This window comes from Dichotomopilus funicola (genome assembly GCF_033296635.1).
Source record: "Dichotomopilus funicola strain CBS 141.50 unplaced genomic scaffold C8A04scaffold_41, whole genome shotgun sequence".
In the NCBI taxonomy this organism is placed as follows: domain Eukaryota; kingdom Fungi; phylum Ascomycota; class Sordariomycetes; order Sordariales; family Chaetomiaceae; genus Dichotomopilus; species Dichotomopilus funicola.
This window is the reverse complement of record NW_026944062.1, coordinates 580-266,121: the sequence shown is the minus strand read 5'-3', so window position 1 is coordinate 266,121 and position 265,542 is coordinate 580. Positions and strand designations below refer to the sequence as shown.

The following is a 265,542-nucleotide window of genomic DNA, read 5'->3' as shown; positions in this document are numbered from 1 at the left end:
TAATTTACATCAATATTGGACTCGGGGAACAACCTGCGAATTATTCCTGGCCCATCACTAAACTCTTTCTCGACGGGCCAACCAATAACCCGTATCCGGGCACTGTTTGCCTGCCAAAGGTTACCCTGCCAAAAGAAGTGCGAAGCCAAATCAAAAACGGGGACCTCGCAACGATTCAAGTGATTGAGGCGTCACAGCATGGGGCTGGGCTATTCAGCGTGAGTGAGAGAAAAATCGCCACGATTCGAAAAGGATGTCACTGATCGCTTTCCGTTGAATTGACCAGTGTGCCGACATCATCTTCACTAGAGACCCGAACCAGATCCCCGACGTCAACGAAGACAACTGCTTCAATTCGACTAGTATCAAGATATCCGACGTGGCTATCCTCGGCACGTCTGAGCTAGCCTCTGCCTGCGCGGGGCTCGACGACACGACCTCGAAAACTACGAACACCGCGACGACGGCGTCGCGCGGCGTGTGGGGGTGGGGATGCGAACAAAACAATCGGTCCGAGTTATTCGGTTTACCGTCGGGCACCCATTGCTCGTCTACATCTCAACCCACGCAGTCATCAAAGGATTCACCGTCTGCCTCTTCCTCGGGCGAAAGCGGTGCATGGAAAAATGGGCACTCCACGGCCGGGGCAGGGATGGTTTTAGCAATGATTGCCGCATTGCAATTGTACATGTAGTGTACTCGTTTGCAGGATAGATTTGCGCCGGCCACATCAACTTCATGACATAGTCTGGGAGAAGCAAAGCAGGTAGAGTCCCACAATTCCGTCTCGCAAGGTGGGCCACGAAGCGAGATTTTTGTCACGACGCCCCGCCGCGAGTCTGAGCATTTATTTGTAAACAAAACAAAAGCGAGATTGTACCCTAACCCTCGTTCAACAGGTTTTGTGCAGGGAACTTACTGCTTCGGGAAGTGGGGCACAGCGGGCCGCCCGTTGACGCGCATCCTTGTATAAACAACCGAACGCGTCTTATAACCGACGCTGTGGCAGACAACCTGTCACCCGTGACTTCGTGAGATTCAACAACGTTCACCGGCTGTCCGATTCCAACGACAACCCTTAGTCGCCCCTCACAAGATGAAGGTCGTTCCGACCCCCGTCTCGGCATCAAAAGCGGCATCCCACACACGGCCCTCGCCACGACTTCCACCCCTTGTCCCTCGTCACCAAGCAGCCGCCGCCAGCCCGATTCGTGCCCAGCACGCGCGACGGAGCTCTGTTTCAAGAAATTGGATATTTGATGGCCGGGCGAACAAGCCAGTCAACCACCGGGCAAAGGTCGGGTTATGGCTTGAGACGGTTGAGCCCTCTCAAGAATCGCCTCCTCCAAGTCCAAGCCTCCCGGCATCCCCCGCAGGCCTACGGCGACGATCATCCACGTTGGGCGCTGCGAGTGCCATCCCCATAACCCCACGTGTACCACCGGATGCTGCTCTTTTCATGAGGAGGTTGGGATCCCAGCGCACGCCCCTTGCCGACATCACATCAATCGTGCTCGCGGCAGAAAGCCCATCCAGCTTCTATGAAACAGAGACCCCGGCGGATAGCCCACATTTGTCCAGCCACAGTTCATATCCGGCCTCAGATCTGACCAGCGCTATCGACCTGTTGACCGCCGATGAGGCAAAGCGCCTTCTTTTCGTGTCCGCTCAATCCGATATCTCGATTGCGGATGCCATTCGCGGCATTGCGATCTCCCGCACATCGGCCGGGTCGATCGAACTGGGGAGCCCAAGGTCAATTCCTTTGGCTGACACCTTCCGGTTCGATGGCCCTGAATATTCCTAAGGAAGGGCACCCGCAACGTTCATAATATCGATTGAACTACCTGGTCCTTGGTTGGCTGTCGGTCAAACCATGAAGACCTGAAGACTACATGCAACCCTACCCCAACAAGGGTCAACTACATGTACCACCCCAATTTCTGTCAGCTTGAGTCTCAAGCGCCCCATTTCTCTCGGTAAGGGAAATCCCAGTTCCACCATCCCGTGTTTGTGACATGGGGCTAATTAGCTAAACAATTAGCAATAAGCCCACGGCGAGAAGACTGGCAGTGTGTGGGCGTCATGAGACTACGGCCCACGCTGTTCGCAGTTAAAAGGACCTTGATGATTTTTGCGCGTCGAGAACAACCAGAGCATGCCCTGTATTACTCTACGGAGGCCGCGTTAATCATTTGAACCCGAAGAGCTCGAAGCCCTTGGGAAGCACTGCCCAAACGTCCAGGATACCTGCACCCGTCCTGTGGGCAGTGGCCCTGTCCGGAAACCTGGAATTCAGTGCCGTGGGCCGCAGAGATGGGTTTGAATGGCCCGAGGATGATAGGTACCAGGTTGGAGGAGATACGATCATTGAAATCTAGACTTCCCTTATGTCCATACCCAAAAGTTCAATTTTAAGTTTAATAGCGCAGCGAACGCTCCAGACCATGCATTTATCAATTTTGCCACCAATTCCGTTACCCCGTGTTGGCGTTGAATAATCACCGCCTTACAGTGCCAAAGGCGTAACCATCCTGCCGAAGAGATCCGAGGCGTTTAAACCTTAACACACGGTCAGCTGAGGGGTACCTTCAGCCCTGGGGGCCGAAAATTTGGTCTCAACGAAGACCTTCTGAATGTTGTCCTCCTTGGCGTCGAACTTGTAGTAAACCTTATCAATGTCCTCCAATCGAAACCGGTGCGACAGCATCTGGGTGGGATCCAGCTGGCCCTCCTGAATCGCGGCCAGCAACTCCTCCCAGTACTTCATGACGGGAGCCTGCCCGTTACCAATAAGCCGGATACCACGTTGCATCAAGGAGCCGACATTGAGGTGATTAGTCTGGAAACGAGTCAGCTTCTCTCAAGTTACGCCCAGGGGAGGTCTTGTGGCGTACGTATCCGACATAAACGCCAGTCACCCCGGCGCGTCCATAATTCCGGACACCTTCAATCATCTCGTTGAGGATTTCGCTCGTGTCCGTCTCGGCACCTAGTGACATCTCCAACCAATGCATCCACCCCTTCGCGTACTCGCCCGCCGCACACTCGATTGCCACATCTGGGCCGCGTCCATTGCACAACCCCTTCAGCTTGCTGACTACTGTGTCTTTGGTAGTCACACCAAAGCTCAGCTTCTTGTAGTCCAAAAGTTCCAGCTTTGCTTTGTGCTCGGCTGGCCATCGGTTGGAAAGGGCGGACAGTCTAGGCTCCGTGTCAACGAAAATGACCTTGCTCGCGCCTTCGCCGAGAGCAAACACTCCAGCCATTTGTCCGATGGGGCCAGCACCAAAGATCGCGACATGGTCGTCGGGGTAAACGGCGGTGTCTTTCACTGCGTTGTAGGAAGTGGGGAGAACATCAGAGAGATACAGTGCTGTGCGCAGGGTGAGCCAAAACTATCGTTGGAGGGTAGGTGATACACAAGGGATAAGAAGAGATTAATTACCCTTCTCGTCTGGAACAGCGTCCGGGATCTCTAACAAATTGGCATCCGCTATCGGCACCCGAACATACTCAGCTTGGCCACCGGCAAAGCCGCCAGTAAAATGCGAGTAGCCAAACAGGCCGGCCGTCCTTGACCCATACATGGCCTTGGCAGTCTTGTTGGAGTTCGTCCTTTCACATTGCGAGGAAAGCTTTTGCTTGCAATAGAAGCACTAGGAGAAAACATGGTCAATCGCCGGTAGAGCATTTAAGCTGCAGGGGGGGTGTTACCTCTCCACAGGTGATCTGGAACGCCGCAACATATCGCTTGCCAACCTGAATGTTCTTGACCCCAGGTCCAACTTGGTCGACCACACCACAAAATTCGTGGCCGAGGATATCGCCTTTGGCAAGCTGAATGATAGCTCCGTGGAGTAAGTGGAGGTCACTACCACAGACAGTCGTCCCAGTCACCTTGAGAATCGCGTCCCGGTCCTCGAGAATCTTTGGTTTCGCAACATCGACTGTGTCCATGAAGGCTCGTCAATATCCCGTCATAAATTCGGTAATCCATGTGAATCAAGGAAAGGCAGGGACTTGACATACCGACCTGAACCTTTTGTTTCCCCTGCCATACCAATGCCTTCATCGTCTCACTCGAGTCCCCTACTAAATTGTAATTCGCAACATCCTGCTTGATGTACTCCTGGTCGTGTCCAACGGCCCGCTCAACCATATAAGCTGCTTGGGAAGTCGTCATGTTGGGTGAACGTTGGCGATTCTTGTGTTTGAGGTTTGTAGACAACTGATGATGTTGGGGTATATCAATATCACCAAGTATGCTTTGGTTACCAGCTCTTCCGGAAATTTGGACCGCCGAAACCAAAGGATAATACTTGACTGATGTCTTCACTGTCTTATCCTCTTCTACCATTTGTGGGCTATTACCCCGTCTGTAGCGATTTCATTGAATATTAAGTCTTGGGCGGTCGCTTAAGCAGTTGAGTAAAGATGTAGGCATCATAGATTTATCATGAAGGCACCAGCTCGTCATTACTCCGTGGACGAGTTTGAATTTGCGGCTGGAAAGCTTCGTGGCGAAGTTCCATGACGTCAAGTCATTCCGGGGAAAATAATTATTAGTGGGCTTAACGCGATCTGCCCCCGAATCCCCGACGCGCATGCGTTTTGGGAGGAGCAACCCGCTAAAACACAACCACATACCCAGTAGCGCGTGACTGGTTGTGAAGGGAAAGGCGTAAGGTTGCGCATGCATGACCACTCCATTGTCTACTGATGACAGCCATACGTCTGTCTGGCCTGGAAACGGGAACCCTCAATGTATGAGAAATTTAGCGACCGACAGGAACAAAGGAATTAATTAAGCGTTAATTATAACTATCATTAATAATATGAAGTCCATGAACTACCCATAATTACATTCTAGTAGGAGAACAGTCAACAACGGTGATAATTACCCAGCCGTTTTTCTAACGGATTGGAACCTCCTTAACTGGTCCCAATTCAACTTCATCTCTTTGCTGCTCTGCGGGACCTTAGGTTAATTAGCTACCTATCGCAATTTTCAGGACTTCCCCAGAAAGAGAAGGATGTAGGGAACTCACCAGGCATAAACATACTTTCCCCAATGTTCCAACTTAGGATGTTCGATCGCACTTGCCGATGGGCCAATGGCCCACCTAATCTAATTAACATCAGTGAACGACGTCTTGGCGTTAGCATGATTAATGAAGTGTGACCTTTAATATCACAACCTAAGAAACCTAAGCATTCTTTCTTTTCTTACAATGGCACAGATTCTAAAGAAATACCAACATCTCGTCCGATATGCCCACTGGGCTTACTACGACGGGCCCGAGTTTCGGTCGGCGGCGACTGATTTGCAAGGAGACTTCAGGTACCGGTCTCTCGAGATCATCACGCCGTTCTTCAAGCATACCCTGAGGTCCTTAACGCCCAACACCCACGTCCACTTAGGGATCCGTAACCAGCACACCATCGTCCTGGCTTTCCGGGGAACCGATTTTCCCATCAATGTTGGGAGCCTCATCAGGCCTAAACGGTGGTGGGGGTTCTGGGGTAACGTCTGGACCGATGTGGCGTTCCAAATGACCCAGATCGACTGGCTTCCCGATCAGTGCTCGCCGGTCCTCGTACACGACGGCTTTCTGACTGCCTTCAACAATTTGGTAGACGATGAAGATCGCCTGCGCAAGACCATGTTACACCTTCTCGGGCAAGACCCGCCAGCAAAGATCGAGATTTGTGGTCACAGCCTAGGCGGTGCTCTGGCCGTCTTGTGCGCCTTGTAGTGCAGGACCCAATGGCCCGAGGCCGAGATCACCTGTCTCACTCTCGGATCCCCCCGCGTCGGCAACACAAACTTTTGCCAGCACTTTGGCCAGAGCAACATTCTTACCTACCGCGTTGAGGTAATGGGCGACCCCATCCCCACCGTGCCGGACCGCTTCACGCAAGCCTTGCCTGGAAAGCTACCTGCAAGCCACCTTGACTGGACAACAGACGACAAGAGGTACCACCATGTTGGCATCCCGATCCTTCTGCACGAGGAAGGCGCCAGTATCCTGGATTCCATCGGCTATGGCGTTGAGCGACCGGATATTGAGGCCGAGGAAACAGCCCCTCCATTGCCCGCCATCATTAGAGTTCCCTACGAATACGGGGGGTTCTTAGCGTACTGGGCGTTGAGAAGCATTCGCATGGCTCCGGATATTTGGAACTACCACGACCCAGCCAAGTACGAGTCCACCGTGCAGAGCATCCTGGAACAGATGCCTCGTAAGTGACAGCTCCAAGGCTCAATACATTAGGTTGAGGACACTGAATCGCCGACAAATTCGTAGCAAACGGCACCGAAGCCTCTTAAATGTAGCGGAGTGGCTTACTTGAAACTACCAGGGTGGACATCCGGCGCTTAGATGGAGAAACCGCGAGAAGTGTCAATGAGGAGCCACCCTTGTGTCGGCATGGCTAAATAGCTCTAGAGAGTCGGAGATTACATTGAACCCTGGTCAAGATACGTGACAGCAAAAAGCAACTGGCAGCATGTTTTCAATCTGCTCCATGCGCGGGTGTGATGAATATGCCGGGTACATTGGCCTTGTGTGCGACCTCTAGATAACCATTTCCGTAATTAACTCTCAGGCCCAATATCGTTAATTACACCCACAGTCGTTCTAAAAAACAGCCGCCGTGTATCTTTGCGCAAATAAAAAACGCCGACGACAAGCCATTGTGCGTTTCAGGAACAGAGTTAGGAAGCTTCCATCGTCGTTGTTGAACGGGTTCATGCCGCCGTGGTCCAGAGTTTGTTCTGGGGTCGTCCATCAAGATAAAACTTTGAACCTTTTGCGGCGCTCAGAAGAACTGATTTGGCGTCCGGCTTGGTCGTACAGAAGAACACCTAATTTACCGCCCCAGGCAAAACACTCGGACCCTTCTCAAGTCAACGGAAGAATTTGGCCGAACTGTTGGTGGGATCTGCGTGTACAGACCCGAGTATTAATTATTGCCTGGCATGACCAGCGAGACATCCGGAGATTTGGTGACAATCGAGGCACACAGAGATGTCTTGGGACCACTCATTACAGAATTTTGTGATGGACTCCGCCGCCGACGCTAGCTATGAGGTCGGGAGGCCAGGCGTATTAAATGACGAACGATGGACATACCGCGGGTACATACAATGTCATATAAAGTCGACCGCATACCTCTAATTACTCTCTTCCTTCCATTCTCTCACCGCAACCACAAAACGTTGTGGCAGGCTCCTCTTCTCAGTCATTCGTTTACCTCATCTTGCAATTTTGCCATTCGTTTAACGCGGTCATCAAAGCGACCATGAAAGCCTTAGCGTGTCTTTCCATGACACTAATCGCGCTCCCCGCCCGCGCTCTCGCGGGGCCGGACGACCATGTCGAAAGATCTGTAGTCGCCCTGGACTCTGTCCTGGGCTCTACTGCCGCGGTTTGGTCGGACGGTAAAGAACCGCCCGATACTATCGACGATAGTTTGCCCACAACCCACGAAAGCGACGCCACTCCTCCTTCAGCCCCTGTCCCGGCTCCGGGTTTGGACGTCCTGGCCCCCATCATCGATGCCTCAGACCCTGGCACTGATGCCGCTGCCGTCGTCAATCCTGGGGTCGACTTTCTCGATTCAGACTCGGATTCATTCACGTTCGGCGTCCCCGTTCCGTCCGTCACCGAGTGGTACTCCCGGGTCGACGCAACCTCGTTTGTGTTGGTCTCTAGCCAGGTGCCCGACTACAAGACCATCTCGATCAGCGCTACCGACGCCGCCCAGGCCAGCCGGATCTGGGAGTGGATATCCGCCAGCACCGGCTCGGCGGTTCCCACGGAGGCCTGTGAATCTTCATCGTTTTTACCAGAGACGCTCAGTCCCGAGGGTAGCTTCGACCCCGTTCCCGCACCGGCTTCGGCCGATATTATCGGCAGCTTCGATCCTACCGTTGATCCCGTCCCCACCAGCACCCCAGCCAGTTCCGATCCGGTAGTTGCTCCCTCCTTTTCCGACGTGGTGGGGACTGTTGATCCTACCTTAGCGTCGAGCTTCTATGATGAACCGGAACCTACGACCAAGCCGGTGGTGTCGTACACCAAGGCCCCGGCTCCGACTGTTGTCGCCGGTGCTGGAAGATCTAGGAGCGTTGGAGGATTGGCGGCGGTGTTGGTGGCTGGATTGCTGGGTGCCATTCTCCCGATGTAGGGATCGGGAAGAGACGATGGGGAGGGAACGGCGTCGTGTAGTTATACCGGCCATGAGAGATTGTCTCCCTAGATTCCCGACGGTGAAATGATAAATCGTGGCGCGTGGATACGGATCTCCGTAATGCAGACCAAAACCCATTCCCTCCCTTCTCAATTTAGCTTTGACGGGTTTTCGTATCGTGAATGCAAGCAGTGAGATCTTTGGCCCCCAACTCGGTTATTAGATCTGAGCCAGGTTCATGCGCGTTGGATAGCCGAGCGGTCCGGCCAGTCCAGGGTGCGGCTACTGCCAAGAAAAGTTGGGTTGCAATTTCGTTTCTGATCCTTCGAGCGCTCGGGGCCGTCGGTGTCACGATAATTACGGAGTACGGTACGCAGTCGGCGCGCCTCACAGCGTGCCAACACGAGTTGGGGGCCGTGGCTAGTTACCTACCTAGTAGCCTAGTAGGTCACAAAAACTCGACCCGCCCATAATTAACCACAACATGGTCAACTCGTCCCCCAGTTCCCATTCCGACCCTTCATAGTTCACTGCTCATCCCTCAACCAATGGCCCCACAGAATCGATCCGCCTTGGAATCCCTCTCTCCACTCAACATGAAGCAAATCATGGTGTCGCTGACGGCAATGAGTTTTGCGCTCACGCTAGTAGCGGCGCAGTCGACGGGGCTTCTGACTCTTTTCCTCGTCGATTCGGAACCACTGTCCCTCGAAGCGTCCGCCGTCGCCGTCAATACAGTGGGCAGCGGGCTTAACGCGAATGCCGTCACTACGCTTGAGGTGGCTTGTCCCACGGCCGCATCGCCGGCTAACGACGATTGTCGGGCTGCTGGCATCTACCCCGCGCAGGTCTTCCACACACAGGGCTCCGTCTGGGGCGGCACGACAACGGAACCGTACGACGATAGCACGACCACATGGTACTGTGCGCTTGGAGGGTCGGAGCCGACGCTCACCGCTGCATGCAACAAGACCATCGTCAGCGGGATCGAGACGGTCAGCGTAGTCGCCGGGTACGACAATTGTTACGTCGCGGCCCATCAGCGGCCGATCGTGGTGACGGCAGGCCTGGAAAAGATCAACCCGGCGCACTTCATGGATCTAGAGGCTAGCGAATACTTGTCCATCCGAAGCAGCCAGTTGTCCGAGGACGGATGCCCGTCGAGCAAATCCCTCATTTGGCCTGGTACGGTGTCTCGTTACTCGACCTCTTCTCCTCGTACCGGTACGTCGTCGTCGTCAACCAGAACGTCGGCATCGCCAAGCGGAACACCGTCGTCGTCGTCAACAATAACGGCAGGGCCTGGCTCGGGGGTCTCGGGCACGAAGCCGACACAAACACAAACAGAGACAACCCTCGCTGCCTCGACGTCATCGCCCAATAGCGCGGGCAGTACTGTGCAGCTGCCATCATTGGCGTTGCTGGTGGGGGCAGGAATGGCAGCCGCTGCAGGCTTCATGATCGTGTAAATAAATGGAAGCAGACCAACCGACTCGGAATCGCGGGCGGTCGGGGGACAGGGCCTCTTGGTATTTATGTACTTAGTTGGAATACAAAGTCAATGCAAGCTGGAAGTTCGGAAACAAAATCATCCACCACAGCACTGTAACTACAGGGTCTCGAGGCCTGTGTTTGGACTGTTTTAGTGGATCGCTCCGTGGGTCTATTTGCCCACCCCAGGGCTCGCATCAAAGCCACGTGGCGGCCCGCTGGCTTGGGCAATCTTTAACTCGATCAGTGCGGCATGGTCCCATCCCTCATGTTCGTTCTTCAAGCTCTCATCAACACGCCAACTTCAAAAACCACATCACCGCCCGCATTTGTCTATGCTAGGGCCCCGCATGGCGACACGGGAAGACCCAGGAACCAAGACGCGGGCTCTCCACGGCGCCTCGGTGCTGATCTTATTGCAGCTGGTTTCGCGGGCCGTCACGTTTGTCGCGAACCAAGTCCTGCTGCGCTTTCTCACTGCCCAGCTACTTGGCGTGTCGACACAACTTGAGGTGTACTACCTCTCGGTCATTTTCTTTGCTCGCGAAAGCTTACGGGTGGCTGTACAGAGACAGGACTCGCTTGATTTCCCCGCCGGCAACAGCAAGAACAGACTAAAAAAAAATGGAAACCAGTCAACCCAAGCGGTGGTCAACCTTGGGTATCTCGCGATCGCCCTTGGTGTTCCCCTGTCGTTCTTGCTAGGTTATCTTTACCTCAGCTCCGTCAGCGCCAGTACACTGGCAACGGCTCCCAACCTCGCTGTATCATTGTACATCTACGGCCTTGCCGCTATTACAGAGCTGCTTTCGGAGCCCGCTTTCGTGGTCATGCAAAACCGCCTACAGTTTGGGACCAGAGCCGCCGCTGAGTCTATTGCTACCTTTCTACGATGTGTAGTCACGCTGGGTTCCGCAGTTTGGGGGTCTGACCGCGACTTTGGCGTCCTTCCGTTCGCGTTGGGCCAGTTAAGTTACGGTGCCGGGCTTCTGGCAGTCTACGCTTGGCATGGCGCTGGACTGGCAAAGAGAGAAAGCTTCTCTCTCTTCCTGCGGCCTATCCCGGATCTCCCACCCAAAACCAGTCGAGAAGAGAAGCAAGGCAGCACGATGTTTATTATGTCGTATTTCTACCAGCCCGCCATCCAGCTTGCATCCAGCATGATGACACAGAGCGTGGTGAAACACATTTTGACCCAAGGCGACACGTTTCTCGTCAGTGTCCTCTCCACGCCGACTGCGCAAGGCGTATACGCCCTCGCAAACAACTATGGTGGACTCCTTGCCCGGCTCGTCTTCCAGCCCGTCGAGGAAAGCAGCCGCAGTTACTTCAGCCGGATTCTTGCCCCATCGACGTCTACCACGGGTACAGCAATGATAACCACGGAAACCCACGGACCGGCGGACAATCTGGAACCCAAATCTAGACCCGAAGTAACACTCGCGCAAGAAGCAAATGCCACGCTCCAGTCCCTGCTCAAGTCTTACCTCCTCCTCTCTCTCGCCATTACTACTCTCGGCCCAACCGCCGCCAGCCCGCTACTTTCCCTTGTCGCAGGCCCCCGATGGGCCGACTCCGACGCCCCGGCTTGCTTGGCCGCCTATATGTGGTACATCCCTCTGCTCGCCCTCAACGGCGTTGCTGAAGCATTCGTGGCATCGGTCGCTACGGGGGCGGAGGTGCATCGCCAGAGCGCTTGGATGGGCGTGTTCACGCTGGTGTTTGGCGCGGCTGGGTTCATCCTTCTGCGAGTGCTAGAGTGGGGCGCTATTGGATTAGTGGTGGCCAATGGGATCAACATGGCGTGCCGAATCGTTTGGTGCGGTGTGTTTATTCGGCGGCATTTTGCACAAAAGGGTGTTGGGTTTGAACTGCTGGGCGTGCTGCCCTCAGCGGGATCGATGTTGGCCGGGGCGGTGGCGTCTCAACTCGTTAAACAAATCGTCGCTTCAGGGGCACAGGGCAATGCAAAAGCGGCGTTGATAGAGCTAGTCAAGCTGACAGCCGTCGCGGTGCCGTTTGTCGTTGCGGTGTAAGTTGACGCAACTAGCCGTGGCTTCAGTTCGTTTCCCGCTAATCCTTTCACAGCGCGTTCTTCGAGAGAAAGTTTATATTCGCCACATATCAGGCCATTCGTGGACGAGGCAAATCCATTTCTTGAACTGGAGAGGATTCAAGTTCTTGTCTGGGGACCGCGAAGGCTTGGCATTAACTGGGAATTACCGGGATTCATCTAGCAAGCTGATCGTGCGGCTGTCACCCCAATCATCGTCTCATGTTGCGAGTAAATATATTGAATTATAAATCCGGTTTGATATCATGCCGGTCCATGACGGCAATTGATGTGCGGAATAATAAACACCCGGGAGACCTACTGGAAGCGTACCCGACCCAGAAGCCGCCTAAAAAGATGTAATTACTTTAGCTATGATCAACCGCCGCATGCCCAACCCCAGAGCGGAATATAATATACCTGTGTAGGTTGGATTGAACGCACCATCGGCAAATAACGGTGGCAGGAAGGCTTCCCTCTTATATACAACCCCCACCGCTGCAACCACTCCATCACCCAGGGTCCCCGCATGTTCTGATTTCCCCCAAGCCAGGCGTAACTTACCATCACCATGTTATCCCGTCTCCCATTCGCCGTAATTTGGACCTCCATCTTCTCTATAACTCCAATCCGAGCAGCCTGCACCCGAGAGGACCTCCTCACAACCGCTGCCCAGTTTGTGGCTGCGGTCGAGGCCGGTGACCTAACCTCCCTGCCCCTCAGCGCCGACGCCACATACCAGGAAAATAATGCCCCGGCAGCACTAGACACTACCGCCGTATTTTCCCAACCGCTCAAAATAGACCTGTCACGCTCCACAGCCGATACGGTGGAATGCGCAAGCTACACGCTAGTCATATCCGCTTCCGGCGCCACCCCCTACGTCCTCGCGACCCAACTCCGTCACCCGGAGGGGGATGCAACCACCATCACGTCAATCGACACCATCGCGGCAACAACAGGCTCGCTTTTCTTCGACGCCTCCAAAACACTCGGGTACATACACAATAAGTCATGGGCTGAGATCGAGGATCCAGCGCAGCGACCCAGCCGGGACCTCCTTAAACAGGTCGGCGACGCATACTTGGACATGTGGACGGATGCCAACGCGGCCGATACAATCCCGTGGGGTACCAATTGTGAGCGGGTCGAGGGCAGCTCGTACACGCGCCCTTGTGGGGAGCAATTGCCGCACGGTGGGAGCGCGCAGAGGAATGGAAACCGCCGGTATGTCATTGATGAGGTGGTGGGGAGTGTCGATGTGTTGTGCAGTTTCGATTCGCTTGGAAGCTTGCCGGATAGTCATGAAATCAGGGTTGAGGGAGGCCTGGTGAAGTATGTGCATACAGTCACTGTTTGAAGGTGGGAAGGGAACGAAGGAGAGCAATGGCCATGTTCGCGAATTAGCTAAAAGTTACGAAATTTTACACCGGCAACTCCACGCTGCCCATGGTATCTAGTCGAAAGTGATCTTCGTGCCCTTCTTGCTCAGGTCCACATCCTTGAAGAAAGCACCATAAGAGTCGTGCGCCTTCTTCTTGACAGTCGTGCCGAACTTCAAGAGTTCTTCCGGGACGGGTTGGTTGGCGCCTCTCAGGATGTTGACCAACCTGAGAGATGATGTTAGCACGGACAACTAGCAACAAGGTCATGTTATACTACTTACGATCCTGAGTGGGCCTTATCATGCTCAGTAAACAATGTGATGGCTTTGCCCGTCTTACCGGCGCGCCCAGTCCGTCCAATACGATGGACGTAATCCTCGATGGTCAACGGGAACTGCGCCCGGTTAGCCGCCTCCCTTCTACTAGCTTTATCACAAGGGATCTTACCGTGACATTGATGACGAGCTTCACCTCGGGAATATCCAGTCCACGAGCAGCCACATCAGTGGCGACGAGGACGGTGGTCGAGCCCGATTTGAACGCCTCAAGACTATGGGTCCGTTGATCTTGTCGCAAGTCGCCGTGGATGCTGGCCACGCGGACCCCTCTCCTTTCCAGAAATTGCTCCACACGGACGGCCTCTTTCTTGTACAAGCAGAAAACCAGTATCCTGTCGTTCTTGGCACTACCCTTTTGCGCATCCCTGAGCAACTCGAGCAGGCGCTGCTCCTTGCCGCGCGGGTCAACCACCTCAACCTTCTGCTCGATGCGGGTGTTGGCCTGCAGTTCAGTAGACCCATTGCCCTCACCATCCTCGCCGGCACGTGTGCGGTTCCCAATTGTGACCTTCACAGGCTCAACCATGAACCCCTCGGCGAGACCGCGGACGTTCGTGGGCCAAGTAGCCGTAAACATGAGAGTTTGACGCTTCTCGCGCGGCGGGCAGCCGCCGAGAATGAGCTTGATGTCCTCCTCGAAGCCCTTGTCCAGCATACGGTCAGCCTCATCAAGAACGGCGAACATGACATCGGAAAGCGATACGCAACCCTCGGAGAGGAAGTCCTTCAGCCGCCCCGGCGTCGCGACAATGATATCCGCCCCACTGTTCTTGCGCAGCAGCGCACGTTGGTCGTCCTTGGACGCGCCGCCATACAAGCACACCGCGGAAAGGCCGACAAGCGACGCAAGCGACGACATAGCGGCATGCGTTTGCATCGCCAGCTCCCGCGTTGGGGACACTACGACGGCACGCGCGTAGGCGGTCCGGTCGCCCTTGGAATGCTTCGTTTTGGGGCTGGAGGCTAGTGCCTCAATGCAGGGTAGAGAAAACGCCATCGTCTTTCCCGACCCCGTCTCCGCAATACCAATCACATCGCGACCGGACAGCGCGAAGGGCCAAGATGCCGCTTGGATTGGCGTAGGCGCGGTAAACGTCGCGAAGGGGTTCTTGGAAAGCAAGTTGGAGGATGGAAGCTGCGAAAATTGAAGAATCGGGCGGAGTTTGGCGCCAGTCGGGTCCAGGACAGCGATCTCTTGCTTCTTGAGAAAGTTATCGACCTGCTCTTGTGGAACAGCCTCGAGCGTCCGGGTCTGGTGGTAGGAATAGGATGCGCCGTTGCGATGGATGGTGCCAGTTGCGACCGCCGATGTGCCATTCGACGTGTCAGTCTCGTTATGTGGAAGCGGGGTCGACTTCTCCAAGGTATCGGTGTTCGGTTTCTTCTCTTTCTTCTTTTTCTCTTTCTTCGTCTTCTCCTTCACAGGCTGAGCCTTTGATTCTGCCGTGGCATCAACTTCACCCTCCTGTCGCTCGGGGTCTCCGTCATTTTCTAGTGCCTGTTTCTTTTCCTTCTTATCTTTCTTGTGTTTCTTTTCTTTCTTTTGCTTCCTTTTCTTCTTCTCGACTTTCAATGCGGAAGGGTCGCTGTCGGCTGCGGTGCTGGCGTGGTCATCGGTCTTTACTTTCTTCGCAAGTCGGGCGCTCCCGTCCTCGCCCTCGTTTCGCGCGTGTTTTTTTCCAGTCGACATAGTTATATATACGAATTGACAAATCGCGGGAAACGGGAGAAAAAAAGAAAGTGAAAGGGCTCAAGCGCTAATTCGCTCGCTACTTGTCAGGCGCATTCGGTGAGGATCTCGAATCGCGAAAGGTTGGAACATGAAGGCTTGGGAATTTTCCCGAGTTTTTCTTATCGATAAAGGCCCTACCCCTGGCATCCATCATCCATGGTCGTCAAGTCGAGGGATAACTCTCCCGACAAACCCGTCCTCAAAGACAGCAACGCAGGAAAATACCACACGCTGTCCCGGAAGTGCAGAGCGGCACTACGCTACTTATTCCCATTTCAATACCTGCATCCCATATATTTATCCAGTCCTCCGTAAATCTTCCTTTTCCGGGGCAATACGCCCCTATTCCCCCCACCTGCACCCGTCCCGTCATTCGCCCCGCAGGGAAAAGAAGTGGCCTGTGCTTCTGTGTACTCATTTTCTTACCAGACTGGACATTACTTCGCTCAGCTTTCGCTACACAGCTCTCCAGTAGCAGCTACTCCAAGTCTCTATCCCGCGACGAAAGATTGTTGCATAGCGATTGCTACAGAAAAAACGCGACAACAAGCTTACTCTGTCCTCTCTGAAACAGGTCGAAGCGCAACGCGTTGGCGAACCCATGTACGAAGTGGTTAGGTAGGGGGAGTCCATCAACCCAAAGTCGTCTGAAGGGCCGGATTCCAGCGTCAACATTAAGGCCGAGCCTGGATATACCTAGCATTCACGGTACGGAAGGAGAAACACAGGCATTCAGAACCATTACGAGCCACAACCCCACCGCTTTCAACTGTGACGAGTGCCAAGTGTCGACCTCAAGACGACGCGGAAGCGGACAAGAAGGCCTAGAAGCAGTCGGAGCCGTCTAGCGCGAGTCTCGTCGGATCGTCCCATCCAATGTTATCATCGCGGCCACTTCGTTGCAGCCGTCAACGGGCGGTAACTCCGCCCGCGCGCCAAATGGAACTGTCAGCCATACGTCATGGATGAGAGTGGGCAACCCAGCTCGCCGCGGCCTGAGCTCAGCGACAAGGAGCGTGTATTTCAACCCCTTCTTCCATGATCCAGAGTTCATTTGGGCTCTGCTGTCTTTGTCCCCTATTATCCAAATACCCTGTGTGATAACTATTGGCTCTATCATGAACTTCTTGAAAGGATCTCGTCTTACCGTCCGCATCGGCCCGAGGGCCACTCGGTGTTTCTCAGCCACAGCTATCCGACCACTGGCAACACCTACGGGCCGCTACCCACCCAACGATACGCGTAACACAAATGACCCCGTGGACGACATTGACCTTGTGTTTGACTACCCATCTGAAAACCAGACCAGCCATCAAAAGGAAAGGCTGGAGACCTCTGGCCTCGACTACCGCTCGGCCATGCCTCACCCGCCCAAGCCTAGCCTGGGTCAACAGACTCCTGGCACTGGGCAGATGGGTGAAGGGATTGGTGCTACAGATAGCAACGTCAAGTGCGTTATTTGCAGCGACGTGACTCTGATCGGGACATGCAACTGACTTGGGTTGCTACGCAGATTCAGGTACATCGGTCTTGGTGCCATTGGCTTGGGCGGCCTTTACATGATGATGCGGCGTCCCCCCCAGAAAAAGAGCTCCCAGGCCCAGGGCAGCAACATGACCCAGCCTGGCGACATCGCTGCGCAGAAGCCGGCCGGTAGCGAAGTAGAGAAGATGCTTGGACGAGGGAGGTAACTCCACGTAGTGGCGAAGGAGCTGGGCGAAGGGGTCCCACATCATTACATTCATTTTTACTTATCACTCATAATCATCGGAAAATCTCCACCGCCAATTATAAAATCTTTGTAAAAAAAAAGCATCAACAATGTTTGTCGTGTCAACATTTCACACGTAGAAATACCCTCACAGCACCTGACACCAGTTTCCGGTCCGGTGTCTCCTTCGCTGGTTGCACGGACGGTACGGTAAATTTAATATCACCTAGGCTCTAACCGCAGCGCCAAATAAACATTAAGTGACCGTCAGGGTTATTTGTTTACCTCCCGAATTTGCTGTCCCTCGCGCGAGCGCTCCGATCACGTCTTATGTCGGACACAACGCCGTGTTCGACCTTGGCTTATAAATTTGGAACACGACTCAAAGATGGCCTAATCAGCTCGTAATCCACGCTTCATTCTGGGACAGGCGGTGTCGAGGCATGAAACTTTGTCTCACACAAATCCCACGGGATCGCCCAAACCTCCATCTCGCTTCACTGTCTTTCCGCCAGAAATATATATTGGGCTCCTTCTGCACTCATTAACTTATTCCGCAGTCGAAGCACCACCCCTCAGCCCCGTCGCGTTGGGTCACCAATAGTCGTGACGTTCCCTACACTACGCAACACCGCCTCCTCACACTTCACGGTCCTCGCGTCGACAAAATGGTTTCGGCAAATATCACCGCAGTGCTATCCTCCTACATCACGGCGCTCCATATTCTCCATAACCGTGGGGTCCTCGATGGGTACGGCCATGTTTCTGTTAGAAACCCTGCCAACTCGTCGAACTTCTTCATGATGCACCAACTAGCACCAGCATTGGTCTCCAAGCGCAATGATATTGGCGAGTATCGTGTAAGCGACGCTGAGTCGGTCGACTCGAGCATCCCAGCGGGGCCCATGGAACGATTCATTCACAATGAGCTTCTGAAACAATACCCGGATCTGAATGTGGTACTCCATGGGCATCCGAGTGCATTGGTTTCTTATGGCATCAGCCATGTTCCTCTCAGAGCGGTCAACCATATGACTCCTTTCCTAGGTACGTGCGATTTCTGATGTCGCAATTGGTAAAGTTGTTAACACCGCGGTAGGAACAAACGTGCCTGTCTTTGACATCACCAAACACTACCTTCCTAACGATAAGCAAGACTTTCTGGTACGCAACCAGCGCCAGGGAGCTGCGCTAGCTGACCAGTTCGGCTCCTCAACTCGTCAAGATTATTCTTCCGTGGATGAAACTGCAACTGGGAGCAGCCGTTACCCATCACACAACCTTATCTTGATGAGATCACACGGGTTTACCGCGGTAGCAAAGGACATCAAGGTGGTCACTTTCAAGGGCGACTACGCGGTAGTCAACGCTGAGATCCAGTCTGAGGCTCTGAAACTCCACCAGGCCTACGCAGGCATGAATTATGGGGCCGGCAAGGACGGTCTGACATATCTCAATGAGGGGCAAGTTCAGGATAGCTGGGAAACCGAGATCGAACTCGTGGGCAAGACTTGGGATTTGTGGGAGCGGGAGGTGAAACTTAATCCGTTGTACGTGAACGAGCTCGACTCGGGGAAATAGAGTCGGAGCTTCGCAAGGGTTCGCAAATACGAGGATACCTGGAGCCGGGCGTTGCGATTACATCGATGTATTTTGGCATAGCTCGATTGTATTGCACTATACTGAGTGGGTTACATTTTGTTTTGTGAATTGGGATGGCAACCAGCAGAGGAAAAAGTGCTCAAGGTCAAGGCCAAAAGTCCCCAGCGAGACATATATCAGTACCTTAGGTCACTGCGCGGCCAGATCAAAGCGACCTGCCCTGATCTACCCCAATAGGAAGGGAAACTACCTACCCACTTAGCCGAGGTCAAAAGCATTCCATCGTGGGCGAGAGTCTATCCCCATATTCAATCTTAGTTTTATTCCACCTCGATCTCCTCTAGCTAGCAAACCAGTAGTCCGTGTTCCTGGATATCCCCCTGTAGCCCCCGTAGTCCCGTACGCAGCAAGCTCGTGGGAGTTAAGATCAGAATCGTCAGGCTGTCCCTCCTCAGGCGAGATTGGTCTGTCCCACACAACCCCGGCTTCCTCGGCTGCCCGTCTCTCGTCGTCAGATAGCTCATTGTCGCCAAGCTCCCCTGCTGACCCAAGTGACTCGCCAGAACCGCAGCAGGCGCGTGTTCTCTGGGTCACAATATTCCTCCGGATCAAAATCTTGAAGGGCTGCCGTGAGCTCGGGCTCGAACTCGACCAGTAGTTCTTCCAACGGGGCAAGGCAATTAGCATGCTCTTCTTCAATTTCGTCCACTCCTCGTTCGGCTTCAGTTTCGTTCGTCTATACGACCCATTTGTTCTCTGCCTCAGTCACGCAGGCACCCACGCACTGCAGCCCACCAACGGATTTTCTCCCCAAGACACCACTCACACCTAGGTGCCGGCTCACCCACCGCTCTTTGGCCCGCTTGTCTAACTCAACACCGCCTGTCGCTCGCCCCATCAGACGCCCCAGCCATGCATCCGACGGACACGCAGGTTCGGGAAAATGGCGGGCATGCACCGAAATCTCAACAGCGCGTCCGCGAATGGCAAGGGAGTCAGATGAAGCAGTGATTCGGCCTTGCATTCCGCGACGACGCGTCCATGGTCGGTCCGCCCGGCTGCACCGCCGCACACTTCAAGGTACCCCGATTGCGCCGTTGCCCTTTTGATCCGGAGGACCTGGTATTCGAAACCCGCCTCGGCGGCGGCGCCGATGGATGCGTCCGGAAGGTCCGCCTCGGCAAAGAAAGGCCCTTCGCTCTCAAGATGGTCAGTGTTAATTGTTAACGTGCCTCACCTCGTTGCGTCTCTGCTTCGCTACCTCTTGCTGACACCCACGCAACCCGCCTCTAGTTTTGGGACTTCGAGCCGCCCAAAACCTTGCGATACTGGGGCGTGCAGCGCGAGTGCCAGAATGCCGCCCTGCTCCAGATGATGGAGACCGCCGTCGAGCAAGCAGTTGCCGCCCAACGCCCCGTCCTAGTCATCCCCGACCCAGCTTCCCACGACGATGCGAAAATAAACCAAGCAGCCTTCTGCGACGAGGGCCGACAGCACCAGCCTCAGCTGCCAACCCAACAGTCAGAGCTCTTAGCCACCGCCATTGGTGCTTCTCCTGAGTCCGGCGCGGCAGGCGAAACCCCGGCCGCGATGCCAAGTGTCCGCGCCATAACGAAAATCCCGCGCATGAAGAAGTGCTACGGTTGGTTGACCCTTCTCCGCGGCCTGTTCGACGGGACTCCTTCGTGGCTACGGCCCCCGTGCCTGACCTTCGGCATGAAGCTGAAGCGCTTTATGCAGCCCGATCAGGAATACCCAGCCATACTGTACGAGTACGCCGAGGACGGAGAGAACGACCCGAGCAAAGTGCAGGAAGCTCTGGACTTTTTTTGGCTGGCCGGTTTCAGCGCCACCATGTCCCCGCTGGCGAGGAACTGGAAGAGCAATGTGCTGCTTGACCTGAGCGATATCGTCCCTGCTCGAGGCTTTGGCTGGAAGGAACGTTATTATCAGCCGAGAAATGCGGAAATCGTGCTTTCAATAGGAGCGGGCCTGAATGAGGAGGACTACGGCTTCGATGGGTACCGGCCGCCCCCCGAGGTCGTGGCCCGTGCCATGGCTTTGAAGTACAGACCCCAAGGACCGCCTCCGCCGCCTCCGCGTCCATCTTGGGCGGTGCGGGACCGCCATGTTGTGATGGCGGAGCGACGGCGCATCAGGGGGCTTTCCCGCATGAAAACGCCCCAGGCCGTAAGCGCCGAGGCGAGCCAGCCCACGGCGACGATTGAGCGTGCCAAAACAACCGAACCCACAGGAACGACCGAGCTGTCTCAAAGCAGCCCCAGCAGCAGCACCATCTCGGGTTTGATGCCCAACACGTCTCCGCCCTCGCCCAGCTCGAGCGGTGAACGTTTCGTCCCCAGCAAAACGAGGACGCCATTCGGCTGCCCAAGCTCGGGCTCGCCGGGAGGGCCGGAGGATTTGACCGTTGATCAAGGGTCGATGATATTATACCGCTGCCTCAGCGGTGATGAAGGGGGCATCTCGTGGTATGACGATACACCTTGCTCGTCCTCATCTGACGACAACGAGAACAAGTCGGAGAAGTAGCAAGACGAGGCCGGTCGACCCGCCCGGGCCGGATATGGTGCCCTGTCAAGGGTCTCGCACTTGTTGGATCAACAGGCGTCTTTCTGGGAGGTGGCGCCGTCCACTGCGCCGAGTAGACCGGCCAAGGAAGTCCCTCCACCGCTTCTGTAGCAAATCGAGATGGAGTTGCCGTATCACCGTCCCATAAATGACGTCATACGGTACCGTCGGCCCTGACTTAAAGAGGAAACCGGCCAGTCGCCACTCTGTCAGTCATCCTGAGTTCATCCTGCTGTAGCATGGCACTCCCCACTAGGTTGCCGATAGTAAGCTGCTGGCTGAGGAGGGTCTCGATTTGGTCGAGGTGCGCTGGTATGCCCTGGAGCTGAGGAAGGTCGGCGTGGAGTTCTCGAACAGGAGTCCCTATTGCTACGGGTTCTGTCTGGACGGCGATGATACCCGTTGACAGGCTACGAAAGTCGATTCGAGCACGGCTAGCTTCTCTGTACCGGCTCGTGATATGGAACTGGTGTCTTGTTAATTACTAAGTGGCAGCCCTGAGAGGCTGGAACCTATGTACATTCAGAGGGCCTATAAAGCTAACTGAAGCGTCGTATTGGTGTTATGTAGCCTTAATCCTAGCTGCTCGATCTGCGGCCGGCTAAACTGAGAGCGTAGCCTTTTTTCTCAGATCCTAGATCTTCTCTCTCCCTCCAAACAGCAGCTGGTCGGGCCCCGGTGAGCTGGGCTATCAGATTTTGCAGCGCCTTGAGCTCCTGGCGGCAAGAGTCGAGACAACCATGCACCGCAGCGGTTGACGCCTGGTGTGCCTATTGGAGTTGAGATAGTGATCCTTCGACGACCTGCAGTGCCTTGTCGAGGCAATCGGTCTGGTGTCTTGCGTAAACGATGTCTTGCTCACGGCATTTTCAAGGCGTCAAGGTACGATGCGACGACCTGGACGCCTGGAGGCCCGGTGAGACCAGGCCCGTCGCCAAGCCGGCGACGTAGAGCGGATCTGCCATTGTCGGTATAGAGGGACGCAACCGGAGGTCTGTCGGCAAGACGTTGGGAGATCTGGGTTTAGGTATTGACTGCTTGGGAAGCACGGGGGACCTGACGCCGATGCCCAATCCTGCCTCGACACAGATGGGCAAAGAGCTTAAGAGCCTTGCCGTCAACCTGTAGCAATCTGCCAATGAGAATGAATGTCTTGAAAGGGACTGTGATATATCAACTTCCAAAACTGCCCAGGCTATATAACTAGTCCATTAAGTCAACCAAAACGGGTTTTCCTTCTCCCCGCACCTCCGAGAACCCTCCCGTCTCCCGTGTCCCCGGTCCCGGCACGCCGCCCTTCCTCCACCGCCCCGACGAGTTGCGCTGCTTCCCTCTCTGTCATCAACAATCTACTACCGCAATCACCGCCGCCTCCGCCGCCACCATCACTGCCACCGCCATCACCACCACCACCCAGCGCACCTGGCATCCCATCTCCAGTATTCCCATCTCCAGCATCCCACCTACCCCAGCCCCCTCCCTTCCCTCATGCCTCCGCAGCGGTACAGTCACCGCCGCAGGCGGCGGGCGCGGGCACGCGGAACCGGCGTCGTCGGCCCCCTCGTCGCCGGCGTTGGGCACCACGCTCGGGTAAAGTGCGTCTAGCTCGGCGAGAGTGCGAGTACGCGCGCACAGTCCGCGCGTGATGGGGTATGGGTGTTGTGGTGGTGGTTTAGTGGTGGTATTAGTGGTGATATCAGTGGTGGGTTCGACGACGAGCATACACATAAGGATGAATTCGAGTAGACGGTGGAGGGGGGTAGAAATGGATAGGTGGAGGTAGAAAGAAGGCACTGTTAGTTTTGGGCCTTGGCTCCTGTTGGATTGGCCGGGTGGACCTCATGAAGGGCACGCCGGCACGGCAATTAGCTCAGGTCGTAGGGTTTAACAGTGTTGGTTCGCGTTGATGGCGATGACATCGACCACCTGTGTCCTCCTTGATTGTGATTCTCCTGGTTGTTCTGGTTGCGACCTGCTAGCCAGGCACGCCAGGTTGGTGTTGGAAAACTAACAGCCACGGGACCCGGTTACAAGTTGCAAGAGGACCTTATAAGTAGCTGAGGATTCCGGGCGTTCGGGTGTAGTCTAGTCGTGTCAATTTATCACTATTAGCTTCGTGATAGTTGTTAAGGGCTATTTCTTATCCTAGGTAGCGAACCCGTCAACAATACAAACTTGGAGGCCTCCCGACATTAGGGGAGCCTTCCGGATTAGGTGCTCGGGGGCGAGTAATTAGATAGCTCCATGAACGCATCCTGCAGGAAATGACCCATTTTATTGATATGCCCCATTGATATGTTTCCACCTGAAAGCTCTGGAATCCCTCAACTGCCGGGTAAACGGCACGAACAAGGCAGCCTGACGAACGCAGACCTCTTGGCCCATTCCAACCCCCCTCTTGCACAGCCTCATTGGGCTCATTTTCAACTACCCACAAGGAAAACAATGTCGATTGTCAGCGTTCCTTATTTAAAAGCAGCAGGGGTGCTGTGAACCTTTATAATATCAAGACAAACTAATTAGTTATATGTTAGTACTTACATCCTAACGGCACATTTGAACAAGCTAACAACGACCCCCCAAACCCTGAGAAATTCTCAGACCCCACCTCATTCATCATGGGCACGCTTGCAACAGTGGTTAGTTTACTCCTACAAAATAGAAGGTCAATCAGTTAGTTCGACACCCGAACTCGAACTAACAATTCGGCCCCCATCGTGTAGTGGGATAAGTTTGTCGATTACCTCGGCCGGTTTCTGATGCACGCTACGAACTCTGCGGGTATGTACCTTTTTAACCTAATTTGAGGTGTAGCAATCATCTAACGCAACACAAGCTGCGGGCCGGGCGAGCAACTCGGGGACGGTTGATGGCAAGGGTTTTGAAGGACCGATCTATGGTTCAAAACGCCGCGGTCAGGGGCAAGGATCACCCCCCCAGGCATCAGATGCGTGAGGAGGCTCACAGTGGCTCGTGGATATGGATGTGGGTTTGGTGTTGATGCGGCATAATGGAGCGCCGTTTTACTTTCCTTACCTATTCTTTGTCATAATAGCCCGCCCAGGAAAGCGGTTGCTTTACTTTAGGCGCAAAGCACTAAACCATTTGCAAGCCTTATGTTGTCTCATGAGCTGAATGATTATCTGCCTATTGGAGCCACAAGCTTTGCCCACGTCACAGCATTGGCTGTAAACTGTGGTAATTAGGTATCATCTTTAGTTACCATCCCATACATGAGATTGAGGGCTAATGGGAAGCGCGAGCCTGAGAAATGATTAAATGGCAAGGGACAGAAAAGTTCAGCTACGAGTATGAGCCACCATGTACTGCCAGCCTTGGCCTACATGGAATCCGGTGACACTAAAGAGGGGAGGCGGCAGATGTGACAAGTGATTAGAGGTTAAGCTAACAGAAGAAAAAAAAAGACGATACATGTGGCCCGAAATAACGAAATCAAGGAGACCAACGAAAACAAAAACGCCATACCAGAAGATGCAGGCCCTTCACCGTTCACTATCCGCCGGACTGTGCCAACCCAAAAGCAAAAGGACAGAACACGCCCATTGGTTCTGCCACCGTAGATTTCCGAGCGTATTACCTCAACAAAGCGCCTGAAACTGCCAAACGATCCGCCGCGATATTTCCAGGGTCCGTGTCGTGGCCCTTGACCCATATGAACTGGGTGTGTCCACCATGTGACTCCTTTTCCTCAAGCTTGTCTCGGATTAGTTGGACGAGATCCTGATTCTTAACAGGCCCATTTGCGGTCTTCCAGCCGTTTCTCTCCCAGTTGAGGTACCACTCGGTCACACATTGGATCGAGTACTTGCTGTCAGTGCGAATCTCTATGTTCTGGCCGAGCTCGGTGGACTCGAGTGCTCGAAGGATGGCGGTTAGTTCAGCGCGCTGGTTAGTCTGCGGTTCGCCCTCAAGGCGCTCCGAAATATTCCTGGGACAAGAGATCGTTGTTAGGTCGCAGGTTTCGAACGAAACCATAGCAAGGGGGGGATTGGTGTGGGGGGTGTCTACGAACCTGGGATCATCATCCCCGAAATAAACCCCGACGCCAGCAACTGCCCCGACTCTGCCGTTGCCACGAGAGCTTCCGTCGGTATAGACGACTAGCACAGGGCTACGAGAAATTTGTCCTTTTGTGGTCGTTCGTTTTCTCTTCGCGGGCGGAGCTTGAAGCTCCTCTACTTCATTATCCTCATCGCCGTGCACTTCTGGTGTCTTGGACGTCCCAGCAGGGCCACCGTAGGAACGGACAAACGCGTCCGCGTCCGCGCGCGTCTCGAACTTTCTGTACTTGGGGCCTTTCCAACCCACAATCGCTTCCTGCACTGCTGACCAGTCCGTGTAAACGCCAGGTTTACGCCCAACAGCTACACCGTAGTATCGGGGTGGCTTGTTGTCGTCCTTGGATGGTGGTGGGTCGCGACCAGCGGCAAACGAGGAGGCATCTTCGTAGTTAAGGAAGGACTTGACTGTACAAGGCGTTAGCAAGAAGGGGCCGGGCGTGTAATCAGGGATATTGAGGAATGGCATACACTGCGCTCCTTTGAAGCCAGTAATCTGCTGCCGGCAGATCGCCCAAGAAGTGTAGACACCGGGCTTGAAGCCGGCGCGAACAGCATAGTATTTTTGCTCCGCCGAATCCATCTTTCGCTTTTTCGAGGGCGGTTGAGCTGTCGCGGTCGAGGTCCCAGTCTGGGTTGGGGCAATCTTCTTGGCCGGCGAGGACATTCTGAGAAGGAGGAGACGCCGCGCTGAAAGAGAGGCAACAGCAGCGAACCTTAGACTTAGCTGACGCCAAGCTCGTGACGATTTACCGGGTGCCGTTTTGTCGAATGCGCGTGTATTCCTACAGGACCCAATCCGGGATCCAAATGTAAGGGGTCGCGGGCTCGCAACCGGGGCCAGGGGAATCGGCGGCCGCTTTGTAGGTAAGGCGGCGGCGGAGGTTGGAGAGGGGTAGCTGACCTGATGCACGGGGTCAAGCCGAGCGCATCTTTCTTTGTCGGGGTCAATGGTGGTGGCCTGGGGGTGCAAATTCGCGTTTCTGGGGCCGGTTTGTATGCGGCGCGTCCCGCAACCGGATTTGAGGGAACGGTCCACAATTGTCAAATATTTCGATGTTTTTGTTTCTGTTGCGAGCAGATACATACAAAAAGAGGTCGAGGCTTGTGGGGGTGTGAGTGTAGAGTGATTGTGACGGAGGGGGTTGCGTGCGGTTTCCCAGAAGGGGTCGGCCTTGTCTTGGTCTTTGACCAAAGACTGATAAGATAAGGAACCGACCTACACAGACAGGGATGCAAGACCCCTGAAAGCAGAGCACTCCACGACACCCATGGAAAACCGGCGCAGGTCTGCATGGTTCGGGCCGCTCTGCAACAATTCTGGAGATTGACTTCGACGAAATAAACCGCACCTCAGAGCTAACAACGGCGCTGTCCTTCGCTGACTGTAGCATTCAGACAAAGCCGACGGCTGGCTGTGCCCATGGGGATTGTTCTGCGATCAGCAGCACCGGCACTGAAAACCCCAACGTCACTCGGAAGAGACAGCCCCCGCCTCTACATACCGAGGGAGGCCGACTGGGCCTTTCCTCGAGGGGCAGGCGGCTATGGGTTAGCAGTGAGCCCCTTCCAGACACATACGTTGGTTTTGTGAGTGGCCGGGTTTTATAATCTGACAAAAATCCGCATACATGATCATGTGAAATGCTTCGTCCAGTATCTGTCTCGTTGTCTCTAGGGCTTGTGCCCGCCAACAGCTTTACATCAGGCCCAAGAAGAGTAATGGGACGCCAAGACAGAGGGGTTCGTTATTTTTCCGGTGCGGCGAACACCGACTGAAGCCCATTTCAATTCATCTTAATGGTGGTGTTGAATTGAATGTTGGTGGGGTGTATCGGCTGGTTACCTATTTACTCCAGATCTAGTGGTTCCCATCCTTAGCTACGCGATAACATCAGTGAGGACCAAGATATGCGCTCTCTCCATAATGGAGGCTGGTAGACTTTTTGCGTTGCCGTCCGTAGGTCATGGCATATGTATTTTCACGTTGGGCACGGTTTAAGCAGTTTTTAACACTGTCATGGACGGGGCTATTGCCGGCTATGGTCTAGTAACAGTGATGGTGAGGAATGAGTTCGCTGTTCGGTATGCCACGTCTTTCGGCAAGCAACCACCGGGGGCGTGCCTTGTTCTCGGAATTATGAAACAAACAACTAAGTTGGTGTGGTGTGCTCGTTATATTCACACTAATATTTCTTTCGTCACCGCTGACCCGGCACTGGCTAGGAAGTCGGCGGAATTGATGCTAAAACGCGGGCAAAACGGTCGATAACGTCAAGTTTTTCGACGAACATACCGTGTCAAGGTTCAAGAATACCACTGCTGCTACATGTCAAAAACCCTCGCGGATGGGGGTTGGCAAAGTAGGATCAATCAACTCTTGTTCCCTTGAACGCCCCTTCGAATATAGGCATGGGCAAGGAAGAGATGGGGGTGAAGCGTCTCGTTTTCCTTTGTCATTATCAAGGACGATCACAAAGGATGTTGAATCGATGTACGAGCAAACCCTTGGATATCATTCTTGGCCTCCGCACCGTTCATGCGTCCCTCGAGCGTTCCGACTGCCCAGGCCATTCCCGATAACAAAAACCACAACCCGCGTCCAATGCCAATTTTGAGCTTGTTGTCGACCAGCCTGGCGTGCCCCGTGGATACAGCGGAGCTCAAGTGCCGTGGCGTGCGCCTGAAGCGCTCCGCTCGGCGACACCGGGACGCGGCATTAAGATCCGAGCCGAGCTGAGCAACTTTGTTCGAGCACATTAGCTGGTCTGGTTAGGTACCGACGGAAACCAGATGGTCACTATGACCTTTCTCTCATATCTGACGGGAGACACCTGGTCTTGTGTGGGGCATACGCACGTTATGTTTGTCTCGATACTGCGATACCCATTCAAAAAAGACGGGCATGATTTGGCAACGTAACCGTTGTAGGTATATGCCCGACACATGAGTCGAGAACTGGGGACCGGCGCTGCAAGGCCTGTGATTTGGGGTTCTCGGGTACTGCGGTTAATGCTAGTGAGGTCGTGTTGTCCCTGGAAATTCGAGAATGTGTGAAAGGCCCCGAATCGGGAATGGTCGCAGTAATTCGAGGTCATTCTTCTCGAACTGAGTTCTGATGTAGGTTTGTTAGTCGGCAGCTGTACCCGGCCATCTCAAACAAGTGCTTGAAGAGAATGCACATTGGCCACTGTTTCGACAATACAATTTCCAAGTTTCTCGCGTCTACAATGCATAATACTCCAAGAGGACCTGGGGAATGCAGAAGCATGACGCGGCTATACGATGAGGCCGATTGCGGGCCACCTTGGTGGGGTGTTCGTCTCGACTTCACCATGAGGCGCTAACCAGGCCAATCAGCCACCCATCATCGTCCGGAGGGACAGTATCGACAGAGGTGAAGCCTGCTTCCCACCTCTGACAGAGGAGTTCACTTCGTTGAGCCTGAGAAAGACGCTGTGGTACAATCCGTCCGTGTTTTCGCGAATGTCATGTAGGTACTCTGGTTTGCGCAACGGGCTCTGATCTTGCCCCAAAATCCAGGGCAGAACGTGGCGAAGGTTGTACGAAGTACAGATTACGGATACTGCGTACCTGATGCAGGGCAGTCTTTGTTTCAAAATCCTGGTTTGCGCTTTCTCAGCAACCGCCCCTGCTTCCCCTCTCTGGCACAGCAACGTTCCATTGTTTCATTTGAATTGTTTCGGTGTACACTCAACTAACTACTGTGGGTAACTCACGTTATTTCCTGCCTTGTCGCCCCACACTCCCGTCTCCCCGGCTTGTGGAAAGTTCTCCAGTCCATTGCGGGGACGGTCGGAATACGAAATCGTTAGGTATGGCCCGAAAAGGGTTGTAAAATTGCACACGACAGGAACGGGGCCGACGAGATGTCAACGTCCTCTTCGCAACCATTGATGCAACCGCTCTCATGCTGCGAATCCGAGATGCAGCTCCCAGCTGACGCAAGCGGAAGTTTGTTGGCCAACCGAATGGCCCGGCCAAGGGCTCATGACTTCATCCTGCCAGGGACAATTCTGCCCCGATCAGGTTAGCTCGCTGTCGCTTTTGAGCCTGCTTGTGCCCGCTTGTGCCAGTTGTGAAGCTTCTTGGCGCTGTTTTCGGCGCTTGTCCCCCTGGATTTTACCGACTGGCACAGCCACAGCTCGTGTTGGCTGGGAACTATCCAAATCCGATTCCTCACCCTCTGTGTGTGTGTTTTGCCCAACTCCCGTTCCCAACAGCCAGTCCGTTCCCTGCTTTGCGGGCCGCATCCATCTGCACACAACCCCCCCACCCATTCGCTCACAAACGCCAACTTCGCTCGTTCCAACAGCGCATCACATCACGGCCGACGGCTGTTCGGAATTTCGACGACGGCGACGACGACGACGGCAAGCGACCAACGCAAGAGCACCGCTCCGCCCATCCCGAGTGTGCAATTGTCGGCCGCCATCACTCGCTCACCCCCCGCGCCTGCCCTGGTCGGCTGGCCCACCGACTTTCAAGACCATTCCGACCTTTTTTTGCAACCCGATTGCGCACGATTTGAGAGGGCCGTCGCAATACGTTTTGTGGTACGCCCTGGACCTACGCTACAACAAGCGGTGGAGGATGCCATATTGAATCATAGGCCCCGGTCGCCCTTTTTTCCTTGAGCCTGAGCTGCGGCTCGACCAGGAACCATCTCGGAAAACGATCGTGAACCAACAAACTGACATCACCCGAGCCCCCGGCGGGCACACTGACCACGATGCGTCTCCCATGGATCACCCGCCTCTTCTTCCTCTCCCTGAGTGCTCTTGTTCTTCCCGCGAGCGCGGAATATGTCCTTCGCTCAAGCTCGCTGGCGACTTGCCAGGAAAACTCCGGCTTTAGCGCCAGTTTATTCGATGTCGTTTTTACTCCTGACACCGCCGAACCCAGCGTCCTCGTCAACCTGATTGCAACCTCATCCATCGAAGGACATGTCATTTTCGATATCTCCATTTATGCATATGGTTATCCCCTCATCAACACCAAGGTCGACCCCTGCACCTCGAATTTGCCAGGCATGTGCCCCATGACGTCTGGCAAGATGAACAACCCCTTCAAGTTGCCGGTGACGAAGGAAGCGTTGGCCCAAATTCCGTCGATCGCGTATACCTTCCCGGATTTGGATGCGACTGTCCAGGTGTACATCAACCGGACTGATGGAGACCACGCTGGCGAGAGTATTGCATGCGTGGAAGCGAACATCTCGAACGGGATGACGGGTATGTTGGAGCTTCTCTATGAAAGCCCCGACAAGGAAGAATGGGCACTGACTTACTTTTATAGTGGATCTTACCGGTGTGAAATGGGCATCGGCAGCTGTGGCCGGCCTGGCGCTCGTCTCTTCGGCCATCATCAACGGCCTGGGCTTTTCGAACGCTGCCTCGCACATTGCATCCAATGCACTGTCTCTCTTCGGCTACTTCCAGGCTCAAGCCATGCTCGGGCTGTGCGCCGTGCCTCTCCCCCCAGTGGTGAAATCGTGGACCCAGGATTTCCAATGGAGTATGGGGATCATCAAAACCGACTTCATGCAGGATATTCTTACCTGGTACCAGCGCTCGACGGGTGGTACTCCCTCCACCATTCTCGATACCCTCCATACGGTTTCGGTTCAGGTTGAGAAGGTCAAACGGTCGCTACCGGTTGTGGAGTCTGCGACCGGCCTTGCCCAACGGTCGGCGGGTGGGATTGCTAAACGCGCCACGGAGACGTCGTACGGCAGTTACATCGTCTACGGTATTCAGAGGGTGGCGTTCCGGGCCGGCATTGAGACCACAAACCTTTTCTTAACAGGACTTGTTTTCTTCTGGATCTTCATGGTGTTTGCGGCCCTTGGCGTGGTTCTCTTCAAGGCGATCTGCGAGGGCCTTGTCAAGGCAAAGATGATGCAGAACGACACCTTTTCTGAGTTCCGCGCCGGGTGGTTGACGGTTCTCAAAGGTAAGCATCATTGTTGGTCAATGATGGGCGGTGTTCCCCCGCTGACGAAGTTACGCAGGCGTGCTTTACCGATGGCTTCTTATCGGTTTCCCGCAGATCACCATCTTTTGCCTGTGGGAGTTTACGCAGAACGACTCCGGCGCGGCGATGGTGCTTGCCGTGTTTTTCCTTTTTGGTACTATTATCGCTTTGAGTCATGCCTCATACAAGGTAATCCGCACCGCTCGACGCTCGGTCGCCCTTCACCGGAACCCGGCCTACATTCTCTTCTCCGACCCACATGCGTTGAATAAGTGGGGGTTTCTTTACGTGCAATTTAGGGCGTCGGCGTACTACTTCATTGTGCCGGTTCTAGTCTACACTCTGGTCAAGGGGATGTTCATTGCCTTTGCTCAAAAATCGGGCACCGTTCAGGCTGTGGCTCTGATTATCATCGAAGCGGTCGCCCTTATCTCGGCGTCCGTGTTACGACCGTGGATGGACAAGAGCACCAACTCTTTCAACATTGCGATTTGCGCCATGAACTTCATCAACTCCATCTTTTTATTTGTTTTTACAGACGTGTTTGGTTTGCCTCGGCTGGTAATCGGCGTCGTGGGCGTGGTACTCTGGATTGGCAACGCTGCTTTTGCGCTCATCCTTCTCCTCATGCTGATCATCACGACGGGCATTGTCCTTTTCCACAACAACCCGGACACGCGGTACCAATTTATGAACGACGATCGTACGTCCTTCATGAAATCACAGACGCATCTCGGCAACACAAACGAACTGGATGCTCTTGGTGTTACCGCTCGTGGCGACGGCAAACTTATGAAGCGCACGGAGCTCGAGGACGACGACGAATCTGCCATGTCAACCCCCGCCAACATGGCCGCCCGCGCTGGCTCTCCGCACTCGGGCCCGTACTCAACCCGCGATTCGGGGCGGGACTCTGCCCGAAATTCGATCCGCAGTTCGTATCGCGCGCCAGTAGATCCTGTATCGGGGACGTATCCAGCCGAGCCACAGCACTTGAGGAATAGGGCTAGTGGTAGCATCCGGGCACCAAGCCCCTTTGGAGTGACGGGGTCATCGACAAACCTCACGAATTCGGGGAGCCACTCGACTGGAGGGCAAAGTGGGCCAAAACCAGCAGCTGGGCCAAGGTTAGTTCATAAATCCGCCGCGTAACCATTCTAAGATTGTCAGGAAGCTTATGACTCTCTAGCGCGTGGCAACGAGGAGCTGGGTACGAGTAGGACAGCCGCCAAATGGGCATCCTGTTTTCATGTCTTTTTATCTGCTTTCGTTTTCTTTTTTGCATCATCGGGTATCTAGTCACGCAGCATGGGCTTTTCTGATTCTATCACAATCCTGCATTACATCCACACTTCAGCGGTTGTCTGAGCGCGGATTGCACTGCAGTTTAGTACATATTCTCTACTTCTTATTCTCTTTTTTTTTTTAGTTTCGGGTCATAAGCTGCGGTATGGGGGGATAGAGTGTCACTGCTTGTTATCTTAGACATGGTGGGCGACAAGGACTTTCCTTTCATCCGGATGGGCAGGAGACAGTTTAAGGGGAAAGGTGTACTTGGGGAAAAACATGGCCAGCGTCGATAGTCGTCCAAGGTTGGAAATATAAACGATTGATATCCATCTGCTAAGTTGTCGGCGGTTTGCCATGCTGGGATCCGGATACAGGAATACGAAACGCTCGATTGAGAGTAGGGGTTGAAGCGCTTGTAAGGTTTCGGCAATTTACCAGTTGTCATACTCGTTGACAAAAACATCGTCTTCCTTTAACCTCCATTTAGCAGGTAGTCTTTCCATGCTGGGTTTGGGTCCGTTAAGTGACCCAAACCGACGTTTTAAGTTTTCTTGCTGATGTCGTGGGGGACCTCATTACGATGTAGAACTCGACAATTCTAGCATCGCGGTGGCCAGTTTGCCCGGGGCTTTTAATGACAGCGATCTTAAAGCTAATTCTGTACGAATCCGTCCTGAGCACATGGATCCTACGTGTGACACCTGCCCATGCCCAATCGTTGTTGTCCCTTTTTGCCCCACGTCGAAGGAACGTCAAGTGATAGCCTGCCGGCGCTTGCAGTGGCCGCTCCGCGTTTATCCAGAGGTTTCTTCTGTCGAGCGCATACTATGTATCAACCGCGTAGAATGTTTACACAGTAATTTCTTTTGGATGCGTGGGCTGGTGGCCGATACAGACGGCGGCGATGTGGTTTGGGGGATGGTGAGGGGGTTCTAGGTTGGCCCGAACAGGTTAGTTCGATCGGCACCTGCTGAAATTTGTGCCGATGAATCCTCGTGGTTGTGCCGAACCATCGGAGATTACCTGCAGCAGGTTCGACCTTCCTTCCCGAGTTCTTTTGCTGAGCCGAAAATCATTGTTTGGCGGTTGTTAGTTATTGCCATGCTCGGATTCGCTTGCTCCAGCTCCACGCGGACGGTCCGCCTAAACATCGACATCAACACCACATCAAAAACAAAGAACCGTGGGTTCCTGAAACTACACAGCTAGCGGCCGAAATTCCAGGTCGCCTGCGACGGAATTTGTTCGTTCACAGTCAGCTTGTTCCGTGCCATCGCGCGATACCACACGCTGATCGATACGTGGGGCATTGGGGGCCGAGCGCCGGGCCCCCTTGTGTTGTTTGATTTTTATTTTATTTTTCGGCCTGTTGGTAGCAGGAGAGCTTTGTTGGTGATGCACTAAGTTACGTGTACACCCCTCCACTAGAACACAATCCACTCCACGACATGAGAAATCGCATGCCAGAATTGGGTGCAAAGTTCCCCCTGCATGGCCCGCAACCCCCTGACTCCCTGCTGCGACTCTCTGGCGCTTGCGCGACTGCGCCCGGTTTGCGCATGCAGCCAAGTGGCCCTGTTGCTGGTGTTGCCCACTGCCGGGCTCCCAAAGCCAGGTCGATCACTTCAACAAATACCACCTCGGCACTCAGCCTTCCAGGGCGAGTTAGTGAGCTGAATGTGATACTGTGAATGGGGGAAGGGTGCTTTGAGTTGACCCGCTGTCGTGCTTGCTTATCCCCTCCTCGGCCCCCCTTCGCCGTACACTTTGTAGTTTTCACTGATTCCTTCTTTGTCTTTCGCTTTGCCCACGGTTCCAACCGGAGCCAGATATCATTCTTCGGACCTGAATCGGCTAAGAGTGAGCAGGTTCCCTCCTTACTGTGCAGGCAGACGGTGATGCTCGAGCGCCGATTTTGGACATCGCGGTGGATAAGCGGCGGCCGACAAGATGCTGCCGACTTCACGGGATCGTAGGGCGTTGGAAAGGAGGCAGCGTGGGGGTCGGGGCAGAGAAAACAACGACGGACACGGAAATGGCAACGGCCACGACAACAATCGCGGGAATGGTCGAGGGAATGGCAATGGGAACGGAAATGGAAATGGAAATGGGCACGGCAACGGTAATGGCAACGGTAATGGCAACGGTAATGGCAACGGTAATGGCAATGGAGAAAGGAATGGGAATGGGAGCGAGAATGAGAACGACAACGTGAATGGCAACGGGCAAGGGAACGGCAATGGCCAACAAAATAGCAACGCCAACAAAGAGTGGTTGTGCCATCTATTGCCGTCAGGTTGCGAATCTCCGTCTGCTGCTCCGGCCGACCAAGAAACTCTTCCAAGTAAGAACCCCGATCCCAAGCCACCAACACCGACCGAGCCGGATCCCAACCCGCCGGCACCGACTAAGCAGCCGGATCCCAGCCGGCCGGCGAGTGCGTCGCCGAAACCACCCCCGCCGCATAACGCGCCCCCTGATGCAGTGAAGCCCACATCTGCGGCGCCGTCACCTCCTCCACCACCACCTCCAGCCGCATCTGAGTCTCCCGAGACTACATCTCCAGCAGCCCAGCCCGCTCCCGCTCCCGCTTCGACGTCTCGACCTCCGAATTCACCACCCGCAGCCAAACCAAGCACTACCGATAGGAAAGCGCCGCCCGCTCCAGATCTGACGTCGCAGGCGCCAGACGTCCTGCCAACTCCTGGGAGCAGTAGTCAGAGCGGCGATGGTAGTAGCGGGCACGCTGCCGGTGGGATAGTAACCACTCAAACGGGCAATAGAGGCCCTTCGGGGAATGGCCATGGGACGCCGGTCCCCGGGGGAACAACTTCCACGACGACGGCTATTGGCGTTGGAACGGAAGTGGGGACTGAGACGCAAACTGGGATCGGGATACCGCAGCCAACCGATACTTCAGGGGAAGACAGCTCAGCAACACAGTCTACACTCACGGCCACGCCTATCCCAACATCATCAGACGGTTCTGTGGCGGGAATCGGCAATAACAGTTCCGGCACGCGACCTGACAGCAGCGGACAATCAGGAGGTGGACTGCCTGCGGGGGCAATCGCTGGTATCGTTGGTAAGTTTGCCATGCGGGGGGCTAGTACTGCCGGCGGTGGTGGGATAATGCTAACAAGGTGATAGTTGGCCTCCTCGTCCTTCTTGCGTTGTTCGCCCTCCTCCTTTACAAATTCCGGCGGTCGGCCGCCATTCAGCGTCTGCTGGCACCATTTAGTAGGTTTACCGGGAGACGAGGTGGCTTTCAACGAGTCGGCACACCGGGCCCAGAAGATGTCACCGCAAGCTTGATCAGCCCATCTACGGGCGGCCTCGCCACTACGTCAACTGCTGCTGCTGCCGCTGCCACTGCCAGTAGATTCGGCCTGGAGACACGATATTCACCAGCTATGCGCGAACTCCCCCCGCCCCTTCTTGCGTCCTCGAGCCACGCTCCCGAGACCGCGGCCGCCGTCACGATCGCAGTCGCAGCACCCTCCACACGCGACAGCAACCGCGTCTCCGTCTTTTCCGACGTATCGGTTGACTCCGCAGACTTCATACCGTCACCCCTTTCTCCGGCGCCACGACCCTCCGTCCTGTGGTCTCCTGGTACCGTACAAACATCGCGGCCCGTGGAGGAACCGCCGGACCCGCGGGTCGCTGAGTCTACACACGGGCGCCTTAGCCGGGGGAGTTTTAGCACGTATAGCATGGGAGATGCCAGTATGGCAAGCGGCGATGTTGGAGCAGAGGCAATGTTGGCGTGGCCCTTGCCCACTGGGCCGACGCCCGTGGCTGGGCAGGGGCAGGAAGCAGGTGATGGGTCGTCGCCGCTGTTGGATTTCGATAGTTCCGGTGAGAGGACAGTGAGGATTCACCAAGGATCTGGAGGTTTCTGAGATACCCAAGGCGCGGCTGATAGCAGAAGGGAAATTTTCTTCGAAATTATTGCGAGCAGGGCAATCATTTGCTATATTCCCGTATACGGCTCGAACTTAGACCAAAGTTGGATTAGATAATTGCATGTTGGTGGGATAATCGAAAAATTACTAGGCAGGCAATTCTTCACACTCATGGAAAGGAAAATGGTAGACTTGACGCCTGCGTTGTGCATCTCGAACAACTTCCAAAGTCATCAAGCGTACGGATGGATCACTCGGCAGGCGTGTCGCAGCTCAGATCCACACTCCACACGAAATCACGTGCGCCAACTTCCAGTGGCAACGGACGAGGCCCACCTTTCCTCCCCCACCGGGACCCCTGACAACCGTCAAGCTGAGAGCAATGGAAGTAAACAAGGTGGGGAAAGGGAACTCTCAGGCCCCCGCTGAATCGCTCAGCAAGACAAACGCAACAGTACCTTAACAAGAAAACGCACCGGAACATTCGTGGCAATGGCGTCTACTGCCCCCGAGAAGGAAAAGGATAAATCCAAGGTCCACAAACTGTCACTCAAAGGCAGCGCACGGCTGGTGGCCGAGTTCGTAAGTCTGTCTGGAGCTTAGAGGGTCAAGCTTCCCGTCGCAACGACACTGCTAACAGTGGTTGCGGCAACAGTTCCAATACTCCATCCACACGATTCTGTACGTCCTCCTCTCCGATCTCCCTCTCTCGGCTCTTGCCCAAATTTAACAACCAACGTCAGCTTTCAACGAGGCGTCTACCCCGCCGAGGACTTCACTGCGGTCAAGAAATATGGCCTCAATATGCTGGTGTCGTCAGACGACCAGGTGCGCGCCTACATAAAAAAGATCATGTCACAGCTAGACAAGTGGATGGTGGGAGGCAAGATCCAGAAGCTGGTGATTGTCATTACCGACAAAGACACGGGGGAACACGTTGAGAGGTGGCAGTTCGACGTTCGTCCCCCCGCCCCCCCCCCCAGCTCCCGTCCCAGCCAACAGACCCTCCCTCGTTCTCTAACCTTGCCCGTGTTGTCGCTACCAGGTCCAAATATTCGCGAAACCAAAATCGAAATCCAAGACCTCCAAAACCGCGTCGTCCAAATCTGCACCGCCCACCGACCAACAAGAAAACTCCGCCTCCGGCACCACATCCTCGCCAGCCGTTCCCGAAGAAAAAGAAAAAACCGAAGCCGAAATCCAGGCAGAGATCGCCGCCATCTTCCGTCAAATCACAGCCTCCGTGACCTTCTTACCTCAACTTCAGGGCGACTGCACCTTCAACGTCCTCGTCTACGCCGACGCCTCGAGCGAGGTGCCCGTCGAGTGGGGCGACAGCGATGGGAAGGAGATTGCCAACGGCGAGCGGGTGCAACTGCGTGGCTTCAGCACACAGAGCCATCGCGTGGATACTTTGGTTAGTTATCGCTTGGCGGATTGAGGACCGCCGGGGGGGTGCTGGCGACTGGCGGCTGCAGGCCAACACTCGCTGAGCTGGTTATGGCGTGTAGGATCAAGATCATTTGTTTGGTGACATTGCGATATATTATCGCTGGAGTTGCTGGAGTTGGGTTGGGGCACGGGGAGCAGGCTCAATGCACATTTGGGCTTAATTGTTGGAAGACCCGTCAATAGTGGAAATTTTACATCATTGTTACGAGCAAAGGCCACCTTGCGGCTACCTGTGTTGAGATGTCTACCGTCTTCTCTACGGGCTTATCTATGTGTTGCACTTGACATTGTCCCTTAGACGCGCCGGAAGAAATAAACGTAGGCAAACTTCTTCATCTCCTCCACGTCCACCACCTTGACCACCTTTTCATCGTTGAAAAGGACCCACGATACTCCTTCGTCCAGTATCTTGCGGATGAATGCGACATAATGTCTAATAGTGTTAGCTACGTGGCCTTAGAAACTAAACGCGAAACAACTTACCCGGTGTGGATACTGGTCCCTTTGTGGCACACAATCGACTGCAACTGGAAGTTAGCGGGCAGCGCGCTGCTTCCAGCATCTAGCTTACTCGCGCCCGGGGCTGCGCTATCGCCGCTGCCTGGAGATTCTTCAATCTCGCCCGAGTCGTCGGGGTGACTGAATAACCACTCAATGGCCCGCTCCACATCCCCGTTGGTCTCCTTCAACGCTTTGGTAGCACGCGGGCCGCCGAGACCCATGGACTCGAGCATAACAAGCTTCTCGGGATCCGCCTCATACGGTCCGCCGCTACCACCGCCAGCACCTCCAAGGTTGAGCGGTTCGTCAATATCTGGATCGTCCATGTGACTAAAGAGCCACTCCATGGCCGCGTTGGCATCGCTATTACCCGTGGCATGCAAAGCTTTCTCGCAGCGTACTTTCGGGAACCCCATCGCCTCGAGCATCGCCAAGCCCTCCTGGTTCGGCACAAAAGAAGGGACGTTGCTCGCGGTCTGCTCTTCCGGCAAGGCCTCTTCATCCGGCTGCTGGCCCTTGGACAAGTATTGGTCTAGGGGGAAAGCCTCGTCTCCCACCAGCACGGGAACATCAACCTTGATAGGGACCCAATTGACTACCGCCATCTTCCGCGCGTTCACTACCAATACCTCGGGAAACGTCTTGAACAGTTGCCGTTTGGTAAAACCATCCTTACTGCCACATGACGAGCAGGTCAGCTCCACCTTCTCCAACGCAGTAAAGTTGTCGAGACATTGCTTGAGCTCCACGGGTTTGTACTTTGGTACCTGCCCTTCCTCAGCGGGGAGCTTCTCCAGCGGGACGTCAATGAAGATACTGTCCTGCTCGGTGCTGCTGTAGCGAACCTTCTTGCAGCCAAGACACTGCAAGCGCTGCTCCAACACAAAGCGCATCGATTGAGTCGGATCTCCGAGGGCCGAAGGGTGCTGGGAGCGTGTGATGAGTTTAACGATGTGTTGAAGAAGCTCGAACGCGTCTTGCTGGCGCATGGTGGAGAATTCTTCATGTCCACGACCGATCAGATGTTTCAGCATCGATGGCTGAAGACCCTTCTGGTGAGGAATCTCTGGAGAGTGCTCCGACACTGTCACATCCGAGTCGGGCTTCGAGTAACGACCGGAGAGCAAACCGTCACCAATTTTTCGTAGTTGCGTCTCAAGGTCTTGGGCCGGGTCCGACACGTCGGGTGACGACTCAACCCCTCCACCGTACCGTTGCTGGAAAGACGGAATGTCGTACAAACATTGGAGAATGCTAGCAAGATAGCAACTGTTGCCGAGGTTCTTGATTCCAGTCAACCCCGGACCGAACACCGGCGTAAGCTCTTTTCCATCGTCTGTTGTCATCGAGAATTCCCACCGCAGATTCTGTTCAATTTGCATCTCTGTCAAGCTTTTCTCCGTCTTTTGGCGCTCGGCCAAGATAATTCCCCAGTTCGCTAGATGGGCATCGAGGTCCTCATCCACCCGTTCGTCATCACAGGTATAGCAGTAAACGTCAGCAGTACCCTCGGGGGTAATCGAGCCTAGCTTAACAGCGACGCCGTGTGATGACTCTTTGGAGTGGGCCAGGGCGTGAGAGTTTCCGCCAACGCCGCCAAACTGCGCCCTGCCACAGCCAAGATTCCCGCACTCTAAGCAGAGCCAAAGGTTCTCCTTCAAGTCGCAATGCGAGCAGTGCCCAAGGTTCTGGGACTCAATTTGGCGCGGGGGCGCTTGTTGCAGCGTCAGGATGTGCTCGCAACTTGTTAACTCCTGCTCCCATGCTTTGACCTCCTCTTTTCGTGAAAATGTGTTGGCCTTCATGATGGCGTCGACTGTGGCAGCGATTGTAGGGTTGCTCTTGTCTATGTCGTCGATCCCGCACTCAAGGCACTTGACGCTGAGCGTCGTGTCGTAACGGTCGGCTTCGGTCTCGGCAGCAATGGCAAGCTTCGACATTTTCGCGGGAGGCTCATCGCGCACAATTATCTTGCGAGTTCTGCGAATATTAAGCACGATGGGGTGTTTCCGCGCCTCACTATGCTGCTTCGCGTGTTGACGATCGCCACCGCATCCGCCGTTGAAGCACTTGAGGCAAACATCGAGCCCGGCGGGATCATCCTACGGAGATGAGAATTCTGGCGGATAGGAATAGGTGGAGGAGAAAGACTCACAATGGAATCGAAACACTGCGTACAGTCCTCGCGGTACACCGAATCCGCAGGCGTCGGCTTAGACAGGTCTGTCGCTGGGCTGTCAGCTTTGGCACAACGAAAGGAAGAGAAACTGGGCTCATACGCGCTGATTCCACGTGTGGGCAAGACATGTTGCAAGAATCTGCCGCTTCCAAACCCTCGATTCGAAGTTTTGCTTTCAGTAAACCGCTGGCTTTTTTAGACTTTTCTAGTGTTGTCAAAGCATCAAATGCTCAGGCAAAGCTCCGTGGTGGGGACGAGCTGGGACGCGGGGCAATCGCAGGCAGCCAACCGCCCCGCGATGATGCTGCGCCTGCAGGGGTTTAAACAGCTTCAGGCGCTGGGGGCTCCGGTGGAGCCTACCACCGAACTCCATGCTAGTTATGTAACGAGGCTTGCGAGGTCAAACCACCTGTCGGATGGAACATGTATTGCACGAGTAGGGTTGACAATCTAAAAGCTGCCACTCACGGCGAGGAATGTTGTAAGCTAAGAAATCTTTAGGTTTCCGACCCAGAATGGTAGCCGTGGGCGATTAACCACGAGAGTCTCTCGGAGCCAAATGCATCCGGCCGAGCCCAGCGGTGGCCGTTGCTGGGTGTTCTCGGTTTCCGTTATCAATCAAACTTATCTCCGGGGTTGGTCCGCACTCCCGAAGCCGGTAATCGCCAAACCCGGTGTGTCTTAACGCATTAGTGGCAATTTGGCTGTGACGTGACCCGCTTTTGTTAGCAAGCTTGGGCCAATTTCGTCGAGAAATCGCCCCTGCCGGCGTCATGATCAATCGTCCCGCATCTTCGAGTGACTTTTTGGCACCTCCGCATTAAGATCCCAACACTCGTACCCAAACCCGACGTCGGCACCCCGAACCTTACTCAATCTTCCTCCGGATCACCAGCACGAACGACTACACCCAAAATGCTCTCGAGAACGCTCCGCGCAGTATCTCGCCGCGCTCTGACGACCTCGGTCCGTCCCATCGCCGCCCCGGTCTCCCGCCAGCTCGCCCCGATTGTCGCCCAGCCGCAACGGCGTAACTACCACGAGAAGGTTCTCGACCGTACGTTTCGCGAAGCCAATACGGACTCCTCAGGCTCTCCAGAGAATGGTATATGGCTAATGCATCAGTCTAACAGACTACTCCCGTCCTCGCAACGTCGGTACATTGGACAAGTCGGATGTTTCGGTAGGCGAGGGATTAGTGGGCGCGCCAGCCGTATGTCTACCCCTTTCGACCCATAGTACCACTGGTTACTAACCAAGCGGTTCCAACAGTGCGGTGATGTGATGCGGCTTCATATCAAGGTTGACCCCGATACCCAAGTCATCAGCGATGTGCGCTTCAAGACGTTTGGATGCGGTTCCGCGATGTGAGATTTGCCATTACTCAAATATTCATTTGGAACAATTACTGACTCTTTCTGCAGCGCCTCGTCGAGCTACCTGACGGAGCTGGTCCGTGGCATGACACTGGAGCAGGCCGCGAGAATCAAGAATACCGAGATTGCCAAGGAGCTTGTATGTTCGCCCCTAAACACGGTTCGATAATGCAGTATTGCTAACGGCGTACTAGTGCCTGCCACCAGTCAAACTTCACTGCAGCATGCTCGCCGAGGACGCCATCAAGTCTGCGATCAACAACTACTACAAGAAGAACCCCAGCGTCAAGACAACCAACCTTGCTGGGACCGCTGCCAAATTGGAGACGGCGGCGGCGGCGTAAGCTGAAGGATGAGAAATTCTAAAAGTAAAAAAAAAAAAAAAAAAAAAAAAATTGAAAAGAAGAAACGAACTAAAGAGACAAAATGATCATGGGGTGGCTGTATCGGCTTGCTATAAGATGCCGTGCCTCCAGTGTGGTTAGCACACGCGTGATCTTTCTTAGTTCCGGATTTGAACTTTGGGTTTTGGGCGACAAGCTGGGCCAAACCGTAGCGGATTTTGGTGGCGTCAGGATTTTATGACACTTCAAGTTGCAGTATCTCCACTTGCCTGCAGGCCGACTTTGCCCTGGTTCCGGGTTCGCCTAGCGATGTACAACACAAGCAAATAAAGACTTCGAAATAATTTGCTGTGTCCGGTACTTGGTGGGAAAGTGAGTGACCTGTTACGGTTACATACAAACTACCTAATTAACTCTGGGACCTCCCTTCACTCCCCTCCCAAGGCCAATCTAGGCCAAGTATTCGGAAAACAAATACAGATGAGTAGCTCTTCCAGAGAAACACGATACAGGATACGTAATTTACTGTGGTTGAGCAAAGTATAAGCCGTTGCCGCTCAAATCAGTTCAGCATCTTGAACCCGTGTATGATCTTCTGTCTACTCGGGCGGAGAGGCAGCATTTTACCTCACCGATGTTGAACAAGGTCTCATGTACCACATCTCTGACAGTGCAGGAAGGGTCGGGGTAGGCACATGGGTCCAGCGTCCGCTCTAATTCGATCCCAACGAGGCGTATCGACCGGACAGGCTTAGGTAGCGCATGCCCACCGTAAACAAGGCCCTGGTCGACGGGAACACAAAGCTCGGTTCCTATCGAATACAAAGAGCAAACACAAATTCAAGGCGTACTTGACTTGGCGGCATATGATGGCAACAGTACTCCAGATAATATAAGCAAGCACGTCATTGACCGATACCCACAACGTTGGCATGGACGGTACATGAAAGGCCCGGGATACCCTCCTTATGGACAAGTTATGGACAGGTGTGTGGCGCAAGTGAAGCACTTTGCGGGTAGCCCCAAATTGGACCGTGGGTGAGGGCGAACGGAACCCCTTCGAGAAGCTGAGGTCACCTAAGAAAGTGTTAAAGGGTCGCTGGATGTTGGGTAGCGGACTGACCGGTGTGACAGCGCCATGTTGGCCCTCGTAGGAAAAAGAGACGGGAGGCGCCTCATCTGGTGTGGCGATAATGCCACCGCAGGAACCACATGTGGCACACGCGTGGGGGCTCTTGACCGGTCACGGATAGTTTCAGTCTTCTTCTATTTGTGCACCACGTCTTCAGTGAGATAATATGAGATTCGGTAAAGGTCTCTTCGCCAAATGCCGATAATGCACTTAAGGCGCCATAGAAAACGAGCCCGCGAAGCTAGGTACTTTGCCTTTTTGTCACCAACTCTTGTGAGACTTGCTGTCACACGCGCTTACCAGACCGGTACGGAACTTTCATATGACAATAGCATCTCATCCTCGGCTCATAATAGAACACCTCTTTGTCTATTACTCCCCGAGGACGGACGTGTGTAAGTTTAGCGCTCGGCTCGTCGTTTTAGAGGATGCCCAGGCATCTGACTGCTTGATCTCCCTTTCGTGTAATTAGTTGTGTCCATTGTTGCGCATTCTCGCCTTTTCGGTGACGACAGCGGTTTGTTTTTCTTTCTGATTTCTGTTCAGCCGTTTTAGACCATATGATAAACTATGGCCTACAAGGTTATGACAAAATCCGGTAACGTAACATACCAGAGAAGCTCATGGTATTTTGGGTTACTATCTACCTTTGTTAGGTCACTCACATGATTGGGGGTTTGGGGCGGCTGGGTTCAGGTGGCAAACCCGCCTGGATGGGCAAGACATTTTAGTGATTACACGGACGTTGGAATTCTGAACCGCCCAAAGCGGCGGCTGGCACGTCCCAGCCAGCCGGGAGCCCCGTAACCAGTACCGAGCTCCCGGTCCTCCTTTGTGGTTTGCAGGAGGAACAGGCCGCGCTTTGTTACACAAAACCCGGCATTCAGAGTCCGAGGATGCACTGTACAATGGCTCTGGCCTTGTAAGGAGAGGTAATCATTGTGTTCAGTTGTTCAGTCCGGTGGTTCGGTGGCTCGCTTGCTCTTTGTCGCTTATCTGTTTGCCGGTTCACTCAATCAACAACCAAGGGGTGGTAATGGACGAAAGGGGAGAAGGAGTTCACCATAAGACTTCTTTTATTATGCCGTCTTTTGGTTCAACGAGGCCGGTATTCCTTCGAGACAAGATGGGATGTTAGCCAACGGCATAAGTATAATTAGGTTCGGTTTTGGTGTTCCACTGCTCGTACAGCCGCCGCTTTTCTATACTTCATCATTCTGACATTCCTATATCGTTTTATGCCAACACGACCGCGATGTCGTCCATTTCCTGGGGTCTTATTCAACAGGCGGAGCTCGTCAGCCGATCTCGCTCGAACAACTCATCCAAGCCTGCCCACATCTTTTCGATCCATCTTGTTTTCAAAGTTCCTCTCGTACATGGCTCGGCAACAAGCTATGAGCATCTTAACATCCACGCGGAGCTTATCTATGGTCTCAAGCCAGTTCCTGAACTCGAAAATAGCAACGGTACAGATGCGGTGCTCAAAACACTCCGCGGGAAGTACAAAGATGGGTCGATTGTTGCCTATCTTTGCGGCGGGCCGGGAGACGGCAACCCACCGTTCACTATCAAAGAGTTGAATAATTACTTTCTCGAGAAGGGCCGGTCAATATTATATGTCGACTACCGGGGTACTGGTCTTAGTAGCCCTGTCACAGCGGCAGTCATGAGGACCAAGGGAAATGCTAAGCAAAGAGCCGAGTACTTGACACACTTCCGCCAAGATTCTATCGTTGCAGATCTCGAGGCTATTCGGAAATGCCTTGGTGGACCGACATTCTCCCTTCTTGGTCAGTCGTATGGAGGATGGGTTGCTATGACCTACTTGTCGTTCTTGCCGGGCAGCTTGAAGGAAGTGTGGTTGACCGGAGGGATGCCACCCATTGGAAAGACGCCAGACGACACGTACAAGGCACTTTACAAAGGCCTGATAGACATCAACAAGGAGTACTACAAGGAGCATGAGAAAGACAAGGCGGCAGTTTCTCGGATTGTTCAATGGCTTCATGAGAGACATGAAAACGGGGTCAGTATCCGAAACGGAGCTAGGTTGACGTGGAGAGGGTTTTTAACCCTAGGCCGACGCTTAGGGGCCGAGGGCGGGTTTAAAGCTGTGCATGGGATTGTTCAACAATTTGACAAAGCCGCCAAGTCCCAAGAGTCTAAGGATCTCTCGGATGCAGTGAGAGCATTTGACGAGATAAATGGCACAGGATTTAGGCTTCCCCAGCGGCCGTTGTATGGAGTGATGCACGAGGCCATATATTGCTCTGGGCCTAACATCGTGTCCAACTGGGCGGCACAACGGATCGGAGGTTCTTACGACCCACACCTTTCTTGGCTGCGCAACGGCTCAACGGATCTTTGCTTATCTAACGGCGGCCCAACGCCCTACTTTACGTCGGAGATGATCCATAGCTTCATGTTGGAAGATGCGGGCCCCGAGCTGGAACCGTTCCTCGAACCTGCGAACATCCTCGCCAAAAAATACAACTGGCCAGCCCTTTATGACACGGCGGCCCTGCGGAATAATACAGTGCCCGTCCGCGCGTTGATGTTCCCAAAAGACTTATTCGTCGAGTACGAGCTGTCCCTCGCTGCGGCCAATGATGTGAGGTGCTGTAAGGCTGTTCCGTCGCCAAAGGAATGGCTTCATGCTTCTATCAAAACGAATACTGAGGAGGTCTGCAAAAAGTTCATCGGCGGTGAGTTGAAATTAAATAAGGCACGTGGTAAGCAGGCGGCGTTTTGGAGTTTTGAAGAGGATTGGGATTATGGATCGGATTGTTGTAGGACTTCGTGATTTGGATTCTGAATTATTTGGCTTTCGAGGTTGTGGAGTTCGGGTGCGGGAGGATCGGTGATCAATGATAGATAGATCATATGATATTGCCTTAGGCATAAAGAGGATATTAAATTTTGATTTGGCCGAGTAGTCATCAATATTTCTCCGCCTGGAAAACAGGATTGGGATGTTCATGAGCGGATGTTACAGTCGCCGGCTTTTTGCATTTCCGTTTTCGTCACTTACACAGCTGCGCACAGTGCGTAATACCCTTAACCCCGCATTCTGCAAGCATTAACTCGGTAATTACCTTGCCTGATGCTACGGTAACTAGGAGGCGCGGGAGGGTAGCAAGGAAACTCGCGAACGAAGTTGATGTTGGGCGAATTAATCGTAAATGCAGTACCAAATAGCCTACTACTAGATTAGAAAGGGCCAGGCATTTCGGTTTCAATGTATGTACAGTAAGTACATGTAGGTATGTACAGTACCAAGTATATACATACCTTCCCGAGATTCATTGAGATCGAGCTGATGGTGCGAATACAGTGTGTATATTGCTCAAAGTACTGTACGTACTTTCGGCTTTTCACCACATGTCCATCGGTTAGGTGCAACGACGGGGTAGGATAATGAGTGGCGTTCAAAGGATTCCTGGGCGAGAGGAGCTTACCTAGAGATTCTCAGTAAATCAGAGGAATGTTTGAGGGCAGCCGGTGTTAACCGGTGACGCTGGAAGCGAAGCAGTGTGCGCGACAAATATCGGGCACGTGGGGCAGCAGGGCGAGCTTCTCTTGGGTCCAATTTTTTTTCCTTTGTATGATTCACAGCAGCCAGCCCCAACAACCCAAACTTGTTTACTCCCCTCCTGCACCAACAAACGACTCACACGACTAACATCGCCATGGCTTCCAACTCTGCCCCAACGCTCCTTTGGGGCGGCCGCTTCTCTGGTAAGTCAATGGGCTGAGGAAGTTTCGGTTTCCCGAACTCTATTCTTGTTTTCTGATCGTTGAAGCTAACGTTTCCCGCACGAAATAGGCGCAATTGACGACCTCATGTTCCAGTTCAACGAGTCGCTCTCGTTCGACAAGGTGCTCTACAAGGCCGACCTCCACGGCTCGATTACCTGGGCCAAGGCCCTGCGGAAGCTCAACGTTCTGTCTGACGAGGAATTGGAGCAAATCATCACAGGGCTGCAGCAGGTCGAGAAGGAGTGGGAGGAGGGGAAGTTCGTCATCGACACCAAATCGGACGAGGACATCCACACTGCCAATGAGCGGAGGCTAGGCGAGCTAATTGGCGATGCCGCGGGGAAGCTGCACACCGGCCGCTCGCGTAACGAGCAGGTTGGTGTCGACATGCGCCTGTGGGCGGGCGAGCAGCTCACCGATATCGCTAGCGCGCTCAAGAGCCTGCTCGCGGTCAGCGCCACCCGGGCCAAGGAGGCGCTGCCCATTCTGATGCCCGGATACACACATCTTCAGCGTGCCCAGCCCGTTCGTTTCTCGCACTGGCTGCTGTCGCATGCCACCTTCCTCAAGGGCGACCTACAGCGCTTGGAAGGCGTTCAGGAGCGGGTCTCTTCGTGCCCCCTGGGCGTGGGGGCCTTGGCGGGCAACCCCTTTGGCATTGACCGCGACTTTATGGCCAAGGATCTTGGCTTCCACTCAGTTCACCCGAACAGCTTGTGTGCTGTGGCGGACCGGGATTTTGTTGTTGAGATTCTGCAATGGGCTAGCCTGTTGATGGCACATCTGAGCCGGTTGGCTGAGGATCTTATCTTGTTCTCAACGGCCGAGTTTGGTTTCGTTCAGGTTGCCGATGCGTACAGCACTGGGAGCAGTTTGATGCCTCAGAAGAAGAACCCTGACAGCCTGGAGCTCATCAGGGGCAAGGCGGGTCGGGTGATGGGCCAGGTGCGTTCCATCCCTCTAATAGCTTTCTCACCGTGCGACTACGGGGAATGCATACTGACAAGAATAGGCTTCCGGCTTCCTGGCTTCGCTCAAGGGCCTACCCACCTCCTACAACAAGGACCTACAGGAGTCCGTTGAGCCCATGATCGATTGCATCAAGACGGTTTCCAACTGTGTGCGCATCACCCAGGGCGTGCTGGACACGCTCACAATCCACGGTGATAAGATGAAAGCGGCGCTGACGGATGACATGTTGGCGACCGACATCGCCGACTACCTTGTTCGCAAGGGCGTGCCATTCCGCAAGACGCACCACATCGCGGGCGAAATTGTGCGTAAGGCGGAAGAGTCCAAGGTGTCCATCTCGGCGCTCCCGCTGGCGGATCTCAAGACCATTTCCCCCCTGTTTGAGGACGACATTTCGCAGGTGTTCGACTTTGAAAGGAGCGTTGAGCAGCGGTCTTCGTCTGGCGGCACCAGTAGCAGCTCTGTGCTCGCGCAGATCGCCGCTATTGAAGAGTACGTGAAGAACTAGGTCTACTTGCTGCTGCAAACATGCACGGTACGAGAGAGAGGTTAGTATATGACACTAAGTAGACTACAGCATAAAAATGGCGAATAGGTAGCACTGTCCCAGCTTGTGAGTGACGGCGATGAAGTTGTTGATGGGACATGAATAAGAATAAAGAATTACATAATGGACCACATATCACGGTCTGGGCGCAAGACGGTTTGCAATGGCACGAAGCCGCAAGCTGCAGGTTCCGTCACAGGAAGCCGTGCACGTTTGGCGGTGAGCCCCTGGGAGCCAACCGAAAGCGTGGTTGGGAAGCCAGCTGCCGATTGGTGACATCATCCGATGTCGTGGAGTTCTCACGTCGCGCGGCGGTCGGATGTCGGACGAAAAGCCGGCGATTGCCGCTCGTTTGGGGCAGTTTGTTCAACCACACCAAAAGTTTTTTGTTCGCCGTTTTCGGGTCCCTGTTTCATCCGTATCAAGCTTTGGACCAACCACGCCCCACATTCATCTTTCAATGATCGATCATCGGCCACCCATCACAGTGACCGCCAGTGAGCCAGTGACCGCGGAGCCACAATCCCAACATAGGCACCATGTCCGACGTTAGGGGAACATCACGGGACCGCCGCGATGTGGACGCTGAGGTGCAGGCACAGGCCCAGGTGGTCGCCGAGCACCTTCCGACGGGGTATACGGCCGAGTTCCACAGCGATGATGGCGCCACGCCGGGGTCGGCAACAACAGCATCCGCGACGACCCCGGTGACCGAAGGGCAGGAAACTCCGGAGTCTTCGTTGAAACTGCAGGGCGGCGATATCCACCGGGATCTGTTCAAGCTCCCCGCGGCGACGCGTTCGCAGATGCACCGGCGCGCCGCGACATTCCATAACCCACGGGAGTTTCACCAGGACGAGGACGCACCCGGGCTGACAGTTGGGGACCAACTTGCTCCGGGCGGGTTTCGCAGGGCGTTTTTGCACCAAAGGCACGGGAATGACTTTGTGGCGGCTCGACTGCCCATTACGCGCAACTTTGTCGAGTTTTTGGATCTGTACGGCAGTTTCGCCGGTGAAGATCTTGTCGACACGGATGAGGAGGCCATTACGGAGGAGGAAGAGGCGGGGGAAGGGGAAGACGAAGAAGCCGGGGCGGGTGAACGGCGGCCGCTCCTTCGACCCAGGGCGAGCTCTCGAGCGCCACGGAACGCGGACGCGGGCACGGTCAAGACGTTCTTCACGCTACTTAAGGCGTTTGTGGGGACGGGAATCATGTTTCTGCCCAAGGCGTTCAACAATGGCGGGATTCTCTTCTCCAGCATCGCCATGATCTACGTGTCGGCCATCACCATGGTGGCCTTCCACCTACTGTTGCAGTGCAAACTGCACTACGGCGGTGGTTATGGTGAGATCGGTAACGCCATTGCCGGCCCTCGGATGCGCGCGTTGGTACTGTTTTCCATCGCGCTGTCCCAGATCGGCTTCGTCTGCGCTGGCATTGTGTTCGTTGCCGAAAATCTCATGACCTTCTTTCACGCCGTCACCGGCGGCCACAGCCCCTTCACCTCGGCCGGGCTCATCGCGATGCAGGTCGTCGTCCTGGTTCCATTGGCTTGGATCCGCAACATCTCTAAGCTCGGGCCGATCGCTTTGTTAGCCGACGCTTGCATCCTCATTGGCGTCGGGTACATCTACTGGTACACTACGTCCTCACTAACCACAGTCGGCCCGGATCCCACCGTCGTGCTCTTCAATCCCGCCCACTACACCATGACGATTGGCGCCGCCATCTTCACTTTCGAAGGCATCGGCTTGATCTTACCCATCCAGTCATCCATGGCGCAGCCGGAACACTTTGAGCCGCTCCTTGGTGTGGTCATGCTGCTGATCACCGTCGTCTTCACCTCAGTCGGCGCGGTATGCTATGCCACGTTTGGCGAACACACCCAAATCGAGATCATCAACAACTTCCCCCAAGACAGCGCGCTGGTGAATACCGTACAGGTGCTGTACGCCATCGCCGTGCTCGCCGGCACGCCCGTGCAACTGTTCCCAGCGCTGCGTATCGTCGAGGGCAAGATCTTTGGTCACATGCGCTCGGGCAAGGGGAGTTTGCGGACGAAATGGACCAAGAATGCGTTTCGGTTCGGGGTCGTCGTCTTTTGTGGGCTGGTGTCGGTGGCCGGCACGGGGAATCTGGATCGGTTTGTCGCGTTGATTGGGAGTGTGGCGTGTGTGCCGTTGGTGTATGTGTACCCAGCGTATCTGCACTGGAAAGGCGTGGCAACGAAGAGGTGGGTGAAGTGGGGGGATATCGCGCTGATGGTACTAGGGATGGTGGGTATGGTGTATACGTCGACCGTGACGATTGTGAACAGCTTTTTGTGAACACTGAGCATGTATGGAGTTTTGGACAAGGGGTAAAACCATTGGATTGAATTGCAACTCGGTCTGGATTTATTTAGAATTTCAACTAATTGCCTGTTATATGATTGACCGTAATTATCATATCAAGCAGTAACCGGAGATTATTCTCGCCCCTAATTATCTTCTAGAACTGATCATGACTCTACTGTAAGACAAGTGAACATTGTGATTCATAGGAACCCTGCGGCAAAGTTTTCCCCACACCAACTCTGAATTCACGGTCTCGTCTCAAACGCAAGCGGGGCCTCGGCTTAAGCTTCTCAACTCCATCCCACTCCGACCTCAACCGCTTCTTTCCAACCATCCCTCGAGCCGACAGATATTTACCAGACACTCTGTCACCAGTACCACCATAACTGCCCCACTAGCTCATAATTATGATGGTCAGCTCTCAATGGCGGCCCATGACCGAGGCCGACATTCCCGGTGTGATGCGCGTCGCTGACGAGATCCATCGTGACCTGCCGGAAGACGAATGCGTCTTTCGCGAGCGCCTACACCTATTTCCGCAGGGTTGCATGGTCCTTGCTTCTTCCGAGCCAGGCCGGGCAGAGGCGGAACAAATAATAGGCGGCTACGTGATATCCTTTCCGATCCGCCGGGGCAAACCGCCGGCGCTAAACGAGATGCTGGGCGGTGGCTGGATTACGGACGACGCGGATCAGTATTATCTACATGACCTTGCGATTCAACCCAGTTTTCGGGGTCGCGGAGCTGCGACAGAGGTGCTAGGGAGGGTATTGGAAGTGGCTAGGCAGTGGACGTCGGTGTGTTTGATATCGGTATATGGCACTGTGCCGTTCTGGCAGAGGTTTGGGTTTGTGCCGGTTGAGCGGGAAGACGGAGCCATGCAAGAGAAACTGAACGGGTATGGCCCTGGAGCGACGTTTATGGTACTGAACGGGACGAAAGAGGGTGAGCACTCCTGATATTCCGTTGATCCCTTGACCCCAAAACTAGACCCCGCTTATCTATCTACCTTCCACAATTATCCTTGCTGCACACAGTGTTCTCGTGGATGTACTTGATCTTCCCTCCTTCAATCCTCACGAAATTGTTCGTCTGCGTGCCCGGATCTCGAGGGATAGAGGTGTCAAGAAACGGAAAGTTGTGAAAGATATCCACAGCCCCAAGCTGCTCATCAATCGTGTACACACGGTAGGTGATGTTAAAAGGCGGAGGAAAGTTGAGCAAGCAGTTGCCCCCCGATATGTACGAGCCGCCCTCCAACCGGGCACAGTCGCTAGCGAAGGGGGGCTTGACGGCGTCGTCGCCCCAAGCGTCAATGTACGCATCCCCTGCGGCCTGGATCACCTCGCGCGTATCCCGATTGCCTTCGGGGATGGAATCCCACGTTTCTTTGCTGTTGTATTCAAGAGACCCCTTTGCGTTGAACAGCCAGTCTCCCGAGTTACAAACGTTGGACCGAATCTCAGCAATTTTGTTGTCCGTGTTCAGAGCGAGTCGTGTCCCGATTACATAGGCTAGGTCTGTCGTGGCGACAATCTCGGTGTAGGAAGCGCACTGGGTGGTGTCGTAGATGCTGCGGTTGAAGTCGATTTGTATACCGACTGACAGCAGTCCTGCGGCGATATCGGCCGGCGCGTCGTTCTCGATGTAGCTAACGTCGGGTCCCGCAAGGCCAGAGATGCCTGATGGTCCATTACCCGCGGCGAGGGCTGCCACGTAGCTGGCCGTGAGGTCTTGGAGAAGTTCCCTAGTGCATTCTGCTGCGGATAGAGAGAAAATATGCACAGCCGCGCAGAATATAAAAAAGAGCATCGCGTTTAGTCTCTGGTTTGCTGAGTATCTAATGCGCTGGACAGCCGGAAATGAGAGATGGCTCCGAAGAAAGTCCCGGGAGGGCGACCTAATATGTTAGCTCCCACCATCTAGGTCAACATTTGAGCGAGGGGCGTCGGACATTATTCTGCTAAAAGTGAGGGGTCCTATTAATTTATCGGCGTGACCGGGCTTCGGTAGTTAAACAGACATGAGCCTAGCCTCGAGGAACTTTAGCCGTCTCAGGAGGAATATCAGTTGCCGGCCGACGGATTCTTGCTACTCCTGGATAACTACTTCCAGTGCAGATAGGTAGCCAGTCAAGGAGTGGAATTCGACCTCAAACGGCAATATAGTATTCCAAAAGAAGCTTCAGGGGGTAATTAGTGTTCATACTATTCTCCTACTAGATACGGCGATCGATGGTAACGTCCCCCCCAACCCCCCCCCATGGCTTACACGAGTTCCCTTCGACGGTAGTGTGGCACCAGAAATATCGGCTGGCTAACCAGTCCTTGTCTCGCCTCGAGCGATGGCCCGCTGGTATTGTGCCAGGTATTATTGTCCATTTATGACCTGCTGTTCTGAGCGTCGCCATTGAAGTCCCTTCGCCCTTAACACCAGTAGCATGCCGCATTGGAGAAATAGGGCTGCTCCGAACACCATGAAACATCACCCCGGTCCAACACTCTGAATAAACGCGTCAAGACCGGCTAGACAAGCTGCTGCCATCTCGCAGCGCACAAAATTGCAGGCAGCTTGGGCTGTTGAGGGCCGGTCCGGATGGAGGTCTACAAGCAGCGTGTTGAGCGCCGTGAACACCATCTGGATCGTCAAGCCTATAAGAAATTGCAACAGCAGAGGTACGGCCATAGAAACGCCAGCCCGGAGTGACCAGCCGTAGCCCATGGTGAAGGCAGCGCCCAACGCGACACTAAAAACAACAGTGCGAAGTCGGGCACGTTCGATTTGGAAATTTCCGAGATCTGTGACGTTTTGTCTCATGAGTTCAGCCCCGGTCCCGGTGACGGTTTTCTTGAAATCGAAATCGAGAAGGTTCCCGGTCCCAAAAGCACTGAGAGCAACGGCGATACCGAACGGAAGATAAACTAAACCGGCTACCAGACGGGACACGTGGTAAATGTTGACAAACAAGCTCGATAACGAAGCCTGGAGGCAGCAGTAAACCGTGTAGTTAATGCCGTATGAGACCAACACGATTGCAGTCCCGGGTTTGCGGAGGATTTGTAGGGTCGTAAGCGGGTTTGGGAGATTTCTACGACGCTGTTGGGGTGGAATAGCTGGCTTAGTGTCGCTCGTATCGTATTTTCTGTTAGGAGGCAACGGTATCAAAGCTCGATTAATGTCTCTCGCCGGTATCGTACCATTCCCGACAATGTTCCGTGCCGTCTCAGGAAGAAGGAGAACCATCAATGTCAAGCAGACTCCAGAGCCTATGGCGAGAAACCAAAATATAGAGCGCCAGCTCCAGCGAAGGAGCAACACCCCGCTCAGAACTGGACCAAAGCTCGGAGGCGTGTTGATGCTAGAGGCTCCCTTGGTTAGCATAGTGGACTCTCTCAATTCATGGGTCGGACTCGCATCGACGAACAAGAATGAGATAATTCCCGAGTAACCTCCTCGTTCAGCTGGAGTAAACAGATCCCCGAGAACACCGTACGCAATCGAAAAGGTTCCAGATATCCCGGCGCTTTGCAGCATCCTCAGAACGAAAAGCGCAGAAAAGCTCCCTTGTAATGCAAGCCCGATGTTGGCTGCAAAATAGATAATGAGCGCGGCCAAAAAAACAGGCCGCCGCCCAAACCGATCGGCAGCATCGCCCATTATCGAGGGAAAAATTCCGGACATGATGAGGTAAGAGGTGACGGTTAGGTTAACTTGTTGGACACTGACGCCAAGATCGGATGCCAAAAACGGGATCGCAGAGAAGTAACTGAAGCTGCTGATACTTGAAAACCACCTGCCAAAAGCGGCGAGACCAATGATCATATGCTTGTGCCGTTATGGAAAGGCGGAGTAGGCTTCTGTCGTTTCTTCGGTTTGTGCTAGCCGCATCACCTTCTCCCGGCTTTTATCGTCTCCATTGTCTGCCATCATGCTGCCGCGACAATGTTGGTATGTTGTTTAAACTGATGCTATCCTCGCCCTTGACTGGTTGGATTCAGTAACACGGCCCTCCCGGGCTAGAGTTTTGAGATTTGTGTGACAAATGAGGGGAAAGTGGGTGTAATTACTGCAGGGGGGCACTTGCACTGAGCAAAGCGCGAATGCAACTCCCTCGTGGAAGGGACAGTTACATCCAACACGACCATAGACCATTAGTATTCATGGTAGTGATACAGACGACCTGCAGATGGAGTTCGGGACCCTAACTGAAATCTAGCCGCTTGAACACCGTTTATGGATCTCATGGGAAAATAAAGTAAAGGTTTAACTAGGTAGGTACCTACTCATCCAAGACGAGAAGTTTTATACACCTCGCAGCCTTTCAGTTTTCCTACCTACTCTAACTAGCTTGGATGGTTACCTTGGCAGTCTCAAGCCCGTCAGCAGAAGCCGTGATGGTAATATCACCCGAACTACCCTTCTCTGCCTTGACAACAGCCAACGCTAGGCCACTGAACGCACTCCGTGTCAGAGACGGGAAAGCCGTCATGTCATCAGGCTTGCCGTTGTCTGTCGACACGATCTGGCCAGGGCCCTCAATCGAGAAGGTAATTTCGTTATCGGCATACGGCACGGTATCCCCGTTCTCGTCGACAACAGCCACCGTGATGAAGGACAGGTCATACCCATTCCCCGCAATAGTCGTGCGGTCGGCCGTGGCGTTCAACGCGGTAGCGTCACCAACAGTCTTCTTGGAGTCCACTGCCCACTGCTCGCCTCCCTTGTACACCACCACGCTCACGTTGCCCGGTTGGTACACCACATCATCCCACCGGAACCGGTACTCCCCTTGGTCCCTCTTGATCCGCCCAGCCGACTTTCCATTGACAAACAGCTCGGCTTCATCCCCGGATGAGAACACATGCACGGGTGTCACCTGGCCGACCCGGTCCTGCGACCACGTCCAGTGCGGCAGGATATGGGCCATGGCCAGATCCGACCGCCACCGAGCCTGATACAGATAAAACCGGTCCTTCTTGAACCCGGCCAGGTCAATGATCCCGAAATACGAGCTCCGCGCAGCGTCATACGGCGTCGGTTCGCCCAGGTAGTCCCAGCCGGTCCACACAAACTCGCCCGCGACAAAGTCGTTGCTGTCCTGCGCCGCGAAGACTTTATCCGGGGACGAACCCCAGGAGGTGGCATACAGCTCGTAGGCACTGACCTGCTGGGCGGACGAATCGCCGCCGGAGCCGTCGCCGACCGTGGCGCTGTTGGAGGAGGTCACGGGGAAGAGGTAGGTGCCGCGGGTGCTGAGGGCGGACGAGCTCTCGGTGCTCCAGACGACCTTTTGGGGGAATTTGCTGTGGAAGGCGCCGAAGGAGCCGTAGGGGGACCCGCCTTGGCCTTCGCCCTGGTAGTTGAGGCCGATGATGTCGACGACGCTCGCCAGCGCGCTGTCGGGCCCCGCTGCGTTCATGGCTACCGTCGTGAGACGGGTTGGTTCTTCGTCGTGGATGATGTCGTGGAGCACTTTGGCGGTCTCGCCGGCTTCGGAGGATGTCTGCTCGGCGATCTCGTTGCCGAAACTCCACGCGATGATGGACGGGTGGTTGCGGTCACGGCGGAGGAATGCGCGGAGATCGGGCTCGCGCCAGTCAGGGAAGATGCTGTGGAAGTCGTTTTTGGCTTTCGCTCCGTTCCAGCAGTCGAAGATTTCGTCGAGCACCAGAAACCCGAGCTGGTCGGCCAGGTCCAGAATCTCGGGGGCGGGGGGGTTGTGGGAGGTACGAAGGGCGTTGCTGCCCATCTCTTGGAGCCCCGTCAGTTGGCGTTCGGCGGCCCGGAGGTTGAACGCCGTGCCGAGGGAGCCGTGGTCGCCGTGGTTGCAGGTGCCTTGGATTTTCAGGAACTGTCCGTTGACGGCGATGCCACGGTCTGGGTCATAGGTGATGGTGCGGATCCCAAAGGGCGTTTGGTAAGTATCGACGACCGTCCCATTGACCGAGAGCGTCGTGATCGCGACGTACAGGTTCGGCTTCTGTTCTGGGACTGGGCCCCAAAGCTGGGGTTTCGTTACCGATGCAGTGCCGTTGACGGCCTTCTTCTCACCGGCGGGGACGGAGACGGTAGCCTCCTCAAAGGTGGCTACAACCTCGTCTCCGGGGGTGCCTCCAATGGCATCGATGGTGTGGATTTCCGTGACCACGTCCACCTCCTGGTCAGAGTCGCCATCGTTCTGGACATCCACAACCAGCTCGACGGTCGCCGCGTCCTCGGACACCTCAGGGGTCGTGATGTAGGTTCCAAACTGGCCCACGTGCGTCGGGTTGGTCTTGACAAGCCACACATTGCGGTAGATACCCGCCCCGGGGTACCATCGGGAGTTGTCCAGGACATTGTCCAGCCGGATCGCAAGAATGTTGTCATCGCCAACCTTCAAGCGGGATGTCAGGTCCAGGCGGAACGAGGCATACCCATACGGCCAGCCGCCCACGAGCTCGCCGTTGAGCCACACGGCCGAGTAGGACATGGCGCCGTCAATGTCCAAGAAGATGGACTTCCCCTCATCTCCAGCGTCCAGAGACACCTTTCTGCGGTACCACCCCACGCCGTTTGTCGGAAGACGGCCCATGCCACCGCTGACGCCAGGCGCGTTGAACGGCCCCTTGATGGCCCAGTCGTGGGGGACATCCACATCTTCCCACTCGCTGTCGTCGAATGTGGCTTGGACGTATTGTACATCGCTTCCCGGCGCGCTGTCAGAAGGCGTGTCGTGTTTGGAGCCCTTGATAAAGTCGTTTCCGGAGGGCAGGATCCAGTCTTTCAACGTGTCGTAGGAAAGGGAGTCAGGGTTGGAAGTGAAGCGCGAGAATTTCCACCCTTCGTTGAGGCTAACGCGTTGGCGCCCTGCGTCATCGGCGGCCTGAACGGCCGTGACTGCCAGTGCAAATAAGGAGAAGAAACGCATCGTGGCCGGCGCACGATAAAATCGTGGTGTTGCGCGTAAACAGTCACGGATGGGTAATTAGTTAATACACGAATCCAACTACATGCCGCTTTCTGCGGGAACGGCAACCACAAACTTTATAATACATTGTCTCTGTCAATCTAGCCATCGTGCCGTTGTGTCTCGCTTCCATTGTTGCGCGCTCTGCTTGCAGACTCCATCCGTAATACCTTCCAAAAAGGGGTCGGATTTCCCTCCAGTTCAGGGGTTGTTCGGTGGTTGAAAGGTTTAAACACAACATTTCCGTCCAACCCCGCACCCCATCTTGCCCATGATCTCATAACCCCGGGAGCCGGTTCCGGTCTTTTTCGATTTCTCCATCTATCCCCGCAGGAGAATGGCAACCGCCGTTCGTGGGATATTTCCGAGCGTTACATTTAGCCACCGCCGACCCTTACAACCCTAGCGTGAGATGCTCGCTTCCGTCCATCAGTAACAATTCATTGAGCATTTACCGGCTTTTGATCTGCTTTTCTCTCTCGAAATCACAGGCGGAGACCCGCCCAATTGGTGCGGATAACTTGGCAATTTAACGCCAGAGTTCGACTTCGGCCCGCCGCAGAAACACGGTCCGGCCGGGCCACCCGAGATCCGAGAAAGCACATGAAAGTCGATGCGCACGAGTCGCAACTCACTATATCTGTTCGTGATATTTCGCCTTCGAGTCAACACCGGGAAATGCGCGCCGGAGAGAGTGTGGCATTCTGACTAGCGGCCTGCAGAGCGCACACCTAAATCGCATGCCCATCGCTAATCCTCCTCTCTTCCGCCCACGTCCTGACCTTGTCAAAGTCTTTGCAGAGATGTGTTGCTCCCGTTCCATCTGTATCTGGGATTTTGGCCTTCAAATTCTGGCCCTCCAGCGCCGTGTCGGCACAGCAAACGATTGACTGCCGAAGGTACCGGAAACAGTGGTCAACGTGGCGTCGCATCTTTTTTCGGGACATGGTTTTGCCGTCGCTGGCGATGTCGTCGTCGTTCCGGCCGCGGAGTTGGCCTGAAGTGGCTTGCTGCTCGAGTTCGTCGTTGACTTGGTTCCACATCTTCATGACACTGTGCTACGTGCGTTGCTAAAGTAAGAAAACGCCAATGCTGGGTATTGGGCAGAATAGAACTCACCAGACAATGGAGCTGGTGGAAGACCGCGATCGAGTAGTATTCTCCCGCCTCGCCGACCATAGGCGGCGGGAGGACATGGCTATCGTCGTGAGGAACGCTCATGAAGCCGTTCCCAACTGTCTGTTGTCAGCTTCTACTCTTCAAGTCGTGTCCTATCGCATAACGTACCCGGCATGAAAGACGCCCAATACTCGTATGTGGCATTCGCCGACTCAGCCGTCTTGTGATCCGGCGTCGACCGTGGATCATCGTCAAAAAGGACGGGCACGACCGGAACTAAACATCTACTGTTAGCAACATAACGTACATAGCAAGTACAATTAGAAGTACGAATAAACCCTAGGACACCCACATTCCGGGACCAACCCATTAATCTCTCCCATCAGCCCCACGCCCGGTAACGCCCGCCAATACATGACCCAGCCGGTTATCCCGATCAGTCCGATAAGCAGGCCAAGAACCGCGTGGAGCGTATCCCACCACCATGTCTTACACCTCCCGCCAAGATGCCACCGGTGCTTAGCTCCTAGCTTTGCTTCCCTCGAGTCATCGGAGAACGTTGGGCTTGGCAACAACCCAGCAGCTTCCTGGTCATGTTCGTATTTGGGGTTGGGAATTGTGGAGGAGGAGAGGTCGACGCTGGAACGGGCAGACGAGGAGTTCATGAGGGGCAGGAACTTGCAGTGTAAGATCCGAAGTAAATTATTCTCGAGTTATCAAAAAGGAAAAAGGGAATTAGCGTCTTCAACGTGATGAAAGAGCGACATCGCTTGTTATTCTAGTCCTTGTTATGAAAAAAGAATGAGTCGAGCTAGTGTAGGGAAACAAATCCTTGAAAATCTTGGCCAAGGGAGGAGAATGATGTTTCCAGTTGTCCTCCTTGTCTATGCAATGGCGCAAAAAATCTGGCATTGGGCGGTGATCAAGAGGGGAGGTCTAGCCTCTTTCGTAACCAAATAGGAACTGTGAGTGGCGTTGGCGGTCTGAGGAAACTTGAACCATCGATGTTTGCTCTCGGTAATTACATCATCCAAAACGCCCCTACTCCTCGGGAGTAAATTGAAGCAAAACAACAACTTCAAATCCTAACTGTAACTGTTGGTCTCCAGCTAAATTCTGTAAGACGAGTTTACTAGCTCCTGCAATCTTCAGCGTCCTGTGCGTACCCAAACTTAAGGGAAAAGGCTGCAGCTCGTAGTTGACACGAACCCCGCCACAATATTTAACTGCACGCGACCCAAGAGCCAGGGCTTATAAAGTATGGAAGCTCAGATAATCATCTTTTCTTTTATCATAATTGTTCTCGAAGTCAGGCCCGGGTACAGTCTCTTTTCTCCCAGGACAGCCGTGGATAACTTGATAAGAAACGAGATTCAATATCCCACCAAGAACACCAATGTCCCTGATAGCAGGCCCCGGCGATGGGGATATGGCTGCGAGCTTCGCCATTAAAGTTGCCATTAGTGCATGGTAGCCTTATCAATGGTGGCGTTCACGACTGTTTTGCCGCTTTCCTGTCGTTATTGAGGGTGGGGGTTGTCGATACGGCTTAGTGTGCTTTTTGGAAATAGTTACATGGGATAGTGAGTTACTGGGCGAGTTTGAACTTACGAAGAACGAATACTCTCCCTGCAAAGTCACCTTACATACCTAACTTGTTACTTCCCATGCCTCCGTAACGTTACGGCATTGGGCTTTCCTGGCGAGAGCCTTGGTCACAACCCTAACTCTCCAACACCCTTCCCGCTCGTTTTCGCAGCCAAGAGCCGACATTGTGACAGGCGCCCTGCTTCCCTTTTCTGAACTGGACAGCAAACAAAGTGATCCCACACAAACCGAAGGCGACCAGGATGGTCGCATCCAATGCAAGACATTCGACAAGGCCCACCTGCCTTGATACGAGATACGGAGACTTTTGCGCCACCAAGGAGCACTGTGTTTGTGTTTGGTTTGCTCTGGTTTTGCCAGACGCGACTTGCCTCTAGACGGCCTGGGTTTGTGCCCGGAGCACGTCGGAAGCACAAGGCTGCATTGCATACGTTACCGGCCTTGAAGGAGCCCCACTTCATCGATGTGATGGAAGAAGCCTCAAGGCTCAGGGGCAGAGTGCCTTTCGCGGCTGGGATGCCCCACAAGAACCACAGCGTGAGCGCATGGAGCGGGCGGCTTGTTCCCCTGCGTCCTGCAGCCCAGTGACTGAAGAAAGTTTGCCGGACATGCTCCTCTCATCTCGCCTCCGTGATATCTACAGCTGCGAAGGCTTTGTGCCTCCGCTGGATTTGCTTCGTTGACGGATTGATCTCATCCTCCGAAAACCTGATGAGAACCGCGAGGAACCACCAATAAAGCTTCGCGCAACCCTAACCCTATATTGTGCTCTTGTCGTCCAATTTAACTTGGACCCCAGGCGAGAAACGTGGGGCAGTCTTACAGCGATCCACAAAGTCTGTGGCCCTCTCTGCGCAACGGTAGGCCCGAGACATTGGCTCCCACCTCAACGCTTTCGGGGGGTTCGACTGATGTTGTTCTGCGTTCACGGTATTTCGAGAACATTGCCATATTTTTGCAGAGTTTCCAGGCACACACGGGTGAGCGCTACAGCTTAAAATAACTAACCCGACCGTTGCAAAGAAGCAGCACGAAGAGGTCAGCCTTTTCTTCTCCCTCCGTGTAGAGCGGAGAGAAGATGGCCCGTGTGCTGGGATCCAGGGCCCAAAGCCGAATTTCCTTCAGCCCCTGTCCTGGCAAGCAAAAAAAACTGGGGAAAGGCCCGGGTGGAAATGACTGACGGCTGCAAAACGACCCTTGTTGTGATTGCAGCTTCTGCTTCTCGGTGCCTGATCCTCAAGAACACAAGAACAAGGAAGGACACAACGAAGGGAATAGGTGAACGAACTACGTGACACCGACCGTCAAATCGACACTATCTTTCCTGTCATGAAACGAAAGCGAAGCTGAATCGAAGGTTTTGCACGCGATGGCTACAAGGTTGGAGTGTCGCGGGTCCGATTCTGCCCTGCCAGGAACAGCGTGTGGTGCTGTGCCACAAATCCAACAGCTTGGCGGGTGCGGCTGACCCGAAAGGTCGCTAGCGTCGACATGGCACCAGGGATCGCCGCTTCTTTTTTCATCTTAGCGCTCTGCGAAACGGAAAGGTGTGCGACTCAGGAACGAGGAGCATGGGCAGAGCGGAATGATTCTGGGGATGGGGGACGGAACCAGGGGCAGGAGGAAGGAAAATCTCGCGCGACTTGTGTCGGTTGACAAAATTGTTCTCGCTGTTCCGTTGTCTGGTGGTTTGATACCGAAGCTCCCCTTTTCGTGACATCTCGCGCCCGTCAACACCGAACGGTCATCGTCAACGGGCGCCAGCGACGACAGCGACGACAGCAGCAGCAGCAGCAGCAAAGGCAACTCCTCTCTCCAGCGATGGTCGCGATGAACGTACGACGGCTTGCTGCCGCCGCCGCTGCTGCGGCCTGCCTTCCCGCCGTGTCTGCGGTGCAGTTGGGTCCGATCGGGCCTGCTCAGACCTCACCCGCCGAGCTCCAAGATATCCCGTTCGACATCAACCCGCCCACCATTACGCCCGCTCCAGTAGCTCCCCGGGCAATTCTACAGAAGCGGGACACCGCGACGTGCGGTTATGTTGATGGTGATGGAGGTCAGTATCCATCCCAAGAGGCCTCCTCTAGGCTGCTGGAGGAGAATTGGGTGCACGCGTTCGGCCGTGACGTCGGGTGAGATGGTCTTGGTGAAAGACAACTACTGACATGAAACATAGCGAACGGCTACGTCTGCGCAAACTCCGCCGCCCGGTGTCTGTACAATGACCAAGCCTCGGCCGTCGGCTGCTGCTTGACCACCTCTTGCAACATTTACACTGCCTGTTTAGACTATGCCTCGTCGTCGGCCACGAAGACGTTCAACGCCGACAGGACGCGATTTTGGTAAGCCATCGACTATCGAAGCTTAGGTTGAATCAGCTCCCAAGATGCTAATAACGCGGTCACCCCAGCTCCAACTCGGCACTGCCGTACTGCGCCTACTACAAGTACGACGAAAACGAGTCATCTCTGGCCGGCTACACCATCCCGACTTGCGACAGCACGCGCGGCAGCTACATCATCTTCCTTACATCCACCAGCGCCAGTGCCACCGCTACAGGAAGCTCCTCCGAATCCTCTTCGTCGTCCACGTCCGAGTCGTCGTCGGCATCATCCACCGAGTCGCCCTCAGCCACCGGCACCGAGACGGACGGTCTTCCCGCGGAGACCAGCTCCACCGCTACTGCGACCCCTGAGCCTTCGTCGGGCGCGCCTATTGGAGCGATTGTTGGTGGTGTTATTGGTGGTATCGGTACGTGTTGTAACCGCAAAAACGCCCCCCCCCCTCCTCTCTCCTCTCTTTGTTTTCTCCAAGACAACGGTCAGCAGCTAACAACCTTTTCCACAGCCGCGCTTGCTCTCGTCGGCCTCGGCGTCTTCTTCCTCATGCGACGTAACAGCAAAAACAATCGTCACAATTCGCCCCCCACAACCGCCGTCGGCACCGTTCCCCCCAGCTTCCCTGGCGGGCCTCCCGGTGGTCCATACCAGCAGCTTCCCACCCAAGCTTCCCCGCAACCGCACATGTCCGTCATGGGCGACCCGGCCGCTCTCGACCCGCGCTACAACAACGGCCTGCACAGCCCGCACAGCCCTCATATGAGCATCTCGCCCCAGGGCACGCCATCCCCCGCTCCTTTCGGTCAACAACAGTACGCGCAAGGTTTGGGTGTCGGTCCGATGGGTACTCCGCCGCCGCAGCACCAGGGCCTGGGCACGCCTCCGCCGCAGGGATATGGTGCGCCACCGTCGCCGGGCCACTCGGTGGGCGGGTATGCGCCGTACGGGGCGCCGTCGCCGATGCACCAGCAACAGTATGGCCAGGGGCCTTATGGTGCACCGCAGCAGCAGATGCCGCAGCAGCATCATGCGGTGGAACTGCCGACGCAGAAAGGGGACGGCCAGGTTTATGAGATGTCGTAAAACGGCGGATAAAGAAAGAACTGGAGAAGTGGATTGTTTCGGAGTGTGTTGTGTTGTGTACAAAGCGACGTCCGGTTGGTGTGGGGGGTGGGTGGGTGGAAAAGAGCAGCATTTTGTTTGCTGCTGGATTTGATCTTATCCTTGGTTATTACCCCTTCTTGGATTTCAACTTTCTCCTGTGCATAGCTTTCTCTTTTTCCTCCCTATGTTTATTATCGATTCTGGAGAGAGGCGTTTAGACTGGAGATTGGGTTGTCATTTAAACATGTCCGAATGATGCTGCCTTCCCCCGTTTAGGGGGGATTGCTTGATACGCGGTCGATTAATACAAACAAACCCGGGCCTTGCCACCAAATGAGTCAGTATCGGATGTGAATATTTGCAGTGTGTCGGCATTGAATCGATCGTTGGGTGAACAGAATGGATGGTTTCGTCATCGTGTGAGATCAACATGACGGCCTATTCTAGTACAAGTAAAATGCAGGGGATGTTAACGTAAGAATGACTGTGGACGCTCAGCAGCAATAATTTAGTAACCTCGGGCTTGTCTTATTCTAGAAGAAAAAGAGAAAGAACTTCACGTAAGCATGTTGCGGTATTTATAGCAAGTCGCGGGTGATCCAGAGGGTGCGGTTGGTGACACGGCATGCTGAGCTTCAGGGTCTGGGACGGTCAGGACCAACAAGCTCTCCAAATAACAACCAACTAGAATTCGCTCATTCTTTCGATCGTGATAAGCAAGGAGCAATAGGGTGAGTACATAAATAACGCGCCCGTGGGGCATAGCAAGAGCCTTATAGCCCTGAAACGTGGCCTGGTATGGAGCAAGATCGTCGCGCTGTTTTCCGTTTTCGCGATCGAAACTACCTTCCTAGCTCGTCGCCAACTACACACGTCTCCATACAACTCACTTTGAGTTCGTGGGAATAAGGCAAGACAGGAAAACCCGCCATGGTCAGCGTATCGCGCGCTTGACTGTGCTGTGAGCTTGCGACACTTGGACAGTGCGACAGCCAGATCGTCACGGCACGTTATCTCTCAGCTGTCGTCACCACCATGGCACCACCTTTTTGTCCCGTCAGGCTGCCCAAAGGACCCTGACCCGCTTGCGTTGTTTGGTCCAACCCAGCATGGTCCGGCCTGATCTGGTCTGGTCTGTCTGGTCTGGTCTGGTACGTACTTCCTCAGAGTCCAAGACCCAACGGTTACCAGCTCCAGCTCCAGCTGGACCTTCCCCAATACCGTCCGGTCGGGACCAGCCACCTTGCATTGACGCATGTGCGTTGGGTCTCGTCCTACCTCTGTCACAAAGCAGCGCAGGATGCGGCAGGTACATATTCAGCAGCGTCAGCTGGCGCTCTTGGGCGTTGAGGCACGACAGCTGAGGGCTGGTGAGGCGGCCAATGGTGGGGAAGACGAGCATGTGGCAGCCATGATGGGATTTGCTAAGGTCAGCTCGAGACGTCAAGCTAGTTTGAACCTCGCTGATGACGAATGATGAGTGGCGAGGTAACGAAGGTATGAGCAACCCCAATAGTGTAGGTCGACGAGGCGTCTTCGTTCTGGACGCAATATCCCAACGACAGAAACAGGTTATCAAGGATTGATATTATGTCGCAAGAGACGTGCAGACAAGTGCTAGCTCGCGTGCCATGCTCTGTCGATTACAGCTCATCCTCGTAGACAAGCTGATAGAATGGCTGGGATATTCAACCCCGGCCGAACCTGCAAGAGATACGCTCTTGATGATGCTGATAGTCTGAGGAAATATATCCACATTGAGAATGATACTTTACTACACGCACAAATGGATCGAATTGGATTAGTGCACTAGAGATACCGGCCCAACTCATAGATTATTATCATTATTATCACGGATATCAAACAGGGAATCATACATCTCGGAGAACTAATTCTCTGCACACAACCACGATGATGGGCAATTAGGCATTGTGTGGCCAGATTTCTTTGCTCTACAAACCAACCGTGCTATTGAGAACTAATTATTGATAAAAGCACATGCCATCGGTATCTCATAACTCCTCAGACCTCAATTGCAACCGACGAGATCGCACCGGAGCCTCCGAAGATTCAGAACCGCGGTAATCGGGGCTACTCGATCAAATGTCTTCTCCACAGCATGTCACATCCCATCGAAGTGGCAGGAGGTTAACCTTATGCATCTAGACCATTGTCTGAAGACTAAGATTGATGCGGACCGCAAAAGTTCCCCGCGCTTTTTTTCAACCTTTCCACAACAAGACGGAGATGGAAATGCAAAGTCCGAGCACAAACCTCCAAAGTCACCTCGTCGTTAAACTCCTTCCCGACTAGATCACATACGCCATCTTATCAACGAATGACCAAAAAGTCGTAATTGGTGTTAGATAGGCCGCTAGACTCGGATTCTTTGCGATTGCCTGTCACTTGTGTTCTCGGATGTCGGGCGGGACTCAGATTCCAAAGCGACTTCGACAGCCAATCCTTCGAGACATCAATTCTCAAAAAGTCGGCTTTTTCGGGGCCATGCGTCGTGACATGGACACAAAAGTTGGCAGGCGTCGGCGACGGTGGACGTCTTTGATTTCAACGTTCCATCGCACGGCTCAGAAGACCTCGTCAGGAGCGTGGGCAGATGCATGTCTGATTCGTACAGATTCAAATTGCCATCCACCCCGTGGGCGCCCGTGCTAGGTTGCGTTAAATGCGTGCTGATATGTACAGTAACGTGCATCCCAACAGGATGCAGGTGCATATTAACTGTCGGCCTGTTTTGGCAGCCCAGAAGCTGTCAACGCGGGATGAGGCGCCGGCGCAGAGAGGGGCGAGAGGGGGGGTTAAAGGGGCTTGCGAGGGGCCAAGAGGGCTTGAGGGACAAGTGCCGAGGGGGCGTCGTAGGCCGTCTTCAGGCTGAATGAGAAGCGAACCCGGCGCCGCGGGTCCTGACGGTCCCTTGCTGAATTCATAAAGAGGTCGAAGCAGTGAACCTGGAAACCGGAAACAATGAGGCTATGGGGGCTTCCTGTTTTTTTCTCAAACCGTTTTTTTCAGAGTTTCGGGATGAGTTTAGGTTTCCGAGAGCCTTGCTCTTCAGTCTGGTTCAAGGTTACACACGGGCAGTGTCTCTTCTCAGCCCCTGCGGTTCCCCCCTCTCAACTCACACGAGTAGTCAGTTTTGTCCCAGGTAGGAAGGTGAGTAAGACAGGCGAGACTTACCAAGCACCCCCCTTTCGCAACCATCTTTTTTCTATATTTCTATTGGGACAAGTCGGTCAGAACCCGACGTCTTGGCACACATGTCTGATAACTACGTTGGGCTGGGTGCGGCCGGCCGGCCACTTGACGGCGCAATGCCCACGCGCGGTCGATTCCCGCTGCCCCGGCTCCCGGCATTCGGCATTAATAGCTCGCCGTCTTCGGCCGTGACCCCCATTTTAACTTGTCTTGATGACTGATGCAACTACGATGTGCATTCGACGGTACATCTCTGGCGCAAACCCACTTTTTCTAATCCTGTCCTTTAATTTGTACAACCTCACAAACCGGGTTAGCCAGGCACACTAAATAATAACAGTCAATATGGCTCGAAGGAATCAAGACCTCCCGCCCAGCAAGTAGCAAAAGGTCTCAGCTCGCCAAGACACGCGCTCCTCAAACTGGGAATCTGTCGTATGGTACAGCCTCTACCATTACTACCATTGCTGCTGCTGCTGTCACTGCTGCTGCATGGTTCCATTGATCACGCAGGTAGCGTACCGTTTTCATTCATTCATTCTCTGATGAGCCTTGACAATCTACCCCTGCCCATGACGCACGTTCGCTTCTACACCCGGGACAAAATTTCCCTATACGAGCTGCGGCTCGCACCGGGTGCGGCGGGCAGTCACGTCGTAACGTACGACGGCCGAATCCCTCACTGGTAGTGTTCGCGGTATTGGGGAGCTGTCGTGGTTCCCTCGAAATGGTAACCAGCTAAAGAGGTACTATAGCAAGGGGTCCCAATTGTTGTTATTCCCCGAACGCTACCGTATCCTGCATGGGCCGTGGGCTACACAGTACTACCACGCACAAGACACCCCGACACGGCCCGAGAACTTTGGTTCAAATGGGACGTAACCCGGGCTCCTAGGGCAACAGGGCACTTTTGAAGCGCCCGAGCCCCCCACGGCCCGTGTTGCTCTCAAGTCTCAAGGTTGACTGCCTGCTGATATGATATGCGGTTCGGCGGAGTCCGTCCAGTCTTGCATTGGACTGAGACCTTGACTGGGGCCTTGCCTGGAGTGATGCTGTTACATTCCTGAGCTCCGCCTGCTATGTTTCCGGGCAGCGCACTCTCACACCGAGCCTTGGCGAGTTCCAACTTTGAAGTGTGGAATCCTACCACCCACACAGTCCTGTTCGCCACGCACTCACCCTCGCCCTTACCCACACTCACTAATACACACGCACACGCACACACACCTTGACGGCCATCAGCAGCAGTAACGGCAGAGGCAGCAGCACGGGATGCAGTTCTACCGTCCGCGAGCGGTACATTCATTGTCTTGTACATACCGCATCACAGACTGACGAGAGCACGCAAACACCCCAACGGTCCGAAACCATGCCCATCTCGGTAGGTGAGTAACTTGGTGAGTCGAGTCTGCTCTATTGTTGCGCTCTCAAGATGCAGTCAAGATGCAAGATTCGGCGAGTGTGGGTGTGACGGACGCCATGACTAGTGGGCATCTACCGGTGGGCATCACTCGCGGTCTGCTATCAAGCTGTCCAACTCGTCCCGCCACGTGCCTCGGGCTCCTCGGGGCCCAGCACGACCTTCCGTGTTGTTACGGGCTGTGAGGTATCACAAGAGAGTGGGTGTGTAAACCTCAGAAGCGGCAACAAATCCCTAAGGGGAAGGTAAGAGTTTCTCGTCTGTTTTTGTCGTTCTTGTGTCTATCAGAGACATTTCGCCTCCTTCATCGCGGGGCATAAATACGGGCTTGTCCTCCCTCTGAAATCAGACGAGAGTAGAGCTATCCATCCACATCACCTCACCCAGCTACTCTCCCAGACTCTTCTTCTCCACCCTCCTCTTCTCGTTCTCTCATACACACTCCATAGGACACACACCAGAGCCTGCACCATGCAGCTTCTCACTTTGGCCTCGCTCCTCCCCCTCGTCCTCGCGGCTCCTGTCATCCAGCCCCGGGGCGCCCAGCTCATCGCGGGCAACTACATTGTCAAGCTCAAGTCGGGCGCGTCCGAGGCCGCGCTGGAGCACGCCATTAGCCACCTCAAGAACAAGGAAACTGCCAAGCATGTCTACCGCGCCAGCAAGTTCAAGGGCTTTGCGGCCAAGCTGAGCGCCGACGTTCTGGACGCCGTCAGCAAGCTGGACGCTGTACGTTCTCTTCCTCCCCGCGGTCCTCAGTCTGATTGACCCTTTGTAACGTCCTGGATATTAATACGCATGACAGGTCGAGTATATTGAGCAGGATGCTGTGATCACCACCCAGACGCTGGTCATCGAGGAGAACGTTCCTTGGGGCCTGGGCCGCATCTCCCACCATACCACGGGCTCGACCGAGTATGTGTACGATGACAGCGCCGGCGAGGGTACCTGCTCGTACATTATCGACACTGGCATCTACGTCGACCACAATGTACGCCCTTTTCCCCGCATTGTCCCCCTATTTTCTTTTCGATTCATTTATCCCCCTCTTGACATCAAGTATTGACTCCCAGATAGGAATTCCAGGGCCGCGCGACATGGCTGGCTAACTTCATCGACAACAACGACAGCGACGGCGCGGGTCACGGCACGCACGTCTCGGGCACCGTCGGCGGTGTAACCTACGGCGTGGCCAAGAAGACCCAGCTGTACGCCGTCAAGGTGCTCGACTCCAGCGGCAGCGGCACCGTGTCGTCGGTGCTGGCGGGTATCAACTTTGTGGCCGAGGACGCGGCCACCCGCACGCAGACCTCGTGCCCCAACGGCGCCGTCGCCAACGTGAGCCTGGGCGGCGGTAAGTCGACCGCTATCAACGATGCTGCGGCTGCTGCTGTCAGCGCGGGCGTGTTCTTCGCTGTGGCCGCTGGTAACAGCGACACCGACGCGTCGACCTTCTCACCGGCTAGCGAGCCGTCGGTGTGCACTGTTGGTGCGACTGATGATGCCGATGTACGCGCGTACTTCTCCAACTATGGTTCCCTGGTCGATGTGTTTGCCCCTGGCGTCGATGTCCTGAGCAGCTGGCCCGGCAGCCCCGACAGCACTGTAGGTTTTTTCCCTTGTTTTTCCCTCCTGTAATGTAATTTGATGCCAGACACTGACCAAAACAACTAGAACACCATCTCTGGCACCTCCATGGCTACTCCCCACATCACTGGCCTCGGCGCCTACCTGCTCACCCTGCTTGGCCCCAAGACGCCGGCCGAGCTGTGCCAGTACATCCAGGCCACGGCCACCGTCGGCACCATCACCGACCTCCCCAACGATACCATCAACGCTGTTGCTTTCAACGGCGCTGAATAGTTGGTATTTGATCCATCATCCAAAGATCTTGAGATTTTGAGGAGTGGTTGGCGAGGAGAGATGTATTGGTGGGTAGGTATTGTTGACACTGGGGACAAGGAACGAAGAAGTTGTGGGACCTCTTTGTGATGTGGTTTCTTGGACCGATGTGTGAGAGTCTGATGGGATGTGTAGCTAAGTGAGATGCTTGCGTTCTGATAATCCGATCGAACAATAGACAATAGTGTGCCAATATTTCGCGTGTCTAACCGCGTCTGTGACGCGTCAACCTCCTTGAAAAATTCCCCTGGATATCAACCGTGACGCGCTCGCGTTGTTCACTTTGACTGCCTCCTTCCGCGAAACCAAGGGGAGGCGAAACAAACTGGAATCTGTGCTTGATGTCTGTACAGTGCGAAGGGATCGGACAGATCTATCATCTGGGCTTCCGCTTCATGTGGCCCTTCAAGTCAACCCACTTGGACATCAACATGAAGACCATTTGAACATGGAGCTACACTTTGGTTCCGGTGAATATCTTGACAATAATCTGGGTTGCCGGCGGTTACCTCGCTAAGAGGATCAACTGCTCACTTCTAGAAGCATGACGAGCTATCTAAGTATGGCATTGCATTGTTTGAAGCGTCATATCAGATCGAATACTTCGTGTAATTACACCGTGTGAATAACTGGTAAGTCCTCCACCACAAAACACTTGTTCATGAATGTCACTCCCCTTCCTGCCGTTGTATTTCAACATGATATTCTTTCTTGGGATGCCTACCCCTGTTAGGGCAACGCTCTGGTTTTTCCGTTCTCCCAGCCAAAAGGTTGGTATCCTTTCCCCTCCTACCACACATCACCTTTCTCTTCCTTACCACGCACATTTTCCTGGAACGACCAACATTGCCTGGTTTCCCGGTTTCCCGTTGCGAGAAACATCTTTTTTCTTTCCCGGTTACGATCACTACTCTCTTTTTTTCCTTTACGATTGGAATCGTCCCGGTTTCCCGATTATCATAACCACTCTCTTTTTTTGCTGCCGGTTATCTGTTCACTTTTCCCGAAACAAGAAACTCATAAATCGGAAAAGCCAAACAAAGAAACAAAGAAAAAGAATAATGGCCAGGAAACAAAAAACAATCCCGATCAGGAGGAAGGCGGCGGTCCCTGCAGCCGATGCAGCCGCTGTAGCTGCAGCCCAGCCGGCCACGCCGTTGCCATCTACACGCCCGACTTTCCCACCGGGCGATGCCCGGAGTGTGTTGTCCGCGATTCGCTGGGGTAGTCAGAAGGGTGGTGGATTGGAGGTAAGTCATTGACTACATCCTACTTTCTATCTCTACTCCTTTCCCGTCTCCTTAGAGTAGTCCTTGAGGCTTGATCCAGCACCTCGGGGCATACGTTGTGGCCCTGGGGCCTGGTCTTAAGTTCAACGATGAGCATTTCACAAGAGTCCTGGGTGATCGAGCCTTGACCATGTTCTCGTCTTAAGAGCACTTTGTGCTTCTTTGGCTGTGCGGTTCACGGTATCGGCACAAGCCCTTTACATTCTCACCGAATGGCCCATGTGTTGTTCTCCCTCCTTCGGATTATCACAGGTCCTTACATTACAACCCCTGCTTACAACTCTGTACAGAGACCCCCTTACCCCCCTAACCTCGCTCCGTGGTCTTCTCCTTTGGCCGCCAGGAGCCAGTCTAAGTCCCAGAATGGCAAACATATTGCCACCGAGAAAAACAAGCGCGGCGGCCACAGCAAGAGGCCCGTTCCCGTAGATGACGATGACGAAGACGATGACCAGGAGAATGACGAGCCGCAATTCCTCCAAGTGAAGCGGAGGTTATACCCTGTTAAAGACCTAATTTCGCCGTCGCCTTCGAAGCGCAGAGCCCTCGTCACGAGCCCCGTTCTTTCTCAGCCGCAGATTCCTGCCGACAACCAGCCAGGCGGCTCGTCTCATAATGCCCCCGGCACCAGCTACGCCGGCCACAACAACACCGGCGGGGCCGTCGGCAGCACGACTAACACGGCTGCTGACAAAACTACCAGCAAGAACGTCGACAACACCACCTGTGGACAAGATTTCCCCATGAACCCTCGTATGGCCAACTTTATGGCCGAGTACAATGTCCCCGGTCGGGCCAAGCCCAGTGTGCCCACCGACGGCAAAGAAACCCACGTCGCCCCCAGCCGTAGCAACAACAACAATAACAACAGCGGCAACAGCAACAAATTCGGCTACCACGGCAGAAAAAACAACAACAACCCGGCCCCCCAGGGCAGCGACTAGAACCCGTCTGCCTCCACAGCCCCCGTTGCTGGTGTCGGTGCGCCTGGCGGTGTTGTTGTCCCCCCTGCGGCTGCTGCTGTAGGCAATCCTGGTGTGGTGGTGGGTGGTGGCGCGGCGGGTGTCGCGGCGGGTCATGCGGTGCGCCGGATGTCCCCCAAGATGGCGCTGCTCAAGTCGACGATAGCCTTGTTCCCAAACTTGCCTATCTGTTTCGACGACGGGCGCGTCAAGGGGCGCATCTGGAGCCCGCTGAACCCGCTGGGTGAGGCCGAGGCCACGTGGAGAGAGTGGCCGGTTAACCCGGACCATCCGGTAAGTTTACCTACTCTAGTCTACCCTACGGCCGCCGACATCCAATGGCTCTCTCCCGAGGAGTATGAGGAGGAACTAATCAATAACCCCCGCTTTGCAGGTCGTCCCGGGCGCGGGGACCGTGGCCCCCTTCGACACGATCGCCACGGGCGACGGCGCCCTCCCCCAGAAGGTCCATGAAGAGCACCTCGCCCTGGCCCAGCAGGGCCTCCTCTTCGACCAGACCGTCGCCAACTACAACCGCAACCTGTCGTGCGTTGCGGCCAGCTCGGGCCCGGCGTTCAGGATGTGCGGGACCGTCCGGGGTGTGGTGTCGTCGCGCGAGTGGCACATGACCGGTGGCGGCGTGGTCGTTTCGCCCGTGCTTCCGCGGACCACAGTGTCGAGGGGAACCGGCTGGGGGCCGGCGACTGGGTTCGAAGGGCTGGGTCATCGCGAAGGGAGTGAGGGGTACTTGGTGGGGGAGGCCATGATGGCGGAGTTTGTGGACCTGGGGGAGGAAGAGGAGGTGGTGTTGGTGGGACTGGGTGGTGTCGACGATCCCATGGACGTCGACGTGTAGGTTTGGGTGGAGGTTGGGGGGTTCACTCGCTTGGCCCTCCGATGGCGAGACCAGTGTCGCGAGTGAGCGGCGGAAGCACCAGCCCGGACTTCCGCCTTCGCGGCAGCTGATGAGGGCGATACTGTATTACAATTTGCCCCGCTTGCGGGTTTCTCTCCTCTCTTTTTTTACTAAGAAAACCAAAAAAAAAAAGTAGTTCATGGACCTGAGAGTTCAAAGATTTCGCGTAAGTGGCAATTACCATTGCCCGGGATCGAAGCTCGCGATATGGCAATGGTTTCGCGTTCTGACCATGCCGAAGACTTCGTCGTCAACTGCTCTTCCCGTGTCCTCATCTCGCTACTGGAAGAGACTTGGTGATACTTTTGACTTTTACCCGGCGAGGTTTCGCTCAAATCAGTGACTTCGGACAAAACAGTGACACGGAACATTCGGACCTGTAAGCTGTCCCTCTCAACCATCAGGCCAACCGTTCCGTTCTTCATTCCAAATATCACTCGCTAGGTTCTAGGCCTCGTCCTGGAAACAGAAGGTTATTATCGCTTGGGTAATTGTCAAGAAGTACGCCCATGATCATTCGAGGAGGAGAATCTCGCGATCGGTTAGCCTGCTCTTCAACCCCCCTTGGGCTGTGGTGTCGAGACGGCTGTAAATGATACTCTATAATTAACCACCCTTCCGCCCCCGCGCCCGGTGCGACGACTGAAGCCATTTTCACACCCCTTATACTACACTTTACGAGAACATACTGTCACTTTGGTTTCCCCGGAAATGGGAGCAAGAAGGGCAGCTATCGGAAATTGCTACCAATATGGCGTTAATTGCCGCCGAAGGCAATTGCACAAGTCTGCATCCACCACTGGAGGGCTTTGGTTGAACCGTCTTGGCGTTTTTGTCGTCGCTTTCCAGTCATCTTGATTCCAGTGGAAGCGACCATGGCTAAGCATGTCGGGGTAATTGAGCCGGGCGCCGAGAACAAATGTGGAAACCAAGCCCGGCTGGCTGCATTCCTGGAAACACACTGAGGAGGAAATGAGAAACGAGATGGGGTCTAGAATCGCTTTTTCTTGTGAACACTATTATCTTTTCAACGCGTGTCAAGACCAAACACAAATGCCGTGCGTAGTGTCGTTCCTGATTGCCGAAACGTGGAGCAAAGACGACGGGCTCTGTGCTGTCCCACTTTCAGGGCTTAGGGCTCCGGGGGTCTGAGGGCGACCCGGAAAGATCGACAGGGAAATCAACCAAATTCGGAAACGTATCGGACTGTCTCCGTGGTCCGGAAGCGGGGTGAATCATGGGGAGGACAGATTGAACTTCACCACGAGTCAATTTGAACACTTTCTCCAAAGCAGAAATGGGAAGGCGTGATACGATCTGTACGCGTAACGCATCGAGCAAACTCTCGCCGTCCCTTCCTTCCCGTCTTGAGAAAAGCCAGGCAGGGGGGGCATCGAAAAGCCATCGTACAGTGGAACCAACACCCAAATAGGAGATATCGTGGCTTCCCAAAACGGACCTGTCAAGTTGCGGAAGGAGCACGAATTGCCGGCAGGGGTGGAGCGGGTGGCTTTCGCTTTGCTTCAGGGCCCATCTTTCCGTTGGTCGACTAAAAACTAGACCAAACTCAATTCAGTCCAACCAACAAGATACAACCAACAACATCAGAGCCGCCAGCAACATCGCCTGTCGAAATCCTCGAGGGCTTCGGCGTTAGGAAGAGCTCGTCCGCCGAAAGCAGTGCCGTCAATCCGACAATCCCAGGGTTCTTCGAGCCTCAGAGCCAACACGCCTCGGCAATCCATCCCACCCTTAGCCGGCGCAGCAACTGTCAGCCAGATCCCCCCCGCGACATGATTCGCTTTTCGGTAGATTCGGCATGAGATAAGGTCAGCTACACATCTGTAATCGCACCGCGCCGTCAAGATGCTGCAGAAAAGCGCCGGCTGGGCGATTGTTCCTCCAATTCCCTTTTTTCGGGCGCGAACAACGTTCAAAGCGCAGCTTTGGGCCACCATTGGACGCTGGAGAGTAGGTACTTCCACCCCTGCCAAGCCCAAGTTGACCCGCAGCCTAGAGCCCTGCACCTGAACAGGAAGAGGGCCTGCATCGAGCGGCTCGGCGGGAGGAAAAGCCCTCTTGCCTTTGGCGCTCAGCTCACCGGTCTTGGCACCATCCAACCTACCACAACTGAACACCCGGCGCTTTTCCTGCGCGCGCGCGCAAACACGCAGGAACATCTGCACACGCGCGTTGCGACTGTTTGGGGGCGGCTGTTGGGCGCAAAATGCATCTTAGCGACGGCCTCGAACCAACGGCCTCCCTTGTCAGGTTTAGCTCCGGCTCTTTCGGCACCTGCATGCCAGGGGTCCAGGAACAGCGAACGGACAGCCCACACACACCCCGCGGAATGAATTCCCACACACACCCTCCGACGACAAACACCCAGAAACTTTCAGCCTTCAGGGCTCCCGTCTCGAACCTTGAAGGTCGCGGGGGATTGCGGGAGGCGCGATAACTGCTATTTTCCCGGTATGTTGGTTTCACGCTAGGCAGAGCCGAAAGCGCATCTCCAACGCTCCGTCCCCCCCTAGCTCTGAACCCCAAAAATCGCATGTCGTTGTCTGTGGCGAAGCCCGGAGCTGGCACCTTCGCGACCTTCGCGACCTTTGCGGTCCGTCGTCTAAGGGGGAGGGGACTCTGCGAGCTGTGTATTCGTAGTCAACGTCGCGATAAGGCTCGCACGTCGTCGGTCCGTAACCTCATGTTGTCCGATCATCGCCCCCCTTCCGGATGAAGTCCGGCCACCGAACTCGATCGCCGTCCCGTTGTATGCATCAGGGATGTCACAACATCTTCCGCTGTCAGGCTCTTCCCTGACCATCATCCATCAACTCCCGGATCTGGCCCGTTTTGGGGCCACCATCCTACCACACATCTGCGCCTGGCTGCACATCCAGGCCAGCTGGGCAGGAGCACAATCACCACTGCCACCGCAGCCCGGGCCTGGTGGTCGTTTGTGGACTTATTTTTCCGCTCTCGCAATCCCCACCTGGTAGGTGCCCTGCGAGCGCTTTGCCCAAGACCCCTCACAGCCCCACTATGGGATCCCATTGGAATGGAAGGGGTGTCGTCGTCGGCTGTTTCATGCTCGCTGCAACGCTGTGTGGAAGGGTCCTCCAATCAGAACTTCCCCTATGGGGGGTGCTCCCTGAACCACCACAGGCGGTATCTCTCACCCCCCTCCCCTGGACACAGATCGTTCCGCTTGTCGAAAGGTCCAGATGGGTGGAAGAAGACAAATCGAACTGTCAGGGAGTTCAAGCTCTGTCGTCTCTCGCCTTCGAGCCCCGGACCCCCGGGCCTGATCCCAGAGCCCCCAAGAGTGCGGCGGGCAAATAGGACGGCAGAATCTTATGTACTTTATATGCCCCTGTCCTGCCGACCCTCCCAACATGTTAAAGCCCGTCGTCCCGCTCCTGCTCTACTTCTTCAGGTTACTTTATACTCTCTATCGAGCCCGGTTCTTGTTCTTCTGCTCATCACTTCTTTTCCCGATCCCGGTTTTCCTGCTGGGTCCTGCGTCGAGCCGTGCTCCGACTAAATAAAAAAGAACCCTGTGGGCTCATCACACCACACCTCCCGTCCCCATTCCCTTCTTACCACAGTACAAACGCTGGAACTGGCTTTCGCGATCGTCCTCCCTTTCTCCCTATTACGGTCTTGAAGGGCCACGGTTTCTTGATCCTTCCCGTCAGCACGACCACCTGTTTGGATATCAACTCAGCGATTCGAAGTACATCGAGTACCACAGCAAAACAGCACGCAACAACGAGGACAAGACAGCATGCGCATCTCACTCGCCTGGTTGGCCATCGCCTCGCTGGCGTCGGCCACCCCCGCGCCTGTGTACCCGGGGTACAAGGTCGTCTGGTCGGACACCTTCGGCGGGAAGGCCGGCGCATCCCCGGACAAGGGCCGATGGAATCTGATCACCGAGTACGTCGTCCCAACTGTAAAGCCAGCCGTCCGACCCTCTTTTTTCCCCGCCCATATCATTTTCTCATGGTGATATGGAGTACCTACCCACTAACACAGCCCAGCGTACAAACAAATGGTGAAGTCCAAACCTACACCACCTCTAGCCAAAACCTGCAACTATCTGGCGGCGACACTGTTCAGCTCGTCCCGCGTAAGTCCAAATCCGGCAAGTGGACCTCCGCTCGCATCGAGACCAAGAGCACCTTCACACCCTCTGCCGGCAAAATCACCTCGTTCGAAGCCGTCATTCGCTTTGGTGACAACGGCGCCGGCCAAAAGCAAGGCATCTGGCCCGCCTTCTGGATGCTCGGTGACGCCGTCCACCACGGAACCCCTTGGCCCCTATGCGGCGAGCTCGACATCATGGAGAGCGTCAACGGCTTGCCGACCGCCTACGGTACGACGCACTGCGGCAAGGGCGAGAAGGGCGGGCCTTGTAACGAGCCGAACGGGCGCGGCGGATCGGTTGGGTCGGATAACGGTTGGCATACCTGGACTCTGCAGGTCGACCGGACCAATGGTGGTGACTGGAGAGGGGAGGTGATCCGGTGGCTGAAGGACGGACAGGTGTATCACTCGATGTCCGGGGCAGACATTGGGGACCAGGGGATCTGGGCCACGCTGGCCCACTCGCCTCTGTTTATTATCTTGAATGTGGCGGTTGGCGGGAGCTGGTACGTTGATTTGTCTATCCTTTGGTGAAAAAGGAGCAGGAAAATGGGAACACGTGCTAACAAATTCAACAGGCCCGGCGCGCCTAACGGTAACACAGTCGGTAGCTACGGCAGCATGATGGAGGTTGAGTACGTGGCAGTGTACAAGTCGACTTAGGAAGGCGTGACCTAAGCTTGACCGAGCAGGAAGAAAAGCGAAGGTTATAGAGGTGGGCTTGCGGTTTTGATACCCTTCTTAGGCGCCTGGTTCTCTGCTTTGGGGGCACTTGTCACCACCCCTGACGCAGATCAGGGCTCTCAAGTCGGCTGGCGTTTTTCTGTTGGACATATTCCCCTTTTCACGATCTTGTTCATGATGATACCATTTTACGTCTTTCGTTTAGACTACTCTCGTTCAGAAGCGTTTGTTTTTGGCGGCGGGCCGGCGTTGGGGGTTGGCCAGGTCGACATCAGCTTGTCTATTTTTTTCCGATTCTAGATGTACATACATAACGTTACTCCGTAGATGTACATACCCTTTTGAGGGCGCTGCGCAATGGCGTAAGCACGGCATGGCTGAGAGCCCGAGAGCCCAAAACAGAACTTTGGAGTCGCATTTTGCACTCATAGACGCTTTACTCACTCTGCTCTTTACCATTCGAACGGCCGACTCATAAACAGCTTGAAGCCGTTCTAACTACAGTAGTCTGACAAGTTCTCAGCTTGAGCAAGATAGGCAGGGGTTCCCCCTGTCTCGGTCTTTTTCGACCTCGAGCCCGAGACTCACAACGGGGAGGTAGTATCAGCACCGTTGGTACGGCAGCAAAAGATCTTCGTCCCGCATACCGCAACTAACCACCGAGGCAAGTCCGGAGGACCATCAGATGTCGGGGTCATCACCTCATCACAAATCCCGTCCTCGGGTCATCAACCGCGCCTATTACAGTCAGCCCCCTCCCCCGCTCCTGACTTTTTTTACATCGCCAGCGCACCGACAGCTCACCAAACCATTCCACCTTGTGACCTCTCTCTTGGGGGTTGCGCTTTGTATTTAATTAGTAGCCCAATCCGCTCTTGACTGGTTCTTGCGCAACAATTATAGTCGAGCACCGGCCGCCGGCGCTCAGAAATAATTATCCGCCGCGGGATTTGGGATCCGGGGAAGTCCGCCACGATGCCAAACTTTTCTTCATTTTTTCCGACATGATCGGATCGAAAGGTCACCGATATCAAGATCAATTACCCAATTAGTAGGTAGGGTTGAGACTCGAGACTACACCAGCCAAAAAAACCCTCCGCCCACGAACAAGACCCCATAGCCGCACCTACAAAAAGAAGAAGGCGTGAATCCGGAGCGGGTCAGTGTTACTATTGAGTCAGCAAGCCCCTTGATCAAGTCGCCGTAAGTATTGAAGCTACCATGACCATGCTTTCACATGATCACATCTGCCGTCGCCTGATTTACAAGGGACCATTCTTGATAAGTGATCACATCAATCAAGTAACCACCTGCGCTATGCTCATCCGCGTCTTGAGACCCAAATGTAGAGTCCATCCAACGACGGTACTCCAAAGGCAATCAAGGCACCGTTACTGTTAATTACCGGCCGGGTGAGAAGCTGAGACCCGGCGTCGTGCCCGCCCCGATGACACCGAGGTCGAGGCCGACGTTGTCGGAGCAGAGATCTTATCACACAATAGGCTCGGAGGGTCTCTTGGGGCGCCACGGGGAGGTTAATTTAGTATCCACGTGTAGTGTACTTCGTACTTATGCTGATTACAGATGGAGATGCGCCCGTTGATCATGGCTGGGATCGGCAGGTCGAATCTTCAACAGAAGGTTGAGCGACGATCAGTTGCGGCGATCCGGTCCCCCCCGCAACGCGGTACTATAACCTACATATGTAGGTTTGTCATGTGCTGGGTTAGGTACTTTTAAGCTGCATAGCCATGGGGATCTATCCTATCCATCTGATGGGTAACCAGAAGGGGAATTCTTTCCCGAGTTGGTGTCCACGCGGAGCGGTATGTCTAATCATTGAAGACTGCACAACGTGAGCCTCGAGCTGGCATGCTGGTGATAATATGTTCAGCCACGCGATATGAAGCTGTTAAGTCATGGGGGATCTCGAGCCTGCGGAGTCTGTATTGCTACATTAAATAATCAACTGATGTGTTAACTAGCTCCTTACCCATATCTCAATCGCAGACACCATGCAGTTTCCGTTTCCGTAGTAGATCGTAGGATTTCCAAGTCACCCTCCTAACAATTTATTTCTGGCAGCCTCATGGCGAGACTCCCTCTTAATTAACTCTACACTCTCATCAACAGCCCCCCGCCATGCCCAGTAGTTTAAGGTTACAAATCTTCCGGAGCAGAAATATGATCCTGACCAAAAGGCAGTAGAGGGGAAATGGCAGTAGTGGGTAATTATCAATTCAGAGAACGCGCCCGACTTCCACCCGCGTCCGACCCAGATAAATATTAAACTACCCGCAACCTACCAAACAACCCCGACTCCTACGCATCCAGACTTGAACATTCAAAAAGTCCTACACACGTAGGAAACCAAAACTAAGTTACAAAATGAAGCCAAAAGTAATCGACGTGGGCCTGATTCGAACAGACGCTCCCGAAGGAACAAGATTTCTAGTCTTGCGCATTAGACCACTCTGCCACCACGCCTATGGTGGGCCCAAGGACGGATGACCTATGAACACCGAGTCCACTCACTCCCTGACTCAGGCCCCAGGGCAGCCAAACAACTTCAAGATCTCGGACGACGACTTAAAATATCCCATCCGGGACTGGTGGGTTCCACGTATTCTACTCCGAGTACTTAACAGTGAGTGAGGGAGGAAATCCAAAAAGTCACTGCGTCTGGATTTGACGTGATATATTCTGCACACTCCGAGATTCCACGACACAAGTCTCAAACAAGCACGATGGAGACATCATATACATGGCAATGTCGTCGAGCCAACCCAACATCAGCATAAAAAGAGCAAACGCAAGAGCAAATGCAAGACCAACGCAGGAAGCAATCGATAGACATATAGATAGCGGCTGGTTGAGGGGCCAAACTGAGGGCTATTAAACACGCCTTTTTCCTAGTTGTCCACCACATTTTGCACCAAATGCAACCCCCCATTCACTCGTGTATCCCACGACCACCAACCCACCAACTCAACAACCCAACAGCGGCAGTCCCCATATCGCAAGGTTTTAAAAAGAAAAGATGCCCAAAAAAAAGCGCGGTATCACATTCCAATCCCGAGAGCTAGCTTGCAATCACCTTCCCGTGCTTCGTCAACCTGGCATTAATAAACAAAAAGAAAACGGTGGGGGGAACGAAAGGGTTCAAAAAAATACAAGCCTCTCTACTCGACACAACCGTGGCGGCCTTAACACCGAAAACGGAAAAGAGACAAAAAGGCAGGAGGCGCAAGAGGGTTTAAAAAAAATGGAGAAGTAAACAAGTGTGGAAATGAAAATAGACGTGTCAAGCCAAATTCGACAAAATAAAACCAATTGGGTCCCGTCACCCCAATGGGATGGATGGATGGCGGAAGACCGGCCGGCCACCGATGCCAACAAGAGGAATGGAAACGGGAACCATGCAGGAATCGCCGCCACTTCCAAATGTCTCAGACCAAACCCCAAAAATGCCCATGTCAAAAAGAAATGTCGGGGAAAAAAGGAACGTGTACAACGGCGCTCCCCACGGTTGAAACCTCGGGAGTAACCAGCACAGTGCCGAAACGAGGCAGCCATGGCATGGAGGGTGCCATAAGGGCAAAAACGCAACGTTAATAATAATGATAAGAGAGAAACTGTCCGAGGAGTGGTGGAGGGAGGGTATCTGTATGGTCCGGATACAACTGGTCCGGGGTAGGATGAAGGGAATGAATGGTGTAGGAGAGGGACTTGACTTCCATCAAAATCGTGTACGGCCAGTCCGTGGCGCGCGCTCGCGGGCAGATCCCGGAAACCCTACTTCATCAACGACGTGAAAAGCTCGCCCTGGTAGCCCGGACCGCCCGGTGACGCGTCCGGCCCTTCTCCCCCATCCAGGAAACCCGAGGATTGGAACATGGAGCTCTAATCCGTTGCCCCAATCGTAGCGTCCCCTTCCATCGGAAAGCCCGAATCGAATCCGAATATCTCGCCCCCATCGGGAGCACTGTCTTGCAGGAAAGTGTCAAAATCGAAGTCGTTGAGCACATCGCCAGTCTGTGACGGGTTCGCAAATTCAAGAGGGAATTCCTAAGTCCAAAGTCAGCATACACTGTCTGTCTGGCAAAAACCCACCCATGGTTCGTCAGGGGTACTCACCATCCCGCTTGGATCCAGGGGATTAGTGAACGCAAGATCCGGATGCGACGGCGCCGCGGGAGCCGCTTGTGGTTGAGGAGCAGGCACCGGAGGCTGACCGTTGGGAACGACCTGACCGGGATTGACACCGGGACCTTTGCCGAAACCAGCCGGGTTGACGGGCGTGATCGGGGTAGCGGGCGCCGCGGTTTCTTGGGGGGTTTCTGTTTGCTCGGGCGCTGCGGCAGCGGCAGCGGCGTTGTTCAAATTCGAATTGCTCTTCTTTTGAGCAGCCGCCTAGGAGGAGCACGTCGTGTTAGCAGCTAGGTCACCACATCACGTCACGGGCTAATGTGGGGTGAAAGAGACAACAAAACAACATACCTTAGCCTTCTGGCTCTTGGTCTCCTTCTTCTTGGGTGCCGCTTTGGTGGCTTGCTGCGGGGTTGGGGGGGCCGCGTTGCTGACTTGAGGCGAAGCAGTGGTGTTGCGCGCATTGGCAGCAGCCGCAGCCGCGACCGGCGCGGACGGAGGGGGCATGGACCTCGAATTCGGAGTCGGCGCGCCCTGTACTTGGGGCTGGGGGGGCTGTCCGGGCATTTGACCGTTCGGCCCTCCCGGCGGCCATTGGACTGGACCGCCCTGGGCGCCCTGCTGTTGTTGGGCCTGACGCTGAGCCGCCATCATCTGCTGCTGGTTCATCTGTCCGTTGAAGGGTGGGTGAGAGCTTGGCGGTCGCATGGCACCGTTCATCTGGGCGCCAGGCATGTTCATGTTCATGCCAAAGTGCTGAGCAGCATTGGGATCCATGTTCCCGGCCATGAAATTCATGGCCCCGGGGGAGCCACGTGATTGCACAGCACCATCGGGAAGCGGGGAGCCCATGTTGGCAGCGTTTGGCATCTGCTGGTTCGCGCGCTTCATCGGTTCACCGGGGTTCGGGGAAGCGCCGTTTCGCCCGCCTGGGGGCGAACCCCCTTGGAAGCCTTGCGCACCGGGGCCTGGCGCACCACCGGGCCCGCCAGGTCCGTCCGCCCGGGGCATGTTGGTCCCGATGTCCTGCTCCTGACGCGCCATCATGAGCCTCTTCTTGTTCTGCTGCTCGAGGAGCATCAGCTGCATCTGGTAGTCCTGCAGCGCATGGTTGCTACTCGCGGCAGCCTGGCCGTTCGGCGCGCCGGGCCTCATGTTCCCGGGTCCGATGTCGCCGGGGTTGTAAAGCTGCATCAGCGAGTTGCCGTCGGGTCCTTGCGGCACCATGGGGGAACCTTGGCCCTGGGGACCGGTGGCGTTTGGCATCGCCTTGTTGGGCATCTGGTTGCCATGGTGCTGCGACATGTTAGTGGAGTACGAGGCAATCTTGGCTTGTAGTTGGGGAGCTGCGGCGGCAAAGGCCTGGAGCTAGTCAGGATTCAGCCAAATCGGGTGGACGCCCGTCTGAAAGGGTAGCAGTGCACGCATGAATGAACTCGGGAGGTTCGCTTCCTACCTGCTGCTGTCCAGGCATGCCCTGTCCGGGCCTTCCGTTCGGCATCATGACGCCCTGGTTAGGGTTGAACGGTGCCCCACCATCCAGGCGAGGGCGTTTGGACGGCGAGGGCGCATTCTCAGCCCCTCCTGGGGAATTGGGCCTCACCCGGTTGCCATCCATATCTGAAGGGTCTCGTTGCATCTGGCCAGCAACCTTTTGCTGGTGGAGCATCTGGTGCATGGCTTGCGGGCTAGGAGCAAGTATTTTTGTCAGTGACAAGCAAAGCACGACGAGGCCTGAAGAGAAAGAAAGAGAGACGGGGGGGATGCATCATGGTGCGAGTAAATAAGCCCTTGCGTTGCTACTTACTTCTGGCTGTTCGCCATCGCTGCTCGTTGCAGCTGGTTTCCAGGCTTCATACCCATGTTCATGGCACCGTTTGGCATCCCTCGCATCATTTGCTGGTGGAGGTGGGCTTGAGCCAGATCCGGGCGCATTTGGCGGAGCATGTCTTGCTGCTGCCGCTGCCGAAGGTGAGATTGTTGCTATGGGCATAGAGGTGAGCTGCGCCCCATTGTAGAGGATGGATGCCTTCATAGGATGGGGCTTACCTGAGTGTGATGCACGTATTGGTTCACCTGAGCGCTAGAACCTTTGCCCTTTTGGGAGTTGAACATGTCCCAAAAGAGGCAGAACCACTCGTAGAGAAAGCAGCTATCGGGGACCGGGGTCGGAACGTTCGGCGCTGGCAGGTCGTCAGGCCGCTTCTGATCCAATGCGTCTTTGCTGTCGGTGTCCATAGAATCACCCAGACCATTCCCCATAAGATTGCCGCTCTCGTCGCGTTGTTTCCCTGGGCTGTCCTTCATGACTTTGATATGGGGGTCTGCCTCGTAGACGGCACGGGCAGCGCCGAACATGTTGTAGCGAATGAAATACTCGTAGATGTAAGTGTTGAGAAGGGTTCGACTTGAGTCGTTGAGCTGCATCTGGCCGGGAGGTCCTTGCTGCGGGGCAGGCGCGCCGTTGTTCATCATGCCCATCGGCGCTCCCATCGGGTTGCCAACTGGGCCACCCATACCGCCCATATTAGGCATGCCCGCCATGTTGTTCATGGCGTCCCGACGTGTAGTAGCCGATGGCCCGCGCGCGAAATCGCGGAACTCGATGTAATGTGGGGAACGCGGTGGTTGGGAGATGGCCGTGGGGGGATGGCGCGTGGGTCGGTGACACGGTCAGACTCGCAAATGCCACGGCGCGAGGCGACGTGGGCGTATCAATTATCGCCAGGCGAAATAGAAACAAGTCGGATCTTCGCTGCGAAATGCGGGACTCGAGTGTGTTCAACCTTGAAAGCCCGGCAAAGCGGTAAGCGCGTGCTGGAGATGCGAGGGTACAGAAGCGTCAATCGTGCAGGCGTTGCGCGTGGGATGCGTCAAAGGAAAACGGGAGACGTTGCGTCGCGCGAAAAAAAGAAAAGAAAAGAAAAGAAAGAAATGTCAGTCGAGGATAGACGATGCAATTCCTCTTGTCTCGCAATGCAGGCTGTGGTAACGAGAAGCCGAGATGCGTGTCGGGATGCGCGACGGGCGTATTTCCGGGGGGTTGGTTGGGTCTAGTTGCTTTGAAGTCGAGTGGGATGGATGGCCACCGGGTCAAAAATGGGCGAGATTCCGCTCGCGACTGCCAGATCCGCCGTACGGGCACTCTCTGCAGACGAAACTTTGCGCTGGGGCCACCAAAGCCAGGCCTCTGAAGGGGGCCGCTTATCGCGACGTCCACCAGTTCGTTCTCGGGTCTGGGGGTCGTTCAGGCCGATGGGCGCAAAACCGTCTGTCGTGTTCACCCGCGACGCTCGCTGCTTGACCACTCTGGCAAAATCGCGGAGGGTCGACGGGGCGGCGTCGTGAGCATCAAAATGGCATGGCTCGGAGCGGGCCGGTATGGAGATGCAAAGGCGAAGCAGGGACCAGTACAGAAACAGAAGAGGAGAAGGGGGAGGTCGGGGGTTGAGTTTTTTGGAAATTTCGGCGACGCCTTGGACGTAATGGGGGGGTGAGGGACCCAAGAACCTGACGACAGCGGCGATTGGGGATGGCCTGCCAATCTCTCTTGCAGCACGGGGCAGTTGGCCTGCGCAGTTTTTGGCACGGCCTCGGGTGTTGGGCTGCGTAAATTTGAGACCCGATGGTGCTTATGCGTGTTAAGCTCGAATTTTTAAGGCACAAGCACACAATTTTGAGGCAACAATTCACCTGCCGGGGTCTTGGCGCCCCGATATCGTGCAATCACTGGATCGATGCAAAATGATCTGACGAAAACCCGCCATGGCGGAACCTTCGACCTCAGGAAAGGAGGTGTATTAGGAATCCAAGAATCCATCCGAGCTGCCCGGCATTCGATCAAGTGACTCAGAGAGGCATTTCCAAGGATGCTTGGCCACAAGCCGACAGCACACTGCCACGACCGTTTGTTGCGCTGATTAAGATTATGTTAAAGCGAAGAACAAGAATGAAGCCCGAAAAAGAAAATACTCGCTCGCTACATTGGGTGTTGCGACCTGCCAAATAACAAAAGAGTCCCCTAGCGTCGTTTTCCCGTCCCAAATTTGAAAATGATCACTCAGATCCGTCCAACCCTTCAACAGGGATAAACCAAATGCATTGTCTTCACATTACGATTAACTTCGACCTTTTTTTATATTTTCGTCAAGAAACGCTCCGTGATGCGCGAGGGTGCTCGGGAGGCCCCCAACGCGCATCCTGGTGCCACGTTGGAGCAAGGTTTTGGCACTCCGCGGTTGGCAAAAACAAAGCCCCAACGACTTGCAAACACAGTCTGCGGGACAACGCTGGCGTTGACGGTGACGTAGGGATTTTAGGTTGCCTCTTCCTGTTTTTGTTTTGTTTTCCAAGGGGCAGAGAGAAACGAGCAGCGGGGCGCCGAGTTCAACAATCTATGTACAGAACCAAAGGCACTATGCATACGGCGATAACGATAGAATACAACCCAATGCCTCAGGTAATCTTGTACCGGGTATCATGTTTTCAAGTCCTAACGCCACCAACAAACTCCTAAATTTGAGGCTCATAAAATCAAGGTCCAATCTAACTCCGAGGCCGGGATGCGGGCTCGTCCGGCTATCGCATTAACATCTTCCCATTCTCAAGCACTACCGTAGAGATTCATACTATTCGTATCGCCTCACAGGCACCCCTAGCACGTCCCCGGGGTCTAAGTCATGGTTCTAGGCACGTTTCCCGTGTGGCGAACGTTGATACAGCGTTGAAAACAGCACATTATGCGGCAAAATCCGAGGCATTCATCCCACATGGACACCGCAACAAGGCCAAGGGCTTTCTACTGTCGTCTGGATGGTCGAGTAACAGGCGTCGCTAAATTACATAGTAATGGCGACTGAACGACACTATCGTCTGCATCAGGGCAGATATCGACTAGGTAAAGGAGGTCGTCGCCGGAGAGGTGGCCATGTTCAAGGCAGATTCTACCATTGTTATGCTCAGGGGTGTTACGTGTCTTCTTGTCGTCGTGATGGCGTTGCCTTCATGGTCCCTGGTGAGGAATCTTCTGCTTCTAATTATTACTGCCGTTGATCGCATTCGTTCAGTCCCCTGTTTTAGGGGAGCCTATTTACAAACAAGACTCGAATTTACGGCTGGTGTTCGTATGTTGCCCATTGCCCAAACCTACCATTGTACCCGATGATGATCATGGCCGGTGCCACCGACACGGTGGAAATCAGGAACGTTAGGTTGAAGAGACCGCGCCAAAACACGGGGTTGGCAACAAACGGATCCCCGCCGATTCTTAACATGTAAACTAACCTGCCAACCGTCTCCTTAAACCAACTCCATGTACTCGAAAGAATACAAATTAAATATCGAAAAGACAAAACGCTCATTCTCAATGACGCATGCGCATATACAGCTGCAAAATTGGTCATTATCTAACCAAATATTGCTATAAACTTGAGAACATAGCACCAAAGACAAAAAAGGTACAACACAAAGGGGAAAAGGCAACTCTAGACTGGCGCGGGACACGTCCAGAAAATGTTCATGGGGCAGCAACTATAGTAAGAGAAACAAGACTCAGGTGTAAATGATACCCTTACAAAGCCTTCTACCAGTGTTACATTGACGTAACCCCCGACCCTCCCACTGAGGCTGACCAACGCAAGTGCACGGGTTTCAGTCGGACCGAGCTGAGTGACCAACCCAAGGATCTACCACTTGCCGCTGGTAACCAGATTGTAGGCAAACCCTTGACAGTACCTACGTCGGGCCTGGTTCGGCCCGGGCGGCTCGAAGGTACGGTGGACGGGGGTCGGATGCTGAGGGAAAAGGCGAAGTTTCCGCGGGAAGAGGGACAGGGGAAGAAGGATGTGGTGAGAGTAAATGTGCCGTCTTGGAAAATGGATGAGCGCAGCTCTCATGATATGTCACTGTTATGTTGGCGCTTCGTGCCTTTTCAATCTTCCAACGAAAAGCTGCCAGGTACATTTAATTACTGTTGAAAAGCAATAAACTACAGTGCTTTCATTTAACCGTCATTTTTATTGAAGGAATAACTCATGCAGTTTCTGAACGCAGTATAAAAGTCACTGTGCGCTCTGTCTTGCCTTCCAGCCCATATAAGAAACGCCTAAAAGTATATGCTAGTATGGGTATCATCAAAACAAATCTACTGACGTCCCGTACCGGGCTAGCTCCCATCCCTTGTTCCGAACCGGGCCATCTCATAATGCCTTAATGATCCAACCCCCCTCGAACTCCACGTAGATGCTTCCATAATACCATATCGAGTCATCTCGATCAACGAGCATGGTCCCTTAGCCGTTCAACACTATAGGAAAGAGAAAAGCAAGAAGTATAGTTAAAGGAATTCGAAAATAGCCCCTCAGACGGTACTCCTGTACTTGAGCTGCCTCGCGTTCAGTGCATTCAACACAGCCGTCGCTGGAATAAGCTTTCGCTTTTTCGATGAGGACTTCACCCACCCACTACTCTTTTCTTCAGGGTCGTCGTACCCCGAGTTATGCCCACATACCGCGTTAAGGGCCGCCTGAACCTTGTCGACATTGGGTTCACGGCCGAGGGCAACCCCGAGACTGCAAAGGTCCACGCCCAGTTTCCATACATTCTCGGGCCCTTGATAGCCGGGCTGGAAAGTGCCGCTGAATGTCACGTTTGCCGGAATGCAGCATTGAAGATCGTTAACCATGTTGCATGGGAGATGTCTGTCAGTGCAGTCGTAGCAGTACAGTTGAAGCCTGAACCTCCGGAGGTCAGGGTTGACGCTGCGCTGGTCCCGGGGATCGATCTTGTTTGAGCTAGTCCGGGATCCAGCGTTAGAGGAATAGTTTGAGTTGGTTCGCGAGTTATACGACGGCTGGTATCCACTCGGTGCTTTCGGCCTCGAGTTTCGGTTGCCCATTTTGAACCGAAAGAAAGAGGAAGTTGGTGAGGGTGGAGACGGTGGTGGTAATGATGCTAGCGGTGGGCTTGATGAAGATGATGACGATGACGACGAGGATGACAACCGCTTTGAGGATGGAACAAGGCCAGCTTCGACAAATGCTTGTGTTTTAACCGGGGCGAGTCCGTGGAATAGGGCAAGACTGCCACTGAGGCTTGCCGCCATCGCTGATTTTATTGTTGGTTGCTGGCGTAGACAAACATCTAACCCGGACTGAGAGGGCAGTTGCCAGATGGCCGTTGCGGCCGGGGCCAGGGCTGGTGGGCGGTTGTCGAGCATTTTTGGTCTTTTGTAACTCGGGATTGCCATGGTCAGGCAGGCCATGGTCGATGAGGGCACGTAGTGCGGGGAGGTTCACGAGGAGAATGATGGGAGAGAATCAAGCGGCCCGCTGATGGCGAGGGTGGACTTGGGATATAAGGTTTTGGGTAGCGATTATCATGCGGAAACATGTGAGACAAGGTTTCAAGAACGAGGCCAGCAAGGTTGGCTGGCTGCCCGAGGGCCGGCCTCTCCTTTTTGGGGGCCATATACCCGTGTACAACAACGTATCCGGCCTGCAACAGGCTGTCAATGCACAACACCATCACATGGGGGGCTGGCAACGGGATTGAAGTGGCAGTGTGTGCTAAGGGATTGCGTTGTGGCTACGGACACGGTTTGAAGGGCGGAGCGAGGGAAGCAAAAAGGAAAAAATTGCACCCAGTGGTATTTGTCAGTGGCGGTGGTATTGAGTCCCAACATCCTCCGCTCCCACGGATGCGTGAAAAGGAGGCGCAGCGACCGCAGCTAGCAGCCCACGTACGCTGAAAAGAACGGACGGGGCTGTGTCGGATTGGTTAAGCCCACCGCTTGGCACCACGCTCACTGAAGGGGCCATCTAAAAGCCGGCCGTAATTCAAATGCGGTGACTCCGGCCTTTGTGTTGTGGCTCATTGTTCGTTGGGAGGCTTGTTTGCGCGACACGGAAATTCCATCGGCCAGTAGAAGAAACCCAGCCCACGCAACCAGCCATCACCACACAAGATTGATTGCACAACCCGACCGATTATCAAAATGCCACTAACAGTCGGAAAGTAGCCCTAACGTGATATGGGACGTCGGACTCCGGCTGCGGTCATTCGGCTGGGTCGACTTATGTGGATTGCTTGATCACCGTACCGACCCTTGAAGGCGACCACCGCTACAGGGAACGCACCGGGTTGCAGGGGCCGCGCATCATTCAAATAAGGCAATATCAAGTGATTTGGCCCGACCTCAGTGGCCTTGCTCGGTATATTACGGTAAATACACATCAAGCGCCGAACGTACCCGGGTGACTCGGTTAGGTTAGGGCGGAGCGAGCCACCTTCATCGAGCCCTCAGCGCCCTGACCTTAACCATCCACATGAAAGCCGACAGTGGAGTCCGGTCGTGAGAATTTTTAAGGCGGGACAAGCACAGGGTTGAGCGGCGGCTTGAGGGATGGATTAGCCCAACGAGGAACACTGCCGGCCGTTGACTCGGCTTGTGCATAGGTATGCCTTAGACCAGTCCTGCCTTTCGGGTATCGTCCATGATAAGCTGACATGTCGCCCCAATGCAATGATCGCCTTCGTATTTCATCTCAAAGCGCCTAGTCATCCTCTGGCGGAAGCTCGTCGTCGATGTATCGTATCAAGCTGATGCGCATCTCAGTCGTATCATTCCCCCGCAGCACGTCGCTGACGAAATGAGCCTCCACTTGCATCTGTACCATTTCTAGAGCACCGCGTAATACACCGCATAGTATGTTGGAGTACCACAATTCGTCCTGAGCGCGCCCGTCGTCGGGTAGTTCAACAAAGTCGGCGAAGGGATTTTCGTCGAAGATGAGGGAAAACTGCTTGCCGTCGCTCGTCCAATTTGTGATGTTGGGTGTGATGTTGAGGAATATCTTGAACCCGACCTGCGTAACAATATTTTGTTAGGCTGATGGTACTTATTGGGTTAACAATGTCGAGCCAAACATGCCTTCGCAATCATCTCTGCTGTCTCGCGGAAATTGGAACACCGCCGGACCGTATTCGATTTGGCGAGGTAGTCTTCAATTAACCGTAGGCCAATGTTGTAGCCCATCTTATCGAGCTGCTTGTTGACCTCTACATAGTCGCTGTCAAAGTCCTTGCAGAGCTGCGCAACGATGGTGCCGTAGGTGAGAACCACGAGCTCGGCGTTGACCTTGTCCATGCGTGTCCTTCGCTTTGTGGTCAGTGGATTGGTTGTGCAGCGAATTAGTGCCTGCGCTTACTTCCAGACTCTACAACGAGCCCGCCATGGTCAGTGTCAATATTCAGTGCTAGCGAGATGGGCGGGGGGAAGGGGGGGGGGCTGAGGCGTACTCCTCCCCAAGCCGCGAGGCTTTGCTTGAAGCCATCCTTGGGTCGGATCAGACCGTTGCCAGTCGTGTTCCCCAACAAAGAGAAAGAATATAGAGAGAGCGACATGCAAATGCAAACTCGAAGCGGAGGAAGCGGGGGTGCAACGAGATCGGGGTGGTAGCGGACAGATGGAGATGAAGTTGTCTGCAGTTGCTACCCCAAATGGAAACCCAGCAGCGCATTGCTTGGAAGGCTGGCAGGCGGCTGCAGGGTATCTATCCATGTGGGGATGTGCCCCACGGCCGCGGTGCGCTGGAGCAAGCACGGGCCATCTAAAATCCAGTTCCACCTCGCAAGGTGCACGCCTAAAAACATCAGAAACACAGCAAACACGAGATCAGCTATTGCAACACCAAGCTTGGATCCTGACCCACCCCACGATCACCACCGCCCATATTGCCTGTCAATTGGCCCGGTCCAGCAAAGAGATATTGCTATCGACCATGTCTGAGAAGCGACCGGCAACTGGCGACCCGAGTGGGGGACAGCTGGTGGTGAAGCGACAGAATGTTGGCACGAGTCGAGCTCTTACCCGTCAGGGCGCGTCGGGGGGCGGTGCACTTATCCAGACAGTATGTGATGAATGCAGAAACAGTAGGGATGAGTTTGCTGCAATAACGTACTGATTCGAATGATATAGGCTCCTCGGACGAGCGCGTTACAAGCCCCACTGATGGAGCTATCAGGACACTCGGGAGAGGTCTTCGCAGCCAAATTTGACCCAACGGGGAACCTTATCGCATCGGGGTCGATGGACAGGACAATAAGTATGTATATGGTGTTTTGGGGGGATGTACCTGAGCGTCAAGGGCTGCGATGAGGGACAGGCGGCTGACAGCGGTTAGTGCTCTGGCGAACCTACGGCGATTGCGAGAATTACGGCGTACTGAGTGGGCACCGCGGAGCCATCCTCGACTTGCAATGGTCACGCGACTCTGATATTCTCTTCACTGCCTCCGCCGATACACACCTCGCGAGTTGGGACTTGACATCCGGCGAGAGGATACGACGCTACGTCGGCCATGAAGAGATCGTCAACGCGATGGACATCAGCCGACGCGGCGAGGAATTGCTCATCAGTGGAAGCGACGATGGAACGATCGGGATATGGGACCCGCGCACAAAGAACGCGGTCGACTACATCGAGACCGAGTTCCCCATCACCGCAGTGGCTATATCAGAGGCTGGGAATGAGATCTACTCGGGCGGCATCGACAACGACATCAAGGTGTGGGATATCCGGAAGAAGACCCTCGTGCACTCGATGTTGGGCCACACCGACACCGTGACATCATTACGCGTGTCACCCGATGGTCAGCAGCTGCTGTCGTATGCGATGGACTCGACGGCGCGGACGTGGGATATTCGGCCCTTCGCGCCGGCTGAGCGGCACATCCGAACGTTTGATGGCGCGCCGTTGGGGCTTGAGAAGAATTTGATTCGTGGGAGCTGGGATTCCGATGGGAAGAAGATTGGTGTTGGGGCTGGTGATGGCACAGTGGTGGTTTGGGGGAGTGATTCCGGGAAGCTGCTCTACAAATTGCCTGGACACAAGGGAACAGTGAACTGCGCCGAGTTTGCGCCTGGCGACGCTCCACTCAGTAAGCCCTTCCCAGGATCTCTCGCTCGTCATGAATGTTCACTTACTAACCTCTTATCAGTCCTTTCTGCGTCGTCCGACAAGACGATGTTGCTTGGCGAGCTAAAATGACGCAGCTTCTCAGCATACTAGGCCGACTGTCTAAGACGATCAACACTTTACCTTACCGTGCTTTTTAGAGGTTGTCAAGCCACAAGACGCCCGGATAAGCGGAATGAAAGCTTGCGATATGGAAACGGGAGGCCAAAGAAATCTGGTTCATTACCCTACTGGCGATCCATGGTCCGGACCATGTGGACACCCTTATCCAGCCGCGATACCGGCCGGGCTTGAAGTGCCAAAGAGGAGGCACTTGCTTTTAGCTTGGCACTCTGCAGAACGCGTTGGCAACTCTCTCCTTTGGGGTATGAAGGGGGGTGTAAGAAAAAGGAAAGAAGGCGGAACGTAGAACTGTGCTTGGGAGAACAAGAAAGATGTCGTGGCAGAGGAAGACCAAAAGATGATACCCAGAATTGAACATCCTAACAAGGAAACCAAAAATGATGGCCGAGCCCCCACTTGGGGATGGATTCGGCGTTTCGACACATTTCATTATGCCCTAAAGAGCGTCAGTGATGTCCCCTCAGTTTGTGAAGGCATTCGCCAGAGAGGTGTTGAGTTGAACCTCTTCGTCCAGCATCGCCCTGCATCTTGTGGAGGGGCCAGGGGTCCGAGCTGAAACGTTGTCCGGCCCCACCCACCCTGCTTCATGCGTTGTTGAACCGGCCTGTCGCGTGGGAATCAACAACAGCCAATCATTTGCGGTAACTGTCCCATTTTGCCGGCCAGGAGTTCCCGCTTGCAGTTCAAGATCGTGGACAGCTGTGGCCTTGGTTGGGCTGCAAGAACAGATGTCAGATTTCGCAGATGCAATGGCTGTAAAAGTGATTTGAGTGACTCACGGGAAGTGAAGAGAAGCGGAATTTGACTGGCTGTCAATCGATCAAGCTTGTTTATGTTTCTGCTCTTTTTCCTCGTGCTTCTTAACCTGTCGACTCGAGTAGTCCGGGGCAAGGGCGGTTTGAGACGACAGAACAGCGAGCGACGCAGGGGCCGCAGCAATGAGGACCGGTCTTGTTCCAACGTGTCAAGCGAAGCCGACTGATCGCCAGGGCACGATGTCTTGGGATGACAAGTTCCCTCTTGCCCTGCCCGAGCGCGCTTCATCCTCCTTCGTGAGAAACGCGATGTCTGTGGCTTTTTGGCCGTTGAACCCCTTGAGATCCGTGGCTAACCAACCCCTGTATCCCGACCCGAGTCTCACATTTCAACATGGTCCCTTCGGTTTGACTCGTCAAGCCGGGACTAAGTATTGAATCGCCTTTCGATGACTGGATGAGTACCCTTCAAATGCCCCGGTTTGTGGCTCTGCTTCCCCGTGTGGAGTTCAAATAATTAGGTGAATTCTTTGATCTCCTCGCCCTGGTACCCCCCAGTTCCACATCCCGCAAAACCGTCTCGGACGTCCGCAGCCAGTCGAATCTGTCTAAGTCCTGGTTAGGCACACCACCCGCATACCTCGAAACAAAACACGATGCTGCGCCGACCTATGGGATATTTTCCTTCTTTTCGAGATCCTTGCCTCCGTGTTCACTCTTTTTTCCTTCCTAGCTTCTCTTCCTGTCGTTTAGTTCCCCAAAGTTCTGGGAACCTGCATTAGTCTGGTGTCATCGCGACCTCCGGTGTTGTTTCTCATCACTCGAACTTCGTCGAGAGAATATACAAAGGACCAGGTCCAAAAGTCTGACCATCCCATTGTTTCCTTCTCCTTCATTTCGCCTTTGGCATTTTCTTCTCCAAGGCTCTGGAAGCCGGTTGTTGTTACACGTACCGACTGCTCTGAGAGCAAGGACTTGCCTCATCGTAGACTATACGAGAAAGGAGTTGATGATACCCACGCGCTTGGCCGCTTCTTTTCACGACCTTCACTTTTTTAGGTGGCTCTTACCTTTCATTTATAGCCTCTCGCACAAACCAGCAGAGACCGATTTAGTGGTAGCAAACAGCATGCCCACAACCTTCTCATCTTAGACAAAACCACGGAGGACAACCAAAATGAACCGCTTCAACTTCTTCACTGCGCGCCCTGCGGCAACCACACCAGGCGATACCACCGACCCTTACGGCGACCGCACCCCTCTTTCTCCCGGCCTACACCCCAGCAGTGCCGAAACCGACACAGACGACGAAGTCCTCAACGACGACCTCGAAGCGGCTCGCCCCACCGCAGCCGCCACAGCAGGAGCCGCCGCCGCGTCTGCCAACGCAAACCACGAGATGTCCGAACGCCAGCGCCCTACCAGCACTCGTTTCCTGCACCGTTTCCGCCCAGCCATCCCTTCCTTCTTCAGCACCGCCGGCGCGTTTTCCGCGCCCGCTCCGCAGCCTGGCCAACACCAGCACCCGTACCACGGCTACGGCCAACGCTTCAGTATCCGCCCAAGCAGCAGTCATTATTCCGATTCCGGTGCCGGCCTACGCGGCGCACCGGATACAGTGTTGGACTATTACCCACCGCCGCAGCAGCAATACGGTGCCCGTTCACGCCATCCGGCACTGGGCCCGGAAAGTCCAAAAAGTCCGGATCTGAACCTGAATTTGAACTTGCCTGGGACGAGGTTAAACGTGCCTGGGCTTAGGGGCCCATGGGGGAGCGGTGGTCGTGGGGAAGGGGATCGTGACGATGAGGTAGCGGACGGGCTGGCGACCCCTGCGGGGACGACATGGCCAGGGCTGGTGGCGGAGCCGGAGCCGGCGGTTGTGAGGGACCGTGGAGAAATGAGAAGGCATGGTCGGCGTGAGCGATCGGATTCAGGCTCAGGGTCTTCGCGAGATAGGGGGGATGACGAGGAGCGCAGGCAAAGACGGCAGAGGAGGAGGGAGGAAAGGAGCGGAAGCGGAAGCGGGAGTGGACGATCGAGACGGTCGGAGCGATCCGGGAGGAGCCATCGTCATCATCATCATCACCATCATCGGTCGAGACGTGGCGAGGAGGGCCGGGCTGAGAGGCGGGAAAGACGCGAACGTCGGCAGGGGGGGGATAGTTCGAGCGGGAGTAGTGGGAGCAGCGGAAGTCGGAGGTCCTCGCGCGACAGTAAGCGGCCGCCGAGGAACTTCCTCTTCTGCTTTCCTTGGGTTAAGTCGCGGCGCATTCGCTCGCATATCTTGCGGTGTTTTGTGTCGGGTATCTTCCTGGTGTTGACGCTGGCCATCTGTGAGTGCATTCACCTATCCCGCTTCCATCTCGACCAACCTCCGGCGCTAATAAACCGACACAGACCTCTCGCTGTTCTTCACAAAGAACATCAACAGCACCGAGTTCACCATCGTGCTTATCCTCATCATCCTCTTTGTTACCATATTCTTTTGCTACAGCCTCGTCCGGCTGATCATGTTGATCATGAAGCGGCGCAAGCGGGAGCAAATGGCCGCCTTGGGCCAGGCGTCGGCGCCCGAGATGCTCGGTCCTAGTGGCTACGCCGTGCCGCGGGAACCCATCCCTGTGGTTCTCGCCCGCGACGAGGAGGCGGTGGGCATCCAGAGTGAGGCGACCAAGACCGGCCCGCCGGCGTATGGCGTCTGGCGAGAGAGTGTGGTACGTTGATACTGGGTGACGCAGATCAAAAGCAATGATGGTCATGGCTAACGGGCCTCACAGAGAGTCGACCCCAACCGACTCTACTGGATGCGCAACCAGCAGACACAACCGGCGCAGCGGCAGCAACAGCAGCAGCAGCAACAAACATCAGCCGATGAAGTCTCGGAGCTGGGCAGCACCACGGGGTCTGAATCCATGGAGAGCACGGTGAGCTCCTTGAGTAGCGGTAGCGGCGGTGGTGGACGCCCGACTGCTGCGCCTCGCCCGCCGTCGTACTCATCAGACGACGGCGTTAGCTATGTAGTTGAGGCCCGTCCGCGGTCGATGGCCCCGCCACGGGGAGGTGGCTACGGGGGACTCGGGCATCCGTCGGAGAGCGGCATGTCGGGGTCGTGGGTGTGAGCCTGGGAACCGAGGCGCCTGGCTGAGAATGACGGGTTGAGAGTTGGCGATGAATGAGGAAAGGATGGTCGGAGGGGGAAAGGGGCACATGAGCATTTTGGGGGAGTTGGGGTTTGGATTTGCCGGGTTTGGTGAACACACCGCAACGCGGATGGCCATCGCCACCAGAATCGTACCAGGTGTACGTAATTATAATCGCGGATGAATATTTCGAGCGTGTGGTCGTGTAGCCGTTTGTATGCCGTTCAAATGTTCCTGGTTCTGGCCACTCCTTGTGTTGCGTCCAGGAATGAACACCATCAAAATCCCGAGTCTAACGGGCCGCGCTCTTGTCTCGACGTCGCCCACAGCCTGGCGAGATAACGCCTCTCACTCTCCCCAGACGACGACCAGCGCTGCGTTGATGCATTCCTCCACCCCTGAAGCCAACCGGCCGTCACGACGACACGCCCTGGACTCCTAGCGTATGTAGGCTCGCAATCAGCCATCACAACCCGTTGCGTGCCTCCGTCATCTTGGGTAAATGCAGGGCTCTCTTCAGCTGATGGGCCCAGTCCGTCGTGATATGTGGTTGACCAACCGTCTCCATGCCACGAGGTTCCGAACAACCCCGTTGCGGCTTGCGAGATCACCCCAAGAGTGTCCGTTTTGGGCCTTCCGGGCCGTGTTGCCTCATCTTCAACTGCCCGGACAGGTTAACCTATCGGCGATGGGTGCGGCGCGGCCGTTTTTGGCTCCGAGTTGGGCATGATTGGGCAGACGGGCGCGTTTCCCGGGGCAGGCATGGGGGTTTTGGATGCAACAGGGCCCGTTTCCGCTTTGTTCGATTTCTCTCTGTATTCTTCGGGCCGGGATGGACAGGCGAGGGGCAAAGAGAATGAAACCTGGACGTTCTCGAAACTCCATAGCTGGTGAGTCTGGAGCTTCGACTTCACAATAGATTGATGCAACCGGACACAAAACGATAACTCTCACCCCGCGCGCTCGTCATCCTGCACTCCCGGGCAACAAACCACGACCTGTGGCGGTATTTTGTCATTTGAAGAGGTCTTGGTATTTCTGGCCAATGCGAAATCGGGAAAGAGACTTGGCCTTTCGCTCTTCTCTCAGTGGCGGCCGGGGCAAAACGGTAGCTCCACCTCCAACGGCAGTGGCTTTCGGTGAGACCCGAGCTGCAGAGACTCGGCACCGGCAAGCACAACCTATCTGAAGGAAACAACATCCGGGTTCCGAGACATGTCCACTCAATGCGCCGGCAGACTGGTTAACGGGGAATATGAAATAATTACGTTACTGGTGGTTTTACTGATGAACTGCGCAAGCTGTTGGAGACGAATCTGCAAGGAACCTTCGAAAATCCCTGGCAATGGAAGTGGTCAAACGGAAAACGGCTGGTGCTTGTAATGGTAGCGTTTGTGCTGAAACGGGCCCACGAGTCAGGAACGGAACCGCGAGCCAGCCGCGGTTGCCTCTGCCCATTGGCCTTGAAACTTAGGCCCCCGCCTCCATTGGCGACCGGAATCGTGGGCTGCAACTTGGATGTGGGGTGATGAGGTGGGCTACAGTGGCAGAGTGGGTCCACAGTTCGCCCGCCAGGCCGAGAATTTTTAGCCCTTAGCGTGCCCTTGGGGCTGAGGCTTGCGATGTGCCGATGCTTTGCTCGGCCCAGGTGGTTGCAGCGGAAAGAGCTCCCTAGGCTCTTGCTTCCTTGTGCTCGGCTTGCTAGGGCCAAGGTGAGCGCTAGCGGAGGGAGCAAGGGCCGTGAATGATGCTCCACGTTCCCTCCTTCCATGCGCCGGCGAAAAGAGGAGGACGGCAAGGACGTGGGTACTTGTGATAGACTTCCTCTGCTCGGATTCAACCTGCAGATGTGGGTGCTTGGGCGAAATTACGCCGTCATCCCCCGCCACAAACCTGCCGCAGCTGCTTGCGGTGCCTGGCTTGCCTGGCAAACTCCGCAAGCCCAAGCAACGTCCGAAGCATGTCACTTCTATGTCACTCGATTCCGTTTTTTCTGAATGCCAGCAAGCAAGCATGCCCGCGCTCTCCCTCCGTCTCCATCCCCAGGAGACCCCATCTGCTCCCCCATTGTCCCGCTAATTTCGTCTCTTGCTCTTTCTCCTCCCTCCTTCCTCCTTCTTGCCACAATTCTCTGAAGCACAAATCGCAAAATCCATCTCTCGGGTGTTGTTGGCGAGGAAGTCGGAAACGAAGTCGGAACGGAAGCAAGGTCGAGGCTGCAGTTGACGGTCGATATTATCACGAGTTTTGTGGGAAACGGTTCTCCTAGACTTTCTCGTTCCGGGTTTTACTTTACACCAAGGTGAGTGCCACACCCGCTACCGTCAACTCCTCTTGAAGCCCTCCTTGGCCTCGTTTTGTTACTTTTCCCTCGCTCTCAAAGGCACGTTTGGATGCACGGCGCAGGCGCATATCAAGACAGATGTGGCACAATACCATTGCACTCGCAGAGCTAGCTACGGGCGACTTACTGGATTGTGGGAGGCGCAAACGCGGGGCCAGCCCACGGGTGAGTTGCGCGCATTATTGGATAACACACTACGCAAACACCCCGATCGCCGTCGTGTCTGGTCGCATTTGACACGACAGCCTCGTCTGGCGCATCAGGCTTGCCTTCGGCGCGACCCCGAGGCTTGAGGTTACCAGTTAGCCGGGCAGAGGACGGTTTCGCCGTTTATGCGCGCCGAGAGATTCGGGTCGCACAACGAATCACCCAAATCGGCGAGGGAGGGATCCGTCTCAGTCCCATCATGGCGCGCCTCTACGGGTCGCCAAATATCACCGAACAAAGACAACACTAAACCATGAAACCATACCGGTTGTCAAGCGATTCGCAGGGACGATATACACCCGGTCACCAGCCATACAGCGACACCACACCTTTGCCTGCCCCTGCGCCTTGTGCCCACCAAAGTGACTAGGAATTTCGGAAACATATGGAGGGATAATGTTCTGGAGCCAGGCGCTAATAGACCTTGCAGACGCTTCAGGACAGCAAATATGTCGTCGGTTTCTCGTCGGGCGTGCTACAAGTGCGGTGAGCTCGGTCACCATGCCGAAGCCTGCGCCTCGCCTCATCGGCTATGCTATAACTGTACGTCCGGCGCATCGATCCTGCCCACAGGGGTGTGAACCTAAGTTTCTAACGCACGCGTCAGGCAAACAGCCAAATCACGAGTCGAACGAATGCCCAATGCCCCGCACTACCAAGGCGAAGCAGTGCTATCATTGCCAGGGTCTCGGCCACGTCCAGGCTGAATGCCCTACCCTCCGTCTGAGCGGTGCTGGCGCGGGCAACCGGTGCTACAACTGCGATTCCATTGGCCACTTGGCTGTGCGTGCTCTCCCCCATACTCCAACACAACCCGGACTAGGTGGTGGCTAACCCGATGATTTTGCAGCGCAACTGTCCCAACCCTCCGGTCCCCGGCCTTGGCCGCGGTGCTCCTATCCCCCGTGGCGGCTTTGCTCCCATGCGAGGCGGTTTCGCCGGTGCTGGGCCTCGTCCGGCCACCTGCTACAAGTGCGGTGGCCCCAATCACTTTGCTCGTGACTGCCAGGCCCAAGCCATGAAATGCTACGCCTGCGGTAAGCTCGGCCACATTTCCCGCGACTGCACTTCTCCCAACGGCGGACCGCTCAACACCGCTGGCAAGACCTGCTACCAATGCGGCGAGCCTGGCCATATCTCGCGCGACTGCCCTAAGAAGCCTGGCCCGAACGGCGATTTGCAGCCCGACGTTGACATCACCGGCGCTCCAGTCCTTCCCGCCCAAGCGGTATCCCCCGTTGCCCCGGTTGCTTAGAGCGTTACTCGGCGGCACTCGACTGTCGGGCCAACCTTTGAGTTTACTTTTCCTTCATAACGCATGACTTTCGGGTCACCTATACCAATCTCGTTGGTATTTCTCTCTCCATTCTGGAAATGGGATCAGGATGATACGACATCGGGGTTTCTTCACGGCGTTCTCGGCTTTGGCTGGTATCAACGACTATGGTCACATGTTTATTCGTCCGGACAAACAAATGAGGGATCGGGAAAGGAAACTCAAAGCATATCTTCTTCGCTTCATACGATGGCCGTTTTATCCAACGCCTGGCAGGTACAGCCGGGTCCCACGGCTCGGCTGCACCCCAAGGCAAATTCACCCATGGCTGCCCCAAGTTTTTTTCCTTTTTTTCATATGTGTTTCTCCAGTCTCCGCTTCATTTCTCTTTTCGCCATCATTGCCTCGTTCACCTAGACGCTACTTGGAGACAAGCAAACTTTCAGAGATACCCCCACCTTCTTGGAGCCGGTATTACGGGTTTCGGACATGGTTATTGTCGAGGCTCTTGGGCGAAACGCTTCGAAGCACACCTGGGGATTCGGCGGGTTGTGACATGGCGCTGTGCGCGTACAGGCGCCAGGCGGGCAAAGGCAGAGCGGCAGGCCAAAAGATTTGGGAAGGAAAGGGCAACGATGTATCTAGTGGGAAGGTTGCAGTGGCAACGCGGTGTGCATGTGAAATAGTAGGCGATTTTTAATCCTGCTATGGACGATGCGCTTGGTGGTCGGTTGATGTGGTAGGACCCGGGAAGTGAAAATACAACCCTTCAGTCTTTATACGGGCTTCTCAGACTCTATTATTGTGAATGGTCAGCCGGAATAAATAAAAGCAGAACGACATGATAATCTGCATTAGGTATTCCGGAGGAGGGACGGTCAGCGTAGACGGTGAGTTGATCAAGTACCAATAGGTTTTTCATAAAAGAAGCCGGTTTGACAGTTCCAGAACCTCCGTAAAACTCGATTCCTTGACGAGCCCAATCGCCTACTTTCTGAAGCAAAAGGGTGCAATCAAGACGTTGAACAGACGGAAGACAAAAATCGTGAAAAAAGATTAGACAGCTGAGCTGTCCAGGGATAGATGGTATCAGGTTTTAGCCTGCCTGATACTGGAATCGAACCAGTGATCTTTGCATCTCTAGGCGGTACGAGTGCAACGCATTACCCCTGTGCTAATCAGGCTTGTTGAAACAGGAAACTGGAGCGGGGGCTCATAAGCTCAGTTGGTCGTCGGTGCGCCAGGGGCTGCGAGCGGAGCGCGTTATAATTACCCCTGAATTGCATGGCGCCAAGACCGGTCGAAAAACGGTTTCCGCACCTTTGTTTACGAAGTCATTACCACAGATATCAAATCCATGATGACCAGGACCACGACAAATCTTTTCAATCCTGAGAGCAGTTTTTGTGCGTCGATGATTAGTGCCCTACTAGCTTGTAATCATCAAATTTAACACGCAACGCGGGCTTGTCTTGGCGTCCGCTTGCGCTGTTTCAATCAGCAGTTTATCACATCTCAGTGCGGGCAATACCCAGGGCAGCATTAATGGTTGAGTTGATGGTTGGAGCCGTCGCCGGTGCCTTGCTTTGGTAGCTCGAGCTTCGTTGGAAACGCTCTACGCTTGTATCTAAGAAATCGCCTCAAGGGAGTTTTTCTGGGTTGGTGAGCAGAACGATAAAGACCGAACTAGGATACATGCGGCTATGGCAGTTATAAACTGCGTGCCATGTCCCAAACCCGGTCGTGAATGTTGATTGTCGTGGTACCCAATAAGGAACGTTTGTTACCCCGGCGTGGCTGAATACCATGGTAACTCGGGGCCGGTGATTACACATGTCACATATGAACCCTGGCCGGACCACCCATGGTGTTAACGTTCAATGCCGTGTTCCCCGCATGGAGTTAATGTCCCAAGGAACGGGACGTGGAATTCCGCCCCTCTTTTTGTTTGGTGTCTCGTTGTTTGGTTGCGGCCTCCATCAATGGGTACGCTCTGTACTTGCTTGCTTGGTACTGTGCCAAGTGGTAAAGTTCGGGGAGGGATCGTCGGTCCCAAAAGAAAATGACGATACCCGTGACACCGCCGATCACCCGTTCCTTTGGGGTTCTTGGACGTCACACAGCAAGGGAGGTTGGCTGAATGGGTTCGCATAAGACCAGGAAACATGCCGAGATCAAAATAAAGTGCCGAGTTCGTTCGTTCATCACTCGCTTGGGGACTTCGTCGAGTGACCTCCATCGCTTGCTTTGAGCTGTTGCGGGACGGAAGGAAGGCGTTGAACTAGGAATCGGGAGTTGATCTGAGGAGGCACACACTGGAAAGCGTTAACGTTAATCTCGACTACCTTGTTGTTTCTTTATCCATTGAAATCACCAACATTCACGCCCCGCTCAAGAGTCGAATCACCACTTTCTCGGCGAAGCGGAACCCAAAAAGCCCACGACTTCACGATGAAAGCCTCACACACCCAGGCGGCCCTATTCGCCGGCGCCCTCCTCCCTTCTCTCGCGTCCTCTCAATTCTGCCCGGACTACTCCTCCTACTCACAAACCCGACACGAGCCCTTCTCCTCGGGCAAGCACGCCCTCGCCTCGATGCGCCCGTTCGCGCCCTGCCGCACCTTCAACTCAACCGCCGTCGAGTCCCTCCTGGTCAACGTCACCAAATCCATCACTGACCCGGACCTCGCCCGGCTGTTCGAAAACACCTTCCCCAACACACTCGACACCGCCATCCGCTGGCGCGGCCACGCCGCCGACAATGCCGACGAGGAACTCGCCTTCATCATCACGGGCGACATCGACGCCATGTGGCTGCGCGACAGCGCCAACCAGCTGCAGTCGTACGTGTCGCTACTCGAGCCCGACGCGGCCCCCGGAAAACCCGATTCCATCGCGAGCCTGTACCGCGGCGTCATCAACCTGCAGGCGCGGTACCTACTGACTGCGCCGTTCTGCAACTCGTTCCAGCCGCCTGTGGAGAGCGGGATCGCGCCAGTGAATAATACGGCGGCTGTGGCCGACAAGGTGACGCCCGGGTATGATGCGGGGGAGGTGTTTGAGTGCAAGTACGAGCTGGATAGCTTGGCGGCGTTCTTGCAGATTTCCGTCGACTACTACGAGTCGACGCAGGATGTGGCATTTTTCGAGCGGTTTCAATGGTTGGACGCGCTGCAGACCGTGTTGGACACGGCGAGGGCGATGCAGGCGGGGACGTATGCGAAGGATGGGTCGGTGAATAAGAGCCCGTATACGTTTACGCGGCCGTCGGCGCGGGCGACCGAGACGTTGGCGAATGATGGACTGGGGAGTCCGGTGCGGGAGACGGGGCTGATTCGGAGTGCATTCCGGCCAAGTGACGACGCGACGCTGTTTCAGTTCTTGGTGCCGTCGAATATGTTGTTTGCACGGTACCTGGAGAGTGCGAGTTATATTGTGGCGGAGCTCGCTCAGAAACAGGGCGACGGAGGCGATAATGGAAGCCAGCACAGCCACAAGAAACGAGCAACCGTCCCAGCCAACCTCGCCGACGACATGAACACCTTCTCACAGGAACTCCGCAAAGCGATCACCAAGTACGCCGTGGTGCCCGTGACCACGGCATCCGACAACGGCACGACCTCGATCGAGACGGTCTACGCCTACGAAGTGGACGGTTACGGCGGGGCCAACCTCATGGACGACTCCAACGTGCCCAGCCTGCTTGCGGCGCCCGTGTTCGGCTATTTAGGTAGCATCGACCCCGTCTACCAACGCACGCGCGCTCGGCTCCTCAGCGCCGACGAGAACCCGTATTTCATGACGGGGACGGTGCTGAATTCGATCGGGGGACCACATGCCGGGCCGGGCATGGCGTGGCCTATGGCCAGCGTTGTGCGGATTCTGGGCTCAGACGACGACAAGGAGATTGTCGAGGTGTTGAGGGAGTTGGTCGGTTCGACGGATGGGCTGGGGTTGATGCATGAGAGTGTCAACTCGAACGATGCTAGCAAATGGACCAGGCAGTGGTGAGTTGTTTATTCATTTTTTAGTGCATTCGTCGATTCATCGGAGGACATGCGCAAGTACTGACTGGAAGATAGGTTCTCGTGGGCCAACGGCTTATTTGGCCAAATGATACTCGACCTGCGATTCCGCAAGCCGGAGTTGCTCAAGACGAGTTTCCAGTGAAAGGTGGGAGGCCAGGTAGCAAGGGTCACGGCAGTACCTGATCATGCGATGTGTTCAGACACCCAAGGATCCCATGTATTCAGCGCATAGCGGGCCATGATGTAATGTATGAGGAGCCGCCATCTTCGCGCTCGCTCTCCATTTTTTTAAAAACACGATTCGAGGTTCTATCTCAGTGCTATTCATTCTAGCGTCTCTATGCGAATGACGTCCAGGCCCATCAAGGGTGCTCGCTAGACGGATGCGATATGCCAGGTGTATATGCCCCAAGTTTGTGTCTTGTGTCTGTTACATATCCTCAAAAGATGCAAGACGAGGAAAATGTTCGTGTTCCCATCCCAATATCCAAAATCCGGTTGCATGCCAGCAACGAAGAGTGTTCCAAATCCCAAAGTGAAATGCCATGATGAAAGTGAGCAAGCCAAGCCTAAACGGGCGAATGCAGGTAAAAGTGAAAAAAAAAAGGCTCGCCGTAGCAAGAAGAGAAGAAATAAGAGTGATTCGAAGCCAAAAAAAGAGGAGAAAAAGAACCAAAAGTGTGAGCTCTTTTTGAGAAGAATCGAATCGAAGCCAAAAGCCAAAGAATGGAGGTACGCAGTGGTATCAAGAACTGGGTCGTCGTCAATCGTCCTTCGTCGAAATGCATTGCTCTCACACTCTTTCAACAAGTCTCCCTGCTCTCAAGCCTCAGCCAGGAAGAGATCCTCGCGCACCTCAACCGGCGGGACACACCCGTCGGCGATCGCCTTAAGCGTGTCCTGATCCAGCGGCAGAGATGTCTCGACAACACTGTCCCGGCGCCCACCGCTGGCCCGAACCATTTCGCGGCGGATGCCGTGGTTGACGGCGTCCAGCACGGTGTCGACGAGCTTGCGCGGCTTGAACTTGGGCTCGGTGCCGTCCTGGTAGACACCCGTCTTGACCAGAATGCTGTACCACTCGTTCTTGGCCTTCGCGTTCATCGCGTTGGTGCCGCGAATGTCGGACTCGGGCGTGTCGCCGACAAAGTAGACGGTTGCCGGCGGCTCCAACTCCGCAAGGCCATGCTGCGTCGCGCGCCATTGCTGCAAGAGGCGAGTGGCAAACTCGAACGTCGACACTTGCGGCTTGCCGAAGGCATGCGTGTTGAGCTTCTTGCCGCCGGTGGTGTCCTCGAAGACGGTCTCGACGATGCGGCGTAGGGCACCCATACCGAGGCGCGCGTGCTCGTGGGCAGCCGACCAGAGGACGTCGTTGTGGCTGAAGTAGATGGGCGGGCCCTCGTCAAAGGTCTCGGACCGCGTCTCGAGACGGCCACCCTTGGACTGGGCAATGTCGAGGATGATCTGAAGGTCCGAGGCCCAGTCGCGCGAGTCGGCAAATACAAAGATGGCCTCAATGACAATGTCTGACAGCTTCTCTGCGCCGTGACGGGCCAACAGATCGCGCGAGTTGGCGTGCTCCTTGTCGGTGAGCTTGCGGAAGGGGGCCGTCGTCGCGTTGGCCTTGAGAATGTCGCCAGGGGTGACCACATCGCGGAAGCCGTAAGACTCGGCAACTTGGCGGCACTTCTCGCCTTCGCCGCCGACCACAAGTACGGTGCCGTACCGGTCAGCAAACTCCCGCATCGGGGTGTGGCCGCAGATGAACTGGCCGGGCGAAACGTCGATCTCGAGCTGTGCCGACAGGTCTTGGCAGCGTTCCGTCTCAAACTTGCCGCCGCCGTTGGTCAAAAAGATGTAGGGTCTGTGGACGAAGAACGAGAGGGTCGAATTAGCCATAACCATTCAGCCATGTGGCAGGTGGGACTGCTAGTAGGGGTGGTTGTTCGTGGGGAACTGGAAATGTGGGGAGGGTTGACGCAGTGATTGACGGCCAACAAGGGAGGGAAGGACAAATGCATCGTGACTTACACCTTGATGCCCCACTCATTCTCGCCGTTGAGCACCTTCATGGCTTCGACTGCCTCGGGAATCGGGCGCCCGCCACGGATGAGCACGCCGTCGATGTCAAAGGCAAAGGCAAAGTTGTCTGCCACGCCGTTCGCATCGGCCATGGGCGCAACGGGCACGGTGATGGGGGTGGCTGGACTCGCGGGCGACACGGTCTCCGCCGGCGACGCGAGGCCGCCCTCTCCGCCAACCGCCGAGCTACCGGACGAGGGGACAGGTGACAGGGCATCTTCCTCGTCTGTGTCGGGCTCGTGAACGCCCATCTCGTCGAGGCGCCTCCGGGCATCGTCGAAGGCATCGGCGAAACTGCTGCTGGACGCCTTGCGGTCACACATGGGGGGCCGCTGGGGAACGGGAAGGGTCGACATGTTGGGTGGTAGGAGATGGACAACCGGGGATTGTTTTTCGGTGATTGTCGTATTGGATACAAGTTTAGATAAAGGTAGGCAGGCGTGCTTCCGCTTGGTTGGATATCTCAAGTATCAATATCAACGACGACCGAAGAAGCGGGATGGTTGATGAGAGAGGAGGTTGATGAGGGCCGTGAGGGGTCCGTCCGTTTTATAGACCGATCCCATCCGCAAGATGCTCGATGAGGACATCCTCTCGAGAACAGCTGGAACCCGGGTATCAGCACGCAAGCACAGTACTGCCAGACACACGCCCGCAAACCCACAAGTCCGTATCCACACGCCCACAACGCCCGCAACACCTACAAACACCCACACGACCGGGAGGGCGCCTGGAAAAGAAAAACACACATGGTGGTGGGTATGTTGGTGGATATGGTGGTGGGCCCTCTGTCGTGCAATCGCAGCGTATCAACACGGCGACAGTGGCTCCAGCAGGCGAGGGAAACACAGGGTCTTAGGGGTACCAGGGTGGTTCGAGGGGTCTGGCTGGGCGCGCTCGAAAGCCCTGGCGGGCGATGTGGATACTGGGGGGCGTGCGGCGAGACAACAGACACGGTTCGCACGGCCGATGAGTGAGGGATAAGATTTCATCATTTCTCACCACACCACGCTGCCCTGCCCCTGAGCCGAAATTATTCGAAAACCCTAGCCGCTCTCAAGATTCGGCGTCCCGTTTAGTGTAGTGTTGAGATCGGATCGAAGGGGCGTGGAAAATTGCCGTACACTACATGTCTGTGCCCATCAAGTGCCCACATAGTGTGGCGCCACGGTACTTGACATGAATGAATCTTGAGGTGCTGGGGAGCGCGAACTTTCGATCTCGTCGAACCCACATGTCCACTGCCTCCCCCAGACTCCACCACCAAAAAAATATGGGCTCAATGTGGTGAGCGATGTTTCCATGAGAATCCTACCATGTTAGGCAGGCGGAGAGCCCCCTTCTGCCCATCGAGCTCATCGAAAACAGCGATGGTGTCGTTCCTGAAATCCACAATGCCCACACCCCGCCGCGGGGTATCAAATGCTCGCTTCGATCCTCCAGGGTCCTGGCATGTGCGATTCTGCACCAAGCTGCACAGTGCGGGATCCAAATTAAATTTCCTGACACTCCCTTCCTTGCGACTGTACACAACACAGTCCTGCGCTGGTAGGTACACCAGGAATTTGCAGAGGGCCTGCATTGAGGATATCGTTGCTGAGCGAGGGATGCAACACACTTACTCGGAGGACGGCTTTGGGAGCCGCGCGAGCCAAGGCGGATAACACGGGCGGGTAAGGCGGCGGGTGGGCGTTTCGATCTGGCGAAGCGAGAACCGGGGTTGTCTGCAAGAGACAATAGTATCCTGAAGGGTTGAGTTGTTTCGGTGTGTTGCGTGTTCACCGTGCATCGAACGAGCTAGTCTCAGCAGTCCAGCACATGCCGCAAGTGCGTCGTCCTGTATTGTAATGATTGAGAAGTCTCACAGGGTGTTGTAATCTGTAAAGGCCCGAAAATGGGAGGGGCGGGAGCCGATCAGGGACGCCAGCAGGCGAATTGGATGCTCAAACGTGGTGGTTCTCGGCTGGGTTGGATTACTTGTTACAGCCGCCAACAATCCCGTTACTGCCTGTTACTACCTGTTGTCCCGTCGTCAACAAACCAGTGCCCAATGACGACGGGGGTGAGGAAATCTCTGTTTTCTGTGGCCGCCAGGTACAGGAATAGATCTTCTCATGCATCTTCACCTTCAACTTCGCGGTGAAACACAGTGGCAATCCATGCAACCACATCTCTTCAAGCCTGGTTATTGGCTGACGGGTTGCCGGGGCGGCTTGCTGATTGGCCTGCATCGCTCATTTTCTTGTCTCTCTCAGGGAAGCCCCTCAACCCTTGGAAATGCGAGAATGCATGCAGACATTCAAGGAAGCCGCCTGTGGGCGCCCGGAAAACGCGGCGGCGGGTTTGACCGCCAAGTCGCCGCGTCGGACGCATTGACGATCCAATGACGTCAATAACGGGTCCGTCTGTGAGTGAGGTTTCGGCCGGAGTGGGGTCCGTTGGCGCATGAAAAGCGCTCGCAAGGCTCGTCGACGCACATTGCAGAGTCGTCGAGAGCTGATCGAGAATGGCAGAGCAGGCACTGGCTTGACTGGTAGGCCCGAGAAAGAGGGCGCCGGCCGACACGTCGTTCCATGCCCAGCCGGGCCAGCAGGTCGAAGGACAAACAAGGCCTTCTGCCGAAAAATCCTTGGCCCGTACTCTTCCGTGCCGGCCTCTTCCGTGTCGGTCCCGGGCACGCACCGTGTTTACCCACTCTCCCACTTTCGCCCACTTCCATCGAGCCCACCAAAATTCTTCGTCCCTCCATGCCTCTTTCAACCGTGTTGCCAAGCATCGGGCCACCTCATGCAGGGGCTCGAGTCTGTTATTGGATGATTTTGATGACTGTTTGTCGATGCCTTTCCATCCTTCTCGCCAACCGAATGAAATGCAATCCCGGTCCGGGGACAGTGTTGGCAGACAGTGAAGACACAGCGGGCTCCCCGCCGCCATGTGAAGCAAATATTATTGTCCGAGGCAAACCCCACTCGAGCAGCTGTGAATAGCATCCGACTTGCTCCGCTGCGAGCCCGCTAAGCCCGCCCGGGCCTGTCAGACCAGAATTGTCGATCCATGCCGTGAGAGGTCCAGGGTTTAGTGAGTGAAACGTTGCCCGCTGTGAGTCGCAGAAAAGAGCCGTTGAACCAGGAAAGGCCAAGGAAACTTCGCAGCCACCACGACCGGTCGCTGTAGGTCGTCGTCATGGCCGTATGATTTCACGGCGATAATGGGACGACAGCTTCCTGACGAGGAATGAGAGCCTGTGCGTATCCGGATGCGGGTAACCCAACTCATCATCTTGGACTTGCGCCGTTGACGGACTGTCCCTAGCTTGCCTGGATCAAAGGCTTCATTGATAGCCCGACACCTCAACAAGCAGATGCCCGCAGGTGTACGTGGATTCTGGCATCCGTGTCCCTTCGGTCGGTGCTCTCCACGCGCGAAACGAGATCGCCGTTGCTGTTCCCAATATCCGATAGAACAGACATAGTCTGATAGTGTGATAGTGTACATGTATATGTGCGTTTGCATGTCCCCAGAGTGGAAAAGAAGAGGGGCTAGGAGGGTCTCGAGAAATGCTGCAAAGGACCGTCATTGGAAGCCGAAACCAGTCGTAGCTGATGATCGCGCTGACCGGCAGGTCTGGAGGCATAGCCCCAACTTTCCCCGCGTTATCCTGTACGGCTCCTGGGTTGCCCCTTGGGGCCTCTTCTTCTCCATCCCGAGCCATTGAGGGCAGAGAGAGAGTCCTCATCAAGAGGAGCTCAGGGTGAAACCAGTCTCCCCTTGACAGTTTCGACGGCCATCAATGACTCCATGATCGCTGGGGACTGAGAAGGTTCCCCATGGGGAAGTAGCCAGCCAGGCAACGCGCTCAACCACTGTCTGCCTTCCGTGCCGATGGGCAAGCGCTTCTTCTACGCTCGCATCCCAGAATGTGGGAACTTCGGCATGTTCAACCCGCAGCCAACCCTTCCATCCGGCCGTGACGGCAACTTGGGCCTGAGAAACCGCCGCATTCGACACAACGCCCGCGGAGCTCATGGCACCGCCTCCAATAATTATAGTACCCCACCATTCCCGACGGCCGCTCTTGTGCGACCCGTAGAGCATGTAGTGCTCGATGGAGGTAACGCAGTCGGCCACATGCACAGGACTTCCGCGTGGAGGGCGGAGAACATGGAGGTGTTCCAAGTCGCTACGGTGGATGGCGGTGGTAGCGGGCATGGTCTCTGCCGTTGTGGAGCCGTCAACAAACAGCCCGCTGCTCGCAACCGACGTAGTAAGAAGCCGTAGCGGGTCGAAGCGCCCTTCAAAGTCGATGATGGCCACGGCCTTCTCGTGCGGAGTAGCGATGAGAATGGCCAGTAAAAAATATAGCAACTCGAGATGGCGGCCCGCGAGAGTTAAAGTGCTCGACCCAGTTGCCCGAAAGTGACGATCGACGAGATCATTGAGCGCATCGACGGGGAAACTTGGCGAGCGTGTCTTGGGTGAAGTCCTACTCCCAATAACCCCATTATCATCGCCGTGATCCCCTTTAGCAATATTATTTGCGGCGTGGAAGCTTGTGCGGAAGGCTGCAAGAACCTGGATCAGCAGGGAGCATGTCAGTTCTGTTGAAGAGTTAAATTTGTGGCACCATGATTTCCACCACTGCGCTCTTGACCCAAACGGGACAACCTGCAACATCCCAACCACAGTAAATCGCCCAAAGACAGCCATCGATTGCGACCGACTACGAACCTCATCAAGCGTTGCCTCTTCAATCTCACCAAGGACGCGAGCACCCACGCTCGCGGCGCCCGCACTGCGCATTGACTGCATCACTTTCCCCTCCTGCTGTGTTGCCTTATGTCTGCGATGGCGCCGCCTTGCCCCAGTTTTCCTGTCCGTCACCTAGCCGCGGCTGTCCAAACTAGCGAGGATGGGAAGGTCCGAAAAACCGAGAATGGACGACGAATCGATTTGGCGGGCGATTGCGAACTGTTCGGCCTCGTTCAGTATGAGTGCATCGTGGCGCGCCCTGAATTGGGCGATAGCCCTGTGCAGTGCTGGCCAGTGCAGCGATGGTTTCGTAGGTGAGTTCTGCTTGCGTTTTCGGGCCATCCCCGACCCACTCTGGGCACACCTGCGGGCGCGTGGGCGGGAAATAGCAATGCGATTTCGTCTGGGTGGTGGTGCGGAAATTGAGGCGGCGTGCTGATGTTGAGGATGTCCGTGTCCCAACTTTTTAGGTGTCAGGACAAAAAAGGCAGTTTTACGGCAGAAACAACAGTGTGGGAAGGAAGGTCTCTAGCAGTTACCCCAACAGAAACCGGTGGCCCCCAGGGGCAAGGTGTGCACATGACCACTCCAGCACAGGTTGCTGCAAAGAATAATATCTCCAGTTAAACCACCAATAGGTACCTCGTTACTCACCTCTCTGGAGGCTTTAACTGGTCACGATCCCCGCGCCTTGCCACCGGCACAGATTGAACCAGCACAGAGAAACCAATATGAATGCGCCCACTGACTCAATGTCTACCATGAGTTATTCGTATGATACAACCCATTCCCCTTCTCCAGTTCTCCCTCCCTCCCGTTGGTGCTATTCCATAAACGCCACCCTTTTTCTTCCACTCTCCGGCCATTTATCGTTGATATACCACCATTCCGCTCCCCGCTCAAGCCCCTTGCCTAGCAGCACGCTCCTCCTCCAGCTTCTTGTAGTAGTTGTCGCGAGCGTTTGTCCTCGGGACGTGGTAGCCGTACCTGGTGGGGATGTTAGGAATAGAACCTCTTCTGTCGTAGAGGGTGGCGGAGGGTTCCGTTCTTGGGGGGGTCTCGTACCAGTAAGCGTTGCCGAAGACGAGCCCGAGGCCTGGTGCCGGCGATTAGCACTACCTAACGCAAAGTCTGAAATCGCGTTAACTTACCGAGCGCAATGCTCAGGTCGGTAATAAGCCCCTTGCGGAGCATCTAAAGTTCAATCAGCTCTTTGTTCCTTTCCGCGGCGGGGTTGTGGCAGTTGACGGCCATTGGTGTTGATGCGGCGTTGGTCGGGTTACGTACGCCAGTAATGGGTTTGACGGCCATTTTGTCTAGGTCGGTTCGGTGGTGGAGCGGAGAGTGTATTCGCAGCTTGTCGGTTATCGTCCGGTGCGGTGTTTCGGCTACGAAATGAAGCTTGAGAGCACCCACCTGAGGTTCCGAGCTAAGGTGCACGTGATTTGACGAACTGGGTGACAGCCAATTTTTGAGATTATGTAATCTTCCACCAATAACCCTATCCCCGAGTTCGCAAATCGGACCCATGAGCGGATCCTCACCTTCAACCTCATGAAACACAAACCCTACATAGTATCTATCTATCTTGGGTTGTAGCTTCTCGACATCATAAAAAGGCTTGTGCATTTCTCTAAAGTGCGGCAAAGGCTCAGTACTTTCGTCATTATGTGTCCCTGCAATATTCACCCAGACCGTGGCTGCCTGCCAGGAAACTAAGAAATATTAGCCTGTAGCTTGTGGGCTGCGTCGCTCCAATGGTTTTCCTAGGTCCCAAAGCCGCTATCTAGTAAAAGACTACACCTTTAACGAAACGAATCAGACCGGCTTCCCCATCCACCCTGAAAATGGGCCCAAAGCTCAGTACCATTTCACCACTCACGATGCTATCGAAGTATCGATCACCCCACCACCCCCCCCCCCCCCCCCTCCTCCCCCGGCAGCACCCCGTCCATTCCGTGCCAGTTTTCGGGACTAGGCCGCCTCATCCAGCCCAGACCTAGCAGTCGTTGTCCCAGCGTACTATAACGTTCCAATTATCTGGAAAGAACAGCTGTCCGGACACCTGGACTAAAGGCTTTACAATCGTACATTTGCTAATGATGTAGCTAGCAGCCTCGACAATGCGGTCGAAGGTGTCTAGAGTGAGCGGGTAACGATTCTACGCAGTAGTCTGTGAGCTTTGCTGCCAATGGCGGAGTGGGGATTCAGGGCAGTAAATGAAGACAAGCATACATCATTGCAAATGTAGATTGCGGAGGAGTCGTCGCAGCTGACACGACCACACGAGCTCGGCCCACGAGGGACATGCACCCTACCCTTGACCGTGTTGAGGTAGGTCAGGCCGCGATACAAGGGGGACAGCTCGGCGCGATCCCAGCGGCCGCCGCAGAAGTAATGAGTTCCCGTCATGTCAAGCGGCGGGATTCGCTTCTGCAGGGTATCGCTTGAGGGCAAGCCGCGCTGCTGCAGGTGGTGGATAACGTTCTCAATAGTACCGTTGACCGCAATAACCTCGCCATTCTCAGCGTCAATTTCCCACTTGAGTACACTCGGATCAATAACCGAGACACGGGGGGCGATCGCCAGTGGGTTGGCGAGGACCTGGTGTAAGTGTCAGTTTCTTGGACGGCATATTGTGCTTGTGACGTAGAGATGTGGAAGGATAAATATAACTCGATAATATGGATGTTGTTCCATACCTTGAGAGCAAAGAGCGCAGAGATGGCTGCAATGTACTTCATTTTCAGACAGCTTAGAACCTCTGGAACTGAAATCGCGATTCTTAGTGGATTAGGTGGGCGGATTGACGTTGATGGTGGATGGATTGCTCCTGCTGGTTTTTGATGGTGATCAAACGAAGAAGACCAACGCCGGAAACATCGATACTTATATATAAAAAAAGACAAGTTAACAAAGACAACGGCCATGTCGTTAGTGTAATGAAGACTGTTGCTTGACACACACCATGGACTCCCTGCTTTGGGCCGCCTTAATCGCTCCCTACGTATCCAGCCCCTAGGTCTGGTATGTTCAACAAAGCAAAACACCGCCGGACCCCCAGAATAGTTGCGCAAGTTGCGAGCCGCCGAGTCCCGTTTCCTACATTCGGTCCCCTTACATTCATTACATCCATGGCGCAGGAGTGTAAAACAGGCGCGCGGAAACAAAATGAATTCCAAGGTGTGCAAATTGGGGCTTTGGTCCTTCTCCGGCGGACAAACAGATGTACTCTCGGGTAGTACAAGGGGCTGAGGTCCCGAATTCCTCTCGCGGGCCTCGTACAGATAACTCAGGACAATACGAAGGGGCGAGCAATTTTTATAGATGAACATGAAGATAATGAAAGCAATGACAAACAACGCTCACGGCTTTAGTCGCGAATACCGTGGACTAGATCCAATACCATGATAACCGCATGCCCCAGCCTAGTTTACCAGTGAAGAAAATCGGTTTAAGCTGTGATGAAGGCCAACAGAGGCCTAGGCAAGTAGACACTCCTCACATTAAGGTGATAACGGCAGAACTACCTGCTCAGTGTCTCGCTAATGGTGTTGCTTCCGGATTTGAACATTGAAGCGTTCGATTTTGAATCTTCAGTTCCTCGCCGAGCAGCCCCGCCAAGGGATAGATGTGTGGCGGGGTTTGTCCACAAAGAAGAATCCCCAGGCGCGCGTTTTACCCCCGCCACGCAAACATAAGCCCCAGGCAAACTTGCGAAGCGACTTCGGTATGGGAGCGGCTTGCAGAGCGTCAGGAATTATACTAGTATGCTTCCGGTAGTCCAACCTCTTCGAGTTCTCGTCCTCACATCTCATCTGATGATCGGTCTTGTCCGACACTCCGACAATTAAACCTCTCCTATCATCCCAGCTATTGATGTCAAATGGCTAGACCGGTGTTCTGTAAATGTGAAGCCCGTGTGAACCATGCAAGATCAATCGGTACGATCCCAGTTTTGTAGTTATAATTAATAGATAGGCTAGACTGAGAGATATTACTTAGCTCATTTATACTTTGTACCGACCAAAAGTTTACCGCCTTCATCTTGGCCCCATCATTGATTAACGATCGGCCATCATCATAATCCGCCCTCGTAACGAATTTCTTCCTTGATTTCCTTCTCCAAGTAGTGTAATAAGTGTAGGTATGAAGCCCCAACAGACCCGCAATATTTAGGGTAACTCGCCACGGATCAAGGTGACAGAGAAGTGAGACAATGCGCCGTCATACATAATTACACTGCAAGCGCCTTTGCCGCCTATCGTCGATACTGTAGCCTCGCCCCTTTCCGATCACCCTTTGGCTCCTGACAAGCGCTGTGGTGAAAGCAACTAACACAACGGTTGCTCGACGTTGGCAGATACAAAGTTACGATGGCGTTCTTGCTGGGACAGGAGTTTGGGAAGAAGGTTTGCCCACGGCCACTTCATCCTGCTTAGATGTATTCGTCTTCATAGTATTGACACTTACACGGTGCTTGATGGTATACACATTGTAAATATTTCCGGAGTGGTTGGTTGGTTTCTGATTCTCCATTCATGGATGTCTCTCAGGTCGCCCCCTGACACCCACGACCGGGGTGCGAAAGTTCGCTTCGGGCATCCCCTATCGGCCCACTTATACTTGTCCTGATCGGGCACGCTGAAACTGAGAGTCTGTGGGGCAGCCGCTGGGGGTCTCCTGTCGGGTAACGACGTCGCAGCAAAGCGTCTGTTGAAATAGCCGTGATGGGTTTTGTGTTGCACATGGCCTGGAGTGCAGAAACTTCTTCGAAAGGACATATTTCTCCCCCCGTCGTTCCCTCTTCTGCTGGCTGCTCGTGCTGCTCTGGGAAAAGCAGGATTAATGGTCCAGGACGAGACTACGTGATTGGGGAATCCTCTGCTTGGGACCCTTGTTCGCGACTGAATTTGGGATCCCTGCTCAGATCTTTTGCAGCAGCTCCGAGACCAGCGGTTCGATGCAGGAACAGAAAAAAAGGATTTGTCCGATCTTGTTGGACTTGTTGAGATGAACCAGCGGCGCATGATGTCTGATCAGTGATGAGCGGTTGGCTCCATGCAATCCCCAACCGCTGTTTCTTGGTTTCACCAGTAACTTAGTAAAGATAGTAAATAATGCCCGTGCAACCGAGAAACAGCATCGTTTCCCGGAATAGCAACCGTGACTACCGGGGTGAGATGGTAGTGGAAGCGAGCGGTGTTCTTGGGCGGCACTAATGTCTTACGCAGGCGGCTGTGTGGTTTGTCGATGTCTTACAGACGACGTGCCTCCGCCCGACACCGCTGAAAAGTAGCTGCATGGAGGTGGCCGAAAACAGGTCAGGCAGGGTCTTTCGGCCCTGCCAATTAGGCCCCCCGAATTCGCGATGCCATGACGTGCCAGGTGTCTCAAAGGGACGGAATTAGCGACAAGGTGGACAAGGGGCCTCAGCTCGCTTTCGTTGTGTACACTACTCTGATGTTCTTCAACCTCGGCGTATGAGGAGGAAGTGGAAGCAACAAAAAGGGAAGGAAAAATAGCCAAAAACGAGTGCCATTGACAAAATGTCGAAACCTGATGTGCTTGAGGGACCTAAACCAATTTTCGGCTTGCATGCTCAGACGGGTAGATCGGTTCCTGCGCGTTACCCCCTCCTCCGGCCCCACCAGGGACCTGAAGGGCAGGTACCGCGGGCAACCTGAACATTGGCCCCTGTTCCTACCCCAGATTGATGATTGGGGGGGCAGCTGCGGCGCTCCAACAGTTTAACCTCTCGCCTACGCTCCCTTTCGCAGAGGAAATCGCAGCCATTCCTTCCCCTTCACACCGGCCATCGTGGGGATTGCTTCCACAGTTTGCCTACCTATGTTGGTTTTGGCTTTCTCCTAGAGTGGTGTCTTCGATCTTTCTACTCTAGCTTGCGGTTCAGCTCCCTTTACACTATAACCCCTCACATTCATTTTTATTCTATTCTTTCGCCCTTTTTCTCAGCTGCGACCACTCTCTTTCGCACCCGCACTTTCCATTCTAAGCAACCTTGAAGACGAATATAAACGGCGAGCATTCTTTTTCGAACCTCAATCTATTGTCACTCCTTTCTCCTCAACATTCCCGCTTTTTAGACTTTGTGCCAATATAGCCAATATCTCCGCAATGAAGGCTATCAACTCCTTAACCGCGCTGGCGCTGGCGGGTTTCGCTACCGCCCAATCCATTGACTCTTTGGATCCTTGTGGTGTAAGTTTGGAAACTTGGGGCTCACCCCCAAGAGGTTGAAGAACAGGGCTGACGAGCGAACAGCAAACATGCTACACGAATGCCCTGAACATGGCTGGTTCATTTGCTTGTGCAGCCATGGATATGGCCTGCTTGTGCCCCAACGCGGATTGGAACAATGCCATTCGAGACTGTGCGCAAAATGCTTGCCCGCCGGGGTATGCGCCGACCGTCACGAACGCGGCCTCTGCGCTATGTGCAAGTAAGCAGTAGTAACCGTCGGAGAGTCAACGCTTGCGACAGAGCTACTCACACCTTAGAAGTAGCGGCCACACTTCCTCCCGGAGCCCCAATACCGACGTTGTCGGCCCCGCCGACCACTGAGCCAACCCCATCCTCCACTGAGGCACCGACTACATCGACGGAGTCATCTTCTAGTTCGACGGTACGTTTATGTCCTATTTTTCTTCTGATCATGCTGGCGCTAACTAAAGTAACAGGACAAATCCTCCACCCAATCTAAGACTACCACAACGTCCACTAGGTCAACAACTTCTTCGACGACAACGGCTGCTACGACAACTGTATTGACAAGCTCATCCAAGAGCCCGACCAAGGTTGCGACTACCTCGACGTCAGCTACTAGCAGCAGCGCGGCTGCAACTTCCGCCGCGGCCAGCGGTGAAGACCAGCAGTCCGATGGAATGACCGAAGCTGCTAAGATCGGCGTCGGCATCGGTATTGGTGCTGCCGTGATTGCACTCCTTGCTGTGGCCGTGTGCATTTTCCTGCGCAAGAAGCGGGAGAGACTGGCACCGACCCAAATGGACCGCTTCAAGATCTCGCACCCTATTCCGAACGACGACAACGTGTACACCCGGGACAACAACTCAGACCACGGCATTGGTCAGGGCGGGGATCTGGAGATGAAGAGTCGAAGGTACGAGGACATGCTACCACGGCAAGAGCCACGGCAAATGGTTTAGTTGCCCCCTGCGGTCGGATCTGGAACGGCTGGAGGAATTGGCCTGGGGCGCGATATGAGATGTACGATGGGGCATCATACTAGGCGATATGAGCGCAAAATTTGCGGTATCTAGCCGGCGCAGCGTGGGGAATGAAGGTATGGAAACGACAAGTTGCAGTGTTTTCTGGGTTGATTTATAAGGTTGGCCATATTCCTGCTGGATTTGACAAGGGGCCAGATCCTCCGACGCCGGTCAAGAAGGGCCGGGACAGCATGTTTTTTAAAGGATCGGGGTAGGTCCTTGATGTTGGGGTCTTCGTTTTTGTTGCGGCGTCTGGTGTTGGCGGCGGGGTCGCATTTATGCTCCTGGTGGCGCGTTCTTTTCATGTGAAAATTTATTGGCCGCGTGCCAATCGGACATAACGCATTCTATTTGTACATACTTTTGGCCATGGATTGCCAAAATATTTGCCGGCCAAAAATCCTCTTCACCGTATCATTCCCACGCGGTTACTTGTACATCGTTTTTCTCCTGTCATGGAGGATGTCCGGTAGGATCTCATCCGGTCGTTTAATGCAGTCCCACAGGTTACACGAGTCGGGGTCTGCACTAATTCCTTATTTACCACGAGTACCATTGACGTTGGGCAGAGACGGGGCGGTCGGGAAGATGGATCCAGGGGCCTTGGCGAAGCTTCTTGGCCTCACGGTCAACCGCCTCCCGGATACGGGTCTTTTCCTCCTTGAGAACGACCGAGATACCTAGTGAGTAGAATACGTATTAGAATCACCATGCTGAAGAAAGCAAGGAAAAGGAGGGGGGGGGGGGGGGGGGGGGTAATGAGAGCCGAGAAAACAATAACTTACTGGCTGACGGTCGCATGAGAATGTTCATACGGCCACGAGCACGGTACGAGGGCACCTTTTGACGCCACGGCCCACGGTTGACCCAGGCCTCGGCGACGTACATCCGCGTCGGGTCATCAATCTTGACCCACTTGCCATCCTTGGTCTGAATCTCAATTCCCTTGTCACCCGTCTTGCTATTGGCACCACCCGCCCGGGCAGCCGACGACACCGTTCTCGGGAGCGCGGGGAGTGACGACAGAGACCCGCCGCGGGCCATCCCGCGCTCGGTGATAGCCCTGTCGCGCGCCCGCTCCAGCTCGTACCGCACTTCCTGCGCGAACTTCTTCTTGCTGAAACGCATCTGTACGAGCGCCTCGGTAACGGTCTTGCCCTGGATCTGGTGGGCTAGGTGCACGAGCTTCTTCGTGCTGGTGGCGAGAAAGGGACTGCGCGAGGTCACCTGGCGTTCGGTGCGGGCGATTCGGGCCGCCTTGGGCTCGTGGCTGAAGGGGTTGGTCCCGCGCTGCACTTGGCGGATAACCATCTTGCGTTCCCAGCGGGCGCGGGCGCGCGGGTCCGGGTTGACGGAACGGGCGAGGTGCTCGCGCACGAGCGAGGCGCCTGGTTTGGTGGTGGGCCCCTTGCGAGCGCGGCGCTCGCTACCGTCGGGGGCGGTGTCTGGTGAGGTATCCGAGGGGAGAGATTCCTTGACTTCGTCTTCGAACATGGCGGGGCCTTCGAGGCGGCCGGCGAGTCTTTCGACGAACTTCTCGCGAGCGGCCTTGGAGCCGGACACTTCGTTCTCTAGAGGGCTGGATGTGGGCTTCTTATTGCGGTTCCAGAACCATTGCTTCGGGGGGGTCGTGTGGATCGCGCGGGTAGAGGAGCCGGCACCGGTTCGCGAGGGGGAGAGGGAGAGGGCTTGGAGAGCTGGGAGGAGAGCGTTCGCTGTCGTCGTGGTTGTCGTCGTTGTGCCTGGGGCTGCGAGGGCGGGGGCTGAGGAGGTGTGGGTTAGCATTGGGGGCTTGGGATACAACAAGGAAAAGCCTAGTTCTTACCCCCTTGTAGCAGCCGCCTCGACGGCGCACTGAAACTCATGGCGACGATGCGGAGGGCATGGAACAGCGTCGAGGTGATTTGGTGGGGGGTCGTGCGCTCAACTGACGTTTGGGTTTCGCGAATTGAAAAAGTTCGGCCGATCGGTAAATCCCGTCCGAGAAATGGCGCTAACTCTTTTAGGATTCAATGTCAACAGCCCCTCTCCCCAGTCCCACCATCGTGAACTACGCATCATCAGGAATCGCCTTGTGACTATCATCTTCTCCAAGAAACAATACATTTTAGTGTATCAACCTTTGGGGTCTCATTCCGGAAGGGTATCTTGCCCACACTGTCATAACTCCTTGTACTGTACTGTACCAGCCAGCGTACCAGACTAACAAATGCTAAAACTAGGTGCGCCAGGAAAATCTTGAGACGGAAGGAAATTGTTCGGTCTGTCGATAAGTTTAATATACAAGCACTTCAAAGCTGTTCTTGATCCCTTGATGTCTTCTTATTACGCTGGGAGGTGCGGAAATCCGTTGGTTTGGCTCTTGACAGGGGACGCGACAACAGTGGACAGAGTGCCACTAACACCGCGAGTTGGGAGGCTCAGCCCTGAAAAAGTACTTCAATACCTTGTATCATTCTCATACTGGGTAGGGCGAGCATAGAAGCTCAGCTTGGTGTATCAAAGCAGCATTCGATCTCAACTGCCTCTCGTTTATACGTGCTATGACCCTGACTGGTTGTGAAAGGTCCATTAAACTAATCTCTTCTGTGTCACTCTCGATGACCTACACTTAGTGATGGCGGCATCTCGATGCTACTAGCGAATCCCCCATCCATTCTAGGCTTTATCTGCACTTCTTGCACTATTTACCAGTAAAGAAAGGCTTACCGGGGACTTAGGAGTCAAGCAGGCAGGAGGCCAAACATTCATTGATGGCCAGCCCCTCAGCTCGGTACCAAAACACCAACCCGATTGTAACTTGCTACAATGACTTATCCCAACTCGCCACCCCGACTAAGCATTGTGGCCCGCCGAGAGAAATGCTCTTGCGTTCCCTCGTCCATAATTGTGCGCACCAGGCCGTTCTAAGCGGCGGGTCTAGCGATCAAGCGATCGCAAATCGCAGTAAAGGTACCCGCCAAATTGTTTTGACTTTGTCGTCCCTTGTGCAAGGTCGCTCAAAATCCGCAGTGCGCCCCTCCTGCCGCAACTTGCGCACACAAAACAAATAATTTGGGATCCTCAACCCATCAGTTTGATCGGAATCGGGTTCGCATGCCGCTCTTGAACACAAATTTCGGCTTGTTACGATACCAGACGAACAATACGACTTCCCAAGAAAGTAAAACAACAACCAAAGCGACCAACAATGGCGCCAATTAGAGCGCTCTTCCTCCACGCCTTTCTTGTGGGACCCCTCCTTCTCTTCGCCTCTCTCGTCGCGTCCCGGCATGCCTGCTACCTGCCCAACGGCCAGCCGGCTTCGGGCCCCACGGACGCCTGCAGGTTGTCCGATTTCGACCCACCGCTGGCGCAATGCTGCCACGACGGCGACCTATGCCTAAGCAACCAACTCTGTGGTAGGCAGGACCCGCGTGGTGAGTTCAGCTATTACCGCGGTACTTGCACTGCGAAGGTTTGGAGGAACACCGAAGATGGAGCCGGATGTATGAACCCCTGCCCGATCTCGTATGGGAATGAGGAGACGGTGCCGATGCATTGGTGTGTGGAGGAGGATGGCACGATGAGCTGGTATTGTGGGAACGATGCGCCGGCGGGGGATAAGGGATGCACGAGGGTTGGGGCGGATATCGATTTGCCTGGTAAGTTTCGGATTACCCAACTTGAGAGCTTTTAGTGAGCGTTTTCTGATGAAGAGTAAGACGGTATAGGGGTCTTGGCCACTGCAGGCGGCACATTGACTGTTGATGTCTTCGGCGACCCGACTGTCACCGCAGATGGAAGCAAGACTACCACAGAGGGTTCTAGTGACATCGAAGTCACCGATACTGCAGAGCCAACCTCGAAGGCGACGGTACAGCTTTCGCTTGGTCAACCGACCGGCATGGACACGACTAGGTCAGATCATCCGGAGGTGTCAGACGCACCCTCGACAGAGCTGCCGCCCATGCTACCAACATCCACCGATTCAAGCTCTACTCCCACGCCCCCCCTCTTTGTGTCATCACCCGACATACCATCTTCCAAGACGTCTACCCAGCCTGCGCCCGTGCCAACGACACTCGTCGAGACGACCCTCATCGAGACGACATCCCCGTCCGAGGGCCCATCCAGCACGCCAAGCGAGATCAACCCAATACCTACCTCATCACAGCCCCAACCACCCCCTTCAACCTCCAACGCCAACAACCCAAGCGACTCTCCTCCTCTCACCAAGGATGACGACGAGGAAGAAGACGGCTCCTCCGCCATCCCCATCGGCGTCGGCGTAGCAGTGGGCTCACTAATCCTCATGGCAGGCAGCGCGCTAGTCTACTTCTACCAGCGCAAACGTCGTCGCGAAGCCCCCGTGCGCGCCGAGACGCCGCCGCCATTCGAGTTTTCGTTCCTCAACAGCCAGAGCCAGACGCCTGACTGGTTGGGCCCTGCGTATGGGGTTCCGCCGCCACCGCCGCCGCCAGGCCCGGTGCATACGATGGGCGGTGATGGAAAGATGATGCCTGAGGCCGCTGGGCTGGGAGCTGGGTTTGGGGCTGGGTCTGGGGTGCCGTTTTCATCGTCGTCGATGGGGATGGGGAATGGGATGCAGAATGGGATGCAGCATCATAGGGAGAATATGAATACACGGATGGGACCGATGGGATCCGCTGCGGAGATGAGAGGTTCGGCCAGGCACGAGTTGCCGTGAACTGTGAGGACTGAATGATCCAGGGCTCGCGGGGTTAGTTAAAGGGGGTTAGGGTTCCGTGATTTGAGATTCATTGCCCGGAGATAACTGCTCGGGTTGGGACGAACACGGAAGATCGGGAGATGGTCTGATGGTCAGGCTTGATTGGGATCGGTACCTCCTGTACGTTACCTATTGTCGGATTATCCGGTTCGGCCTCAGAGCCAACCGAGAAAACTGATTGCTTGCTTGCCTGAGCTAGCTACAAACAAACAAGAATAAATGAGTTGCATGCTGCATCTTCTGGCCCAACTGACGTTGGGATCCACACGCGAAAGGTCATCCACGGATGAACCACGGAGCCTTTAGGGAATCTCAAGGGGGTCCAAAATGTTTGACGGTCGGCGTTCGTCACCGCAACGACCCGAATTTCCCGCAAGGGACGCGCCAAGACCACGGCAAATCGGGCTCTCGCCCTTGAATCACGGAGCTCGGTCTTGTGCTGTGGGCGATTTGTTGGTCCACTTTTGGCGACCGCAAACGCCAAGCACCAATCATTGTTGGGCAGAGGTCGGCCCTTATGTCACCGACACGCCGGTCTTGGGAAAGATTCCTGGGGATCGGGAATCATTCCGGGGGAGCGGGCTGCATCATGAGCCGCATCCGCCACTGTTTGAGTTCTTGAACCGAATAGGTCGGTGCCATGCAGAGGCCGGCGTCATGGGTAGCTGACTTGCAGGCAGGACTTGGGGTTTGCTTGTTGGATTTGCCGAAGCAAGAAGTTGAATAATTATCACACCTCTCCAAGGTGATCAGTTTCAGCCCGTTTTCCTCGATCTTCTCTTGTTGCTCAGTAAGACCCGATCGCCCAAGACCTTTCCCGACAAGAAGGATTCCAGAAAGGCGCCCGACTTTTGATCTTGTCGACCACCACCAATACGAGAGCAACCTCATACATAGTAATCAACGTTAGACGCCATTACAAGATTATATCTTTTCTCAACACCAAATAATACTTCGACGAATCCATAGAAGTATCGGTTGTCAATATCATGTCGTCTTCCCCAGGCCCGGCGGTAAGCCTTTACTTTCTCAAATTATGTCTTGAGGAAGAAAAAAAAACAAAAAAGAAAAAAAGAGAGAGAGAAAGAAACCCAGGGGGAAAAGAGAAAAATACAAACTAACGTTGCCTCATAGGGCCAACAACCGCCTTTCAAACCCCCATATCCCCCCTCGACGGCCACCCTCGGCGGCCAACCCACACGGCTACCCGACATCCCCGTCTCCGCAGTCCTCCTCGCCTTCTTCATCGGCAGCGCCGCGACTCACCTAACCATCTTCGTGCGCAACAAGCGCAAGGCCGCCAACGGCGTCCCTCACGCCGGCTTCTTCTTCTCATTCCTCTGCTTCATCTTCAGCATGACCCGCATCGCGGCTCTGTCGTTGCGGATCGCTTGGACCGAACACCCGACCAACGCCAACGTCGCGCTGGCGGCGACCGTGATGACCGCCGCTGGCGTGTTGATCTTGTTCATTGTTAACTTGGTGTTAACGAGAAGGGTCGTGAGGGGTCTGCACCCTGGGCTTGGGTGGCATCGGGCCGTGACGAATGGGTTTAAGGTGTTGTTGGCCACCGTGATAGGGATGTTGATCATGGTGGTGATTTGCTCGGTGCACTCGGTGTTCACGCTGGATGTTGGAGCGCGGACCAAGGAACGGCAGGTGACGCTGTTTGCGAGCGTGTATCTGACCGTCATGGCGGTAACGCCAGCGGTGGTTGCGCCGTTGGCATATCTGATCCCGAACCGTGGGGCGAGGCATCCGGCGGAAGGGTTTGGGAAGGGGAGTATGGGCGGGAAGGTGGCGTTGTTGACGTGTGCGTCGTTGCTATTGGCGCTGGGGGCTGGGTTCCGGGCTGGCACCAACTTTGCGGCGAAACCGATCGGCCAGGAGCAGTGGTACCACTCCAAGCCGGCGTTTTACTGCTTTAACTTTGTGGTGGAGATCCTGGTGGTGTACTCGTACGCCATCTTCCGCTTTGACCGGCGGTTCCGTGTACCGGACGGTAGCGCGGCGCCAGGGCACTACTCGAATGGTGGTCCAGAGGTGGAGGAAGGGGAGGAGGTGGCACATGAACTAAGGAATAAGGGGACTAGCTCGGGGGATGACAGCTCTAGGGTGGTTTGAGCGACGGGGTTCTCGGCGGATGGATGTAATGATCATTGGGCCGGCTGTCATTAGTTGTATCACATAATGGTGTTTGGTTAATAACGAGATTTATATGGGGATTGTACATGACATTATAGAACAGCGACGGGTAGCTCAAGATACCAATTTTCTTCTTTGTCTGTTTGTTGCCTTGGCGTGTAGTCTCGGCTCTAAGGTTGGTTGTTCGAGTGTAGTGCCCGAGGGATGATGGGTCAATGACCGTTGTATCTCCTGTCTTTGTCCCGAGTCCCGACAATGACACAGTCGAGGTGAGTGACAAGACTATTATGGAATTGGAACTAAAGGCGATTGTCAGAAGAGACTGGAGAGGCCGTATAATCTCATGCCAAACCCAGCTGTGTTGTTCTGACCATCGAAGGTCGTGCCGGCCGACTATATAAGCAGTCCGCGGTGTTGTCCTCCCCCGTAAACCCGTTCTAACCATCCCAACAACAACCCAGCATCAAGCCCAGCTTCAGGGTAACAAGACGCAAACCAAACCACAGCATCTTGATTACCGTCTGCACCCGCTAATACAAACCTCGGTCGATCCACGCAGAGCACACCAACAGATAATTCATAGGCACATAGGCAACCATGCCGGGCCCAGCTCCCACTCCGTACTACAACGGTCCCATTACCCCAACCGACTGTCTATTCATCACGTTCCTCTACGCCATCCGCCATGCCGCCACCACCGGCGTGAAATTGTGCGCCCGTTGCGAAGTCCTAGTGATCCGGCGGTTTCACTTCGAGTACCGCAAAATCCGACCGGATTTGCACATTACCCCGGAGCAAGCGGCTAAGGAGAGGTTCTCCGTCGGCGAGTACACCCGCGGGTACGGCACCATGCACCAGGAGCTTTTGCCCATGGCAAAGGCCAGAAATCTGACCGTCAACCAGTATCTTCTCTACCACTTCTGGCTGCCCGTTCTCCGACCCACCATCTACTATCTCGATTCGGCGGGCGTGCAGCGCGCAGAACGTGGACCCCCGAATGAGAACCGCAGGTCCGCTGTCGATGTGGGGCTCTCTGACTGCTGGGTCAAGGTCTGGATGGCTTGCCACGGCCGGTACACTATCCAGGACCTCCGCCGCGGCCGGCCCTATGCCGATCCTTTCCGGGGCGACCTCTACCCGGACAAAGAGTGGTTCGTACCGTCCTCGTTTGAGAAGCTCTACCATAACTGGATGTCACTCCTGAGATTGCCGAGTCTGGTCCAGAACTGCACCTGCCCAGACCGAGTGTTCGTGACGGGGGATCCGCCGCTGCCATGGACGCCGGGGGAGAGGAACCAGAATTTTAGCGACAACCGTACCTCCTTCCGGACATTCCTAGACAAATACACGGACAATCAGATCTTGGATGTTTACAAGAAATTTTGCGCTCCGTATCTGGAGCGAGGCGCGCACAGAATCGACCAAATCAAGCCAATGACCATGTTATGGAGGGAGCAACACCCCGGGTTCCTGTCAGGTCTTTATGACTTGGAGGCCGGGGTGGGGGCCATCCAGGCTGCATCTAACGTGCAGGGCCCGAGGCCCCAGGCAGTCCAGAACAACCCAGGAGGCCAGGTAAATCAAGGCGCTCTACAGCAACAGAACAACACTCCCCAGGCTGAGCCGAGCTATACTCTCGCCGAGATAGAGGCTGCTAATTCACTGATGTTGATGAGTCAACGGTGGAATAACGGCACTGGCGATGCTGAGGGCCAGGAGTAGGGTATAGCCAGGCAATGGAAAGTAGGTACCTACCTAGGAAGCATGGCATGGAGAGATGAGAAGGAGATACATTGGTCACGGTGCTAAGCATCAGAGACACGGAAGCTAAAGAGTGATCATCACAGGGTTAAGACAGCTAGGTAATTAGGTATTAGAGTTAACCGCATGCGAGGGTGATGAACGTAGGTATTGAGAAACTTTGTCAATATCAAGTAGTACATGTGCAGATGCTGCCTCTCGTCAAAAGCCAAGATACACTTCAACAGAGTGAAGATGAGTGTAATATTACAAGTGCGTGAAGACAGGACGACCCATCACATAGTCAATCCTGTGCGCAGTTGTACGGCAGAATACACGGTGGGGCGCCCCTTTCCCTATTTTCATCCCTGACGATAACTGCAGAAAAGAATTTTCCCTCATTTGCCTATCCGAAGGGAGATGAAAACATTTCAACGGCGGAAGAAGTTTGCTGGATTTCAAACCACGGCGACAACACCCCACATTTCTCAGTTCCCGTCGCCTCGACCAGTGATCGAGATTGGGTTACACAGCCCTTGACTATAAAGACTTAGCCAACATGTCGGTGAGTGGTACTCAGATTAGGTACTAATTACACAGTATAAGCCACCCTGCGCTGGGTCTTGTCATAGTACAGAATTGTAAGTAACTATTGGTTTCTGACTGTAGGTTCGCAATGGAGTGGTGACGCACAAAAGGAAAACAGTAGCATGACGCTAACCGGAACACTTGCGTTGCTGGTGAAAAGGCTGTATATTGCCCTATTTTTCTCAAGTTTTAATCAGACCATACCAACCGATACGCGGAAACATTTAGAGTTCCTACGCGCCCCTCAAACATCCATATGTTGATATACCACACTGTACACACCATCGCCGAGGATGACTTCTAACAACAACCTCACCGAATTCCGCTCTACCCTACCCCAACAAACGCGCCTCATCAAAAAGCTCGTCTGAGCATATCGGAAACGCGGTAGTCACGGCGCTAGCGAACAAGAAGTTGGCCTAGTGAGGGAGAGGAAGCGATCGCTGAGCAGGCGCGTGCAGAGAAGTAGGCTGGAGCAGGTGTCTGGACGTATTTATCCTAGAGTAAGTTCCGGCAACAGTAGTTTGTGGTCCGGTGTCCGTCGAAGGCCTTGCCTAAGTTCCTTACCTGTAGGCTTCCCATGGCCAGCGGGACGAGCTATCTTATTGAAAGTAACTTGTGCTGGGAAACCCAGAACGAAAAGTAAAGGGGGAAAAGTTTAAACATGTCCAATGAAAGTCATGTCGGAAACTTTGGAGATGTTGGTGCGAATCCATGCCCGTGCTGTTTGTTGGAAACACCCACATGAGAAAAGGGTGACATGGACTTAAAATACGGTAGCTAGAGAACATAGGATCACGGTAGTCACTCAGCTCACACCTGATTTGGTTCATGGGTTGCATTATCCATCTGCCACCTAGCCACGGATCATGTCCGCCACAAGGGCTGCCATGACAAGATGCAATTTTCCCAGCTCCCCGTCTTTCATTTCCTTGCTATGAAAGCGACCAAAAGCGAGACAAGCAGTCCGAAGTACGCCCCCACCATGGAATCCGTCGAAAGAGCCCCAGCGTGCGACACACGCGCTCGGCCTCTCGCGCAGCGGAGCGATGCAAACCCCCTCCCTGCGACCTATTGTTCTTTCCCGGCCCCGACGCCGAAACCCCGGCCGTCCCTTACGCCCTCGACATGACACCCCAGACACGGATGATGTTGTCAGTGTAACCGGCGAAGAGAGTCTGGCCGTCGGCGCTCCACGCAAGCGAAACACACTCGGGCTCGTTGCTCTTCTTGCCAACGTTCTGGAACTCAGGCTTGAGCTCGTCGACCTTGCTCTTCTTCTCAAGGTCGAAGATGATGATGCTGCTGGCGGTGGCAGCGCACAGCCAGTACCGGTTGGGGGAGAAGACGAGAGCGTGAATCTCGTCGTTGGCATTGAGCGAGTACAGGTGCTTGCTCTCGTTAAGATCCCAGAGCATCGTGGTACCGTCCTTGCCACCGGAAGCGCAGAGGGATCCATCGGGGGAGATAGTCACGGTGTTGATGTAGCCAGTGTGGCCGATGTGGTCGGTCTGCAGCTTGCAGCTCGAGAGCTCCCAAACCTGACGAAGATGGTCAGCCACAAAGTTGAAACAAGCAATCGGATGGACATGTTTGTCAGGGAGAACATGGCGTGCTTGTTTCGGGTTCGCTCAGTGCATGGTGAATGTTGGTCTCATGGCCCGTGGCGAAACGGGCTCTGAAGTAGCAAATACTTTAAAGGTTGCAAAACATCATGGCGAAATATGGGAGTAGGAAAATAGCGGAAACCGGGCCAACATACCTTGACCAGCTTGTCCCAGCCAGACGAGACAATCACCGGGTTCTGGGGGTTGGGCGAGAAGCGGACGCACGAAACCCATTCGGTGTGGCCCTTCTCGGTGATGGTGAACTTGCAGTCACCGAGGGTATTCCAGAGCTTGATGCTGCGGTCGCGCGCGCCCGAGACGATCTGGCGGTTGTCGGCCGAGAACGAGACCGAGAGAACGTCGTTGGTGTGGCCGACGAACCGGCGGGTGGTGGTGCCGGTCGAGAGTTCCCACAGGCGGAGGGTCTTGTCCCACGAAGCGGACAACGCGTACGCACCGTCCGACGAGATCACCTGCCACGCCAATCAGCACACCTCAATTCCTCCTTACACCCTCGCAAGAAGTCGATCGGTTGGATAGAACGTACGCAGTCGGAGACGATGTGGGAGTGACCGTGGAGCGACCGCTTGGGATAACCGTACTGGGTCTCATCGCGGGTGAGGTTCCAGATGATCAGGGTCTTGTCGCGGCTGGCGGAGAGGAGCATGTTGGGGCTGTAGTTTCAAGGTAAGTATAAGTGTTCTCGGCGTCGATGTTCGACCGGGTTATTCGTACTTCTCCATCGAGGTGGCCAAGCTGGTGACCCAGCCATTCTACAAGAACAAGATTGTTAGTTTTCGTCCGATTGATACACCAAAGGTTGACTCGCAATGGGCATCCCGCGAAGCGCGATCGCTCGACTTCGAGATTCACCACATGCCGAGTGTTCAAGTTGTTGGGCGATGAAGATAACTTACGTGGCCCTCCAGGGTGCCCTTGAGGATCAGTTGCTCAGCCATATTGACGTCCTTCCTGGGATTCGAAGATCGGTGGAAGAATGGTGAGCTTTTTCGCGGTGCCTCGTTTCGTCGGGGTCAACAGAAATCGGGGCGGGCTGCGGGAGCTTCTAGGATTTCCGAAATTTTTGTGCGGCCGAAATAGGGTCCGTCGTGGGGTCAACCAAAAGCGGTGGGATGGTTGGCAGGTGGCAGAAAACGGTCCCGGCCCGTCCGCTCTCTGGCTCAGCCCATGCCTCGATAAGTGGGGCGGGGTGCGGGATGACGTCCATGGGTCATTCTCCAACTAGTTACATACACTATACACGACATAGTAGTACTTCGTTCGGTGTGGTCTGTTTACACAACTGCTCCCCTTCGACGCTCAACATTCGCGGTGACAAGGGTGGCCATGATAATCGGAAAACGGCCGGGCGAGTAAATCAGCCCTTGGCTCGGACTTTTAGTCTTCAAACGCCTAGCCGTCGTTTCTTTCTGTAATTACACCATACAATGCTCGGTACAACCATAATTTCAAAGAGCAAGGTCACTAACCTGATGTTGGTCATCGCTGCCACTGCGGGGTATCTATCTTCTGCCTCCTGATGCTATCACAACTCCGGAACTCCATGCACGATGGGCGACGTTCTGAAAAGAAAATAAAAGAAAAAAGGAGGTAGTGAGGAAAAACTAGCCCAGACCCAATCCATGCTCCTTACCCGCTGCGCCCCCCGGTCAGCCCTTCCCTGTGATACCGTAGCCTGCAGCTTTCCTGACACCTGTCCGTGGTATGTCCTGCCGAAGACATGCCTTGTTTGTATTGACCAACATGCTGTGGTCCGCGATCTCGAATCGGCCTTTGTCCCCATACATCACCGTCGGCATGAGCTCCTTGCCCTTGGACTTGATATCATCTTCAATCAGTTCCTGCATGGCCGATTCCCACAACTTGTACCTGTCACGCCGTGCTGGTTGTCGTTGCGCAGCAGACCATACCTCTTTCTGTTTGGCAATCTTGGACGCCCGCATGAGCCTCCTAAGCGCACCTTCTCCCGCCTTTGCCTCCTTCGCCGCCGCCTCGCGCATCTTCTTCGGGTCGCCATAAGGAATCTCATCCGCCGCGAGAGGCCGTTGTGGCTGCTGTGGTTGTACTGGTTGTAAGCCATCTAGGCTCTGGGATGACGTATCCGGGTTGAACAATCCCCAATCATCTGACACTGTAACCGCATCGACACTTTCGGGCGTGCACTTGTATGTGTGTATGCTGGGAAATGCTGGAAAGAACGCTGGTATGTACTGCTTTGCTGCCTTGTCTGGGGCACCATCAAGCTCTTCGCCTAGAATAGGAAGATCCCCCCCTAGCGGTTCGGGGATCAGAAACTCCCAAGTGGGCTTTCGTTTAGATTTCGGAATGGGGGGTTTGCGATGCGGATCGAGAAGTGATGTTGTGAGGTTGAAGCGCTTGAACGCTACCTCGAAGTCGGTTGGAATGGGGTGCTGGCGTTTTCCAATGTTCCCGAAGGTCTTGACGGTTTCAGCAAGCGAGAGTAGATCTGCGATGAGAGTGAGAATGAATTAATGGAGATATCAGTTGGAATATGGACGACGTACACGCTTCCGTCATGGCAGTGAAACTCTCCATGGCTTCGGGCGCAGCACCATCAAATCCGACTTTCTCTAAAGTGAGAGCGATGGTGCGTCGCAGCCCCTTGACCGCGGAATCTTCTCTGGTCGGCGCAGATGAGGCCTGGGGCGAAAGTCCTGTTTTCCCAATCGAAAGGATGGTATGTGGGCTTTGTACCCGTTGCCGTTTGGTATCCGCGCTTCCATTCTCGCTATCAAGAGCCGTCTCCGCGCTTCGCTTTCGTGAATCGGTCGACATTGTTCCGGGCGCCCTGCTGGGGTTGACGGCGCTGCTTGCAAATGACGGCGCTGATTGCGAAATGTGATAAGTGGCTCGTTGATTCAGTCGGCCGATGCTGAGCGCGTTTCGCGGTGCGAGAGATGGATGCGAGGGATGAGGATGGTGATCGGCAAATCGCAGTCGCCGGAAAGCTTGGTGTTGCGATTCACGAACGCACGGGCCGTGTGTTGGAGACCCACTTTCCCAATGGAGCCACTCAGCCTCCAGAGCTTCTTATTGTGACAGTGTAAGTCTGTCAATTGCTATTGTTCCTCGCAACTGACTAGTTTAGGTCAAAAGATTTAGCGGCTGCGGCCTTGGACAATACGCCGCTTCAGTTAAACCTGAGCCCGGATCATGTTTCTCAGTCAGAAAGTTCCTAATGAACCGGAAGCGCAAGGAGATGAGACCTGTCTGCGGGAAGGCGCGACTGTGGGGACAATTTTGAAATGGCACAAGATTTAGTATTCCGTACTGTCGTCCGTCCTTGCCGTTCCCATCTCCCGTTTTTTTTTCCCTTTTTCGTTCATATGCGCCACAGGCAACTGCAATCTTGACTTCATTTTTCCCCAAGGGGTCTTCATTGTAAAGAAAATGCCCGATCTTGGGGTGCTCAGAAACGGGGGTTACAGGGATGCAGGGCTTGCCCAATTCACATTGTCATGTCCGCTGTCCTCGTTTCCCCTAGAAATCCTCGAGTTGGGCGATACCTTGGAGCACCTTGATCTTTCAGGCACAGGTCTCTCATCTCTGCCTTCAAATATCGGGACTGCTTTGCCCAACCTAAAGACTATTTCGCTTTCTCATTGTACTTTCAAGGTCTTCCCGAAACAGTTGGCGTCATGCCCAAACCTCCAAACAGCTGTTTTTCGCAACAATGGGATGGAATATATCCCAGAAGACGCTTTACCACCGCGTCTCCGATGCATTATTTTGACAGGAAACCAACTGACCGCTATACCCCCTAGTATTGGTCACTGTGGCGCTCTGGAACAATGCTTCCTTACGGACAACCAGCTCCAGGATTTGCCCACCGAGTTAGCCAGGTGCAAGCGACTCACCACGCTTCGTGTTAGCTCGAATCGCCTCTCAAAATTTCCTCTATGGTTGCAGGCTCTCCCGGAGCTCGCCTACGTCTCCTTTTCAAGCAACCCTTGTGCAGCTCTTCTCACAAATGGCGCTCACGCCCCACGAGGGCTAGCCACGATCCCGTGGAGCGATGTTGAAGTTCAACAACCTATCGACAACGATACATTCCTTGGGATTTGGAAACAATCACCACACTATAGCGAAGATGTTGCCATCAGGCTGTTCCGAGACTCGATTGCTTCGATTGGTCGTGACGACGGCTCGGCCGCGGACGAGCTGGCGGCTTACCTCGCAGCTGGTGCTCACGAAAGCCTGGTCACCATCCTCGGACGGATCCATGGCCACCCGGATGAAGACACGTTTACAGATGAACCCGGGAGCTATGAAGGCGGTCTGGTACTACAACGCATCCCCGATGGCTACGCACCCCTCAGCAGCGTCTTGTCTTTCGACAATGCTCTCGTTTCCTCGCCAGCAGTTGGTCCAGAAAATGGTCAATTCGATACCAAAACGGTCCTTCAAATGCTCGCTGGTCTCGCCCACGCCCTGTCTCACCTCCACGCTCGAGGCATTGCTCACGGATCGCTGCGCCTTGACACCATCTTTGCCAGCGCTGCAGATGCCCACGCCCTGTTGGCCGGGTTCAGGGGTGCAACGTTATATGCCGGATTGCGACGCGCCCGCGTGGTTGGCCAGGGAGCAGGGAGCCCGGGACGGGATGGGGGCCAAATTGGAGAAGCCGATGTAGTCGAGAAGGTCGAGGTACTTGCGTTTGGGCGGGTGGTACAGTTTTTGTTGCGAGCGGTGGGCGATCGCGGGAGGGAGGGATTCGAAGAGGCCGAAGGGGGGCTGGAGCATTTGGGCAGGAGGTGTGTAGTGGCTGACGTCGGGGAGAGACCTGGGTTCGAAGAGATTGTTGAGGTACTGGAGGGCTTGATGGGGTGGAGGGGGATGATGAGGATCCCGGATGTTCGCCCGACTTGAGGCGAGGAGTGTATTGATTGATCGCCTCGACGGGCTGGCTTCCAAGACCTTGCTGAGATATCGGAGTCTTTCGAGAGAGTCGGGGATTGCTCGATTAGGCACAAGCCCGCAGCCGGGCTTGGCGTTTTGCTAGAGCATGGGAGAGAGAAATCGTGATGTTCACCACGGCACGGAGCGCGGGATCGTCTACATACGTGGCGGTGGACTGGACGTGGAACCGCAGATTCGCTTGTGCAAGGCCGAGGGAGGAATTGAGGTTGGTTTGCGGGCTGCAGATGCGGTTGGCAAGAGACTGCAGACAGGTCACCGCAAGATTCTGCACCTGCTGTGTGTCCATGTTTTGTGACATCGGGGGATGATGAATCAAAACCACCCGCTTGTTTGCTCTCGCTCCCACCATGACAACTGTACATACTCTAACGGATTCGAGGCCCCGTTTTGCATGGCACATGGGACGGATTCCCTTTTCCCTGCAAGCCACTCGAAAGAGGCGGCTGCTGTGCCGCCCCCATACGCAGTCAGCACCATACAAGCAGGGTCGTGGTATCTTCGAGATTCTCTGTGCCCCATGGGCCTTCCTAACCGCGGCAGGACCCGATTGTGTTGCGATGTCTTGCTGCGACGCTGCGTCATGTGAGCGTTGCCGGCGAAGGGAACATCAACGGCTCCAAGTGCTTCCTCAACACGCTCGATGCCCAGGTTCCGTCACTCCCTTGACGATGAGTGCAGGAATATCATGAAGGTTGGTGGTTCCCTAGCCGGCGCCTTAGCGAAACATCGCTATCACAGGCCAACTTTGGCCAAGCCCGCATAGCTGATGCGCGGTTGGCATCGACGATGAACTCTCATGGCTGTTTTGTGACACCTCAAATTGATCCGCACAGCGGGTGCTAAACTCTCCGTTTTGACACAGGAAAGGGTGGGGCCATCCATGGGTTGATTGCTCCTTTTTTTCTGTTGCGGGCGGGGTGGGTGTCTCTACGGCCCTCCAGCCTCAACTGCAATATTTTCCAGTGTTCTTCTCGAAGCAGCAATTCTCCTATTATGCCCTTGAAACAGGGATCTGGCTTGGCTACCTAGCACGGCGACCACCATAACAGTATAACCAAAATCAACACCACGAGGAACATCTGGTCTCCTAAGCCAACGTGCTGGTCGACCCGCTTCAAGTCTCTTCTTCAAATCTTTGCGAGTTTCGTGTTTCCGAGTTTGGCGGACAAAAGAATGCATGGAGAGGATCACGCCCTAGCGGCTTGTGGTTGGCTAATTTTAAGGTGTGCAGTTCAATTTAAGAAGCGCTAGCCAGGGAAGGTGCAGCCACCACAGAGCCCTAAACCGCTCCTGCCACGCACTTTGCCAACCTCGAAACTGCCTAACGTGCCGATGCTGTGAACATTACTACCTTTGTACTATGCAGAGTGGGCAAACAAACCGAGCCAAGATATTGTAAAATTAGTAGCGGCGCCGGAAACCCCAAAACGGAGAACATTCGTCTCATCTTGCGCTCACTCGACACTCGACAGACAAGCACAGTGTGAGGCTGGTCCCTAAATGTACTTGGGGCCCTCGACTGACAACTCGCGCTAATTAGCCCCTTAACTAGATAAGTTTAGTGCTAGGTGGTCGGTCACAAGACGGCTGCTCCCCATTTCCTTTCCTACTACCTATGCAAAATCATGCCCGCCGCTTACATGATTCATCGCCCGGGTACATGGAATGTTCGTTGATGCGGCAGGCAAAGCCCTGAACTTATCAACAATGGTTTAATTCAAGTTTGACGCTACCTCGTCAGCGGCGCAATCTTCGGCCGACTGCATAACACGACGGCTTATCTCGGTGCGCTACTTCTCCACGACGAAATGCAGACTGGATGGATTGGGTCGGGGTGCCCAGCATCGGCGCACAGACAGCCCGCTCATGCTCCCTGTGGAAACCCAAACCACCCATCCTTCGGCCATCTTGTTGAGACATGCAGCGCCGTTTCCCACGAGCCCACACCGTTACAACCAGTCTCTGGTTCCTCGTCCAAGGCCCGAGAAGGTAAAACAACATGATGGAGTAGGCCTGTGGACGGTGGGAGGCTATTAGTACCCACAGCTACCGAAGTGCGACGAGTCAACACCGGTCATTTGTTTCGAACTTATTAACGGAACGAGTGGTTTCCTTTTCGGTTGCTCAAGGGCCATAGATCTCCGCGTTACAGCCTCGAACGGACAGTGCGAGAACGTGGGGAGGACCGAGCCGGAGCTCGTTCGGGGGCTTGGCGAATTAAAGTTAGCGGCCGCCACGGGGATCGATCCGTTTCCTTCCATTCCACGTTGTTGCCGTGGGGGGTTCTAGACGGGGCGGGCCCGATTTGGAAACAGGGTTTGGCCCCCCTTGGCCCCGAGGTGTGAAAGCCTGCGGGTGGGCTGCAGAGCTGGCGCTGACTCTCGCACACTCAGGTTACTCAGGGCTCGGAGAGAGCTGCATCGAATGTCTACCCCACCATCTCCCACCTCCCGTGTCGCCGACCCCTGCTCCAGACAGCCCTTGGCCATGCAACTGCAGGAATGGCTCTCCGCGCCGAGCGTCTCACGCAGGGCGTTCAGATTTTGCTCACTGTCCGGATGGCAGCGGTGTAGACGGAGCGTTCATTTTTCTTTCTGTTTTACTTAAGAGAGATAAAAGTCGAAAACTTCTCGCGGCGGTCATCGGGTACTCGATCCGAGCAAGAAGTCGACGTCAGACGGGGAATCACTTCACTCCTAGCGGACGCCAAACACCGAAACAGCCGCTCCACTCAGCGATCCTGTCTGTATGTGTGCGTGCGTGCGTGCGTGTATGCCCATACCGACAGCCACACTTATGTACATGCACGGACATACACACATCACATCACATGCGTTTCGCATAGGCTTTGTTCGAGACGCAGCCGGCCCATGCCGGACCAAACCCCGTCGACAGGACTAAGACATTCGTACCCAGGTACAACCATTTCTCGCAAAGACTCGTCTGCCGAGACGACTATCACCTTGGTTTGTAAGTGCGATCTCGGCGCCCCCCATGAGAACTCAGCAGGATGCCGGAGCCGACCTTGTGGGCTATTGTCCGGACAGGTCTCCTCGGCCAAGTGGATATTTCCCTAAACCCTAAAAGTCTTCATCCCGGTTTCACTAGCGGTGACCGTCAGCATTCTCTGTACCATACCACCGAATCAGACATATTGGGACCGAGGTAGCGTTAACTATTGCGAATGCAGAGTGGGAACAAGACTTCCGATTTTCTTTGGTGAAGCCGAACCGCACAAGCTCGAAATCTTTATCCGACGGTGGGTTCGCCTATTATTATTATTGAGATGAGCAGCAGTGCTAATGGTTTGTACAGCTAAAGGCGTACGATCCATATCCATATGCAACCGGCTTTACAACCTGTCCCAGCTCACCCACGATGTCGCTACCGTTTTCCATCAACCCCTCGGCCATCCCGATGGTCAGGACCCGGAAGGCCCTTATGATTCTGGACCTTCAGAACGATTTGGTGTCTCCCGATGGCCTTCTTCATGTGAATGAACCTGAGGGCTATGTCAACCGCATCGCGGACTTGGCCAAGGCTTTTCGCGACTCAGGTGCTGGTGATGTGATTTGGGTGCGCAGCGAATTCGAGCACCATCGTCCCCTGACCGAAGACGGTGACCAGATTATCACCACAGATACCGTCATGAGAGAGAAGAAGAGCGGACCGTCACGGGGACGGCAACCCAGATCCAGCGAGCACGACAGCGCGGTGATGGAAAATGACCCGGAAGCCTTCCTCAGCACTGGAACCGATAAACAACCCACGTCGTGTTGTCAGAAGGGCACGCAAGGTGCCGACTTTGCCCCCGAGATCAAGGCGGCCATTGTGACGGGACGGGACATGATCGTCACCAAGACGCACTACAGTGCCTTTGCTGCGGGCCAACAGCAGCTGGTGCAGATGCTACGGGGTCGATTCGTGACCCAGATTTATGCCTGTGGAGCGCTCACCAACATCAGCATTTATGCAACGGCGCTAGGCGCAGCACAACATGGATATGACGTGACGCTCGTCGAAGACTGCTGCGGCTTCCGGAACACCATGCGCCACCTGAACGCGGTGCGCCAGCTCGACAAATTGACGGGCTGTGGGGTGATCAGCTCGGAGAACTTGCTGGAGCAATTGCAGCCGCCCCCGGCGCCGCAGTTATCCACTGGTCTATCGCCGGCCATCTCCAAAATCTCGCTCGACCGGGGCGCTAGCGGCATTAGGGCCGGCCGCGGGGGTGGGTCCGGGCCCTCCGTCGGAGTCCCTGAGCTGGGAGCCCGGGCCCCTGAGGCCCCTAAAGTCCTTCGCGCCTCCGCTCCAGACCCCGCAGTAACGGCCCCACATCGCCCGGCCGATGAAGCAACTTCGCCGCAGCAGAGCCGGGCGAAGAGCAGACTAGTAGCACAGCCCCATCAACCTCCCCAAGTGCAAGAGTCACCGGCGCCAAGCCAACCCAAAGCTGGCTGTCAGAATCCGTTCGAACCGATCGGCCTGATCGAGGCCGACTCTGACCCCTCGTCGTCGGAGCGTGAGTCAGGAAGCGCATCGGGCATCAAGCGGAGCGAATGGGGGAGCTCAAAAGGTCCGGCCTCATCCTCCATCTCCTCACTCTCCCCTTCTTTGAACATCGGAATACCCAGCGCCCAAGCTGAACATCCCAGCAACGTGATACGGGTCCCAAAACGCGTTCATCGTCGGCCATCGGATCGCAAGCGGCCTGTATCACCGCCTATAGACGTCTCAGCAGAAAAGCTCGACACAACGCCCGAGGTGGCAGACTCAGTTCCAAAGTTGACGGTCTCGAGCCCCGCGCCCCCTTTGGTACCAGAGAAGCCGGATTCAGCGGACGGCATGGCGAACCCAGAGTTAACCACCGCTGTGGGCGAGCGCTTGTGTGAGGGCGACACACACGTCATTACAAATGTCTTGCCCCCATCCCTCGCCACCGATGCCTTTGAGCGTTTGCTGGAGGAAGTCAGCTGGGCCAGTATGTCCCACATGGGAGGTGAGGTACCGCGCCGCATCGCCGTGCAGGGCGATGTTTCCGATGACGGCAGCATGCCCGTCTACCGCCATCCCGCCGACGAGTCGCCTCCGCTGCTTCCTTTCTCACCCACCGTGTTGCAGATCAAGACCGAGATTGAGAAACACTTGGGACACTCCCTCAACCATGTCTTGATCCAGCACTACCGTACCGGGAACGATTATATCAGCGAGCATAGCGACAAGACGCTGGACATCACCCCTGGAAGCTTCATCGCCAACGTCAGTCTCGGCGCGGAGCGCACTATGATCCTGCGTACTAAGCGTCCGCCAAAGGAGAAGCATGCGGGCGCCGACCAAGAAGAGCCCTCCACGGCATCTACCACGGAACCAACAACGACAACAACAGCAGCGGCAGCATCAAAAGAATCTCCCACTGGTGCCGACACCTCTGCCAACACCGTCACCCGCCAGACTCACCGTGCGCCGCTCCCGCATAACTCCCTGCTCCGCATGGGCCTACGCACCAACACCCGCTGGCTGCACGCTATCCGCCAAGACAAGCGCGCCGACCGCGACAGGACGGCTCCCGAACTAGCCTACGGCGCCGCCCGCATCAGCCTGACCTTCCGACGCATCGGCACCTTCATTGACGCCTCACAAGCCCTAATCTGGGGCCAAGGGGCGACTTCCAAAACCCGTGATGGGGCAAAAGAGGTTCTGAACGGCCAGACCGAGGAGGCAGTGAGGCTGTTGAAGGCCTTTGGCGCGGAGAATAACAAAAGTGAGTTTGACTGGGATGAATGGTACGGCGCTGGGTTTGATGTGCTGCACATGGGCACTCCGAAACGGTTCTTCCCCAGCAGCAGCACCACCCGATCTGGCGCGGCCGTGGGGAACTTGCGCGTGGCGCTGGCGCTGGCCGAATTGGGCGTGAGTTGTGCTAAGGGGAGTGTGGAAGGCGAAGTGCGTTGGGAGGATAACGATCCTGGACGGGGGGCGGTGGTGGAGGGGGACGGTACGGTGTTGCGGTATCTAGATGCTGCGTATGGAGCGGGCAGGAGGTACGATCAGATGCTACCGGGAGAGGTGGCGAGGAGATTTGGGCGACTGCAGAAGGGGCTAGATTTGTTTGGGAAGTGGGAGGCTGCCGCAAAGGATGCTGGGTTGGATATCAAATCTGAGGGGGTAAAGGCTACGGAGGGCCAAGTCACGGACGTTGCAAAGGTGTTGAAAAGGGAGTTGGCGGATTGGGAAATATGGGCGACTGAAGCGGCCTCTACTACCTCTACCTCGGCCACTTCCACCACTGTCCCTACCACCGCTGCCACCTCAGAAGCCTCAACACCCAGCACATTCTACATCGCGAGCACCAACCACCCTTCACCTGCCGACTTTGCCGTGTGGCCAGTGTTGGACGAGATGGTGGGGGTATGTGGTCAGGACTTGCTCGGTGAGAATCTGAGGCGATATTATAACGCCTTCAAGGGGAGGAGCTCGGTTTCGAAGGCGCTGGGGCAGCTTAAGAAGGAGTAGGTCAGTCAGGCTTGGATTTTTTTTTTTGGGGGGGGGGGGGGGGTGGGGTGGAGATCTAGTCGGAACTTGGACAAAACATTCTCGTGGCTAGGCGAGATGACGATGATTATGATGAGGTACGGTATCTTGGATTTGAGCAAGTCAGCGTTTGGATTTCTACTTATACCAAAAAATAAAGCTTCATTTCTTCGCTACGTAGTTCACCCAGATCTCCCGTCATCAGCGAGAATGATGGCCCAAAATCATCACGTCCGTTTATGAGATCCGCTCACCCTTGGCCTCAGGCGTCGATGCTCCTGGAACGGAAATGTCAAGCTTTAGCGTGTACTTCCGGTGGTCAATTAAGGGACTTAGAGATTTGTTGTGGCGATCCACTTCTCTCCATTTCTACTTAGTTAAGGCACTAAATAAATGTTCTCACCATGGTCGTTAGTCTATGCCAGAACGCAGGCCCATCATGGCCTCAATTATTACTTAGAAAACTTAATAAAGCACCAAGACTTCAAAGTATGTACATGTAATGAACCGAGCTAAGTTGTGTGTAGATAATTGCAAGTTATAGTAGGTACAGTACCCTAATAGATAATTGTGACGTGCAGCGTATAATTAAGGAATAGCACCATTAATTATCTTGAGAAATAATGAGATTGAGAAAATGGAATTTTGCATCGAAAAATATTTCACATTCCTCCAAGTCTTGTGTTACGATTCTGGGGTGGGTTGCTATCATATATAGGGGTACTTGGAGCGCGAAAAATAATGAGTGACAAAATAGCTCCTACAATATTAGAGCAGAGCTATTACCTGGATCCGGGAATTAATACTCAATGTCACTGCAAATTCCAATGGTCCTACAGGCATTGATGATTGGAGATTTCTAGTAATTTAGAGAAAGCTGAATGTACAGTATATTTATTCCCCGTCCTGAGTTGAAAACAGAAAAAATAATAGGGGGCAAGTGGCTGTTAAACCCGCTCTCGCCCGGTCCAGCATGCAGCAACGCCTCCCAGTCCCTCGCACAAACCCCACCACCACCGAGAGACCAAACCGCCTGAATAGAACACATTTAGATAATATCATCCAACCCAGCTAAATTTTCACCCGAATTGCGTCATCTCGCTCCACCTTCCGCATTGCTCCCGACCTAACGCATTTTACGCTTTCGTATCCCACGGCAGCGGGTAGGTACCGACCCAGTCCGCAACTTCACTCCGCAGTTGCACAATCTCCGTGTCCGTCTCGCCATTTCCAAGATACTCTAAGAAAGTCTTGAGCCGACCCGCTGTCTTCGCCTCGCCCTTCTCTTCGGCCGCTTTCCGCGCCGCCTTATCAACACGTGCGGCAATCGTCACGGCCCGGTCGACGATATCCGCAACACGCTCAAAATCGTTCTCGCTGAAGCCGCGCGTCGTCATGGCTGGAGTGCCCATGCGTAGGCCACCGGGGGTTAGGGCGGAGCGGTCGCCGGGGACGGTGTTCTTGTTGGCGGCGACGCCGACAAGTTCGAGCACGCGTTCGACGCGTCCACCGTCGACACCCTGTGGCTTGAGGTCGACGAGGACAAGGTGGTTGTCGGTGCCGCCGCTGACGAGCCGGTAGCCGAGCCCACCCTTCTCCTTCGGTTCGCCTAGTCGGCGGGCCAGGGCCTGGGAGTTGGAGAGAACCTGGGATTGGTAGGTGCGGAATTCAGGCGTCTGCGCCTGCTTAAGGGCGACGGAGAGGGCAGCGATTGTGTGGTTGTGCGGCCCGCCTTGGTGTCCAGGGAAGACGGAGGCGTTGATGGGGTTCTCGAGGTTGTAGAGTTCTTCGGCGCCCGTCTTGGGATGGGTGCGGCGCACACCGCGGCGGAAGAAGATGAGGGCGCCGCGGGGGCCACGAAGTGACTTGTGGCTTGTGGTGGTAACGATATCAGCGTGGGCGAAGGGGCCCGGCATGACCTTGGCCGCGACGAGACCGGAAATATGCGCCATGTCGACAAGGAGGTAGGCGTTGACCTTGTTGCAGATCTCGCGCATGCGGGCGTAGTCGATCAGCCGGCTGTAAGCCGAGGCACCGGCGACGATGATCTTGGGACGGTAGAGGGTGGCCGATTCCTCGAGCTTGTCGTAGTCGATGTATCCAGTCGACTCATCGAGGCGGTACGGGAGGGTCTCAAAGTACTTGGAGATGAACGAGATCTTTTTCGTGGGCGTTTGGTATCCGTGGGACAGGTGGCCTCCGTGGGGAAGGTCGAGACCCATGAGACGGTCGTGTGTTTCAAGGAGGGCCGAGTAGACGTACAGGTTGGCGGGAGCACCGGAGAGGGCTACTGAAGTTAGCTTTTACCGCAACTTCTGGTAACACGGTTTAAGACCCAGGGGCCACACACCCTGAACATTCACACCCCACTCTTTCGCCTCCAAGCCGAAGGTCTCAAGCGCCCGCTGCTGGCATAGTCTCTCGGACGCATCGATGAACTCATTGCCACCATAGTATCTCGCTCCAGGATATCCTTCCGAGTATTTGTCTAGTCTTGTTAGTTATGGTTCTCGCGTGTCGGCGGTAGCGAGCCGGGGCAGACCGGGAGTAACGCACTCTGCATCGGACTCCCAAGCGCATCTAAAACGGCCTGCGAGGTGAAGTTCTCGGACGGAATAAGGTTGATGAACTGCTTTTGCCTGATTTTCTCCTGTGTTTGTGCATTAGCATTGGTCAGTGGGATGCATTGGTATCACCAATTCGAGGAATTCCGAGTACCGACCAACCTTTTCGATGATATCGTACATGATGGGATCGGCTTGTTGGAGATGGCTAGCGAGCAACTGTTGTTCGGCATTGTATTAGCATCTGAGTCTCTATCCGGTATCCTCCTGCGTATTTTCACAAAATGCGTCTTCCTACCTTCTGCTGCGTGTCATTGCCGAGAGCCATAGTCCCGACGGACCGGTTCGTGGCCACCCCGCGGGCCCATTGTTTCGGCGCTGTCGCCGAGCGGGGCAATCGGTTTGCTATCGTCGTCGTCCTGGGCAAGCAAGCGGCGGAGGTAGAGCAAGACGAAGCACACACGCGCCTGGCGGCGGTGCTTCGGAGCGATGGAACTGAGCCAAACGCCGACATCTCGGGCTATTTTCTTCGTCTCTGCCTATCTGTCGAGTGAGAAAGTGAAACTCGGAGTTAGTCTGTTGTACTTCCTCCAATTGTTCGTGGGGGGATAGAGGAGGGGCAAGAAATACCGACTGTGGACACAGATTTTACACCTCGGGACTGGAAACAAAGAAATTCTACGTTCCTGCCCTTTCCCGTCGGACAGCTTCCTCTTCGGCGGTGGTGGGAAAGATTCGGGAAACGGTCCAGTCTAGGACAGGGAGGTGATATGATTGGAGCTTTCTTCCCGACCATGACGAGACCAGCTCAATCCGCTCGGCTTAAACACAGGCCAGTGTGGGGTAAGATAGCTCCGAACGGAACGGGGAGAAAGGATGAAAGCACGGGCCATGGGATCCATAATTCTGCGAAGCACAACTTCAAGGCCAAAAATTTCTCCCGCTTCCAGTTTCTTCTTTCTTTTCTTCTGCAATCAACTATATTGGGGGTGATGAGCACGCTCACAAATGGCAAATGCACGGTCCTCCGCTGGTTAAACGGCTTGGGGGGACATGCTGAAATGTCCTGGCACAACCTCACCACTCTAGAGGGGCAATTTGAAGACTCTGACTCAAGTTGGTTGATGCGCGGCGACGTAGCCGTTTTGTGTTTTCTTTCGTCTGGTCTATTTCTCCATAACCCTTCGAATTGTTCGGATACATCGGATTACTTGTGGGTTGTTTCCCCCGATATTTCGCAGGCACAAATACCTCAGATAGCTGCAAATGCAAATCAGGAAACTAGTTGCCTTCCAAGCTGCGTTCGCTCTTGCTTCTATCCCCTCCTATGTTCAATTCGCAGTAAAGACATGAGAAACGGTTCGAAGCATCACAGGATCCGGACTCGGCATCCACTCGTGTTCATCAGACCGGCAAACCCATTGCTTCCGATTTTTTCAATGCCATACATGCAAGCCAGAATGTTTGGTGTCTTTTGACACCATGCCCCTTCACTAGAAAGAGGCTCGAGGGGGACGGCATGCAGGAGCCGCCGAGATGTGTAGAGAGAAAGCGTGCCCAGAAACAAGCCCAACCCATTACTCCGAATGCAAGGCCGCCGAGAAATCCATATAGTCCATTCACTTGACCCCTGCTGAAATCTACTTGGATTCCTCCTCGGCCTCGCCCAGCAGCGCGTTCCGCTTCGCCGTTTGCCTCTCCAGCTTGCGCTCGCGGGCAGCCTTGGTCCGCGCACGCTTGGCGTCCATCTCCTCCTTGATCTGCCTCTCGCGCGCCTTCTCCGCCTTGGCACGGTGGATCTGAAATCGGGAAAAAAATTTGGTTAGCTGGATGGTCCGGGACTCAAAGCTGAACGAGGAGAGAGGGAAGAAAACATACGTGCTCAACGAGCGCCCGCTTGTGCTTGAAGGTGTTACCCTTGGCGAGGTGGTAGAGCTCGTGGTAGAGGTGCTTGTCGATCTTGCCGCTGGCACGGTACTTGACAAGCAGACGGCGGAGGACCCGCTGGCGGCGCATCCACAGAACCTGCCTGTATCAGGAGTCAGTACACCGGCATTTCCTAAATAGCCCAACCTCCGACCTCTAAAACCCCCATTAACCCCCCCAACCAGCAATAGTATGCTTGTTTGGCGGTTCGGTATCCGGAGGCTTGAGGGCGGGGATGGCTTTATTGTTGTCGTCATGGTGGTGGTGGTACGTACTCGGGCATACGGGCATCGGCGGTACCCTTGCGCTTACCGAAACCGCGGTGGCGGCCGATACGGCGGGCGAGGTTTAGCTCACGCGCACGCGAGCGCGAGTGCATGGTGACGGGCTTCTTGATGATGAGGCCATCGGAGACGAGCTTGCGGATGGTCTGGCGGGAGTTGGCGTTCGAGATCTCGGACACCTCGTTGGGGTCGAGCCAGATCTTGCGCTGGCCGACGCCCAGCACAGACGACGCCAGCCGCTTCTGGGTCCTCAGGTTAACCCTACAGCGGGACAAATAGTCAGCATTCCTGCTCCTTTATTGAAATAATCGACGTTCGTGACGCTCGGGGAATGCGGGTTGATGGTGGTGTGGAGGGAGGTCGAGGTCGGGAACGGTGCTGACCGCAGCACAACGCTCGGTGCACGCGCAAATGCTGCTGCAAATCGACCGAGTAAAAATGGTGGTGTGTTATTGAATTGACATGGATGTAAATAGAGCTACTCACATCTTGACTGATTGATGCTGTAGATGGTTAGTAGTCGAGGTTGTCGATGGGTTAGGATTTCCGCTGAGGGGAAGTTCGTCGCCGGAATTTCTCGAGCAACAGTTTGTGGGTTTGGCAGGTGGGGCAAATAGTCGACTGCGATTGGCGAGGGCTAAATTGGTCATGCGCCCTCGCACGTGCACTGCATTCACCAGGCTCTCCAGACAGTGGACCTCCGGTTGCTCCTAACCTGTCTGTTTACATATCGGGGTGAATCCAAATCGCTGAAATGGAGTGACGCGAGGTGTTCCACGGTACAATATTTGAGAATAATATTCGTGTAAATTGCAAACTTGCCCAACGAGATCCCCAATTGATTCGATTGGACGATGTCCTTTCAACCGGTCGCTAGGATGGATCAACGGACCGCTTTCTGTCTGTCACACGGCATCTAGAAAGTCGCGACGTCCAACTGGACAATGCCGTCCAACTGGACAATGCACCTTATTTTTGGACCCCTACAAAGCTACGTAAGAACCATCACAGAGCCAGCCTCTTTTCTACTCCGTTGAAGCGAACACCCCCTCTCCAACATCCACCTTCCCAACTGCCATAATTTCCTTCTCATCCTCGGCTTCATCATTCGACAACCCCAACCCGCCGGCCCCCCCTTCTGCCTCCCTCCTCTCCCGCACCTGCGCCCCCAACCGCAATGTCACTCTCTTAAAATAATCCTGCATACTACGCTTCACCTGTGGTGGTAATGCCTCGGCGCCCCCGCCTGTACCCATCCACTTTTCGAACACTTTCCCTTCTTCGTCGGCCACAGAGAAGAGCTGGACAAACGCCGCTTCAGAGGCCAACTTGACGGGGATCACCGGGTCACGCACCGAGGCGAAGACGGGAGGCGCGAGTATGCTGAGGTGGGGGCGTACCATCTCTGGGTGGACGCGCGCGATCGTGCGGGTGACAACCAGAGCTAGGCGGCGAGAATCGAGGGGCGCACCGGGTGGGATGAGTTTGGAGAGCGTGATGAAGAGGGGTTTGGTGGCCTCGAAGGATTTGGGGGCCGAGCTGAGGAGATATTTACCAGTGGCCACGATGAAGTTGTCGATGATGAAAGTCTGAAGAAAGATGGTGTGTCAAATCAACCAATTCAGTGGAAACTAAGGGGAGAGTAAGATGGGGAATGAGGGAAGGATACTCACGTTTTTGCTCTCCATCCCGAGCGCAAGCAACTCCGGCAGGTCATCAACCAGTGACGAGTTCAACAAGGTGTCGGCGCTCTCCAGCAACACCGCGTTGAGTGCTAGCACACTCGCGTGGGTGAAGTCACGGGTCATGACCCGGTTCTTCAGAAGGGTAATCGCTGCATCGTCCGAGATGTTCTTAACAAGGGCCCCGAACAGTTTGGCGTAAGTGATCGTCATGGTATTATCACGCTCGTCAGTCTCCGTGTCGATCAGGCCCAGGACGGCAGTGCGGGAGCCCTCGCCCATGTTGCCGCCCGCCGTGCTGATGACCTCGTACAGAGCCTTGAGCATCGCGGTGCGGACGCCGGCGTCTGTAGTCTTAGAGCCCGTTACCAACTCAGCAATGAGGGGATCAACACGCGGCGTGAACTTGATGAGAGTACCCAGAGCCTTCGCAGCACGACTGCGCAGCAAATCGCTCGACGTGTCGGCGAGCGACTTGGCAAAGGTACGCTGCAGTTGTGGCAGGAAAGGTTTGAGCGCGGTGGGCATCTTTTCGAGCAAGTTATTGAGCGTAAGGAGAATGGCTGACTTGACGTCGGTCGAACGCTCCGAAACCACACGAATCAGGGGACCCGTAATCTGCGTGACAAAGGGCTTGAGTGAGGCTTCGCTGGTCCGGTCGATCACGTCCGAGATGGCCAGGGCGGCCGACACCCTCTGCTCTGCGGTGCCATTCATTAGGCCCTGCAAGAAGATGGGAAGGATGGCGTTAATGCCCTTGGGGAGTTCGAAGCCGGGCAGATTATGGCCGGCAACGCCCACTTGCAGCAGAGTCTGCCTCGTTGATTGCACGAGGGCTTCCATTTCCTCCTTTTTGAGGTGCTTCGTAAACTCGTGTAGCGCACTCCACGCGGACTTGACGACAGCAGTATCCCGGTCATCGAACGAAATCAGCAGGGCACGGATAATGTCCTGGTTGTATCTCGAATAGTCGACATCGGCTGACGCGAAGAATTTTGCCAGATGGCGGCCAGTCGCGGCTCTCTTGCGATGATCTTCATGCTTGATGAGCTGGAGCAAAACGTTCATGACCACATTCAAGCCGTCATACTCATCAATGGACAAGATGACAGTGTCGAACGAAGCATCAAGGTCTCCCTGCAAATCATCCTCCGTGCAGTTGACAATGTTGTCCATCAGGGAGTTGATGATGTTGGGCAGTCTGCGGTTCATAGCCGCACCTGCAACCTTAGACAACGATGCCAGCGCCTTGGCGTTGAAAGCTGAGATGGGAGGCGCAATGAGGGTAGGAATGAGGTTTGGAAGGATAATGTTCGAACGGGTCGTTTCTGTAAGGAGGGTGAGGAGAGCTTCCAGCGCGTTGTTGGCATTCTCGTCGGAGCGCAGGAGGTTGAGGAGGTAAGGTAGGACCTGGTCGACGGCGCGCTTCCCAAGGATCTGCTGGAGCGAGTCGAACGCCTCGGCCGCGGCCTCGCGGACGTCGGTATCCGAGTCGGTAAGCGCAGTACGAACAACGGAAATGAGCGTCTTCTCGTGGTCCTCGAGTGCCTCGGGCGAGGCCGAGGAGATAAGTTCCTTGAGCGCCAGACAAATACCCTGCTTGGCGTCGACATCGCTGGACGACCGCAGGCCGTCTTCGAGAGTGGGGAGAAGGGTAGCCAAGACGCCATCGCCGGCTTTGCGGATGAGTTCGCCAAGGGCGTTGCTGGCGATGACCTTGTGCTCCATGTTGGTGCTGCCAAGACGCCGGATGATGAGCTGGGTGAGAGTAGGGACCAACTCCTTGAGCGTCCGCGGGCTGTGGACCAGAGCCTTCCAGACGCTGATAGCCGCAGCGCGTACAGCACCAGCAGTATCGCAGCGGCAGACGTACAGAGCTGAGAGGATCTTGTTCCGCTTCTCCTCTCCAAGCACCTCGCGAAGGGATGCCCCGGCTTCTTTGGTAGCGTCCGGATCCTCCTCTTCATCCTCCTCCGTGTTGGCCTTGATACCAGCGAGGTTGAAGAGAAGGTCACCCACAAGCTCCACGGAGCTGAGACGAATGCGGTAACTATCGTCGGCCATGCCGCGCTCGAGTTCTGGGAGAAGGAGATCGACGGCTCGCACCGCAAAGTTCTTGACCAACAGCCGGCCAGCACGCAGAGCAGTGTCACGGATTGCCTCGACATCATCAGCGAGACCTGATAAGATGGGCGGAATAATTTTGCCGAGATAGTTGGCAAAGCTGTTTCCGAAGCAGACGGGCAGGAAAATGAAGAGCGACATGAAGCCCTCGCGGACGGCAGACTTGGGCGATTCCACATTCTGGAGGATGGTAGGGAGCGTCTCCTCCAATCTCGAAGTACCCAGACCGGCAAGAACCTCGCTGAGGGCTTGCGCAGAACCAAGCCTGTCGCCGGCACCTGTCTCGGACTTGAGAGTTTGCATGAGACCGGGGATAAGATCTGGCAGAGCATCCTCGCCTAACTTCTCCACAAGGGATCCGAGAGCCCGGGAAGCAGTCGCACGCGTGGTGGGAACCGGGTCGACGACGGCAGTCTTGAGACCAGTCACGAGGACGGGCAAATGTGCCACAAGATCCTTGCGCTCTGTAAGATGCGCCAGACTGCCGATAACCTGAGACGCCTTGCGCTTGGTGTTGGATCGGTCGCCCAGGCCTCGCTGGAGGATGCGGCTGACCAGAGCCAACGAAGGGGCGTCGAGATAGTGGACGAACTGAACCTTGATGAGCGAGTCTAAGGCTTCGTCGGTGTACTTGGTCGGGTCGCTGAGCGCCTTGAGGAGGATGTCGACTAGGCTCTTTATCTCGGGGTTCGTGATAACTTCGCCGAAGCGCTTCAAGCTCTTGTTGGCAGCTGACCGCACTTCCTTGTGACTGTCGTTCAACACGGCCGTGAGAGGGGGGATAATTTCGGGCAGGCTCTGAGCAAGCTGTTGGGGGTCAAGGTAGGCCATAGCACCGAGCGTGTCGCAAGCACCCTTCTTACTCCGCCATTGGTCCTCGTCAAGGCCGTCAAGAAGTGTGGGAAGGACTTTCTTGACGCCGTATGAGCTGAGTGACGCGAAACAGGCCTTGGCCGCTGCGAGCGCAGCATCACGGACATCGGCGTTGCCGTCGCCAAAACCAGCAAGAAGCTGCGGAACAACCTGGATCACGTACGGCTCGAACAGCCGGCCGAGAATGGTGGACAGGAGCTCATATGCCAACATGGCAGACTCTCGCTGGTTGATTTCTTTCTTGTTCTCGAGCGCACTGCTGAGGGTGATCATGATGCGGTACTCTCTCAGGACACTGATACCCCTACCCAGCACAAGACCGGCCAGCCCATAGGCCGCTCCACGTTGCTCGGGATACTGCTTGGAGGTCAACATGATCTCGAGGACCTGGTCAAAGTACTTGGAGGACTTATCGCCACAGGTGCGGACAAGAGGGGGTAGGCACTCAGCAATAGCGTACTGAACTGCCTCTGACGGAGTGCTAAGTGTTGCGAGCAACCTCTCAATCACAACCGGGATCTTTTTGTCCCCAGGCTTAAGATGCCGCGCCAGCGCACCGTACATGATGATGACTGCTTCATTGACACGGTCTGAGGTTTCAGAGTTCTTGTCTGGAGCCTCAAGTGTCTTCTCGAAGGTCTTCATCAGCCTATCGAGAATGCCCTTCCCGTGCACTTCGATGGCTGTGTTCGCGGCGTCTAACATCTCGCTTCGCACTGTTGCGTTTTGGTCGCCGAGCGGGCCCTGCTCAATGAGAAGGTTGAAGAACGGTTCGAGCTGCGCCTTTTCAAGATGGGGGGCAATCTGCTTGAAGGCCAAGGCAATTCCGTGCCGTGCTTCCCAAGGGTCGGAAAGATCCATCTTTTTGGGCATTCCAAACTCGTCCAATTGCTGGACTCGCGGTTTGGCGAATTCCACATAGGATAACCGAAGCTTTTCAAGAACGGGGGTAATAACCGAAGGATATTGGCTCGCAACTTCGGCGAGCGACTTTGCGGCAGAGCGGCGGAGCTGGGCGTCCTTACTTTCCAAGTATGGCAGCATCTTGTGGGCGAGTTCCTCGGAAACCTGGAACTCGCCTTCTTCCCAAATCTCGCTACCGAGATCGGCGTTCTCCTCGATATCGTCATGACAAGCCAGCCAGATCTCCTCGGAGACGCCAACCTCACTCATGTCGACTTCAGCACTGATGGCGAGCAGCGCAGCTGTGCGGACACTAGACTGGGCAACAATGGTACCGCGTGCGAGCACACCGACTTCCTCGGTTGTCATGTTCGGAGCGACACACCGGACCATATCGGAGAAGCAGTCTTTCAGGATTTTGTAGTGCTGGTTGTACTTTTGCATCGACGTGATAAGCGCGTGGAAAATCTCTGCACGAGGGATAGCCTCGTCCGCGGCAACATCGGTGTGGAAGGAAAGAATCTCGATGGCTAGCACCAATTGGGCGTCGCGGTCGTCCGCGTTGGCACCAAAGCCCCCCCTTTCGAGCACGAGCAAGGCGAGAGGCAGAATGTAGATGAGGGTGACAGTGTCAAACGGACGTTGTTCACCGGCGAAGCGGAGACGGTAGAGGACCCGGGTCACTAAATCCTCAAACGGTTCTTGAGTCAGGGTGTCTGGTAGTGCTGATACCTCGTGGGCACGGAGAATAGCAGCTGCAATGAACGGACGAATGGTCCCTAGACGCGAAGTCGCTTGCTCTCCACATGCTACTAATGCGAGGGGTCCTGTCTCCGCGGTGATCAGGCACGCGCCCGCGTCGATAGAGGCAAGAGTAGCTCCAACAGCCGCACCCATCCACAGACTAGCATCTGAAGGAGGGCCGGTTGCCAGGGCCTTGACAATGCCGAAACCACGGAGTAACTTGGCTGCTACCTGGCTGACGTTCTCGCGAATATCAGACTCCTTTTTAAGCTGAGCGTTGACCTTCGCCGTTTCGTCCGCGGTAAGCTTTTTCTGCGTGCCCTTCTTCGCGGCCAGCTGAGACCTAAGTTCCTCTTCCCATTTGAGCGTGTCGTAGTCCTTCACATTTTTGTTGGGGACAGCGTTTTGCTTCTTGGCGAGGACGTCTACAAAGGCAGTGCCTTCGGGAGTGCGGAAAATGGCGGCTTCTAGTGGGCCGATGGATTGTAGCTGAACAGCGTCGAGATCTTCTTGCAGAAGAGTGACAATGCGGTGTGTCATGGAATCGGGGGCAACGAAGACAAGCTCAGCGGCTGCGCTGTAAGCTGCATCCTTGACAGAGCCGGACTTTTGCCCAAAGCCAGTCCGTCCCACTATCTCTTGGACTAGAACCTCTTCGTGCTTTTTAGCCAATTCACCCGGATCGCGCCCTACTCTCAAGCAGAGCTCAATCCAGCTTGCACGCGGGATGAGTTGAGGTTTCGCAAGGGCCAGGAGCGAGCAAAGTTGGGCTTCGATCTGCGCATTGTCGGGCTCAACATTTCGTTCTGCGTACTCCTTCGGGCTGAGGCAGATTGCTCTCAGCACCAAATGAAGGTTAGAGTTCCCGGACCTCGCCAAAACAGCTGCGCTCTCCTTCTCTCCTGTTTCCGCTGCTCCAACCCACTGCCATATGGCCTTGATAATCTCTGCTGGCACCGAGATACCATGGCCACTATTCGCCTGAGCACACAGACCGGACAACGAGTCTACAGCTTGTCGACGCACTTTAGGGGGAGTGGTAGAGGAAGATATCAGGTAAATGTAGGCTTGTGCCCAGGCGGCTTTGACGGTGTCGTTGAACGATGTGAGGGAAGGCGCAATAGCCGAGAGAGCACGGCACAGCCATTTAAGGTCTTCTTCAGCGAATTTGCTGTATATCCGCTGATTCAGGAGGTAAGACGGCTTTGGTTCCACCGCCAAGCTGTTCTTTTGTATCCCTGCTTTCTTGGCTAATGACTGCACATTAGTGTTCTCGAGGCGGGTGATTAACCCTTCGAGGCTGGCGGTGACCAAGGCTGCAGTCACGAGGCTGCTTTGCGCGGCCGTGACGGGGTTCGCTACGACCTCGTTAAAGGCGGCCAAGAGAGGCGGGACAACAGCTTCCGCAAAGGTCACAAGACCCTTGGGGAGATTGGGTTGGGCATCCTGGAACGTCGAGAGCAAATCGCCAGTCCGTAGGACCCAAATCCGCCGAACTGGGGCTTTCTTATCCGCCAGGCCCTTCACATAGGCATCCACCAGAGGCTTTGGGGCTTCTGCGTTTTGGAGAAGGGTGCTTGCGCTGCCATTAAGAACCAGCGTTTCGGAATTCAAGGCGGCTTCGTTTGCCTCTTTGCTGACAAGAGCAGGGAGTCCAGACGCAACCTTGGTCGCAATTCCGACCGACGCTGGTAGCGCTACGAGCATCTCTGAGTGGAGCACTCGATGGTCTGCAGACGCGAGCTTGCCAGACTTGAGAGGTCCGAGGACTTCATCCGCAACCTTCTCGAGGAGTGCAGGGTCTTGAGAGTTTGAGGCAAGTGCTTTGAAAGCCGAGACGGCGCCACTGCGAATGGTGGCGTTGGAAGATTTGATGTTGGAGAGTAGTGGCTTGACGAAGCGGCCGCTTAGCGCTTGAGAGAGATCGAACCGGGATATCGAGTGGACCAGAGGGGTAATGAGATCGTTCAACACCACCTCGGGCGCCCGCAACAAGCCTTTCTCTAAAGCCGGGAAGACCTCTTTCTCGAGCTCCTCAAGCGAGACGAATGTCGAAAAGAAGTCAGCCAGGCCGTCGGCGAGATGGGCTGGGACCGGTGTCCGTGACCCAACAATTTCGCGGATGTAGAACGCAATGTACTCGCCCTTTAAGTTCTCAACTACCGCCTTGGCCTCGGTCTTCCGCGCGCAGACACCCGCGATGGCACCCAAGAGAACGGCATTCTTAGCGGCTGGCTGACCCCCTTTGGCGGCAAGCAGTTGTGCGGCCGCATCGATCGCTGTCGGGTCGGCGGAGGCGAGCTTCCGGAGGCTCCTCCTTGCGATAACCAGTGCGGAGTTCCCGACTGTCCCCCTTGACGTAGGCTGCAAACACTTTTCCAACCCGTCTGCCAATGCCAGAACGATATCCTTCCCGAATTTATGCCATAGCGGCGTGCCCGCAAAGTTTTGGGCCAACAAGCTGGACCATTCCACAAGCACGAACGCGCTGCCGGGGGCAATGCCTTGCTTTTGGGTTTCCTTGAGGACGGAGGCAACTAATGGGGTGAGGACGTCGGTATCGCTTTGTTGGCAGAGTGAGGTGAGGCATCGTTGTACTGCTTGTCGAGAAGGTCGGTCGGTGTAAAAGGCGTGTGTCCAGAAGAGGACCTTGAGGATGCCGAGCGTTGTTTGCTTGTCGAGAGCTGCATAGGACGAAGAAAACCCCGTGTTAGCTCATCCAGGTCCTCCCTCCTCAGCGCAATATGGAACCTCACCCTTGTGTGTAATCTTTTCATCAATGCCCCGCAGCTGGGCAATGCGGGTCGCAGTCGACGACGAGGTCAGCGCGATCCGGGCTTGGTCGAGGTCGAAGCCGCCCACGGCCCCATCGTTGGCGGGTTCAGTCATTGTGGCGTCGTTCTAGTAGGGGGCCGTCGTGGAATGACATGATCGGGCGGCAGAAACCAGGAGCCTCGTGGTGTTGCGGTACCCGTTTTGTCCAGGTGGTGGTTCTCTCTCGGGGAGCTGATTTTCGGCGGGGACTCACATTTCGAACCGAAGTGGGTGCCGTGGTTGGCAAGATAAGTTGTTATACAGACTGTGCTTCCTGCCCTTTCAGGGGCTTGTTTACTTTGGGAGGCCAGTCCTGTTACATAGGCATCCTTGCGGGAAAGTTAATTTCCTCGTCAGCATATGATATTATCTATTCGAACACAAATGTCGCCCCTTTTGTAGGAAAGTACCAATCTGTAAAACAGACATCGAGCATTCCATGTAGACCGTCCTCACGGAGCGCAGTGACTGCACAGCACAGTGCAAATAACAGACGCTGCAAGTCTATGGTGGGGTCAGTGCCCGAAAGGGTAGGCGGTCGTCTTTCGATGCCCACCTTCGTCCGCGGCAGTGGGCCACTGCAGGGGAGCTTGCCCCAGTCAACTCCCAATCCAGAAAAATTCTAGGCTTGCTTCAGGCTTGACGTCTTTGGTGGAAACTAGCCATGATCTATCGGCGTCCTCTTCCTTTCTGGCTCCCGTTTGCAGCGCCTTTCCTTAGACCATCATCGCGCAGCCATGGCTGGTAAGAAGAAGACTAAAAAGCCCGCGGCCAACCCCGCGCGCGGGTTTGCAACAACATCCGTTGCGTCCAAAGCTCGAGTCGACCCGGTTGAAGCTCCCAGCGATGAGACCCTGGTCAACAAAACCGAGAGCACCCCGCCAGCGAAGGATGCCCCGCAAACAACAAATAGCAGCAACACCAACAAAGGCGACGAGAAGGCGCCGGCCAAACAGCTAAGTCCCGAAGAATTTGAGAAGCAGCTGGAGGAGTCGGAACTACAGCTTCTTGTCGAAAAGTACGCCCAGAAAGTTAGGAAGGATGCCCAGCGACAGAGGACCCGCCTTGAGACCGACCGACGATTACTACGGGGCACGGCCGAGAGCATCAACATACGAAAATGGCTACCGCCAGAGCTTATGGACCATATTTTGGGTCTGATCCAAGCGGAGGGCAGGTTTGCAGCTTCCAGTGTCTCGTCCGAGGGCGCGACTAGTAGGCTCCCCCCAGAGGAGGACCTGATCATCCGGCTTTGGACTCTGCAGGAGACCTTGGAGAATTCGGGGTTTCCAATGGAGAGGATACAACCGGCGCTGCAGTTTGTTTTGGATATTGCACCTAATATTCCGTATAATTCAAGGAGCGAAGCTACATGGGGATTGGAAGAGGTGTTGGACTGGTTCGCGAGGGAATGCGCGACGGATGAGCTCCCGGATTATTCTGGGCGAAAGAAGGGGGGAAAAGCAGGTATGTATCAAAGAGCTGCGATTGAGTTTGTTGAGACGTAAGTCCTGAACAATGTTTCCAGATTCTACGCCGGAAACGCTCTCAAGATCTGGCACGCCACTCCAAATAGACCCTCGATCAGGAAAGAATAAAAATAAGGCACAGGACCGGCCGCGCCAGCACTCGCCAAAACGGCCGGCAGTAACATACAGCGAAGACATCGAGCCGGAGCAGTTACTTCCGTTTTATCTCGCTACAAAGACGGAATTATTTGCGATCCAACGGCCACGGCAAGGTGATGCAAAGGGCAAAGGAACCAAGAACAACGGCAACGTCCCAATAAGTGCCGAGGAAGCGCTTCTGCTGGCTAAGGTCGACCGTGTTGAGAGGGACGTGCTCTTTGACAAATATGTTGCCGACCAGCAGTGGAGGAATAAACGGGTAATTCTTGAGAAGGAATACGCTGCTGCGAGAGCGGAAGAGAAGAAGAAAGCGGCGGCAGCTGAAGGGCCCCCTGCTCCGCTGGAACCTGGGGACGTCAACGCAGAAGCGGAGCGTATGGCAGCCGAGGTGCTAGCTCAGGAGACAGATGATGACGACGCTCTCGCCGACCTGTTTGCGTCCTTGCCAGTCAGTGAGGTTGATCCAGTCACGGGCAAAACCAATACTGTGGTGAACGGCGCAGATGGAGCCAAGACCATCATTCGTGATTTTGGGAAGTGGACTGGTGTGACCCCGATGCGGGCTTTAGAAGAGGCTTGCAGATCAAGGTTAGAGCTGTTTACCAGCTGGTTATGAAGAAAAGCGCTGACTAGGCATAGGGACTCATCCGTACGCATCTCATATCATCTCCTTTCCGACGTCGCATTTGCAAACCGGCACGCTGTCAATATTGTGTGGTCGAAACCACAAGACATGCCCGCTTCTTCTCCTGACATCACGGGGCTCGAAACGTTCGCATCGCCCACTCAGCTTGTTTACAAGATGATTTCGGTTGCCACTCCCGATGCAAAGCAATCTGAAGCCTTTATCGCTACCACTGCACTTTTTTGCATATTCGGTTCCTCGGGCAAAGAGGAAAAGGTAGCTTTGAGGCTACCGGCTGCTTGGAAGGACTTGTGGAACGAGTACGCCGAGGCGAAGAAGAGCAAGGCCGATGGTGAGGACCGAGAAATCCTTCGGCACTTGCGCGATCTCGTGCGGCAGAGGGTAGAACAGGAGCTCGAAGATGGTGTTCTTATTCAAGGTTTCAAGGGCCGTGGGCAGTCGAGGAATCAGGCCGACTCGGACCAATCGGACCAAGAACGGGCCAAGCGGCAACCTTTTGGACCCGAGTATTATCAGAACATCTGGCTACACAAAGCTAGTTCGCCCAGGTTTCAACACATGCTCCAATCGCGTATGCAGCTACCGATGTGGCAATTTCGACAGCAGGTTGTCGACGTGGTCGAACGTGAACAGGTGGTGATCATCTGTGGCGAGACGGGTTGTGGAAAGAGCACACAGGTACCTTCATTCCTACTGGAACATCAGTTACTTCAGGGCAAATCGTGCAAGATCTACTGCACGGAACCGCGGCGTATCTCGGCCATCTCGCTAGCACGCCGTGTGAGCGAGGAGCTCGGCGAAGGCAAAGGTGATCTAGGGACGAACAGGTCGTTGGTTGGGTACTCCATTCGGCTAGAGTCGAACACGGCAAGAGAGACGCGCCTTGTATACGCCACTACTGGTATTGTTATGCGCATGCTGGAGGGTTCCAACGACTTGCAAGACATCACCCATTTGGTCCTGGATGAGGTACACGAACGGTCCATCGATAGCGACTTCCTCCTCATTGTGCTGAAGAAATTGCTGGTCAGGAGGAAGGATCTCAAGGTTGTGCTCATGTCAGCCACCGTGGATGCCGAGCGATTTTCCAAATATCTAGGCGGCGCTCCCGTCCTGACTGTTCCGGGGAGGACATTTCCCGTACGCGTCGCGTACCTTGAGGATGCGGTCGAACTAACGGGATACACGGTTGACCAGAGGAGTCAGGAGAAGGTTACAGAGTTGGACGACGACGTGGAACCGGAGGTTGACGCATCATCCAAACCCGAACTGCTGAAGCAACTGAAAGGGTACTCGAACCGCACTCGGAACACGCTCACGCAGATGGATGAGTACAGGATGGAGTACGACCTAATTGTACAGTTGATCTCGAGGATAGCCACCGATCCCAACTATGCCACCTTCAGCAAGGCTATCTTAGTTTTTCTTCCCGGTATTGCCGAAATTCGGACACTGAACGACCTACTTCTGGGCGATCGGGCGTTTGCGGAGAACTGGCTGGTGTACCCAATGCATTCGACCATTGCGAGCGAGGAGCAAGAAGCAGCTTTCTTAATTCCTCCGCCTGGGATACGCAAGATTGTGCTCGCGACCAACATTGCGGAAACTGGTATCACGATTCCGGATGTGACTTGTGTCATCGATACCGGAAAACACCGCGAGATGCGATTCGACGAGCGAAGACAGTTGTCCCGCCTCATCGACTCGTTCATATCCCGCGCCAACGCGAAACAGCGTCGTGGTCGTGCTGGTCGTGTGCAGGAGGGCCTTTGCTTCCACATGTTCACCAAGTACCGCCACGATACGTTGATGAGTGATCAGCAGACGCCTGAAATGCTGCGTTTGTCTCTGCAAGACCTGGCCATCCGCGTCAAGATTTGCAAAATTGGTGGAATCGAAGAGACGCTGGGGGAGGCTTTAGATCCTCCTTCAGCCAAGAATATCCGTCGGGCTATCGATGCCCTCGTGGATGTTCGCGCATTGACTGCATCCACGGAGGAACTCACACCTCTCGGCCTCCAACTGGCCCGATTGCCCCTCGATGTGTTCCTCGGCAAGCTCATTCTCATGGGCGCCGTCTTCAAATGCCTCGATATGGCCATTACCGTGGCCGCTATCCTTTCCTCTAAGTCTCCTTTTGTTGCCCCCTTTGGGCAGCGCAACCAGGCCGACACGATCCGCCGGGGGTTCCGAAAAGGCGATTCTGATCTTCTCACTGTCTACAACGCGTACACGGCGTGGAAGCGAGTCTGCCAATCATCGACTTCGGGCGCCGCTGAGTTCCAATTCTGCCGCAAAAACTTCCTTGCGCCGCAAACGCTTGCTAATATTGAAGACCTCAAAGGACAGCTGCTCGTGGCCGTCGCTGACTCGGGCTTCCTCCAGCTCACCGAGACGGAGCGACAGGCGCTCCGAAAGTTGCGCTTCAGCGGCCGCCGACGACATCAGACCTTCTTTGACGTGCCCAAGCGTGTGGACAGCAACAGCGATAACGAGGTGGTCGCGCAGTCGGTTATCGCGTGGAGTTTCTACCCGAAACTCCTAGTGCGCGATGTCGGCAGCAAGGGGCTGCGTAATATCGGGAACAACCAGTCCATCAGTCTGCACCCGAGCAGTGTGAACAAGGGGTACAATGAAATGCGGTGGTTAAGTTATTACCACATCATGCAGTCCAAGGCGTGAGTCCTCATCTTCAACCACAGTGCGTTACACCATATGTCACTTAACTAACAACTCCTTCCAGTTTTTACAACGCCCACGAAACCACTGCAACCGACCCCTTCGCCATCGCCCTCCTGTGCGGCGATGTGCGCGCCGACCTCTTCTCAGGCGTATTTGTCCTCGACGGCAACCGCGCGCGCTTCGCGGCGCCCGACTGGAAGGCCATGTTGGCCGTCAAAGTCCTGCGTGCCCGACTGCGCGAGATGCTAACGCGCAGTTTCCGCAGTCCCGGAAAACTCCCCACGGCGCAGCACGAGCGATGGTTGGAGGTGTGGCAGCGCGTGTTTGCTTTGGCGCAGGAGGGCCGGGAGAAGAGCGCTGCGGCGGCTGCGGCGGCGAACGCGGTGACGGCGTCTGCGAGTGCTGCTGGCGTGGGCGTGGTAATAAATAAGAGCGGGAGCAGTCCCGGGGAGCGTTAGGCGCGCTTTTCGGTGTTTGCTCATGGGGTTCATGAGACGGGTTGGGTTTGAGAAAGGGGCTCGGTCTGCGTGGCGCAGGAAATCTCTAGTGGATGATGATACCCACGACTCCGCGAGGAAGGATATAGAGTATAGTGTTGGCATGGTGTATTATGTACAATGCGAACCAGATTTTCCACCATCCCGGCCGCGTTCCCTAATCCGAAGCGCATTAATTCAGCCAAACCTTCAACAAGCAACCCCCCGCGCCGGCCGTCTATTCCTGGTGAGTTTCCTCTGGTTTCTCGAACACCGCTATCTAAACATGAACTCCTGACTAACCCAACCCTAACCCCTCCAAGAATGCGACGAATGCGACGGCAACTCCGCAGTCCTCTCCTCGGTATACAACTCATGCCTGTCCCCATTCCCATTCATCTCCCGCGGCAGCTTCGTCGCCCAGACCTGCCCAGGCCCAGGCGCCCCGTACCAGCCGCTTTGCCCGCCTTCCGCTTCATAATACACTTGTCCGCCTTGTGCTCCGTACTGTCCCTGCTGCTGCTGCTGCAGGTGCGACTGGTCCTTCTCTGCGAGGAGCTGACGCTTTTTCTTATTGTGGCGGTTGAGGAACACGAAGGCGAGGGCGATGAGGGCTAGGCCTATGAGGGCGGCGCCGACGCCGATGCCGGCTTTTGCGGCTGTCGAGAGGCCTGTGCTGGGTGGGGAGGAAGAGGAGGATTGAGGGAAGGTGGAGGAAGAGGGGGTTGTTTCGACGGGGCGTTTGGTGCCGGTGGTGCCGGTGGTGGGTGATGAAGTAGGGTGGGAAGAGTGAGGCTGGGATTGGGTGCTGGTCGCGGATGGGGTGGTGGTGGTGGAGGACAAGGAGGAAGAGGAAGAGGAAGAGGACGTGGTTTGTTGAACGGCAGTGAAGAGTCTAAACTCTGTGTCCCAGCGCGCGAGAACCTCGGGATGGGAAGGGAAGATGTCGAAACGGCCGTTGCCGGAGTCGCAGCAGGGACCTGGGTCGTGGTCGCAGCAGTAGGAGGTGTCGGTGTTGGTGACGTTGGAGCAAGAGATAAGATCGGGGCCGAGTTTGGGGTTGACTAATTAATGGGAGTTGGTTATCAACCTCATCGTCCGACCTTGCCAATCTTGAGGAGACAGAGATGGGGTAAGGGTAGAATACTTACGCACACAGAACCGAGGGCATTCCACCGAGTTCCAGTTCTGGTCCGTACAGGTTCCTCTCACGACATTGCCTCCTGGATTTAAACAAACGTTGTTTGACAGGCATTGGGCACCCGATGTCCCGCCGCAGCACGAACTTGCGTCGTCGTCTGGATTACATGGCGAATCGTCGGTCGCGATGTTCCCATTTGGGTAGTAACATTGCTTGGCGGCTTCTACACCAAAACGGGACGACGCCAAGATTGTGGCCAGCACGGCGACGACGAGGCTCTTTGGCCTATTCATGGTGGTTTGGTGACGGAGGGTTGGCTCGGATCGCCACCCTCGTGCCGAGAATAGTCGATGGGCAACGGCGAGAAGGATGTACTATAAAAACAGGTGAAACATTTCGAGGAACACGAAAAGAAGCTCGCAAGACACCCGGCGTCTTTCACAGCTTCTCCCGCTCTTGGCACGCCCGGCCCGGAGCGCGGACGAATCACACCACACAGATTCGCGATTTCTTTCGCCCCCAAATTTGCGCGCTTCTCAATATCACCCTGGTTCGGCGGTTCCCCAGCTAACCCCGTCGTTCAGGGGCATGGCCACAGGATTTTGCGGAAGCTGAACGAGAAAGGATTCGATCAGCATTCGGCAAGACTCCTGACAAGGCAGCATCTGAGCAGGATTTCTAATCCGAGCTAGCGCAGAAAAATACAACCACATAACGTTAGTGTACTTAACCAGCCTGAGCATCCAACCTTAAATTTGCCCGGCCCAACGGAGTCGGGTCAGGAATCAAGATTGTAACTCGTCAGGTAAAGAGAAGTTCCATTCCCGAAATTGTCCGTCTAATGGATGCTTGTGAGATGTGACGACCAGAATGTTACATGCAGAACCTCACATGTGACTATAAATACGTACAATGGAGTAATTACACGAATACATCAAACCCGCTACTCCGTACCTTGGTACGTATCATATCAAGTGTGTACAGGTATGTAATTACGCGCTAATTATCTCGGGGCTATCAAGACCCGATGCTTCTCCATTGCCAACCATGGCCTTCATTAACCCTCCGCTGTACGAACCCACCATCATCTCATTGTTTACCCTTCCAACCATTACCGATGCCACCTCGACGCAGTAATTAGACGACATCTCGATAAGACTCGACACCCCGCCCAGAATATCCATCCAACTCCTGTCTCTCCTTTGTCACCCACACACTTCTATCCTCCCCACCTCTACTGTTCCCGGCCGCAGCAACAGCAGCTTGGTAGCAAGCGGATGTGGAGGAAAGGGCACCGAAGCCGAAGCACCAGTATACCACGAATCACCACCGACCCTATAGTCTATACCTCCTATTCCCATTCCCATCACCCACCTGAGGCGAACCACGCGGAGGGGAATTCAGTCTGAGGAGGCGTGTTGTAGTGTAGATCGGTCGTTGGGGAGGAAGTTGGCGCAGTTTTGGCTAACGTTGATTCAGATTGCTCAACTGGTGTGAACCGCGTCGCGGCCTCGTCCCATCTTGCGGTCGCCTCATTGAGCTAGGTGAGGTACAGTTCGAATTGCCCGGGACCTTTTTTCGCATCACTCGACCATTGGAGGGTCGCAGCCGAATATGTCGTCTGCTCGAGTGACGTTGGAGTAGGATACGAGTCTACGACCATATTTGAGCTTGTTCGGGAACGGCCCCTTGCACCACAGACTAAGGAAAGTTCTGAAAACATCCAGAAAGGGTCGGTTCCCTCCGCGACAGTTTCCAAGCACTTGGGGCAGAGTTCGGAGACTGCGACAGAAACCAGGGAAGTTGTCCTGTCTTGCGGGATAGCTCGGGAAAGAGGTTGCGTCGGACTGTACTGCTGCGGGACCAGTAGAACAGCCGCGACCGGCGTGACGGGAGAGAGATCACAACGTGGCTTGTCGTGGAAGATATCAGAGAAGTAGAGGTTACAGTGGAGAACTTTGTCCATATACCTCTCGAGGATGTACAGCGGTGTAATTACTGACCTTGGAAAACCGCTTCTTTCCCTTGTGTATCCAGTCCTAGTGTCACCTTTGCTCCCTTTACAAGTCTGTGGATGCGCCTCACACTACTTGCAGTAACCATCAATCAATACTCACCTGCCGAGAGGGCGGAAACCATCGAAGCCGACCAACGCTCCCCGGTTCAAACTCCTGACGTGACCCTGAAGGAGCAGAACCACTACCTCCACCACCCCCTCCCCCAGAAGCAGCAGCGCTCTTCTTCACTCTGGCAAGGACCCTCTCGCGATGCACGCCAGCTTTCATATGCAACTTGAAATCTCGCACCGCCATGTGCGGCTCCGCAGCCTCCGCCCTGTACAATATCTCGGGGCAGTCGTGGCAGATGATGCGGGGAACCCAGCCAAACTGGATGTTCCCGGGGATGGGGCCGAGGGGCCGGGCAACGAAGGAGTTGGTCTCAGTGTTGATGACGCATTGGTGCATGATGACCTCGCAGGAGTCGACGGGGTAGGATTTGAGGAGGTCGGCGAGAGCCGCGATGAGCCAGTGCGGCGCGGGGGGCTGTGCGGCATGGAGATGCGTGGTTAGACTGGCTGACTGGAGAAGGGGGAGGGAGGGATAATGGGAAAGGGGAGTCGTGGGGGGCGGGGGCGGGGGGATTAGGACATACCGGTGGTTGATTTGCGTCGTAATGACCGCGCGGGGTCGTATGGACAACGTGTATGATATCTAGGAGGGAGAGCTCCTCGTATGGGTTCGGCTGGAGGAGCTGCTGCATCGTCCGTGGCTGACCCGCGGGTTGCATCGCGCTGTTGGCCTTCTCGTCCGCGTTCACGCAGGCGGCCTGGTTTACATCAGCTAACGTTGTTGCGGAGATGTCCCCATCCTCTGCTGCGGAAGATTGCTGCTGGCCCGGCGAGGAGACTTCGGAAATGGGCTTCACGGTCGGCTTTTTCTGCAGGTTCTTCGTCCCAAATCACCTGTTGCGCGTTCAGGTGTGGCGCGCCACCCTGCTGAGTAGTCGCGATTAGTCGTATCCCCCTAAATCGAACGCATTTCCTTTTGTCTTCCTGATGCTTCTCCAATAGATGCGTTTTTAGGGCTTTGGGTGAGTTGAACGGGGGATATTGGCATCCTGACTCGGGGCACAGGAAACTCAATCTGTGGCCAGATTCGTGGATTGTACGCTCCCCGTTGCTGTTGAAGCCCGATATGGCGTGAACGCAGTAGACAAAGCGGCACAGGTACGCGTGGCCGCCAAAATTGGAACAGAAGAGTTGGAATTCGGATGAGACCGCATCGGAGTGGTCTTGGGCTTCGACTATATGCCGTACCGTCGCTTCGTAATTCTCAAAGATGTGATTCATCCGTGTGGGATAAACTAGATTGACTAGGTACTAGTATTAGCCTGCGCATCTTCATGGATCAGTAGAAAGAAAAGAATGCTGAGGTCAAGGCTGGCCTGGGGGGCTAACCACTTGGGCCTGATGCGGCAACCCGGTGTCCGGAGCCACGAGCTTGCAGACTAAGTGCCATGTCGTACAATAGGCCAGGGAAGTATAACCGGATTAGCTCCTGTTCTTGGGCCTGCAGCCCCGACAACGTGGAATCAGGGCCTAGTTGCGCTGTTGCCAACACATCTGAGAGTTCCGAGGAAATGCTTAGAAGCCGCGGATGCCAGGTCTGGGTTGGAGAGGCAATCAATTCTTGCAACTCGACAGCCCAAAACTCGGTCGCAAAAGGGAGGAAACCCCAGACTCCTCGTATGACCTGTATTTGACGGTTGTTTTGGGGGAAGCCAGGGGTGAAGACATCGAATGCTGCGCGGACACAATGAAGCAACGCAACGACATGATCCCAGTGGATTGACTGCTTGTCCATCCGGATAGACGTATCACAGACGTCGCTTTGCAGATATCTGAGGTGATGTTAGGCCCACGCTCAGGTTGATGGGGGAAGGTGCGTGGTATACTCTTTGACCGAGCTGTGGATGAAAGCAAGGGAGGAGTCGCGACGCTCCTCGACCAGGGGTTTACAAGCCTCAAGTATGTGAGGTGGTACGGGTCGATCGCCTACCGACTCGTATAGTTGAAACATGAGAGCAGATTGCAGCTCTGCCTTTCGGAGGGGGCGTTTGGCGAAAGCAATCCAGCCGAAGATGGCCTTCAGGCGGAGGGCCGAGCGAGCGTCGAGGCTGGAGAGAGTACGAGAGAGCAATTTCTCGTAACTGGGGCCAAGTAGTTCCCCGCTAGTGTCAATCCATGGAATTAACGGTTGGTAATACGGGGAGGAATAGGACCTACAAAGCCGAGAGCTCCCGAGGGAGAGTAGCTATCGCCTTCTCGAATTCGGCACGGGTGAAGAATAAGTTGGTTGAGAGGTAGTTTAGGACTAAGGTTGCCCACAGAAACATTCCTATCACGCATTGTGTAATTATTAGCTCTGGAAACACTCGATACGCAGAAGGTGGGAAGAGGGATGCAAATATACCATCTGCCCTCTCTCCAATGTCAGACGAGATGCCGTCCATCTCATCTTCTGAGATGCCCAACTCCCCTAGTCTGACGCGTATCGTGGCGCCCGACAGGCGATTTCGAGCATATGTGGAAATCGCATTGCACAGACAGGCCTTTTCGTCAGCAAATGAGAAGACACACTGTCGGAGTTTCGGTGGAAGCGGGTACGCATCTCGGCGCGATACCAAGACCTTGCAGTTAATGTTCTTGTCCTCGGTGAGGCGTACCATCAATCGAAGGAGTCGCCGTTGCTTATCGATGGGGCATTCATCCAGACCATCCAGGAGGATGTGGATGCAGCGCTGGTCGTTACTGGACAACAGGCCGACAGCTATCTCGAGCAGCTCCTCGAGGGCGCGAACGGTGGCCTGTTTGCTGCCGACATATTCCTCATGGATGTGGGCCACGAGGTCGGCGCTGTGCTGAGCGAGTTGAAGAAGCAAAGACTTGATGACTTGATCGTAACGTGTCGAGGACTCATGAGTGTAGGAGCAGAAATGCCTAATGACGGGTGACCTCTTGGATGCGTTGAGAAAGGATACTAGCTGGGCGACGATGATGCTCTTTCCAGTGCCTGGCGCGCCTTGGAGGCACAAGAATGGGGTATCTGGAGTTGGTCCGAGCCAGGAAGCCACCTGGGGCTTCTTCAAGATCCAGTTGACAGTTCCGGGGTTCTTTTCTCCAACCTTGTCCAGCGAGTCGAAAAGGACTATCTGATCCGATTCGTCTAGCCGGAGCCAGGTCATGACGCCCTGCAACTGCTTGACCGTCAGTTGTTTCTGGTCCTTGACTAGATGGTCTAGACACTCAGCCCTCCAGGACTTCAGGGTCTCCCTCATCGCTCTGGCTTCAATAATGTTGTGTGCATTGACTTCCTTGTCGATGAGGTCTTGATGTCGTGTGAGATTGTCAAGGATAATATTGAATTCACGCTCAAATCGACCCCAAGTTGTCATGAAGAGGACTTTCCAACCTGGGCCGGTGAGTTAGTGCCAAGTAAATGTAGGTAGGTAGGTACGTACTCAGACAAAAAGGAGGCAGGGGAAAGAGGCCGGCTCTGACTCACGGTGACGAGTGAGGAACTTGTAGGCAGCTTTGTGGAATCGCAGGATATCGATATAGAATATGACGAATACAGGAAAGATCTGTGGCTTTCCTTTGAACGACTCTTCGAGAAGCTGAAACCTCCCCAAGGATTCGGCGATTTGCGAGTAAGCCTTGATAATGCGATCGAATGCTTGTGTATAGTCACTCGAGATCTTCAGGATGAACTTGATAGGGGCCCAGATCCAAGGTAGGTATGGCGTTCCATTGCACAGCACTTCGATGACCTTAGCGTAGTGGTGCAGGCCTTGGAAAAGGGGTTCGAGACGGCGCATGTTGCGCAGGGACTGTCGCGCAGCCAGCTGCCGTTCGAGATCGAAGGCGGCGCGCCTGACGTCTTCGAGAGTTGTCGACGCAAAGTCCCGGGACTCGGCTGGGGAAATCGTGCGTTCCAGATCTTTGAAGGCATTTTCAATGGCTCGCCTGCTTGCGGACAGCTCAGGGGGTGGGGCCTTGAGCGGCATCGCTGATGGCACACGCAGCTTGGAGGAATGTGTGAGGATCGCGGGGAGAGATCTGAAGGGGTTTTGCTGAGCAAAAAACCAAATAACCCCTCCTGTCGTGGACACAGCAGTACGCGTCTCATTGGGCGCGCGTGTGGCCAGGGGGCGGTGCAAAGTTGGGCACCCATGCGCAGTCAACGCGAGGCTCTGTCCCCAAGGAGTCAAGGACCCCAACGACTACAACTCTCGGTCGCGCCCCGATATTTTGTGCTGTCGTCCTGAATTCACCGACCTCCCATGGAACCGTCGCGGAAAAGACCACGTCGGGAAAGCGACGAAGGCGTGCCATCCAGGACGCTGCCGGTTCCGCACAACGCTGGTCAGGGGGCTGAGCTGCCTGGGCTGCAACAGTATGGACCCGACCAGGCGACTATCGTCACTAGCCTTTCCACAGAGCCGGTAGTGTGCTATGGCATGGTCAGATTGATACCTGCATCTACATCATCTCTAATTCCATCGCTAACACTCCAACGTAAATAGGTTGGGTTTTCCGGCACTTACACGGCGGACGGCAACAGCATGCACGAGGAGTCGGACTCCTTCGCCGTCATCATTCACTCACAGCGGGAATTTACCCCTGCAAATCCCCAACCTGTCTCTGGTCGCGGCGAGTTCTCCTCCGACTCCCTTGCCGTCGTTGAAGCCCTGCTGAACGAGTCGAGCTTGCGACTCCAGGCGAGTTGCGCGGTTGGCGGCCCCCTACCCCTGAAAGCTCCAGCGAGATCAAGGCGGTTTGGGCCCGTTTCCCTCGCATGCAAAGTGTCCATCATTCTCTACGGGCCACAGGATCTGATGGACAGCGTCGGCGAGTTCTTCCAGGACGTCGATATTTACCTGCAAGACCCCATAGGCTGCGACATGGACGTAAGATACTGCAACCCCCATCGCCTTTTATCGCTCGACATAAACGACTGTCCGATGACATCTGAGTTGAACCGGCTGGGTTCTGAGCTTGACTCGGCCCTGTTCCAGAACATCCCTGGCGAATCTGACGTCCTGGACGTTCTCGATGCTCATCAGGACTTGCCCGAAGCACCTCAACCAGCACTGATCCGTTCATTGCTCAGGAAGTGGGTCAAACTGTTGCCGGACTCCGCCCCTCTTCCAATCGTTCGTTAGGTAGTCAAACCACTAATAACGGGAACCGACTGTGCTGTAGGCACCAGAAGCAAGCATTGACCTTTTTTCTCCAACGTGAAGCTGGTTGGAATTTCGACCCTCGCTCTGCTGATTTTTGGGACTTTCAGCAAACCAGTCAGGCAGCGTTGTATGTGACATTTCCGACAAAGACCCCGTGACAGCCCGGAAGTGCCGGAAGATGGCGTCCATTCCAACGCTGACAAGCTATGTGATACGCCTCGATTGTAGTTTCGTCAACCGCATCTCGCAAATCCCCCAGACGGCTGAACCACCCGAGTTCTGCGGCGGCATCGTTGCTGATCCCATGGGTCTGGGTAAAACATTGACAATGATCGCCCTTATAGCCGCGGAAAAGCACTCTTCATCTTCGGCCGGCTGGCCGTCGCTCATCCTTGTGCCGCCACCCCGTCAGTGCAGTCAGACTTGAACGACGATTAGGCAAAAGCTAATAAAGGTTAATTGTTACTTCCAGTTCTGGACACTTGGGAAGAGCAGCTCAAAGAGTAGGTATGCTCACATTTCCGTCTCTCGTGGCTTTCGTCTAACACCTTCCCAGACATGTCACCCAAGGCGGATTGACCTGGCGCCGCCACTACGGAAAGGATAGACTTACCAAAGCAGACGAGGTCACTCTGTACGACATTGTAATATCGACATATGAGACGGCAAGAGCAGACTGGGGCGGGGGGCAAAAGACGGCGGGGAGCCTTCTATTCTCCATTCCTTGGAGACGAATAATCCTAGACGAAGCCCATATAATCCGGAACACCAAGTCACAGATTTCCCAAGCAGTCTGTGCCCTCGACGGCGCTGCAAGATGGGCCATCACGGGCACGCCCATCCAGAACAGAATCGGAGACCTCGCAGCCCTGCTCAAATTCATCCGAGCATATCCGTACCATGACACCAAGCGGTTCGAGACCGACATCGGCCAGATCTGGAAAATGGGGAACATTGAGGAGGCAGTCAACAGGCTCAGGAAACTCTCAGGGGGGTTGATCCTGCGGCGACCCAAGACGGCGATTGAGCTGCCCCCACGGACCGATTTGAAGTTCCCCATCGAGTTCCACGCGCCGGAGAGAGAACTTTACGAACACGTAAAGCACCAAACAATGGCCAAAATTGAGGAGGCATTTCAAGACGGGGACAAGGGCGGCTTCCGCTCAAGATCATACATTACCGTCCTACAGAGAATCAACGCTTTGCGCATGATCTGCGACCTGGGGCTGAATTTCGGCTCCAGACACGGCCTCTCGGCAATTGAAGACGCCCAGGATGACCGTCGCCGAGATTGGTACACCATTGCCCAAGAGGCATTCAACCTGGAGCGGGACACGTTCCCGGTCGTCTGCTCCAGTTGCTCCTATCCCTGCGACACTACGGCGGCGACCTTCGCCCACCGCTCGTCAGAGTCCTCCCCGACATCGTATTATGCGGAATGCATGAGATACATCTGCAGCGACTGCGCTCAGCCGTACCTCCGGCAGAAGGAGGCCGTCATGTGCGGACACACACCAAACCACAGAGTTGCGCCTGTCTCCTTGGGCTGGACGAATTTAGAGGAGCGTGCTGTGCCTAGTCAGATTCATCAGCTTCAGCTTTCCAGCAAAGTCACGGCCCTCATCTCGCAGCTCAGGTGGCTTCCAGTCGATACGAAGAGGTCAAACCCCCACTAGCTAAGTATCCACCACTAAGATTATAGGACGGCTGCTGACGTGTCAGGACAAGCGCAGTGTGGTGTTTTCAAGCTGGAGGATGACACTGAACCTCGTTGAGATGGGGCTAAAAGAAGCCGGTATTCACTATGTCCGGTTCGACGGAACGGTGCGGCAGCAAGATCGGCAGGCTATCATCCAGAAGTTCAGGAAGGACCCTACAGTCAGAGTCTTTCTCCTGACCCTCTCCTGCGGTGCTGTCGGGTGCGTTTGCCTCCTTCGATCCTTGATCTTACCAAGGGCATCCTAACAACCTGAACTCCAGCTTGACGTTAACCGAGGCTTCTCGAGCGTACCTCATTGAGCCCCATTGGTAACAACTTCTCCCTGGCCGCTCCCTTCCCTCCACTTGACTACTGGGTAGTAACCAACATATAACTCCCCAATCGCACAGGAACCCTACCATCGAGGAACAAGCCCTAGCTAGAATCCATCGAATCGGCCAGCAGAAGGAGGTGACGACAGTCAGACTTTATGTCAAGGACACCTTTGAGGAGGTTGGTTGACACCGCAATTTCCACACCCACAGCCAGGAGAAACAACAAGAAAATGCTGATAATTATCTAATTACCACTAGAGAATCATGGATCTCCAGCGGTCGAAGAAGAAACTTGAGGAGGTTCTGCTGGCTCCAAGGAAGGGAGTGGAACAGCAGAGTGAACGACTGGCTAGCCTCGAGGTAATATTTTTACAGTTTCGTGTCCTACGTAAATCATCCCGGCAGTGTGCCTAGATTAGGTGCTGACATATTTTAGGATTTGCGACGTCTTATTTAGCCAAGCAGCTTCCACAACCACCGCACGCCTCGTCACACTGAATTCCCCTCCACGTGATTCGCTTCAGGTGGAGGGGATGGAATAGGAATGGGAGTTGGGGGTATGGAGTCGGTGGTGTTTCGTGGTAATTATGCTGGGCTTCAACACCTTTTGCTCCACCTCTGTTAATTACCGCTTACTCGCCTCCTGTATCATCTGACTACCTTTTTCCTTCTCCCCCGACATCCTTTATTTTTTCGTATATTTGGGGTATTATTCCGGCACACCCCTTTCTTCCTTGATGGCAGGTGATGTAGCCTTTGGATCGATCGGCTTGACACCCCAATCATAAACCATTTTGTTGTCTCGAGAGGTGTTCTGATAGTTGAGTCGCAAGTTGAAGCCTGATTAGGAAGAGAAATAAGAGAGGCCCCGGAAAAAAATAGGGATTCCGGGGTTTAAGAACCTGGTTACTCTGCTCTTCTCCGGAGTCCGAACGTAGGCTTAGGTAGGCTTGTCCGTCCCGGCTGCTGGAATCGGAAGACGATAGCGGTTGAGCCTCCAGTCATATTCCCCGTCGGCCCGTCCCATCATTGACAAGCTGCAGATGAAACCCAAGATATCCGGGCTCCGTCGTTCCGCATCGTGTCTGGCCAAGTGGTGTCTACCTATCTTGACATGTTTTGGGGACAATACAGGCCAAACTGGAATAGACTTCGTTTTGCGCCCGCCAATGGGATGCCTGGTTTACGAGGCTTGGCATCTGTTTGGGGGTCCTTTTGGGGAGACAGGAATGGTGGGGTGTAGCGCAGCGGTTAATATGGCACTCAATCAATGCCCGTGTATTAGTCAAGTTCGAGTTTCTTGAAACAACATTCTTTGTTTCATCGCAGGCGTGAATAAGAAAGTTCGGCCTCGAAGTCGGCAACCAGGAGGATTTCGGAGACGAAAGACGGCATTTGAGGTGTGGCAATAGCATCTGAGAAGGATGGACAACTAGGCAATGGATGACGGACGGGCCAGGGGGTTTGCCGGGTGAAGTTGGTGTATAAATAAGGACGTCCAGTCCGTGAAGATAGATGGAAAATATCCACAGACTTGATCAACTCATCCCTTCAGTTCACTGCCATCATCATCCAGAAACTCTTCTCTTCCTGAGGCTCTTCCCAAGTTTCACCCCAACTCTCAAAAGTCAAAATGCCCGTTCTCACATTCTTCACCACCCTCGCGGCCTTCGCCAGCCTCACAACCCTCACCGCCGCCCTTCCGTCTCTAACTCTTACGCCCCGCCAAAACACCACCCAACACACCATGGGCTTCATCGGCTGCTCCATGGCCGAGAACGTCGCCCAAGGCTACGTCGCCTCCTCCGGCACCCATATGTGGGGGCCCTACGGCACCAGCGGCATGGTCGTCCAGTCCTGGACCGACCCCAACTCTGCCAGCTGGCAGCTCTTCGACAAACAAGTCGCCCAGTTCGGCAAACCCACCGAGGTTTGGGTGCAGATTTGCATTTTCCAGAACCCGGGCGCGACGTACGAGGAAGTGAAACAACTAATCACGAATGCGCGTGCACACGCCGCAGAGGGGGCGAAAATTTGGGTCACCGGCCAGCCGCTGTATCCGGACAACCCAGGGAGTTGTTTCCTGGCCGGGGCGGATGGCCCGCAGTTGACGGTGGATTTGGCGAAGCAGGCCGGGGCAGATGGGGAGTTGGGGGTGGTGTATCCGGGGGACTTTGTGTTGAAGACGGGGGAGGTGCAGGATGGGTGTCATGCGAATGCGCAGGGGCAGGCGTCTTTGGGGAAGCAGGCTATTGCTTTCTGGGGGTAGTGGTGTCACTGGTATACTTGGTATCGGTCTACTTGGTACCTAGGCAGGGAAGCATTCTCCGGTTAGGGTAGCGCTATGAGAATGCAATACAACAAGTCGTGTTTCTCCTTACCGAGTCCGTGTTTGTATGTGGTCATCTAACGTTAAGGACTATCCCCAGGTGCGGTCAGAGCGAGCGAGCGATCTAACCCAGCCGTTGCTGATCCGTTTCACCCCGACTCCCAGCTATCACCGGAGATAATGTAGGTCCCTTCACTCCCATGGTATATGTATTGGATCCTGCTGCCAAGGGGTTACCAGCCTCTCTCCACCTTTATCTGTTCTCTTCGGCGATAACCCTTGGAATGAAGGGTTCAGGCCAAAAAACAAAAACATACAACACAGGGGATTCCCCAGTCGTCACCGACCTGAGTACTGATCCTGCCGTCACCAGTTTGACTAGGGGAGAGCGGACGGGATCCCGTATTTTCTAGTGCGTATGGTCGTATGTGAAAGACGTCACCGCAACGCAGCTTCAAAAGCCACCCCGCCTGTTGTCAATGGCAATTCGTTCTCCTTTTAAGTTTGCGTGGACCTGAGGTCGAGGGGAGCCGCCCCAACCCAGTGCATGTAAACACGCGGGGGCGATGCAGCGGTCATGTTTCCTCATTAATACGAGACATGGATGCCATTGCTGCTCGTGATCCGAACAAAAGGTCTTGTCAACCTCCAATACGTACTACGTAGAAACATCATCAGCCCCGACGAGCGGCTTCACTGACCTTCCGACCGAAATCTTGCAATCTGAGGCCGCCATGCGGATCGACAGGCACTGCCCAGCTGAAGCCCCGTTTCAGCAAGGCTTCTTGCCTCCGCCAATCAGATGGTCCGCTGGGGTCACACTGTCAAGCAATCCCCAGGCCCCCAAGCCACTGTTTAGCGCTGGCAGTCTGGGCCAATGCGGGCGACACACGATCGCGGCTGGCACGATTGAACGAGTCCAGCCTCTCACCGCAATTTTATTTGAACTTCACCATGCTCCCGACGCTCACACTTCAATTCCCAAGTCTGTGATCCGCCTCCACAACCTTCTTTCCGTCTCATGTCAGTTTACCCCAGCGTCACTCACAACCAAAGTCCCCCTAACCCACTCATAAAACTGACCGAAAAAAAGAGAGCAAAAAGATTGCAAATATCGTCAAACATGCCGACCACCAATGAGCCCAAGCTGCAGCCGCCCATGGAGGCCGCCAGCGCCGACCCCGCATCGCGCCCAGCCGGCGAGAACGCCATCGTCGCGACACAACCGGTGAGACAAAGACGGGAACACAACGAAATCTTCACGAATTGGAATTGAAGTGAACTGACGCGAAGGTTGTTGCAAACTTGCAGAAAGCTGAGCCGCAGCCGATGATGGAGAACGACATGGAGATGACGCTTCGCGGCGGTGGTTGCACGCATTACTGCGGCTTTTCGTGCTGTGATGGGCGCTGCAACTTTAGGTTGTGTTAATGGAAGGTGGACGGGGAGGCGAAGCGAGAGGATTAATTAGGGGGGGTAGCAAGGAAGGGGGGTAATGAGATGCCGGTATGAGTGAACGAGTCACGATGGTGGTTTAATTAGGGCTGCGTTGCAGGATATCGGTTCACGGCGAAGTAACCAGCGACACGGAATCGAGATCCATTTCTAGGTTTTCGTCTATTTTTCCCCATGAATTGGGTTGCGTACGGTGGCTAGATGGAACCACAACGTGATATGCACGGGAAAGGCAATTCGACCTAATCTATCAACACTCTCTAGATAATCGGGACAAGGTAAGCCCGTCATACATCTAATTACCCTCGAACCCCAGCCAGTGACTAACCCATCAAGACAACAACCACCGAAATCCCTCGATCGTATCCTCCGCCCTCTTCTCCGACAGTCCCAAGTCCGGATAACTATCCCAAAAGCAATGCGGATACCCAGCATACAAGTCCAGCCTCGTCGGCACCTGACACTCCTCCCGCAGCACCCTCTCATAAATCAACCCATCATCCCTGTTAATATCCATCCCACACACCTGAAAATACGTCTTCGGCATCCCAACATGCTTGCTCGCCACACCCCCAAGCACATCCCACTCCGGTTCCGGCTCCGGCGCCAACCCCTGCCGCTCCCTGTCTCGCGCAGAACGTTGCATAAACGGCGCCCAGGAGCGGGACTTGGCGTCTGGCTGGATGGCGTCCCGGAACGCTTTCAAAAACTCGGCATTGACCACCGGCGCATCCCGATTCTGCTCGCGCGAGAGATACCGTTCCCGGTACGGCGCGGGGACGTCGTCTTGGTCGATGAATCCGCCGCAGACGAGAAATTGGCCGGTGATGGCGCACGGGAGCGGCTCGGTCAGCGCAAAGTGGGTGATGACGTCCGCAAAATTGGCGCCGGAGGACGCGCCGCCGAGGATAAAGCCGGCTTTGGGGTCGGCGTGAGCGGGGAGGAAGTTGCGCTGCGGGGAAGAGGAGGGGTTGGTAGTAGCGTCCTGGGCGATGGATTTGACGGCTGACCAGGCATCGTCGATCATGCTGGGGAAGGGGTGCTCGGGGGCTTTGCGGGTGGAGGGGATGACAACGACGGCGCGGTGGGTGAGGGCGAGTTGGCGGGCTAGGGGCAGGTCGAATTCAGGGAAGCCGAGGACGTGGATGCCACCGTGGAAGAGGGTGATGATAGGGGATGGTTTGGGGAGCTGGGTTCCTTCGGTTGCCTCGGGCGTCGCGTAGCAGATGAGGAAGCGGGAGGAGGTGCCGTTGTCTAGGGTTATGGTGTGCTCTATTTCGATGATATTGGCTGCGCGGCTGGCTGCGAGTTTGGTTTGCAGGTCGGGCAAGCTGCCGTCGACGATGCGCTTCAGGGTGGGCACATCGGCCGGCATGGCACCGGGCGGTGAACCACGGGCTTTCCAGGCGGCTTCGAAGTCGGGGTTAATCACGCCCGTGGCGAGGATTTCCTCGACTGTTTTGGGAGGGGAAATCATCTTCTGGCCGTTGGAGGGTGTGAGATATGTCGATGATGATGACGAACAATTGTGATGCCCAAGGCCTGCCGTGAATGGTGCGATTCCTCACGTCTTAAATGGCCAGTTCCAATGCCGCATGCTCCCTATTACAGATCAGTAAAGGGCATATAAACGAATCCAAACAAAACGGCCACGCATATACGACACAGCTACGAAGATCACACCACAGATCTCACACCACAGATCTCACACCGTTGGAGCTACGGGACTTTTTGAGCTGCAAGGGACAACACGGGTCACCGTATTTCGGATCGCTCGCTTATTGGCGGCCATTTCTTGGCCAGGCCAAATCGGCTCCCGATTTGACTCATCCCGGACTCAATCCTTCATCGCCAAGATCGCAAGTTGAACCTCATACACTCCACGTGTAGTGTAGAAAGGGGTCAAGAAAGGGAAAAAGACCCCGCCCCATTGATGCCAAGGAGAACCCCCTAAAAGTCGATCCGCCGTTGCAGTCCAGGCTAGTATGAGCTGGGGTGAGACCGGTGAAGACCACGCTAACATTGTCCATATCCGGCTCGCCGATAGCTTGATCGGCTGAGGCTTGTTCAAATCAAGTTACCTATCCCGACCTTTCCATATGAGAGAACCTCCCAGGCCAACCTCTTAACATTGGTATCATCAGTTCCAGCTGAACCAACACTGTATTGTACCCAGCTGGAGTCCAACCCATTCACTTATTCTCCTGCCCCTCCTCATTCTCCTCCTCCTGTTTCTCATGCTTCTCTTCGTTCTCCTTGATTCTCTGTCTCCTCTCGGCCCGCTCCTCCCTACCAAGCCGCATCTTATCCCTGTGCCTTGCCCGTATCTGCTCCTGCATTCTTACTACCTCGTTCTCTATTTCATCCCAGCCAGCAAAGTCGGGCTGGTGATAGGGTGAAATGCTGAGACCAAAGGGGTCTCGAGGGTAGACTTGCCGTAAAGGTGATAGTTCCTTTTGTGTGTTTTTTTTGGGTTGTTGTTTCGTTCCAGGGGTCGTCTTCGGCGGATTTTTATCGAGGGCCACCCTTGACCGATCTTGATCAAGGACCAGCCTTGAACGGGAGTACAAGTACATTATACCCTTGAATAGACTCTCCTAGAATAGATATATTAGTATCTCTAGAGATAGAATCGAAATGTAGTACTCCTTTACTTTACCTCAGTTACAGTATTTCTTGCTAGTTACGTGGAAGTTAGAGAGCCCTATCATGGTATTGTAATAACGAAGTATCTGCTAATTAGTTTCTACTTGACTTTAAATGTAGCTTATTTTCCTGAATAGTAGTGAGGGCAAGAGGTGGTTAAGAATTATTCCTTAATACCAGCAATATTGCTGCAGTTTGCCGAAGAATAACAAGATAGAGACCTTAGCAACGGGCCGTGGAACGATGCTTGCAAATAGGTGAGCCATAGCCCTGTTCCCAAGTGTGGGGTCTCGGAGTATGATAATTATCGGTCACCAGTGATAGTTTCTAAATGCGCCTTAATCACGCTCTTGTCAAAGAATAATTGATTCTTAGGCTAAATCACGTTCCCAACGTGAAGGGGAACTACCCCACTTTCCTGATTCTCTCTCTCAGGTCCACGAGACACTGGATCGGCTTGACTTTGACTTTGAGTCCCCTCTTCTCCGATATGAACGGGCAAACCCTGCTCGATATCCTCTCCTACTCCTAATTGACTGTGAGTGCCCGTTTCCCCTTCTCCCACTATTAGACCCTCTGTCACCCCTAACTCAGTTTCCTCAGCTAACTCTTGTGCTGTATAAGAGTGTAGTATTGCCGAATATATAGTATACCCCAATGTCAAAATTCCCGCTATGAGCGACGCAAGCTGATCCCTCTCGGTGATGGTGACGGCCAGGTCTGGTACTATGGCCACCCTATTTAGAATAGTCATCGTGATCATAAACGCCGGGAACAGGGCGCCGATGGACATACCACCCACCACCTTTGCCGCATCCACCATCATAGCCGGATCCCGACGGATTATCCCAACAACGCCCGTTACAAGACCAACCACAATCGCGCCTCCAAAGACGAGGGTCGTCCCGAACGTCACGGCGTTCAAAAATGGCTGGATGATCTCGTACAAGGCGATGAAGAAACTAATACCCACATCCCCTAGACTGAAATGAAACACCACCAACAACAATGAAACATACCCATACCCGGCAAAAAGGAACCTCCGAACCATTTTCGTCGGCCGCCATGGAATATATTCCCTCAGGATATCTTCCGAGATGAGCGAAATCGCCAACACCACACTCACATCCACAAAGATATAACACACCGCCAACGGCCCGGTAATATCCACCACCCGCTGCCCAAAATGTACCACCTCCTCCGGTATCCCCGCCATATCTAACGGCTCATGCTGCGTAAAAGCATCCGTCATCCCCTCCAACTCCACAATCGGGTTCCGCACACAAAAGATCGCCAGCGCGCGGTCCTCTGTCCCAATCATCTTGATCCCCTGCACGAGCAGATCGGTCGCCGCAAACACGGGGTATGCGACAACGGCAATCAGGTCGGCTGATATGCCTGGATGGGTGTGGCCATCGGCATCGCGGGGGCCCGTGAGCCAGTGGAGGAAGACGGAGGCGAAGAGGAAATACCAGGTGCAGATGTTGCCTGGGCCGTAGAGGCCGGACGCGAGGTCGTAGAAGTCGGGGTTGTAGGGGAAGAGGGTGCCGGTGGGTTGGCGGGCGAGGGCGGTGGTGTTTTGGAGATCGGGGTGTGTGTAGTTGCAGAGGGTTTCCATGATGGGCGTCGGGCGGGAGAGTTGGGGAACGGGGAACAGGGAGTGATGCAGCTGAACTGGGTCGTGGTTCGGTTTTGGGTTTTAGACTTGGAGGGTTTGTGGCTATGCCAGCAGCCTGTCGGCGCTACCTCAAGGCTGAATCCAAGGCCCAATCAACCCAAACCCCAAGGAGATAATTCCTCAAATTTTGCAACCCTAATTACACCAGTCGAAGTTCGTTGCTTGATTTGTTCATTCTCAGGCTAGTTTTAGTACAGAATTATCTCTAAATCTTAGCTATTCAATTGGGACGCCTCGCGCAACGCTTAGCGACTCGTTCGTAATTATGTCCTAGTAACTAGAGCATTATGTTCTTCTCGGAAATCTCATAATACCACTCGGCGCTCAACACTCATTTTTTTCCTTTCAGGACTTCGTAACCTGCGTCGTGACCTCCACACTTCATCCCCCAATGATGTGGTCTCCTACTCATAGACGTAGCAGTACTCCCCATCAATGGTCGAAGAAGTGTCCTTGATCGTCCTCGGCTCGCCCAGAACCTCAAAGTCCATCGGTGTGTCGAGTGTTGCCTCCTCACTCGGTGGATCTGTAATTACAAGTTAGTCTCAAACCACAAAATATATCATCACCAAACAGAACTCACCATTCGCCGCTGTCAACGTCCCCCACACCTGGTACGTCCTCTCCTCCAAGTTCTGCCCCTGCCACAACGCCCACACCCGATCCACATGCGCATGATGCAGCCAAAACACCGGATCACTCGGGCTAGCATACACATCCAGCGCATTCAACCCAACCTGCCAATGCCCCGAACCATGAATCCCACCCGGCACACCCCTCGGCGCGTCCATCCCAACACTAAAACACTCCACATCCTCGCACCCATCCACCAACTCCGTCACCGCGCTGGGCCTGGTCCCATACCCAAACTCAGGGCTCAAATCCCTCGTCAAACAACGCGGGTTATACCCCAGCCCGCCCTCCGGCCCTCGCGGCTCGTAACCCACCGGCCCCAACCGCACCTCAAACCTCCCCTCCGCAAAGGGACCCGACGTCACACACCCACCGCCCGTAGCAGGCGGGATATCCTTGCTCAGCCCACCGGGCAGCGAAATCCGCGTGGGGTTTCGGCCAGGCACATACACCCCGTTACCGCCGAGGGAGTATTCCGAGCCGTCAAACACGTCCGCGTTGCGCGGGTCGGCGTATGTCTTTGTCCAGTCCCAGTAGGGGAGCGGTGCGTGGTAGGCGCAGTGCGTGCGGAGGGTGTTTTGGAAGAGGTGGACGAGGTGCCGGTGGAAGGGGAGGAAGAGACCCGAGGCGTGGACGGCAGGGGTTTGGTGGATGTGGGTGACGATGAAGTCGTCATACAAAAAGCGGGCACCTGGGGCGGTGGTTAAGGGGGTGCGGGCAGGGAGGGTGTTGAGGCAGTGGATGGCTGTGATGAAGGCGTGTTTATCTTCTTTAGATAGGGTGCTCCTGGGAGAAGGGGGAAGAGTGTGTTAGTAAAAGTGAGTTTGTGATAGAAAAATGGAAGTACAAACAGAAAACAGGCATAAATACCATTCCTTGCGGCGCTGGATGTTCTTGCTGGTGCAGCCTGTGGTTCGGTTGCTGATAGTTTTGAAGATGTTGTGTTGATACTGCTTATGAAGTTCATCGATCCGCTTTGATGCCTCGATTTCAGGGTCAATATCAATGGGCACGGCGAGTATCTGACACGCCAGGAGCATAAGCCCGGCGGGAATGAACGGGAGCTTCATGGTGGGTGATTTGAGCTCAGACGATGGGATAAATAAGATCAAGGTGTTTACAACTTGAGAAATTGGTTCAGATAAGAATGGTGTGACTTGTGAGAGGGTTAAGGAGGGCATGAAAAGAATAGACGCGGGAGGGCGGTCTCTTTTATATGTCGCAAGGTTCACAGAACCTTACAATAGTTGCACTTAATAAGGTTGTCTCTGGGTCTGCGGGACTGACACCTTCTATGGACTTCCATCTCCACGCACCTCTCATGCATGTTTCTACGTACTGAACGTTACAAAGCCTGCAGGTTGATACAGGTTATAGCATCACGGACCAGCTGTCCAGTACTTTCACGCTCAGCATCGCAGGTAACATGAGAATGGAAACAAATGTAATTATTGTGTCAACCGGCAATTACCTCCATCTCATATTAATTAATACAATCCCATTGAACTCCAGCAAAACCAACCTCCCCATCATGCCAACATATAGCAACCCGAGCCTGTCAATCTAACACTTATGAAAATAGTCACTTCATCCCATAAAGCCCTAAATGATCGGTTGTAGCTCACCACTCACCCGCCTCCTTCTCCCTCGCCAACGCCTCTAATCCGATCCTCAGTTCCTCCCTCTGCTTCCACAAAACCCCAATCCTATCCGACGTAAGATCAATAATCTTCGCCTTATTCAACACTCGTTTTCGTCGCCCGTTCCAGACCGATTGACCCTTCCCCTTCTCGGCCTGCTCCTCTTCCTCGTCCGAACTGTCGCCTTCCCCGTCGCCCAACTCTTCCCCATTCCCATGTCCATTTGCACCCCCTCCCTCATCTTTCCCATCCTTCGACCCGTTACTTGTCCGTCCATTAAACCGCCCTTCCTCATCGACTCCCAATGTGGCTTGCAAGCTCTCAAAGACGGCGCTCAATTTGTCCCGGTACCGTTTCCCGACGCCGTTCTGTGGGCCACGGACGCGGAGGGATTCATCAGGCGCAGACGCGATGTTGTCCTTGCCCCGGCGGGCGGAACCAGCGCGGCCATTCCCGACTTTGTTGCTCTTTGCACGGAGTGGTTTTGTTGAGGGGTTCTTCGGTTTGTGGGTAGGTGGCGGTTTAGAGGCCACCATTTTCGATATTGTTGCCCGCGAGGCCGGAGCGACCAAAGCGTCGCCTAGGGTGATGCTTATTGAGAACTGAGGTGCCGCTAGTTCCCGTAAAGTAGCCGGGGTCAGAGCTCGCTGGTACTTGATTGACGATTGACGTCGACGAGCGGAAACCCGGAGGTTGAATCCGTGACCAGGCCCCTTGGCTTCGCCGAGTTCTCCGCTGTGTTGTTGGGCCTGAAAAAAGGGAGTGTACAGGGGTTTACGCGCTGGCGTTTAGCGGTTGGCTGCCACTCTTGGCCATCGCCCCTTCCCTCAACAACAATTTGTCGCCATTTGTGACAACCCAAAACGGCAACTGCAGGTGACGGGCTCGGCAACCCGCACCTGCCCGTGGCAGCACCTCGATATTTTCATGCCGGGAACCTTCGGCAGATGTCACCTCGCAGGGGCTGCAAAAGCACTGGACTTGTGGGAAGCCAATGAAGATCGCTGCAGGGGTTTGACAGAGGTCGAGATTTCATGATCCCTCCATTTCGGCTTCATCAAACCACCAGCGAATATTTAACTACAACCGCTGCGAGGTGCCTGCAGTGAGAACCGCCCGACGAAAACGAGCCGCGTTGAAGGCTGGGCCGAACATGGCCGTGGCAGGCGAATTCTTCTTCGCGCAGTCATCAACAATCTCTGAGTGGTCTTTCGACTCTTTCCATCTAAACATTTGTTGACGTCCGCTCCTAGCTATTTTCATTAATCAATGCAAAATGGCGACAGGGTTACCGCGGGCCGAGTTGATCACCCCGACTCTCATTAAGGAGTAGCACGATGCGAGATGTTAGATAGAGCATGTGTAGTTGGGATGGTCGGACAGGAATGGATATAACAAAGCTTTGTCCGGGCATAATGGGGCCCAATTAAGAATAATCGAGTGTTAACCAACGTTATCTCCGTAACGCAACCTGAAACTGCTCCTCTTGTAGACCGAATAAGTTATTCCCAAGACATCATCCACCTGCAGCTGGTAGTTAAACCCGAGCCCCGTGGCTATTTCCGTCGTGTTTGCAGTCAGTGGGTCACATTCAGAGGTTGTACGTGCCGGATTTACGGGACTCAACTTTCTCGGGGAATATGACGGAGACATCATTACGCAACCCCTCAGGCGGTATTGTCAATAGAGTAGGCGATACCATCTGGAATAGCATAATAAGACACGCCGATTACCATTAACATTAACCTCTCAGTTAGGTTCTCAACAAACAGTTCTCTAGTCAAACACCAAGAAAACCGAAACCCCCTAACATCAACCCGTCTTGCGCATGGTTTTGCCCCCAATGGCTTCTTACGCCCCAGGCCATGCGGCCTCGCAAACCAAACACCACGAATGGCGCACCGCTGAAAACAGCGCCGCCCACCTGCTCCCGCACCTGGACACTCTGGCACGCACCAAACCAAACCTCAAGCTCCTCGACGTCGGCGCAGGCTCCGGCACCATCTCCGCCGGCCTAGCCGCCCACATCCCGCACGGCACCGTCCTCGCAACCGACATCTCCGACGACATCCTAACCCGCGCGGCCGCCCACGCCACCAGCCTCGGCATCACCAACATTTCCTTCCAGCGCGCATCGCTGCCCAACCTACCTTTCCCCGACGGCACCTTCGACGTCGTCCATGCCCACCAGGTCCTCACCCACCTGTCTGACCCGGCAGGCGCGGTGCGCGAGCTGGTGAGGATGTGCGCGCCCGGTGGGGTGGTTGCGCTGCGCGAGGTGGACATGCACATGTGGTGTTTCTGGCCGGCGGTGGATGCGCTGCAGAAGTTCCAGGGGTTGATGGCGGACGTGTTGGTGGCGAATGGAGGGCAGGATGAGGCCGGACGGAGGTTGGTGTCGTATGCGTTGGCCGCGGGCGTGGAGAGGAAACAGGTGGAGGCTGGATTTGGGACGTGGTGTTATAGTGCGCCGGAGGATCGTAAGGCGTGGGGTTAGTTCTCCTAATTTGGTCCCTTTCTTTCGCTCTTGTTTCCTCGACTTGGGGCCGACTTATCAACTAACTATGGTATTATTAGGCGGATCCATGATTGAAAGACTCAAGACGAGCCAGATGAGGAGTAAAGGCATCGAGTTAGGTATTGTTACGGAAGAAGGCGTCGGGGAGATGATAAAGGCGTGGGAACAATGGATTGAGAATGATGAGGCAACCTTAGGGATTATGAACGGCGAGGTGATTATTAAGAAGTAGGCAACTGCTCAGTTTCATTTTCAGCCATATCTTCGCTTCAAATACGCGTCTAGATCAAGTATCCTGCGGGTCACGATTCATAGTAGTATACCGAGTGTTGTGGGCATATTAACTTCCCTCGTTACTCCCGGGATATCTAAGCCATGAGGGAGCACAAGTTGCTCGCAGACACAAGCTGCAGATTCATGTTACATGACGTACGGACCTATTGAAGTAGTTTCAGCAAATCCTTCATCCTCGACTATTTCGTATCTCGAAATGCTTTTTCACGCTATGTGGTTGATCTTAGAACCCTAATTAGTAGCTGTAACAAGACTTTGGTTGACGGTACATGTTGGGCATCACTTTCCTGTCGTCAACCTGGGCGATCTCCACGAAGGGTACTGTAATTATCAATTACTTATTATCGTTTCAAGTTATCTTGATATGGTAATCACATTTACCTCAACAACACTAGCACTGACGGAGCTTAGGTCACTGATTAGTTGCACTTCCACCCCGGTATCTTCAAGCAATGATCAACTGCCCTCAGCTTCATTCACGTGGTTGACTTCCGAGGCAAGATCCGGTGGATATTGCCCATGGTTGAGAACGTGTTTGTCGTGCTGAGGCACGTGCGAGTCGTGGACGACTTTCTTCCGAAGCCGGCTCTAAATAACTAGTGTCGTACAACGGGATCTCTGGATCTGGCAAATCAGGCGGTTGGCGCGGCAAGGCCAATATCAGCGTTGGCCCTGCGGATTTACCCCGACCCAAGAACGATGCAGATCTTGGGGTTTTGGCGTCCCCCCGACAAGAACAGGAGCGAGCTTGTCCTATTCTCTCTCCGCAACAAGTCGGGTTAGGTTTTGCCGAGGGAGCACAGTCTAGCCAGCGACTCACTGCACATCAAATTCATCAACCTTCAGTCAAATCGCGATGGATTCTAACCATTCTACACTCATTGTAATACCTACCTAGGGTTACGATAGCTTTAGGGCCCTATTTTGGTTGTTTGATATCTCATTTTGAACAGTTGATGTCTTTGTATGTACTCCGGAGTTCTGTTGTTTGTCGCTTCCGTAGGAGAGTGGGGCATCAACGCAGTTTGGGTGTGCCGTCGTTTTCTTGGCTAGGGCATGGGACGGAAGACTGGCGACAGGGTTCGGACAGGTTGGTTTGCCCGCGGCTGACCGCGAGCTGGACTCCACCCTGGACGTCAACCCTGAATGACGCGATGGTTGTTGAAATTCCCATCGGAAAGGTGGGGGCTGCCCGGGCCTAGACCCGCCCAACCACCGGATATGACGGCATGCCACACCTGCATAACGACGTCATGGGCCCCGTGGCTGTTGGGCCCGCTCTGAGACACGCTAGATTTTGCTCCGGCTTGTTGGTCTTGCGGAGTCTCTTGACAGAGGGTGTCTCGGGGCGAAAGGTGCCTTGCGGGACCTCGGAGGATAGCCGGGGGGTTGTGAAATCAACCGGCCGTTGTCTTCTCGCCAGGAAGAGTGCACAAACCCGGTCGGGGAGCGCCGAAACTGAAGAAGTGCGATGTGGTCAGGGTTCTGTGAGGAGGAGAGTCGCAAGCGGCGATTGGACGCCCGGGGCGAGATCAGCGGGATCGGCGGGAGGCCCAGGGCTTGGCGGAATTTGGATCCTGCCACTGTTCTCTGCAGCCAAATATGACCCCGAGGAGAGGATGAATGGATTCTGAAGAAAAATGAAAGCACAAGCTCGGAACACTTTGGTCAGACATCTGCGGGCGAGACTGGGATTTTCCCAGGCAGCCCTTTAAGCTCTTGTGCTGCCTAAATATGGTTGATTGCGGACCGCGTTGCTGGAGAGTTGCGGCTCGCGAGCCGCAAGCTGTGTCGGCGTCGGCGTCAGATCGGGTCGTGCCCAGGTCGCGTGGGGTTCCTGTTGTTCGGTTACAACAACAATCTTATTTACCGTGCCGAGTAACGTTCGCTGTTGACTGCCGTTGGACTCTGGGCTCAACCCGCGAAATCAGAGGGGGTTTATCCTGAGACATGTTCTCGCGGATATCGCTTCGGGTCTTTGCTTCCAGAAACAGGCGACGAGAGCGATGGGCGATGCGTGATTCGTGTGAATGAATTTGGTGGATGTGGCTGCCGCTGGGGCGGTCTGTCGCGCCAGAAAAGGCGCAAATGAGAAGGGCTTTGGGTAGGAAGGCAGGTGGTAAACTGCGGTGGACTTTGGGGTTTCTCTGGGCGGGGGCGCGCTGTGGTTGGTCGAAGCTCAGCCCGTTAGCGGGTTCGGTGGCTCAAGCGTGGTGAACACCAGAGGCGAACGAGGATGGAACAGCCCCAGAACCCGTGAGGGGTTGATGATTTGGGGGCCTCTGAGTTTGCCGCCAATGGATTCATCCATCCGGACTGGGGAGAGATTCCCAGGGCTCGGGACGCCCGCGATGCCCAGCAATCCCGGCCACGCCCGGCTGCCGCCTGAGAAATTGTATGTATTCTGCAGCATTGGGATGCACACACCCCGCCAAGTTTCCACACCTGTCCGGGCATCGAAACACTTCTTAGGTAAGGAAGGCAAGAGCAAGCGCTGGATGCAAAGCTAGGCAGGCAGAACCCGGGCACCCAGATGGTCCAGACTTTCCCACTCTCAGTCCTGCTCCAGAAATCCGATGCACAGCACATTCCCAAATTTTGGGGCTTTCTACACATCTTGCCGACTTGCTTTCCATCTCCGGCAACAAATCAACGCCTTGGAATCCACCGGGCCTGGAAGAAGCGAACTCGGACAGTTTGAACGACGCACCCGCTGAGCTTAAGTTGACGTTGCTGAACTGTGGCTGCTACCTTCTACAAAAAATCCCAATCGGCCGGCAACACGCGGCGCGGTTTGCGTGCGTGCTGTGCCCACAGCTGAAAGAGATCCCGTTCCAGACCGGGGGGACAAAGTTCGGCCCTCCCAGCCGACTGCCGATCCGTTTGCGCTGCGACAACACGGTTTTCCTCGAGCTGCGACAGACACTGCGCCTGGTTCCCGGCCGCTCACATTTCGCCCGACCTTGAGTTCGACCAACGCGGGTCCATCCATCGCCACCGAGATCGCGATCAATCTCTTGCATCACCACTGCCTTCCGCTTTTCCGGCGACAGACTTAACTTGAGCGACCGCGACCAACCGTATCCGACCGTGACCGCGACAGCGACAGCATTAACAGGCAAGACGGCGAACATAACTCCGACAGCTTATCGGCCATCAACCGGCCATCAACCCGCCCATCCTTCATCCGATGCCTCGGCGCTACTGACACCACGTTGGCACCATGGAGAACACACCAGTGGGGGAGGACAACTGGGTCGAGTATGCCGACCGTCAGCTACGCGAGGCCACCAGCCTCGAAGCTCGCAAGGCCGTCCAGAACACGTTCCGGAAGGCGACCCACGCTGAACCTGGCAGTATTAAGGTGTGGATGGCGTTTTGCGAATACTTTTGGAAGCTCTACAGCGACTCCCAATCTGGAAGTGAGGTTGGCTGGTCCCCCGCGGACCAGCGTATCGCGCACGGTACCTTCACTCTAGATGCCGCGCTTAGCTTATGGCAAGAGGGCTACGAGGCCGTCACGTACCGTCTTGCTGACAGCCATGTGCTCTGGGATCGCTGGGTGTCCCTGGAGATGAACCTCCTGCGCCGCACCGCGACCGACGCCGGCATCCGCAGAATCACCCACCTCTTTAAGAACCGCCTGGCCACGCCCCATGCGACCTGGGATGACACGGCGCAGAATTTCTCTAACTTCCTTTCCGACTACAACCGCCGGGCCTACGAGAGCGAGATGCAGGATGTGACCAGAGTAGCGCAGACCGCCAAGCGCCTCTACAACATGCGGGACCCCTGGGAGACCAAACTCACCCAGGCTGCCCGGGAGGGTGATCCTGCAGCGCTGCGAGGGGTCATGTCCGAGTACACCGAGTGGGAAATCCGCCTAATCAAGTCCAAAGATGGCGCGAGAGACCTCCATGACAATTTTCGGATCTGCCTTGCCTTGTTCTCGCGAGCCCTCACTGGGCCCCTCGCTTCGGACGAGAGCACCTGGCTCAACTATTGCGTGCTGATTTCGACGACTCATACCGATACCAAGGCCGGCCGCTACCACCTTCCTCCGAACCTCCTCCCAAGTATGCTCGACGTTCTCCGGTGCGCTGTGTGCCACATCCCTTGGTCTGGCCCCTTGTGGGCCCGCTACATCTTGACGGCGGAGGAGGTGGGCTTAACCTTCCATGAGGTCGAAGGGATCAAGCATGCTGCTACGGACAGTCCGCATCTGGACCGTGATGGGATGATGGGAGTGGTGGAGATGTATTCTGCCTGGTGCGGCTATCTTAAGCGGTCTGCTATGAATCCTTTGGCGAGTGAAGAGGCCGTCGATATTGCCGAGGTCGGTTTGCCCTCGGCCCTTGAAGACGTGACACATTGGGGGAAGCGGAAATATGGGGAGACATACCAGGGGGACCCGCAGTTCCGCCTCGAAAAGATCCTTATCCAGTTCTTGACCGACAGGAAAGATGACGTAGAGGGTGCTCGTAGGGTGTGGGAAGGATTGTCGCGGGTGGAGATGCACGCCAACAGCTACGATTTCTGGATCAGCTGGTATCAATGGGAGATGGTCGTGTTTGCGAGCGCCAGAAGTCGAATCCGCAGCCCCACACCGGCGAGCATCGCGCAGGGGCGGCGTGTACCGACTTTTGCCACCCGTGTCTTCCAGCTAGCGCTCAAATTGCGGACGATTGACTGGCCGGAACGGATCATGGAAGTTTACCTTCGGCATTGTAACGATTACGAGCTGCCCGAAGCACTACGAGAGGCGCAGGATACGCTGTACAAAACACAAAAGGGTGTTGCAAAACGCCGGGAGAAAGAACTGAGACAGGCTGCGCTGGCCGCGCAGGAACAGCAGCAGGCTGCCGCCCAAAACGACCAGCCCATGGCGGATGCCGCAGCTGTGGACGACGCCAATCTCTCGCCTGGGTCAAAGCGGAAGCGCGAGAACACACCTGGAGAGGACGACCACGACGGCATCAAGCGGGCCCGGAGCGAGACATACGGCGACGAGCCGAAGCGAGACCGAGAAAACACGTCGGTGTGGGTGGCAAACCTGCCCAAGGATGCGACTCAAACGAAGTTGAAGCAGTTCTTCCGCGGCTATGGCCACATCAACAACATCGATCTCCAGCAAGATGAGCAGACCGCCACCGCGCTGATCGAGCTTGGTTCTGCTGAGGATGCGAGGTCTGCCTTAGTTCGCGATGCCAAGTACTTTGGCGAGCATGTTGTGCAGGTTACACCCGCCACCGATTGCACATTGTTTGTCACAAACTACCCTCCTGAGGCGGACGAGCAGTACCTGCGCAGTCTCTTCAAAGACTGTGGTCAGATCTTCAGCGTTCGCTTCCCGAGCCTCAAGTATAACACGAAGCGCCGGTTTTGCTATGTCACATTTCGTGAGCGTGCAGCAGCGGCAGCAGCGACAAAATTGGACGGCAAACCACTCGAGTCGGGCAAATACAAGTTGCTCGCAAAGTACTCGGACCCTGCCGCGCGCCAAAACCGGCGTGGCGCGCAGGCAGAGGAACGTGAGCTCCACATCGTCAACCTCCCTCGGAGCACATCAGAAGACGACGTCCACGCCCTGTTTGCCAAAGCCGGCCGCGTCGTGAGTGTACGCGTGCCACGTAACATGGCCGGGCAGTCACACGGCACGGCGTTTGTGGTCATGGACACCAAAGCTGCGGCGCAGGACGCCATCAAGACGCTAGACAAGCTCATATTCGGGAGCCACCCAATCAAAGTCGAGCTGTCACGCCCCCCGATCAACAAAATCACCGCCACCAACCGGGCCACAGGTCCTGACAACAGCACACCCGAAGCTGGCTCTCCGGCCCCTGGAGATGGAGAGGGCTCTTCCTCCCAATCCGGATCTGGAAGCGTCGGATCCGCGCCCGCGGAGATTGCGGCGCGCACCATTGCGCTCCTGAATGTGCCCGACACCATGACAGACGCCCGTCTACGCGCTGTACTAGCAGCCGCACTGCCTTCGGGCGCCGAAGATCTCACCAGGCTAGTGCTCCACCCGCAGCATGGGGGTGCGGTACTCGAATTTGCAAGCGCCTCGGCGGCGGGCAAAGCCGCGCTTACCGTGGACGGGCTGGAGGTGGACGCACCGAGCGGTGGTACCAGGACGCTGCGCACTGGGACGGTGTCGCAGCTCCTTAAAGCCAAAGGGGAAAAAAGGGTAGATCGTGTTGACTCACCTGCTGCCGCTCAGTCGCACAGTGTGTCTGGGAGTGGTGCGGGCGCTTCTCAGGTGGACGGCCAGCCCCCTAAGCAGACGACTAAGAACACCGCCGGACTCATGCCACCTCCACCCGTTATTGTCCGGCGACCGGCTGTGGGAGGTGCGAAATCCGGTGGGCCGAGACGAGCGCTGGGTTTCTTGGGCGGAGTGTCGAAGAAGGCGGGCGAGGGGAAGACGGGCGATGATACAAGTAAGAACCCCGACAACGAAGCTACAATGACCAATGGAGATGGCCCAAAGAGCGACCACGCTCCTGTGACAACGACGAACACGGGTGGGAAGAGTAATGACGATTTCAAGAAGTTGTTCCTGGGCCCGAGCAAGGACACCAAAGTGGAGCAGGACGTGGGTGAGGGCGGGAAAGACGAGAAAGAGGCGGGAAATTCGGAGGTGAAAGTGGTAGTTAATGGTAACAAGGCGGAGTGAGGAGAGTTGACGAGTACATGTATGCACATGGTTGATGGGATAAATCACCCCCCACTTGCTTTACTGCTTACCTAATGCGATGGCCCGGGCCAGAACTGATGCTTGGGGAGCCGAGAAATCGAAGAAAAAATTAAAGGAAAATGGATGTACAATGTCACTTATGGAATGAGGGCGAGCGGTCGAAGAGGCTCATAGTTGGGGTCTCACAATGGCGCGGGGGGGAGGGGGGTATGCGGGGAATGTGTGTAAGGAAAGTACGTATGTATGGGTTTGTATTGGTCCATGTAGGGTAGTAACGAGGCGTTCCCATGAAATGCAAATACCACTCAGCATGAATTACCTACTCCCACATTTTGAAGCCACTGCTCAAAGCACAAATTAAGACTTGTCCAAGCCAGGCAAGGTTAGCAGGCCGGAGTATCGCAAAATTTGAGGTAGGTTTAAATGCTGACATAGTTAATACATCTTTGTGCCTCAGCCATCAGCTATTCATGTTGGAGCATCTCGGGCATCCCGAGGGCTCGGGTCTCATCCCTGTGGACCCTGTCTGATGGCACAGCATGTATATGTTCGATCGGATTAAATCCTCCGCCCACGCCTCCACCACCTCTTAATACCGTTCCTAGACTAGTGCCTCAGACCTGACTCCGACGGCACATTTTGCAAAAAACATTCACGGTAATTACACAGTTCAACACACACGTGTAATCTTCGTGCTCACTGGGCTTTCTTTGTAAAAGTAACTTGACATTCATCCACAACCAACCTGCCCAGCAGGGTTTATTGATTCCTAACTAAACGCCGAGCCGAGTACCAATGCAATCCCTCCATCCTATCTTCGTTTCTATCACAATCATCCCTTGTCCTTGCGCTGTTGCTTTGCTTAGCTTACCGTTTACGTAGCTTAGCGAATAGGGTTCCCCCGGGCATCCAACTGCTGCTCCCGTCTCCGCTCACGCGGCTCCTCCCTCCTCCGCTCACGGGGCTCTTCCCGGCGCGGGGCCGGAGCACCACCGCCGCCACCGTTACCACCACCACCACCGCCCTGGCTCCGGGCCGGGGCCGGGGCCGCCTGCGGTGGTGGACCGCCACGGACGGGCAGCTCAGTAGGCGCGGCAGCACTCGAACTACCACCACCCTCACCGCCCGCGGCCGACCTGCGCATGCGCGTGGGGTTAAACGCCGATCGCGCCTCGCCGTTGATGCTAACAGTTGCCTTCTTCCCGCGGAACCGGTCCTTGATTTCATCCAGCTCCTCACCGTCGACCATCAGGATCGGCAGGCCCTCCAGCTGCTGGCCCACCAGGCCATCGCCAAGGCGCGGGATCCGTGGCAGCGTGGTCAACTGTCGGGGCCCGCCGAGCACGCGGAAGAGCGGCTCGGCGAACTCGCTGCTGATCACCACGGGGTAGACGTGGTTCTCCTCGATACGCGACCAGTGCTCTTCCCAGTGCGCCGCTAGCTGGTTGTCCTGGTCGTCCTCCCAGAGATCGCGCTCATCGGGCTCCGGCTCGGGAGGGGCGGGGCCGTCAGGGTCGTATTGTTCCTGTTGGGCGGCTTGTTGGCGGGGAGGACCGCCTGAGGAAGACGGAGCGCCGGAAGAGCGAGGGGCACCGGAGGAGGGCTGGGGGGCAGCGCGTGAGTTGGCGCTGCTGGGGGCCGGTGCGGGCTGTTGACGACGGGCTGGGGGAGGTGCCTGCTCGTTGCGGCGGGCGGATTCGCCGCCTTGCTGGTTGCGACGGCGGTTGGGATCCATGGTTGTTGGAGGTGGGTGAGAGGAAAGTAAAGAAGAAAGTGTTGGTGTTCACCCCGTTTTCTGTCTGTCTGTGTTGTTGTGTTTTTTTTTTCTCTTTTTATTTCGGTTCAAGCTTGGGCTTCTTGAACGAAATATAAAACGTGCGAAAAGTCAAGTGCGAGGTCGTCGGTCAACGACGGAGTGATTGGCAGGTTGGACTTCGGTGGGTTGAGTTGGGAAGGGCACGGGTCGGAAGTCTTATATAGCGCCTGACCAAACTTGACTTGTCGCGGACCACATTTAAAGACCCTGATATGGAAAAATACCAAGCTAAGGACTTGTGCCACATTGGAAGGCTGAAGGGGCGTTAGACAGGCCCCTTCATCGGCTGAAAAGCCCCGGCCAATGAGACCACGCGACTGGGCAAAAAAACCCGCAAATTCCCACTTTTGGGAACCTAGCCCGCCAACTCAGCCAATCAAATTGCTGACTGAAGGTCGAACTCAAAGTCCTGCACTACCATCTACACCACGCCTTCGAAGGATCAAAACTCCCGGCATCAGCGTTTCAGCAATCCTGCGAGTGCTCACAATCCTGCGAGAACTCACACACCTATAGACCCTCATGTGAAACGATGACATAGATTAGTGTTGCTTCAGCTAGGAATCCTAAATGGCCGTTTCTCTCACGAAACGCTGCTGACTGCGCTGATATTTGTTGGATTAGATCGTTAGTTTTCTCTTGGCTTGATGAGGTCACTTTCAAACTTTGCAACAATGGACTAGTTTAGCGAAGTGGGATCCAAATACGCCCGCTTGGCTATTCCGGTCTTCCTCGCCCGCGTGGCTCGGACTATCGCTACGCCCATCCGCCACAGCGCCGATTCGTCCCAAGTCTTGTCAGATCTTCAACCCGTTGACAGTTGGGCCGGGATTAGACTGATGAATTCTATTTTCAACGTCTGCCTGGTTAGTAAGCCGGCGGTGGCATAGGCGAAAATAGGATTTAGTCTCTCACGCTCTGTCCCTATGTCCGGTTGACTAGGTACATGAAGCTCGTCGTCTGATATGTCTCTTGGCTGATACGCTCCTACTTGGTCAAGACCAAGTAGCGTTCCTTTGCTTGACCCTTACCGCCCGGTATGGTGGCTATGCCGCCACATGCGTACCGTATCGATTGCCGGTTACCGATGGCATTGAGAACGGACGATTATAGACGGAGTAGTTGGTGCCTTGGTGGAGCGGCCTCGTCGAGGCCCGCGGCCCCTACTCACAACCAACGATACAAGGGCCCGAGAAACATAGGGAGAAGGACGCTGGTGCTTCACCCTTTACACCCAACGGTAGTTTCTGATGCGTGGTCCGGTTGAAGGCCCCATTCTCAGCAATCCTTGGTCTGATGGTGCGTCGGGGCCCCTACTACCAACCAATGGCTAGCCCAACAACCCCCGAGGTTAAAGAAAGATGGAAAAAGGTTAGGGTGTTGTAGGTTCCCGGCCATGTTTGTATAAAGTAAGTCAGGCAGCCCTGCTCCGATCGGCCTTCTCGGTGAATGAACATTGACACAATCCCCGTCACTCCCTTACTACCAATACCGCCAAGCGTATTATCTGAAAGCCTCAACACTGGTGTTGCTGGCCTCACCCCAATTCGTTATCGTGTATCCCATCTTCCCCATCCATTGTATTTCTTTGATATAGTTTCATCCCTCGTCCCTCGACAAGATGAGTTCTTCCGGCCCCCCCAAACCTATCTTCGGTATCGAGATCGAGATCTTCGTCAAGGTCAAGCGTGACGTTGAGCGCGATGTGCAAGCACACCGATCGCGCGGCTCGTCGCTGCCGACACACTGGCAGGAATGGAGCTTTTCCTTGACCAACGACCGGCCGAACAGCAGCGATACATTCAACCGGCAAGCCCGGCAGCGCGCCTGCGTTAAGTTGGCCCTCACGTCGCTGATCAATGACGCTTTGGGCCGGAACCACGGGTGGAAATGTGTGGGCGACGCCAGTTTGTCCGAGTGGAAGTTGGAGGATGCCCCTGAATCAGACCTGTGGTGTAAGTTACTTCTTTACGATCAATCCCTGAAAGAAAAGGAAAAGAAAAGAAAAAAAGACAACGTAACGTACTGACACACACCACAGGGGGTATTGAAATCATCTCGCCGCCCATGTCCATCGCGAAGCGGTGGCAGAGCGAGATCCGCGAGGTGTTCGACGCCATCGGCGAGCAGTTTGAGCTGTGGACACACCCGGTCACGTCGTGCCACGTGCATGTGTCGCCTGGCCCGACGTCCAAGACCAAGTACAAGGCGAGCCAGATGGTGCGCATCGCCAAAGGCGCCTTCTACTGGGAGGACGCGCTTCGCAGTTTGCTGCCTCACGACCGGCGGAGGAACGACTACGCCAAGGCCAACCACAAGGCCTTCGCTACCAGTCTTTACAACAACGTCGAGCGAAACGGTTGGAAGCCGGTGTTCAACGCCATCGAGAACGAAATGGACCGTTTTGAGAACCATCGGCAGGGCCAACTCAAGTGCTTCGCCATCAAGATTGCCGGCGGCCATCTCTCGCACCCTAACGCCAAGTACCGCAAGGAGCGCTACCTGTCCATGAACTTCCTACCCTACACCCGTATCGGCACCATCGAGTTCCGCCGGCAGGGCGGTGTCGCCTCGGCCCAGTCCGCCATCCACCGCGTGCTGCTGGCCGTCTCGCTGCACATCTCGGCGCGCAAGTTCGACTTCAACGCCGTCGCGAACAAAAAGTCGTACCCGAAGACCGAAGATCTCATCCAAGAGCTCAAGGCCGTCATCGCGAGCATGCCCAAGACCTGCCACGGCACCAAGTTCGTCGGCTACCTGCGCGAGTGCGTCGAGATGTACGGCCACCGAGAGCCCATGTCTGAACGTGCCGTCAACGCCCGTGAGCGTCGTCTGCACGATACCTCGGGCTCGTCGGTCATGTCCGTGCCCAGCACCGGGCCAGGGCGGGTCTCCACGGGCATGGGCAGCGGAAATACGCCGCGGCGTACTGGGCCACCTCCGGCACGAGGCGGTGGCCGTGGTGGTCGCGGTGGTGGTGGTGGTGGTGGCCGTGGTGGTGGTGGTGGTGGTGGTGGTAGTGGTCCGCGCATCGTCGAGGCCTCGCCTGGCGCGCCGGCACGCCGGACGACGACGGTGGTGCGCGGGCGGGGTGGGAATACATATGAGATTGTGGACGCGCCATACCGGTAAGCGCCATGCATCGGCTGATCTTGTGCTGGTAAGAATGGGCGAAGAAAGAAAGGAGCGAGGAGTAGGGGGCCTAGGGGCTGGGGTTAGGTTATGTAGACAGTCAGGGTTAGGGATGGGGAATCAGGGGCTCGGGGTTGGGTACCCTTTATATCGTTTGTCGGGCTGGACCCGGGGCTGGCGTTTAGCGGCGGGTTGGTTCCTCCATGAAGATAAAGGTTCTTGCATTGTCTTGTACTTCGTTCCTGTTCTAAATGTGAACCTCACCAAGATGTTGTGTTGAGATCCAAAAACGTTGAGGTGAGAGTGAACTGAACGGACGTCGGACGATGCTCACCAATCCAAACGGGGCAAGGGCGCTCGTGGTAAGGATGCCAGCTGTTCTAATTAACTACCTATTCTGGAAGGGACAACCGTAAAAGCTACACACAAGACCCACGTTCCCAATGGTTTATTTCCCACATTTTCCCACGTATTAATGGTCACGCCACCAGAAGAAGAGGTAATTATATGCCCCACGTCCCCCACTCTCTCAAAATTTGCCCTTTTCTGTAATTAAATAAGAAACCCGTGATTACCATTCTCAGCACACTGTGACCCTGACCGCCCCGAATCGGCCAATTCTTGACTATTACTGGTTGCGTAATCACTGGGGCGGCGGGTTGATGGACCCCCCAATGTTTTCCAAGTACGCGATGTTGTTGAACTCGACGTCCAGAGACTGGATTTGCCAGGACCCCGCAGCGTGGGTCGCGCCAATGATGGTCAACCCGCGCACCTGCTGCTGCTTCTCTGGGTCCACGCCAAACGTCGCCTGCCAGATGAGTGCGATCTCGGTGCACGACGTCGGCGTCGAGTGCGTCACCACCAGCGGAAGGTGGTCCGGCTAGATTACCAGTTAGTTAGCCAGTTGGTGCCTTTTCAAGTGATTATTAGGTAGCCCGGCATGGGAGAAGATAACTTACCGTGGCGGTCTCGTAGTCAATAAACGACTTCTTCGTCGGGAACGTGGCCGTACCCAGGGGCTTCCCCGCCAGGCTGTTGATGCTGTCTGACCGATCGATAAAGTTATCGGCGAGGTACTTCCCATTGGCGTCGTCCCAGTGGTCCGCCGAGAGAATCCGCACGTACGCGTCTACCAGGGTCGTCACGTCCTCCGGGAGCAGGCAAGTCGGCGTTGGTGTCGTCGTATCAGCGCACCCATCGTCGCGTGCGACCTTGGGACCCTTGGAGCCCTTAGAGCCCTTTGTGGCGAGAACGTCGGGGGGGCCGCCGGGGGGGCTGTGGGGGGATTTACCCTTGCCTTGGGCTGGCCCATTGTCGGTGCCTTTGCCGTCTCCTTTGCCAGTTCCTTTGCCTTCTCCCTTACCCTTTCCTTTTCCTTTGCCCTTCCCCTTGCCATCTCCAACGAAGGCAAATCCGTCCCCGTCGGAAACGGCAATGGCGTCACGGACAACACGGGCGGGCGACGGCGTCTTACCGCTGTTGCTGCTACGCAGTCCGAGCCCGAGCCCCTTGGTTAAGTTGGAGACAGTATCAGTGGCACCGCCGAGCTGCGGGTTGCGCGCACGCACCGCGTCGCTGACGGTCTTCGCCGCGTCAGCAACGTCGACAGACGGGATGGTGTCTGTGACGTCGGATGCCACGGGGGCAGCGAGGCCGAGGCTCGCGAGAGAAAGAACGGCGAGGGAGTCGACGAGACGCATGTTGACGAGATGTGAAGGAGGTTGTGAGGGGGGGTGAGTTGCGTTAAGGGGTGGTTTTGATGAGGAGTGTTGAGTTGAGAAGGCAATGGTGGATGTTCGGGTTTTGCTGAACCACGACTTCTTTTATGGCAACCTCGCAGCAGTGATGGTTGGCCGTCGGTCGCTGGCACCGGGCTTCCCCCGGTGTGGCTTCCGGTTGGGCGCATGCCTGGGTCGCGGCGAGTACGTAAACATGGCTATTGTGTCGTGGTACAGATGGAACATCAAAATTTATTCGAGTCCGGGCTTTGACGGTCAGGCGTCAGACGCAGTAGCGTCTTCAACAAATAATCAAGATTCGAGTTCTCAGGGGAGGATACCTTGGAATCTGTAGGCAACCGGTTGAGGAAATTGCACACTCATAACCGCCAGAGGTGCTCGAGCGCTAGCATGAGTGCACAACAAAACGGCCCGAGGATCGGTCGTCCAAAGCACAGGAGTCTGGAGGGGCACGCTGAGCTCCCCTTGGGCTCATGGTCTCGAGTCGGGCAAACAAGCACCGCAGGCCGATAGTTTACGTAGTACCGTCATGATCATCCCTAATGTAACTTGCGTTTCTATCTCGTTACCCTGGCCGCCAGCCTGTAGCCAGCGGTAAGAGCTCGTTCTCCGGAACGCCAAGTATCACCCTCAGCTCGTCCACGCGTTCCTAGGCTGATGTTGTGGAACGTGATGTGCTGATCACCGGCTGGGACGATAAACAGCACCCTGGGATCAGGTCTTGTAATAGCTGCAGTGATGTATTTACTGGCAGCTGGTGGGATAATAACGTGGGACCTTGGGAGATTATCTCTTTCGAGACCGTCAATAAAATCTTAGGAAAACATGTGTTTCGGTTTGTCTCTGGAGTTCTGGACTTGGATGCTGCTCCCAGACCACCAGAGCCACATGTTGTTTGATTACGTAATTACGTTAATTAACCAAAGTTGAGCCCATGGCAGTTGCACAACAGCAAATCATCGACGGAGCTTTGCATTCAAGAGTAGAATAGGAGTCTGGTCCAGACAAGCCGTCAATTTTATTTGAGAACTCCAAAGAATCGCACAGAGTCCCCGACCAAACATAAGGTAGGTGTTGCTCCTTCACCGTTTCCCCATACATATCATTATTGAAGCCAGTGTTCCAATGATATGAATAAGTAGCGCCATGGCTTCCGGTCATTAATTGGCGACTGGCGATCGAATGATCTTGTCCCACACAACGCGCGTGAGTATACTCGTACCGCCGACTCTTTGCCGTGTCAGGAATGATCCTAGATGTTGACAGCCAGCAGGTCAACATCGGCTTGTCGAAGTTGGGTGACTCAAACGAGGGACAACTTGAGGCTGGGAATATGCGGGCTCACTATGATCCGTTCAGTCCTCTAAGCCTTGACGACGTGTCAGTGATTCGCGACGATTGACTTGACCAGCCACATCACCTGATCCCCGTCATTGAGCTACGAAAAGGATGTTTAAACGATTTCAGGACTAAACAACCAGTAGTTATAATGATAGGTACCCACTCATTCGCTCCCCTTCCATGGAAATGGCGTGATTGGTGACGCCGTCGTTTGCAGCTGAAAGTCAGACAAGCACTGAGCACCCTGCTTCGGACCTCCGAAGCAGTCGACGCCGGAAAGTCCAAATATTGGAATTGAAGGCATAGGTAACGCCGCCCAAACGGAAACAGGAGTGAAGGGATATTAACTGTCAAAAAGGCTTCTCGATTTGGCTTGAAATTAATACATATCTCATCCTCGATCATCCCATCTCGTTTTCCTTCCCATACTCCCCCTTCCCCTCTAAAATAACTTTCTTTCCCATGCTAGAACATGCCCAACCCTTTCCACGGCAGCGCTACTGGCGGCTTCTGATCCGATCCAATTCCTGAGGACGTGGCTGGTGAGCTCTTTCAACTTGAGCCTCCTGAAGATACATTAGTGATTACTGTGACCGACCGACGTATTTGGGTGCGTGTCAATAACGGTTGGACACGACTCAAAACGTACCATTCAAAACGTTAACCGGGGCATTGGCATCGACTGGAACTGGTACGATGACGTCGTTGTCTTGGGAGAGGGCGGGCATTGCGAAGCTAAGCACCAAGGCGATGAAGGAGGCGGTGAAACGCATATTGGGCGGTGGGTATTAATTAGAAGAACGGAGAAGAGGATGGTCCTCGAAAGTTTTGTTGCGCCTCAGCTGTTGTGTTTGAATGCGATAACTATCGAATTGCAAATTTACAGTGAGGCAACATCATGGGACTCGAGAACTTTAATCCATTATTTCAGATGCGGTGTGATGTGGCTTCGCTGTTTGAAATGAGCTCCTGTTCTTCCCATGTCATGTCTCGGGGGGTTTTCAGGTGCCGTTAGGCCTTACTGGCTGGGGACCTCCTCGGATCACCAAAAGTGATGTACCCGAACCGTGATCTCCAATACCTAATTAGCGAGACAGCATGGCATTGGCAACGGTCAAGGGGTATTTCTGACAATTGGTAATTAATTGCGTGCCCAAAACTGGGAACAAATTCCCAATGCTGCGTTCACGCAATCAGATCCTCTGCGATAAGTCGGCAACCGAAGAATTCTCCGTAGCCGGCTTTGTTTCACATTGGCACATTGGCCATGAGCGATATGCAATGCCCTGGGTGTCTCAGAAAGAAAGCAAAGGTTGTGTGACGGACACAACTGCACTGCCCCTGCGCCATAAGGATCGGACTGAAAAACAGGAATATCAAGCCGAATCATGGTTATCAATCATGATGACATTGAGTTCAACGAAATAGAAACACTGCGGACTATTGGGTTGAGGGTGCAGAACATGGTGAAGCAGGAGACCGCTTGAAACCGTGAGCGACTTTTGTTTTTGTTTGGCGCGAGGCTGCGAACCCAAGTGAGACAGTCACACTTTAGTTTATGGCCAAGATCGACAACGGCATTTGAAGCGAGACGAAGAAGCATACCAACACGATGCCACGAGCTCAGTCGTGAATGAGGATTGATGGACAATAATAATGTATTGGTGTATCCATCGTGAATGCTATAGTAGCGTTTCGTCTGACCATACTTGTAGGTGGTCATCAATGATCGTCCGTGTTCCATCCAACCCACAATCACTCCCCTTCAAAACAGACAGACATGGCGCAGCCCCGTATTCTTTGCCGCCATGTTAACTCCGCTCCCCGTTCGAAAAGAAGTCCCCGATCAGTGGTTGAAACCTCCCATTCCGGCCCAATTCAAGCATCGAGCCTTCGAGGGCAAACTCGATCTCACGCGCTCTTAAGCAGAATCCGAGTCAGACGACTAGTGCACAGCAGCGTTGGAGAGCCTTTCGGCAGTATTCGCCAGGTCGGTCAGGAAGGTGTCTCCCTGCCGGGGAGACAACACGGGGCCCGTGAGGCCGAGGCCGGCCAGGGCCAGGATGATGATGGAGCTGGTGGCACGCATCTTGGGCGTTTTTCTTTGGGGCGGCTGGGGTAATTATGGTGTTAGACAAGCCGGTTTCTGTGGAGGAAAGGGGACGGTGTTCAACTTACATTTAGTGGTGGTGGCGGTGGTTGCGTTGTCTAGGTAGAGTGCGTGGAGGATAATGAGAGGTAGGTAATGGCACAAACAAGAGCTAAACACAGGGGTGAATCGGGTGATCGCCCCGAACAGTCTTAACTCCGCTGTCAACATGGGATCGAGAGGGATGATACCCATCGTCTGCACAAGCGACGAGGGATACACTTACCTATTTGAATGCAAGTTGACAACCGAATGACCTCCTTCAAATAACTATACCGAGGTGCATGAAGCTGTTATGATGAGGAACTGGCCCTGGGCTCTGCAGCAGAACGAAGATCTGCGTTTTGACCATTTTATTATCCGAAAAAATCAAACTTGGAGAGCAGTAAATACATGAAGCAACTCATTTGTCACCCTCCTCGCAGTCTGGCGGCCAGGGTACGGTCAGCATTGGGCGATCGAGGTGACAGCTGCTTGAAAACCCTTGGGGATTGGCATCAGCTTGACTAACCCTAACCCTTTGACAAAACAAACTGTTCAGGGGCTGAGACCATGGCAACATTGCTATGACCCTAACCCTAACCCAGTCGAGCTATCAGAAAAGAACGTCCAGAACAATGCGAGGTGCAAGGAAACCATCGAACTACCAACTACCTCCCCTCGAATTACCCCTGGTTTGTTGAATAATCCATCAACCAACCCCGTCTCACACACGCCGATGCTCTTTCAATCGCCCCCTCAACTTAATTGATCACAACCGCGGCAGCGAGAACACCGAACAGTGATCGACCTCCACCTTCATTCGTCCCATCGCGGGTCAGAGTCTGAATCTCACTCCGACCGGTGACGGCGTCCCGCCGGGGCCGGTCGATGCCCTCACCTTTGCGCTTATTATTCCCCACCCCGGCCTCCTGTCCCGATCTCCTCGACTCCGAATCAAGGGTGCTCTCCGTTAGGGCGTTCGTCTCCGCTGGGACGGTCATTGCCGCTAGGACGGTCATCACCACTAGGACGCTCATCACCACTGGGACGGTCATCACCACTAGGACGCTCATCACCACTGGGACGGTCGTTCCCGCTAGGACGATCATCACCGCTGGGACGGTCATCGCCGCTGGGACGATCATCACCGCTGGGACGGTCATCGCCGCTGGGACGGTCATCACCACTAGGACGGTCATCACCGCTGGGACGGTCGTTGCCGCTGGGACGGTCGTTGCCGCTAGGGCGGTCATCACCACTGGGACGATCATCGCCGCTGGGACGTTCATCTCCGCTGGGACGCTCTCCGCCAGGTTGCAATTGCCGCGGGCGTTGGTCATTCCCGTTGTCGGAAGGCGGGGGGTTGCCAGTGGGGGGACCAGACGGGTGGTGCGGGTCGTTCACGGCAGAGTTATCTTCACCGGGCTGCTCTTGCGGCGGGCGTTCGTCAGCCCCGTTGCCCGGGGGCGGGCCAGGCGTGTATCGGTAGCCCGGGGGCCGTTGGTCGGCCCCGTCGGGGATATATATTTCGCCTGGGGGTCGTTGATCGGCTGCGTCAGAGCCAGCATCGCCCGGCTGCTCTCCCGGCCGTTCATCACCTGCATTGCCCGAGGGTGGAGGGGTGCCAGTTGGCGGGCCCGAGGGCGGGCGGAGAGGGTGGTGCGGGTCGGCCTGGTTAGAGCCATCATCGCCCGGCTGTCCTCCCGGGGGTCCGTCCGAGGGGGGGCCCGACGGGGGGGCTGACGGTGGTCCCGACGGTGGTCCCGACGGTGGTCCCGAAGGGGGGCCCGAGGGAGGACCTGAGGGAGGACCAAGAGGGTGGTGCGGGTCGGCTTGGCCAGAATCACCACCGCCCGGTTGTCCCCCCGGCGGGGCTTGGTCATTGCCCTGACCGGCACCCCCCTCCTCCTGTCTGCGGGTAACGGGAGCAGTATTGGGCGGGGAGACGGAGCCAGGGACACCGGGATGGGGGACGAAGGCGACGGCGCCCTGCGGAGAGTCTACAGGAGTGCCGCGGCGGGTGGGCAGAGCGTTGGCGCCCAAGACGGAGAGTACGGCGATGGAAGTGCTGAAGCGCATCGTGAGGGTTGTTGGCGTGGTTGGTGTGTGTGTGTGTGAGGGGTGATGTGAAATTGAGCTAGAAAAACGAGGTATTGGTGACTGAATCCTGAAAAGGGTCGTGGTGAGCTGTGACCTGAGTGATGCTGAGGAATGAAAGGGAGTTGTTTTCGAGTGGGATGCCGGAGCCTTTTATTCCCATCAACACTCTGCTATTTTCCACTACCGCTCTTCGGAATCTAAAAGTGAGTGACATTGAGAAAAACCTCTCACTCTCAATTGTTGTTGTCCGGTTCACCCCTCAGTAAGGGCCTCATCGCTCACAACTTCAGAGGATCATCGTCAACATGTCTTACTCATTACCAGGCCGGCATCACGGTCTCAAAATGGTTCGCCAGATGTCAAAACCCGAGCGATCTTAGCGTATTTTTAAGTCCCCGGGGCCCGACGTCACAGACATCTGCCGGACTTTGACGGATATACCAGAGTTTTCACAAAATCACAACTTATTGTGTACAGTATTACGTACATCCACAACACGAGAAACTCAGAGAAAGTAACAAAAAGACGCAGTTTCACGGGCACTATTGACGTGACGTTCGGATAATAAATGTAAATGCAGTTCTCAATGGTCGGAGCGGCAATCGCGCAGGCAGGGCCTGTCTCGGAAACAAGGCTTTTTGGGACGTGACAGCCCGCCGCAAAAACCCCGGGAATTGGCATCACTGTACCTAACCCTAACCCTTCCACATACAACAACAACACCTCAGGGGCTTGGTTCAGCAATGCCATATGAGCCTGTAAAGCGCTAGAGCCATGGCACGGTTTGATGACCGCGTTGCATGGTAGAGTGGTGAGGTGTGAATTGGGAGCATGCAACTAACCCGCCTGCCTCGGCCCTCACTGCTCAGGCACCCAACTGATGATTCACCCCGTGTAATCAAGAACTTTGCCTAGGTAGGTCTGCTATTACTTCTCCTCTACCTCTACTATGTACCTCAAGTTAACTTCACACACGCCGATGCTATTTCAATCCATCTGCCAGTCAAATCAGAACCGCAGCAGCCGGAACAGTGGTTGACCACCCCCTTCGTCCGGTTCCGATGAGCCCGGGGCACCCCGCGGGGCTTTGTCACGGCCCTCACACAGTGTTCATTATTCCCTGATTCGCCCTCGCTCCCTTCCTCGCCTGATCCTGGGCCCTCTCCACCGGACGGGACTTGCGACTGCCCATCACCATCGCCCGGTTGCTCTCTCCCTGGGGTTCTTCCGCCTCCACGATCCTGTTGCTGCCCAGCACCAGGCCCGGACACAACTGGCATGGCTCCTCCTCCCCCCCGCCATTTACCCCCTCCTGTCTCCGGGTAATTCGGGCGAGCTTTGCTTGGGTGAGGGGTTAACGGTGTCGGTTTGGGGGACAACAGCGACGGCGACGGCGTCCCGTCGGAGTCTGTCCCTCCGGTACACAGGCTCACATTCACCGTTGCATGGCTGTTCATCCCCCTAATAATCGTCAGCGCCGAGACCAGGATCCACATCGACCTGTCGCCGGGTAACGCGGACGAGATTGGCCGCAGTCAGGGGCGTAGGGGTGCCGGCGTTGCGGACGGCGACGGCGCCTCCTGGAGGTTCCACGGGGTTGTGCAGGCCGCCTCCGGGAGGGTCGCGGCGAGTGGGCAGAGCGCTGACGCCCAAGACGGAGAGTAGGGCGACAGAAATACTGAAGCGCATCTTGGGTGTTGCCGGCGTTGTTGATGCGGGTGTGTGTGTGTGTGTGTGTGTGTGTGTTGGGACGTAAAGTTGTCAGAAATGAGGTACTAATAACTGGATTTTGAAGATGGTTATGGTGGGCTGCAACTTGGAAGGGGAGTTTCTTTAGTGTAGGTGGGATACCCGAGCCTTTTATCCCCATCCACACTTGTCTATTTTCCCTACTGGGCTTAGAAATTCGAAAGTCGAGGGGCTCGAGAAACACCCTCTCAGACTCTCAGGTCGGTGTTAACCGCGTCCAGCCGAATACACGAGGCGTCTTCACAGCTCGGAGGATCATCGTCGGTATGTCTTGCTTGCTATTAATTTGGCTAACATCACGGAATGGTGTGTTGGGTCTTAAAATCTGAGCGACCTTAACGCGTTTTTGAGCGCGGCCATCAGACACCTGCCAGAGTTTGATGGATATATCACAGACATCACGGCTCGTCGTGCACACAAGAAAGCAACAATGCGGCGGGCTTCAAGAGCAGGTGGTGAAGCCTGAATCGGAAATGGAAAGGCGATCGACAATCGTCGGTCACGTAATGGCGCTGTGAAACAGAAGCTGAAGACAGGGGCAGTCCCGACACGCCCAGGCTGTCTTAATTCCACTGATAAAGATTCGCCGGTGCAAAAATCTCCCAGTGTACTCTCACCGTCTTCCCAAGCGGCGAGGGATTCGCCCATCAAATTGCCCGACAAGTCGATAACAACCAACTCACCTGCTTCAAATAACTAGTTAGTTAATAACTAGTTCACCATGCCGTTGCGGGGAACTGGCCCTTCGGCGGAACGCAAACAGGCGTTTTGTCATGTTATTGGGGAAAACTTGGAGAGAGACAGAAAACACAAGACGAGGCCCATTTCTTCGGCGGCCCTACTTATCTTCCCGTCTCTCCCTCTTTGATGCACACAATCAGGTAGCGCGCAGGGTGCAGCGACAGGGTCAGCATCGGGCCCCCATCCGAACCGGGGCCGTTCCGACCCACTTAATCGGAGCGGCGATCGGACCGGGGGCATGGCAAGCCTGTCTCGGAGGAGGGCCATTCCGGGACAGGCCATTCCCACTTTCAGCTGTTTCATATCACTCTAACCCTAACCCTGGCCCTTCAACAAAACAACGCCCCGAACCACACCACGTCTCGGGAGACCTGGGAGGGTGATGGGGGCACTGGAGTGTAAATTGGGAGCATGCAACTAACCGACCTCGAGCCGGCCTAGTTACCTAAGAACCGTGGCAGCGGGGCCAGTCCGGGCTGATCTCCCCCTCATTCCCTTCCTCATCTTCCTTCCCTAGGCTCCACGGACGAAATAATAATGAGATTCGCTGCCCTCGCTACGAATACCCCCATCATCATTGCCCCATTGCTCTTTCGGGGTTTCATCATCAAACGCTACCGTCGCCCCACCCCAGCAATGTCCCAGTGGCAAAGGGGAGGGGCTCAACCTGCCCTCCTCGTTATCCTCCTGTTCCCGGGTTTCGTCACTGCCCTCACCACCACCACCACTGCGCTTATTGTCCCCCGCCACGCCCTCGTCCCCGTCCTTGCCGGATTGTGCTTCCGGTGGTCCGGCATTCTCATTTTCCTCGTTCTCGTTATCGTTGCCTGCCTTAGGGTCTTGTCTCGCGGTGGCGGAGGTGCTGGGGCTCATTCCGGATATGACCGGCGTGGTGTGTAAATGTGTGGGTGAGTATACGTTATGAGTTGAGAAGTAAACCCGTCAAAATGCTGGTAACTTACTGATAATAACTCGACTCTCGGGAAGAATTGCCAGAAGCTGCGACTCGGACAATGCGTTCTAAACGGATGTAAGGGGAGTTTCTTTAGGTGGCATGCTTCGGTCTTTCATTCCCATCAACGCTCCCCTAACGTTACTTTATGTTGGTGACTGGCTGAGCTTGAACATTTGGGAATCAAGGACATCGAAAACGCCCTCGTACACCCAGATTGTTCAGCTAACCGGGTGGGTGTGACCTCCCCTGCTTTAGTTTTTGTTTCACAGTGACAGTGACTCCGTTAACTGACGCGAATAATACAAATGTCAGCGTCAGTTCCTGGCTGCTGTGGAAACTGCTTGGATGCCCCCTTGTTTTTCTTTGCTCCCATTGATTCCCCAGGGCGGCCGGCTACCCCTGCGATTATCTTGTTGTTTCCTTCCTGTGGTCTATTGACTCTACTAAACAGTGCCAGGGGGCCAGAATGGGCAACGAAGCAGTGTGTACCTACCCGGACCCAGAGATAATATTTTGCCGACTAGTGACGTGCTAAGATCGCTCGGATTCTTCAACTCCGGAAAGCCGTGCTGAACCGGTGATGCTCCCATAATAGTAAGACATATTTACGATGATCTTTCGAGTTTCGATATGCCCATTAGAGTGGAAACGGTCAACCCGCACGCTTGGGCTGGGACTTTGGGTCAGCTGAGGAGTCGGACCTGGATAACGACCACACTGTTTTAATTCCGCAACTGAACATTGGCTCGCGACTGACGATTCGAGGATTCACCGCATCGGTCGTCGTCTTCCCGAGTGAGGGGGAATGTGAACGAAAAGTGGGCAAGCAAACCTTAATGATCTCTAAAGGATTACGAGGTAATCAGCTACACGACGCCTGGGAAACTCGTGGGATTAACATGGTGGTAACCCTAACCCGAGCAACACAGCACCACAGCCCGTGGCAAACATCTTGAACATCATGCACGCAAACACGAGGAATGTCCCGAAAGGTAATCGGCTAGGTTGTGAGCAGAACATGGGATGTTGGAAGATGATAGTCCTATGTCAGGCAAAGTTCATGCCCTTTTGTACTCTGCTTAATGACCTTGTTTGCGTTTTGGAGGGTAATATATTTATTCTGGCTCTCCAGTCTGAAACTCTGAAAGTCTGCATTGACACTTAAAAGCTGCTTTAAGTATCTGACAGCAATCACAACGAAGAATCTTGACAGCGCAAGCGGTATGCAACACGCCAGGAAATGTGTCTTGAGATGACATATTCCTCGGCAGTACTCTCTCACTTCCATGTACCCCTTCCTTCATCCCTTCTACGTCTCTCCCAGACTCCGTCCATCATCCATAAAATCTGCACGAATTAATACCCCCCTGCGTCCTGTGACACGCCCATGGCGAGAACCTCAAGTAATATACCCGCAATCATCCGTCAACACCCCCCCAAGCCAATGCTCTCCCAAACCCCGAATGAACCTAGCTAGATGCCCTTCATCCAGCTCCATCCACCCCAAGCTCATATCGCACACGTGGTGCCATGGTCATCATCAACACTCAAAAGGGTTGCAAATCACCCGCCGACGAGCCGGCCCAGCATGCTCAACATGTTCAGCATGTTCAGCAGCCGGGGGCTCGGGTTCGATGATGCTGTCGTTTACGGTGCTGTGGGTGGTGGTGCTGTCGTCACTACCACCGGCCCCAGTAGCCGGGCCAGCCTGTTGGGTGCTTTTGTTGTACGTACAGTCGCGCCAGTCGAAGGGGTTGCACACCTGTCGACGGCCGACTGCAGCGGAGGCTCCAGCTGGGGTTTGGACCGGGAGAGCGAGGCCGGCTGTGGCCAGGGCGAGGAGGGCGAGGGACGTGGCGAAGCGCATGGTGGTTGGTTGTGGTGGGTGTTTGTTGTTGGAGGTTAAGTTGGGGTGTTGGTGTGCTGCCTTTAGTTTGGTGTGGAGAAGATATAAAGATGAGAGGTTGAGGTTTGATGAGCGCAGCAAACTGGGAAAACGTGTTTCTTATAAGTAGCTGGATGCCGTAGCTTCAGTTATTGGGAATTGGGACTGAGCTCAGCAAGCTGAGATGGCGCACGGCAGGGCGACAAACAACAGTACGTTTTTGGACGTTTGTGCGGCCAACATCCACCGGGTGTGTTTGCCTCCAACGTGCTTGACGCTTGCAACGGTGATAACTGTGTGCCCCACAAACCGCAGACCGTGAGACCCGCAAGAAAGGAAGTATGATTCGTGAGTTGCTGCCCTGCCGCTCAGCTTGTCTGTTGGTCTAATGTGGTTGGCTGCCGGACTATGATCGGCGTGTTGGTTTGGAGCCTGGTGAAAAAATAGCATGGTTCAGCAGAGGACTCATAATAGAGGACGCAAATTGATACTGTGCAAAGCTGAGGTATTGGTGTCGTCCCTCTCAGCAACATTCTGTGAGACACGCCGACAGATTACGGAGTGCCTTGAACCCAACGGATGAGTGGACCGGACGACACGGGGGTTCTGGCAATGGACACCCTAGGAGCGCCTGGATCCACCACCATGAAGACTCTACTGTGCAAGAAGGGTCTGACGCCCATCAGTTCGTGATGCTAGATCTGAGTCTTGCGAGCCCCTGCCGCGACCTGCTCTTGTTAACAAATCTGGCACGTTTTCAAGTTCCTCAGGTCCTGGAGGGTCGACGCGACTACGAGATGTGGCTAGGGATTAAGTAACTAGATTTGTTCCAAGGTAAGCTCACTTTGCAACACCGACGTTTGAGCTTGATGAGGACGAATAAATAATTAGCGGTCACTATCGAACATCTCCCATCTTATCGTCCAAAGGTGTGCAGTTTTCAGATCCTGATCACGAACCAAACCATTATAAAAGGTATACATGAACACTTTCTCCTTTCCCCTTTCCCCTGACAACACAACCGACACCATTCGTGGTTCCCTCACAACTATCGTGCTGGCATGTCGCATTCCATCTGTGAGCTCTAACGTCAATGTTGCAACGAAGGCCCTGGCGGGCGATACGTCCAGCCCTCCATACCCGGACCCGAGTCATCGCCGACCGACTGGCGCTAATGCAGCACATCACCCGCAACATTGCCGACCTTGCCAGCAGCACCGCCCGCAGCCGTCCCAGCAGCGGCCCCCTGGGCGATATCGCTACGCTTTCCCACCCGACCGAGAACATCGCCGACCTTGCCCGCAGCACTGCCAGCAGCCGATCCAGCAGCGGCGCCTTGGGCGATATCCCCTCGCTTATGAGGCACGGCACCTGTGACACCGCCGACACCACCCGCCGCATTACCCTCCGCCGCACCGGCAGCTGCCCCCGTGGCGCCATCAACAGCTTTGCCCGCGGCATCACCCGCCGCCGAGCCGGCAGCGTTGCCATCGGCGGTATCCCCACGCTTGCCCACCGCGTCACTCGCGGCGTTGCCGGGGACGTTGAACGGGTTGGTGGGATCGTCGAGGTCGACAGCGTGGACGGCCTTGGTGCCGGGGACAACTGGCTTACCGACGGAGTTGGGAATTTCATCTCGGTCGCCCTGGCCGGGAACTTGAATGGCACCGCCACGCTTGCCAAGCAAGGTATTCGCAGCATTCACAGCATCCCCAGCATTGTTTGCCACGTGCGTGGCATCATCCACGGTTGGGGCAACGCCGGCAAGGGGTTGACCCTCAGCCCGGCGTCCACGACCCGCTGCGTTGGCCGCGTTGTTGACAGCATTGATGGGGACGACCGGCTTGGCGATGGGGTTGGCGATTTCGTCGTTCAGGTTGTCGGGGACGGCGAGACGGTTGGCGTTGTGGAGGGGGTGGCCCGGGACAGCATTCTTCCCAGGGATGTTAGTAGGGAGGGCGAGGCTGAGCCCGGCGAGGGAAAGGAGGAGGGCCCCGCGCATGTTGGGCGGTATGCCGTTGAGAATTCGGCCGAGAAATGAGGGTAGATAGATGGAGAGGTCGGGTTTGTTGACCTGGCCCTTAGGATTTGTAAAGAGAGTGTGAAGAGACCTTGAGAAATGGGAGTCAACGAGACTGGGGAAAAGTTCGTGCTTTTAACACTCTCCCATCTTCACATCAATCACCTTTCATCGACGCCAGCTGTGACCGCCTCGCTAGCTCCATGATGGCCTTGTAAAGTGAATCGCCTGTGTCTCAGTCAACCTCAAGGTTTAGCTCCCGTGATGGGACTAGGTCCTGTTGATTGCAGTGAGACCCGTGAGGGTGACTCCACACCCCTTTGCGAACTGATTCGTTTCCCCTGGCGATTTGTCTGAGTGGTGGAAATCAACAATCTTGTCAAGCTAGGATCGTCAGGCCCGATCCCCGATTCAAAAGATTCTCCCCGGGTTTCGCCCCATGTCACGGTCAAAACCAGAAGCCCTTTCACTCTCATCACCGCCATTGATCGCTGTGGCATAATTAACCGCTGTTCGGCCCGTGCTGCTTTTCTAAGTGTGAGACACCACCGCGCTAAAGACATTTGGATCGACATTCGCCCCCAAATCTAGGGATGCGGAACCGGGCATCAACGCTCAGAGTCAAGCTGAAAGATGCATCGCAATTTGTTGACTTCACAGGTCGTCACTCGTCACAGTCGTCAACAGCAGCGAAGCGCAATGTCGGCGTGGTCGGCATCTTCCGCATGAGGCTCAAAAATCTGTGACGAACCACATGTCTCGTCACGTCAGACCAAAAAGCGAGACGGACTTTCATAATGACACCAAGAACTCCAAATGACAGCGACAAAAAATTATTGTACGTGAAAGAAGATAATTATTAACGTAAAAAATGATCCGCCCTTATTTTCAAAACCCCCCCAATCAAGGTCAAGGTCACCTATACTGCTGCTGATACTGTTGTTGCTGCTGCTGCTGCTGCTGCTGCTGCCACGACGATGGCGACGAAGGTAACTCAGACGAAAGCTCATACCCACCCAACTCCCCCGTCCGCGGCGGTTCGTGCGCTAACTCCGCCGGCGGCATACCCGGGCCCATCTCCACCCTCCCCGAGTAATACGGCGGGCCGTCCTTGTGGTCGCTGTACGGTTGTTGTTCCCAGGCGCCTTGCCCGTCTGGTCCGGCTGCGGCTGTGCTTGGGGATGTCGCAGTCGCGGCCGCCGCAGCTTGTTTGGCTTTGCGTAGCTTGAAGAGGAGGAACACGACGGCGATTAGGGCGATGACTAGGGCGGCGACGCCGACGCCGATGCCGGCTTGCGCGCCCGTGGAGAGCCCTGGGGAGGGGGAATCGGGTTCGCTAGTGGGTTGTGATGTTGACGATTCGGTGGGTGAGCTAGAGGTGGGGTTGCCGGTCGAGGTGGTGGGCTCGCCGGTGGATGTGCCGGTTGATGTTGCGGACGAGGTTGAACTCGAGCTGCTGGATGAGGTTGTCCGCTGCGCCACGCTGGTGAATCGGCCCAGTGCACTGTCGTATCGGGCGGCGATCTGCGGGTTTGAAGGGAGGACGTCGAACCGGTCAACGCCATCGTCGCAGCAGAAAGCCCGGTACCCATCGCAGCAGTATGAGGTGTCGGTGTGCGTGACATTGGAACACGAGACCAGATCTGTTCCGCCGGTTTGCGCGACTGTAAAGTAATTACGTCAGGTTAGCCACCATTCTTGGCTGGTCACTCTTCAAAACTACGCCTTGCCGCCCTTCGTCGCTGTCGCCAATTCGGAATCCCGGGAGTGAAACATACACATGCAATAATTCGGACACTCCCCCGCTGTCCAAGCTTTATCTGTACACGACCCGCGAATTGTTCCCCCGCCGGCACTCAAACACAGGCCATTCGTCAAACACACCGTGCCCGAGCCGGCCCCGCAACACGGGCTGTTCTCAGCGTCGGGGTTGCAAGGCGCATCTGGGGCCGCGATACGTCCGTTGGGGTAGTAGCACGTGCTGCCGGCCGCGGCACAGAGTTGTGGGAGGATGAGAGCGGCGGCCGCGCCTAGGAGCTTCATCGAGCTGAAGTAACCCATAATGGCGGGGCGTGGGATCCGAGAGCAAGGTGGTGAGTGTGAGCGGCGGGCGCGACTGACGGTCGTCGTGCGTGGTTCCGTCGTCGGAATCGTGAATTTGTGCCCGTGTTGGGTTTGGGAAAATCGGACCCGGCGCAGTGCGGCACGAGCAGGGAGAAAAAAAAAACTCAACGGTGACCCTCGTGGCGGGCGATCACATCGTTTTGGCTCATTTTGGGGCGTATCCGTGGCTGCTTGGCGGCTCACTTCTCGTGCTGCCCGACCCGAATCCCACGCCTTATCCATGCCCCTTCCCTGTCACGACATTGGTCCGGGCCGCGAAGTTAATTTTCGCTTGCCCTGCGGCCTCGGCTGACTGCAGCATGGCAGCGGACAAATCACAGGGGAATTGGCCGAACTCTCGCCCTGTTGGGCTCATGCAGGTCCACGGCACAGTCAGCATTGGCCAATCCTGCTTCCTAGCGTGGTTAGCCCAAATCTTGGAATGACGCGACTGCGGAACGGGATCTCGTCGAAACTCATCTCGTCGTTCGGTTGAGAAATGAAGATGATATAAAATCCAAAGCCAAGCTAGGTAGAACCTATCCTGAGTCAGAGCTGTACCGTTCTCCGTCTCTCCAGCGTCATGGCGCCCATGAAGCGCCTACTTCGGACATGGAGAATCCTGCATAATTACGCAGCAGCTTGCCTCCATATTATGCCCTGCGAGCAATCCCGCCGTCGCATGCGGGATGTGAGATAATTCCCAGGAAAACCAGCTACCCGGAACGTAGTGTCGGAGATAGCGCCATCCTTTCGTCGGTTTATGCATAGAATTGACATCGAAATCGGCCAAAGTCGACCTTCAAAACTGCGGGCCGCGGGTGGCTGCCGTGGCTGTCCTTTGTGGTGGGTGGGAAGGTGAGGCCGAGATTTGCCCCCGTGCTCCAGTTTCCCCGATGGTCACCCGCATATCCATCCATTTTGACTACACTCCATTGACATTGGGACGGTTGTGATCTTTGTCCGGTTGCAGCTCTTGAAGGAGGGGATTTCCGTTGTGCGAGTACCGAAACCCGCCACGATTCTGTTGGTTTTGTAACTTCTGCGTCTAAGAGTGGGGCATCATGTTCGTTTTCTGGCTGGGGCGTTCGTTCATGGTGCAACCAACAGCCCAACAACATGAACTGCCAAACCCAACAGCATGATTCCTGCCCAAAGAGGCAAAATACCTCGGGCGATACAATACGATCCAGCCCACAACCTGAATCCGGTGCAGACTGGTTTCTCGAGCAGTGGTTGCAAGACACCACTTCGCTCGACCCTAATTGTAGCACAACCACCAAGCGCCGGAGACGACGCAAGTACAGCGAGATATCCACATCTCCAGATTCTCCACCACCTCACGGCTAGGCGCTGTCCCCCGCCAAGCGGCATGGGGCTTCCGAGGATGGTGTCCGGGACGTAGAGAACACACCCACGGCCAAATTGGCCGTCTCTAATGCGCCCTCCTTGACAGGAAACACAACTCTCACGCTCACGAGGGCACGACCCGACCTCAGGTCAAGAGCATCGGGATCAGTGCGGTCTTCCTCCGTCGGCGGCCCAAACGCCGTCAGATCACACACCTCCAGGACATCCAGGGCGTCCGGCGTCTCTAACAGCACAGCGCAGCGGTCGGGGTCGCGTTCTACTAGCCCGGCTAAGACGACCACCGCGCTGAGCAATCTCGACAAACCCGTGCGCTTCCCGGCCATGGCAGAAAATGCATTAAGCCAGTTGTCGGTTGATGTGCGCGGCCTGTACAAGCGCGTCCGAAATATCACTGTACACCACGAAGCGTTTATGCCTCTCTCAATTCGAGAAGATATTGATAGTGCTGCCGGCTGCCGCCACCGAAAGACATGGTTTTACAGGGACGCGGGAATAGCTGAGGTGGGAAGCCGCCGGTTGGACCGTGACAATGACCATGTGGATGATCTCGGCGATAATCACGGCGAAAATCACGGGTATGGCCTCGGCGATGACCACCGGGATCACAATGCGGATGACCACGGGGTTGGCCACGTGGTTGACCTTGGGGACGACCATGGGGACGACTACGGAGATGACCACCAGGATGACCACATGGATGGTAACCACGACGACGACGACGGCGATGACGACGATGACGACGACGACGACGACGACAAGCCACCTGGACCGTCATACCCTGAGCGACGGCAACGGCGTCAGCCGAGCCCCCGCATGGCCGCCCTTACCGAATTGGACATGCTCGTCGACCTTATCGCTGCGGCAAACAGCTGCCGCGTACTCGGCCGACAAGAGGCCACATGGAACATGGAGGTCCACAACCCGCTCTTCCGCCCTGCCCTCGACCGGCCAGACTGCGCCCACGTACTGGTCGAGGCCGTCACTCACGCATCCATCGCACCACCCTTCCTCCCGCGTTGGAAGCAGCCCGCAGTCGCATTAGACGGGACGGAAGCCCGCAGCGAGACGGTCGACTCTAAGAGACTCGACTTTGTCCTGGCATTGTTTGTAGACCCGGGTTTCCCGAGGGAGCAGTATGGTTGGCCCGGGCGACAGCGGGAGACGGACTCGGAGCTGGCGGAGGGAATTCGCGAGGCTGTGGCGGGCATGCCGATATCCTTGGGGGTGAACCAACTGGCGTATGCGCCGCTGCGGTACTCACCCATTGCGATCGGGGTCGAGTCCAAGACGGGCATGAGCAATCTCGAGGAAGGACGGCGACAGCTTGGGGTTTGTACGGCGGCCTGGCACCGGCGGATGCACGCTCTCATGGAGCAAAGGACTCATATGCAAGGGAAAAATATTGTGACGTTGCCGTTGCTGCATATTGTAGAGCACGAGTGGAGGTTGAGTTTCGCCGTCGACGCTGGGGATGCGATTGTGCGTGTTTTCCCCCATTTTTTCTCGCTCGCCCTACCCTAATATTCTTGTTCATTGTATCGTGGACTGACAACGTAACCGTCATCAGGATATCATTACTGACATGTACATAGGCGACACTAGGACCATCGCCGGTATGTACATGATCACCGCGGTTCTTCGGCAGCTCGCTGGATGGATGGCTGGGAATTTCCGTAAATGGATGAGGATGCTATTTGCTCCAACTTCTCCGTCGGCAGGTACGCTTTGACAGTACGCCGCGAGCGTAACTCGCCTCCCCATATCGATACCCCATTGGCATGTAAGTCATAGAGAGGGACAGGGCAAGGTTCCCGCCTCAGGAAGAGCCAACACTGGAAAAGCGCACGGGCTGCAATTGTGACGGTAGTTAAGAGCATGGTAGATTCGCAGGGCCGCTATGGAACACTTCGATTTCTCTACCATGATGATAAACATTGTGAGAAGTGCCTCCAACTTATACTACCGTGGAGTGCCATCTCTATCCTTATGGTTGCACACAACGACCCGCACCAAGAACGGTCAGCAAGGTGAAAACCTTTATCCTCTCCTTATTCAGGCCACTCTGGCGATAGCCATTGGGGTATTATGTGTAAGATCTAGATTGTTTCGATATACAACCACGTATTGGTAAAAGTATTCAAATTAGGATAAAACCGCTTGAAACCACACTCCCTACTCAACTGGCGTGTTACCTGCACCTCTCCGCTTCTGCGCGGCCCAATACTCTTGGAACCCCGGAACCAGCCCTGGCTGGTTAATGCCCGGTGCTCGAAACACCGCTGACAGCGCAGCATTCGCGCTTGCTGCAGTGGACGGGGTGCTCGAAACCGCCCCAGCGGAAATAAAGCTGCCCTGTGGTGACTTGCTCATGGTACTGAGAACAGGACTGGCGAGAGAGGTGGTGGGGGAATCGATGGTGGTTGCGAGCGATAGGGCGGGAACAGCTGTGGTAGAAATAGGCGGGGATGCGGCTAACATCGGCGTGGAGGACGGGCTAGTAGCGGGTAAGGCATCGGTATCCTTGATCGCATCGGGGTTGCTGTTATTTCCTCCCCAGGGCCGCCATGATACCAGCTTTCCAAGTGCGGATGGTGCTCGAGGCGTATTACGGTCTCCTTCTTGTTCGTCTTCCCGGCCGCGCAAGGGGTTAGATGTAGCACGACTACTGCGGCGCGACTTGGGCGCGGAGAGGCTTTGGGCGATGCTATCTCGAAGGATCACACTGCCACGTTTGCCCCCAGCGCTGCCGCTAGTTAAAGTGGGTCGAGCCGTGACAGCACTGAGGTTAGTGCCCGCCGTGGTCATGCCGATGTGTTGCAGAGACAACTGGCTAGGCCGTGCTCTGAGAGTGTGAATATCAAGCCCGTTGGATAGGGACATGATGGATTCGTGTGAGATGACTCTTTGTAAACCCCGTGGTCGTTGTTCGACGCTCGAATCAAACTCGGAGGCGGTGGGCGAGCCCTGGTCTTCGCTAGGTACGTCTGTGTGATCGTCATAGTCGGTGTAGGTGGATAGCGGCGCGGGCGAAACGCTCGGAACATCGTCGGTAGTGTACGGGACAGGGCTGAGACTTGTTGTGGGTTGCCCAGCCATGAGAAGACGGGTGAAAGGGTGTTGGCGCTGGGCGTGAGAGGGAGATGAGTGCGATGATGTGTAGGGCAGGTCCGCGCCAAACATGGCGGTCTCCGATATGCTCCGAAGTGAGAACTCGGACACCTTCTTCTTGTGGGCGTATCGCCAGCTAGGTGAGGTCGGATCCACGCTCGTGTTGGGAGAAGCGGGAGATGGGAGATTGGGGACCCTATCGAAGACAGAGTCTCGGTTCGTCGACCTTGGCGAACTAGGAGCGGAGGATGGAGCAAATTCAGGTTCGTGGTCGGAATGCCCAGACCAATGGGCAAGGTGTCGTGCTGGAGAGTCCACCGAACCGGCGGCCGCAGCCCGTTGGAACCGGCCGGTGCTCATGATCGGAGACGAAGGGGCCGAGAGCTGAGGCGGCGTGAAGACGCCTGGTGTGAGGCCTACCCTTCGCTTTTTGGGCTTCCGCGTCTCTGCCTTGTGGCTCACGTGGTAGTGGTGATGGACATGCAACTCCTGCGACACTCGCGGGGCTTGTGGTGGCGTGGGCGGTTCTTTGTTGGCGAGCTCGGCCTGCAAGGTTGTAGGCTGGCTGCCTGGTTCGTGGCCGTCCGCTGGTTGGTGGTACATGAGCTGTTCCCTGAGCATTTGGATTTCGTCGTTGGAGCTGATGAGCATCTCACGCAGTTCTGCCATCCCCACTTGCAGATTCGCATTATCCTGGAGCAAATCGCGGACGAAATGCGACACCACGTTTCCGCCGCTCCTGCTATCCGTCATCGACTTCGCAGCAGCGGCACCTTTTAGCCTACCAGCAGCCGTGTTCAACTCCTTCTCCATGACACGCTGCCGTTCCATCCGGCTGACGGCCTCGACATGTCGCTCGCGTTCCTCTCTAGACTCCTTTTCCATGCGCTCCAGTTGCGTTTGTAGGTCGTTGAGCCCCTTCTCGGCTTGCCGCCAACGGTACATGGTTGTGCGGGCTTCTTCTTCGGTTCTCGTGATTGTTGTTCGTAATACGACCTGTTCCTCCTCGAGCACTGCAATCTGCCGCTCAAGAGTGAGCGCTCTCTCAGTGGCGTTTTCCAACCGGCGGACTTCCTGTTGCGACCCAAGCAATGACGCTTCCAGAAGGCCGATTTTCGCCTCGGCATCTTTGACGGTATCGTTGATTTGCTCCAACTCATCTCGTAGCGTGTGGTTTTCGTCGGTTACAAGTTTATTGCGGGTTTCGAGTTCTTTGTTCTCGCGCTCCAGTTCCTCGACTCGGGCGGTAAACTCGGACCTGTCTCGTTCAGCCGATGCCATGTAGGCTTCATGGCGGGCTAGGAGGGACTGCGAGGCGGGTGTTAGTGATGGGAAGTCATTGTTGAAACGCAAACTGTCGTGCGTAGGGCACTACCGAGAAAAGGGATATCAGGAATATCGGGAAGGAATGCGACGGGGATGCACTAACCTGCCCCATTCTCGCCGCTGTGTGGACATCGCGCTCAACGCTCGACAGAACAGAGCAATTATGCACAAGAAAGGCACAATCCTCCCTGCCGCAGCAGCAATGAAGCTGCTCGGGCTCGCCACCGTCACCACCAGCAACCCCCATTGTGCGTGGCGGTGATACTACATCCGTCGTTTGGGTATGTGCCATCCCTATCGAAAGGGGCGAATACCAAGTCGGGCGGCAGGTGGGCGAAGGGGCATGTTAGTTGTCAGGTGCAGATGATTGAAAGTGTCAACAAGTTTGGGTTGAGGGCGGTTATCAACGGCAGCCTCCGTGCAGTACCGCGCGCGAAGAGCCGTGCGATTGTTCGAGTGCGTGTGAGGGATAGAACAGATATCGTTCGGTCACAGGGGCGAGATCTCGAATCCCGGACTGCAATTGAGACAACGATTCGGAGGGTGGAGTTCGCCGCCTGGGGAAAGAGTGGAGCGGTTTGCTTGGATAACGTTAACGATAAGTTGTCGCAGGGCTGAACGTTCACCGCCAGGAAGCCGCTAACAATAATTTCGAACTGGGTTTGTCAGGCGTCGCGAGGGATCCCAATGGGGACCCTTTGAGTCCTTGGTGGGAGGCCGCAAATGGGGAAAATGAAGCATGGCGAAGAAAGCGAAGCGCCGCGTCGCACACCAAGCCGCCGGGTTGTTGGAGAAGGGAAAAAGCATTGGAATGCGGCTGGCAAAACTGCCCAACAGGAAACCCGGGAATGATGAGAGACCGGCCCGCTGCTGTGGCCGCTGTGGGGTTCCTTTGTTTCGCGGTCGCAAACGCGCACTAGACATGGACCCCGCTCCAGGGGCACGGGATTGGCGCACAGACCATGGCACTGCAGGTCCCAGGAATGACGGAATCGCAGCCCCAAATGCCCTGAAACGAAAACACTACCTCAGAAGGTGCACTGCTGCAGAAAAGAGTAACGGTGATTTTTGCCTGTGTTTTGTGTTGTTACGGCCTCCACAAAAGCACCCGGCTTCTCCAAGAACATTGAATTTAGTTGCGGGTACATTCCTGTCTAATTCCACGCAGTTCCAGACCGCTAATGTGTCCCCAGATTGTGCCTGTTTTGTGGGAGATGAGAGATGAGATGAACCCGCGAGACCACCTCCAAAGCGTGTGCACGAGATGGTTCATCGTGACCTCGGCCTTGGATCTGCCGACCCTCCGACCCGAGCTCCGATAACCTAGCGAACTCCAAGGAATCCAACGAGCGTAGGGTTTGTTTTGGCCCCCAGCCCAACGCGATTCCTGCCAACCGACGCTGCGTCTTCCTCAAATCATGACGGCCCGACCCGCATCGCCTGGCATGCGCCTCGGGCGCGGCGGAAGCAAGTTGCGACGGGCATTGGCTGTTGAGTTACCGGCAGCGGGAGTACCACCATTGGCACCTCCTCCGCCGTTGGCACCACCTCCACCTTGACCACCACCACCTCCACCCTGTCCACCACCACCCTGTCCACCACCACCCTGTCCACCACCACCCTGTCCACCGCCTCCTTGACCTCCTCCACCTTGACCACCACCTCCTTGACCACCACCGCCTCCTTGACCACCACCTCCTTGACCACCACCTCCTTGACCACCACCTCCTTGACCACCACCTCCTCGACCACCACCTCCTCCACCTTGGCCACCACCTCCACCTTGGCCTCCTCCTCCGCCATTACCACCACCCCCGGAACCACCCCCTTGCGACTGCGGGTCACGTTTGTCGACAAGAGCATCCGTACCATCGGCGGGATTGCTAGCCGCGGGCAGGGCTGCAGCCGAGGCAAGGCCGAGGAAGGCAACGAGGGCAACAGCAGGCCTCATATTGACGAACAGGTCCTTTATTTTGGCAATGGTAGTTTGTGTGGGAGACGGCGCTCGAAATCGCTATGTTGACCGGCCACGGTTTCCGTGAGAAACCAGGAACTTAAGTGTGAAGGAGTGAAAGAGCTTTACCAGAAAGCCCGTGTGATAAAGAGAGTGGTAAGAAAAGAAAGTGAGTCGATGCCGATGATAATTTCTGGGAAACGAATGCCATCGTCGACTGCTTCTTATATCCCTCGAGTGTTGCGGGGCAGTTGGATCGCACAAAACCCTATTTGCCCTGAGTGCGTCAAGCTTCTGACACGACCACATTCCATCATGCTGTTTGGTGGTTGTCGCTTCCGATAAAGTGAGACCTTCATGTGACGGAGTTGAATCGAGTTTCCATCTTGTGGTGATACGTATAAGGATTCTATCTAGAACGTTCGGTAACGATTTGAAACACACTTGCTGAGTAGGTAGCGTACGTTGTCCTCCACAATCACCACGGCGAACCAGGACTCGAAGTTAATTGTTGAAGGTTGGGTTGAAACTTTTTGATCCTTCGTCCCAGTCGATGGTTGCAACAAGGTTTCGCGCAAGTATCGCAAAGTGGACAACTTTGGGCCCACAGCTTGGCCTGGGCTCACTCAACCAGAGTTGGGAAAATGCTGGGACCGAGATCGAAGGAAATATTCCGGGTAACCTCCTTCAAATCCTCTAACTCTCGGAGAGCCGGCCCCGGAATCATCGTTGAGATGACCTCGGCCGGTGTGATTAGCATTTTAATTGGCATTTTAGCCAAGGTCCCTTGTTTTGTCATTAATTATGAGGGGCCTTGGCAAGGACATGGCCGGTGCCGGTCTCAGACATAGTTTTAGAGAGTGGAAGAAGGAGTTGAGGTGAACCAGTGATTGGTGAACTAGTTCTCGGTCCCGATGAGATCGGACGGAAGCCGAGCCGTGTTAGAGATGTCACCGGCCGTTGCCAGTTTTGCGGCGATGTCCAGGACCGTGTTCAACGTCATATCTGACAGTAAGCAATGAAGTCCCGAAAACATAATTACTCTACCATCACTCACCACAGATTCTACTGATTAAACCATTTTCCTGTATTGATCTGAATATTCAGGACCTCCCCCCCGAAAACGATTCGCCTCGACTTCGACCAGTCCATCGATTGATCAGTCACACTGCGAACATTATTATTATTATTCTTCTTCTTCTTCTTCTTCTTCTTCTTCTTCGTTTTCTTTTTCGATTTTTTATTTTTCTTCTTTTTCTTCTTCTTCTGCTGCCGCTGCTGCTTCTGTTGCTGTTGCTGCTGTCGTCGTTATCGTCGTCGCCGTCGGCGTTGTTGTTAGTTGTGATGTCGATGTCGTTGACGAGGCTCGAGGAAAGCAGAGACAACCTTTGCTCGGCGAAGTGGCTCCATTGGACGGAAAGAACATGTCACTACAATTGCCTACCTACCGCGGCATCAAAGGAAGGGAAATTACAAAGCTTTCACGGATAATGTGGTAACAACACCGTTCTCGCTCAGATTCAGGAAGTTTCATTCTAGTTATGGTACAGTTCTGCTCCGGCCCATAGATCCTTCCTTCCGTATCTGCCATAACGATACAGGATCAATCACTTCATGGGGCAAGCCCAACTGAGAAATAGCGTCGCCGTGGGAGCCGATGATACAGCGACACAGCGGTTCACTTTCAAACCGAAGTGAGTATGGAGTATACATAGAGGCGACCCTTTCCTAAGCCTGGATTACACCAGACCCCAGGTTCATGACCCATGTACTACGCCAGATAATCGAAGGCTTCTCAATATCACGGCGGTATATAAATGCGCATGCTTCTCCCTTCCCACCGTTCCATAAGACCATCGTCTGCAGCTTTGGCATGTAAAGTGCAGCTACCCCAGCATCTTTCAAGAGGTCGCAAACGTCCCTCCAGTCTACCGTTGGAGTGAGTGTTCGCGACGTGAGGACCAGGGATCGCAGGCGGTTCCAACGCCATAGTGGCTGACGCGCTTGGAAAAAATGCTGAGCATCGACCATGAATGAGACAGAAATTTGTTCGAGGTCGAGGCTTCTATATGCAAAAGCCGCACTGACCGTAGGATTCGCGATCCGGATAGGGTCGGCCTGAAGAATCGACGCTCCTTGGAAGAGCTTGATAAAGCCGTCGTTGTAATCTTCGAAGATTGACAGTCTCTTGAGCGCTTTTGGTAAATGCGCCTGGATCATACTCCGATATTTTACAGTTATAAACGTTAATAGCCGGAATCTTTCCATCTGGGAGGCGTATAGTGCGGTTATCGGGTTGGGAGTGAGGGGTTGGTGGTGGGGTTACTCGATATTGAGGTAATTAATTACTTGCCCTCGTCAAAACACTGTTGTTCCATTCTATCCCAACATTGCCATGGCTCGTAGACCATACATTCCAGTCGAGGAAGCTTATCCAATAGAAGCCTCAGAGCTCTGTTGAAAATCCGGCGGCGGCATTGTCGGCGTAATACAAGCTTCGTGACGACGTGAAGTATAGGGAGTTCTTCTTTGAAACTCAACCAAACCCACCCGTAAAGTCGTTGCACAGCTAATTGGGTAGGAGAGGCGACCTGTTGGCCGTCGACCCAGCCATGTCTTGGATCGTGTATACGCTCCTGCGCTTGGTTTTCCGATTCAAAAATGACATTTCCATCTTCATCCTCGGTTCCGAAATAACTGCCCTTGAACCAGTGTTCCGCATCGCTAGGGGAATGTGTGCTAAGCTCCAAAGTCAGACCATCGCCGGTTGCGTCCCAGGTGGCTAAATAGTAAACAGTTTCGAGATCGCGCGACTGATGATGGAGTTATTGCTTGAACTCCACGATGCCGACTCGGGCCATTGGCAACTGCGACAGGTGTATGATCGGAGCTCTATGTTCAGCCAGATGTGCCTCACAAGCCTCTTCCGTCGACTGACCATGTGTTTCAAGTCATCCAGGCAGGATGGCCGCAGTCTCAGTCGACTGAAGTTCGTCTTCTCGATGACGTCCATCCATTCTTTGCAGACTGAAGCATAAGAAGCCAGGCCACCTTTTCCTGTGCAAGTACTTCCAGGATCATGAGGCGTATCTCCGCTGGAAAGGAGGACCAGTGTAACATATTCGCCATAATCAAGGTAGCTCGGGAATTAATGACAATGGAGATGCAAAGATTCTGACAGTACGCTCCGTGTTGCACTGGTGCCTTTTATTAGCTGTGAGGCAGGTATGACCTTCATGTATGTGATCGTACAGGCACATAGCTGGGTCTGGCGACGACGGGAGAAGGGAACTAGGGGCTTTATATAGGAAATTGAGAATGTTTTCATCCGGTGGTCGGACATGGGTCTGATCTACTCGGACCCGGCGCATGAGGTCATCGGCCTGCGAGGTCCAACCTTATCGTGAGTCAGGGGCTGACGCAGCAATTCACTCAGCAATCAGATATTATCAGAATGCGGCAGTCTCGACCGTGGCACATCTATTCCACAACCGTATCGAGCAGGCGCGATGGAGGTATCCCGTTATACTCATCAAGTGACTCAGCGATACAAAAATCTGGAGAATGCTTTTACAAAAGCCTGTATGTAAGAAATTAAATCATTTAATTCTTGGTTATTTGCAAACTTTCCAATAGAAACAACATTGGCATCGTCGCGCTGCTCGTCCAAAATGCCTTTTAATCTCGGCACTTGTTGTGCTTTTCCTTCTCGGCGGCGAATCAAGGACGGCAGAAGTCCTTATGGACAACCGACCACCCCGACGAAAACGTCAACTCACTTATTACCAAGACCCTCTACGCCGTCGCCAGCACCAAACACACCAAACACCTTGCCAGCCATCGTATCTTCCCCGTTTGCAGTCCCACTTCTATCACCTTTCTCAGCATCCTCTTCCCGCAACCCGTCCCCTGACCGCCGAACGGTCAGCGCCCCAGCGTATCGCCGTCCATCATCCACCCTTGCGCCATCGCCTCGTTATCTTGGCCGTGATAGATCTCGGTATTCTTCCTTTGATACGTCGCCGTTAGCGGCGAGCAGCCCGGGCCTCGTCTACCACCAGGACATCATTCTAGTCGCTTGCGAGATCTGGGAGCATGCATACAACCAAGTCAAATGCGACGAGTCATTGCAACCTCTAGTTAGCAACTACGAAAAGCTCTTTGCCGCCGCAACAAAGGGCAAAACGACTACACATCGGCGGCCGTCCTTCGTGCAACTGGACCCTGCGAGCGACGACGACGAACGGAGTAGCATCGGCGAGCATGGCTTTACAAGACTGGCACAGGAGCACGTGGAGATGGTCAGGAAAGAGTCAGCACACCAGGGTATCGTGTCTTCGGCTATACAATTCATCCAGAAGACTCGGGATGTCGTCGGTTTGGCCCTGTCTGCATCGCCACCTGCGTCTCTTGCTTGGACCGGAATTTGCACCATTGTGCTGCCGGTAAGCCTAGTTAGTATATTGCTCCTGGTTGTATCACCCACTAAAGTGTGCAGGTGATTGTGAATCATGCTGAGCAAATCGCCGCCCGAGAATCCGGATTCGCCTATGTCATGTCACGATTTACGTGGTATGGTCAAGTTCTCGATCTCCTCAACCGCGAGTACTGGAAAAGCCCGCAGAGTTTCTCCGCTTTGCGGCATTCTATATACGACGAAATCGTGGCGTTGTACAAGCTTCTGATCGAGTATCACTTGCGAGCGTATTACACCTACTGCCGACCGCTCACCACATTATCGAGGGACATTCTCAAGCTTGATGATTGGGAATGCATGCTTTCGGAGATCAAAGAGAGCGAAAAACGTCTTGAAGAGTACATGACTCTCAACTACGAACAACATCTGCTAGACAAGCTCCACACGCTTTCCGAAGATGCGCTGCACAAACAACGCATAGAAACGCTCCTCAAGTTCAAATTTCCGGACGATCTCCCCTACGCTGTGTACCAGGCGTACCTCGACAGCATCGATTCTCCTCAAGACGGCACGGGGGCTGGGGTTCTCACACACCCTTCCTTCGTTGCCTGGGCCGCTAACTCTTCTGGTGCCTTTATTCTGGAAGGGATTCCTGGCTCGGGAAAATCGGTCTTGTCCAAGTGTTTACTAACCGAGCTCCGGAAATGGAGAAACACGACAGTATGTGGGTTCTTCTTCAAGGATAACGGTAAAGGACAAAATGCCTCTACCACGGCTCTTTGCAGAGTTTTGGACGAACTGTTCCGTGAGCAACCACATCTCGTGGACGGCGTAAGCTACAGGATCGACCACCTGCTCCCAGAAGAAGTGCGATGCAACTTTGACCTACTCTGGGATGTTTTGGAAGAGGCAACGCAGGATTGTGATCCCGGAAGCGTCACTGTTGTTCTGGACGCATTTGACGAGTGTGACCTGGACTCGGGAACAAAGCTGTGCCAGAAGATCACCCACTATCTCGCCAACCCAGAGGCCCGAATCAAGTTCTTCTTAACCCTGCGCCCACCCGTGTCGGCCTCTCCGTTAATGAGCTCCCCGCATGCTACCATTCTGAGGTTAGAAGAAGACCCCCACTGCCTCCGGCATATCAGCAAGGATATCGAACAAGTGGTTGTCGCCCGTTTCGACGGATTTGCCCTGCGATGTATCCAGGATCCGGCATTAAGACAGGAGCTCTTGGAGATGATTCGGCCCAAAGAAGACCGAACATACCTGTATGTCAAACTATTGTTTGACTATCTGGATCTGAAGCTGCGGGACGGCATACCCAGGGTACCACGTGGCTGGATCGAGGTATTCAAGAAACTACCCGCCACTGTCAAGGAAGCGTATGTTGGGATTCTCAGTCGGGTCCGCGAATCACAGCGAGACGACGTCAAACGATTATTCCAACTTGTGCTTGCTGCTACACGACCATTAACTCTTCAGGAGATCAACGTGGCGCTGAACATCCGCGACCTTCCCAACGGTAGCAAGCATGGCTTGGGCCTCCAGGACGAGGGCTGTTTTCGCAGCTGGATTCTCGACGCCTGCAAGTACTTCTTGGACGTGTACAATGGCAGAGTTTATTTTATCCATCAAACAGCCAAAGACTTTCTGCTCGCAGGCTCTGGTGACAACGGTCATCGGAAACCGGACTGGCTGGGGGAAGTCACCATGCAGGGCTGTCACAAGATCATGGCAGAGAGTTGCATCTTGTATCTTTCATTGCCTCTGAGTGTGCCGTCTAGGTTCAAGGGAGTCGACAACCCATCGGAGAGCACTGTTGAGTACCATCGATGGGACTACGCAGAGCTCACCTTCGCGAATTACGCACATTTCTTTTGGCACCACCACGTGCACCAGGTGGTCGCTGGCGATCAACCAGATGTTAACCAACTTAACTTGAGGATCACGGAAGACCTCCGGAAGTGGTACCAGGGCATGCTCCTGTATGTCCACCTTGGTTTACCTGTATTAACGGGAAATCGGGAGGTTTTAGAGACTGCACTTGCGCCAAGTTCCGCGAAGCAGCCCTGGGGGGCCGATTGTTTTGAGAATGCGCCATAGCAAAGCCATGATCTGACGGTCGTGGCCATTACAACACATCATCTTGCCCTCACGGACCGTTTTCGAACCCCGATTCCAAGGATGCCCCAAATCCAAGTCAACGTCCCCGACATCTTGCAAAGATTGGCGGCACTGGTTCGGGCAGTCGCAACATTCCACGCCGTTCGATCGTTGACGCGCTACCAACCACATTCCCCGTTGCCAGCAGAATGGTTCACTGTGCGGTTTTTCAATAAAACCAGTGGTCAACACCACAATGAGAAAGGTCGCCAGCTGCAGTCGCACGACGGGGACACCCTGAGCTACGTTATTACCAACCGAACGGAGATACACCCGGCGTATGTTCACATGTTGAGCCTCAACAGCTCGTGGAGGATCAACACACTCTTATGGAATGTCCGCGTCCCCCCACGACAGCAAAGAACCGGCGACCTGACGATGTTGTTACCGCCGAAGGTCAGGGAAGATGATCCGCAAGATGCGGAAGACATAATCATTGTGATATTTTGTGTGGGGGAGCAGTTTTCAGAGCAGATGGTTTCGTCGACGGAGTGGTTGAGGAGTCTTTACGTTCCGCCGGTACTCTTGGACCCAGGGGCAAAGGCCGGAGAGGTTCCAGTGTGGCCATTTTTTGTGCCGCCGCCCAACTGGGTGATTAAACACATTAGTGTTCGCACGGTCCCGCGGGTATGAGGGACACCGGGATGGATGGGAAAGGAAACGAAGTGATTGGGTGAACGGGCGAGCGGTCGGCCGATGGGCTGGGTTTTGGAACAGGACGGCCACGCACCAGCCTGCCCGTTGTCAAAACCGGTTGCTAGGCTACGGGTCAGCATAATAAGGGGTCATATGAATGTGCTTAAGGAGGGGTAAAAGATGAGGTCGCCGAAAGGGCATAATGTAGCATCTAAGCCTCGCTTAACAGCATCAGCATGTTTTCATTAATCAAGGTAAGAAGAATGAGGTAGATAGTTAATATTGAGTTGGACTGTGAGATAGTAAATAAAGACAGAGGGAACATCCCCCACTCAGTTATAGAAGTTTCTCTACTTACCTCCTCGCCTACAGTAATTATCGAAATGAGCCATGAGAAAGCACGCGGAGAAGGCAGAAGTCGTCAAGAATCTGCGGGGCGCCGCATTGCCCTGGATGATTTGATCTAGGGTCGCCAATAAACGGGGGATATCTCAACCTTGTTGTTTCTCCGACTTTGAGAAAGCAATAATTACAGTAGGATTTGGCCCATGACTGAGCGTGGAGAAGATCAGATTTTGTTTGCGGTTTGGCGGCCCCCTTAGGCCCCCTAACTGCTCAGAAGGCTTGTGTTGCAGGTTTGAGGGCGGGGAACCGCAGGATGTGAACAATAATGAAGGTTAAAACATGTTGTTGTGGTAGACCGTAGAATCGGGGCCGCTGTGTCAGCAACAACACTGATTCCACGTGTTGAGGTGGATCTCTCTCTGCCACATGGCGAGTTGTGGAAAAAAGACAGACAAGAACATGCAGCCCCCTGATTCAGATCACGCATCCCAAAAAGGCCGTCACTCTGCAGGCGCATGAATTCAAGCGCTTTCACTCCGATCCGAAATGTTAATCCATCTTCCCTTGTGACATCGCTAGACCCGTTGTTGCGACCAGCCCGACCAACCCGAAGACCTTCTTCCGGGGTTGCACAGCACAGGTGCATTGGGCACTCGCCTCGCCCTGCGTCGCTGCATCACAGTGCATCGGGTCGTGGTCGTCGTGTGGCGTTTTGTGTGCTCAGCACATTCGCTGCATTGGTGCTTCGGAACTCTCGTTGAGTCTTGCGCGCCAACCAGGGCTCACAGTTGCCTGTCACGGTTTTTTAGGTTGCCTCTGGCAGGTTCTTCCAGTGATGCCATCTCCTGGACCATCATCCTTCTGCCCAGCCGACATGGCCTGATCGACTTGCTGGGCATGCCGGCACGTGGTGTGATTGGCCTGTAATGCTAGCGAATAGGGTGCTGCGTTTGCCGCTGAAGAGCTGGAGAACCCCTGTGACGAGCACACTTTTGGCTGCTTCGGTTGGGCCCGGAGCTCCGAAGGATTACCGAATCTGGAAGGTGGGGATGCACATCATTCGTTGAGTGAACGATTGGAGCGCGGCCAAAGAAACAAAGAAAGGGGGACTGAGAGCTCCATCTTGTGATCATCTCAAGTGGGAGAAGGAGCTTGTTGACCACGTTCATGCGTTAATGGTTGTGGTTCCCGAGGAGGGGATCGTGGTGGCTTTTGTGGGTGGTTTGTGGGTGGTCTTGATGTGCGGTCCAGGTGGGGGCATGTCATGCGTTGATGGTTCGATGCTTTGTTCGGTTCGAGTCTTGGGACCTTCGGTTCATGAACAAGGCCGTTGATTTTTGCAGATCTCGGTCCGAATCTGGGCTTTTGCTGTTAGTCTGGGGTTCTTGCGTTGTTTGTTGCGCCTACCAGCATGCCCATTGATGTGATGAGATGAAATGTCTCGGGTGCGGTGACAGGGCTAAAAAAGCGTGATGGCCAACGTTCTTTCAATGGCCTTGTGATGGAGATGGAGGCAGTTGTGGGAAGGTATATAAATCTTGCCCTTTCCCCATACAAACCCTCGCCCACCACTCTTCCACAAACCACAGTTTCAACATCGATATCCCAAACACATCGATACCGGGCTTCGTCAAGCGATTCCAAGTCTCCAAACATAAAATAACATCACCTTCGCGCAACCAAACCTAATTACAAACAACAATCCATCATGTTGTTTCTCAACACCAAATTTCTGGCCCTTGCGGCCCTGGCTACCACAGCCCTCTCGGCCCCTACCACACCATTATCTGCGCGCGCCGACTATTCTCCCGTAACAGACGACGATTACTGCGGCGAGGCTGCGGTCCTCCATTACGCCTACGGCAACTCGGCCCCACTCGCCTCCGACTGCACGGCCCTTTACCAAAAGAACCCCGGTCCGGGCCGATGGGCGATCTCGTCCGCCGAAACACAATCCCGGAAGGCGTCGGCCGACGGATGGACACGCTTGGCGAGCAGCGGGACCTGCGCCTTTGAGGTGCGGCTCGCGCAGCCCGACGTGGTGGACTATCAGTTTGGAACGAATGATCTACGGTTCTACATTCGCGGGTATGCGGGTGCCGGGCAGGCGCAAGATGGGCGGGTGGCTGCCTCAAGCACGGTTTTGTGTGGTCGGGATCAGGGAGGGCAGGCTGCGGTGGAGTGGAGGGTAGCACATGCTTAAGTGATGAGGGATATCCATTGACGGGAGGAAGGAACGGGTTGGGGGGTCATCATTTTTTCCATTGCCTTGCTTTACATTTACATTTCCACATTTCCACATTTCCCTTTTTTTTCTCTTTTTAATCATCTTTCATTTTCAGCGGTGTTTTGCCTGGGGAATTCGGAGGTGGAAGTCGCACACAAACAATGGAGCGGGGAGTCCTGGGCGGAGTGTTTTGGGGGATTTTCCGGCCGAAGATCTTTGGGAGTTGAGGGGCTGGTGACCCTGCACGGTTCTTGGGGCGTTTCCTGGTAAACAATTTAAATCTCACGATTTCCCTCCCCTTCAACCGACCCCACTTGCATTCGATGACACGCAGAGAATATGCATCTCATCTTTTGGTGCTGACGCCAGACTTTCATGTGAGCCTCGCTGCCCCACCTAGGGAATGGACGAGACCACATCTTTTCTGTTCTTAAAGGCCCTTAAACTGGGTCAAGAAGTGGACGAGGTGAATGCACCTGACGGGCAGATAGCGCTAACGGTAATTAGGCGACAACATGCGATATCCCTGGGCAGTGTCAGCGTTGTACTCGAGTACGAGGGATTGGTGGCGGTTCGCTCCTCTGGGAATAATGGCAAAATTCCCAAAGCGAACATTCTCCGCTAGTCCTAGCACTTGTAAATAGTGACAACCTTGTCGCGAAGCATAGTCGGTGAGGAAATATCGCCGAGCCATTCTCCGGTCAGATACGGATACAACCTTTTTTCCCCATTATCAACAACTTATTTAGAGGACACGCTGCCCATTTCCAGTCTCTCACCTCTCAACCACAACTGAACGACAACTCGCTGTGGATATCAGTATCTTCCAAAAATTATAATTACCACTTCATCATGCAACTCACTACCATCACTCTGGCCACCCTTGGCCTAGTCTCCTCGGCAACAGCATTCGCTCTTCCTAACCCATTCCCGAAATACACGCTCATCGAGGACCGCAGCTGTATCAATGGCCGGTGGAACTGCAGCGGAGCAACCCTCAAAATCTGCAGCGGCGGAACCTGGGTCACGTCGGCTGTCTGCTCGTCTTGGCAGTGCTGTTCCGTAACGAATGGCGGCACCAATGCGCACTGCACGTGTTAAGGGATTTCGTTTTGGTTGATGGATTGTAAGTTTCTCATCGTATTATTCACAAGGAATGTTCGGGGTTCGTTGAACAAGGCTCTAACACACTTCAAAGCTATAGGCCTTAGGGGTGTCACAGTAACCTTTGGATACAGGACAGGATCGGCGAGTTCAGCCCTGGATAAGGAAGTTGGAGAAGCAAAATGTGGTGGTTACTTGGTTTCTGAGTCTCGGTTAGGAAGTATGTTTCGATGGATGCAGGATGCAGATTCCTTAGCAAGGCTCTGCGTTGCCTAGTTCGTATTGTCAACCGATAATAACTCTTTCAATTGGATGTTGCGATTCCGTGCTCCAATGACAACTCCCAACCCTTCCCTTCCAACTCTTGGTTACACTTACAGTGCGTCGCCTATTGTGTGATCCATCCCTGTTACATAAACCCACCGATATTCAGCCTCAAGGGATTCTTGGCCTGTTTCCCAAGGTTCAGCACTGTGGACTGTTCACCGCCAAAGACGGCAAGCAAGATGACTGCAGGCGTTTGGGAAGGCTTGAGGCCGTGCGCCGCGATTTGGATCGCGGGGTTTGCACATGTTGAGACCTTGAATGTGGGGTTGAGATGGGAGGGCCCACAACAAATAACACTTGGGGGCCGCGTCTTGAACTCTTCCAGACGCGAACTCGCAGCCGTTCCCGGTTGTCTTCCTCTTATGAACGCACACAGGGGTAATTAACCCTGGCGGTCCCGAGTTCATGCGATAGAATCCTGCGATGCATGTGAAATACGCGGTAAAACCGTAAAATCATCCACACGAGTGGTTGTTCGCTTATCATATCCACAGTTGGCCGTTCGTTGCTGTAACATTCCGAAAAACGGCGAGTAGAAAAGACCAACGGGAGTAAAGCCAAGAGAACTCTGGGTAAAAGGCTGACAAAGAGGCAAAAGACAGTTTGGTTAACAAAGATTAATTAGTATAAAGAGGTTGCCTTCCCCTTCTCTTGATCGCAACATTACTCTAGCACTCAACAACTCAACACTTCTCAGAGCCATCGACTTCCTCAAACCCACACCCTCATCATAATTACCTAGTCACCCCCTCCAAAACCGCCAAAATGCAACTCACCACCATCACCCTCACCCTCCTCGGCCTCGCCGCCACCGCCCTCGCCGTATCTGCCACCCAAACCAGCCGTGCCCTACCACCAGTCAGCACCAGCCTTCCCTGCACAAACGGCTACTGGTCTTGCAGCGGCAGCAACCTCCGGGTCTGCTCCAACGGCAACTGGGTCCTATCCGCGGTCTGCTCCTCGGCCGGCTGCTGCTCGGTTACGGACGGCGGGTTGAATGCGCACTGCACCTGCTAGAGGATGTGGTGATGGTATGAGGGTGAGTACTTCTGGAGTTGTTGCAGATTGGGGATTCAAAGTGCGGTTGTTGACTGTTTGATTTGTAGCTTTGATGTCTACTAAACATTTAGGGGACGGGGATATTAAATATGGGTTTCTATTCTTCTTTTATGTTATCCTCCCTTGCCTTTCTTGGTCGTATTGGGCAACTTGATCGTCGTAAGCAAAGCTCGACAATGGACAGTGGGAGATAACAAATTTGAAACAGAAGATCATAGGATACTAGGTGGGTCCTATAGGTGGTTTCAGCAATCCCGTTAGGATCCCATCTCTTAATGATCATGGTGTTCTTCAAGATCTCGATTCTCGATGCCCCACATATCTCGATGTTACATGTCGCCTTGATTGCTTGTGCCTACCTCCCAAGATGAATGAAATTTGTCAGGAGCTTGCTGGATATGGCAGTCCAAGCTGTAATCTACTTGTCAGTGAAGACCCATTTGTGTTCCGGTTTGTTTTGGACTGTGGAGGGAAACATCGTTAGCGGACTAACCACAAGCGCCTTTCAGGCCTGATAGCCATTTTCCTTGTTGGTTCGAATTTCCTCCAGCGCTTGATAAAACCCAACCAAGATGCCCGATTATGGTCCCGTGTCAGGTCAGTAACCGCAGGCGGCCGCAGTGGGTGCTGGTTTGGGCTTCCAAGACTTGCAAGCGCCAGAGCCCTATTGTTTGCCAACATTCCCACCTTAGCCACCAGGGGCGATACACATATTAACTGCGCTTCGGGGTTTCTTGGGAGTTTGAGTGTTTTTGAAAGCACCGAAATTCCGGGTAAAAGCGGCGTGAAAGGCTGGCGCCTTCAGTGACAACCTATCTGCGGCCATGACTCGCAAGGGGTAATTATTAATAGAAGCCGTTGGCTGTGTGATTTTGATTTTGTGGAACACATTGCTATTAGGATGGAATGAATGGCCCTTAGTTATGGGGCCCAATGCGAAGGTCTCGGGTGATCGAATCATTGGCTAGTTTCTTCATGTTTGCCCTCGGGGTCCTAAAGCGTGGGTCTACATTCCATTTTTCTCTTCCACCTTGGGATGCAGAGGGTGCTGGGGCGGGATTGTGTTTGTTCAGGCCTAAGCGCCCACAGGAGAAATTGTTGACTGCAACACTTCCGTAGTTGGCCAGGGCCCAGCTGTGGTTTGCTCGTGACTTCCCAAAGGAGACCCGGAAAGGCTTGGGGGAAGGGGCGACTGGAACAGCTTTGGCAAGTAACGGAAGCGGCAGAATACGGGAGGTACCTACTTAGGTAGGGAAGAAAGAACCGAAGTAATTAACTGCTGGGGTATAATAAGAACCTAGTAGGTATCTACTTATAAAGCGAGGTGGCCTCCTTCCTGTCAGACTGCTATCAGGGCGTCACTCTCAAAACCACATCCACAAACATTATAAGTCATTCACTGTTACAATTGGCTCTCAACCTCTTTCATCACAATATCCAAAAGATCCTAAAATGCAGCTCCTCACGACCACCATCGCCCTGCTCGGTCTTGCATCGTCGGCTCAGAGTCTAGCCGTCCCCTCGGCTAACCCTTCTCACGTCTCCCCGCGTAACGCTGCGGACACTCCCTTCCCGCCGCCTCCAACTCAGCCGTGTACGAATAGTCACTGGAACTGTGACGGCCTCGCGCTCTGGGTGTGCCGAAATGGCAACTGGGTGTTGTCTGCGCTGTGTTCCGAGTCGAAATGCTGCTCAGTCACTGATGGAGGGTTGAATGCGCACTGTAACTGTTAGGAGTTACCAGGCGGTGAGATAAGGGAGATTGAAGGTAAGTGTGTAGATCCTGATTTGATCTAACTGCATTTTCATTGTTACCCTGAGCCTACAGTCGCTTACAATGCGGGTTTTATCTGTTAGTGCGGGAGGATATGAGGACTGTGGCGGGTACTTGGAGGGCTTTCTGCTCTTTTTTTTCTTTCTTTTTCTTCTTTTTAGCAGGGCGCTAGATGATGGGAACTCCAGCATGAAACTGGATCGGAAGGAGTCACTAAGGGAAGAAGGATTTTCAAGTAGCTGACCTTTGCAATTAAGAATGTATCGAGAATGGAAGAAGAAGGGTGATCTAAGTCCGACAAATCTTGATAATAATTCATCAACAATATATGTCCGACATAGCCCCGTACATTAACATTCACATGCAGTTTAATTTATCATCCTTAACGCTAAAGGCCCGGCCATTACCCTCCCTTATTTACTACACTGACTGCGCCTAATAATCTGGCGCTGGTAACTGCACGAGATCTGGCAGGCAGCAGCTGGCTCGCTGTTCGTCCCCACCGTCGGAAAGGACAGCCAGTTTTTCAATCAATGGCTCATTATCGAGGTAGCTGCTCGAGCCAGGTGCCTGTGAATCTCTTGTTTCACAGTTGATATAAGTGAGGGCCTCCTTAGGGGCAAAAAGCGGAAACACCAGTTACAAATCGCAGAAATAATTGGCGGTAAACGGAATGCAGCAAGTTGCAGCTTTTGCCGGTCTGAGTCACTCGGCAACATGTGCATGTTATGACGCCAAGCGTCGTTTGCCGAGAGTTGCGAACCAAGAAACTGAAAAAAAACCAAAAAAAAAACCATTTGGATTCAAGGAGCCATATTGAATCCAAACGCTACCCCCATCTTCCTCTTCCCAGTTCCCAGACTCACCAAAACGATTTACCTCAACCCCTAACCAACGAGCCAGCCATGTCCACCCAACCCACCCCACAACCTCCCCTCGGCCCCGAGGCCATCGCCTCCTGGAATGCCAACGCAGCTTACTGGGACGCAGCCATCACCAAAGACGGCAACAAATACTGGCGCCGACTGCAAGAGCCCTGCCTCACCCGTTTCCTCGGTCCCTTCCTCTCCTCCGGCGGACGCGTACTTGACTTGGCCACGGGCAATGGCCTCTGCGCGCGCTGGTTAGCTGATAAGCTGCAGGAATCGGGGGGTGAACCCGGCGAGGTCGTGGCTGCGGATGCTAGTGAAGGTATGTTGGAGGTTGCGAAGGGGTATGGGGATCGGGAGGGACGGATTAAGTTTCGAAGGGTGGATGTGACGAGTGAGGAGGAACTGAGAGGGTTGCAGGAGGAAGAGGGGAGGTTTGGGGTGGTGTTGATGAATATGGCGATTATGGATGTGGCGGAGTTGGGACCGCTTGCGAAGGCGTTGAGGGAGTTGTTGGTGCCTGGTGGGGTGTAAGTCATCTCCTGTCCCTTTCACCTTTTTTCACGGGAGGTGATGATAGGGGTTGATGATAAGGGTTTGCTGTGCTGAAGTGTGTGTGATACCTTAGGTTTGTTGCCACGTTGTTGCACCCTGTCTTCTTCACATCGAACGCATCTCGCATTGTTGAGGTCTCGTATAACCCGATGACCGGTGACCAAGAGATCGTCCGCGGTAAACTCGTGAAGGAGTATATGTCTGTGCCACCGGCAAAGGGAATTGCGATTCCGGGGCAGCCGGCGAAACAGGTGAGTACTAACGAATATGGGATGAGTCCATGGCAGTGGGCAAGGTGCTAAACCTGATAGCTTTACATCCATCGCCCGATCCAAGACGTGTTCTCGCCCTTCTTCAAAGCTGGTCTGGTGATGGACGCCATGGAGGAGCTCGCTTTTACTACCGAGGCCGCTGAGCCGAACCGCATTGAGTCCACCGCAAACTACACGCAGCTACCGGCCATCCTAGCGTTCCGGATGAGGTTGCCTAAGAATTAGCTAGAGGAAGGGAATATCTGAGCGATAATTCAAGGGGAGGAGAGTAGCCAATAACGCAGAAAGGAGAAGCCATAGTTAAAATTGTATCCTAGGTCACCGCCCAAGAAAGCCCTACCGAGACCTTTGACCCTTAATTAATTACTGCAAGTTCACAAACAACCCCCCATCCACCAACAACTGCGCCCCCGTCACATACCCACTCAACTCCTCACTCGCCAAAAAAACCGCCGGCCCCGCCAAATCCCTTGGTTCACCCGTCCTCCCCAACGGTATCCTCCCCTCCATATACTCCCTCTTCCCCTCATCCTTCAAATCCTCCTCGTTCAACTGCGTCCGAATCGTCCCCGGCAACAGCGCATTACACCGTATCCCATACTTCCCCAGCGCCACAGCCGTACTTTGCATTAGACTCAACACCCCGGCTTTTGTAGGCGTGTAATGTGTCTGCTCGCCACCGCCGACAAGCGCGGAGATGGAAGAGATCCCGATGATGGAGCCACCGGGGGGTGAGTTGCCGCGGGCCATCTGGCGGGCAGCGGCCTGGACGAGGTAAAAAGCGCCGTCGAGGTTGGTGCGGACGGTGGTGGAGAAGAGGTCCGGGGAGAGGTCGAGGAAGGAGGCGAAGGTGCAGATGCCGGCGTTGGAGACGCAGATGTCGAGGCGGGAGGAGGAGAAGGTTTCAAGAGCGAATGCGACGAGGGCTGGGCCGGTCGCGGGGTCGCGGATATCGCCGGGGAGGTGGGCGAGGCGGCCGACGGAGTTGGGGGGGTTGGCGTTGGAGCGGAGGGCCGCGGCTTCGGTGAGGAGGGAGGTGAGGTGGGGCTTGTCGCGGTCGAGGTCGAGGTGGTTGACCGCGACGTCGCAGCCTTGAGCGAGGAAGGCGAGAGCGATGGCCCGGCCGATGCCGGTAGTGCCGCCCGAGATGATGGCGGTTTTGCCCAGGAGGAGATTAGTGGCGGGCATTTTGGAGTATTTTTTGGTGGGACAAAATTTCCCTGGGGTTCGTGATGAATTTTTGGTGTTGAGTGAGTGGTTTGAGGAATTGGCCCAACGTTCAATTAATTTGTCAAGAGACAGTTGGCCGACGGCCACTAGACTAAATGGAACGTATAAAAGGAAGACTAATTGAATATAAATGAACACATATATTCCTGCCTAATATCAAAAAACACGCATCTAATAATTCAGTCACACCTCATCGTATGCTCGTCCAATGTTGGGGGTTTGCAGGGGGCCAACTCCAAGACCCACATCGCATGAGGTTGAATGCCCCTGCTGCGCGGAGCAAACGCGGGGTCATTCGCCCCACACCTCGGGCTAAATTACAGCGAGGCCGGTCCCCACACTCCCCACACTTTAGTGGGCGCCGCTGTGACCGTTACAGAGGATCAAGTTAGCTCCAGAGGGACTCACGGTCGAGAAATTGCTCGGGCCGACCATCAGGGAACTCGCCATCGTCATCACTCTCCGTGTGCAGAACCGACAACGCAGCCCAAGCAGCCTCTACCTCCGGGCCGAAATCCATCCTCCTCCCCAACCCATCCATGTCCAATAACGCAAACTCCCTCTGCAAGTTCCGCAGCCCATCTGCCATAACTTTCCGCTCTGCCGTCCACACGTCGTGAATGCCGTACATCGGTCCCAACCAGGGCCGCTCATTGACGGGACATTGCGCCCACTCACCCCGGAGACGGCCGAATTTATGAGAAACGTTTTGCGGTGGCGGGGGTGTCCTGTCCGAGTTGAGGTAGTCGCGGACAATGTTGGCCGTGCAGGTTGATACCATGGAGATGGTGCAGTGGCCGAACCCTCGCTGCTCGACTATGCCGGCGCCCTCGAACTTGAGCGCCATTTTGACGGCGGCGTGCAGAGGCGTGACGGGGTCGTTCGAGTTGGAGAGGAAAAGCAGCGGGTGGGCGGTCTTGATGCGGTCAGAGGGTTTGGGCGCCCACGGGGTCTCGGGCGGTCCGACGGGCCACGGTTTGCGGGACGGGTGGTTTGGGACGGGGGTTAGTTTGTCGGAGCCGGACGTCGACGGGACCTGCCAGTTGTTGCACTGGATCATAATGCTCGCCCAGATGTCGGCGAACCGGGAGGTGTTTCTCATGGCAGTGAGGGAGTCGGCCCAGACTTCAGGGGCCCAGTCCTCCTGTGGAAGTAAGTGTGTGTTAGCCCAGGTTGGGGGTTGAGCGGTCTTGGGGGATTATCTCTGCTTGCTTACCCTGACTGTCTTGTCGCCGCACATGATGGCGCGTTGGGCATCCGTAAGCCAGTCCATTATTTCCGGCGACGTCTCGACCGCACACATAGCCTTGGGGTCCGGGAAAATAAGGCTCAACCCCTGGAAATTCTTTTCTAACACCATATTCAACAACACCGCGACGCTCGGAAAGGACTGCATCGGCGTGTACAGCCCCCGAAACACCAGCATCTTGAACAGGCTCGCCTGCAGTAGCACCGGATAATAGTGCTGCGGATGCGTGAACGTGATGAAGTCCTTTTCCAGCATCTCCATCACCTTATCATACCTCTTCTTCACATCTATCATCTTATCCCCTTCCCGATACAGCGCACACCTTTTCTTTGCCGAGGCGCAATACCCCCAGAAAGGTATCAGCACGGAGTCCGCATCCAACAAACTCTCCCGCCACAGCATCTCCTCGTACAACTCCGCATCAACCACCCCGTCCACTATCACCCTCCCCACTCGCTCAGGAAACATCCGCGCAAACGTCGCGCCCAAATACGTCCCATACGAAAACCCCCAATACACCAGCTTCCCCTTCAACTCCCTCTCCTCCCCACCTTCCTTCTCCACCCACTCATCCCACGCATCCACAATACTCACCATATCCCGCGCCACATGCTCTGTGCCCGTCCACGCCAACCCACTGTCCCCAGCCAGGTGCTCATCCCGCTCGCGACACATGGCGTTGACGGCTGTCTGGCTGGCCCGCACGCGCGCGACGGTGGACAGGTCGTCGGCGTGCATCAGGCCGAGCGCGGCGTTGGTGTTTTCCCATTCTAGACGGCGCAGTAGGCCGGGGAGGGTAGGTTGGGCGCACCGGTCGGAGTCGCTGGAACCGCCGGAGCTGTCGGTGGAAGAAGTCTTATTCAGGCAGGAATCGGGCGGGGGTTTGACCCAGCAGTCGGCCGTGGGGGTGGTGAATGGGACGCCGCGGGGGTCGAAGCCGAGGATGGGCTGGTCAGGACCGAGGACGGCTTGGAGGGCGGCGCCGGCGCGCAGGACGAGACCGGTGCCTGAGCCGCCGGGTCCGCCGGGGTTGACGAGCAAGGGGGATTTTGGTTTGGAGGAGGAGGGGTCGGTTTGGTTTTGGTTTTGCGCTGCCGGGAGGAGGAGCAGGGCGATGTGCACTTTCGGGACGTTCGGGGATGAGTTTAGTGGGCGGTCATAATCCATCGGCACGGTCAGGCGGGCGCAGAGAAAGGTAGCGTCTAGGTCTGTGTGGCAGGGATGCCATTCGAGGTTGGTAGAGGGCGTGATCTGGGAGAGTTAGCGTTGCGCCCCGACGATGATCAGCTGGTCAGAGAAACATTGAGATAAAAATGAGCGACAGACATGTTCCCATGGCTTATCTGAGAGCGCGATAGCATTCGTACTCTGTTCCTCTTTACCGGGCCTTGGTGATCGTTGGCTTTCGAACATAGGGCTTAGTGGTCTGATGTACAAGCAGACTTCGTAGTAGAGGAAAACGATGAGAACCAAGCCCCATCGCCATCTCGACGGCCGTCGGGGTATTTCCAGGGCTGACCCGCCTGCCAATGGCGAGAGTTCGGTTTGTTCTTCGTCCTTCATGCCGTGCAGGGCTTCGATTCGAGGTCCGGGTGGGTGTTTGGGAGACAGTGAGAGTTCTGGATGAAAGAGCGCAAAGCGAAAAGGGGAGCGAAGGGAGAAGAGTTGATGGCATCCTGTGGGATGCAAAGACCTTTTGCAATCCGTTCGTGCACTCAGCTGTTAGTTCGTATCGAGCGGGAAAACCGCCTTGCCAAGCCACTGCACCTCAAGCGCAGACGCAGCCGAAGGGCGGGGAACTGATCCTCCTTGTCAATGGATGGTGACGCGGACCTGTGCCGCGTACCTGGTTGCCTTCGGGATATTTGCCGATCATGACTATCCAGGCGACAGTCCGTTTACGTTGATCTTGATGTTGCACGTTGAGCTTCAAGAGAAATGTTAGCTTCGTCCATTTCTTCAAAGCGGGACCACAGAAACCCGCTGGGATTGTCGCTGCAGCTCGGATTGTCGCCGCGTGGGCTTCGCCCGCCTAAATATTTTGTTCCTTGCAAGTTGACCAAGAAACCAGCCGCCCAAAATATGAACAAGATATCGTCACCGTCATACCGCTATTTTCCCGACCACTAAAATATACACCCAGTGCCTGAACCTGATATCTTACCCTAGGAACTTAGTTTCGCCCTGCTGAAAAAGCCAGTCCCGATTGGCATCCACCATAAAATCCGTGATATTAAACTCCCCTTGCACGACGCCCGCGCCAGCATCCACCCCACTGCCTGTAGCTTCTGCTCCAGCCCCGGCCCCGGCCCCGGCCCCGGCTGCCGAAGTGCCCGGCCCAGCCGGTAGCCGTGGCACATTGAAAAAGTCAAACACATCAAGATACTCCAGCTCATTCGGTGCCGGCGTTCTCGACGCAGGTGTAGCGCTCGCTAAGCGGCTTTGCCATCCTCCACCACCACCACCTGCTCCCCCTCCTGGTCCCGTTCCATTCCCGCTCCCATTCATCACTGGCGTAGCGTGTCTCGGCTGGCGACTGATCAAAAAGTCCAAATCAAACGCCGTTCTCCGCATATCCGCGAGAATCCTGACGCTGCCCGGGACCTCGCTAGCCCCGCGTTGCTCACTATCCCGATGTTCATCCAGGACCCGGCTCAACAGACTACAATAACGGGCCGCAACGGGCCAGTACCGGCCCATTTCCCGCAGCGTGTCCACAAACGCGCCAATCTGCCCTCCCTGTAGCTTCCGCTCGACAGTGCTCCCGTGTACGAGCAGGACGCGCGCGGCAACCCAGAGGGTAAAAGCAAAAGGGGGGCCGAGTTTTGATAGGAGGTTTTGGGCGACGACGAATTCGCAGAGGGCAGCGATGTTTTCCACAGCCGCGTGGCAGCGCTGGGATGCCGAGTAGGACGGCGTGAAGATCGGGGACCGCGTGGTTGGGTAGGCGGCCGACGAGTGCAGGCGTATGACGGCAGTGTGGTAGGTCGCATGCAGCATCACCCAGCCGCAGTTAAGCGTCTTGGCCGAGGCTGGCTGGAAGAGCTTGGCCATGTTCCCGTATTCCCCGGGGAGGTTGAACTTCCACGCTGCGAGGGTGTTGTCCAGCTCCTTGTAGCGCATTTGCCAGGTCTCGACATCTGACAACGCGCTGATGTCGACGGGCTGCTTGAGGAACTTGTGAATCTTGGAAAGTGTGCCTAAAATCTCGATGTAATAGCTAAAGGCGCCGAGGTTTTCAGGTTTGTCGATTTCGGGTTCTGATCCCCCGCCGGCATTGCTATCGCCGGGCTTTATATCGTCGGCCCGAAACCAGCGGGTATCCACCTTTTGGTTCTTCATCCACAGGTCGTCCCGACACGGCAGTGATCGATCAATCTCGCAATCGTCGATCCCAAAGTCAAAGGCCGTGGCGATTGTGGCATATCGGTCCAGCAAATACACCATCCAAAAGAGTCGCCGCCGGGATTCCTCCTCAATGAAGTCTCTCGGCTCAGGCAATATCATGGCCCGCAACGTGTAAATAGATGTGTAGTTGGGCGCTACCGAGAACGAGTTGCTTTCCACCGCCAACCCGAGTGTGACCACGGCACGAGTGATAAGCGCCATGATGTTCCACCCGGGAGGGCCATTGCTGCTTCCGCACAGGTCCAAAGCCAGGATGACCAGCGCTTGGAGAGACTTAACTGACAAGTGCTCCATCCCATACAAAAGCACCCGCTGTTTTGAAGCGTCATGAAACCGTTGCCGACTGTCTTCTGTTAATCTAACATCCGTGGAGTAGCGTAGTGCCGTAGCAACGATGGCGTGTAACAAAATTTTGTCCTCCTCGTCGATCATAGACGGTCCGAATAACGAGTCGAGGGTGGTTTTGCGGTGGAGGATGGGACACCAGGTATTGACGTGCTTGAAATAAAGGTCCACCAGGGCATACAGCAGATCATATGGAGGTAGCTCCTGTTCTGCTGATAGCTGTCCCGAATGTTGAGTCGTGACTGATGGCGACTGCAGTTGTGCGGAATGGGGCGGTCCATAGTATTCCTGGGCCGCAGCGCTGGGCGGCATGGCCCCTGACAGGTGGCTTGGGGGTGATATGGCGCTGGCGGAGGGGAAGCTATCATGCACTTGTCCGACGGTCACTCCGAAATCGATTGACCGCGACGGCTTTTGCAAGAACAACGCGGTCTCGGCCTGTGGGGTTCGCATTGTGTCGTGGGTCGGCCGACCGAATATCGATGGTATCACTTCTCGTGGGGTGCCATGGTCGCTTGGCATGCTCGCGTTGCTATCCCTCACGCTCGCGGCACCCTGATGTGTCAGACCCGTCGGCCCCGTGCCATGCCCGCTTGTTGGGCTGTTGTTCGTGGTCAACGACTGCAAGATCTCAGAGTGTACGCGGAGCTTTTCCTCGAGCTTGTCAAGTCGTTGCTCGAGCTCGCGACCGTAACCGGCGCGGAGGCCCGGCTTTTTTCTCTCTTTGTACTCGCATAACGCGCCGTTGCGGCTACACCAGCCGCATGATGGTTGGCCCCGGTCGCATTTGACCTGTAGTGTACAGAGCCGCCAAGCAGTCAGCCAAAGATCCGGCGGGTAGTTTCGAGGACGACGACACGAGGGTGAAAATTGGAACCTACCTTGCGCTGCTTGCACAACTCGCACCTGGGCGGCGTCAGCATCCATACTGCGCAAGCCAAACCAGGTGGAACGCCCGAGGCGGGCCAGAATAGACATCTACTTACGACACCGAGATAGGCCGCTTGCGCTTCCCGAGACGAGCTACCTCCGGATCATCGTCGGGGTCAAGATCATCAACACTATTTTGGCCGTCATCGCTATCTTGTGGGTCAACCAGAGAATGGCGGTGTTGATGATGGTGATGCGCCGCATGTGGGGAGGCCGAGTGCGGTGACGACCGCAAGGCGCCGTTGAACGATGCGGAGCCTTGCGCTTGCATCGTGGGGTCGGGGTACCCAGCGAAGGGTCCAAGTGGGCGAGGAACGGGTTCGGGCTGATCGCCAGCGACCCGCGACGGCGGCCGCTGAACTCACTCGCTGGCAATGTCTCGACAATTGGTGTGGAGCGATGCGATACGCGAAGCAGGTTGCACGGCCGAAAATCGTAAATCGTGGCCGAACCGAGCCCGAGCTTGGCTCCCACCCGTCCTTGGCCGCTTTCCTCGGGTGTTCGAAGCGCCGGCCTGCACAGGCAGGCATGCACGTGCCAAATGCCGGCCGCACAACTGCGCAGAGGCAATTCAGCGTCGATCCAGGGTCCAAGCCGAGTTTCGTTACTGAGCGATGGTGAGATGCCGCGCGCAACGTGGAGGTGGGTTCGCGGGAAGGGGGGCGAGGAAAAGATGAAAGAGTGGTTCGGGGTAATGTTGCGTAGAGAGCGAAGGCAAGGTTCAGGAACCTGCCGTGGGGAGCCCCGAAGCTGTTTTAATCGCGGCACCTGAGCTCCCGACTCAAATGGTCCGAAGCCCGCCGAACGGCCCGTGCTGCCCCTGGTCCAGGGCCCGGAGTGTGGGGAAGCCTGCCAGATGAGGGACAAACAAGGCAGGCGCCAGGGGGCCAGTTCAATTTGGAAGTCGCCCGTAGCGAGCGCCAGGGAACGCCCTTTGTTCTCATCAACATCCATTGGGTGACAGTCCAAAAAATGTACTGAGGCCAATGCGCTACATATCCGTCGGAGAAATAACGCCCATTGCGTTATAATTATTCCTGATTACCTTTTCTCCTTTTTTCTCTTCTGTTACGCCGTGTAGAACACCTCTTCCACAGCCCTCCACCATGGGGGCTCGCCCGACTCGCTGTCCTTGGCCCCGGGCACCAGGGACTCTTGCATCCCATCTGTCATCCGCCACCACTCGCGGACCTTTGGATTTTGCCGCATATTCTCCATGTCCGCGTCAAAGTCGCTGCCGACGTATTTGAAGCTCGCAAATAGGATACCTGTCTCCGGGTCATGGAAAATGCTGTCTGCGCTCGCCAGTCAGATCGGGAACTTCCAGGTTGGTACGGAAGAGACTTATTGACCGCGTACAATCCTGGATGTTACAGTCCTTGATCTGCTGGAGCACCTCGGGCCATACCGCTGCGTGAACCTCCTTGTACTGGGCGACGAACTCAGGCTTGAGTTTTATGATCTGCGCAAACCGGCGGCCCGCGTATCGGACGGGCGTGCTGTCCGCGGAGCCTTTTGGGGAAGACCACAACTGAGACATGATAGGGCGAAAGAGGTTGAACAGGCAAACAAGTTCGCTACAGGTTGTGTCGCGGTGGAACATGGGAACCTTCTTGATATAAAGCTGGCTCCCCACATCACATTTGGTTTGTGGGGCTGGCTCATTCGGGCCAGCTAATCCCGAATACCAACTCAGCGTGGATCGAGAGCCACAAAGCGATAACATGGAGTCGAGTCAAACCATGGCTCGTGGATGGAGGTTTTCGGCATTTTATCCCCTTCTTGGGGGTAAAATAGCCTGAAGTGAGGCGGTTCCCCTCTTCAATGGCATGTCAGGCATGTGCTTGCTCCTTAGCGGGGAAAACGAGGAGAGGCACCCTGGGCCAAGTCGGGTTGCCATTCGCGACAACACGAAGAGCCGAGGCGCATCTTTGGCAACATTCCGTGGCACCCTGCGGGGTTAAACACATGGTGGGGTTTGGAATACGCGCCGGATGGTATGCGGGAGTTGAGGGGGCGACTTGAATGGACTCGTTCCCCTGAAGGCTTGCATCACGTCGTCAGTCTCCATCATCGGCATATCAAGGCCCGAGATTTCGTCGCTTCTTCCGAAAGCCCCACCAACAGCATCAACCCAAAGCTCCAAAACCACCCCTCGTTCACTTCTCTCTTGAACCACTGGTCCTCCTCCTCCGAGATCATGCCTGGTTCCTAAATACCGAATCCAATCAAATAATTACGCCCCCTACACACAAGCTCCGCCTCAACGATTCTATTCCCGGTACGTAGGACGTTGTAGAACCAAGAGAACATGGCGGCTAGAGGGTTTCCCACAATCAAGACCATCCGGTCCTTCGTTATTGGCGGGGTTGGGTCGGGTAAGTCATGCTGTCACATGCGAAATTCCAGTCAGCTAACAGAGACAAGGTGGTGACTACCACAATGTAAAAGGGGGGCATTGGTAACTCATCACGATCCCATGGTTCATGGTAACAATCCACTAATAGTGTAGGTTAATCGATTCGCCGATCTCAACGCCCTGCTCCCAATGGGAAAAGTACCGAGCTTCCCGCACAAGTTGGGGCATCAACGTTCTGGGTTCCTTCTTTGTTGAGATCGAGGCCAGCGATGGTACGATTGGGTTTGCCACTGGGTTCGGAGGTAGGTCACAGACAGACCTTGAACACAAATGGGAATGAATGCACGGCTAACTCAAATAGGACCCCCGGCATGCTGGCTTGTCCACCAGCACTTTGAGCGCTTCCTCATCGGCGCTGACCCCCGCAACACGAACCACCTCTTCGAACAAATGTACCGCGCCTCCATGTTTTACGGCCGCAAGGGCCTCCCGGTCGCCGTCATCTCAGTCATCGACTTGGCTCTCTGGGATTTGCTGGGCAAGATCCGTGGCGAGCCCGTCTACAAACTAATCGGCGGTAACACGAAGGACCGCATCAACTTCTACTGCACCGGCCCCGAGCCAACCGCAGCGAAAGCCATGGGGTTCTGGGGCGCCAAGGTGCCTCTCCCATACTGTCCCGAAGAAGGCCACGCCGGTCTCAAAAAGAATGTCGAGTTCCTCCGCAAACATCGGGAGTCTGTCGGTCCGGATTTCCCGCTCATGGTCGACTGCTACATGTCACTAAATGTGCCTTACACCATCGAGATCGCCAAGGCTTGTGAGGACCTCAACATCAACTGGTGGGAAGAGTGTCTCACTCCCGACGACACCGACGGCTTCGAGCAAATTAAGCGCGCCCACCCTACCATCAAGTTCACGACCGGCGAGCACGAATACTCTCGCTACGGTTTCCGCAAGCTTATCGAAGGCCGCAACCTCGACATCATCCAGCCTGACGTGATGTGGCTCGGCGGCCTGACCGAGCTTCTGAGGGTTTCGGCCATGGCGGCGGCGTATGATATCCCCGTCGTGCCACACGCGAGTGGGCCATACAGCTACCACTTTGTTATCAGCCAACCGAACACGCCGTTCCAGGAGTACTTGGCCAATTCGCCCGACGGCAAGAGTGTGTTACCGGTGTTCGGAGATTTATTCCTCGACGAGCCGATCCCGACAAAGGGGTTCCTGACCGCGTCCGAACTGGATAGACCTGGCTTTGGCTTGACGCTGAACCCGGCGGCTCGGGCGAAGCTGATTCCAGGGGCTGCGTTGCTAACGTTGCCGAAGAACACGCTACCCTCGCCGGAGGAGGGGAAACCGGCCGAGGAAAAGAAGTGAACCATGAGTAAAGCAGACAAGATAGAGGGTTCTAGGTTAATTAGGCGACCTTGGTAGCGCATAATACGAGTAGACTACGAACATGGTTGTGACGCAGTTGGTTACCAATAGTATGACTTCGGGTTGGCTCCAGTAGAATTCTTAGTTCTAGCTAACCTCCATTGCCTCATGTCTTTGTCAATAGTGCATTCTGGTATCTTCCGTTGACTTTATGTGGTCTCTAAGCTGCGAAATAGTGGTTCCGTGGATATCATACAAGTATCATTCCTATGCAAGTCTTTTTATAATCTTCGCATTGTTGGCCTGGCCACTCCTGATATCTTCAACGTTCAATCAGCCACAACCCTTAGCCTATGTACTGCTTATTATCAGCGAAGAATTGTAGCGAAGAATTGTAAAAATTACTTCCTCTTAGAAGGCATGCGTCTCATGTCCTCGTTGTCTCACCCCCCTTTTTGCTCCATGTCGTTGCGTTACTGCGCTTTTTTTTGGTTTCTTGCCTTTTTGAGAGAAAGAAAAAGAAAATAGCAACAAAAATTAAAACCATAGCGCCTTCCATTTCATGTTAGCCTAGCCGACTGATGGAAGGTGGAGTTGGAAAAACCAAAAACAAATCTTTGTTCTCCGGTACGGGGAATCGAACCCCGAGCTTCGCGGTGAAAACGCGATATGTTAACCGTTACACTATACCGGATGCCGGATAATCACCGGGGAATAGTTTTACTGAACTCGACTTTCATGCCATATTCGAGGGCAGGTGGGACATTGAGTTACAGGCGTTCAGACTTCAGAAGTTCACACAATATAGGTAATTACCTATGAACATTTCCATGTTTACATCCTCCTATTTACCCAGCTACATCTTAACCCGGTCTTGTTTCCATCCCCCACAACTCATTTACCAATCCCTTCCGCTTAACCCCCTTATGCCGCAAGCGACTGCTTGACATAATCCAAAAGCAAAGGGCCAACCTTCGACGCGATGATCTTGTCGCCCTCGAGGTTGGGGTGCACGCCGTCACGTAGGTCGGAGGTCGGGAAGCCGGTGTTGCAGTCGGCGATGACGATGGGCGACTCCTCCGAGTTGAGACCGGCGACCCAGTCCGGGATGCGGGCGTTGAGAGCCTGAATTCCTGCGTTGGAGCCTACACCGAGGGGGATGACGAGGTCGACCTGGGGGATTGTTAGTCATTGTCCTTCGTGTGCTTTTTTGGTTTTTGCTTTCGTTTGGTCTTATTGACATGAGGATAATGATATGTTAAGGGGGCACTGACAATGATCTTAGTCTTAGGGTTCGACGCGCGGATGATCTGCACCATTTTGGTGTAAGCCGCAATAATGTCGTCTGTCCCATGGCCCCGGAACACGTCGTTCGTGCCAAGCATGAACATAACGATATCCGCCGGGGTGCTCTGGAGCCAATTGGTCAGGTAGTTGTTGGCGATGTCAATGGCGAGCCAACCGGAGTGGCCCTCATGGTGCTGGTCCCAATTGGCGGTGGCTGGCTGGCAGTTCTGGGGGTTGCTGTTCTGTGATCCCACATACTGGACCTGATCGGCGTACCCGGCTTCGGCGAGCTGATCCCAGACCAGGGCACGCCAGCAAGTGATCTCGGTGATGCTGTCGCCAAGGGGCACTGGGTCCACGTCAGTACCTGACTTTACCCCTTGATACGAGCGATTTGGGTGGGTAAGGAGGCGTACTGATCTTCAGCTTCCCGGCTTGACGCGCCACCAGCCCCGCGATTGTGAAGCCTGCCAGGCCAAGGGCGGAGACCACGGTAGAGAAGTGCATGGCGGCGAGTTAGGTATGTGTACGTGGTGTAGCTTGTCGATGGTACGATGACATTAAGGTGAGCTGGGAGAATCCAGGCCGAACTTCACGGAGACAAACCTCCCTACTTATCCCTTCTGTGGAGTGATGGTAAACGTGGCACCGGATATATCGACCACTGCCCCCCTTTACCTCCGCACAGCCAAATTGCTTCCGCCAGCCCGGTACGTTGCGCTGCAGTCTGTTACTTGACCGGGTGAGTAAGTTCACAATATATGCTCCATTGCCTTTTGTCGAGTGTGGTCAAATTATTATCCAGCCAATGTTTAACGTCGTGGTCCCACACAGATTCTAGGATGCTGAGTGCAGCCTCCAGTTCACTTGACCTTCAACCCGGACGCTCAACTTTTCAACATGGTTAAAGAGAAACCAGTACCTATTGGGAATGTATCATGTTCCGTGTCGGTTTTCACATCGCTGGACACTGTTAAGAAACATGCTAATTGGAGCTGCTTTGTCGGCCGCAGCCGAGAATAAATGAATCAATAACCACAGGGGGTGGGGTATTAATTCCGCCGGTTGTATCGAACAGCGTGTGGAGGTGACGGAGCGGTATCACTGAGATCTTAGCGGCCGGGAATTATCTAGTCCTCTTATGTAGTACACGGACTGTGGCTCACCTCTATAGCAACCCATGACGCAAACACGTTGGAGTATGAATGATCTGAGACAGGAACGGAATAACTTCTGGGAACCTAACAATTAACCTTTTGCTCCTAACACCCGTCTCGCTACTCCTACCTGGGACACACGTGGTGCGATGGAGGACTTAGCGTTAGTTCGGGAATTTGACCAGCGTCTCCGCCATATGGGTAATTTCTTCTTGGTTGACAAAATGGCCCCGGCAATCGGCATCGGAGAGTTTAGACTTGCCGCGCGAGAATGTGACATCAAGTACCAATATTCCCCATTGTCTGCGTTTTCGACAGTAGAAACCCTCCATTTGACATTTAGACATCCTAACCTGGTAATAATCACAACCGGCATGGAATGCTACCGTACCACCCGTTCGAGCGGCGCGGGCTCAGACCGGGGTGGTTAAGAAACGAGAGGAGAAAACCCGGCGCGAAATCATACCGAAATAGGCAACGGATATGAATCGCCGTATAGTGTCCGATTACTTGGCATACTGGCCACAACTAACGACAAGCGAGCCGCCGGGATAATCAAGTATCTAAATCTCCTAAATCTCCGGATACACATCTCTGAAAACAATTGTCAGCACCCTGATCAGGCTACGGGTACCTACCACACCCAGGGGGTTCCTGGTCCAAACCCAGACTCTCATTCCGGATATCTTCGACCCTAAACTCGAATTTGAGGGATCAGAAACCAAAACTTACATGCGCCTCCGCAACGGCACCTCCGTCCTCACTTTGCGGAGCAGCTCATGGTCGATCTCCGCCGTGGCGATCTCTGGTTCGTCGGCGGTGTCTCCCAGCTCGGCGAGCACTACCCCCCACGGGTCCACTATCATACTGTGACCGTAGCTGACACGTTTCTCGTTGTGTTGGCCGACCTATCACATATTAAACATACCCGTTAGCCAGCAGTCGAGGGGTGCTTAAGACCAGGATTGTTGACAGCTTACCTGTGCAGCGGCAATGACATACGACTGCGTCTCAATAGCGCGCGCTCGGAGTAGCACTTCCCAATGAGCTTTACCGGTTGGAACGGTGAAGGCAGATGGGTATGTGATGATATCAGCACCCTGTCGTTTCAGGGCAATGCCGATTTCGGGGAACCGAAGCTGTTGAGCTGTAAGTAAGAAGGGGCAAGACGAGACTAGGTGAGAGAAAGAAGGGCTTACATCAAAACATATTGTCGCGCCGACCTTTCCAACTGGGGTATCGAACGGTGGGAGTATTTCGGCCCCCTCTTCGACGGAACTGAAAGGGCAGGTGAGCGATAATGACAAGGTCAACGTTTAATCACATGCCAGAAAGAAACCTACTTGCTTTCCTTCAACACGGGCCCATCCTTGATCTCCACATCAAAGAGGTGGATTTTCTGATACCGCTGTGTGATCTCGCCCAGCTCATTGATCCACAACAATGTATTCTTGACCTTGGCCGCGTTCAGCCCCGGTTCGTGAACACCGACGTGGATGGGCAACTTCTCTCGACGTGCTTCTTCGCGAAGGCCGAGAACAAACTCGCTCCTGTCGATAGGTCTCACGAGGCTGACGGTTTCGGGCCCAGAGCTGGCGATGTAGTCGCTTGCCTCGGGGAGGAAGAGAGCCTGGTGGGGAGCATGAGTGGAAGCGTGGATGAGGGCAAGAGGAAGAAAGGAGACGAGGAAGGGGGAAGCAAAGGACGGGAACTGAATGGCACAGGAAACCAGCAGTGAGAGCAAGGTAAACTGAACAAACCTTCGCCCCAGACTGCACTGCTTTTCTGACAAGTACCCGACACTGTGCTAGGTTGTGAGCCATGCTGGCCGTCGAGGTCAGTTGGCCAACCGCCTGTTCATTACATTTAAAAGTTAGACCACGATTCCATACGGAGGTGGCGGGTGATGAAGAAAAGGTGCAAGTTTAAATAATTCTGATAGGCTATTAACGCTGCATGAGGTGACTAGGTGAACTAGGCGTGGCATAAGGGAGACTTGTTGAGTCAAAAAAACGTACGACTCGGGCCATCATGTCTGGCAAGTCAGCGCGTTCTGCCTCAAATCTAAGATGTATGGGAATTTCTCCGCTATTCGAGCAACTTGGGCTATTGGGACTGGGAATGGAGTCCCAATCGTGAAATCCTTCTGTTATCTGATAGGCGCCTGCTGCGGAAAGAGCTGATGCGGAGGTTGGAGTTCAAGGCCCCCGCAGACGGCTCGGAGTCGGATCCATCCACGGCGGGGAGATGCAGCTGCTAGCACGAAATTTCCACTTGAATCGGTGGAGCGCTACTCGGGCGCCTGTTTCTTTTGGACTTTCTGACCATCACAAGAACAATACTAACTGCTGCGGGTATTATTGATTCGGCTTCCATCCTCCAATTTTCCCAATTTTGCGAGGGACGAACCTCCGAGTGAGGGTTGAGACGTACAACCCCCCGAACTTTCGCATTCGTCGCAATCTTGACGATACTTGCCTTTTCGTTTTCTTTCTATTTTTCTTTCTTTTTTTCGTTTTGATTCTCACGGTTACATCTCGGTTTTACGGGGGTAAACGTCATCAAGGTCGAACTGGTGTCGTGGTGCCTCTGAGCAACATTTCAGCTCAGCCCTCATGCGTCCGCCATACAGTTAACAGCTCAAGGCGACTGGATACATGTATTGTGATAGGAAACGTCGAATTAGGGCAGAGACTGAAGGCAACCCTCCTTCGCGTCGAGATCAGTTGGGACTTTCTAGCTCTAGCATGCTCCGGGCTCAAAGTCGTTAAAATTCGCCTGGAGATTCCGGGAATATCGCCCCTCTCACCCGTCATACCGAAAAGCCCTTGTCTAAACTTGCGACCAAAATTGATATGCAACCAATGTCTCGGAGTAGCATATCTTTTTAAAATGCCTCAATCACCGCCTCCGACAGCATAGCATGATCTTCTAGCTTGCGACCCTACAAGTCCATGACGCATGGTCGTTACAGAACTGGGCCTCGACGTCCGACTACGCCGCATGCTTCGATCTCCCAAGGCTGCACAGGCAAGCAAACCGATTGGGTACCCACCCCGCTCGCCTTATCATCGATTCCCGCATGCATGCCGTGCCCCCGAGCAGTCGGGACATCTGGACTCGGGTGTAACCCTCCGGCATTTGAGGCGGCTACCATCCGATGGGGTTGGTTAAAGGGCCATAGAGCCTTGCGTTGGGCCATTGGTAGTTGGGTTGGGTGAGGTGGACGTGGCCCCAGTGTTGTGGGCGGTTGGTTTCATGAAACATACCTAAGTGGTATGTACCCTGCGGGGTGTTAAGCGCACGGCAGCAACTGCGGGAAGGCAGTCCCGTGGCAACAGCGCTTAAGGGAGATGCGTCTCGGGGTTGGGTCATGCACATCGGAGAAGGCAAAACGCCGAGCTGTTGATGTTGCACAAGGCAGCCGGATCTCCGGCTGGTTACAAAACATGAGGTTGGAAGGTTGATGGGGTCCGGATGAGCAGGCATCATTACCATCTTGAGAGAATTTAGGGGGCATGACGATGCATACTACTGTGGCAGTGTTTATCGCAGGTAGCCTTGCGCCTGTTGTAATTAAGAGGGGGAAAGTTGCATGGGCGTCATCAGATGTAATTCTTAAACCATGGTCACTCTCCTGGTGCTTCGGCATCAGGAACAACTTGCGATACAGGTAGGGTTAGACGGGCAATGTCTCGGGGAAGCAGAGAAGTGCAGTTTCACGAATCCACGATAACCTGAAATCTCGCAACAAACCCCCCTGGGGATTCCATCCAGAATCCCTTTTTCTCCCTCCCTTCTCAATCATGGCTGGGCCAAAAAGACCGCTAGCCAGAATCTAGAAATCCGTTTGCTCCCCCGCCACGCCAATTGCCCTGCGCCGCAGATCGTAGGGCGAGGAACGGGAAACGGTGCGGATGTGGGTCGTTGTCTTGCAGACAATACTAAGAGCGCAGTAACGAACAATACCAACCGCGGGAAGGGGGCCACTTCCCACAGCCGACGAACGAATGCAGAAAGCCGCGCTTAGCAACTTGAATAACCTGCCACGAACCAACCACTCATTGTCACCCTGCGAGGCAAAAAAAAAAAAAAATAGCTAGGTTACAAATCATGTATCAGGTTGTTCTTTGAGGAGAGCGGAGGAACCTTTCGCAAAAGTGAGTCGGGCCCCAGGGGTGGTCTGGTCTTGGAGTTCTTCCTGGTTCTTGTCATTTTGGTTCTTTATTAGGTCTTCGGTCCATTGGAAGTTGAGATTGTTCTTTCTAGAAAATAGGGGGACACTTCCACAGCCCTCGGGCACTCCATCCTCGACACGGGGCACATCAATTTCGTAGTATTGTGGTTCTCATATTGTGGCATCATTACTGAATCTCATTTTTGGTGATTGTTTTGGTTCAACACACAGGTTTCAACTAACTTATATTCGTCCAAGTGTTTTTGTTTCTTTTGCCTCACGAACATCGTCACCACTTCAAGCTTCCCATTTACTACCACGGCAAAGACAACTACGGCTCAGACAACCCAATCACATAGTCACCGCCACACTTACACGGGGCTCTAAGATCAAAGTTTCAGGTCTCAGCCTATTTTTCTTATCCCTTCCCATTCTCCAAGTATCAGCCACCACAGCAAACACCATCGCCATGTCAACAATCACCATACCCCCAGGCCCAGGATCCCGGGCTAACACCTCCTTCGACCCTCAAACCCAAAGCCTCACCCTATTCCTCCACGACGGCATCACCCCTATCACATTCCCCGCCTCCGCCGTCACCCGAACCTACCAGCAAGCAACCTCCCTCAGCATCCTCTACGGCACCCAAATCGGCGCTTGCCTGGCCATGCTCGCCGTGGTCCTCGGCATGACGCCGCAGGCGCGGTTCCGCCGCGCCCCCACGCTGCTGGGCATCGCTGCGCTAGTGCTTAATGCGGCCAGGATGCTGCTTTTGGCGTTGTTTTTCACGACGACGTGGGTGGACTTTTACGTTATTATCTCGGGCGATGCGAGCGTGGTCCCGAGGGAGGATTTTATTCTCAGCGTGGCTGGCACGGCGCTATCGGTGCCTGTGACGGTCGTGGTATTGTCGGGTCTGTGTGTGCAGGCATGGTCTATGTTAAGGCTGTGGCCGATGTGGTGGAAGGTCCCTGCTGTGATGGGGTCATTGGCGCTGGGGCTGCTGACGGCGGCGTTTAATCTGGTTACGACGGTGTTGCAGATCAACGCAATTTTTCATGCGGATAGTAGCAAGATTGCGGTTTGGACACGGCAAGCTTACCTGGTGCTGGCAACGACGTCAATTTGCTGGTTTTGCTTCCTGTTCAATGTGCGGTTGGTGATGCACATGTGGACGAACAGGAGCGTGCTGCCGAGTTTGAACGGACTCAAGGCGATAGATGTCTTAGTCATGACCAACGGCATCTTGATGTTCGTTCCGGGTAAGCATTTTTGTTTTCTCGTTGCCCTGTTGGTAACAAGCAACTGACAGACAGCTCCAGTCATATTCTCCGCCCTCGAATTCTTCAACTGGCAGCAGTTTGAACTCGCCTCGGTCACTCAGACAACTGTCGTCATCATCCTCCCACTTGGAACCCTCATCGCCCAACGACTCGCCAACCCTGTCTGGTTTGGGACCAATGACGAAGTTAACCGCAACCCCAACGCCAGCCCTCTCGGCGATACCAACGGTACGGGCGCCACCTTGACCTCAACCTCCTCCAATAATGGAAAGATCAGCCTGTCGCGCAGTGCAGTATTGACTCACATTGAGGTGATGACCGAAGATTCGGGCATAACGGATAAAAACAAGGTATTCCGTGATGATGGCCGCGACGTGGCGTCAGCCCAAGAGATGGAGGTGCTAGATCTAGAGCGCGGCGTAAGGGTGGATTACGGAATTGAATTAAGGGAAGAACGGGTGCAGAGTACGGGCAGTTCGTAGGCAGAGCTGCTGTATGAGAGCGCCGTGGAGAGCAAGGAGGTGGTCTAAAATGCTTGGAGGATGATGAAACGAGAGGAGTTTTGCTCTGGGAGGGAAGGATCAGCCACACCTGACCATGGTAAGACGGTTCAACAGAGGAGCTTTTGCGTTTCGTTATCGGGCGCGACCGCAGGGTAGATGAAGCCCACATTCGCCTTGATTTCTTCTTTCATCTGTATTTACTTTCAGTCTTTGTTGGCACTTTGTAATTATTTTGCGGGAGGATACCCGGGGTCTCTACTCCATTCGTGTGATACAACACCCCTGACTGAAGTCCCATACGTATTCGCCTTCGCACCTTCCCCCGTCGCCCGTGTCCCTACCTGCCTCAAAATTTGTTCAGGAAAGAAGTACATAGGGTAGGAACGTGCGCCCCAGCATCGACACCATCTAGATATCTTACCCACGATTAGCATGGATGACGATGCGAAGGCTGGGCGCTGTATACGAATGACGTTCACACTGACAACACGCCCTCAGAAAAGCTACGAAAATCCAGCCATGGACCACAGCCCTGAAGGAGAAACAGCTAGGAATACTGGAATATCTCACGGGACGCCTCGAGATGTCAGCAATTCCGGGCCCCTCATTCCCGCACTGGTATCAAAGTTCGAGCAGCTCGATGCCCTCAGTGGCGTCGAAAGAAGGCTAAATCTACCACGACAGCGAGCAGCCACCCTGACCCTCCGAAACGATTACCACCGGAATATCAATGGGATAGCTGACGGCCAGATTGGGGCGACGTCAAACATTCTACGGCAATGCCTCGCTCTCACCGATGACTACAACCCCCGCGTTCAACCTGAGCAAAGTCTCACGGGCGGCTTCGAGGATTAGGTGCCTCTAAAGCCGCGGAGCAGGGCCATCTCCGATGGACCACAGGAATACTCGACAGCTTTGAAACTGAGTGTTTGTAATCCTAATCAGGACTCTGGTTTGGATCATGTTCGCATAGCCGAACGGAGGAGGCTTTTTGAGCGGCTCTCGGGTGAGTAATAAGTCATTTCATGGTACTTCCTACGGCGCATGGGTACCCGGACGGACGATAAAGCTAACAATGCGCGAGTTGAAGACGGCGATGCAGCATCATCCAACTCACAAGCCGACGATGCGAGGTCCATACGTGGAAAGGAGACCGTTCCCGACCCCGAACCCCCACGAACCCCTCAGCCATCACACGATTTCCTGCCGGGTGCATCGTATCTTTGGCCAACAACGACGGAAAGGAAACACCGTAGCGTAGCGGACCTTAGACGTGTGTTCGAGCGAGACGGCTCATCCGAAACAACCGGAATAGAAGAAGGCCGGACGTGTTCATATGCTGCGGTCCCGATCCCACGCACAGATCACAGCCGTGGCGTCTCGAGTTGGCAACCCCCGACTCGGATTCCGATCCCGAGTCCCCAAAGGGCACGGGGGTCCCCGGTACAAGGCGAAGGTAACGACTTCAACGCTAACTTCCTGGAAAAGCTGTCACGTACCATAGTTTCGACAAGAAAATACCGGCCGAACTCCGAACTTGAGAAGCCGGGAATTGCGGGAGGCTTCTCGGATTCTGATCCTTCGAACCTAGCTCTAGTTCCAGATACAACAACAGCCGAGGAGTACGAGGTTTCCCACCGGGAAAGAACCGTTACACCGCCGTCCATACAGCATATGGGAAAGGTGGACATTTCTTCCTTCCAAAATTCGACAGTTCGACGAAGCAAAAGATCACTGAAGTCGCGGCCGAGCTTACCATTATTGGTGCCAACCAACGTCCCGGGCAGCACGCCGAACTCTTGCTACAGATGTTCGTCCAAGATCAGCCTGGTCGAGGATCAAGAAAGACGGGAAGCGATTCCGCTCCATCGAGCGGATGTCTTTCTTAGACCGGGCCCAAACTTCGATTTGCGATCCGAGTTTGTGGGTGCCAACGGAAAAAGGTCACCGGTAAAAGAGAAGATTGTCTTTGACCGAATGCGGGAGTCGGGTGTTGGGCAAGTCGACCCTTGGTCTGGCAATGCGGATCTTCGTGACAGAACGCTGAGGTCGCTGGACTTTCAGAGCGAACACGGAACAGTCCGGCGGTCAAGGATCCCGGTGCCGAAGAGATACAGCACCCTTCCACGCAATACGAGTTCGTACTTCAAGGCAGCACTCCGAAAGATTTCTGGCTCGAGAAAGAATGTGGCCCGTGAAGCGTCACAACCAACAGTAGTGCCGCAAGTTCGAGCCATCCCACACCCTGATGTCCTCCAGAAAACCGCCAAACTAGCACCGCGTCCGCTAGATTTGACATCAAACGTGTTCAACCTCGCTACTATCCGTTCATCACGAAAGCAAGAGAACAGACAATCGCTTTTCCAAGGCGGCGGACCGCACGACACAACTGAATGCCTCGGCTCTGATCACCGCAGTGTCAAGATCTGTACGCGCCTCGCCGGATATGATCAAAACACAACCGTCACTAAACCTCTAATATCCGCCGAGCCTTACCATAACAAGAGCAATTTTTCTCACACTCGTCCAACGAACAACTCACAGGACAAGGCACAATACCCGAGCATGTCATGGAGCCGGAGGACAGCCGCTGCGGCGCTGGATCTCCTCGGTAGACGACACACTGATCGCAAGATCAGTGGTTCGTCATGGACGAGAATGTCGCACGCCGCAAATGCCGCAGCTACTCATGCTGGAGGACAAGAGAAGGAGGAGGTGGGCGGAGCCGGAGACATCCTCAATGTCGGACTAAGCCTGGGTAAACTAGCCAAGACAAGGCATATCACACAATGCGCCAGAGAGGGCACAGTACCAGCACTGCGCGTCGTGACGCCGAACTGTAATCCGTACTATGGTAAATTGGAGCATCCGCGTCCTGTGATGGGGTCAGAGGCGAAGGCATTACAAAGGTTGGGGGCTTCGGGCGATCTGGGTGTTGGACTAGATAATAATTAGGCCGGGAGATGTGTGTTCAAAAAGGGAGTGACGTTGGATTATGAAATGTGGTCGAAGGGGTGGCCATAAAGACGAGGGCTGGTATCATTGGTACTTTTGTTGGTTATTCATTCAACTTTTAGGTATAGGGTGATTAGGGTGGATAGCAAACATGATAAACATACGCCATGGGTTATAATATACCACTCCGTGCACTAGTACACTCGGGCACTCTCTGGAACCGGAATCCCGGGTCGTCTGGGGAAACATGGATGCTAGACCCCAGTCACGTTTTACTTCCGTTCCAGCCCCCTCCATGAATCTGTGGAATCTGTGCTTTTGGAACATGTGCCTATGACAAACAGTTGGGTTTCGAATTGTTTCTACTATGAAGTACACAACACAGTACCTAACAAGAACACCGACCCCGACCCCCGGTTCTCCTCTCTTGACCCCTGACCGACCCTCTACCTGGTCCTCTCCTCTCCTCTACCCCCTCCACCCTTCCTCCACCAATCCCATCCCCCGTCCAATCTTCCTCACCAAAGCCTTCTTCAAATACCACTCCCTCGCCAACCCTCTTGTCATGCGCGCAAAAGTCTGCGGCGCAATCCGGCCCCTCTCCACCGCGCGTCCCAGCACAAACACCGCGTCGGCCAGGGCACGTTCCTCGGCGACGAGCTCGTACAGTTGATTCCCGACTACTGTCGGTGCGACGAGGAGCTCGTCGATGTCGGGGGCTGGGTGGCCGGCGGAGTTCTCGATCACGCTGTCGGCTTGGCGGAGGGAGTCTTGGAGGATGGAGCTGTTGGAGGTGAGCAGGGCGGTGAGTTGGGTGAGTTGGGCGGATTCGGCCTGGAGGTTGGTCATGGCTTGGAGCATGGCGGCGCGCTGGGCGTGGAGGCCTTGGAGGGAGGCGTTGTTTTGAGCGTGGGCTTTTTGGCGGTGGGCGTGGAGGGTTTGGGCGAGTTGGTGGAGGAGGTGGTCTTTCTCTGGGTTTGGTGGGATGGGTGGTGGTGGGGCAGTGGATGGGGAGGGGATCGTGAGAGTGAGGTCGTCGTCCATTAGGTCTGGAGGGGGAGGCTTCGGTTGCGGTTGCGGCTGCGGCTGCGGCTGGAACTGGGCCTGCACAGGGGGTGGAGGGTGCCGGTGTTGGTGTTGCCATGTCGGCGGGGGTGGTGTGTTGGTGTCGAATGGCCGGTGATGTGCAGGTGTTGAGACGCGGGGATCAATGGGCTGGAACGCCGAGTGTCGGGGGTCTTGCGGTCCCGGAAGGTAAGCCGGCCCTGGTGGGGGTTGTTGATACTGTGGAGGCTGCGGGTGAGGATGATGCTGTGCCGGGGGTGGCACCACCTGCCCGGTACCCGGGACGGGTCCTGCTGCTGCTTGTGGTGGTAGCGGCGGCGCTGTCTCATACCGGGACGGACCTGCACTAGTGACATTCGGGTGTGGTGGTGTCATCCGATCGGGCTGTGGACGGCCCGGAGGCCCACCAAGTTTCGGCGGGGGAGGTGGAACTGAGGTTCCGCTTTGTTGAGCTCGCTGAACTGGAGCCGGAGAGCGTTGTTGTGCTGGCGCCGGCTGCGGCCCGGGTTTGGGCGGTGGCGGTGGGGGTCTGGCATCCTCTACGCTGGACGATGATGGCCGGGCCGCTGGCTGCGAGGCAAGATCGGGGGGCAGAGGGGGGACAGGAGGTGGTGTCTGTGTCTGCTGTGCGGGTGGGGGTGGTGGTGCTTGCTGCTGGGCGACCACAGGGGGTTCCTTCGCGAAGATGTCTTGAAGGATCGCAAGGAAATCGAGAATCGTCGACTTCTGCAAAGCGGGTGTCAATATCACATTCCTCCTAGCCACAATGTCAACCTGAGCTTACATCCCAAAAAGTCGACCATCCGACAAGATAAGGGTGGTAGACTTGGCCCTGCGGGTCAACGTGTTGACCCGGGCGGACCATCATCGTGTCGGTCGGTGTCACGTACACCAGCGGGGGCTCGCGAGGGTAGGCATGGGGCACCCATATTGAGACGGGGAAACGATACGTCGCGCCGCGGAAGAGCACTGGTATGGTACCGGAGAGATGCACAAGCAGTGCCGAACTTCCGTTGGGGAAAGCTGCACAGGAAAGGAAGGCAAACACATCTGTTAGCGCGCTGTTGGATTCGAGATGCACCATGGGGGCCAGGCACAGGTAAACAGGAACAAGTGGGGGCTGCATACTGTGGACGTCGGTCCGGGGGGACAGAGACGGGTATTGCGAAAGCCCCTGGGCCACATCGTTGTAGGTTCGGTTGACGTCGTGGTATTCCTAGAGCAAGGGGGGAAAGGCGCAGAGTGGTTAGCAAATGATGGAGGACTGCCCAGGGCCGGACTTGGAGTTGACCCAGGGTGTTTTGTCGGGCTGCGACGGTCTCGCAGCTCGGGTACCACAGAAAGATATTGCTTACACTTGTCAGGACACTGTAGAGCCAGTTGAGCACATGTTGTTGCACTACCATGGTCGAGTCGTTCTCGGGGAGCAACGTCGGAGTTGTCCCATAAGCAACGGAGCTCCAAAGTTCGGGTTGAATGCGGGGAGGTCCTGGCTCGTTATCGTTGGCGAGAAGATGCTCGTTTCCAGCGCCAAGCCTTCCATCGCGTGCCTTAGCGCGCTGGTGACGAGGCGCCTTGGAGGGGCAGTTGGCCCAAGCTCCCTGCTGCCGCACAGTGGCACAAGCGCTGTGAATCCAAATCGAGCCTTCAGGGGAAACCCGACTGTTTTCCAATCATCGTTGCAGGTGGCCATTCGAGTGTGCTTCGATTGCCTGCCGCCGGAAACCCAGCTCAAAGGCTCAGAGTCGGCTAATCGCGGATCCAATCGCACGGCACGCTCCAGAGGAACGGTGCGATTGTGAATGCACGCCACCTGCAATCCTTCCGCAGGGGAGTGAATCTTCTTTTTTTTCCCTGTCGCTGTTCTTGTTCACCTTCCCTGGCATGTTCTTCCTTTTTTCCGCTGTGAATCTTATCCTCACCTAGCCTGGGAACCACAGGACCTTGGGACCTTCCACGCCCTGTGGGAGGATACCTGCCGGCCCCTTAAAGGCTCGCTTAGTCCTTGGTGTTTGGTGTTTGGTGTTTCGCTCAATGTGTGTCCGGCCCGCTCACGGGCAACCTTGAAATCCCGGGTCGCCCCGAAAAGTTTGCCCAACAAACCTCGGAAGGCGGCGACCAGCCGGAAGACCCGGCCATGTCGCAAAAAGCCCAGAAGATGTCACGTCAGGCTCATGCACATCGGCCCTGGCCGCATTCGGGGCCCTACGAACCTTTTTGGGTTTCTCGGGTCCCTGACGGCCCAGGCAAGCCAGGGCACAACAAAAGGTCCTGCAAGTTGGCCAACAGCGATTTTCTCTCGATGCCCCACTCGGCTACAGAGGCAGCCGATCTCCAGCCGCTAGTGGATTTCCAGAATCCGATGCCGCAGCCGCTTTGGGCCGTGCGTTACATTGATGCTCTCAAAGGCGGTTTTTGATGAGTCCTTTTCACTGTGTCATGTGTGCTGGGCACACGCGAGCACAGGCACGGGGTGACAAGAACAGGCAAGACAGGGGCGAATGGATAATGTATTTTTTTTCTGACGGCATTCGGTCTTCCGTCTCTCACATTCCATGTTTGAGGGATGGTGATGACAAAGGGGGCCCACTCCTCCATCGGCCTTCGACTCATCTGAAGAATCCGCAAGGGTTCTCTTTCCTAAAATGTGCACTTCTCTGAACTTGTCTGTTCCTTTTTTTTCCTCTTTCACCCCCCTTCCAAAGCCTAATACTTCACCACCCTTACCTTACCTACATGCCCACGACATTCCTAGGATCCCGCACGGCTGAGGAGTATTACAGAGGATCATCTGTATACTCCTTGCGTCAGGACCTTTTCGTTTAAAACCCGGCGCATCACCACCTCTCACAAGCCTCCCCCCGCCACATTTCTTGAGTTTTACTGAGTCTTGTTTCTTCTCAACAATTCCCCATTGGTCAGCTGTTGGGGGGAACGAGACGGCATTGGCGCTATTCCTCCAGTACCGCCAACTACTATTTCGACTCCTACCTCTGTCTTTACAGCTACCGAAACAGCTATGCTGCCTCCCATCCCCGTCCTGGCCGACTATGGGATCTCGCCTACCCATGGCTTCCTCCCCGACGTCCTCCCCCTGACTCGGCTGCCGGACCCCTACTATAACAAGTGGGAGGCCGTCATTGCCAACCTGCAGGGCCTCATTCTCAGCAAGCGGCTACGTGGCGTCGTCGATCGCCTACCCGTGCTCTCCACCATCGGTCTGGAACATGACGCAGAATGGCGCAGAGCCTACGTCCTGCTGTGCTTCATGGCCCACGGCTACATCTGGAGCGGTGACAGCCCCAGTGACCGTCTGCCACCCTCCATCTCGGTGCCCCTGCTCGAGATCTCAGAGCACCTTGAGGTGCCCCCCGTTGCCACGTACGCTGCTGTGTGCTTGTGGAACTTCAAGCCGCTGTTCATGGACGAAGGCATCGACCATCTCGAGAACTTGGCCTCGCTCGTCACTTTCACTGGTGGGATCGACGAGGCTTGGTTTTACCTGGTCTCAGTCGCCATCGAAGCCCGCGGCGGACCCATCATCCCGCTCATGTTGACCGCCATCGCAGCGGCCCGGGAGAATGACTCGGCTGTTGTCACAAGCTGCCTGGCCACCTTCGCCGAGCGCATTGACGACCTCTCGACGCTACTATCCCGCATGCATGAAAGCTGCGACCCCCACATCTTTTACCATCGTATCCGCCCCTTCTTGGCCGGAAGTAAGAACATGGCCGATGCGGGCCTCCCCAACGGCGTCATCTATGAAGACGGCTCCGGCACGGAAACCTACCGTCAGTATGCCGGTGGCAGCAACGCTCAGAGCAGCATATTCCAATTCTTCGATGTGGTCCTCGGCATTGAACACCGGCCCACGGGTGAGAAGAAGCCAACGGCGGAATCACAAAACGAGCGCCATGCTCGTGGCCGCGCCCCGCCATCAAACCATAACTTCATCATGGAGATGCGCAAGTACATGCCAGGTGCGCACGCGCGTTTCCTCGGCGATGTCCAGGCTGTCGCCAACATCCGCGACTATGTCGAGCAGCACCGCGACAACCGCCCGCTCGTCGTCGCCTACGACGCGTGCTTGTCCATGCTGCGCAGCCTCCGCGATCGCCACATCGCGATCGTTTCGCGCTACATCGTCATCCCGTCCCGCGAGGTCCGCGCGCGCAGCCGTAGCCCTGAGGCCACTCGCAGCGGCATTGCCAAAGTGAACCTCGCCACAGCCTCGCGTCAGCCGGCCCAGCGGCCCCGACCGACGGGGATTGCTTACCATCCGGACGATAACACCCCGTCGCAGCAGGACGGATCCGCGCCCGCTAAAAAGAACCTCACCGGCACAGGTGGCACAGCACTCATTTCGTTCCTGAAACAAGCGCGCGACGAGACCGGCGAGCCGGCCATCCAGGATTGGACCAAGCGCTTCATGACCCGGCAGCCCCGCGTTGAAGGCCAAAATGATTTCTTTGCCGGCAAGCCGGAGGATGGGGCCGGCAGTGAGGTGTCTGTTACGGCGACCGAGGAGGTGACCGTGCAGGGTCTGGCGGGAAGCTGGACGATGGACGATGATGTCGGTGGGATTTGCAATTACTAGAAACGGTCGGTGATCCCTTGTTTTCGGATTGTGGTGGTGGCTCTTTGTCAATATTTCACGAATGTGCCGTCAGCGGACTTTTGCGATGGCGGGGTAGATTTTGGGAAACCCGCCGACGACACAGAGCGGGCGCCTTTGATGAAGTCCCATTTTGATGTCTTATCCAAGACATGTCGTTGGATTGTCTCGGGTGTTGGTTGACGATGCTGCATGCGAAAGATAGAGCAGCTCCTGCAGCGTTTATCGATTGGTTGTCTTGCCGCGTCTTTGTCGCACAGCGAGACAGCGCCAGGGTCGCACGGTGCATGGGGTTGGATGGAATGCAAGCGAGCCGGCCATGAGCGTAATGGTTAGCGAGTTTCAGTAAAATAGTTTTTTTTGTAAAGTTAGTGTTGGGTATCGTGTGTTGACGATGTTTAGACACAATTCCACTCACAGTTTCATGGCCCTTATTGTCGATTCATCTTTCATCGTGTTGCCATTCATGACACAATCGCACCGTATTATTTCCGATCTCCCTTGTCTTAAACACTTTCCGCCCAACTCGAAAAAGCACCAAAGTGTCTTGAGAATCCCCTCCCTGCAAGTCAGTCATCAAAATATGTACTCATCCCTTAACGTCTAAGCAAGAACACACCCCGTCATCACCTCATAACTTAAGGAAACTCATCCCTCACCCGGGCTGCCGTACAAATAACCCCCACCATACCCA

The 265,542-nt window shown here is 54.9% G+C and overlaps 91 protein-coding genes and 3 non-coding genes across 94 annotated transcripts in view; 49 read left to right on the top strand and 45 right to left on the bottom strand.

Moving 5' to 3' along the window:
- Window positions 1–747, top strand: part of C8A04DRAFT_38114 (uncharacterized protein) — a gene marked incomplete at both ends in the record, with an annotated part of 1,076 nt that extends 329 nt beyond the window's left edge. The window contains 3 exons of the mRNA XM_062784118.1: window positions 1–218; window positions 287–478; window positions 715–747. The exon at window positions 1–218 is cut by the window's left edge and continues 99 nt beyond it. Coding sequence (XP_062636113.1) covers window positions 1–218; window positions 287–478; window positions 715–747 — 443 coding nt within the window. The remainder of the gene's footprint in view (window positions 219–286; window positions 479–714) is intronic.
- A 349-nt stretch (window positions 748–1,096) lies between these two features.
- Window positions 1,097–1,807, top strand: C8A04DRAFT_29699 (uncharacterized protein; the record flags this gene model as incomplete). The annotated part of the gene is made up of 1 exon (XM_062781104.1): window positions 1,097–1,807. The coding sequence occupies one exon, from the start codon at window positions 1,097–1,099 to the stop codon at window positions 1,805–1,807; it is 711 nt and encodes a 236-aa protein (XP_062636112.1).
- Window positions 1,808–2,563: 756 nt separating this feature from the next.
- Window positions 2,564–4,186, bottom strand: C8A04DRAFT_38113 (chaperonin 10-like protein; the record flags this gene model as incomplete). The annotated part of the gene is made up of 5 exons (XM_062784117.1): window positions 2,564–2,842; window positions 2,898–3,376; window positions 3,449–3,659; window positions 3,718–3,950; window positions 4,033–4,186. The coding sequence occupies 5 exons, from the start codon at window positions 4,184–4,186 to the stop codon at window positions 2,564–2,566; spliced, it is 1,356 nt and encodes a 451-aa protein (XP_062636111.1).
- A 1,048-nt stretch (window positions 4,187–5,234) lies between these two features.
- On the top strand, window positions 5,235–6,254 carry C8A04DRAFT_12985 (uncharacterized protein; the record flags this gene model as incomplete). The annotated part of the gene is made up of 2 exons (XM_062777539.1): window positions 5,235–5,512; window positions 5,765–6,254. The coding sequence occupies 2 exons, from the start codon at window positions 5,235–5,237 to the stop codon at window positions 6,252–6,254; spliced, it is 768 nt and encodes a 255-aa protein (XP_062636110.1).
- Window positions 6,255–7,308: 1,054 nt separating this feature from the next.
- Window positions 7,309–8,196, top strand: C8A04DRAFT_29695 (uncharacterized protein; the record flags this gene model as incomplete). Its single annotated transcript, XM_062781103.1, has 1 exon — window positions 7,309–8,196. One exon carries the CDS (start codon window positions 7,309–7,311, stop codon window positions 8,194–8,196), a length of 888 nt encoding a protein of 295 aa, XP_062636109.1.
- Window positions 8,197–8,825: 629 nt separating this feature from the next.
- Window positions 8,826–9,668, top strand: C8A04DRAFT_13030 (uncharacterized protein; the record flags this gene model as incomplete). Its single annotated transcript, XM_062777556.1, has 1 exon — window positions 8,826–9,668. One exon carries the CDS (start codon window positions 8,826–8,828, stop codon window positions 9,666–9,668), a length of 843 nt encoding a protein of 280 aa, XP_062636108.1.
- A 372-nt stretch (window positions 9,669–10,040) lies between these two features.
- C8A04DRAFT_13029 (Rft protein-domain-containing protein) lies at window positions 10,041–11,851 on the top strand (the record flags this gene model as incomplete). Its single annotated transcript, XM_062777555.1, has 2 exons — window positions 10,041–11,722; window positions 11,779–11,851. The coding sequence occupies 2 exons, from the start codon at window positions 10,041–10,043 to the stop codon at window positions 11,849–11,851; spliced, it is 1,755 nt and encodes a 584-aa protein (XP_062636107.1).
- A 463-nt stretch (window positions 11,852–12,314) lies between these two features.
- Window positions 12,315–13,103, top strand: C8A04DRAFT_29692 (uncharacterized protein; the record flags this gene model as incomplete). The annotated part of the gene is made up of 1 exon (XM_062781102.1): window positions 12,315–13,103. One exon carries the CDS (start codon window positions 12,315–12,317, stop codon window positions 13,101–13,103), a length of 789 nt encoding a protein of 262 aa, XP_062636106.1.
- A 96-nt stretch (window positions 13,104–13,199) lies between these two features.
- C8A04DRAFT_38108 (ATP-dependent RNA helicase dbp-3) lies at window positions 13,200–15,156 on the bottom strand (the record flags this gene model as incomplete). Its single annotated transcript, XM_062784116.1, has 3 exons — window positions 13,200–13,353; window positions 13,410–13,522; window positions 13,576–15,156. The coding sequence occupies 3 exons, from the start codon at window positions 15,154–15,156 to the stop codon at window positions 13,200–13,202; spliced, it is 1,848 nt and encodes a 615-aa protein (XP_062636105.1).
- A 1,160-nt stretch (window positions 15,157–16,316) lies between these two features.
- C8A04DRAFT_38107 (uncharacterized protein) lies at window positions 16,317–16,889 on the top strand (the record flags this gene model as incomplete). The annotated part of the gene is made up of 2 exons (XM_062784115.1): window positions 16,317–16,648; window positions 16,718–16,889. The coding sequence occupies 2 exons, from the start codon at window positions 16,317–16,319 to the stop codon at window positions 16,887–16,889; spliced, it is 504 nt and encodes a 167-aa protein (XP_062636104.1).
- A 688-nt stretch (window positions 16,890–17,577) lies between these two features.
- Window positions 17,578–18,490, top strand: C8A04DRAFT_38106 (class II aldolase and Adducin N-terminal domain-containing protein; the record flags this gene model as incomplete). Its single annotated transcript, XM_062784114.1, has 2 exons — window positions 17,578–17,956; window positions 18,009–18,490. 2 exons carry the CDS (start codon window positions 17,578–17,580, stop codon window positions 18,488–18,490), a joined length of 861 nt encoding a protein of 286 aa, XP_062636103.1.
- A 1,062-nt stretch (window positions 18,491–19,552) lies between these two features.
- Window positions 19,553–21,061, top strand: C8A04DRAFT_29688 (uncharacterized protein; the record flags this gene model as incomplete). Its single annotated transcript, XM_062781101.1, has 2 exons — window positions 19,553–19,720; window positions 19,805–21,061. The coding sequence occupies 2 exons, from the start codon at window positions 19,553–19,555 to the stop codon at window positions 21,059–21,061; spliced, it is 1,425 nt and encodes a 474-aa protein (XP_062636102.1).
- Window positions 21,062–21,278: 217 nt separating this feature from the next.
- On the bottom strand, window positions 21,279–22,065 carry C8A04DRAFT_38105 (uncharacterized protein; the record flags this gene model as incomplete). Its single annotated transcript, XM_062784113.1, has 6 exons — window positions 21,279–21,482; window positions 21,515–21,566; window positions 21,645–21,706; window positions 21,760–21,870; window positions 21,904–21,953; window positions 21,987–22,065. The coding sequence occupies 6 exons, from the start codon at window positions 22,063–22,065 to the stop codon at window positions 21,279–21,281; spliced, it is 558 nt and encodes a 185-aa protein (XP_062636101.1).
- A 376-nt stretch (window positions 22,066–22,441) lies between these two features.
- On the bottom strand, window positions 22,442–22,828 carry C8A04DRAFT_29687 (uncharacterized protein; the record flags this gene model as incomplete). Its single annotated transcript, XM_062781100.1, has 1 exon — window positions 22,442–22,828. The coding sequence occupies one exon, from the start codon at window positions 22,826–22,828 to the stop codon at window positions 22,442–22,444; it is 387 nt and encodes a 128-aa protein (XP_062636100.1).
- A 7,104-nt stretch (window positions 22,829–29,932) lies between these two features.
- On the top strand, window positions 29,933–32,328 carry C8A04DRAFT_13002 (uncharacterized protein; the record flags this gene model as incomplete). The annotated part of the gene is made up of 3 exons (XM_062777545.1): window positions 29,933–30,434; window positions 30,499–31,155; window positions 31,214–32,328. The coding sequence occupies 3 exons, from the start codon at window positions 29,933–29,935 to the stop codon at window positions 32,326–32,328; spliced, it is 2,274 nt and encodes a 757-aa protein (XP_062636099.1).
- Window positions 32,329–34,416: 2,088 nt separating this feature from the next.
- Window positions 34,417–36,371, top strand: C8A04DRAFT_29683 (uncharacterized protein; the record flags this gene model as incomplete). Its single annotated transcript, XM_062781099.1, has 2 exons — window positions 34,417–35,551; window positions 35,617–36,371. 2 exons carry the CDS (start codon window positions 34,417–34,419, stop codon window positions 36,369–36,371), a joined length of 1,890 nt encoding a protein of 629 aa, XP_062636098.1.
- Window positions 36,372–36,866: 495 nt separating this feature from the next.
- On the top strand, window positions 36,867–37,815 carry C8A04DRAFT_38102 (mitotic spindle checkpoint component mad2; the record flags this gene model as incomplete). Its single annotated transcript, XM_062784112.1, has 4 exons — window positions 36,867–36,956; window positions 37,030–37,055; window positions 37,118–37,331; window positions 37,420–37,815. The coding sequence occupies 4 exons, from the start codon at window positions 36,867–36,869 to the stop codon at window positions 37,813–37,815; spliced, it is 726 nt and encodes a 241-aa protein (XP_062636097.1).
- A 305-nt stretch (window positions 37,816–38,120) lies between these two features.
- On the bottom strand, window positions 38,121–40,634 carry C8A04DRAFT_38101 (uncharacterized protein; the record flags this gene model as incomplete). Its single annotated transcript, XM_062784111.1, has 4 exons — window positions 38,121–38,259; window positions 38,310–40,429; window positions 40,483–40,550; window positions 40,607–40,634. The coding sequence occupies 4 exons, from the start codon at window positions 40,632–40,634 to the stop codon at window positions 38,121–38,123; spliced, it is 2,355 nt and encodes a 784-aa protein (XP_062636096.1).
- A 787-nt stretch (window positions 40,635–41,421) lies between these two features.
- Window positions 41,422–42,226, top strand: C8A04DRAFT_29680 (iron sulfur cluster assembly protein 1; the record flags this gene model as incomplete). Its single annotated transcript, XM_062781098.1, has 5 exons — window positions 41,422–41,563; window positions 41,640–41,719; window positions 41,779–41,873; window positions 41,931–42,021; window positions 42,077–42,226. The coding sequence occupies 5 exons, from the start codon at window positions 41,422–41,424 to the stop codon at window positions 42,224–42,226; spliced, it is 558 nt and encodes a 185-aa protein (XP_062636095.1).
- A 2,387-nt stretch (window positions 42,227–44,613) lies between these two features.
- On the top strand, window positions 44,614–46,297 carry C8A04DRAFT_38099 (Alpha/Beta hydrolase protein; the record flags this gene model as incomplete). Its single annotated transcript, XM_062784110.1, has 3 exons — window positions 44,614–44,655; window positions 44,689–46,066; window positions 46,260–46,297. The coding sequence occupies 3 exons, from the start codon at window positions 44,614–44,616 to the stop codon at window positions 46,295–46,297; spliced, it is 1,458 nt and encodes a 485-aa protein (XP_062636094.1).
- A 753-nt stretch (window positions 46,298–47,050) lies between these two features.
- On the top strand, window positions 47,051–48,600 carry C8A04DRAFT_38098 (L-Aspartase-like protein; the record flags this gene model as incomplete). Its single annotated transcript, XM_062784109.1, has 3 exons — window positions 47,051–47,099; window positions 47,188–48,065; window positions 48,133–48,600. 3 exons carry the CDS (start codon window positions 47,051–47,053, stop codon window positions 48,598–48,600), a joined length of 1,395 nt encoding a protein of 464 aa, XP_062636093.1.
- Window positions 48,601–49,178: 578 nt separating this feature from the next.
- Window positions 49,179–50,969, top strand: C8A04DRAFT_29677 (transmembrane amino acid transporter protein-domain-containing protein; the record flags this gene model as incomplete). Its single annotated transcript, XM_062781097.1, has 1 exon — window positions 49,179–50,969. One exon carries the CDS (start codon window positions 49,179–49,181, stop codon window positions 50,967–50,969), a length of 1,791 nt encoding a protein of 596 aa, XP_062636092.1.
- A 419-nt stretch (window positions 50,970–51,388) lies between these two features.
- Window positions 51,389–51,937, top strand: C8A04DRAFT_13019 (acyl-CoA N-acyltransferase; the record flags this gene model as incomplete). The annotated part of the gene is made up of 1 exon (XM_062777551.1): window positions 51,389–51,937. One exon carries the CDS (start codon window positions 51,389–51,391, stop codon window positions 51,935–51,937), a length of 549 nt encoding a protein of 182 aa, XP_062636091.1.
- A 46-nt stretch (window positions 51,938–51,983) lies between these two features.
- C8A04DRAFT_29675 (uncharacterized protein) lies at window positions 51,984–52,790 on the bottom strand (the record flags this gene model as incomplete). Its single annotated transcript, XM_062781096.1, has 1 exon — window positions 51,984–52,790. The coding sequence occupies one exon, from the start codon at window positions 52,788–52,790 to the stop codon at window positions 51,984–51,986; it is 807 nt and encodes a 268-aa protein (XP_062636090.1).
- A 672-nt stretch (window positions 52,791–53,462) lies between these two features.
- On the bottom strand, window positions 53,463–54,800 carry C8A04DRAFT_38094 (major facilitator superfamily domain-containing protein; the record flags this gene model as incomplete). Its single annotated transcript, XM_062784108.1, has 2 exons — window positions 53,463–54,336; window positions 54,403–54,800. 2 exons carry the CDS (start codon window positions 54,798–54,800, stop codon window positions 53,463–53,465), a joined length of 1,272 nt encoding a protein of 423 aa, XP_062636089.1.
- A 517-nt stretch (window positions 54,801–55,317) lies between these two features.
- Window positions 55,318–57,888, bottom strand: C8A04DRAFT_38093 (glycoside hydrolase superfamily; the record flags this gene model as incomplete). The annotated part of the gene is made up of 1 exon (XM_062784107.1): window positions 55,318–57,888. One exon carries the CDS (start codon window positions 57,886–57,888, stop codon window positions 55,318–55,320), a length of 2,571 nt encoding a protein of 856 aa, XP_062636088.1.
- Window positions 57,889–58,658: 770 nt separating this feature from the next.
- Window positions 58,659–59,711, bottom strand: C8A04DRAFT_29672 (uncharacterized protein; the record flags this gene model as incomplete). The annotated part of the gene is made up of 4 exons (XM_062781095.1): window positions 58,659–58,985; window positions 59,047–59,162; window positions 59,215–59,322; window positions 59,399–59,711. The coding sequence occupies 4 exons, from the start codon at window positions 59,709–59,711 to the stop codon at window positions 58,659–58,661; spliced, it is 864 nt and encodes a 287-aa protein (XP_062636087.1).
- Window positions 59,712–62,475: 2,764 nt separating this feature from the next.
- C8A04DRAFT_29671 (uncharacterized protein) lies at window positions 62,476–64,076 on the top strand (the record flags this gene model as incomplete). Its single annotated transcript, XM_062781094.1, has 4 exons — window positions 62,476–62,710; window positions 62,831–62,996; window positions 63,065–63,405; window positions 63,502–64,076. 4 exons carry the CDS (start codon window positions 62,476–62,478, stop codon window positions 64,074–64,076), a joined length of 1,317 nt encoding a protein of 438 aa, XP_062636086.1.
- Window positions 64,077–69,201: 5,125 nt separating this feature from the next.
- C8A04DRAFT_29670 (cuticle-degrading protease) lies at window positions 69,202–70,593 on the top strand (the record flags this gene model as incomplete). The annotated part of the gene is made up of 4 exons (XM_062781093.1): window positions 69,202–69,459; window positions 69,536–69,721; window positions 69,808–70,335; window positions 70,405–70,593. 4 exons carry the CDS (start codon window positions 69,202–69,204, stop codon window positions 70,591–70,593), a joined length of 1,161 nt encoding a protein of 386 aa, XP_062636085.1.
- Window positions 70,594–71,693: 1,100 nt separating this feature from the next.
- Window positions 71,694–72,865, top strand: C8A04DRAFT_29669 (uncharacterized protein; the record flags this gene model as incomplete). The annotated part of the gene is made up of 2 exons (XM_062781092.1): window positions 71,694–71,882; window positions 72,212–72,865. 2 exons carry the CDS (start codon window positions 71,694–71,696, stop codon window positions 72,863–72,865), a joined length of 843 nt encoding a protein of 280 aa, XP_062636084.1.
- Window positions 72,866–73,024: 159 nt separating this feature from the next.
- C8A04DRAFT_29668 (uncharacterized protein) lies at window positions 73,025–73,739 on the top strand (the record flags this gene model as incomplete). Its single annotated transcript, XM_062781091.1, has 2 exons — window positions 73,025–73,177; window positions 73,278–73,739. The coding sequence occupies 2 exons, from the start codon at window positions 73,025–73,027 to the stop codon at window positions 73,737–73,739; spliced, it is 615 nt and encodes a 204-aa protein (XP_062636083.1).
- Window positions 73,740–77,586: 3,847 nt separating this feature from the next.
- Window positions 77,587–78,611, top strand: C8A04DRAFT_29667 (concanavalin A-like lectin/glucanase domain-containing protein; the record flags this gene model as incomplete). Its single annotated transcript, XM_062781090.1, has 3 exons — window positions 77,587–77,738; window positions 77,843–78,454; window positions 78,527–78,611. 3 exons carry the CDS (start codon window positions 77,587–77,589, stop codon window positions 78,609–78,611), a joined length of 849 nt encoding a protein of 282 aa, XP_062636082.1.
- A 2,426-nt stretch (window positions 78,612–81,037) lies between these two features.
- Window positions 81,038–81,119, bottom strand: C8A04DRAFT_t97. Its single transcript has one exon. It is a non-coding gene; the product is annotated as a tRNA-Ser (tRNA).
- A 1,416-nt stretch (window positions 81,120–82,535) lies between these two features.
- Window positions 82,536–85,325, bottom strand: C8A04DRAFT_13039 (uncharacterized protein; the record flags this gene model as incomplete). The annotated part of the gene is made up of 6 exons (XM_062777560.1): window positions 82,536–82,700; window positions 82,770–83,045; window positions 83,133–84,149; window positions 84,238–84,469; window positions 84,589–84,764; window positions 84,831–85,325. The coding sequence occupies 6 exons, from the start codon at window positions 85,323–85,325 to the stop codon at window positions 82,536–82,538; spliced, it is 2,361 nt and encodes a 786-aa protein (XP_062636081.1).
- Window positions 85,326–91,333: 6,008 nt separating this feature from the next.
- Window positions 91,334–92,113, bottom strand: C8A04DRAFT_29664 (uncharacterized protein; the record flags this gene model as incomplete). The annotated part of the gene is made up of 4 exons (XM_062781089.1): window positions 91,334–91,645; window positions 91,711–91,933; window positions 91,988–91,996; window positions 92,079–92,113. 4 exons carry the CDS (start codon window positions 92,111–92,113, stop codon window positions 91,334–91,336), a joined length of 579 nt encoding a protein of 192 aa, XP_062636080.1.
- Window positions 92,114–92,560: 447 nt separating this feature from the next.
- C8A04DRAFT_38087 (Pre-mRNA-splicing factor cwf17) lies at window positions 92,561–93,828 on the top strand (the record flags this gene model as incomplete). The annotated part of the gene is made up of 4 exons (XM_062784106.1): window positions 92,561–92,689; window positions 92,758–92,884; window positions 92,963–93,718; window positions 93,779–93,828. The coding sequence occupies 4 exons, from the start codon at window positions 92,561–92,563 to the stop codon at window positions 93,826–93,828; spliced, it is 1,062 nt and encodes a 353-aa protein (XP_062636079.1).
- A 1,983-nt stretch (window positions 93,829–95,811) lies between these two features.
- C8A04DRAFT_38086 (uncharacterized protein) lies at window positions 95,812–97,756 on the top strand (the record flags this gene model as incomplete). The annotated part of the gene is made up of 4 exons (XM_062784105.1): window positions 95,812–96,970; window positions 97,035–97,351; window positions 97,415–97,539; window positions 97,585–97,756. 4 exons carry the CDS (start codon window positions 95,812–95,814, stop codon window positions 97,754–97,756), a joined length of 1,773 nt encoding a protein of 590 aa, XP_062636078.1.
- A 3,021-nt stretch (window positions 97,757–100,777) lies between these two features.
- Window positions 100,778–101,583, top strand: C8A04DRAFT_13053 (uncharacterized protein; the record flags this gene model as incomplete). The annotated part of the gene is made up of 3 exons (XM_062777563.1): window positions 100,778–100,871; window positions 100,936–101,111; window positions 101,179–101,583. 3 exons carry the CDS (start codon window positions 100,778–100,780, stop codon window positions 101,581–101,583), a joined length of 675 nt encoding a protein of 224 aa, XP_062636077.1.
- A 1,123-nt stretch (window positions 101,584–102,706) lies between these two features.
- On the bottom strand, window positions 102,707–102,788 carry C8A04DRAFT_t96. The gene has a single exon. It is a non-coding gene; the product is annotated as a tRNA-Thr (tRNA).
- A 1,267-nt stretch (window positions 102,789–104,055) lies between these two features.
- Window positions 104,056–105,774, top strand: C8A04DRAFT_38084 (uncharacterized protein; the record flags this gene model as incomplete). The annotated part of the gene is made up of 2 exons (XM_062784104.1): window positions 104,056–105,611; window positions 105,687–105,774. 2 exons carry the CDS (start codon window positions 104,056–104,058, stop codon window positions 105,772–105,774), a joined length of 1,644 nt encoding a protein of 547 aa, XP_062636076.1.
- A 680-nt stretch (window positions 105,775–106,454) lies between these two features.
- Window positions 106,455–108,073, bottom strand: C8A04DRAFT_29659 (HAD-like domain-containing protein; the record flags this gene model as incomplete). Its single annotated transcript, XM_062781088.1, has 2 exons — window positions 106,455–107,499; window positions 107,667–108,073. The coding sequence occupies 2 exons, from the start codon at window positions 108,071–108,073 to the stop codon at window positions 106,455–106,457; spliced, it is 1,452 nt and encodes a 483-aa protein (XP_062636075.1).
- A 2,590-nt stretch (window positions 108,074–110,663) lies between these two features.
- C8A04DRAFT_38082 (uncharacterized protein) lies at window positions 110,664–112,526 on the bottom strand (the record flags this gene model as incomplete). Its single annotated transcript, XM_062784103.1, has 3 exons — window positions 110,664–110,747; window positions 111,513–112,289; window positions 112,446–112,526. 3 exons carry the CDS (start codon window positions 112,524–112,526, stop codon window positions 110,664–110,666), a joined length of 942 nt encoding a protein of 313 aa, XP_062636074.1.
- Window positions 112,527–112,562: 36 nt separating this feature from the next.
- C8A04DRAFT_12994 (uncharacterized protein) lies at window positions 112,563–113,093 on the top strand (the record flags this gene model as incomplete). Its single annotated transcript, XM_062777542.1, has 2 exons — window positions 112,563–112,780; window positions 112,937–113,093. 2 exons carry the CDS (start codon window positions 112,563–112,565, stop codon window positions 113,091–113,093), a joined length of 375 nt encoding a protein of 124 aa, XP_062636073.1.
- A 272-nt stretch (window positions 113,094–113,365) lies between these two features.
- On the bottom strand, window positions 113,366–113,777 carry C8A04DRAFT_29657 (uncharacterized protein; the record flags this gene model as incomplete). The annotated part of the gene is made up of 4 exons (XM_062781087.1): window positions 113,366–113,453; window positions 113,532–113,562; window positions 113,618–113,660; window positions 113,754–113,777. The coding sequence occupies 4 exons, from the start codon at window positions 113,775–113,777 to the stop codon at window positions 113,366–113,368; spliced, it is 186 nt and encodes a 61-aa protein (XP_062636072.1).
- Window positions 113,778–114,465: 688 nt separating this feature from the next.
- C8A04DRAFT_29656 (uncharacterized protein) lies at window positions 114,466–115,210 on the bottom strand (the record flags this gene model as incomplete). Its single annotated transcript, XM_062781086.1, has 3 exons — window positions 114,466–114,627; window positions 114,702–115,070; window positions 115,169–115,210. The coding sequence occupies 3 exons, from the start codon at window positions 115,208–115,210 to the stop codon at window positions 114,466–114,468; spliced, it is 573 nt and encodes a 190-aa protein (XP_062636071.1).
- Window positions 115,211–118,604: 3,394 nt separating this feature from the next.
- Window positions 118,605–119,653, top strand: C8A04DRAFT_29655 (uncharacterized protein; the record flags this gene model as incomplete). Its single annotated transcript, XM_062781085.1, has 4 exons — window positions 118,605–118,688; window positions 118,752–118,929; window positions 118,994–119,112; window positions 119,168–119,653. The coding sequence occupies 4 exons, from the start codon at window positions 118,605–118,607 to the stop codon at window positions 119,651–119,653; spliced, it is 867 nt and encodes a 288-aa protein (XP_062636070.1).
- Window positions 119,654–120,256: 603 nt separating this feature from the next.
- Window positions 120,257–121,581, bottom strand: C8A04DRAFT_29654 (ribosomal protein L22/L17; the record flags this gene model as incomplete). Its single annotated transcript, XM_062781084.1, has 3 exons — window positions 120,257–120,396; window positions 120,502–121,479; window positions 121,542–121,581. The coding sequence occupies 3 exons, from the start codon at window positions 121,579–121,581 to the stop codon at window positions 120,257–120,259; spliced, it is 1,158 nt and encodes a 385-aa protein (XP_062636069.1).
- A 1,325-nt stretch (window positions 121,582–122,906) lies between these two features.
- On the top strand, window positions 122,907–124,406 carry C8A04DRAFT_12986 (uncharacterized protein; the record flags this gene model as incomplete). Its single annotated transcript, XM_062777540.1, has 3 exons — window positions 122,907–123,360; window positions 123,421–123,461; window positions 123,759–124,406. The coding sequence occupies 3 exons, from the start codon at window positions 122,907–122,909 to the stop codon at window positions 124,404–124,406; spliced, it is 1,143 nt and encodes a 380-aa protein (XP_062636068.1).
- A 1,179-nt stretch (window positions 124,407–125,585) lies between these two features.
- On the top strand, window positions 125,586–126,572 carry C8A04DRAFT_12987 (uncharacterized protein; the record flags this gene model as incomplete). Its single annotated transcript, XM_062777541.1, has 1 exon — window positions 125,586–126,572. A coding segment is annotated over one exon (987 nt), but the record flags the coding sequence as incomplete, so codon positions are not given.
- A 618-nt stretch (window positions 126,573–127,190) lies between these two features.
- C8A04DRAFT_29651 (uncharacterized protein) lies at window positions 127,191–128,315 on the top strand (the record flags this gene model as incomplete). Its single annotated transcript, XM_062781083.1, has 1 exon — window positions 127,191–128,315. One exon carries the CDS (start codon window positions 127,191–127,193, stop codon window positions 128,313–128,315), a length of 1,125 nt encoding a protein of 374 aa, XP_062636066.1.
- A 1,721-nt stretch (window positions 128,316–130,036) lies between these two features.
- Window positions 130,037–133,345, bottom strand: C8A04DRAFT_38078 (WD40-repeat-containing domain protein; the record flags this gene model as incomplete). Its single annotated transcript, XM_062784102.1, has 6 exons — window positions 130,037–130,462; window positions 130,684–131,001; window positions 131,076–131,202; window positions 131,264–131,301; window positions 132,274–133,016; window positions 133,075–133,345. 6 exons carry the CDS (start codon window positions 133,343–133,345, stop codon window positions 130,037–130,039), a joined length of 1,923 nt encoding a protein of 640 aa, XP_062636065.1.
- Window positions 133,346–133,960: 615 nt separating this feature from the next.
- Window positions 133,961–135,439, top strand: C8A04DRAFT_38077 (uncharacterized protein; the record flags this gene model as incomplete). The annotated part of the gene is made up of 1 exon (XM_062784101.1): window positions 133,961–135,439. One exon carries the CDS (start codon window positions 133,961–133,963, stop codon window positions 135,437–135,439), a length of 1,479 nt encoding a protein of 492 aa, XP_062636064.1.
- A 3,429-nt stretch (window positions 135,440–138,868) lies between these two features.
- Window positions 138,869–142,003, top strand: C8A04DRAFT_13025 (uncharacterized protein; the record flags this gene model as incomplete). The annotated part of the gene is made up of 2 exons (XM_062777553.1): window positions 138,869–139,783; window positions 139,892–142,003. The coding sequence occupies 2 exons, from the start codon at window positions 138,869–138,871 to the stop codon at window positions 142,001–142,003; spliced, it is 3,027 nt and encodes a 1,008-aa protein (XP_062636063.1).
- Window positions 142,004–143,157: 1,154 nt separating this feature from the next.
- C8A04DRAFT_13026 (serine hydroxymethyltransferase-domain-containing protein) lies at window positions 143,158–145,099 on the bottom strand (the record flags this gene model as incomplete). Its single annotated transcript, XM_062777554.1, has 5 exons — window positions 143,158–144,308; window positions 144,372–144,509; window positions 144,578–144,671; window positions 144,748–144,804; window positions 144,884–145,099. The coding sequence occupies 5 exons, from the start codon at window positions 145,097–145,099 to the stop codon at window positions 143,158–143,160; spliced, it is 1,656 nt and encodes a 551-aa protein (XP_062636062.1).
- A 1,126-nt stretch (window positions 145,100–146,225) lies between these two features.
- On the bottom strand, window positions 146,226–156,010 carry C8A04DRAFT_29644 (uncharacterized protein; the record flags this gene model as incomplete). Its single annotated transcript, XM_062781082.1, has 7 exons — window positions 146,226–146,384; window positions 146,464–146,614; window positions 146,787–147,056; window positions 147,282–147,298; window positions 147,860–148,384; window positions 148,469–155,805; window positions 155,878–156,010. 7 exons carry the CDS (start codon window positions 156,008–156,010, stop codon window positions 146,226–146,228), a joined length of 8,592 nt encoding a protein of 2,863 aa, XP_062636061.1.
- A 662-nt stretch (window positions 156,011–156,672) lies between these two features.
- Window positions 156,673–161,349, top strand: C8A04DRAFT_29643 (P-loop containing nucleoside triphosphate hydrolase protein; the record flags this gene model as incomplete). The annotated part of the gene is made up of 4 exons (XM_062781081.1): window positions 156,673–157,402; window positions 157,464–158,151; window positions 158,203–160,887; window positions 160,953–161,349. 4 exons carry the CDS (start codon window positions 156,673–156,675, stop codon window positions 161,347–161,349), a joined length of 4,500 nt encoding a protein of 1,499 aa, XP_062636060.1.
- A 327-nt stretch (window positions 161,350–161,676) lies between these two features.
- On the bottom strand, window positions 161,677–162,801 carry C8A04DRAFT_13009 (uncharacterized protein; the record flags this gene model as incomplete). The annotated part of the gene is made up of 2 exons (XM_062777549.1): window positions 161,677–162,431; window positions 162,519–162,801. 2 exons carry the CDS (start codon window positions 162,799–162,801, stop codon window positions 161,677–161,679), a joined length of 1,038 nt encoding a protein of 345 aa, XP_062636059.1.
- Window positions 162,802–165,344: 2,543 nt separating this feature from the next.
- Window positions 165,345–168,574, bottom strand: C8A04DRAFT_13001 (uncharacterized protein; the record flags this gene model as incomplete). The annotated part of the gene is made up of 5 exons (XM_062777544.1): window positions 165,345–165,880; window positions 165,966–166,408; window positions 166,463–166,717; window positions 166,950–167,979; window positions 168,073–168,574. 5 exons carry the CDS (start codon window positions 168,572–168,574, stop codon window positions 165,345–165,347), a joined length of 2,766 nt encoding a protein of 921 aa, XP_062636058.1.
- A 276-nt stretch (window positions 168,575–168,850) lies between these two features.
- C8A04DRAFT_13042 (ATP-dependent DNA helicase) lies at window positions 168,851–171,429 on the top strand (the record flags this gene model as incomplete). Its single annotated transcript, XM_062777561.1, has 6 exons — window positions 168,851–169,030; window positions 169,094–169,683; window positions 169,773–169,880; window positions 169,982–170,160; window positions 170,226–170,256; window positions 170,310–171,429. 6 exons carry the CDS (start codon window positions 168,851–168,853, stop codon window positions 171,427–171,429), a joined length of 2,208 nt encoding a protein of 735 aa, XP_062636057.1.
- Window positions 171,430–173,420: 1,991 nt separating this feature from the next.
- On the top strand, window positions 173,421–174,056 carry C8A04DRAFT_13036 (uncharacterized protein; the record flags this gene model as incomplete). The annotated part of the gene is made up of 1 exon (XM_062777558.1): window positions 173,421–174,056. The coding sequence occupies one exon, from the start codon at window positions 173,421–173,423 to the stop codon at window positions 174,054–174,056; it is 636 nt and encodes a 211-aa protein (XP_062636056.1).
- Window positions 174,057–175,239: 1,183 nt separating this feature from the next.
- Window positions 175,240–175,547, top strand: C8A04DRAFT_29638 (uncharacterized protein; the record flags this gene model as incomplete). The annotated part of the gene is made up of 2 exons (XM_062781080.1): window positions 175,240–175,344; window positions 175,428–175,547. 2 exons carry the CDS (start codon window positions 175,240–175,242, stop codon window positions 175,545–175,547), a joined length of 225 nt encoding a protein of 74 aa, XP_062636055.1.
- Window positions 175,548–175,902: 355 nt separating this feature from the next.
- On the bottom strand, window positions 175,903–177,048 carry C8A04DRAFT_13006 (Alpha/Beta hydrolase protein; the record flags this gene model as incomplete). Its single annotated transcript, XM_062777547.1, has 2 exons — window positions 175,903–176,131; window positions 176,183–177,048. The coding sequence occupies 2 exons, from the start codon at window positions 177,046–177,048 to the stop codon at window positions 175,903–175,905; spliced, it is 1,095 nt and encodes a 364-aa protein (XP_062636054.1).
- Window positions 177,049–177,142: 94 nt separating this feature from the next.
- On the bottom strand, window positions 177,143–179,835 carry C8A04DRAFT_29636 (uncharacterized protein; the record flags this gene model as incomplete). The annotated part of the gene is made up of 2 exons (XM_062781079.1): window positions 177,143–177,173; window positions 178,871–179,835. The coding sequence occupies 2 exons, from the start codon at window positions 179,833–179,835 to the stop codon at window positions 177,143–177,145; spliced, it is 996 nt and encodes a 331-aa protein (XP_062636053.1).
- Window positions 179,836–180,299: 464 nt separating this feature from the next.
- On the bottom strand, window positions 180,300–181,598 carry C8A04DRAFT_38068 (uncharacterized protein; the record flags this gene model as incomplete). Its single annotated transcript, XM_062784100.1, has 3 exons — window positions 180,300–180,421; window positions 180,479–181,314; window positions 181,399–181,598. The coding sequence occupies 3 exons, from the start codon at window positions 181,596–181,598 to the stop codon at window positions 180,300–180,302; spliced, it is 1,158 nt and encodes a 385-aa protein (XP_062636052.1).
- A 551-nt stretch (window positions 181,599–182,149) lies between these two features.
- Window positions 182,150–182,704, bottom strand: C8A04DRAFT_29634 (uncharacterized protein; the record flags this gene model as incomplete). Its single annotated transcript, XM_062781078.1, has 1 exon — window positions 182,150–182,704. One exon carries the CDS (start codon window positions 182,702–182,704, stop codon window positions 182,150–182,152), a length of 555 nt encoding a protein of 184 aa, XP_062636051.1.
- Window positions 182,705–184,011: 1,307 nt separating this feature from the next.
- C8A04DRAFT_29633 (S-adenosyl-L-methionine-dependent methyltransferase) lies at window positions 184,012–184,918 on the top strand (the record flags this gene model as incomplete). Its single annotated transcript, XM_062781077.1, has 2 exons — window positions 184,012–184,660; window positions 184,746–184,918. The coding sequence occupies 2 exons, from the start codon at window positions 184,012–184,014 to the stop codon at window positions 184,916–184,918; spliced, it is 822 nt and encodes a 273-aa protein (XP_062636050.1).
- A 3,285-nt stretch (window positions 184,919–188,203) lies between these two features.
- Window positions 188,204–191,659, top strand: C8A04DRAFT_13038 (uncharacterized protein; the record flags this gene model as incomplete). Its single annotated transcript, XM_062777559.1, has 1 exon — window positions 188,204–191,659. The coding sequence occupies one exon, from the start codon at window positions 188,204–188,206 to the stop codon at window positions 191,657–191,659; it is 3,456 nt and encodes a 1,151-aa protein (XP_062636049.1).
- A 904-nt stretch (window positions 191,660–192,563) lies between these two features.
- Window positions 192,564–193,415, bottom strand: C8A04DRAFT_29631 (uncharacterized protein; the record flags this gene model as incomplete). The annotated part of the gene is made up of 1 exon (XM_062781076.1): window positions 192,564–193,415. The coding sequence occupies one exon, from the start codon at window positions 193,413–193,415 to the stop codon at window positions 192,564–192,566; it is 852 nt and encodes a 283-aa protein (XP_062636048.1).
- A 1,702-nt stretch (window positions 193,416–195,117) lies between these two features.
- Window positions 195,118–196,940, top strand: C8A04DRAFT_38065 (uncharacterized protein; the record flags this gene model as incomplete). Its single annotated transcript, XM_062784099.1, has 3 exons — window positions 195,118–195,388; window positions 195,538–196,518; window positions 196,897–196,940. 3 exons carry the CDS (start codon window positions 195,118–195,120, stop codon window positions 196,938–196,940), a joined length of 1,296 nt encoding a protein of 431 aa, XP_062636047.1.
- A 331-nt stretch (window positions 196,941–197,271) lies between these two features.
- Window positions 197,272–197,794, bottom strand: C8A04DRAFT_13055 (uncharacterized protein; the record flags this gene model as incomplete). Its single annotated transcript, XM_062777564.1, has 2 exons — window positions 197,272–197,511; window positions 197,591–197,794. Coding segments are annotated over 2 exons (444 nt in total), but the record flags the coding sequence as incomplete, so codon positions are not given.
- A 5,002-nt stretch (window positions 197,795–202,796) lies between these two features.
- On the bottom strand, window positions 202,797–203,921 carry C8A04DRAFT_29627 (uncharacterized protein; the record flags this gene model as incomplete). The annotated part of the gene is made up of 1 exon (XM_062781075.1): window positions 202,797–203,921. The coding sequence occupies one exon, from the start codon at window positions 203,919–203,921 to the stop codon at window positions 202,797–202,799; it is 1,125 nt and encodes a 374-aa protein (XP_062636045.1).
- A 1,482-nt stretch (window positions 203,922–205,403) lies between these two features.
- On the bottom strand, window positions 205,404–205,631 carry C8A04DRAFT_29626 (uncharacterized protein; the record flags this gene model as incomplete). Its single annotated transcript, XM_062781074.1, has 1 exon — window positions 205,404–205,631. The coding sequence occupies one exon, from the start codon at window positions 205,629–205,631 to the stop codon at window positions 205,404–205,406; it is 228 nt and encodes a 75-aa protein (XP_062636044.1).
- Window positions 205,632–208,927: 3,296 nt separating this feature from the next.
- On the bottom strand, window positions 208,928–209,254 carry C8A04DRAFT_29624 (uncharacterized protein; the record flags this gene model as incomplete). Its single annotated transcript, XM_062781073.1, has 1 exon — window positions 208,928–209,254. The coding sequence occupies one exon, from the start codon at window positions 209,252–209,254 to the stop codon at window positions 208,928–208,930; it is 327 nt and encodes a 108-aa protein (XP_062636043.1).
- A 1,189-nt stretch (window positions 209,255–210,443) lies between these two features.
- Window positions 210,444–211,274, bottom strand: C8A04DRAFT_29623 (uncharacterized protein; the record flags this gene model as incomplete). Its single annotated transcript, XM_062781072.1, has 1 exon — window positions 210,444–211,274. One exon carries the CDS (start codon window positions 211,272–211,274, stop codon window positions 210,444–210,446), a length of 831 nt encoding a protein of 276 aa, XP_062636042.1.
- Window positions 211,275–212,207: 933 nt separating this feature from the next.
- On the bottom strand, window positions 212,208–213,335 carry C8A04DRAFT_13046 (uncharacterized protein; the record flags this gene model as incomplete). The annotated part of the gene is made up of 2 exons (XM_062777562.1): window positions 212,208–212,956; window positions 213,071–213,335. 2 exons carry the CDS (start codon window positions 213,333–213,335, stop codon window positions 212,208–212,210), a joined length of 1,014 nt encoding a protein of 337 aa, XP_062636041.1.
- Window positions 213,336–214,514: 1,179 nt separating this feature from the next.
- Window positions 214,515–216,391, top strand: C8A04DRAFT_38063 (uncharacterized protein; the record flags this gene model as incomplete). Its single annotated transcript, XM_062784098.1, has 4 exons — window positions 214,515–214,696; window positions 214,952–215,303; window positions 215,451–216,245; window positions 216,359–216,391. The coding sequence occupies 4 exons, from the start codon at window positions 214,515–214,517 to the stop codon at window positions 216,389–216,391; spliced, it is 1,362 nt and encodes a 453-aa protein (XP_062636040.1).
- On the bottom strand, window positions 216,392–219,312 carry C8A04DRAFT_38062 (uncharacterized protein; the record flags this gene model as incomplete). Its single annotated transcript, XM_062784097.1, has 3 exons — window positions 216,392–216,456; window positions 216,959–219,182; window positions 219,304–219,312. The coding sequence occupies 3 exons, from the start codon at window positions 219,310–219,312 to the stop codon at window positions 216,392–216,394; spliced, it is 2,298 nt and encodes a 765-aa protein (XP_062636039.1).
- Window positions 219,313–220,611: 1,299 nt separating this feature from the next.
- C8A04DRAFT_29618 (uncharacterized protein) lies at window positions 220,612–221,151 on the bottom strand (the record flags this gene model as incomplete). The annotated part of the gene is made up of 1 exon (XM_062781071.1): window positions 220,612–221,151. One exon carries the CDS (start codon window positions 221,149–221,151, stop codon window positions 220,612–220,614), a length of 540 nt encoding a protein of 179 aa, XP_062636038.1.
- Window positions 221,152–222,693: 1,542 nt separating this feature from the next.
- On the bottom strand, window positions 222,694–224,414 carry C8A04DRAFT_38061 (uncharacterized protein; the record flags this gene model as incomplete). Its single annotated transcript, XM_062784096.1, has 5 exons — window positions 222,694–222,835; window positions 222,905–223,365; window positions 223,647–223,936; window positions 223,969–224,205; window positions 224,387–224,414. The coding sequence occupies 5 exons, from the start codon at window positions 224,412–224,414 to the stop codon at window positions 222,694–222,696; spliced, it is 1,158 nt and encodes a 385-aa protein (XP_062636037.1).
- An 81-nt stretch (window positions 224,415–224,495) lies between these two features.
- Window positions 224,496–228,370, top strand: C8A04DRAFT_29617 (uncharacterized protein; the record flags this gene model as incomplete). The annotated part of the gene is made up of 4 exons (XM_062781070.1): window positions 224,496–224,557; window positions 225,083–225,599; window positions 225,653–227,559; window positions 227,758–228,370. 4 exons carry the CDS (start codon window positions 224,496–224,498, stop codon window positions 228,368–228,370), a joined length of 3,099 nt encoding a protein of 1,032 aa, XP_062636036.1.
- Window positions 228,371–230,426: 2,056 nt separating this feature from the next.
- Window positions 230,427–230,921, top strand: C8A04DRAFT_13000 (uncharacterized protein; the record flags this gene model as incomplete). Its single annotated transcript, XM_062777543.1, has 1 exon — window positions 230,427–230,921. One exon carries the CDS (start codon window positions 230,427–230,429, stop codon window positions 230,919–230,921), a length of 495 nt encoding a protein of 164 aa, XP_062636035.1.
- Window positions 230,922–233,141: 2,220 nt separating this feature from the next.
- C8A04DRAFT_29615 (uncharacterized protein) lies at window positions 233,142–233,393 on the top strand (the record flags this gene model as incomplete). The annotated part of the gene is made up of 1 exon (XM_062781069.1): window positions 233,142–233,393. One exon carries the CDS (start codon window positions 233,142–233,144, stop codon window positions 233,391–233,393), a length of 252 nt encoding a protein of 83 aa, XP_062636034.1.
- Window positions 233,394–236,114: 2,721 nt separating this feature from the next.
- C8A04DRAFT_29614 (ribosomal protein L11 methyltransferase) lies at window positions 236,115–237,130 on the top strand (the record flags this gene model as incomplete). Its single annotated transcript, XM_062781068.1, has 3 exons — window positions 236,115–236,608; window positions 236,707–236,884; window positions 236,945–237,130. The coding sequence occupies 3 exons, from the start codon at window positions 236,115–236,117 to the stop codon at window positions 237,128–237,130; spliced, it is 858 nt and encodes a 285-aa protein (XP_062636033.1).
- A 138-nt stretch (window positions 237,131–237,268) lies between these two features.
- C8A04DRAFT_13056 (uncharacterized protein) lies at window positions 237,269–238,093 on the bottom strand (the record flags this gene model as incomplete). Its single annotated transcript, XM_062777565.1, has 1 exon — window positions 237,269–238,093. The coding sequence occupies one exon, from the start codon at window positions 238,091–238,093 to the stop codon at window positions 237,269–237,271; it is 825 nt and encodes a 274-aa protein (XP_062636032.1).
- Window positions 238,094–238,196: 103 nt separating this feature from the next.
- Window positions 238,197–241,260, bottom strand: C8A04DRAFT_38056 (TAP-like protein-domain-containing protein; the record flags this gene model as incomplete). Its single annotated transcript, XM_062784095.1, has 4 exons — window positions 238,197–238,226; window positions 238,638–239,279; window positions 239,352–240,635; window positions 241,231–241,260. 4 exons carry the CDS (start codon window positions 241,258–241,260, stop codon window positions 238,197–238,199), a joined length of 1,986 nt encoding a protein of 661 aa, XP_062636031.1.
- A 284-nt stretch (window positions 241,261–241,544) lies between these two features.
- On the bottom strand, window positions 241,545–244,338 carry C8A04DRAFT_29611 (fungal-specific transcription factor domain-containing protein; the record flags this gene model as incomplete). The annotated part of the gene is made up of 3 exons (XM_062781067.1): window positions 241,545–243,929; window positions 244,019–244,043; window positions 244,124–244,338. The coding sequence occupies 3 exons, from the start codon at window positions 244,336–244,338 to the stop codon at window positions 241,545–241,547; spliced, it is 2,625 nt and encodes an 874-aa protein (XP_062636030.1).
- Window positions 244,339–245,135: 797 nt separating this feature from the next.
- C8A04DRAFT_13008 (rhamnose mutarotase) lies at window positions 245,136–245,607 on the bottom strand (the record flags this gene model as incomplete). Its single annotated transcript, XM_062777548.1, has 2 exons — window positions 245,136–245,362; window positions 245,427–245,607. The coding sequence occupies 2 exons, from the start codon at window positions 245,605–245,607 to the stop codon at window positions 245,136–245,138; spliced, it is 408 nt and encodes a 135-aa protein (XP_062636029.1).
- A 771-nt stretch (window positions 245,608–246,378) lies between these two features.
- Window positions 246,379–247,806, top strand: C8A04DRAFT_29609 (L-rhamnonate dehydratase; the record flags this gene model as incomplete). Its single annotated transcript, XM_062781066.1, has 4 exons — window positions 246,379–246,445; window positions 246,495–246,528; window positions 246,580–246,728; window positions 246,788–247,806. 4 exons carry the CDS (start codon window positions 246,379–246,381, stop codon window positions 247,804–247,806), a joined length of 1,269 nt encoding a protein of 422 aa, XP_062636028.1.
- Window positions 247,807–248,428: 622 nt separating this feature from the next.
- Window positions 248,429–248,500, bottom strand: C8A04DRAFT_t95. Its single transcript has one exon. It is a non-coding gene; the product is annotated as a tRNA-Glu (tRNA).
- A 230-nt stretch (window positions 248,501–248,730) lies between these two features.
- C8A04DRAFT_29608 (carbohydrate esterase) lies at window positions 248,731–249,600 on the bottom strand (the record flags this gene model as incomplete). Its single annotated transcript, XM_062781065.1, has 3 exons — window positions 248,731–248,979; window positions 249,081–249,442; window positions 249,510–249,600. 3 exons carry the CDS (start codon window positions 249,598–249,600, stop codon window positions 248,731–248,733), a joined length of 702 nt encoding a protein of 233 aa, XP_062636027.1.
- A 1,222-nt stretch (window positions 249,601–250,822) lies between these two features.
- On the bottom strand, window positions 250,823–252,280 carry C8A04DRAFT_38052 (carbon-nitrogen hydrolase; the record flags this gene model as incomplete). Its single annotated transcript, XM_062784094.1, has 7 exons — window positions 250,823–250,844; window positions 250,983–251,158; window positions 251,231–251,389; window positions 251,450–251,528; window positions 251,594–251,880; window positions 252,011–252,103; window positions 252,269–252,280. 7 exons carry the CDS (start codon window positions 252,278–252,280, stop codon window positions 250,823–250,825), a joined length of 828 nt encoding a protein of 275 aa, XP_062636026.1.
- A 2,616-nt stretch (window positions 252,281–254,896) lies between these two features.
- C8A04DRAFT_38051 (GPCR fungal pheromone mating factor) lies at window positions 254,897–256,594 on the top strand (the record flags this gene model as incomplete). The annotated part of the gene is made up of 3 exons (XM_062784093.1): window positions 254,897–255,689; window positions 255,744–255,938; window positions 256,590–256,594. The coding sequence occupies 3 exons, from the start codon at window positions 254,897–254,899 to the stop codon at window positions 256,592–256,594; spliced, it is 993 nt and encodes a 330-aa protein (XP_062636025.1).
- Window positions 256,595–259,636: 3,042 nt separating this feature from the next.
- Window positions 259,637–261,639, bottom strand: C8A04DRAFT_29605 (protein ELC; the record flags this gene model as incomplete). Its single annotated transcript, XM_062781064.1, has 4 exons — window positions 259,637–260,959; window positions 261,018–261,256; window positions 261,362–261,449; window positions 261,589–261,639. The coding sequence occupies 4 exons, from the start codon at window positions 261,637–261,639 to the stop codon at window positions 259,637–259,639; spliced, it is 1,701 nt and encodes a 566-aa protein (XP_062636024.1).
- Window positions 261,640–263,252: 1,613 nt separating this feature from the next.
- Window positions 263,253–264,830, top strand: C8A04DRAFT_13010 (Indoleamine 2,3-dioxygenase; the record flags this gene model as incomplete). Its single annotated transcript, XM_062777550.1, has 1 exon — window positions 263,253–264,830. The coding sequence occupies one exon, from the start codon at window positions 263,253–263,255 to the stop codon at window positions 264,828–264,830; it is 1,578 nt and encodes a 525-aa protein (XP_062636023.1).
- Window positions 264,831–265,542: the final 712 nt, after the last annotated feature.